This window comes from Perognathus longimembris, chromosome 20 (assembly GCF_023159225.1).
Source record: "Perognathus longimembris pacificus isolate PPM17 chromosome 20, ASM2315922v1, whole genome shotgun sequence".
Classification (NCBI taxonomy): domain Eukaryota; kingdom Metazoa; phylum Chordata; class Mammalia; order Rodentia; family Heteromyidae; genus Perognathus; species Perognathus longimembris.
In genome coordinates this window covers 24,122,392-24,393,379 of record NC_063180.1, presented here as the reverse complement: position 1 = coordinate 24,393,379, position 270,988 = coordinate 24,122,392, and the positions used below count along the sequence as shown (strand labels likewise).

Below are 270,988 nucleotides of genomic sequence, written 5' to 3'. Positions count from 1 at the left end.
ACAGACTTTCATCCTCGGGCTGATTTTCAACCCCAATCCTCAGAGCTCAGCCTCCTGGGTGTCTAGGATGACAGGTATGAGTTATAAGTTTCTTTTTCTTACTTTCTCAGATGAGCAGTCTGCAGACACACAGTAATCATGCGATGCCTGTGGAAGAACCTTCAGGAAATTATCTGCCCTCACTTTGCACCAGAGAATCCACTGTGCAAAGCAACTTTATGAATGTAAAGGATGTGGGAAAACTTTTTGCTATTACTCAGTGTTCCAGAAGCATCAGCGAATCCACCTGGGAGAAAAGCCTTTCAAATGTCAACAGTGTGACTAGTGCTTTGAGAATCCATCCAGTTGTAGAAGACATTCCCAAATTCACATGGGAGAGAGAATATACCAGTGCCAGGCATGTGGCAAAAACTTTCATCAGAGTTCACTTCTTCAGAGACAAAAAAGAATCCATGCTGGAGAGAAACCCTACCAGTGCAAAGATTGTGACAAGTCATTTAAACATGTCTACCTACTGAAAATACAGGATAGAATACACACGGGGGAGAGGCCCTACCCATGTCTTGTATGTGACAAAGCCTTTCAATATCAGTCATATTTTAAATGCCATCAACTGCTCCACACAGGAGAAAACCCCCACAGATGCAATGAGTGTGATAAGTCCTTCATGCAGTGTAGAAAGCAGATTGTCCACCAGAGAATCCACACTGGAGAGAGACCTTACCAGTGTCCCCACTGTGACAAATCTTTTAAGGCTATCTCAGCATCTAGGAAACACCAGAGAATCCACACTGGGGAGAAACCATATGAGTGCAAACAGTGTGGCAAGACTTTTCACTATCCCGCCAGCCTCAAAGTACATGGGAGAACACACAAAGGAGAGAAACCCTACACATGTGAACAGTGCCAAAAATTTTTCATATACAGGTCCTACCTTAGAACTCACCAGAGAATCCACACTGGGGAAAGACCTACAAATGCCATTCATGTGGGAAGTCATTTATACACAGCTCACACTTGAGGACTCATGAGAAAATCCACGTGCCAACAGAACCCTAAAAGTTCAAGAATGAGGAATGGCCTTTCCACACTATTCAAGCCGGAAGAAACACAGAGGAAGCCACACTGGAAGAAAACCTACAAACACTGAGAATTCAGAAAAGCCTCCTTCCATGGCCTAGGCATTAGAATCCAGCACAGAAACTAGGAAGAAGAGAAAACAGAAAGAAAGGAGACAGATGACATCGCTTGACCACTGTTCCAAGTGGCAAAAACACAAGAATCCGTATACATAACTCACGTTTGGATGGCAGGATTATGGATTAGCAGACATGAGATTCTGACTTAGAATGCCAGGAAAGCAAGAGAAGGAAGGAATGAAGATTTGTGGGGTCATGGCTCCAGTGGTAGAATGTTTGCCTAGCAAGTTTGAGCCTTTAGTTCAAAAGCAACCCTACAAAAAGAATGGACTGGGCCAGGCCCTGGTGGCTCACACTTGGAATCCCAGCTGCTCAGGAAGCTGAGATTTGAAGATCACTGTGTGAAGACAGGCAGGACAGGAAGGTCCATGAGACTCTTATCTCCAATTAATCATGAAGAAAAGAAAACAGAAGCACAGCAATGGCTCAAGTAGTGGAACACCATCTTAGAGCAAAAGAAGTTCCAGGATAGTGACCAGGACCCGAGATAAAGAAATGAAGGAAATGGTCAGTGTTTAAGGAGAAAAACTAGCCTAACCATGGACGAATGGATGCCTGTTGCAAGTAGGAATAGTTAGAATATTTGTTGTGGGATAATAAATATTTTCAGTCACCAGTAAACAATGAAAAAAATCTATTTTAGAACTAAATGTATCTCAAATCTACAGTTGCTCAGGTAAATCTGAGGGCACTGAGTTTTAAGGCCAAGGGGTAAAAGAGGCTTAATTAACAAGTTTCCTCAGGTGTAATTGGTAGGACTTTTGTGAATATAGAATCTGTGTTTTAATGTGGTATCACATAACAGGTGTACAGATCCTTAATTTGCTGTGATTCATTTTATTACTTAATTCCCTTTACTAGGGAATGGCTTTTAAAGTTTGAAGTCTGAATGTCAATAAATGAACTGAAAACCTAACAGTCAACTTTAGTTTTTCTCTATGCTGACAATGCTAGGGAACAAAAAGGCAGCCAGGGTGTGCTCCTAGTATGACCTCTCCCTCAGATTCTGGGGGTCCCCTATAATGAAGACTTCTTTTTTTTTTTTTTGCCAGTCCTGGGCCTTGGACTCAGGGCCTGAGCACTGTCCCTGGCTTCTTCCCGTTCAAGGCTAGCACTCTAGCACTCTGCCACTTGAGCCACAGCGCCGCTTCTGGCCGTTTTCTGTATACGTGGTGCTGGGGAATCGAACCTAGGGCCTCGTGTATCCGAGGCAGGCACTCTTGCCGCTAGGCTATATCCCCAGCCCCTATAATGAAGACTTCTAGTCTCCTAGTTCAGGGCAGGAACAGGTGTGACTGAGAAGATCCACTCATCCTCAGAGGGCATCTTGTCTTCATTGCAATGGCTGTACCAGGGGTCCCTGTGCACCACGCTGGTGGATGAAGATGATGCCTCTTTTTTTTAATAGGCGAAGGAAAAAATATGTTTTTATTATTCCTTAAAGGTATCTGGTTTGAATGAGTTTGTGCTTCATCCCCAAAGAAATCCTTCTCCTCTCTTCTACTTTCCCATTTGCAACACTGTAGTAGCTTTTTTTTCAATGCTTCACTTCAATGCATTTTATTGTAGTGTGTCATTAAAAGTTATACACTGCAAAATAACAGGCCGATTTTTTTCTCCTAAGCCAGGCATTCACCCATCTAATCAAAACAATTTTCAAATTGATTGAAGGTTCACCATTGCTCAGAATTCTTGGATCAAAGAGAAAATAGGAATTTACTAGACTATACTGACTTTCTTTTTTTGGGGGGTGGGAGGGAATATGTAGCGTTTTGGGTTTTTTTCTTATTTATTGTCAAAGTGAAGTACAGAGCGTTTCATACATTTTACAGTTTCATACATTAGGCCTTGGGTACATTTCTTGTACTGTTTGTTACCTCCTCCCTCGTTCCCCCTCCCCCCTCCCCCTTTCCCTCTTCCCCCATGAGTTGTTCAGTTGGTTTACACCAAATGGTTTTGCAAGGATTGCTTTTGGAGTCATTTGTCTTTTTATCCTTTTTTTCCATCCAATTTTTATATTCCCTTTCACTTCCTTAGTTCTAATACCAGTATATACAGTATCCAGTGTACTCAGATGAGATACAGTGATAAAGAGGATGCCTCTTGATGAATGGTGGGCAAAGACAGGGCCTCTATTCCATGTACATAGGGGTTCGAGGACCACTAGTATTCCATGGGGCCACTGATATGCCTAAGTGTTCATAGGCCCACTAATATTGCATTTAAAATGTAGTCATGGGAATACTAATATTCCATGTACACATGTGACAATGGGACCAAGCAACTCAAGGGGATTGGTGAGGTGGGGACAGAAGGAGCACCATCTAGTCCCTGAGATCAAGCCATACGACCAGCACACAATAAAAATTGTTAGAGCTTCCAGGATAGCAAAGCTCCTGGCATTTGAATGCAAGGGAAAGAACTCTTAAAGGGGACAACAGGCTCCTGACAACCACTGAGACGCCACTTAGCCACTGTAGAGTTGCATTTTAGGAAAGACTGAAGGAGCTCTTCCAGTTCCCTGCATTCCATGCACTACAGTGCATTTCTCAGAGGCTCTGGGTGTGAAGCTATTAGATCTGTGAAGTGTTGTATGCGAGGAAAATATGAGGGAAAGCCTCTGGTTGGATGAATTTCTCATTGGACTCTATTTCCCAGAGGCCTATGGGACCAACACCAATAGTCTGTGGAGAGAATGAGTTTCAAAGGCCAGCTTTCATGATTGATGCTGTGGGGAGCGTCATGGGGTGGATGGGGTGGGGGAGCATGGAGAGGATGGGGTGTCGGCATAGGGTGGATGGGACGGGGTGGCGTGGATTGGTTGGAGCATCCCTGGTGGCCATCTTCTCTCCTGCTCTCAGCAGACATGCCACCCAATTTTGGCAATGCCCATTCCTTAATGTCTGTAAACCAGTCCTAATTACCTGTCTTTCACAAGGATGAGAGCTTAGAAAGGGAGAGGAATGGAAATGTCAGGGAAATGTAAGTTAAAATGAACAAAACAGCATTCCTGAAAAACACTGAAAATATTGGTGGTGATTGGTTTTGTATTTGGCCAGACCATCAACTTAAAGTAGGGACCTGGGTGCTGACCCTGAGCCTCTTGTACTCAAGGCTAGAGCTCTAGTACTTGAACCACACAGCTCCATTTCTAGATTTGAGGTACGTTACTGGAGGCTAAGAGTCTCACAGATTTTCCTGCCCAGGCTGGCTTTGAGCCATGATTCTCAGCACTCAAACTCCTGAGTATCTAGGATGACAGATGTGAGCCATCAGGCTTCCCTTTTCTTGATGTCTCAGATGGGGAGTCTGCAGAGACAGTCCCCATGGAATGCATATGACAGAACCTTCAGGAATTGCTCCAGCCTCACTGTGCACGAGAAAATCCATTGAGAAAAGCAATCACTCCTGGGAGAATCCTCACTCATGCAGACACCGTCAGGCATCTCTTCAGCCTCAAACACAGGGGAGAATGAACCTGAGTGACAATGTCTTCAAATGTGAGCAGTGCCACAAATCCTTCAAATACATGTGCAGCCTTAGAAGACACCAGAGAAGCCACCCTGGGGACAGGCTTTACAAATGCCACACAGGTGACAAATCATTTATGTCATCCTCTTCAAGGTCTGCAGGGAGAGGCACTTAACACCAAGGAAGGAAGAGGGGCAGACAAACAGGATGGAATGGGAGCAGGTCAGGGGGCAATGACAAAGGAGAGAGTTTGGGCAAAAGCCCAGTGGAGAGCAGAGACTGGGCAGGGCCAGAAGGAAAGGAGGTTTAAAGGACCAGTGATTGGATGCGCAAAAAGGTAGGTGTGGCCTTAAAGGGGCTAGACTAGGGAAAAGACTTGGGCTTAGGCTGCTTACACAGAGTGGGCTGGGAAGAATCTGGTTTGACAAGGAGGCAGGCCTAGGAAAGAGAGATTAATTGGACAGAGCTTTGCCTGGGGTACATTGGCAAAAGGGATGAAGCCTTGGAAAGACCCCAGGCCGCTCAGTGGCCTCTGGCCCGAGGCCAGGATGCTGAAGTGGGGCTCGGGTTGAGGGTCAGAGTCAGGGTGCTGAGGGGCAAGGTCGGGGTGCAGAGGGGACAGGCAATCACTTGGCCTAGAGGGGCGGAGCCAATGTTTCTATGGGTTGGGCCAGGTCCCTGATGGGCTGTACTGGGCTCTCAGGGGCGGGGTCATGGTGTTGAGGGGAAGGGCCAGCGAACTTATGGGAAGTACCAGGTAACTGGGGGCGGGGCTAGGGTGATGAGAGGTAGAGGCAGGATGCTGATGGCAGAGCCAGTGTGTTATGGGAAAGGCCAGGAAGATAGAGGAGGGACCAGGATGACCAGGGACCAGGCCAGGGTGGTGAGGGGACACACCAGCATGATGGGGGCAAGCTAGGGTGCTGAGGGGTGGGGTCAGTGTGCTGTGGGTGGGGCCAGCATGCTGAGGGATGGGGCCTGGAACCAGGCCCAGCCTCTCCTCTTGGCTTCTTCTCAGCCTCTGGGTGTTTTCCTAGGGGTTGGAGGCCAGACCTCCCAGGGAGGAGACCCAGGCTCCTCAGCCTGGCAAAGGAGATCTCACTGCAGATCATGATGCACCAATGCACAAAGGAGGTGAAGTCACTGTCATCTTGGTAAGGAGTGTGGCAAACAGTAACTGAGGAAAACCTTAGGAAATTAAATCTGCCCACTATGAGGAGTAATGCATTGTGTGCAGAGAAGTGTTAGCCAAGAAGACTGGTGTTGGGTCATTTTCTTTAAAAACTGTGCTGGTTTTCAATAGATAGATAATGTATATGTTATTGACTTAAGATGATGCTTTCCTTCTGGGACTCTGTAGAGTAAAACAAGCAAACATATGAACCTTGCTATCACCTCAGGGACTTCTTACTTGAGGGTTTCACATGTCATCCTTCAACATTTAAAATCCCTACTGCCCAAAAAATAATCACCACAAGCATTCAGAACTGACATTGTCTGCTGTCTAAACTAATATTACTAGTTTAACAGGATCACTGGACACTGGTGGGTCATTCCTTTCTTCCTAGCTCCTCAGAAGGCTGAGATCAGAGGACTGTGGTTCCATGACACCCTAGGTTGACAGAATCGTCTGAAAGACTTATCTGCCATTAACTAGAAAAAAAGGGAGAAGTAGAGTTGTGGGTGATGAGCAAAGAAGGTGAGCAAGTGCACAGGGCCTGCAGTTGGAGCCCAGATATTGGCAGACTCAAACCCCAAATGATTCAAAAAGCTTATTGAACACAAAGGAAAAAGTGACATTGTCCAATAAGAAATGCTCTTATTCACTAACTTCTGAAATGGTCGGGCCTTAGAATAACACCTTCACAGTAACAATACACTTGTATTTAAAAAAATTATTATAAAGACTCTTGTTCTTTAAATTCTTTACCCAAGATCAGGTAACTATGGCCATCGGCAGCGCCCCGTGCACAGCCATTTAAAATTCTTACATTTCTCCCAGTGAAAGGCAGGTCCACTTGTGGTGCAGAAAGGAGCACACTTGGCCAAACCTCCCCCTGGTGGGTATGCCCAGGAGACATGATGCACAAGCCCAACCAACCCTGTTAAGGCCATGCACAAGGCCGAATGGCAGGATTATCCAGGGTTTCAAACTTCCACACCTCCTGACTCTGCACCCCCAGCAGCCCCCAGACCCCTTCACCTGTGGGTGTGGAAGGGCAGCCAATGACTTAAAGGCAGACCCTACAGAGCAAGGAGTGGTTGATTAAGCTCATCTGAGGGAAGCAGGACACTCAAGGGGGGAAGAAGAGGAGGAAGTGATGGCTGCTTCCCAGGAAACTCCGGCCCAGGTCAAGGTCAGAACCCCACTTCCTCCTGGAATGTCACATGGTTCAACCTGCATAGGGGTTGGAGAAGTGGCTCAGGGCTTGGAGCTCTGTGCAGAGTGAAAGCATAAGATACAGATGGGAGTCCTGCTCTTAGACAAGAAAGGAAAAAAGAGGACTGGAAAACTGGCGTTTCCACTTCTGCTCCTTGCCTGATGAGTATCTCCCATTGACTTTCTCTTCTGCTTTTCTTCTTCCCACATCAAGCCGACTGTTAGAGATTCTTCTCCCTGCTGAGAAGAGCATTCTCGCCATTCTGTCATCCTCCCCCACTTCTCTCTGGACAGTCTCACCAGGAATCACTCACTCACACGACTACAAAGTGTGTCAGCAGGCTGTGAGCTCTGAACATGGGACTGGCATTGCAGGATGCTGTTGCAGTGCATCTTGGTTCTTCACCACCCATGGAGAAGGAAATGGGTGGTGATAGTTTCATCCTGGATGAGAATTTCAATTAATGCCCTTTGAGAATTGGGCACCATGGCTCACACCTGTAATCCTTGCTCCTCAAAATCTGAGGATCATGGTTCAAGCCAGACCAGGCAGGAAAATCTATGAGACTTTTTGTTGTTGTTGTTGTTGTTGTTATTGGTTGTGACCTTGAACTCAAAGCCTGGGTGAGTTGTCTAAGCTCTTTTTGCTCAAGATTAGTGCTCGACCACTTTGGACCACACCTCCCATGGTGATTTTTGAGCTGTTAATTGAGGATTAGAGTCTCATGGGGACTCTTTCTGCCCAGGTCATTTGGAATTTCAATCCTCAGGTCTCAGTCTCCTGAGTAGCAAGGACTACAGGCATGAGCCACCAGTGCCCAGCAAGGTAGAGTGTTATATCCAATTCATCACCAAGTGGGAAACAGTAAACCTGTGGCTGAAGTGGTGGAGCACTACCTTCAACAAAACAATTCGATGACAGTACCCAGGCCTTGAGTTCAAGCCTCGGAATTGGCGTTCGTTTTTAAAAGGGCTGGGGGAGCTTTGAAACCAAATGGCACCTGTTGCTTACAAAAGCTCAGAAAATGAAGAGGATTTAGAAAATGTCTGATTTCTCAGATGCTAAGTGTAAAAAAATGAGATATACAGGAATTTATGAAATATAGATATCAGGTGTGGCTGGAAACCTGCTTTAAATTCATTATTAATGAGTGGATTCAGGTGACAGAGATCATTCTATTTCTTTGATCTCCACTGTCAGGGCAATGACAATGTTGGCTAATAATTACTTTATTCACTGGGATGATGAGTCTGGGCCAAATACCATCACCATAGATATCCACGGTTATTTTTCTCTTTGCTACTAATAAGTAGCTGGCAGACAGCTTCTACTGTGATGTGCGTTAACCTTCAATACAGAAGGCTAGCTTCCCCTCCTCAATCCTTTCTCTTTTCTGGGCCCTGGTGTGGGGAGGAGGGCTCTCATCTGTGCTTGATGGAGATGGATTGCCCAGACAGGTGCAGATCTGAAAGCAGCTCTCGACTCTGCAGGTTTTCATTTCATTCTATACTTGATTACATCTTTGTGTTTTCAGAAAATTCAAAACTCTCTATATTTTAAATCCTAATAAATATCATGGTACATATAGTATACCAGAAATTTTAGCACTTATTTTGTTGTTATCATTGTTCTGTTCTCTACAATGTATTTTAATACAATTTAAGTGTAGGTAACATGTTGTACTATTTGTTACAATTCTCTCCAATGTCTCATGGACTTCCCTGCCCAGGTTGCTTTTAGCCATGTTTCTAAACCTTCTGAGTAGGTAAGATAGCAGTTGTGAGCTTTGTGAATATACATTCTTTCCTCAGTGACTCATTCAACAATGTGTTCTTTAGTTTCCCTGTGTTGGAATATTATTTGTAGTTTCTTTTCATCTCTAGTTTTAATCCATTCTGGTCTGATAGAATACACAGTATTTCAGTACTTTTCTATATACCAAGCCCTTTTGTATGTCCTAGAATATGATCTCTTTTGGAGAAAGTTTTATGAGTTGCTAAGAAAAATGGTTTTATGTGGTTTGTGGATAAAATGGTCCACAGTAAGCCATCTGAGAACACCCAGTAAATGTGGAAGATGCTATATAGTCCATTAATTGTTTTCAACAAAATCCACTGGTGACCTTGAGCAAACTCTTCACTTATGGCTAGGCAAATGTCTACTTTTGGACCTGGAACAGTGACATTACCAGAGACTTTTTTTGTGTCCCTATAGGGCTTGAACTTAAAGCTTGGGCACTGTCCCAGAGCACTTTCACTCAAGGCTGGTGCTCTACCACTTTGAGGCACAGCTCCACTTCCAGTGATCTGGTGGTTCATTGTAGGTAATAGATAATGGACTTCACTGCCTGGACTAGCTTTGAACCACCTCCCTCATAGCTCAGTCTTCTGACTAGCTAGGATTACAGTTGTGAAGCACCAGTTCCTAGCTCATAGAAACCTTTTAAAACATAGCATGCAAATCCAAATTAAACCTCTTAAAAGGAATCAAATCAAAAGTTGGACAATAGTTATTGCAGTACATTGTAAAATGTGAGGTATATACACATACACACATATACTCACACATACATGTATTTATATATATGCACACACATTAGGAGATTCCATGTCAGAACAATACACTGCTAATCCTGTATGACATAAACATAGTAATCAAAAACAAATTCTTATCTTGATATCATAATTTTATATCATATATACAATTTCATCTTGTTCTCCTATCATATTCTATTCTTATTATATTGTGTACAATGTTTTTGAGAATGTGATACCATATTTTCACATGCTCAGTTATACTGCTGGGAATCCACTGTTTGAAAGTGTGTTTTGAAAATCACTAGTTTTGCTCAACTATAGCAGAACCACAATCTTACTTTTCTCAGTTTCATGTGCTATGTGTAGAAACTTACCCAAGTGCAAGTGCTCACATTGTTATCTTTTGTCTTTTCCTTCCTGGGGACAGTTGACATTTGAGGATGTGGCCATGGAGTTCACACAGGACGAGTGGCGGTGCCTGACCCCGGCTCAGCGGGCTCTGTACAGGGAGGTCATGCTGGACAACTACAGGAACCTGCTGTCTATGGGTGAGGAGCTTCCATCCCATTTCTAGTTCATCCTCAGAACTCCCTTGCAGAATATTTTGTAGGAGAGCTACCATTAATGGGTGCTGGTGGCCCGTGCCTGTAATCTCAGCTATTCAGGAGGCTGAGATCTGAGGATCTTACTTCAAAGCCAGTCCAGGAATGAAAGCCTTTGAGACTATCTGTAATTAACCACCAAAAGCCATAAGTGGAGCTGTGGCTCAAGTGCTACAGTGCAAGCCTTGAGCACAAAAGCACAGGACAGTACCCAGACTTTGAGTTCAAGACCCAGGACATTACAAAAGTGAAAGAAAAAAGAAAAGTGCAAGTACATCTCAGATAACCTCATGTTCAAATATTCTGGGAAAGGGTTGCTGTAAATCTCTCTGTGTCTCTTTCTCTGTCTCTGTCTCTGTCTCTGTCTCTCTCTCTCTCTCTCTCTCTCTCTCTCTCTCTCACACACACACACACACACACACACCACACTCATTTTCAACCGGGCACTGGTGGCTGACACCTGTAATCCTAGTTAATGAAAAGGCTGAGATCTAAAGACTGTGGACAGAAAAGTTGCCATGTCTCTTATCTGCAAATAACCCCATAAAAGTAGAAGTGCAGTTGTGACTCAAAGTGGTAGACTTCTAGCTTTCACTGAAAGAGCTCAGAGACAGCACACAGTCCTGGAGATCAACCACAAAACCAAGAAAAACGTAGAAATAAAAGAAAAGAATATTTGTATAACATCTCATCCTGTCCTCTGTACTCCTGTACTCTGGGGTTTTTTTTTTTATTTGTTTCTTTCTTTCTTTCCAGGCCTTGGGCTTGGACTCAGGGCGTGAGCACTGTTCCTGGCTTCTTCTGGCTGTGGGCTAGCACTCTACCAGTTGAGCCACAGTGCCCCTTCTAGCTTTTCCTATGTATGAAGTGCTGAGAAATTGACACCAGGGTTTCATGTATGGGAGGCAATCACTCTAACACTAGGCCATAGCCACAGACCTACCTTCCACTTCTGAAGTTAAATGAATGCCACATTTTATTGTGGTGTGTGTGTGTATATGCATATACATACATATGTGTCTATGTGTACATATACATACACAGATATGTATGTATATCCTTGTGTAAGGATGTGCCTTAAACTCTCAGTCAGTTTGCTTGCTTGTGGATGTTCTTTACCACAAATTCATTTTAGAATTTTGCTGGTTAATTAGTGGTGTAGTCTTACAGACTTTTCTCCCCCAGCTGGCTTTCACCTCTGATCCTTCAGTTCTCAATCTACTAAGAAGCAAAGCTTACAGGCATGAGCCGCTGGCACCCAGATTGCCATCTCATCATTGCCATCTCATCATTCAGTGACACAGGACACAGCTCAATGTGTACTATTTACCCTGTCCATTTGACTCACCAGCAGCAGGATACAGAAACCAGGGTCCACATTGCACATGGGTCCTGGACACCACAAATACCCCATCTGAAACTAAACACCAGGATGTACAAGGGGGCCACATTCTCTCATGTTCCCCAGGACAGACACCTTCCTACTTTGTCAATGCCCAGGTCTTAAGGTCTCTAAACCAGACCTCATCACCTGTTTGGAGCAAGGAAAATAGCCCTGGAGAGGGAGGAGAAAGGCACCATCAGGAAAAACTAGAAGTGAGTGGAAATGAACTAAACAGCACCCCCAGAACACACTTCCAAAAGGAAGGAGACAGGAAGCAGAAAATGAGATTGCAATATTTTCTTAAACTGGAAATGTCTGTTGTTGGTTTTCTCTTTGGCCAGGCCTGGGGCATGAACTCAGGGCCAGTGCCCAGTGCTTGAGCCTCTATTGCTCAGGTCTAGTGCTCCTTCTCCTGAGCCACAGCTCCCCTTCTGGTTTTTAGTTGCATTATTGGACACAAAGAATCTCACAGATTTTCATCCTCGGGCCGATTTTCAACCCCAACCCTCAGAGCTCAGCCTCCTGGGTGTCTAGGATGATAGGCATGAGTTATAAGTGTCTTTTTCTTGTTTTCTCAGATGAGCAGTCTGCAGACACACAGTAATCATGCGATGCCTGTGGAAGAACCTTCAGGAAATTATCTGCCCTCACTTTGCACCAGAGAATCCACTGTGCAAAGCAACCCTATGAATGTAAAGAACGTGGGAAAACTTTTAGCTATTACTCGGTGTTCCAGAAGCATCACCGAATCCACTCAGGGGAGAAACTTTTCAAATGTCACAGTGTGGCCAGTCCTTTAACCAGCTGTCCTATCTGAGAAGACATTCCCGAATTCACACAGGAGAGAGACCCTACCGGTGCAAAGACTGTGACAAGTCATTTAGACATGTCTCCTCACTGAAGAATCATAAGAGAACACACACGGGGGAGAGGCCTTACCCATGTCTTGTATGTGACAAAGCCTTTCTATGTTATGAAAATCTTAAAACTCACCAACTGCTCCACACAGGAGAAAAACCTCACAGATGCAATGAGTGTGATAAGTCCTTCATGCAGAGTGGGGATCTGATTGTCCACCAGCGAATCCACACTGGAGAGAAACCTTATGCATACAAAGTGTGGCAAGACCTTCTGGTATCCCTCCAGCCTCAAAGTACATCGGAGAACACACAAAGGAGAGAAACCCTACACATGTGAACAGTGCCACAAAGCCTTCAAATATGACTCCAACCTCAGAGCTCACCAGAGAATCCCCACTGGGGACAAACCCTACAAATGCCATTCGTGTGGCAAATCATTTATACACAGCTCACACTTGAGAACACGTGAGAAAATCCACATGCTACTGGAACCCTAAAAGTTCAAGGAATGAGGAATGGCCTTTCCACACTACTCAAGCCAGAAGAAACACAGAGGAGCCACACTGGAAGAAAACCTACAAACACTGAGAATTCAGAAAAGCCTCTGCCACAGCGTGGGCATTAGAATCCAGCACAGAAACTAGGAAGGAGAGAAGACAGAAAGGAAGGAGAGGAATGATGTCACTTGACCACTGCTCCGCTCTTCTAAATCACAAGAACCCATGTCCATACCTCAAGTATGGTTGGGAATGTGGATTGGCAGACATGAGATTCTGAGTTTGAACCCAAGAAATCATGAGAAGAAGAGGAGGCTCTGATTTGTGGGGGTCATGGCTCCAGTGGTGGAATGTTTGCCTAGCAAGTTTGAGTCTTTAGTTCAAAAGCAACCCTACAAAAAGAACGGACTTGGCCAGGCCCCTCGTGGCTCACGCTTGGAATCCCAGATGCTCAGGAAGCTGAGATCTCAGGGTTCCAATGTGAAGTCAGGAAGGACAGAAAGGTCCATGAGACATGTTCCCCCAATTATTCACCAATAAAAGAAAATTACAGGTATAACTCTAATGGTGGAATGCCATCCTTGAGCAAAAGAAGTTCAAGGATAGTGCCTAGGCTCTGAGATGAAGAAATGTATGATATGAGCAATGTTTAAGAATTAAAATGTAGCCTGACCATGGAAGAATGGATGCATAATTCAAGTAGGAATAGTTAGATTATTCAATAGTATTTGTGGTAAGATAATAAATATTTTCAGTTATCAGTTAACAGTGAAAAATTCTATTTCAAAGAGTATATCACAAACCTTCAGTTCCTAATGTAAATCCGGGGCACTGAGTTCTAAGGTCAAGGGGTAGGGAGGTTTAATTAACAAGTTTCAACAGGTGTAGTTGATAGGACTTTGTGAAAGTATAATCTGTGTTTTAAAGAGGTATCACATAGGGCTGGGAATATGGCCTAGTGGCAAAAGTGCTTGACTTGTGTACATGAAGCCCTGGTGTTCGATTCCCAAGTACCACATATATAGAAAATGACCAGAAGTTGGCCCTGTGGCTTAAGTGGAAGCCAGGGACAGTGCTCAGGCCCTGAGTCCAAGGCCCAAGACTGGCCAAAAAAAAAAAAAAAAAAGAAAGAAAAAGGTATCGCATAACAGGTGTGCAGATGCTTAATTTGTTGTGATTCATTTTATTACTTAATTCCCTTCACTAGGGAATGGCTTTTACAGTTTGAAGTCTGAGTGTCAATAAATGAATTGGGAACCTAGCACTCAACTCTCACTTTTTCTCATCTCATACAATGCTAGGGAACAAAGAGGAAGCCAGGGTCTACCCCTGGTTTGACCTCTCCCCCAGATTCTGCGGGTCCCCTATAATGAAGACTTTTAGTCTACTGGTTCTGGGCTGGAAGAAGTATGATTAATGTAGGCAGCCATTCTCCCCATCAGAATGAGAGTCTCCATGGACAAACAAACCCAACTCCACTGCAGAGACGCAGTGCAGGTGCCCCTCGCCCGCAGGCCTGGGCTCTGGGGTCAGGTGAGGCCCAGCAGTGCTGCTCTAGCTCTGCAGACTCCATCTCCACCAGGAAGGCCGCCATGCTGACCCGGCTCCAGGGAGGAGGGAGACAGGCAGCCCCTCTGGCACATGTGCAAGTCACTGGCCCACTGACCACAGACATCTTGCTGAATTCAGAAGTGTTTGAGGCCAGTTGCAAACATAAGCCCAGTGTCACAGCACTGCTGAAGAGGAAGCACCCACCTCACCTACAGAAGATCCGCACTCTCATCCTCAAAGGGCACCTTGTCTTCTCTTGCAGGTTGTAACAGGGGTTCCTGTGCACTAATATTTGTCCATGTTCAAAGGACCACTAATATTCCATGTTCACATGTGACCATGGGACCAGCCAACTCGTGGGGATGGTCAGGCAGGGACAGAAGGAGCAGCACGGAGTCCCTGATTTCCAGCCCCAAGAGCAGCACACACACAAAAAATGTTAAATCTTTCTAGATAGCAAAGCTCCCAGCCTTTGAATCCAAGGGAACGAACTCTTAAAGGGGACAACAGGCTCCTGGGGACCACTGTGACCCCACTAATCTGCTGCAGAGTTGCATGTTGGGAAGGACTGAAGAACCTCTTCCAGTACCCTGCATTTCCACGCGCAGGACTACATTTCCCAGAGGCCTCTGTGTCTGACACTAGAAGGGCCGAGGAGCATTGCATGCTGGAAGAGACTGAGGGAAACTGGTTCCACGAATTTCTGCTCATTGGAGTATGTTTCCCAGAGGCCTCTGGGGCCAACGCCATTAGGAGGTGGAGCACTGCATTCTGAGAGAGGGTGAATTCCGGTTGGCTGCCACCGTGATTAATGTGGAGGGCACGGTGGGGGTGGAGGGAGTGGGGTGGAGTGGGCAGAATAGGTTTGTCCACGGGGAGGGGATGACGGGACAGGGTGGGGTGGATGTTTGGGGGTCGCGGACCAGAGGTTCCTGGTTCTCTCCAGAAGAGGAGCATCAAGAGGCACCAGGGAAATAGTGGTGTATGGAGATTACCCAGGGAGCGTAGGCAACACTGACGGTGGAGGTAAACTGAGTCACGGGGTTATCAGAGTAAAGGGCAGAAAGGTAAACTCCATTTCAGACTTATGTTTGGGAAAAGCCCTGAAAGGGACTCAGAGACTAACAGTCAGACGGAGGGCACAAGACTGCCCGAGCCTGGGGGTGGGGGGGGCGGGATGGTGAGGACAGGGCCCTTGGTGCAGAGGTGGAATCTTGAGTGATAGGGGAACATCTGTTCTTAGCAGTGGTGTTGTGTGAATGGTTATAATTTTATTCTCTACACTCTTCAAGAATGACAAAGACAAAGGCAAAGACACTGCCATGAGACAAGAATTATGGGGACAGGAGAGTTCACTGAAGGAAGAAGTGCTTACAAGGGAGGGTTGCTACATCTTTCAGAGCTGTAGTCAAAGAAAGGGGGTGGCACTGGAAATTGCTTGGTTGGTGCCCCCCCCCCATCAGCCAGCACTTGTAGGCCTGACACACTACCAGGCTGTTACAGAGTTACCTTGTGACACATTAGAAATTTAAAGCACTGCAGGAAACTTCACAGAATCCGAGACACTGACTTTCTCAATGAGGAGCCTTCATGTTTTAAAAATAACCTTACATTGCAACTAAGTTTCTAAAGTCCCCCTAATATCCTTGTTGAAATAGGAGACATTCTAGAAGTATATAAAACACACCGCCAAGGAAAATGAAGTGTGAAAATAAATTATGTGGAGAAAATCAAGGGACAAAACTAAGGGAAGAACTGTCAGGAAGAAGCTTGATGTATTTGTATTTTTTGGGGGGGGGGGGAGGAGGGGGATCAATGGCACCAAAGTAGAACCGTGGAGATGCTGGCCCAGAGCATGAGCCCCAGACACAGAACATCAGGCAATGAGAGCAAGGTCAAATGGAAATCCCTGCTTGGCTCAGGCATGAGCCATGTTGAAACAGTATCCACAGCCTCTTATGGACATTATGTTGTCATGAGTGCTGGGTTATGTACATGAGAAAAACAATGTTCCCCAGGAGGCAGACCCCAGGCTGGGGTAAAGTGCATAGTCAATGAGCTTGTTGGCCCTCCCTCTTCAGCCCTGCCCATGCAGAGTCCCTGTGGCTGACATTGATGACCTGGAATGCCGGGCTTTGCTCTACCCCTCCCCATCCACGTGGGGAGGGGTCCTGGGCTTATCTATCTCTTCCGTGTGGGATCCATACTCACTCTCTCATGTCCCCCCTGGCCGGTAGAGATTAGACGCAGAAGCGGGGTCCCGGGTGAGCCTTGGTTAGCGTGTGATCGCGAAACCCCATGCCCACCAGCCCAAGGAAAGACACGGGCGCGCAGTAGTTTCGGAGACCGCCTCTAGGACAACTAATTTATTCAAATGAGAAGGCAGCAGATATACCCCGAAGGGCGGGAATAGGAGAGGGACAACAGGTTGGCCACGAGAGCTATCCATCAAATGATGTCAGGGGACTTCCCTGGTGGGCAGAGGCCCAGCCCCCCAAGGATTGGGTTTCTGGGGTCCCCCCCCCCCAGCTATTGCACACATGCTCACCCCAGGGGCTGGGGGCTTCTCTTCCTGTTAAAGGCAGAAGGAGAAGGGACAGGCCAAGGCCAGCTGTGGCCTCTTAAAGGCACAGCTGACCCCAACACTGGAAGATGATCAGGGAGCAAGTGCTATCACTCCACAACCCCCTGCCCACTTGCTAGGCATAAAAACAAAAAGCAGTTTGCATCACAGATCACTGAAAAAACCTCTCCAGCCAAAGCCACCATGCATTGGGGGGAATGCCCCTCACAGAAGACTTAAGAAGTTGGCCACAATTAAGTGCCTAAGAATCAAGTCTGTGCTTCTCATTCTGTTCCCCATGGAGGAGAGGAATGGATAATGGTAGAGAGGAGAGAAATTACCCACAATCCCAACCACAGTCTGGAATGAGAAGATCACCCCCACAGGGCCATAGGTTCACCTATCCTTTCCATCCCTGTAGTCTCATGCAGAGGCTCTGGTGCGGGAAACTGAGGCATGCATGGTTTCAAGGGAACTCCAAGGTGAGTGAACCAATGCATGTTTTATTTCAGGAGGGCCAGGGTTTATATAGGTTTAGAAATCAAGTTCACAACTTCAAGGGTAAAAATTAATATAGCATGATATCCATCTCTATAAAGCCAAAATGACTCCATCTTGAGGCAGCAGCCATCTTGTTGTTTGTTTAACCTAGGAGTAACCCAGAGCCCACCCCAATTCCAGGAACTGACTTGTTTGTGCTGAATCTGCTAAACCGTTTGTGCTGAAACTGCTACACCATAAATTACTTGAACAAAGCCATTTTGAAGTCAGGCTCCACTATGTACTATAGCTGACCTTAGATCCACATAAACTCCAGGAAAGGACTATGCTAGCCTAAGATAAATGGGCCCAGTGAGCAAACCCAGACCACCAATTACTCCATCTAGCAGAACAGCTTGTCACACAGACATGACTAGAATTCCAATCACAGGTTGAAAGCAATCGTTGCTGCAAAGCCAGATATTTCTGTCCAAGCCAAAACACTCCTCCTTTGACGGCTTCTATCTCATCTTGAAAGTGGGCGTTTACTTCCAGCTGATGTTGCCACAGATTGTGGGAGTCCTGGTGCCAATGCACCATAAAGTCATGAGTTTGTACAGATTGTCCCAATGCGGTTCTGGATATCGCCGCGGTAGTAGCAATGGCAATCAGTCCGATAATCAGTCCTGAAATAATCAGTCCAATTGTATAACTCCTCTTTAAAAGCTGCTTGAAAAAGCATATTACTAGTCCTTGTACAGGTCCTCCAGTCCAGGGATGATGCATGGAACAGGCACCCAAAGTGAGTGTCGCTGGGTCAAAATCACGATCCTATCTTGACACGGTAGAGGTGCACAGGGTGAAGATGTAGATTCTTCCAGACGACTGTCAGGCTGTCTGTCTTCCATCTTAACCCAAATAGGATGAGCAGGGGCCCTGGTGGCAGCAGGCAGCAGTGTCTCCCAGTGGCTCCAATGGAATGTCACACCTCCTGCAGGGCTGCCTGCAACTTTCTGCATAGACTGGTTAAAGACGCTAGGTTATAAAGCCTGACTTGAGCAAAATCTACTATTTTCCTGGTTGCTTTTTTAGTACACTGGCTTTTGCAAGCTGATGTCCCACTGAATTTCAAAACGCCTTTAGACGGGGCTGGGGATATAGCCTAGTGGCAAGAGCGCCTGCCTCGGATACACAAGGCCCTAGGTTCGATTCCCCAGCACCACATATACAGAAAACGGCCAGAAGTGGCGCTGTGGCTCAAGAGGCAGAGTGCTAGCCTTGAGCGGGAAGAAGCCAGGGACAGTGCTCAGGCCCTGAGTCCAAGGCCCAGGACTGGCCAAAAAAAAAAAAAAAAAAAAAAAAAAAAACGCCTTTAGGCAATCAATGGCTCTTGGGTAATTTTGCCAGGGCAGTAAGTTTTAGTAATCAGATATTTTTAATAAGGCTAGGATTTTCCAGGCCAACAATACAGGGGCCAGAGAGGCAGGTAATTTCCACAAATGATGCTGGGGAGGAAATAGCATGTTTTCACGGGCAAAGGGAGGCCGGGGGGGGGGGGGTCACTAAAGCCTGCTCCAAACCGTCCTAAAAAAGCTGTTTAGCAGACATGGAGTTGGACATGTTCATAGACACGGTAGGGTTACAAGATGGGTTATATTCAGTGCAGTTTTGTAACCACACACCAAAAGGTCCCCAATCATATCAAGTATGTTGGGATGTATTCCAAATAGTTGGGAAAATTCCTTGACACGTTTCCCAACTCCTTTTAGTATAATTCAAGTTCAGATAAGTAAAAATGTCACATTTAGGAGACCAGCAGGACTAGGATAATTGTCTAACTTGTATGCATGAGATCCCACCGACCAAGAAGACAGTTTAACCAGCTGAGTTCTACTGGAATTACATGAACCTCCATATTGAATCCAATATTAATATTTAAAGGGATAACATGGAGAACGGCCTAGACTGATAGCTTTAGAGAACTGAGAGTAAGAGAAGTTAAAAGATCGTCCTTCTTCCATAGGAAAGACTGGAGTGCCAGACCCATAAGGGGGAGAGAGTAAATCAGGAATAGATGTAGAAACAGGACAGGGGCTTCTGTCCATAAATATGGATGCAACAAAGGAGGGTTAGGAATACAGGCCCAATACATTACCTCTGATGTAGCCCCTACAGGTTACCAGTACACACCTATCCATTAGAATGGCCTTATCACTTGGATGAGAATGTCTCACCCTGGTCTTGATGCTCAGGGGGTGTTTGTTGCTGGATCCACTGGAGCAGGTGCTAGAAAGATGGGCTGTCTTCTGTAGAAACATAAGCATACCCTCGCCCCTGGGTTATTAACTCCCCGGGGACCCAATCTAGCCCAACCCCCAATCTAATCCAAACCAGCTGCGGTTTGTTTAGCATAGGCAGAGCTAGGAAGTGTCGCTCAGCTCTCGCCAAAACATCTCCTTGAGGCAAATTTAAAAAGTTAAGAACAAATAGTGCTTCTGCAATAATGGCTCGGGCTGTTTTATAAAGACTTTTCATAGAAGTTGCATACCCCTCAGTACTAGCCATACACCCCCTCTTTAACTTTTTAATTTGTGTTTTTAAAGTATAGTGAGCCCGTTGTACTATACCTTGACCTTGAGGATTATATTCAATTCCTGTAACATGGAAGATGTTATGAAATTCAAAAAATTTTTGTAAGCTGGTGCATTGTCAGTTTTTATTTGAGAAGGAATCCTAGTAAATGTTGAATGACATGAGTTCCTTTTTCCCCTGGTAAAGGCGTGGCCCAAATAAATGAAGAATATGTGTCGGTGGTTACATGCACATATTGTAATTGGCCAAATTCAGGGATGTGTGTTACATCCATTTGCCAAATTTCATGAGGCGCCAGGCCTTGAGGATTAGCACCATGAGGAAGGGTTCGTAAATGCAAAGGTCGGCAAGTAGGACAGTTAGCAATAATTTGTTTAGCTTGTTTAAAAGGAATTTTATAAGTGACATGTAAATGACCTGCATTAGAGTGCCTGGCAGCATGATCTTCTTCTGCGGGGGGGGGGAAGGGGGGGCGGTGCAAAAGAGACTAAAGCGTCTACTTGAGAATTACCATATGCCATAGGACCTGGCAAATTAGAATGAGCACGAATATGAACCACATAGAGGGGGTGCTGTCTCTGGCGTAACAGGCTTTGTAATTGTTTAAATAGTGAACCTAGTGGAGGTTTTATTTGAGAAATAACAGCAGAATATATATTGCATAAAACATGTGCTGCATAGGCAGAGTCAGTAATTAAATTGAAAGGTACCAAGAAATTTTCCAGAGCATATATCATAGCCTGTAACTCATTCAGTAATTAAATTGAAAGGTACTAAGAAATTTTCCATAGCATATATCATAGCCTGTAACTCATTTTGTTGTGCTGATTGAAAAAACTTGTTATTTATCTTTTATTCAAAACGTACATTTGTTATATTTAGTACCATCTACAAAGACATTTGGTGTATTTAGAATGGGTTGAGAAAGTAAAATAGTATCTGTTGTGCCCAAGTCCTAGAAGACCACCAAGAAGACCACCGAGAGCCAGATGTTCCAAAACGCAAAAGCAAGGCTTTATTCAGGCGAGCTGCAGCCCGGACCTCGTCCCACACTCCGATGCAGCGGAGGTTAGGAGGAAGGCCATGAACAGAGTTTCACATGGGTATTTAAAGGAGAAAACCACAAAGTTACATAAACCAGAAGTGCAAGCAGGGTTGGGGTGCAAGGACAAATCTGATTGGCTCGGGGCTAGGGGTTCTCTAAAATTGATCAAAGAACATTCCAGATTTCTGAAATTGGTTTGAGGACATTCCAGGGCGGTCATCGTGACCGGAACGTTCCCAAACCGGTTGGGCCATCTGGGAAATGGGTTTTATGGCTGGTTGGTTTTGGCATAAACATCCACACAAACACCTTTGTTCCTGAAATCTGTACAATTTCTGGCTAGTTTCACCATAAACAAGCCATTTCCTGGGTTTTATGTACGTGCTGGGTTATTCTTAGCTTAACACAAACAACAAAATGGTTGCAGCCTCAAGATGGAGTCGTCCTAGTTCTTCAAATCAATAATATAAATTTGTTTTTGAAAGAATTGTCATAAAGGGCTAGAAGGTAACTGGTATAAGATTTCTCCAGTAAAGCCAGTGAAGGCCAGAGGGAGAAGATCAGAGGTCTGTAATGCAAATTCAATGCTGTTTAGGTATAGGGATGATAATGAAGTAGGTGTCTTGCCCACTGACTTGCGGGCACCTTTCAGGACCTAGTATTGTTATGCCCAAGTCGCAAGAAGACCACCAAGAAGACCACCAAGAGCCAGACGTTCCAAAATGCAAAAGCAAGGCTTTATTCAGGCGAGCTGCAGGTCAGGCCTCATCCTACTCATCGACACAGCGGAGGTTAGGAGTGAAAGCCCCCCAGCAAGCACATGTAGAGCCATCTTGCAATAAGCTGACATTTTGACAAAACTCAGGGCTAGGCAGGGCAGATAACCACCCCCAAGGCTAGGCAGGGCAGATAACCACCCCCAAGGCTAGGCAGGGCAGATACCCACCCCCAAGGCTAGGCAGGGCAGATAACCACCCCCAAGGCTAGGCAGGGCAGATAACCGCCCTCAAGGCTAGGCAGGGCAGATAACCACTCTCAGGGCTAGGCAGACAACCACCCATGATTACTGGAAAAACCGCAAATTCCCTTTAAGGAAAGGACCAATTAGAACCCTGTAACTATGCTTCTTGCTTCTGTAAACCGCTTCTGCAAACCCCTTAAAAACCCCCCACAAATCGAGCCTCGGCGCGCCATCTCCCTGCGAGGACTTGGACGCCCGGGTACCCGCAACCCTCAATAAACCTCTTGCTGTTGCATCCATCGCGTGTCTCGCTGATCCTTGGAAAGGGGTCTCCCTAGGGAAAGACCACCCAAAACTCGGGGGTCTTTCAAGGAGGAAGGCCCTGAGCTGAGTTTTCACAGAGCTTATAAAGGCAAAAGACCAAGTTACAGCAATCAGGTGTTCAAGCAAGATTAGGATAGAGGTTAGAGTTAAGCATTCCCAGGCAGTTAGAGTTAAGCAGGGAGTTTCCTGACCGGCTGGGCCCTAATAAGCTTGTCCTGCTAGCCGGGATAATTGGTGGCCTGGGTTACTCAAAATTTAAACAGACAACAAAACGGGGGCTGCCTGAAAATGGGGTTTACTTTAACTCTTCAGTATAGTAATAAAACCAATCACTTTCAGATGTGTGGTTAGCATTTTAGAGAATGTGGGCCTGGTATACATCCATTCCAAAGGTTTGTTGTACTGTGCTAGCACCCCTGTGGGGTAGTTTTTTGGTAAGTAGAGTTAATAACCCAGTAGGGGCAGATAAAGTCAGGGCTTTTTCTACTAAAAGTAATTCCTGATGTGCCTTACTAGTTAATTTACGAGGGCTATTTAAAGCCCGAATCTCCTAAAAGAATGGAGAATAGATTATGTAAAGCATACATAGGGATCAGTTAATGTTTCCCAGTAACTTTTGAAAATCATTAAGTGTTTAATTCTTTAGTCCAAATCTTTATTAATTGGGGGGTAACTGCTTGATACTTAAATTACTGTTGCAAGTGTAAAGGCAAAATTTGCAACAATTTTGATACAATATTTTTATCAGGTGCAGCAAATGATAAATCATTTTATTGAAAACCTGCAAGACAAACTGAGTAGCAATTAAACACTCATCTTGGTAGCCTTAATTTTCCTATATCCAACTTAAAACAACCATATAGGACAGGTCTGTTTTTCAGATCTCATATCTAGAGATTCATTTTTGGTCTCTCAAGTCTTTTACCAAGCCTGGATGTATTTGAAGAAATCTGGGGCCTAGGTACCATCCATTGCTTCAGGCTGCTTGTTTTCACTTGCAAATTTCTTATCTAGAAAGGCATTTTAAAGCCTTTTAAAGTAGAGGCTTTCACACCTTTACCTCAGCCTTTCTTTGCATGGAAAAACTGAAGCCCAGGGGGCACATTGCTTCCTTTTAAAAGAGCCAGAGAATTAAAGAGAGTTGTGTATTTCTATCCCTATTAGTTTATGTACTTTAAAATATTTACCTGATTACAAGAAACTTAAGATAGCCTTATTATTACATCACAGTTTACACTTATAAAATTTAGTACCTGAATCATTAAATTGATACCCAAAACAATTGTAACAAGAGTACATTTAGCAGTGTGCCCCAGAATTATAAACATGAGATTCCAGACTTAGCATCTTTGCCTTTTTAATACATCCAAATTGTAAAACTGTACAGAAATCGAATTATATCAGGTAAATAAACTTTTAACTCTCCTTTAAGATATTCCAATTAGAATCCATCCTAAGAGGCAGTTTTAGAAGTATCAAATCATTTATTTTTACCACCAGGTTTCCAATGTTTACGTTGAAAACAAAAGAAAGGCCTCCTTTGGCCTGTCCTATAGAATGGTCCTATCTCTATCCTTCTCCTTAGAGCTTGATGAACTGCCTTGGCGCCAGCCTGCCTTCTTCCACCGTGAATGGACGCCCCCTGTGGCTGTCACCATGTGGACTGGCTAAGCTGCACCTTTGTCAGTTTACCCCTTACTCCTGAGGATAGGCTCACAGGCCCATGCTAAGTTCTTATTTATTTATTTATTTTTAACCATGAATTAAAGACATTTTTAACTATAGTTCCTCTTTAAAATAAAATAATAATCCTTTAAAACTTTTTGGTAATGCCCAAACTTGATGACCTTTTGAAATTTAAAGGTAAACTAACCCATTTTTACATCATACAGTTTCAACCTTGAACACATTCACACCCACATACACTTGCACACGCACACATACATACATTCACATATACAAGTATTTATGCAAAAGAACTTAAAAGTGCTCAAAACAACTGTCGGCCATACATTTTTTAGTGGCAAGAGGTTTTTTTTGTTTTCTTGTTGGTTTTTTTTTTTTTTTTTTTACCAATCTTACTCTTGCAATGACCAAAACTTAAGACAAAACCTTTAATGAATTATTTTAGCATTTTTTAGTCTTATTCACCAGGGCCTGTTAGCTTTAGCAAGACATTTTAGCATACTAAATACTTTTCAGCTGAAGTTAACTGGGTTGGGGTTCCCTGGAGTATAACTGAGCCCACCCAGCACTTGACTCTAGTGTTTAGCCCAATTTTAGCTAGGGGCATTTTACAGTTTTGAATTATGTTTGAACCAGGCTCTTAACAGCTTGCACCTTTTCAACTGCCTTCTTGCAGAAGGAGACACAGCACATTGTAGACTCTGTTTTCCCCATAGACATGTAAATGGACAATAGAACTATTGAAGTGCCAGACAACGAACCCTGAGCCAATCAGATTTGTACCTGTGTTCTAATCTTGCTTGCACAGCTGATTGTTGTAACCTTGTTCTTTGCCTTTATAAACCCTGTGTAATCACAGCTCGGGGCTTCCTCCTAACCTCAGCTGTGTCGGTGGGTAGGACAAGGCCCCAGTTGGCACCTCGTTAAATAAAGCCTTGCATTGCTTTTGCATTTCGGAGTGTCTGAATCTCGGTGGTCTTCTTGGGGGTGGTCTTGCGACTTGGCACAACATTTGGGGTTTCGTCCGGGATAGCCCCAGATGAGGTGCCAGACTTTGAAGTCAGGCCCCACCACGTGAACCCCATTTTAGAATTAAACCCTGAGCCAATCAGATTTGTACCTGTGTCCTAATCTTGCTTGCACACCTGATTGTTGTAACCTTGTTCTTTGCCTTTATAAGCCCTGTGTAATCACAGCTCGGGGCTTCCTCCTAACCTCCGCTGTGTCGGTGGGTAGGACGAGGCCCGAGTTGGCAGCTCGTTAAATAAAGCCTTGCCTTGCTTTTGCATTTCGGAGTGTCTGAATCTCGGTGGTCTTCTTGGGGGTGGTCTTGCAACTTGGCACAACATTTGGGGTTTCGTCCGGGATAGCCCCAGAGACCCCGAGATCCCAGACTCCGAAGGTAAGAAAACAGCACTGTTCATTTGTCTTGTCCTGTAATTTGTCTGTCTGTTTTGCTTTTGCTTATACTTGTAGGGCGTGAGTCAGTTTGGTTTAAACGAGACTCAACCCGCCCACCTTGTACTTGGGTCTGCTCCTTCTGCTTATCTGGCAGGAGGTTGTGGGCCAACTTGGGAGATCTCCAACTCGTAACTCGGGTCCACTCCTTCTGCACCCTTGCAGGAGGTTGTGGGCCAACTCGGGTCCACTCCTTCTTGCAGGAGGTTGTGGGCCAACTCGGGTCCATTCCTTCTGCACCCTTGTAGGAGGTTGTGGGCCAGCTTGGGAGATCTCCAACTCGTAACTTTTCTTAGGCCTGTGTGTTTTCCTCCTTTTGTATTAATTGTTTTGTTTTTGTAGCCTTTTGGAAGAAATTTGGAAGTAAAATTGTCCTAAATAATTATTGCAAAGTGAGAAAAGGAGAATTATGGCTACCAAAATGTTTAATTGCCATTCCAGCTTCTTTGTAGGTTTTTTTGTAACAGTTTCCAGCAGGCCCACAGAGAAGCACAGGTGATTCCTACAAGTTTGTCAAGATCTAATACTGACCCTTAATAAGTTCCAGGTAAGAGAGCATGCTTAAAAACTACTTCTGTGTGGACCACCTTGTTGCTTATAATTGGAGTAAAGTGGCCCCTTATAAGACTCATTGATCTGAATCTGCGGTTCGAAGCCAGCCCGGGCAAAGAAAGGTCCCTGTGAGAGGCTTGTCTCTAATCAGCCAGCAGAGTGCTGGGAATGGAGTAGTGTGGAGCTCAAAAGTGGTACGGTGCTAGTCTTGAGCTGGAGAGCTGAGGGACAGCACTCAGGCCCTGAGTCCAAGTCGAAAGTCACTCCTCCTGGGACAAAAGTGATGGAGCATCCAGAGGCAGTAAGCCACTGCTTGGATGGCAGAGATGGTGTCAGATCCTAGAGTCACTACTGTTGGCCTTTCAAAAGTTAAAGCCGGGAAGTCCTAGAAGAATAGTTCATAAGCATGCCTTTCCAATGCCCATGTCTGTCTACTGGGCAGGAATTTGCCAGTCATCTGTGATAGTGGTTAGTAAGGGTAAGTTTGTCAAATGAGAGGATAGATTAAAATCTCACCCCCCGCATTTACTCAAAGCCCTGACTGGCAGTGAGAATTTTAAGCTCATACATCTGTTTAGTAAAGAAAGCTTGTAGACCTGAGATTGTGTCCTTATTGAGATCTGTTAAAGGCCTGCAAAGGTATATTGTTAAAAATTGCAAGATCTGTCAGCTTACCAATGCCCCCAATCAACAGATTACTAAAGGAGCTCGCCTCTGTGGGAATAGGCCAGGCGTGTATTGGGAAGTAGATTTCACAGAAATTACAAATATTTGCTAGTTTTTGTAGACACCTTTTCAGGATGGGTTGAAGTCTATCCAACAAAGCATGAGACTGCGAATGTAGTGGCTAAGAAGATCCTGAAAGAAATCCTACCCAGGAGACTAAACTCCTTAGAACCACGGTGGAAGGGACCCTAGACGGCATCGCCACTTGGGTTCATTGCTTCCACGCCAGGCCAGCTGACCCCTTTGCCCTGGATGACAACTACCGTGGTGGAACATGGGAGGTCTCCAAGCACCCAACTCAGCCGCTTCGCCTTCGCCTCAAGGAAAGAAAGTTGGACTGAATATTGTTATAATTTTCTTTTTGCCTTCTTTCCTTACTACCCTGGCTAGTGTTAATGTTATTTTGGCAGCTCACTCCAAAGTGAGGTGAATCCTGCAGTCCCTTGGTAAAGTAGACTAAGGTTATAGGTTCCTGGCTAGGTAAGGTCAACGCCCCTGAGTCAGCCTGAAGAAATTACAGAAGATGGATGATCTTCACCCATCAGCCCCCCTTTAAAACCGAGGGACCAGAGTTATTTTCGGATACTACTTTTGGCCCTACTGGCCCATGCCTTACCTCTATATCATCCCCTAGACATGCAAGCCATTGAAATGGACAGAATGGAGCCATGATTGGCTCCCAAGCTACCAAAAAGAAAAAGGGGGAAATGAGGTGCCAGACTTTGAAGTCAGGCCCCACCACGTGAACCCCATTTTAGAATTAAACCCTGAGCCAATCAGATTTGTACCTGTGTCCTAATCTTGCTTGCACACCTGATTGTTGTAACCTTGTTCTTTGCCTTTATAAGCCCTGTGTAATCACAGCTCGGGGCTTCCTCCTAACCTCCACTGTGTCGGTGGGTAGGACGAGGCCCGAGTTGGCAGCTCGTTAAATAAAGCCTTGCCTTGCTTTTGCATTTCGGAGTGTCTGAATCTCGGTGGTCTTCTTGGGGGTGGTCTTGCGACTTGGCACAACATTTGGGGTTTCGTCCGGGATAGCCCCAGAGACCCCGAGACCCCAGACTCCGAAGCCTTTTGGACTGAACATCTGATCAGAGCTATGGATAACGTTCTATCTTGAGGACGTCCATCTAGCCCCCTAGACTTGATCCTAGCTCACTGGAGGGAGGTTAAGGAGATAGCTCAGAACCAAGGTGTGGCCCTTAAGAAGGAAAAGTGGATCACCCTGTGCAAGTCAGAATGGTCCACCTTTGAGGAAATTGACGGAGCTTTGACATAGGTAAGATCAGGACTTTGCAACGCCTAATCTACACCCCTCGTTCGGGCCATCCAGACAAGAGAGAAACCAAGAAGGAAGAGAAGAAATTGTACCCACCTGTCCTCCAGGGAGGAAGCATGGAGGAGGAAATGTTTCCCGCTCCATACTCCCCACCCCAGTTAACTCTACAAGAGGAGGACTCTGAGGAAAATGTTTTAGCTGTGCCCTCCGCTCCGGAGGGTCCTGCCCAGTCAACTCGTTGGCACCGACAGCCCAGGACACGGACGCATCAGCCCCAAGTCCAAGTCTTGACCCGCAGCCGCCAACGGGGTGGACGTAGGGCCAGCCCAAGCCACCCACAGGTGGCAGGGAGTGACCTCACCATGCTGCGCTGTCATCTCTGTGTTGTTTGTAAGTCTAACAGTCTCTTTTGTGTCAAACCTGCATAGCTCATTGGAAAGATGTACAGGCGATGGTTCACAATCAGAGTGTGAGTGTCCACAGAAAGAACTCTGGGGGACCCCCACCCAGCCTTCTTTTTTTTTTTTTTTTGGCCAGTCCTGGGCCTTGGACTCAGGGCCTGAGCACTGTCCCTGGCTTCCTTTTGCTCAAGGCTAGCACTCTGCCACTTGAGCCACAGCGCCACTTCTGGCCATTTTCTGTATATGTGGTGCTGGGGAATCGAACCCAGGGCCTCATGTATACGAGGCAAGCTCTCTTGCCACTAGGCCATATCCCCAGCCCCCCACCCAGCCTTCTTAAGCAGAAAATTGTTTGGTGCGCTAAAATGTTTTACTAAGACTAAAAATGTTTTACTAAAACTATCAAGCCCTGGAAAATGAGGCTGGAGAATGCTAAAATCATTTGTTAAAAAGTTTTTGTCTTAAAATGTACGGCCGATGCTTATTCAGCGCGCTTTAAGATCTTTTGAAAATGTATGTGTGTGTGCATGTGTGAGTGTGAACATGTTCAAGACTGCAGTATGATGCAAAACTAAGTTTAAATTCAAAGGTCTTCATGCCATGCAGTAACTGGGACTGAAGAAAAAAAAAAAGAGGCTCTTTTGAAACAAGCAGCCCGAAAGCAAAGGGCGGCAGCTGGTTTCAGATTGCCTGTGAGCTTCAGTTTTTCCGATGCAGATAAAAGCTAAAGTGTTGTGTTAGTGTTAAAAAGGCTTTGGAAATCAAGAATACATTTCTAGATAAGAAATTTGGAAGTAAAATTGTCCTAAATAATTATTGCAAAGTGAGAAAAGGAGAATTATGGCTACCAAAATGTTTAATTGCCATTCCAGCTTCTTTGTAGGTTTTTTGTAACAGTTTCCAGCAGGCCCACAGAGAAGCACAGGTGATTCCTACAAGTTTGTCAAGATCTAATACTGACCCTTAATAAGTTCCAGGTAAGAGAGAATGCTTAAAAACTACTTCTGTGTGCACCACCTTGTTGCTTATTGTGCCAAGTCGCAAGACCACCCCCTAGAAGACCACCGAGATTCAGACACTCCAAAATGCAAAAGCAAGGCAAGGCTTTATTTAACGAGCTGCCAACTCGGGCCTCGTCCTACCCACCCGACACAGCGGAGGTTAGGATGGAGCCCCGAGCTGTGATTACACAGGGCCTATAAAAGCAAAGAACAAGGCTACAACAATCAGCTGTGCAAGCAAGATTAGAACACAGGTACAAATCTGATTGGCTCAGGGTTCGATTCTAAAATGGGGTTCACGTGGTGGGGCCTGACTTCAAAGTCTGGCACCTCATTTCCCCCTTTTTCTTTTTGGTACCTTGGGAGGCTCCATTCTGTCCATTTCAATGGCTTGCATGTCTAGGGGATGATATAGAGGTAAGGCATGGGCCAGTAGGGCCCAATGTAGTAACCAAAGGGCCTGTCACCATTTCTTACAAGAATAGTCTCTGTACCTCTGTTTTGCATGCCTCTAGTTTATCCTGCCTCATCTTCCCAAAAACAACTCTGGTCCCTTGATTTTAAAGGGGGGCTGATGGGTGAAGATCATCCATCTTCTGTAACTTCTTCAGGCTGACTCAGGGGCGTTGACCTTACCTAGCCAGGAACCTATAACCTTAGTCTCAGTCTAACTTTCTTTTCTTGAGGCGAAGGCAAAGCAGCTGAGTTGGGTGCTTGGAGACCTCCCATGTTCCATCACGGTAGTTGTCATCCAGGGCAAAGGGGTCAGCTGGCCTGGCGTGGAAGCAATGAACCCAAGTGGCAAGGCCATCTAGGGTCCCTTCCACTATGGTTCTAAGGATTTCAGTCCCCTGGTCTGAATAAATGGGGGGTAGGGACAGAAGCAGAATCATATAATGCCTTAAGTTGGGGTCACATTCTTGTACACGAGCTGCAAATAATCGAGTTTACACAAAAATTCAGTATTATCCAAATCAGCAAGCAATTCAGTCTGAAGGCTAGAGATAATGGGCGGGGGGTACCCGTACATTATTTCAAAAGGAGTAAAGCCAAGCTGATAGGGAGAATTTCTTACTCTAAGCAGAGCAAAAGGAAGGAGTGACACCCAGTCTGCGCCAGTCTCTAAGGCCAATTTAGTTAAGGTCTCTTTCAGAGTCCGATTCATTCTCTTTACCTGTCCTGAACTCTGGGGTCTATAAGCACAATGCAATTTCCAATCTGTCTCCAGTGCTGCAGCTATTCCCTGACTTACTTTTGAGATGAAAGCCTGTCCATTGTCTGACCCAATGGTGGATGGGAAGCCATACCTGGGTAGGATTTCTTCCAGGATCTTCTTAGCCACTACATTTGCAGTCTCATGGGCTGGGGATATAGCCTAGTGGCAAGAGTGCCTGCCTCGGATACACGAGGCCCTAGGTTCGATTCCCCAGCACCACATATACAGAAAACGGCCAGAAGCGGCACTGTGGCTCAAGTGGCAGAGTGCTAGCCTTGAGCGGGAAGAAGCCAGGGACGGTGCTCGGGCCCTGAGTCCAAGGCCCAGGACTGGCCAAAAAAAAAAAAAAAAAACATTTGCAGTCTCATGCTTTGTTGGATAGGCTTCAACCCATCCTGAAAAGGTGTCTACAAAAACTAGCAAATATTTGTAATTTCTGTGAAATCTACTTCCCAATACACACCTGGCCTATTCCCACAGAGGCGAGCTCCTTTAGTAATCTGTTGATTACTAAAGCATTACTAAAGCATTGACAAGCTGACAGGCCTTTAACAGATCTCAATAAGGACACAATTTCAGGTCTACAAGCTTTCTTTCCTAAACAGATGTATCAGCTTAAAATTCTCACTGCCAGTCAGGGCTTTGAGTAAATGCGGGGGGGTGAGATTTTAATCTATCCTCTCATTTGACAAACTTACCCTTACTAACCACTATCACAGATGACTGGCAAATTCCTGCCCAGTAGACAGACATGGGCATTGGAAAGGCATGCTTATGAACTATTCTTCTAGGACTTCCCGGCTTTAACTTTTGAAAGGCCAACAGTAGTGACTCTAGGATCTGACACCATCTCTGCCATCCAAGCAGTGGCTTACTGCCTCTGGATGCTCCATCACTTTTGTCCCAGGAGGAGTGACTTTCCACTGGACTTGGACTCAGGGCCTGAGTGCTGTCCTTCAGCTCTCCAGCTCAAGACTAGCACCGTACCACTTTTGAGCTCCACACCACTCCATTCCCAGCACTCTGCTGGCTGATTAGAGACAAGTCTCTCACAGGGACCTTTCTTTGTCCGGGCTGGCTTCGAACCGCAGATTCAGATCAATGAGTCTTAAAAGGGGCCACTTTACTCCAATTATAAGTGAGGTGCCAGACTTTGAAGTCAGGCCCCTCCACGTGAACCCCATTTTAGAATCGAACCCTGAGCCAATCAGATTTGTACCTGTGTTCTAATCTCGCTTGCACAGCTGATTGTTGTAACCTTGTTCTTTGCCTTTATAAGCCCTGTGTAATCACATCTCGGGGCTCCCTCCTAACCTCCGCTGTGTTGGTGGGTAGGATGAGGCCCGAGTTGGCAGCTCGTTAAATAAAGCCTTGCCTTGCCTTGCTTTTGCATTTTGGAGTGTCTGAATCTCGGTGGTCTTCTAGGGGGTGGTTTTGCGACTTGGCACAACATTTGGGGGCTCGTCCGGGATAGCCCCAGAGACCCCGAGATCCCAGACTCCAAAGGTAAGAAAACAGCGCTGTTCATTTGTCTTGTCCTGTAATTTGTCTGTTTGTCTGTTTTGCTTTTGCTTATACTTGTAGGGCGCGAGTCAGTTTGGTTTTGGCTGGAACTGACCAGGAGGGCCTCCTAAACGAGACTCAACCCGCCCACCTTGTACTTGGGTCTGCTCCTTCTGCTTATCTGGCAGGAGGTTGTGGGCCAACTCGGGTCCACTCCTTCTGCACCCTTGCAGGAGGTTGTGGGCCAACTTGGGTCCACTCCTTCTGCACCCTTGCAGGAGGTTGTGGGCCAACTTGGGTCCACTCCTTCTTGCAGGAGGTTGTGGGCCAACTCGGGTCCATTCCTTCTGCACCCTTGTAGGAGGTTGTGGGCCAGCTTGGGAGATCTCCAACTCGTAGCTTTTCTTAGGCCTGTGTGTTTTCCTCCTTTTGTATTACATCTGATCAGAGCTATGGATAACGTTCTATCTTGAGGACCTCCATCTAGCCCCCTAGACTTGATCCTAGCTCACTGGAGGGAGGTTAAGGAGATAGCTCATTTTTGTGTGTTTCTTTCTTGCACTGTGCCTGACTGACAAACAGATGATGGGGAACGTTCCTTCCACTCCCCTGGACTTGACTTTAGCTCACTGGAAAGATGTACAGGTGACAGCCCACAATCAGTCAATCAGTGAGAATGTCCGCAAAAAAAGAACTCTAGGGGGACCCCCCACCCAGCCTTCTTAAGCAGAAAATTGTTTGGTGCGCTAAAATGTTTTACTAAGACTAAAAATGTTTTACTAAAACTATCAAGCCCTGGAAAATGAGGCTGGAGAATGCTAAAATCATTTGTTAAAGGTTTTTGTCTTAAAATGTACGGCCGATGCTTATTCAGCGCGCTTTAAGATCTTTTGAAAATGTATGTGTGTGTGCATGTGTGAGTGTGAACATGTTCAAGACTGCAGTATGATGCAAAACTAAGTTTAAATTCAAAGGTCTTCATGCCATGCAGTAACTGGGACTGAAGAAAAAAAAAAAAAAAGAGGCTCTTTTGAAACAAGCAGCCCGAAAGCAAAGGGTGGCACCTGGTTTCAGATTGCCTGTGAGCTTCAGTTTTTCCGATGCAGATAAAAGCTAAAGTGTTGTGTTAGTGTTAAAAAGGCTTTGGAAATCAAGAATACATTTCTAGATAAGAAATTTGGAAGTAAAATTGTCCTAAATAATTATTGCAAAGTGAGAAAAGGAGAATTATGGCTACCAAAATGTTTAATTGCCATTCCAGCTTCTTTGTAGGTTTTTTGTAACAGTTTCCAGCAGGCCCACAGAGAAGCACAGGTGATTCCTACAAGTTTGTCAAGATCTAATACTGACCCTTAATAAGTTCCAGGTAAGAGAGCATGCTTAAAAACTACTTCTGTGTGGACCACCTTGTTGCTTCTAATTGGAGTAAAGTGGCCTCTTATAAGACTCACTGATCTGAATCTGCGGTTTGAAGCCAGCCCGGGCAAAGAAAGGTCCCTGTGAGAGACGTGTCTCTAATCAGCCAGCAGAGTGCTGGGAATGGAGTTGTGTGGAGCTCAGAGTGGTAGGGTGGTAGCCTTGAGCTGGAGAGCTGGGGGACAGTGCTCAGGCCCTGAGTCCAAGTCCAGTGGAAAGTCACTCCTCCTGGGACAAAAGTGATGGAGCATCCAGAGGCAGTAAGCCACTGCTTGGATGGCAGAGATGGTGTCAGATCCTAGAGTCACTACTGTTGGCCTTTCAAAAGTTAAAGCCGGGAAGTCCTAGAAGAATAGTTCATAAGCATGCCTTTCCAATGCCCATGTCTGTCTACTGGGCAGGAATTTGCCAGTCATCTGTGATAGTGGTTAGTAAGGGTAAGTTTGTCAAATGAGAGGATAGATTAAAATCTCACCCCCCGCATTTACTCAAAGCCCTGACTGGCAGTGAGAATTTTAAGCTGATACATCTGTTTAGGAAAGAAAGCTTGTAGACCTGAAATTGTGTCCTTATTGAGATCTGTTAAAGGCCTGTCAGCTTGTCAATGCTTTAGTAATGCTTTAGTAATCAACAGATTACTAAAGGAGCTCGCCTCTGTGGGAATAGGCCAGGTGTGTATTGGGAAGTAGATTTCACAGAAATTACAAATATTTGCTAGTTTTTGTAGACACCTTTTCAGGATGGGTTGAAGCCTATCCAACAAAGCATGAGACTGCAAATGTAGTGGCTAAAAAGATCCTGGAAGAAATCCTACCCAGGTATGGCTTCCCATCCACCATTGGGTCAGACAATGGACAGGCTTTTATCTCAAAAGTAAGTCAGGGAATAGCTGCAGCACTGGGGACGGATTGGAAATTGCATTGTGCTTATAAACCCCAGAGTGCAGGACAGGTAGAGAAAATGAATTGGACTCTAAAAGATATGATTCTGCTTCTGTCCCTACCCCCCATTTATTCAGACCAGGGGACTGAAATCCTAAGAACCACGGTGGAAGGAACCCTCGACGGCATCGCCACTTGGGTTCATTGCTTCCATGCCAGGCCAGCTGACCCCTTTGCCCTGGATGACAACTACCGTGGTGGAACATGGGAGGTCTCCAAGCATCCAACTCAGCCGCTTCGCCTTCGCCTCAAGAAAAGAAAGACTGAATATTGTTATAATTTTCTTTTTGCCTTCTTTCCTTACTACCCTGGCTATTGTTAATGTTATTTTGGCAGCTCACTCCAAAGTGAGGTGAATCCTGCAGTCCCTTGGTAAAGTAGACTAAGGTTATAGGTTCCTGGCTAGGTAAGGTCAACGCCCCTGAGTCAGCCTGAAGAAATTACAGAAGATGGATGATCTTCACCCATCAGCCCCCCTTTAAAACCGAGGGACCAGAGTTATTTTCGGATACTACTTTTGGCCCTACTGGCCCATGCCTTACCTCTATATCATCCCCTAGACATGCAAGCCATTGAAATGGACAGAATGGAGCCATGATTGGCTCCCAAGGTACCAAAAAGAAAAAGGGGGAAATGAAGTGCCAGACACGTGAACCCCATTTTAGAATCGAACCCTGAGCCAATCAGATTTGTACCTGTGTTCTAATCTTGCTTGCACAGCTGATTGTTGTAACCTTGTTCTTTGCCTTTATAAGCCCTATGTAATCACAGCTCGGGGCTTCCTCCTAACCTCTGCTGTGTCGGGTGGGTAGGACGAGGCCCGAGTTGGCAGCTCGTTAAATAAAGCCTTGCCTTGCTTTTGCATTTCGGAGTGTCTGAATCTCGGTGGTCTTCTTGGGGGTGGTCTTGCGACTTGGCACAACACTATGGGAAACAAAAGTTTATATTTAAAATTGGTACCAACCTCAAAGACAAAACTAGTCAAGACAAAACAGGACAAAGAAATAGAGGCTTTATGCCTTGGATGGCATGTCCAGCGTCCACAAGCTGCCAGCCAGAGTGATGGAAAGTCCATAGGGCCCTGAAAATTCTCACGGGGATCCTCCCCAGGGGAGATTCCATCCCCTGGCAATCAGCCTGCTGAGGCCGCCTGCCAGAGGCCTTTTTTCCCAATATAGTAGTCCACATAAAACACAACTAATCAGACAAGGACAAAGACACATGAAACATATGCATGAAACATGTAGTGCAGGTGCAAATTAAATGTGCAATTGCAGTAAAAATTATCTTGAGAGGTAAAAGAAAAATCACTAGTCCTTCCCCAATTCCAAGCTGATGAAGGGAAACAGGGAGTGTCAGCTCCCCTGCTAGTGCCTGGTTGTAAGGAAAAGATGATTGGGAAGCCTCGTTCATTGGAATGGAGCCACAAGACGGACCCATATTATAGCAGTCCTAATTTAAGTGAATCTGGTCAATATCTTCATAATGAGGGGGCTGTGCTACACCTCCGGTTGGAGGGGGTTGAATGACAGGAAAAGTTTGATAGCAGGAGAGAGAAACAGAACCATAGGAATTGGATTAAAGTAAAAGTGGGCCCAGCGGCCGCACTCTTGTTTTTTACTTTCACCTTCCTGACAGCCCCTGGCAGATCGCAAGAGCATCTGTAGTGCTCTGAATGCGCTGCTGAGCTGCCTAAATTAGCATCATTCTCTGAAGGAGCATATGTAGAGGCCAAAGGCTTATTTGATGTTAATTTTTCTTTAACAGGACTGACAGGAGATTGTTCAGGTGTAGCCATCTCTTTTAACTCCTGCCTGATTCGAGTTTTTTTTTTTTTTTTTTTTTTTTTTTGCCAGTCCTGGGGACTGGACTCAGGGCCTGAGCACTGTCCCTGGCTTCTTCTTGCTCAAGGCTAGCACTCTGCCACTTGAGCCACAGCGCCCCTTCTGGCCGTTTTCTGTATATGTGGTGCTGGGGAATCGAACCCAGGGCCTCATGTATATGAGGCAGGCACTCTTGCCACTAGGCCATATCCCCAGGCCCCTGATTCGAGTTTTTAACCTCCTCAGGCAAATTATAAGCCTTCACAGCTTTCTCCACATCAGCTTCTGGCTCAGCAGCTGATGTTATGATAGCATCATACTCAGGGCTGCATGTGTTAATGCCCAAACACACCAAAATGTAACTAGAACCTTGTCACCACACTGATACTCCTTTTCCACATTATTCTTTACTCGTTCCCAGACTTCTAAACCTAAAGTATTGTAATGCCCAAGTCGCAAGAAGACCACCAAGTGCCAGATGTTCCGAAATGCAAAAGCAAGGCTTTATTCAGGTGGGCTGCAGCAGCTCAGGCCTCATCCTACACACCGTCGCAGCAGAGATTAGGAGGAAGGCCCCGAGCTGAAATTTCACAGGGTTTATAAAGGCAAAAATCACAAAGTTACAGCAATCAGGTGTTCAAACAAGAGGATATGGCAAATCTGATTGTCTCAGGGCTAGAGACATTCCAGGGTGGTTAGAGCTAGCAGGGGGCTTCCTGACCATTTGGATCCTGTAAGGCGTTCTGCTAGCTGTGACAATTGGTGGTCTGGGGGCTTCCTGACTGAAGTAGAGTGGGGGTTCACTACAATGAAATGGGGTTCCCCCCCCAAGGGAGGGGATGCCTGGTTCCCCCAAGAGTCCACCACACAGTCTCCAGCTACAAGATGACAAAAAGACAGATTTATTGGGGAAGTAAAAAGGGAACAAAAAGTGAACCGACCGGCCTTGGTTGCAGCCCAGACTTAGGAGCAGAAACTGCCGACCAAGTGTGCAGGATCAGAGCCCAGACTCTGGAGCTGGATCCGCCTGCACGTGTGCAGCCCAGACTCAGGAGCTGGAACCGCGTGTACATGTGGCCTTCCAGCCTGGTTATAAGACAAACATCACAGTCAAACTTGCCACATGCAGGCGGCCAATGAGGATACAGTACTTACAGAGCATGTTAGGCCGCACGCAGGTGGCCAAAAGAGTTACAGTCTGTCTCATAGTATCTATTTGAACCAACTTATTATTCAAGTTAGAATAGGCACATGGATTTGGCGGGGCTCACATGATGCAGGTGGATACGCCTACTCATAGGAGGGCACGGGTTTAACCTTGAACGTTCCTTGAACTTTCCATGCTTCAGGTGGTCAAGCAGTTTACACAATCTTATCACAGTAAAGGGGAACTTCCCTGGATAGGGTGGGGGAGATCTTAGTGAAGATGGAGTTGGCTTCTGCTCTAATCTGACCTGGAGTCAATCTGAAGTTCCTCCACAGCTAATGATGGCACTGGCCAGATCTGACCCTATTACACTGACCAGCTGGGTCTTGATAAGTAGTTCTGCTAGGTGGGGCAATTGGTGGTCTGGGTTTTCTCACAGGGCCTGCTTATCTCAGGCTAGCTTAGTCATTTTGCCTTTTCAGTATCTCCCTCTGGGAACCAAGGATTATACTCCACTACCACCTGCATGCACTCATCTCTTTGTGAACGTGAGACCATAGCTCCATTCTGTTTCAGTACATGGTGGATAAAATTAGAAAAAGGAGTTGATTTAGCTTGTCCCATAACCCCATAAGTTTTTAAGAAAAGGAGCTCACCACACAGATCCCTTATCTCCTGTGAATTACACACAGTTCCCTTGTCTCCTGTGAATTAAATAATATCTCTCACCTTCACTGGAGAGCTCAGCAGTTCCGCGATCTCCTTTGGATCAGATTATCAGGTCCCTGGTTCCAGACACCAGTTGTTGGACCTGGGTAACTGCAGCCGCAGTCAGGACACAGGGGATGTAAGGTGAGTGAACCAATGCATGTTTTATTTCAGGAGGGCCAGGGTTTATATAGGGTTAGAAATCAATTTCACAACTTCAAGGGTAAAAATTAATACAGCATGATATCCATCTCAAATACAAAAGTGGAGGATGTTACTACTATGAGGGAGGAAACTTAATACAAAATCTTTCCTATTAAAGGAGGTAGTTACTACAAAGACTGTTGATATCAAAACAAGGGATTATAACCAGTAGAGGCAGAACTATAATTATCTCCTAGCTACTATTTCCTGAAGACTAAATAACGTTGATCTTGACTTCTCCATTAACTTGTGAAGAGACTTCCCTATTTACAGTGAGAGTCTATCACTAAAGGCAGCTGGTCAAGACTCTGTAAGGGGGAAGGAGAGATTCTTATAACAAAAGGTGGCGTCCTTTGGCCGGCAAACACAGAGGAACTCTTTACTGGGAATATGTTCCCAAGGGCCTATTAGTATGCTAATAAGGCATCAGAGTAACTGTGCCAAGGCTAAGTTTTCCACTGTTCAGAGAAGTTAATTCTCCCACAGAGTACTGGTAGCTCACACCTGCAATCCTAGCTAGTCAGGGTGCTGAGATTTGAAGGTCACAGTTCAAAGCCAGCCTTGAGAGGGAAAACCTGTGAGACTCTTCTCTCTGGTTATACACCAGAAAACCGGAAGTGTAGCTGTGGCTCGAAGTGCCAGAGGGCTAGCCTTGGGCAAAAAGAGTGCAGGGACAGAGCCTAGGCTCCATGTTCACACACCCCAACTGATTAAAACTAGTCCATCTATGTCGGGGGGCTCTGGACCCCCTTTTCCCCTATCTCCTGGGGGAAATGCCTGAGCCCAAACTATGAAAGACACTCAGCCCTACCCCTCCCACCGGCAGAAGGAGTAAGGCATATCTTGGTGGACTTTGCTGAGTTGAGGAGAAATGCCAAAATCCCCTTCTCCATCAGCCCCGCTCACGTGTCTGATGCAGGAAGAAAATTCCGGGGAGACAGCCTGATGGTTGAACGGGTCTCACAGGATTTAATTGGGAGGGGGTTTATATAACGGTAATGGCGGGAAAGGAGGGGGACTGGCCAAAGGGCCAGTCATAGGCTAAAGACCGTGTCCATCACGGTGATGTCACGAACTTCCTCTATGGGCGGAGGCTACAGCCCCCCAACAGCTGGGTCTCTGTAGAAGTCCCCGCCATGATGGCACACACATGTTTGCCCCCCAGGGGTGGGGGCTTCTCTTCCTGTTAAAGGCGGAAGAAGAGGGGACAGGCTAAAGCCAGCTGTGGCCTCTTAAAGGCACAGCTGTCCCCAACATCTGCTCCTTTTTTTATTTTTTTGTTTTTGTTTAAATTAGCAGGGGATGTTGTAAACATATGGCATATGTAGGCATAAGGCAAATGCTGACATAAGATATATAAGGGGTAGGTAAAGTGGCCATCCGTCTGGCTTTGTCCAGAGAAGTCAGAGTCCTTAGCTGGTTTTCACGCCAAGTGCAGGCATTCCTCTTTTGGTGGTGAGGTAGAGACAGGCTTAGGTTCTGGCATCTCTGGTAGTTCACAGTACCTGATAACTTAAACATAAGTGATTAGTAAAACATTTCTTTTTCTTTATAAACATTGAAGCGAAGGTGCTAAACCTTTGCGCTTACTTTTTTCAAAACATTTCTATCATGAAATATTGGGGTTGAGTGTCAAAACCCTCAGTTCCTATTTTCTTTCCAACAGGACTCCCCAAGTCTAGCAGCAGGGGGAGAGGAAAGGAAGAAACACGGTGCAAAATTTCTTTAGTTTTGTGTGACACTGTGGGCAATATCGCCACGGCAAAACATTGCGCCATGAGACGCTCAAGAAAGAATCTAGAAAGCAAACAAGGAAAGGAAGCTTGGTTGCCTCCTACCGGCCTCCTGCCGTATGTAGTCAGGCTTTCCATATTCCCCTGGAAGAGCAGAAGAATTCCAACATGGTCCTTGTTTTCCTGGAGAGAACAAGAAGAAAACATTTCTCCAGAGCGGGTGCTCTGGGTTTAATTTTTTCAATCTGGAAAAGCATATGCAAGTCTCCATCCCACACTGATTTGGGATGATTTAAGATTTTTTGATATTTAATATAAACATAACTAACCTTAATTAATCCTGGGGGCTACCTATAAGCATAACTATTCTTAATTAATCCTGGGGGCTACCTCTCCCCTCTTTTTTTTTTTTTTAATTATGACACTGGCAGGCACCAGGCAGGGAGTATGGGTGGAGGTCTCTTCTTCTGTAGCTACTTCTTGCTGAAAGGGGGCGACGTAATCAAGGGCCCCTGGTCAGCCCGGCACTGTCCAGTGTGGCTGGCAAAAGTTCCCATCATTACCACGAGAATGGTCACTAGGGCCAGAGAGTGCTATGGTTTCCTCTGGCTAACTCCTGCATCTTGGGCATACCCAGAAGTTTCCAGGGCTGGGGCCTCCAGGGTTCAGGTCTGTGTTAGGGTGACGGCTATGAAAAGCAAATTCCCAGGTGGTGATCTCAGCAAGAGATTTTATTCTGTTAAAAGAAGCTTTTGAAAAGGTCAGGCAAAGTATTGACAAGTTCTCAGAGCTGGTTGGCATGAGTGACATAAAATATATCCTGGGCATAAGCCAGAAAAGTTCCACTTGGAGCATAAACTCAATTGTAAAATGAACAGGTAAGGAGGAATGACTGAAAGAAGTGTTTAGTGATAGAAAGCCGATTTGGCGTAGCCAGTCAGAGGCAAAATATATATATACAACTGGCAGAAAAAGGAAAATGGACAGGTATTACCTCTCTCGATTTCCCGACTCTGATCCGTTTACAAAGGGCGAGACAAGGCAGCTCCATTTAGGATTTGACACCATTCTCCTCTCACTCCACTCCATAGTCCCATCTCCTGGACTGGCTAAGTCCCAGGACATCCAGCGCTTGTTGCAGGGATGGCATGCTCCCATCCGCATTTACGGGTTTTGAACTCGGGGCCTGAGCACTGTCCCTGAGCACTTCTGTTCGAGGCTAATGCTCTACCACTTGAGCCACAGTGTTGCTTTCAGCATTTTGCTGGTCCTCTTGAGCCAGGCTCTCAATCTGGCTCTTTGCTGGTTCTGGGAGGTGGAATTTTAGAGAGATTTTTCTTTTTCCCAGGCTGGCTTTGAACTGCATCCAGGGAGTTTTAGATATAAAAGCCCTTTTTATTTCCAGTTGAGCAACAAGGAAAACAAGAGATAATCCATTTGTAACTTGTTGAGAGCTGACCAAGAACTGCTTGTTAAAGTTTTGCTGTAACACTCAGAGAACATGGCTAGCTCTGTGACCACCAACATGACATTTTAACCTGGAGTAACTGTTATGATAGGACTATTTAAATTTTTACAAGATTTATAAATTGTTTGAGCAGTTTCCAATGCGAGAGAGAGAGAGACCAAGGAATCGTTAGTAGTGAAATCAGGCAGCTTGGGAACAGACAGCTAGCACACGCGTTGGACCTGCATCCTAGGAAGCAAAATGTTAATTTCAGGTCAGGAAAATTTAGGTTAATAGTCACATTTGTATGAAATGATTCCAATTTCTTGCTCTTGAGAGTTTATGAGAACACAGGAGAGAAAAATGGGAAGGTAAAATCTTAATTTATACCAAGGAATTGTCAGGACTAGATGTGCACTTGACTTTTAACACGCTGAATATAAGGAATAACATACTGGTTTTATAACATTGTACTTATACCACATGCTGTACTATTTGAACCTTTTGGAGTTTCTCTTAGACACATTTGCCTGCATCCGAACATTGGGTTGAAACCCTATTTTGTTTTGTTTTACCAGACAGACATACAGACACACAGACACACATATGAACCCTGAGCGCTCTTAAAATTGCTTTTCTGATTGGCCATTTAAGTTTTCTGGAATTCCAGTGGCAAATGGTATTAATTTGCCCATAATAGAAACACGTGGTTGAATAAAAAACAGAAAGGAAACCTCTCCTAGTCACCCAATCCCAAGACAAATCTGTGACTCCCAACATGACAATTTTTCAAATCACACCAGATAAGCAAACCCATCCATCCAGAAAAACTCCTCCAATTTTTGTATCATTGAACTGGTAATTATAGGAAATCCAACCAAATTACTTATTGCCCTTTCTTTCCCTTTTTAATATTTTGTTTTAGTTTATAATTTGAGGCTTTCCTGGTTCCAACCCCGCCCAGCTGCAGCACAATCGCTGGGGGGAGGTCTGTTAGTCTGAGTCCCCGCCCAGCTGCAGGCAGTGGGAAAATTTGGAATCTCTCTTATCTATTAACCAAGTTTAGAATTTAGCCCACAAACTCAGAGTTAATGAACTTCCGACTAGCAAACATTGACAAAAAAAAAACAAAACCCAGCAACCCTTTTGTTTCCTTTAAAGCAGATTATCCAGCCTTCCCAGGCCTCAGAGGAGGGGGGGAGGGAGCCAGTATAAAGCAGTTTCCGCCCGCCCTGCGCTTTGGGGGTGGAGAGGGCACACAGTGCTCTGCACGCTGGGACGCTGACGCATTAAGCGCTGCCCACAGCTGCTGGGGGCGCCAGCCGCTCCGGCGCTCGCGAGCTTTGGGGGCACCGCGCTACTGCCGCTCTTGCTACCCAGGGGCTGGTGCCAAGCCGCAGCTCTGTGCTCGGCAGCGTTCGAGCACTTTCACCGCACCTCGCTCGGCGGCCCAAAGATTTTTGCATTAGGCCCCAGCACACGCCGCCACTTGTGAACGCGAGCGGGGGCGCCCCTGCCCATGGCCGCGCAGAGCCCAAAGGCTCTCCACGCACCCTGACACCCGTTCACAGACCAGGACCTGGAAACGCCAGGTGCACGAGGGCTCCCGCCGCCATTCCCAGCGCTCCACTGCCCGTCTCTGCGGAAAGAGCACCCTGCTCCACCCCGCCTGGCATCAAGTCGCCATGGCAGGACTGAAGTGCCAGACTTTGAAGTCAGGCCCCACTTTACCACGTGAACCCCACTTTACCACGTGAACCCCATTTTACCACGTGAGCCCCATTTTACCACGTGAACCCCATTTTAGAATCGAACCCTGAGCCAATCAGATTTGTACCTGTGTCCTAATCTTGCTTGCATGAACACCTGATTGTTGTAACCTTGTTCTTTGCCTTTATAAGCCCTGTGTAATCACAGCTTGGGGCTCCCTCCTAGCCTCCACTGTGTTGGTGGGTAGGACGAGGCCCAAGTTGCAGCCACTTAAATAAAGCCTTGCCTTGCTTTTGCATTTCAGAATGTATGAGTCTCGGTGGTCTTCTTGGTGGTGGTTTCGCGACTTGGCACAACATTTGGGGGCTCGTCTGGGATGGCCCCAGAGACCCCCAAGACCCCAGACTCCTAAGGTAAGAAAATAGCGCTGTTCATTCTGTGTGTCTGTGTCTGTGTGATTTGTAGTTTTGTTTTCTGTTTTGGCCAGCCGCCTGAATCTGAACCTGTAGGTAGTGAAGGACCAGCCGGAATGGACACGCTCATATGGGCAATCCTGGAGGACTTGGGGAACAACTCAAGCCCTCCACAGGGGGCTCAGGCTTCCCACTACCACCCTGAACCTGAAGGTCTGGACTGGGAAGCCCTTCTGATGGGTGCCCATCCAGTCCACTCTATATTTGGGGTTGTCTAGTCCGCTCCTACACAGGAACGGGAGAGAGAGAGCCTCAAGACTGTGTGGTCTTCCCTCTCACAGGGGCAGGAGAGACACAGTGAGACTGTGTGGTCTGCCTCCTCACAGGGGCAGGAGAGACACAGTCGAACCTGTAAGCCACGGCTCCCTAAGTGTGTCTGTAAGTGTTGTCTAGTCTTTGTGCCTGTGATTATTTTTGTGTGTTTCTTTCTTGCGCTATGCCTGACTGACAAACGGATGATGGGGAATGTTCCTTCCACTCCCCTGGACTTGACTTTAGCTCACTGGAAAGATGTACAGGTGACAGCCCACAATCAGTCAATCAGTGAGAGTGTCCGCAAAAAAGAACTCTAGGGGGACCCCCACCCAGCCTTCTTAAGCAGAAAATTATTTGGTGTGCTAAAATGTTTTACTAAGACTAAAAATGTTTTACTAAAACTGTCAAGCCCTGGAAAATGAGGCTGGAGAATGCTAAAATCATTTGTTAAATGTTTTTGTCTTAAAATGTACAGCCGATGCTAATTCTGCGCGCTTTAAGATCTTTTGAAAATGTATGTGTGTGTGCATGTGTGAGTGTGAACATGTTCAAGACTGCAGTATGATGCAAAACTAAGTTTAAGTTTAAATTCAAATGGTCATCAAGTTTGGGCATTACCAAATGCTTTAAAGGTATTATTGCATTGTTTTATAGAAGAACTACAGTTAAAAAAGGATTTCTCAGGGTTCTCTAATTAAAATTTAAAAAAAATCAGAGCTAAGTGTCAGAAATTTGGATTTAAAAGGATATATATACACATATATACTAAACTAATGGGGATAGAAGTAAACTCTCATTAACTCTATGTATGTAGGAAGAAATTGCAAAATGGGCCAATGTTTCTCACTAATATATTGGAAAGCTGAATGGATAAGTATTTCTAATTGTAATTCTTGTATTAGGGAAGAATTCAAAGGTCTTTATGCCATGCAGTAACTGGGACTGAAGAAAAAAAAGAGGCTCTTTTGAAACAAGCAGCCTGTAAGCAAAGGGCAGCACCTGGTTTCAGAATGCCTGTGAGCTTCAGTTTTTCCGATGCAGATGAAAGCTAAAGTGTTGTGTTAGTGTTAAAAAGGCTTTGGAAATCAAGAATACATTTCTAGATAAGAAATTTGGAAGTAAAATTGTCCTAAATAATTATCGTAAAATGAGAAAAGGAGAATTATGGCTACCAAAATGTTTAATTGCCATTCTAGCTTCTTTGTAGGTTTTTTTTGTAACAGTTTCCAGCAGGCCCACAGAGAAGCACAGGTGATTCCTACAAGTTTGTCAAGATCTAATACTGGCCTTTAATAAGTTCCAGGTAAGAGAGCATGCTTAAAAACTACTTCTGTGTGGACCACCTTGTTGCTTATAATTGGAGTAAAGTGGCCTTTTGTAAGACTCACTGATCTGAAATCTGCGGTTTGAAGCCAGCCCGGGGAAGAGAAAGGTCCCTGTGAGAGACTTGTCTCTAATCAGCCAGCAGAATGCTGGGAACGGTGTTGTGTGGAGCTCAAAGTGGTAGGGTGCTAGTCTTGAGCTGGAGAGCTGAGGGACAGCACTCAGGCCCTGAGTCCAAGTCCAGTGGAAAGTCACTCCTCCTGGGACAAAAGTGATGGAGCATCCAGAGGCAGTAAGCTGCTGCTTGGATGGCAGAGATGGTGTCAGATCCTAGAGTCCCTCCTGTTGGGCCTTTCAAAAGTTAATCAAAGCCGGGAAGTCCTAGAAGAATAGTTCGTAAGCATGCCTTACTAATACCCATGTCTGTCTACTGGGCAGGAACTTGCCAGTCATCTGTGAAAGTGGTTAGTAAGGGTAAGTTTGTCAAATGAGAGGATAGTTTAAAATCTCAACCCCCCCGTATCTACTCAAAGCTCTGACTGGCAGTGAGAATTTTAAGCTGATACATCTGTTCAGGAAAGAAAGCTTGTAGACCTGAGATTGTGTCCTTATTGAGATCTGTTAAAGGCCTGCAAAGGTAATTTTTTTAGGTCATCAGAGATCAGTTCCCCAGCCAGTCAAGAAAAAAAGCTTTTACAAACTAGAATGTTAAAAGGCACAAATTTGTAAACCTGAAGTCACCCATCTGGGCTTCATATTAAAAGAGAGCAAGCATTGGCTGTCAGATGCACGTAGACTGTGCTGAAAATCCCTGTGCCTAAATCAGCCAGACAAGTCAGAGTTCCTGGGAACAGACTTTAGTAGACCCAGGGCCACGAGCTTTGCCTCCTGTGCCCCAGTATTTCCAAGAAGGCTTGGAGTGGATAAAGAAAATTTCCATGGCCCACAAAACCCCTGGACAGAGAAGGAAACAATGACTGGTGGAAAACTTGTGAAGGGAAATGTATCCTACCACAAGGGCTGGGTAAGGGGATCCTTAAGAGAATCCACTGAGCTTCTCACATGGGAACCCTACAAATGCAGGACTTCCTCCGACACTCCAAAGTGAAAATTAGACAAGGAGATCAACTTATTGAAGATATTGTTAAAAATTGCAAGGCCTGTAAGCTCACCAATGCCCCCAATCAACAGATTACTAAAGGAGCTCACCTCTGTGGGAATAGGCCAGGCATGTATTGGGAAGTAGATTTAAACCTGGAAAATTTGGATACAAATATTTGCTAGTTTTTGTAGACACCTTTTCAGGATGGGTTGAAGCCTATCCAACAAAGCATGAGATCGCGAATGTAGTGGCTAAGAAGATTCAGGAAGAAATCCTACCCAGGTATGGCTTCCCATCCACCATTGGGTCGGACAACGGACCAGCTTTCGTCTCAAAAGTAAGTCAGGGAATAGCTGCTGCACTGGGGACAGATTGGAAATTGCATTGTGCTTATAGACCCCAGAGTTCAGGACAGATAGAGAGAATGAATCGGACTCTGAAAGAGACCTTAACTAAATTGGCCTTAGAGACTGGCGCAGACTGGGTGTCACTCCTTCCTTTTGCTCTGCTTAGAGTAAGAAATTCTCCCTATCAGCTTGGCTTTACTCCTTTTGAAATAATGTACGGGTACCCCCCGCCCATTATCCCTAGCCTTCAGACTGAATTGCTTGCTGATTTGGATGATACTGAATTTTTGTGTAAACTTGATTATTTGCAGCTCGTGCACAAGAAAATGTGGCCCCAACTTAAGGCATTATATTATTCTGCTTCTATCCCTACCCCCCATTTATTCAGGCCAGGAGATTGGGTGTTCGTCCAGAGGCATAACCCCAAATCCTTAGAACCACGATGGAAGGGGCCCTAGGTGGTGCTACTGACTACTCCCACCGCCCTTAAGGTAGATGGCATCACCACTTGGGTCCATTGCTCCCACGCCAGGCCAGCTGAACCTTTTACCCTGGACGATGACTACCGTGGTGGATGGGAGGTCTCCAAGCACCCAACTCAGCCGCTTCGCCTTCACCTCAAGAAAAGAAAGTTAGACTGAATATTGTTATAATTTTCTTTTTGCCTTCTTTCCTTACTACCCTGGCTAGTGTTGGTGTTATTTTGGCAGCTCACTCCAAAGTGAAGTGACCCCCTTATTTTAGGTAGTTTTGGGCTTGCTCAGGAATACGGGTATAGCCACCCGACCCTTAGAGCACAGTTGAGAAGTTTATGTATTATTTTGTTGCTTACATTTGGGTACTAAACACTATACAGCTAATGGTATGTCTGTATAGCTGAAAGTTAATTTTCAGTTTGCAGTAATCCTGCAGTCCCTTGGTAAAGTAGACTAAGGTTATAGGTTCCTGGCTAGGTAAGGTCAACGCCCCTGAGTCAGCCTGAAGAAGTTACAGAAGATGGATGATCTTCACCCATCAGCCCCCCTTTAAAACCGAGGGACCAGAGTTGTTTTGGGGAAGATGAGGCAGGATAAACTAGAGGCAAGCAAAACAGAGGTACAGAGACTATACTTGTAAGAAATGGTGACAGGCCCTTTGGTTACTACTTTTGGCCCTACTGGCCCATGCCTTACCTCTATATCATCCCCTAGACATGCAAGCCACTGAAATGGACAGAATGGAGCCATGATTGGCTCCCAAGGTACCAAAAAGAAAAAGGGGAAAATGAAGTGCCAGACTTTGAAGTCAGGCCCCACCACGTGAACCCCATTTTAGAATCAAACCCTGAGCCAATCAGATTTGTACCTGTGTTCTAATCTTGCTTGCACAGCTGATTGTTGTAACCTTGTTCTTTGCCTTTATAAGCCCTGTATAATCACAGCTCGGGGCTTCCTCCTAACCTCTGCTGTGTCGGGTGGGTAGGACGAGGCCGGAGTTGGCAGCTCGTTAAATAAAGCCTTGCCTTGCTTTTGCATTTCGGAATGTCTGAGTCTCGGTGGTCTTCTTGGTGGTGGTTTCACGACTTGGCACAACAGGGACAACTCTTTCCAGAGCCGCGTCCCGGGACTCGCGAAGCCCCGCTAGCCCATGCCTGTTTTCTCTCTATGCGTTTGCCCCCTCTTTTGGCAGGCACTTTCTCCTCTGAAAACCCACTTACTCAGCGAGTCTGTGGGGTCACTGGACCCCGAAATTCCCGGCCGTGCATTCCCGCCCCGCATGGGCGCCATATGTCGGGGGCTCTGGACACCCTTTTCCCCTATCTCCCAGAGGAAATGCCTGAACCCAAACTATGAAAGACACTCAGCCCTACCCCTCCCACCGGCAGAAGGAGTAAGGAGTATCTTTGTGGACTTTGCTGAGTTGAGGAGAAATGCCAAAATCCCCTTCCCCGTCAGCCCCCTTCACGTGTACGCAGGAAGAAAATTCCGGGAGACAGCCTGATGGTTGAACGGGTCTCACAGGATTTAATTGGGAGGGGTTGATATAACGGTAATGGCGGGAAAGATGGGGAACTGGCCAAAGGGCCAGTCATAGGCTAAAGACTGTGTCCGTCACAGTGATGTCACGAACTTCCTCTATGGGTGGAGGCTACAGCCTCCCAAGAGCTGGGTCTCTGTAGAAGTCCCCGCCATGATGGCACGCACGTGTTCGCCCCCCCAGGGGCGGGGGCTTCTTTTCCTGTTAAAGGCACAGCTGTCCCCAACACATATACATCTGTGACATTACATGGAAGACATTACATTCTGGAAGTCAGTTCTGGAAAGGAGGGGTTCCGGGAGCTACAGGAATTGGAGGGAGGTCTTGTTCTGAGAAGGAGTTTAGTAAGGAGACAGTTGCAACTGGGGCAAGAATTTGTATTTCACACTGGGAAAACAGAACATCAGAGAAATAGAAACTTAAGAGATATGTGTAAACAGGTAGGAACACAAGGCAGCAAGCTGTTGCCAAGACCTTGGACTGATGTGATAGAATGCAGAGATTTCCATATTTTCCTATGTGCTGAGACTTTCTTTCTGCCGCAGAATATCTGTTTTGCAGAAAATTCTGTGGGTGAAAGACCAAAGTGATTCCATTTTGAAAAGGAGGCAGCCATGTTAGAGTTAGAGCTGACTCTGAGAAGATGAGAGTGCAGTCACTGGGGAAAACCACAACTATGTGCCCACTCAATAACAGACCAAACAACAGATGGGGGGCAAGCTGACCTAGCCAAGAATAAACCATTACTGTTTTGAAATGTGCAGATGGCCCCCAACCAATCAAGTTTGAACATATCAGGCATTGTTGAAGGTCGACCAATAGGACAGCTGCCAACATGTGAAGCCCCTAAAGTTATTTTTTCACCTGTATAAAAAGTGTGCAGTCCCCTTCCTCAGGGCCCTCGACTCTCAGCTGCGTCTGGTGAGCATGTTGCCCCAAATGTGCATTCACTAATAAATGGCACCTTTGCTTTGGTGCCGATCTCGATCTCGGTGGTCTTTGGGGTATCTGGATTTGGGCACAACATAGGCTGCTGAGAAGAATATGTATTGTGCAGTTGGGGGATACAATAGTCTGCAGAATATAGTTGCAAAGAAGATACAGTATTGTGGAAGATGCTGTACACACCAGGAATCCTTTCAACCTGAGCCTCTGGGGACCTGACATTCAAATTCTTCACTTTCTGGTAGGCAGATGTGTGTTTTGGGACCTGGAACACTGACAGTAACAGAGCCTTTTTTTCTGATCATTCCTGGGGCTTGAAGTATCTGAGTTTGTTAGGGCTGGCCTGAAAACTGGAGTAACTAAATATAAGTTTTTTGTGTTTTTGTTTTTTTTGGCCAGTCCTGGGCCTTTAACTTGGGGCCTGAGCACTGTCCCTGGCTTCCTTTTGCTCAAGGCTAGCACTCTGCCACTTGAGCCACAGTGCCACTTCTGGCTGTTTTCTGTATATAGGTGCTGGGAATTGAACCCAGGGCCTCATGTATACAAGGCAAGCTCTCTTGCCACTAGGCCATATCCCCAGCCCTAAATATAAGTTTTAATGTTAAAATTATAACAGCTTCTAAACCCTGGTGATGACTCCATGATAAAGGGCTACACCCCCACTCGTGAGACCAGTTTCTTATAATTTGACATTTAAAAATGTAGGGAGCACTTGTTCACCTCTATACCTGGGCAGCAACCATGGTAATGGACAGTAAAAATGATCATAGTCATAGGCTATAGAAATAACCATAATAGTAGTAGAAATGCCATGGTAACTGTCAGGTTGGTTTACTTATGATTGAGTACTGGATTGTTTTAGCCCACTCAAGCTTGCTTAGTGGTAATGGGAAAACATGGACACAACTGTTAAAATAAAGTTGGTACTAGGTCAGCCTGACCGCAATATTCTGCTTCTGTAAATGGCTTGCTTAACCCATTTGTGACTTGCTCTATCCCCTGTACTAACCCCCTGCATCAGTGCTACATGACCATCTGTTGTCAATTCCTGATATCGAGGCCAGTTCCCAATACCAAAGCCAAAATAAATAACTGAAAGGGTAGATAGCCAATAGAAATAGGACAAGACTTGCTTGCTAAATGCCATCCAATCAAGTATCTGCCAAGTTGGAAATACCCTGACCCTGTTGTAATCACAATAAAAACCCTGCCTGTCTGAGGATCAAGAGTCTCAATCCAGATCCGCTGCATCAGTGACAGTTGGGAGTCCAGGCTGGAGCTTGCAATAAAGACTCTCATGCATTTGCATCGGTATTGGCTCCTTGGTGGTCTTTGGGGACCAGAAATCTAGGCATAACAGGTTGGGCCCAAACCACAGTCCTCAGGTCCCAACCATGTGCCAGTGACAATGATTGTCAATGTTTTTATTGTTAATATCATTATAAAGATCCAGAAACTGTATTTCTTATGTAAAATGTGGAGTAATGCTTCATTGGAAACTGTAACTTTAGATATTCAACCACACATATTACAATATAAAAACATGCTGAGCACTGGTTTTTACCACTTGTGTGGCATTGCTATTTTATCTCTAAGTAGCATAGAGAACAGCACTGGGGACAAAGAATTCAGTGGTTCCCAGAGCTGTATGAGGTTTCATTTCAAAATAAAAACCTAGATGCTCAACCTTCATAGACTTTGAATGCATCATTGATTTCTGCCAGGAAGAATTAGACAGACAGAAAGAAAATCTTATCTAGAGAGAAATCAGGAACCAGTCAGTAATTGTTTTAAAAGGCTATTTTTGTACCTACAATGTGCATACATGCTGAATAGAGAAGTAGCAAAATTTAGTAGCAGCAGTTCTATATAATCACCCTCAAGAAAATGCTGTTCTGATTTGGCGTGTGTGTGTGTGTGTGTGTGTGTGTGTGTGTGTGTGTGTGTGTGTGTGTGTGTCCCTGAAGTTTAGGCACCTGTTAGGAGAATTCTCAAACACAGACCTACTCCAAAGTCCTCATTCCAGACCTGAATAAATTCTCATAGCTAGAAACTTCTCTTTCATGTCAACAGCATAATGAATTGGTCTTATTAGAAGAGGAGAGGGGCAGAGCTCTCCTCACTTTCTCCTGGTGTGTGTGGCCAGGGAGAGGGGATGGCCATGCCCAACAAATCCAGTTGTCAGCAGGCAAAGCAGGCCTAATAGCATTTTGATTCCAGACTTTGAAACTTCCACACCTCCTGACTCTGCACCCCCAGAAGTGTTTATGACTGACAGCGGGAATGAGTTACAACCAGAACACCCAGAGACTGGTGGACAGTCAGCAACCCTGAAACACCCCTGGCTAGCTCAACCCTGGCTGCAGAAAATGTCCTCTCCCTTCTGATTCCTTATCCCTGCCCCAGGATTCCCATGCTGTCCTCCTGGCTGCTGGGACCCCATAGTTTCTCCAGGCTCCTCATGTGCTTGGGTCACTTACTGATTCTCTCTACTGGAAATAGATGGCACTAATCACCCCATCCGCTGCCTGGCGGAGCATCAGTGCCTGGTCCTGACTGCCTGAGGTCAGGAGCCAGGCCTCTAGATGTGGGTGTGTGGCTTCCTGGTCTCCCCTCAGTCTCCATTTCAGTCTCTGTCTTCAGTTCCAAGCTCCTCATTGCCAATGCATATGGGGACAGAGCAGGATGGGGGGACCTGCGCCCCCCAGCGGCCCCCAGGCTCACCTGCGTGTGGGTGTGGAAGGGCAGGTGAGGAGGTTTTGCCAGTGTCTTAAAGGCAGACCCTACAGAGCTAGGAGTGGTTAGTGAGCTCATCTCTGACCAGAGCAGAAACATGAGGAGGGAGGAAGAAGAGGAAGAAGCGATGACTGCTTGCCTGGAAACTCCAGCCCAGGTCGAGGTCAGATCCTGCTTCCTCCTGCAATGTCACAGGGTTAAACCTGGATGGAGGTCGGAGGTGTGGATCAGGTGGTAGAGCTCAGGTCTAGGAGTGAAAGCATCAGATAGGAGTTCCAGTCCTGCTCTTACACAAAAAAGTAAAATAGAAGGACTGTAAAACGCTGACTTCTCTACTTCTGTTCCCTTGCCCTATGGGCTTCTCCCATGGACTTTTCTCTTCTGCTTCTCTTTTTTCCTCATCACACTGAATCCTTATTGAATCTTCTCCCTGCTGAGGAAAAAGTCCTCCCCATTCTGTCCTCCTCCCCTCCCTTCTATCTGGACCAGAGTCTCACCAGGAATTGCTCACTCAGATGATTGCAAAGTGCTGCAGCACGCAGTGAGGCTCTGAACATGGAACCAGCATTGCCAGGTACTGTTTGGAGTGGAACTAGGTCCTCCAACACCAGTGGAGATGGAAGTGTGTGGTGGGAGTTTCATCCTGGATAAGAATTTAGATTAGGGCGCCGTGGCTCACACCTGTATTCCTTCCTCCTCAGAAAGCTGATATCTGAGGATCGTGGTTCACAGCCAGAAGCGGCAGGAAAATCCGTGGGACTTTTTGTTTTTGTCACTTGTGAGATTTAAGCTTTAATTCAGAGCCTGGGTGCTGTCTGTGAGCTATTTTTCCTCAAGGTGAGTCTTTAGCTACCTTGAGCCACAGCACCAATGCTGGTTTTGAGTGGTTAATTGAAGATTAGAGTCTCACCAGGACTTTTTCTGCCCGGGTGGCTTCAAACTCTGATCCTCAGATTTCAACCTCCAGAGTAACGAGGATTACGAGCACTAGCACCAGGCACTGGCAAGTTACACTGTTATCTCTAATTCACAACCAACCAAAAGAAGTGAAGCTGTGGCTCAAGTGGTACAGCACTAGACTTAAGCAAAAAACTAAAAACAAACAAACAAACAAACAAAAAACCCTCAATGATGGTACCCAAGGCATGAGTTCACGCCCCAGAATTGGCATTCACACAAACAAACAGCCTTAGAAAGAAAATGGCAAATCTTGCTTGAAAATTGAGACATATAGGTTTGTAAAATATAGAAATCAGGTGTGGCTAAAATCCTGCTTTAAATCAATTATTGATGAGTGGATTAAGGTGACAGATCTTCCAATTCCTTTGATCTCTACTGTCAGGGCAATGACAATATTGGCTGATAATAACTTTATTCACTGGGATATTGAGCCTGGGCCAAATACTATCACCATAGGTGTGTATGGTTATTTTGCTCTTTGTCACTAACAAGTAGCAGGCAGAGGGCTTACAGAGTGATGTGCATTATCCATGAATACAGAAGCCCAGCTTCCCTCCTCATCCTCTGTTGTGCGGGAGGAGGGCTTTCACCTGTGCTTGCCGTAGATGGATTGCCCTGACAGGTGCAGATCTGAACGGGGCACTTGGTTCTGCAGGTTTTCATTTCATTCTGTACTTGGTTACGTCTTTATGTTTTCACAAAATAAAACAAAGCCATAGAGTCAATAGCTCTCTACATAGTTTTAAAATCCAAATACAAAGCATAAAGCATATAATAAACCTGAAATTATAGCACCCATTTTTAAAATTTTTTTTATTATTTTTTTTTTGCCAGTCGTGGGGCTTGAACTCAGGGCTTGAGCACTGTCCCTGGCTTCTTTTTGCTCAAGGCTAGCACTCTGCCACTTGAGCCACAACACCACTTCTGGCCATTTTCTATATATGTGGTGCTGAGAAATCGAACCCAGGGCTTCATGTATACGAGGCAAGCACTCTTGCCACTAGGCCATATCCCCAGCTCTATAGCACCCATTTTTATTATATCATTATTCTTGTCTCTACAATGTAGTTTAATATAATTTAAGTTTTATTAAGTTGCTGCAGAGAAAGATTTCCATTCTCTGCAGAGTCTCATGAACTTTGCTGCCCAGGCTGGCTTTTTTTTTTTTTTTTTTTGCCAGTCCTGGGGCTTGAACTCAGGGCCTGAGCTCTGTCACTGGCTTCTTTTTGCTCAAGGCTAGCACTCTGCCACTTGGGCCACAGCACCACTTTTTGTATACATGTGGTGCTGAGGAATCGAACCCAGGGCGTCATGTATACGAGGCAAGCACTCTTGCCACTAGGCCATATTCCCAGCCCATCCTAGGCTGGCTTTTGGTCAGCCTCTGAGTAGCTAAAAAAACAGTTGTGAGCTTGGTGAATTTTCCTACTTTGTTCAACAATATTTTGTCAGTTTCACTGTGTTGGAATATTTTGTGTGCTTTCTTTAAACTCTAGTTTTATTCCATTCTGATCTGATAGACTACAGAGAATATTTCCGTGTCCTATGTGCATGTAACTTCACTTTATGTGGGGGAATAGGATCTGTTTTTGAGAAGCTGACAAAAATGGTATGTGTGGTTGGTGGATGAAATACTCTGTAGAAAACATTTTGTAGGAACACCCAGGATTGTGAATGATGGTATACAGTCCATAAATTCTTTCCAACATAAGTCACTGGGGAAGTTGACAAAATTTTACTTTTGGCACAGCAAAAATCTGTGTGCTTTTGAGTTGGAACACTGACATTACTGGAGACGTTTTTTAAATTATTGTTTTTTGCAAGTCCTGGAGCTTGAACTCAGGGCCTGAGCACTGTCCTGGACTTAAATTTTTGCTCAAGGCTAGCACCCTACCACTTGAGTCACAGTGCCACTTCTGGCCGTTTTCTATATATGTGGTGCTGAGGAATCAACCCCAGGGCATCATGTATACAAGGTAAGCACTTTACCACTAGTCCATATTCCCAGTCCCACTGTACTTATTAATATTATTAATCATAGGGCTTGAACTTAGGGCCTGGGTGCTGTTCCTGTGCTCTTTAACTCAAGATTAGTGCTCTAAGTATTTGAGCCACAATACTACTTCTGGTTGTCTGGTTATTAATTGGAGAAGACTATAATAGACTTTAATGCATGGACACCCTTTGAACCCCATCCCTCAATTCTGTTTTTTTGTTTGTTTGTTTGTTTGTTTTGCCAGTCCTGGGGCTTGGAGTCAGGGCCTGAGCACTGTCCCTGGCTTCTTTTTTTTTTTTTTTTTTTTTTTTTGGCGCAAGGCTAGCACTCTACCACTTCAGCCACAGCACCACTTCCGGCTTTTTCTATATATGTGGTGCTGAGGAATCGAATGCAGGGCTTCATGTATATGAGGCAAGCACTCTTGCCACTAGGCCATATTCTCAGGCCCCCATCCCTCCATTCTAAGCCTTCAGATCAGCTAGGGTGAGCTGCATGAGGCATCAGTGCCCAGCTACTAGAGACCTTTGAAGATGCACCATGTATATCCTAATTAAAGATCTTAAAAAGAATCAAAATCTAAAGTTGGACAATATTTAGTTCATTGTTGTACATTGGAAAATGTGAGGTATATTATGTATATACACACATGTGTACATGTATAAATATATTTACTTATTATATATATATATTAGATTAGAAGATTCCATGTCAGAACTATACACAGCTCATCCTGTATGACATAAACTTAGTAATAAAAAAAAACCCATACCTATGGTGGTATGTTAATTTTGTCATATATAAAATTTCTACTTATTTATGAATGTTATTATATTGTTAGGATATTGTGCACAATGATTTTGAGAATGTGATATCATATTTTCATGTGGCTAGGTTATACTGCAGGAAATTCCACTAAGCTTGAAAGTGTGTATTTAAAATCACTGAATTCGGTAATCTATAGAAGAACAGTGATCTTCATTCTGTCAATTTTTTGAGGCAGGAATAGGGAATTGCCCACAGGCACGTGCTCACATTGTTATCTTTTGTCTTTTCCTTCCTGGGGACAGTTGACTTTTGAGGACGTGGCTGTGGAGTTCACATAGGACAAGTGGCGGTGCCTGACCCCGGCTCAGCGGGCTCTGCACAGGGAGGTCATGCTAGACAACTACAGGAACCTGCTCTCCGTGGGTGAGGAGCTTGTGTTGAAATGTCTACTTCATTCTCAGAATTTCCTTGCAGAATATTTCATAACAGGCCCATCTTTGCTGAGTACTAGTGGCTCCTGCCTGTAATCCCAGCTATTCAGAAGGCTGAGGTCTCAGGATCTTGCTTCAAAGCCAAAGCAGGAAGGAAAGTCTATCAGACTCATATCTGTAATTTACTACTAAAAGCCATCTGTGGAGCTGTAGCTCAAATGGGACAGTGCTAGCCTTGAGCACAAAAAAAAAAAAAACAGTGACAGTACCAAGGCCCTGAGTTCAAGCACCAGAACCTTCCAAAAGTAAAAAAAAAAAAAAGAAAGAAAGAAAGAAAGAAAAGTGGTGCCTGCTTTGTGCAAGTGCATCTCAGATAACCGCATTTTCAAAAATCCTGGGAAAGGGTTGCTGTAAAACACACACACACACACACACACACACACACACACACACACACACACGTTTTCAACTAGGCACTGGTGGCTGACACCTGTAATCCTAGCTAATAAAGACGCTGCGATCTAAAGACTGTGGTTTAAAGTCTGCCTAGACAGGAAAGCTGGCATGTCTATTATCTCCAAATAACCCCATAAAGAGTGGAAGTGCAGTTGTGATTCAAAGTAGTAGAGTGATAGCTTTCACTGAAAGAGCTCAGGGAAAGCACCCAGTTCTGGAGATCAACTATAAAACCAATAAAAAAGAAATAAAAGAACATTTGTATATTTGTATAACTTCTGATCCTGTACATTCTACTCTGGGTTTTGTTTTTGTTTGTTTGTTTGTTTGTTTGTTTGTTGCCAGTCCTTGAGCTTGGACTCAGGGTGTGAGCACTGTTCCTGGCTTCTTCTTGCTCTAGGCTAGCACTCTACCAATTGAGCCACAGCGCCCCTTCTGGCTTATCCTATGTATGTGGTGCTGAGGAATTGACACCAGGGCTTTGTGTGTGGGAGGCAATCACTGTAACACTAGGCTATAACCACAGAGACCTACCTTCCACTTTTGAAGGGAAATGAATGCTACAATTTATTTTGGCGTGTGTGTGTGTGTGCACGCGCGCAGGCATGTGTTTGTCCTTATGTACGTATGTGCCTTGAACTCTCAGTAGATTGGTTTTCTTGTGGATGTTCTTTACCACAAATCCATTTTACAATCTTGCTGGTTAATTAGAGGCGTAGTCTTACAGACTTTTCTCCCCCGGCTGGCTTTCACCTCTGATCCTTCAGTTCTCAATCCTGAGAAGGGAAGCTTACAGGCATGAGCCACTGGCACCCAGCTTGCGTGCCCATCAGAGCTGAGTGGGAATGCCAGCCATTCAGTGACATAGGACACTGCGTCCCACAGCTCAGCAGCTCCTATTCACCCTGCACATTTGACTCACTGGCAGCAGGATGCTGAAAACTGTGGGTGGATATTGCACATGGGACCTGGTTGCCACAAATGCCCCATGTGTATCTACACTCCAGGCACATACGAAGTGGCCATATTCTCTTGTGTTTTCCAGCACCAACATCTTCCTACTTTTTCAATGCCCAGGTCTTAATGTCTCTAAACCAGACCTCATCACCTGTCTGGAGCAAGGAAAAGAGCCCTGGAGAGGAAGGAGAAAGGAAACACCAGAAAAAACTAGAGGTGAGTGGAAATGAACTAAAGAGCACGCCCAGAATACAAGTCCAAAGGGAAGGGAATCAGGATGCAGAAAATGGGATTGCAACATTTTCCTACACTGGAAATATTTGTCATTTTTGGTTTTTCCTTTGACCAGTCCTGGGGCTTGAACTCAGGGCCTGAGTGCTGTCCTTAAGCCTCTTTTGCTGAAGTCTAGTGCTCTAGCTGTTTAGCCACAGCTCCCCTTCTGTTTTTTTGGTGGGTTGGCCAGGAAGAGTCCTTAACCACAATATTATGTTGGGGAAGACGCCCAGGTGAAGAAAAGGAACCTCCGGAGGTATGAGGTACACAGCCCCCAGCTGTGATTGCACAGGGCTTATAATGGCAAAAAACAAAGTTACAGTAATCAGGTGTTTAAGCAAGCAAGATTAGGATACGGGTACAAATCTGATTGGCTCAGGGCTCGAGGCATTCTGGGGGCGGTTAGAGTTCTTGACCCTGGGCCCTAATAAACTTGCCCTGGGTTTGCTCATAGTTTAAACAGACAACAAAACGGGGGCTGCCTGAAAATGGGGTTTACTTTAACTCTTCATTCCCCCCTTCAACATGAGAGAGAGTCCATACTGGTGCCAGGTATGTGGCAAATCCTTTACACGGAATTCAGTTCTTCAGACACACAAGAGAATCATGCTGGAGAGAAACCCTACCAGTGCAAAGCTTGTGGCAAGTCATTTAGACATGTCTCTGTGCTGAAGGTACATGAGAGAACACACACGGGAGAGAGGCCATACCCATGTCTTATATGTGGCAAAGCCTTTCGACAATGTTCACACCTGAAAAAACACCAACTGCTCCACACAGGAGAAAAACCCCACAGATGCAATGCATGTGACAAATCCTTCATGCTGCGTGGGGGTCTGATTAGACCCCAGCGACTCCACACTGGAGAGAGACCTTACCAGTGTCTCCACTGTGACAAATCCTTTAAATGAATCTCAACATCTAGGCAACACCAGAGAATCCACACTGGGGAGAGACCTTACGAGTGCAAACTGTGCGGCAAGACCTTCTGGTCTGTCTCCAACCTGAAAGAACATGGGAGGACACACACGGGAGAGAAACCCTACACATGTGAACCGTGCCACAAGTCCTTCACATCCAGCTCCACCCTTAGGATACACCAGAGAACCCACACTGGGGAGAGACCTTATGAGTGCAAACAGTACAGTAAGACCTTCTGGTATATCTTAAACTTCAAAGAACATGGGAGGACACAGACGGGAAAGAAACCCTACACATGTGAACAAGTCCTTCAAACACAGCTCCACCCTCAGAGTTCACCAGAGAAGCCACACTGGGAACAGACCCTACAAATGCCATTCATGTGGCAAATCATTTATAGAGAGCTCACACTTGAGACATGAGAAAATCCACAACCCAGTGGAACCCTAATGTTCAGAAAATAAGGGATGGTCTTTCCACACTACTTAAGCTGGAAGAAACACAGAGGAAGCCACAGTGAATGAAAACCTACAAACACTGAGAATTCAGAAAAGCCTCCCGCCACAGCCCAGGCATTAGAGTCCAGCACTATGAAGGAGAGAAGACAGATAGGAAGGAGATGGATGACATCACCTGACCACTCACCAGTTGACTAAAACACAAGAATCCATACACATAGCTCAAGTGTAGACAGTAATATAGATTGACAGACATGAGATTCTGAGTTAGAATGCCAAGAAAGCAAGAGAAGAGGGGAACTCAGATTTGTGTGGGCATTTCTTCAGTGGTAGAATGTTTGCCTAGCAAATTTGAGTCTTTAGTTCAAAAGCAACCCTACGAAAAGAATGGACTTGGCCAGCCCTGGTGGCTCACACTTGGAATCCCAGCTGCTCAGGAAGCTGAGATATGAGGCTCCAGGAGTGAAGACAGGCAGGGCAGGAAGGTCCATGAGACGCTTATCTCCAATTAATCATGAATAAAAGAAACCAGAAGTACAATAATGGCTCAAGTGGTGGAACTCCATCCTTGAGCAAAAGAAGTTCAACGATAGTGCCAAGGCTTTGAGATGAAGAAGTGAAGGAAATGGCCAATATTTAACTAAGGAGAAAAGCTAGCCTAAACATGGACAAATTGATGCCTACTTCAAGTAGGAAAAGTTAGAATATTCAAAAATATTTGTTGTGGGATAATAAATATTTTCAGTCACCAGTAAACAGTGAAAAAATTCTATTTCTAGGACTAAATGTATCTCAAATCTACAGTTGCTAATGTAAATCTGGGGGCGCTGAGTTTTAAGAGCAAGGGGTAAAAAGGCTTAATTAACAAGTTTCATCAGGTGTAATTGGTAGGACTATTGTGAATATAGAATCAGTGTTTTAATGAGGTATCACATAACAGGTGTACAGATGCTTAATTCACTGTGATTCATTTTATTACTTAATTCCCTTTACTAGGGAGTGGCTTTTAAAGTTTGAAGTCTAAATGTCAATAAATGAATTGGGAACCTAGCAATGAACTCTAGTCTTTCTCTATTTTGACAATGCTAGGGAACAAACAGGCAGCAGGGTCTACCCCTGGTATGACCTCTCCCCCAGATTCTGGGAGTCCCCTATAATGAAAACTTTTAGTGTCCTTTTTCTTGGCTGGAAGAAGTATGGCTGAGGTAGGCAGAAATTCTCCCTATCAGAATGAGAGTCTCCAAGGACAAACAAACCCAACTCCACTGCAGAGACACGGTGCAGGTGCTCCTGGCTGCAGGCCTGGGCTCTAGGGTCAGGTGAGGCCCAGCAGGGCTACTCTGGCTCTGGAGACTCCATCTGCACCAGGAAAGCCACCGTGCTGACCTGGCTCCAGGGAGGAGGGAGACAGGGACCAGCAGCCCCTCTGGTCACATGCAAGTCACAGGCCCACTGACCACAGACATCTTGCTGAATTCAGATGGATTTGAGGCCAGTGGCCAACATGGGCTCAGTGCAGCAGCTCGGCTGACGAGGACGCACCCACCTCAGTGGAGAAGATCCACACTCTCATCCTCAAAGGGCATCGTGTCTTCATTGCGGTGGCTGTAGCAGGGGGTCCTGTGCACCACACTGGTGGATGAAGACAATGCCTCTTGATGAATGGTAGGCAAAGTCAGGGCCTCTATTCCATGTCCATTGGGGTTCAAGGACCACTAATATTCCATGGGACTACTCATATGCCTAAGTGTTCATAGACCCACTAATATTTCATGTGCATATGTTGTCACGGGAATCCTAATATTCCATGTACACTTGTGAACATGGGATCAGATAACTCGAGGGGATGGTCAATCTGGGACCAAAGGAGCAGCACGGAGCCCCTGAGTTCAAGCCCCAAGACCAGCATACCCCCCCCCAAAAAATTGTTAAATCTTTCTGGGCAGCCAAGCTCCCAGCATTTGAGTGCCAGGGAAAAAACTCTTAAGAGGGGACATGAGGCTCCTAGGGTACACTGAGTCCCACTAAGCCACTGTTGCACTGCATGCTGGGAAATACTGGGGGAAAGCTTCTGGTTCCAGGAATCTCTGCTCATTGGACTCTATTTCCCAGAGGCCTTTCCAGCCAACACCTCGTTTGGCCAGTGCATGAGCTTAAAGGAGGTGCCAGAGTGCTGTCCCTGAGCCTCTTATACTCAAGCTAGTGCTCTAGTACTTGAACCACAGCTCCACTTCTGGGTTTGCAGTAGATTATTGGATAGAGTCTTACAGACTTTCCTGCCCAGGCTGGCTTTGAACCATGATGCTCAGATCTCAGCCTCCTTAGTAGCTAGGATGACAGGAGTAAGCTACAAGAGTTTCTTTTTCTTGCTGTCTCAGATGGGCAATCCTCAGAGATAGTAGTCCCCATGGAATGCATGTGAGAGAACCTTCAGGAACTTCTCTAGTCTCACTCTACAGGAGAGTCCACTGTGAAAAGCAATCACACCTAGGAGAAACCTCATTCATACAGACACCTTCAGGCATCTTCAGCTTCAATCAACAGTGGACGACGCACAAGGGAGAGAATGCCTACAAATGTGAGCAGTGCCACAAATCCTTCAAATACACCTCCAGCCTTAGAAGACACCAGAGAAGCCACCCTGGGGACAGAACTTACAAATGCCATGCATGTGGCAAATCACTGACACAGAGCTCACACCTGAAGAGACTCGATAAAATCCACACCTGAAAGGAACCTTTCACAAATGAGCAAGGAGGGATGGTCTTTCAACACTACTCAGGGCTGAAAATCCCAGAGGAACCCACACTGGAAGAAAACCTACAAACACTGAGAATTCAGAAAACCCTCCACTACAGCCCGGGGTTTAGAATCCAGCATAGACCTCTCCTGGGGAGAGAACACAGATAGGAAGGAGAGAGGTGTATCATTTCAGCACTGCCTCACTCTTTAAAAAGTAGGTTAACACTTGCTTGGCAGGTATAAGGCCAGAGTTTTCACTCCAGAAACAGCAAAAAAGAGAGCTGAGGCTCAGATTCATAAGGGGCATGACTGCAGTGGTAGAATGGGTGCCTAGCAACCATGAGTCCTTTGTTCATAACCAACCCTACAAAAAGAAAGGGCTTGCCAGGCATTGGTGCTCATGCCTATAATCCTAGCTACTCAGGAAACTGAGATCTGAGGGTGATGGTGTGAAGACAAGGCAGTAAGGTCCATGAGAGGCCTATGTCCAAAAAAATCACCAAAAAACCAGAAGTGGAGCCATGGCTCAAGTAGTCGAATGTCAACCTTGAGCAAAAGAAGCTCAAAGATAGTACCGACAGCGTGAGATGAAGGTATGAAACCTATGAGCAATGATTCACTAGGAGAAAATCCAGCGTGTGCATTAAAGTATGAGTACATATTCACAGTAGAAATAGTTTGAGTCTTTTGTAATATATCTTGTGAGATAATAAACCTTTTCAGTCATCAGTAATGAAGAAACGAAAAATACAATCCTCTTTCAAAGATTGTAAATGTATCTCAAACCTGCATTATGTAATGTAAAACTGGAGGCCCTGAGTTTTAAGGCCCAGGGAAAGAAGGCTTAATTAATAAGCTTAATGAGTTGTAATGGATAGGACTTTCATGAGCAGACCTACAATGATCTTGAGTGTGTATAATCTGTATTTCAATGTGGTATCACATAAGGGGTATATGGATGATTAATTCCTTGTGATTAATTATACTAATCAAAACCCTTTATTAGGGGGCTGGGAATATGGCCTAGTGGTGAAGTGCTCACCTCCTATACATGAAGCCCTGGGTTTGATCCCTCAGCACTACATATATAGAAAAGGCCAGAAGTGGTGCTGTGGTTCAAGTGGCAAATCCTTGAGCAAAAAGAAGCCAGGGACAGTGCTTAGGCCCTGAGTCCAAGCGCCAGGACTGGCAAAAAAACAAACCCAACACCCCCCCCCAAAAAAAAACCCTTTATTAAGGAATGGTCTCTCTCTCTCTCTCTCTCTCTCTCTCTCTCTCTCTCTCTCTCTCTCTCTCTCTCTCTCTCTCTCTCTCTCCCTCCCCCTCCCTCTCTCTCCTCTCTCCCTCCTCTCTCTCTCTCTCCTCTCTATCTCTCCTCTCTCTCTCTGTTAGTCTTATTAGAAGATGGGTCAGCAGTCCTTGCTACAGGACAGCCACAGTCAGGTCACCATTCTCCTGCATCACCTCAGTCACATCTCCGTCTCAGGTAACCTAGCGCTTGCTCATCCCAGGAGCCTGGCGGCGCGCTTGTTGCAGCCCTGCGTGGGGGCTTTCTGCATTAGCCCTCTGGAGGGGGCTTGAACCCAGGTAACTGTAACGACAAAAATCAGGACACGGGGGATGCAGAGGCGAGTGAACCAATGCACCCTTTATTTCAGGAGGGCCAAGGTTTATTTATTTTTTGGGGGGGGGGGGGCGGTCCTGGGGCTTGGACTCAGGGCCTGAGCACTGTCTCTGGCTTCTTTTTGCTCAAGGCTAGCACTCTGTCACCTGAGCCACAGCGCCACTTCTGGCCGTTTTCTGTATATGTGGTGCTGAGGAATTGAACCCAGGGCCTCATGTATACAAGGCAAGCTCTCTTGCCACTAGGCCATATCCCCAGCCCTGGGGGCCAAGGTTTATACAGGGTTAGGAATCCGTTTAAAACTTCGAGAGTAGGTGATGTGGGCTGCGCTGTGCGAGGCGCTGGGCGGCACTGGCTCTCAGGCAGAGCGACCGGGACTGGCGAGGTAGGCGCGGCGGGGAGGCGGGGCCTCCGGGCCGGGCTGTGCGCCTACCCGGCCCTTCCGAGGGGTTTCTCGGGCGGCCGGGGAGGCGGACATGAGGATGTCGCCGGTGTCTGCCGCACGGATGGCCCTTGTAGCACCTAGTGGGCATGTGCGTCAGTGAAGACTCACGCGAAGGCAGACGGGTGGCATTTTACATTTCTTTTTTTTTTTTTTTTGGCCAGTCCTGGGCCTTGGACTCAGGGCCTGAGCGCTGTCCCTGGCTTCCTTTTGCTCAAGGCTAGCACTCTGCCACTCGAGCCACAGCGCCACTTCTGGACGTTTTCTGTATATGTGGTGCTGGGGAATCGAACCCAGGGCCTCATGTATACGAGGCAAGCTCTCTCGCCACTAGGCCATATCCCCAGCCCCACGGGTGGCATTTTATTACCATCTGTGGAACTTTTTTGTAATTCATTTTTCCTTACTGAGGTACAAAGAATTATACCAGGTCGAAAGATCTGAATGAGTATCCTAAAAAAAGAAAAGGGAAGACTCTACACCCTTCCCCGTTATTCAGATTCCTCTGGAGTAAGCAGAGTTGCAGATGGATTCAATGGAATTTTTTCTGATCGTTGTTACAGTGTCTGCTCAATGAGACAGCCAGACTTAAAATATTTTGACAACAAAGATGACGATTCGGATACTGAGACATCAAATGACTTGCCAAAATTTGCAGATGGAATCAAGGCCAGAAACAGACATCAGAACTACCTGGTTCTTGGTCCTATGCTTAGAATCCTAGACCACACTGCCTTTCCTGCAGAAAAATCTGATATTGAAATTTGTGATGAAGAATGTGACTCACCTGAATCATTCTACCAGCAAACTCAAGAGGAGAGTCCTGTAGAAGTTCACTCTGCAGAAGAGGTTCCTGTTGCTGTAGAAGTGCGTGCAATATCTGAGGATTATGACATAGAGACCGAAAGCAATTCCTCTGAAAGCCTCCCAGATCAAATTGATGAAGAACCACTGGCAAGACTCTGTAAAGTTATTGACAAAAGCCAGGCTTTGAATATGACTGCCCAGCAGAAATGGCCTTTACTGAGAGCTAATAGCAGTGGTCTCTATAAATGTGAACTTTGTGATTTCAACAGTAAATATTTTTCTGATTTAAAACAGCATCTGATCCTGAAGCATCAACGTACTGATTCAAATGTATGTCAAATATGCAAGGAAAGTTTCTCTACGAACATGCTTCTGATGGAGCATGCCAAACGACATGACAAGGGTCCCTAACTGTGACTATAAGACGGTGATTTTTTGAGAACCTCAGCCAGCACATTGCAGACATCCACTTTAGTGACCGCCTGTACTGGTGTGAGCAGTGTGACATGCAGTTCTCCTCAAGCAGTGAGTTCTACCTGCACTTCCAGGAACACAGCTGTGATGAACAGTACTCATGTCAGTTCTGTGAGCATGAAACTAATGATCCAGAAGACTGGCGTAGCCATGTGGTAAATGAGCATGCATGTAAATTAATAGAACTAAGTGATAAGTGTAACAGTGGAGAACATGAACAGGACAGCCTTTTATGCAAAATTACCTTTGACAAATGTAAAAACTTCTTTGTAGGTCAAGTGTGTGGTTTTCAGAGTAGACTTCACACAAATGTTAACAGGCATGTTGCTATTGAGCATACTAAAATATATCCTCATGTTTGTGATGACTGTGGCAAAGGATTTTCAAGTATGCTAGAATACTGTAAGCATTTAACTTCACATTTATCTGAAGGGATTTATTTAGGTCAATATTGTGAATATTCAACAGGACAAATTGAAGATCTTAAAATTCATCTAGATTTCAAGCATTCAGCTGAGTGACCGTATAAATGTTGTGACTGCTTGATGAGATTTGGAAATGAAAGGGAATTAATCAGTCACCTTACAGTCCATGAGACAACTTGACTGTTCACTTTACATAATGTTTTTTGTTTTTTGGGGTTTTTTTTTTTTTTTTGCCAGTTCTGGGCTTGAATCCAGGGTCTTAGCACTGTCCCTGGCTTCTTTTTGCTCAAGGCTAGCACTCTGCCACTTGAGCCACAGTGCCACTTCTGGCCTTTTCTATATATGTGCTGAGGAATTGAACCCAGGGCTTCATGTATACAAGGCAAGCACTCTTGCCACTAGGCCATATTCCCAGCCCTACATAATGTTTAAAACGATAAATTCAAGTTTGTTTGTTGGCCAGTCCTGGGCCTTGGACTCAGGGCCTAAGCACCTTTCCCTGGCTTCCTCCCGCTCAAGGCTAGCACTCTGCCACCTGAGCCACAGCGCCCCTTCTGGCCGTTTTCCACATATGTGGTGCTGGGGAATTGAACCCAGAACTTCATGTGTAGGAAGCAAGCACTCTTGCCACTAGGCCATATTCCCAGCCCAAGGGTTTTTGTTTTTTTTTAATGTTATGATGAATGACTTTAAACACAATTTAAGAGATTTACCTTCAAGTAAGTTTTTAAATGTTTTCTTGGCATTGCTAAATTTTCAGTATATAATGATTCCTTAATTGTGGTGTTTTCAGTTACACAGTAATTCATAGTTGTCCTTCTTTTTGGTGACATACTCAGTTTCTTCGCATGTGCTCAAATTTCATGAATTGAAGAGAAGCAAATGTACTGAAGAAATGACTGGTTTCCTTAACCATAGAAGGTATTACCCTTCCCTTTTTTTAAAACTCAAGCTTAGCTTTTTGTGTATGATGTCATTAAATTATTGCATTACCAAAAAAAACAAAAACAAAACTTCAAGAGTAAAATTAATACAGAAAGATATCCATATCAATACAAAAGCTGCAGATATCACTACAACAAAGGGGATATCACTACAACAAAGGATTAGGCCAGTCAAGGCAGAACTCTATCACCTAGCTACTATTTCTGCAAAGCTAATTATCTTTGACATTTGACTTCCCTACATATTGTAAAAACCTTTCCCTGGAGCAGCTGGGCAAACAAGTCTCCCCAGGGACTCTCTAATTAGGGGAGAAAGTCTCATGGCCAAAATGGTTTCTTTTGGCCATCAAACACAGAGAATGCCTTAGCAGACCCATCCGTCTGTGCGCCCTTGGCATTCCAATAGGCTCGGCCCGGGTAGAGTCCACCACAGGTGAGAGAAGCATGATAGCCCACAGTGAGTCCCTGCGCTGACATTCCTTCTTATGAAGGGCGGTGTGAAGGTTCAGGGTGTTCACTGCAGGGCATTATCACACCCCAGGTCCCCACCATTCTCCTCCCCTTCCGGAGGCTACTATGGGTAGCCTCTGATTTCACGAAGAACACTCCTCTTTCCCAGAGTGTGCATAGAATGAATCCTCATGTGCAGAGGGGCCAGCCCCCCCTCAAGACTCCACAGGAGAGGCTGGCATTCATTAGCACGGCTCTATCATAAAGACACAACGCCTGGAATAATCACGCTGGTGACCTCGCTTGTTGATTCTGGACATCCTTATATCCTTCTCATACATGTCCTTGCAAACTATTGTTTGCTTGGATTTTATTTTATTTTTTATTTTATTTTATTTTTTGCCTGTCCTGGGGCTTGAATGCAAGGCCTAAGCTCTGTCCCTGGCTTCTTTTTGCTCAAGGCTAGCACTCTACCACTTGAGCCACAGCGCCACTTCCAGCTTTTTCTGTATATGTGATGCTGAGGAGTCGAACCCAGGGCTTTGTGCATGCTAGGCAAGCACTCTGCCACTAAGCCACATTCCCAGCCTGGCTTGGCATTTTTTTGCAGACAGAATAGAAGTCCCAGGAGGTTGTGGGGGAGTAGGGGAAAATGAGGGAGGGGGATGGGAGGAGGTCAGCAGGGCAGTGACAAGGGGGAGAAGCAAGGGCAGGAGCCCAGTGGAAAGCTGTAGGTGGGTGGGGACAGAAGGAAACCTGGTCTAAGGGACCAATGATTGGATGGGAAATTGAAAAGGGGGGCAGAGCCATAAAGGGGCGGGGAGAAGGACAAGTCCTTGGCTAGACAGGATACAGCAAATGGGCAGGGAAGGGAGAGAGCCAGACAAGAACATGGTTTTCCAGGGAGCCAGGCCTAGGAAAGAAAGAGACTAGGTGAACAGATCCTTGCCTAGAGTGTCACTGGAAAAAGGGATGAAAGCCTTTGGAGATTCCAGGCCTTCAAAGTGGTCTCCAGGGCCTGGCCAGGATGCTGAAGTGGGGCAAGATAGCTGTGGATCAGAGTCAGGGTGCTGAAGGGCAAGGTCAGGGTGTTGAAGGCCAGAGTGATGGCACCTATGTAAGATGACTTTCTCTGGAGGGGCCAGGCTAGTGTTCCTATAGGTGGGGCCAGGTAGCTGGGTATCCCTGGCTGAGGGAGGAGGAGTCATGGTGTTGAGGGGTGGTGCCAGGGCACTTATGGGAAAGGCCAGGGAGATGGAGGAGGGGCTAAGATGATCAGGGGCCCAGCCAGGGTGCTGAGTGTCAGTCCCAGGTTGTTGAGGGACAGTGCTAGAATGGGGGGGGGGGGGGCGGGGAGGGGGTGAGGAATCAGTGTGTGGCCTTAAGCAGGCCCTGCCTCTCCTCTTGGCTTCTTCTCAGCCTCTATGTGTTTTCCTAGGTTTTGGAGGCCAGTTCTTTGGAGGAGACCCAGGCTCCTTGCCCTGGGGAAGGAGATCTCACTGGAGATAACGATCCACCATTGCTCAAATGAATTGAAGCCTCTGGAATCTTGGTGAGGATTGTGGCGATCTGTAACTGAGGAAATCTTTAGGAAATTAAATCTCTCAAATATTGGGATTTCATGCATTGTATGCAGTGAAGTGGTAGCCAGGAAGACTGATGTTTGATCACTTTTTAAAAATATGCGTTCCTTTCTGATTGACAGTGTGTGTGTGTGTGTGTGTGAAAGAGAGACACAGAGAGAGACAGAGACAGAGATGCTTTTATCCCCACACATTGTTGGTTAAAACAACCAAGCACATGAACCTATTCATTACCTCAGGGACTTCTTACTTGAAGTTGAAATGTCATCATAGAACATTTAAAATTCCCATCCCCCCCAAAAAATAATCACAACAAACATTCAGAACTGACAATCATCTGCTGTATAAACTGATAATCCTAGTTTAATAGAATCACTGGACACTAGTGCTTTATTCTTTATTCCTAACTCCTGAGAAGGCTGAGTTCTGATGACTGCAGTTCAATGCCACCCTGGACCTAGAGAATTATCTGAAAGACTTATCTGCAATTAACTAGAAAATAAGCTAGAAGTGGAGCTGTGGCTAATGAGCAAAGAAGATGAGCAAGAGCAGAAGACCTTGAGCTTGACCCCAGTACTGACACATACAAGAAGCAATTCTTTCAAAAAGCTTATTGAAAGCAAAGGACAAAGTGACATTGTCCAAAAAGAAATGTACTCATTACCTGCTTTCTGACATGGCCATCTCTCAGTAAAACACCTTCATAATAAGATTAAACGTATATTAATAAACATTAATATAAAGACACTTTGTTTTTTATATTCTTTCTCTCGATATCCAGAAACTATTATCAGCACCTCATGCGAAGCAAGTTAAAATTCTTTCATCCCCCCCCCCGCCCCCATGCCTCCTGCACTGAAATCCAGGTCCACTGGTGTGCAGAGAGGGGCAGACCTCTCCTCACTTCCTCCTGGGTGTGTGGCCAGGGAGAAGGGATGGCCACACCCAACAAATCCTGCTAGGACCATACACAGCAGGCCAGATGGCCTGTTGACTCCAGAGTTTCAAACTTCCACACATTGCAACTGCACCCCCAGTGTCTCTATGAATGACAGTGGGAATGTGTTACATCTGGGACACCCAGACACTTTAGAAACCTCTGTAAACATGAAACACCCCTAGCTAGCTAGCCCTTGGCTTCTGAAAAACCTGTCTTCTGTTTCCTCATCCTCCACCTGGCTTCTCCACACATCCCTCCTGGCTGCTGGGACACCATCGCTAACCCTGGCTCCTGATATGCCTTGCTCCCATACTGGTTCTCTCCAGTGGAAAGAAATGGCATTAACCATCCTGATGCTGGCGGAGCATCTGTTGTGCCCAAATCCAGATACCCCAAGGTACCAAGACCGATATCTATGCAAAAGCAAAGGTGCTGTTTATTAGTGAATGCACATTTGGGGCAACATGCTCCCAGACGCAGCTGAGAGATGGGGGCCCTGAGGAAGGGGACTGCACACTTTTTATACAGATGAACAAACAACTTTAGGGGCTTCCCATGGTGGCAGCTGTCCTATTGGTCAACCTTCAGCAATGCCTGATATGTTCAAACTTGATTGGTTAGGGGCCATCTACACATTTCAAAACATCACTGGTTTATTCTTGGCTAGGTCAGCTTGCCCCCAACTGTACTGGGTGGGCACATAGTTGTGGTTTTTCCACTAACTGCACTCTCATCTTCTCAGAATCAGCTCTAACTCTAACATGGCTGCCTCCTTTTCAAAATGGAATCACTTTGGTCTTTCACCTCGGGGCCCTGGTCCTGAATGACTGACTTTGGGAGCCAGACCTCTACATGTGGGTGTGTGGCCTCGCGATCTCACCTCCCCCAGGAGCGCCATCACCATGTCACCTGTCCCCGCCATGACAGTGCATTTTGGGAAATTCAGAGATTGCACCTGAGACATTTAATCATCACCAGCATTATCAGCAACAACATCATTGTCACCACCACCATCATCATCACCAGTGCTGCTGTAATTAATTGGCCCAGGTAAATAAAAAACTGAGGCCAGATGCAGCCTGAGTGATGATAACCTTGGGGTCAGCTTTCCTCTCAGAAGTATGTCCCGCCTCTCACTGCGTAGGACTCACTTTCCCATGGCTATAAAGCCTTCACCCTCCAGGGCAGGGAACAAGACGAGGAATGAGGAATGGACAAAGTCATGTTTCAGTCTCCAGCTCCCAGCTTCTCCATTGGGAATGCTTATGGTGACAGGGCAAGACAGGAGGCCATGATCCCCCCCTCCAGTGTGCCCCTGACTCCTTGGCCTGTGGGTGTGGAAGGGCAGGTGAGGAGGTTTTGCCAATGTCTTAAAGGCAGACCCTACAGAGCAAGGAGTGGTTAGTGAGCAGAGCAGAAACATGAGGAGGAAGGAAGAAGAGGAAGAAGTGATGGCTGCTTCCCAGGAAACTCCAGCCCAGGTCAAGGTCAGATCCTGCTTCCTCTTGGAATGTCACAGGATTAAACCTGGATGGGGGTTGTGTTATGCCCAGAATTCGGGGTCCCCAAAGACCACCAAGGAGCTGAAAGCCGATGTAATCACACGAGAGTCTTTATTGCAAGCTCGAGCCTGGGCTCAAGATGTCACTGACACAGTGGGTCTGAATTGAGAGCCCCGCTCTCCATTCAGCAGGGTTTTTATAGGGCTTCCACAGCAGCATACAGCAAATCACATTTCATTGCAGGGAAAATCATAAAACAACATATAGCAACGACATAGCAACTAAAGATGATTGGCTAGCTTGTGGGCTTCAGAATGATTGGTTTAAGAAAATGACCTAAGTCTTAGGGATGTGTGTCCAAGTCATTCTTGACTTAAGGGGACATCTGGAATATCCTGCTATTTTGATTACTGGTTATTATGGAAGTTTCACTGCCCAAAGGAGTTATTGACACATTTCCTGGAATCTCTGCACTTCTGTATTTTGTCACAGGGGGAGGTTTACGGTCTTAAGTCACACACCTGCTGGGAGTGGGCCTTATTTCTCTGAAGGGGCTACTCTCATTTATGAGGGACACAACACATTAACCATGTTTCAGGAAGACAAAACACACTGGCCACACTTCAATACCTTTCCTTTGTGTCGCAATGGCTAAAGCATTCTAACTGTAACTGACCTCTGGTCAAATGAAGTCTCTCTGGCTACCTTCATTATTTTAGACTGCATTTTGTTCAGGCTCTTCACATTGACATGTTCTGCAGTTATTCCAAGAAGCTTCAGGGCCCAGTCAGGCCCAAGCTACAATATGGAGGTGCAATGGCTGCTCAGGTTCTTCAGTTGGAGGTGTGGCTCAGGAGGTGGAGCTCTGTGCAAGGAGTGAAAGTATCAGATACTGAGTTCAAGTCCTACTCTTAGACAAAAAACAAAACTGGGCACCATGGGCTCATGTTTGTAATCTTAGCAACTCAAGAGGCTGACTTATAAGAGTCATGGTTCAAAGCCAGCCCAAGGAGGAAAGTTTGTGAGACTATTATTTGCAATAAATGAGTCAGGAAATGCCAGAAGTGGCACTGTGGATAAAGTGGTAAAGTGCTGGCCTTGAGCAAAAGAAGCTCAGGAACAGCATCCAGGCCATGAAATCAACTCCAGGACTGACAAGAAAACAAAAATAACTGAAAATTGTTGACTTTTCTACTTCTCCCTCCTTGCCTGATGAGCCTTTGTTGTTGACTTTGCTTTTTGCCTTTCTTCTTGACTAGATGAAGTGTTTGAGATTCTTCTCCCTGCTGAGGAGAGCGTTCTCTCCATTCTGTCCTCCTCCCATCACGTCTGTCTGGACAGAGTCTCTCCAGGAATTTCTCACTCACACGACTGCAAAGTGTTGCAGCAAGCGGTGAGCTCCGAACATGGAACAAGCATTGCCAGGTGCTGTTTTGAGGAGAACTAGGTCTTCCAACATCGGTGGAGAAGGAAATGTATGGTGGTAGATTTCATCCTGGACAAGGATTAAGAATAACACCTTTTATTTTTCCCCAGTCCTGGGCCTTGGACTCAGGGCTTGAGCACTGGCCCTAGCTTCTTTTTGCTCAAGGCTAGCACTCTGCCACTTGAGCCACAGCGCCACTTCTGGCCATTTTCTATATATGTGGTGCTAGGGAATTGAACCCAGGGCCTCATGTATATGAGTCAAACACTTGCCACTAGGCCATGTTCCCAGCCCCAAGAATAACACCCTTTGAGAACTGAGCTCTGGCTTACAGCAGCAATCTTCAGTCCTCGGGAGGCTGAAATCTGAGGCTGATGGTTCAAAGCCAGACCAGGCAGGAAGACACATGAGCCTTTTAAAAAAATTTTTGGTCATGATGCTTGAAATTAGGGCCAGGGTACTGTTTCTGAGCTGTTTTTGCTCAAGGTTAATGCTCTACCACTTTGAGTCACAACTCCACTACTGGTTTTTGAGTGGTTATTTAAAAATTGGAGTTTCACGGGGACTTTTTGGCCCAGACTGGCCTTGAACCCTGATATTGGGATCTCTAGGAATACAGGTGTGAGCCACTGTCTTACCTTCAACTAACTACCACAAATCAGGAGTAGAGGTGTTGTTCAACTGGTGGAGTACTAGCCTTGAGCAAAAAAATCTCAGGAACAGTGCCCAGGCCCTGAATTCAAACCCCAGGATTGTCAGTCTTTAAAAAAAAAAAGTCTTTGAAAGAAAATGGCAATTGTTGCTTAAAACAGTTCAAAAGTTGAAGTAGAATTAGAAGATTTCTGGTTCCTCAGATGTTAAGTGTAAATATTGAGATATGTCGGAATTTGCAGAATATAGAGAACAGGTGTGGCTTGAATCCTACCTAAAGTCAATAGTTATTAATGAGTAGATTCAGGTGATAGGGATCCTTTTATTACTTTGACCTCTACTGTCAATGGAATGATGATGTTGGCTGGTAATTATTTACTTGGTTAATGACTTTGGGCCAAATACCATCACCACACTCACATACACACACATATGTGTGTATGTATATATGGTGATAAATACATATATATATATATATACATACATGGTGAGATGTATATATGGCGATATATATGTTAATTTTTCTCTCACCACTAATTAGTATCAGGTTGATGGCTTTCTGATTGATGTGCGTTAACCATCAATACAGAAGCCCAGCTCCCCTCAATCCTTTCTCTTCTCTGGGCCCTGGTGTGGGGAGGAGGGCTCTCACCTGTGCTTGATGGAGATGGATTGACAGGTGCAGATCTGAAAGCAGCTTTCGGTTCTGTGGGTTTTCATTTCATTCTATACTTGGTTACATCTTTGTGTTTTCAGAAAACAAAACAAAAGCCATACACTTAATATCTTTATAAACTTAAAAAATCCTAATTTATAGCATGGTGCATACAATAAACATTGAGAAACAGAAATAAGAGCACTTATTTTCATTTTTATCATTGTTCTTGTCTCTATAAGGTATTTAAGGTATTTTTTTTTTCAAAGCCAGCCTGGGCAGGAAAGTCCATGAGACTCTTTGTTTTTTATTAATTAAATTTTGTTGACAAGGTGTTGTGCAAAAGGGGTACAGTTACATAATAAGGCAGTGAGTACATTTCTTGTGATATCTTACACCCTCGTTTTTCTTTCCCTTCCCTAGATCAGATAGGTATATATACAATACCCAGTGTACCAAAATCATATACTGAATCACATACAAAATCAAATACATATTTTTAATATAATGTGTTATTAAGGTGTTGTACAAAGAGGTTACAGTTCTCTACAATGTCTCATGGCTTTCCCTGCCTAAGCTGGCTTTGAACCAGGATCCTCAGGTCTATAACTTCTGAGTAGCTATGATTACAAGTGTGAGCCTGGTGAATTTTCCTTATTTCTTCAGTGATTCAGCATTGTGTGGTTCAGTCTCTATGTGTTGGAATATTTTTTGTAGTTTCTTTTAAACTGTAGTTTTAATGCATTCTGGTCTGATAGAATATGGAGAGTATATCAGTATTTTGATATGTGCTGAGACTTTCTGTTGCCGAATATCTTCTGCTTTGGAAAATGTTCTAGGGGCTGCTGTGAAGAATGTGTATGGTGCAGTTGTAGGATAAAATACTCTGCAGAAAATAGTTTCAAGAAACACCCAGTATTGTGGAAGATACTATGCATCCTATGAATTCTTTTCATCATAAGACTCTGGTGAACAAGAGGGTGAAATCCTTAACTTTTTGCTAAGCAGATAGGTGTTTTTGGACCTGGAACACCAACACTACTAGAGAGTTTACCTTTATGGTCAGTTGTAGGGCTTGAACTCAGGGCCTAGCCACTGTCCCTGAGCTCCTTTGCTAAGGCTAGATCTCTATCACTTTTAGCTACAGTTACACTTCTGGTTTTGGGGTGGTTCACTGAGGATCAGAATCTTACAGACTTTTCTGCCTGGGCTGACTCTGAATGTCAACCCTCATATCTCAGCCTCCTGACTAGCTACAGGCATATGCCACCAGTGCCTGGCTACTAGAGACCTTTTAAAATGTGCCATGTGAATAAAAATTAATGTTCTTAAAAAGAATCAAAATCTAAAGTTTGACAATATTTAGCCTATTGCTGTACATTGTAAAATGTGAGATAGATATGTATATATATGTATATGTATAAATATTTGTGTGTATATGTATGTATATACACACACATACACATTAGGACATTCTACTTGCCAACAATTCAGTTGATCCTGTATGACATAAATGTAGTCATCAGAAAGCACATTCTTATGGTGATATCTTAATTTTACATCCTATATAAAATTTCATCTTATTCTTGCATCTTATTATGTTCTTATTATATTCTCATGTACAATGATTTTGAGAATGTGGTACCGTATTGTTCACATGGCTAGGTTATGCACCAGAGAAGTCCACTACATTTGAAAGTGTTTTCAAAATCACTCTCTTTCCTTATCTACATCACAACTGTAACCTTAGATCTCTCACTTCCTTTTGCCATCTATAGAAAACTGCCCACAGGCCCATGCTCAAACTATTCTCTTTTGACTTTTCCTTCATGGGGACAGTTGACATTTGAGGATGTGGCTGTGGAATTCACACAGGATGAGTGGCGGTGCCTGACCCTGGCTCAGCGGGCTCTGTACAGGGAGGTCATGCTGGACAACTACAGGAATCTGGTCTCCATTGGTGAGGAGCTTGCACCCTAATTTCTAGTTCATCCTTAGAATTTCTTTGCTGAGTATTCTCTAAGAGTGCCAGCTTTGCTGAATGCCTGTGGCTCGTGTCTATAAGATACTCATGTCTCCTAGCTACTCAGGAGGCTGAAATTTGACAATAATGATTCGAACTCAGCTTAGGCAGGGAAGGAAACCCTTATCTCTAATCAATCAGAAAAAGCCATAAGTGAATCTGTGGCTCAAGTGGTAGAGCCTTAGTTTCAGCACAAACGCTCAGGGACAGTTCCCAGACGCTAATATCAAGACCTAGGAACTGTTGGGATGGGGAGGGGGGTGGGGGAGAGAGGGAAAGGAGACAGAACACAGAAAAGAAAAAGAGTGTTAGCTTTGTGTAAGTACATCTCAGAATAGCTCATTTCCAAAAATTCTTGGGAACTTTGGTAAAAACAAATACACTTTCACTGGCTAATACTGGCCCCATGTCTGTTGTGCTAGCTACTCAGGAGGCTGAGATCTGAAGATCATGGTTCAAAGCCAGACTGAGCAGGAAAGATCATGAGACTCTTATTTCCAATGAATCACCAGAAATTTCTACTGCAAGTGAAGCTATAGATCAAATTAGTAGAGCCCTGGTCTTGAATGAAAGAGCTCAGAGAAAGTGCCCAGGCCCCACAAGATGAACAAAAAACGAACAAAAAAAGTTTTCACAACTTCTCTTCCTGTACCTTCTACTGTTGAAAGTAATATGTATGCTTCATTTTATTTTGGTGTGTGTGTGTATGTGTGTGTGTGTGTGTGTGTGTGTGTGTGTGTACATGCACCAGGTGGTAAACCCAAGGCCTCACACTCTCAATTGATTTGCTTGCTTGTGGATGGTGCTTTACCACACATCCAGTCTAGCATCTTGCTGGTTAATTGTAGATACTGTCTTATGGACTTTTCTACCTGAGCTGCTTTGAACATGGATGGATGTGCAGGTATCCTTATCATATCCTGGCTCATGATGCTCAGGATAGATGCCTAGGAGTGGTGTGGGTGGGTCCTGGGAAGATCTATGTTTAGTATTTGGAGGAACCTCCAGACTGCTGCCCAGAGTGGTTATACCAGGTCATTCCCACCAGAAATGCAGTAGTTCTCTCCACATCCTCTCCAGCATTTAGTTTTTCCAATTCAAAATGTTGGCCAATCCAACTGGGGTGATACAGAAACTCAGAGGTGTTTTGATTGGCATTTCCTTTATAGCTAGAAATGATGAGCATTTTCCCATGTTCCTTTGCCATTCTTACCTCTTCTGAGAAGTCTTTTCTTAGCTCACTTGCCCATTTAATGATTGGTTTAAGTCTGGGAAGTTTCTTGAGTTCCTTGTACATATTGGATATTAGGCCTTTGATTGATATATGTCTGGTAAAGATACCTTCCCAATTGATTACCTGTCTTTCTAGTTCGGTAACTATGTCCTTAGCTGTGCAGAAACGTTTTTTTTTTTAAATGAAGTCCTACTTATGCACTCTTTCTCCGATCTGTTGTGCTCTTGGGACTCTATTCAAGAAGCTCCTAGGGCTGAGAATGTGGCTTAGCGGTAGAGTGCTTGCCTTGCACGCACGAAGCCCTGGGTTCGATTCTTTAGCACCACATAAACAGAAAAGGCTGGAAGTGGCGCTGTGGCTCAAGAGGTAGAGCAAAAAGAAGCCAGAGACAAAACTCAGGCCCTGAGTCCAAGCAACAGGACTGGCAATAAATAAACACAATTTTTTTTTAAAGTTCCTGTGCCCGTAAGTTCTAATATTTCTCCTATTCTCTCGCAGTAAGTTCAGAATCTCCAGTATGACGCTGAGGTCTTTGACATGGTGATAAGAAGGAATCCACTTTTAATTTTCTGCATATGGCTGCTCAGGTTTCCCAGCACCAATTCTTGAAGAGGCTATTATCTTTCTACTGGGTCTTTGGCTCCTTTGTCAAACATCAGATGCCTGTAAGAATGTGGCTTTATTTCTGGACCTTCTAATCTGTTCCACTTACCTTTATTTCTATTTTACTCCCAAAACCAAACTTTTTTATTATGGTTCTGTACTACTTTGAAATCTAGTCTTGTGATACTGCCCACATTGCTTTTATTTTGCCTAGAATTGCTGCGGCTATTCAAGGACATTTGTTGTTCCATGGGATTTTAAAAATTGTTTTCTCTGGGCTGGGAATATGGCCTAGTGGCAAGAGTGCTTGCCTCCTACACATGAAGCTCTCGGTTCAATTCCCCAGGGCCACATATATGGGAAACGGCCAGAAGGGGCACTATGGCTCAGGTGGCAGAGTGCTAGCCTTGGGCGGGAAGAAGCCAGGGATGGTGCTCAGGCCCTGAGTCCAAGGCCCAGGACTGGCCAAAAAAAAATTTGTTTTCTCTATCTCAGTAAAGAACATCATTGGGATTTTGATGATTATATTCAATTTGTATATTATTTTTCTCTAACTCTTGGGGAAGTATATGCTAGGACCCTGTTTGGATAGAGAGCTAGCATAATTTGCCTATTGCTTTGCCACATTCTCCTTCTGCCTACAAGGAGATACTTTTCACAAGTACGTCCTTAAATTTCAATTGAGCCTGGTACTGGTGCTTCACATGTGTAGTCCTATCTCCTCAGGAAGCTGAGGTTTGAGAACCATGGTTCCTGTTCTGACAATGAGTCTTATGTCTAATTAACCAGCAAAAAGCTGGTAGTGGAGGTGTGGCTTGAGTGGAAGAGCACAAGCCTTCAGCAAAAATGCTAAGGGATAGTGTCCAGTCCTCAGACTTTCCTGCCTGGGTTGACTCCAAACCAAAGTCCTCAGATCCCAGCTTCCTGCCCAGCCAGATTGCCAGTTTTCTAATTATTAGTATAAATATCTACACATTATATTTACACAAAATGGTTAATATTCCTATGCAACGACAACTTGCAATATGAAAACCTGTGCTGGACACTCGTTTTACCACTTGTGTGTCATTGCTACTTTACCTACACCACACCCTAACAGTGTGGAGAACAGCACTGGGGACAAAGAATTTAGCTGTTCCCAAAGCTGTGTCAGGTTTGATTTCTAATTAAAATCCTAGATCTTCAACCCTTATAGAGTTTAACTGTATCATTGTTGCTATCAGGAAGAATTTGACATGGGTAAAAGAAAACTTAGCTGGATAGAAATCATCATGTGCTCAGAAATTATTGTTAAAGGCTATTTTATTGACTAAACCATGTACACATTCTGAATAGAACAGTAGCAAATCTTAATAGCAGCAGTTCAGTATATCATCCCCCCCAAATGCTATTCTGGGGGTCTGGGGATATGGCCTAGTGGCAAGAGCGCTTGCCTTGTATACTTGAAGCCCTGGGTTCGATTCCCCAGCACCACATGTACAGAAAAAGGCCAGAAGTGGCGCTGTGACTCAAGTGGCAGAGTGCTAGCCTTGAGCAAAAGAGAAGCCAGGGACAGTGCTCAGTCCCTGAGTCCAAGGCCCAGGACTGGCAAAAAAACAAAACAAAACAAAAAACCAAATGCTATTCTGGTTGTGTGCATTCCTGAGGTTTGAACTTGAAGCCTGGCAGCTGGTAGCAAAGTCTCCAACCCCATGCTACCCCAAAGTCCTCAGTCCAGATCAGATTAATTTCTCCACTTTGAAACATTTCTCCCCTTCAACTCAAAAGGAAGATGAATTCATCTTATTAGAAAACCGCTACATGGCGGCGGTGGTCTTTCAGTGCAGGGGCCACCATTCTCTTGCATCACATCTGTGGCATCCAGTTTTCCTTGTGTCCTTAATCAGAGGAGAATAAGTCCTTAGAGGCCACAGGTGGATGGATGGAAAGTGCTCCCCTACCCTCACTGGCGGTACTTCCGCCGGTTGTGAAGCCTGCGATGGCATGTGAAGTTGGAACGCCGGCTGCACACCATGCCGCAAATATCACACACATAGGGAGGTCCACCATCATGCATCTGTTGGTGGCGCACAAGTGCAGTCTTCCGTGCAAATGCCTTCCCACAATCTGTGCATTGGTGGGGCTTGACTCCTGTGTGGATGGCACGGTGGCTGCTGAGCTCTGTGTGGGATTTAAAGGCTTTCCCGCACTCACCGCATGCATAGGGCCTCTCCCCAGTGTGCGTCCTGTGGTGGCGTGTGAGGTCATTTTTCTGGGCGAATGCCTTCCCGCACTGGGCACAGCTGTATGGCCTTTCCCCGGTGTGTGTCCTGCGGTGTATGGCTAGGGAGCAAGCAGAGCTGAACATCTTTCCACAATCCACACACTTATGCTGTGTGCAGATAGCGTGCACTGCGTGGTGTGCTTCAAGGCATGCACTCGAGGTGAAGGCCTGGCCACACACACACTTAAAGGGCATCATTCCAGTGTGTATCCTGTCATGGCGGATGAGGCTGGAGGCATGGACAAAAGCCTTCTCACGTTTGGTATACTTGTGTGGCTTGAGGCCAGTGTGTACAGCCTGGTGTGCGGTGAGGGTGGCTTGCAGGCGGAAAGCCTTGCCACACCTTTCACATACGTGTGGCTTCCTCCCGGTGTGCGACATGTAGTGCACAGTGAGGCCAGAATACCGACAGAACTCCTTCCCACACTCATCACACTTGTACGGCTTGTGGCCAGAGTGCAGAGCCTGGTGCTTGGTGAGGATCTGGCGAGTGCTGAACACCTTCCCGCATGTGTGACACATAATCACCTTCTTCCTGCTGTGTTTGGCCTCGTGCTTGGTGAGGGTCTGGAGCACAACGAAGGCCTTGCCACACTGATCACATCGGTACCGCTTATCCCCAGGGTGTCTCTTCCGGTGGTGCCGCTTGAGGTCCAACACTTGTCTGAATGCCTTCCCACACACAGCACAGCGGTGGGGCTTCTCACTGCTATGGCTTTGCTCGCGAACGAAATGATCAGGATGTCTGGAGAAAGCCTTCTCTTGTTTAAATGAACAAGTAATTTCCTCTAAAAAAAAAAAAGAAAAGAACTTCTGTTGCAGTAAAAGCACAAAATTATCTGGTCATCTAGCTCTAGGTATGCATCAGAGGAAATTAAATCAGCATGGAAAAGACACAGCAGGCATAGTTCACACCCACCATTAGCTGGAAGGGCACCCTAGAGTCCTTCAATGGATACAGGAAGTGTGGTGGAGATACAAAATGGCATATTACTCTGAAGAACAGGGTAACAAGTGGGGGAAATAGATTCTAAAGTCCTTGAGGGCTCATAGCAGGGAAATTTGCCTTTTCCTACAGAAAACATCCATTCGTGGCCAGGATCCCCAGCTCCGCCTCTGCATACCTGAGCTCTTACCTGTGCTCACACCTTTGGCATCTTCCCAGCCTTTCAGCTCTCCTGGAGTTTTCATGTCTTTCTGTGCCAGCCACGGCTCTTCCCTGATCTTCAACAGGGAAGTCAAACTCACACTGGGAGAGGAGACTCCTGTTTGTAGTGAGACAATGTGCTGTGGCCTTTCCGGAATCCCAAGTCCCATGCTCCCGTGAAAAGGGGACACCACCACACGTGGATGCACAAAGACAGTTCACATATTCCCTAGACTGCCTCCAACAGAAAACTTCAGAGGACACTTTAATGTGCAGACAGCAATGCAAGAACTGAGTGAGAAGCACAAGGAAATTGATATGTACAAAGTCTGCCATGGGCCAAGTGTGGTATCATAAATATGTAATCCCAACACCCCACCAAGAACCCAGCAAAACCAGCAGCCAGAAGCAGTGGAAAAACGCAGGAAAACAAAAAGGAGCAAAAAAGAAGAGCAGAAAACCTACACGGAGCAGGAGAATCTACGGGGCACCCTCCCCCGACCAGCTGACCCCGGCCTGAACAGGGCCAGGCTGGGAAAGGGGACTCGGCGATAGGCAGACCGACTGCCGAAAACTCATACCGGGAGCGCAGAGTACAGACAGCAGGACTCCACAGACACCAGGGAGAGCTCGGACCAAGACACACGGCGACAGCGGCGACAGGAAGTCCGGGTCCACACTGGGAACGGTCGTAAGCGGCTGGGGAACCCAGTGGTGCAGAAGGGGAAAGCCGGGGACGCCACCACGACCTTTCGCCACACCCGAAGGACCAATGGCGGCGCGGGACACACACACAATCCAGGACCAATGAGTCCCCCATTACCCCCTCCCTCAATGGGAGACCAGCTATCAGAGACCCAACCCTACAAAGAAGCTAGATCTCCCTCCCTCCCCTTCTCCACCCCGAGGGAACAAAGAACCCCCAAATCAGGCGGGAAGCTCCCATCAGGTGCTGGGAAGTCACAGGAGTTTAGCAGGGGAAGAATGGAGCAGCCCCAAGGCCGTCCAGGAGCCAGAACTGGCCGAACCGTCCCAGGGGCCGGGAACTGGCTGGCAGTGCAAGCCCCACCTGAGGCGCCTGGACCTCACAGACCTTTACAACTAAAATCACAGGCGCTGGTGGGCAATACCAGCACAGCAGGGACACCTGGGCCTGACCACGCTCCCCCCCCTCCCAGGGAAGGCGCAGTCTGAGGGCGCTAACCCGCGCCTGGACAGTGGATCCCACTGGACCCCACACATACCGCCCCCCACAGCGGACTCGCGGGAGGGCGCAAGCACAACCCAACAACCCGGGGCTCACTCTGGTAGGCGTACCCCGCTCAGGCAAAGGGGGCCACAGCGGCAGAGCCCGTTGTAGTGGGCGCACAGTGCACAGGTGGGCGGGGCCCCCGGCGAGAGCGCCTGCTCTGGTAGGCGTACCCTGCTCAGGTGGGCAGGGCCACAGCGGCAGTGCCCGTTGTAGTGGGCGCACAGCGCACAGGTGGGTGGGGCCCCCAGTGACAGCGCCCGCTCTGGTAGCCGGACCCCGTTCAGGTGGGCGGGGCCACAGCGCCAGCGCCCGCTCTGGTAGGCGCGCCTACACAGGAGGGCAGAGCTCTCCATCGGCCCGTGCCCACTCAGTTTGGCGCATTTTGCACAAGCGGGTGGGCCGCACCTCAACAACACCGGCCCCGGAGCGGTCCACACAGGAAGGCGAACTGCCTGAGAGGTGAGCTCCTCTGACCAAGATACAGAGTGGAAAAAAGAACCAAAGAAGAGATAAGCCTCCATGCCACACTGAATCAGCGACCAGCAAACCCCCAACAGAGGCACACTAGGGTCAGCACAGCACAGCAGCAGGACACTGTTCCGCAGAGAAAGACACAGAACCTACCGGGCCCCAAGTGCAGGGAGAGTGACCACCTCAGCAACAACCGAGAAGGTCACGCTCACCCACTGGGAAGCAAGGTCCAACAGCCAAACCCAAACCCAGAGCCAGGACCCAGGGCACAAGGTTCCCACTGACGGACCAGCGGGAATCAGCACAAAACTAAACTAGGGAAGCCACCCACAGATCTCCAGAGGCGCAAATCACAAAGAAATATAACACAGTTCATCAAAGGGCAAGCCAACTCGCCAGCTCCAAAAAGCAGCACGACTGAAGAGGAGATGGAGAATAAAAAAGCAAATGAGGCCATATTAACAGAAATGATGGAAAGCGTCAGAAAGGAAATCAGAAAACAATTCCAGGAGTTTAGAGTGGAAGTCTTGAAGGACATCCAGGAAGCCAAGAAAGAAATGGAAGCAAAAATGGATACAATGAAAACCTCCGTCAAAGAAGACCTTAACATCCTGAGAAGGGAAATGCATGAAAAAAAAGATTTAAAATACAATTCTTTAAAGGAAGAAATTTCCATGATCAGAGCTGATCTGACAACCATAAATAGCTCTCTGACATCCATAAACTCCGCAATTGAATCCACAGCACAAAGAATTGACCATATGGAATCCAGAATCTCTCTCTTGGACGATGAAGTAGCTGATAAGAACCAGAAAATTACCACACTCCAAGAAACGGTGAAGCTTCAGGGCAGACTAATCCAGGAACTAATGGACAAAGACAAGAGATACCATCTGCGCATAATTGGAATAGAAGAAGGAGCAGAGTACCAGAGCAGAGGGCTTCATCATATCTTCAATAAAATTATTGCAGAAAACTTCCCCACTCTCACAAGGGACCCCATCCAGGTAACCGAAGCCTATAGGACACCTGGCAGGCCAGACCCCAGAAAAGCCACCCCAAGGCACATAATATTCAAGACCTCAGATCTTAAGAATAAAGAGCAAATTCTAAATGCAGCCAAAACGAAGAAAGAAATTTTCTACAATGGGAAGAGGATCTGAATAACAGCAGACCTCTCCACACAAACCTACCAAGCACGAAGTGAGTGGAAGAAAACCATCCTACAGGCCAACAATATGCAACCTAGGATTAAATATCCAGCGAAATTGGAGTTCACATTCGAAGGGAAAACCAGATCTTTCCATAGCAAAGAGGATCTAAAGGAGTATGTGAATAAAAAACCAGCCCTACAGCGAATTCTAAGAGGGGAAACCCACCCAACAGAGATCGTACAGGACACACAGACAGAAACAGAAACAGAAAGAGCAGCTCACTAAAGACAGAAAAGAAAAAAAAAAAAAAAGAGGAAAAAACAGCCCAACAAGAAAATGGAAGGAGAAAAAACACTCTTATCCTTGATCTCTTTGAATATAAATGGTTTAAACTCTCCGATAAAGAGGAGCAGACTGGCAGAATGGATCCGCAAACAAAAAGTTGGCATTTGTTGTCTACAAGAGACCCACCTTACAGCAAGGGACAAAAACAGGCTCCGAATGAAAGGATGGAGCAAGATCTTCCAAGCAAACGCACCTACCAAAACGGCAGGTGTAGCTAGCCATCCTGATCTCAGACAATCTGGACTTTTCATTAAAATCAACTCAAAAAGACAAAGAAGGACACTACATTTTAATACAAGGAAAAATCCAGAATCAAGACATCACGGTGATAAATGTATACTCACCGAACAAAAGAGGCCCCACATATGTCAAGCAAATTCTCACAGAATTACAGAACAAGATAGATGCAAACACAATCATAGTGGGAGACTTAAATACCCCACTCTCCCCAAGAGACAGATCCAACACCCAGAGGATTAGCAAGGGAGCTGAGGACCTAAGTAACACCATATCCCAAATGGATCTGACAGACCTATACAGAATCTTCCACCCTACAGAGACCCAATACACCTTCTTCTCAGCAGCAAATAAAAACAACCCTGAGATACCACCTCACCCCAGTTAGAATGGCCTATACTCTGAACTCAGGCAACAACAAATGCTGGAGGGGGTGTGGGGAAAGAGGAACCTTTCTCCATTGTTGGTGGGAGTGCAAATTAGTACAACCACTCTGGAGAACAGTATGGAGGTTTCTCAAAATGCTCAATATAGACCTACCCTATGACCCAGCCATACCACTCCTAGGCATCTATCCTAAACAGCAAGTCCCAAGATATCAAAAAGACATTTGTACTTCCATGTTTATCACGGCACAATTCACAATAGCCAAAATATGGACACAACCCAGATGCCCCTCCACAGATGAATGGATCCAAAAAATATGGTACCTATACACAATGGAATACTACATAGTGATTAGGAATGGTGAAATATTGTTATTCGCAGGGAAATGGTCAGAACTACAACAAATGTTGAGTGAGACAAACCTAGAACACAGAAAACAAAGTGGCATGATCTCCCTGATATATGACTGTTAAGAAAGGGAGACGGAGGGCTGGGGATATAGCCTAGTGGCAAGAGTGCCTGCCTCGGATACATGAGGCCCTAGGTTCGATTCCCCAGCACCACATATACAGAAAATGGCCAGAAGTGGCGCTGTGGCTCAAGTGGCAGAGTGCTAGCCTTGAGCGGGAAGAAGCCAGGGACAGTGCTCAGGCCCTGAGTCCAAGGCCCAGGACTGGCCAAAAAAAAAAAAGAAAGGGAGACAGAGAGACAGTAGAGACCAGGTCTGTGAAACCAAAAACTGCTTATCAAATGGTATTTCCCACAGGATTGGGGCAGCGACCCAACAGTATGTAACTAAAACCAAACAAGTCAACATATAAAAGTCAAACATCGACTTCTCAGTGGAATACAATAGCTCAAAAGCTATATATGTACGTTCATATAAGACTACTGCCGACATATTGTCTAATATCGACATTACATTTAAAGCCCTAGGTGAATTTTCTTGGGCTTGGCCACGTGGCTATTGTATATGTTCTTGACACATTGTATATTTATATAGGTCTACCTGACCTAGAGAAGGGAAAGAAAAACAGGGCGTAAGATATCACAAGAAATGTACACACTGCCCTACTATGTAACTGTACCTTTTGCACAACACCTTGTCAAAAAATTTGTGTTCGGGCTGGGGATATAGCCTAGTGGCAAGAGTGCCTGCCTCGGATACACGAGGCCCTAGGTTCGATTCCCCAGCACCACATATACAGAAAAAAAACGGCCAGAAGCGGCGCTGTGGCTCAAGTGGCAGAGTGCTAGCCTTGAGCGGGAAGAAGCCAGGGACAGTGCTCAGGCCCTGAGTCCAAGGCCCAGGACTGGCCAAAAAAAAAAAAAAATTTGTGTTCAATTAATAAATTAAATAAAAATAAATAAATAAATATGTAATCCTATCACACAGAAGATCAAGGGCAAGTTCAAGGACAGCCAGGGCCACAGAGTGGGAGACGAAAAGCAGGAGGAAAAGGAGGAAGAAAAGGAGGAGGAGGAAAGAAGAAAAAAGAATTGCCATAGTGCTTCAGACAGATGTGGCTCAGTGATAAGAAGACCAACCTAGTAAGTAGGAAGTCCCAGAGAGGGAAAAGAAAGGAAAAGGAGACTGGAAACAGTGAAGGGGAATGAAAAAAAACAAAACAAAACAAAGAAGATGAACAGAGAAGTGTGCCATAGCTGACATGCCCATGTGCACGCTTACGCAGTAGGACTCGGAGATGCACTCAACAGAACAACAAGGAGTTTTTAAAGTCAGGAGGTTACGTCAGCACATTTCCTTCTCTGAGTTGGTAGAGCTTTACGTCTGGTCATGGAACTGGGGGTCCTCCAGGCATTCAGCAGAAAAGAAGGCAAAGAGTATAAAACTCCCAACTTGTGCAGGGAGGTTGTCCTCACCCACGGAGAGCAGGTTCCTGTAGTTCTCCAGCATGACTTCCCTGTACAGAGCCCGCTGAGCCGGGGTCAGGCACCACCACTCCTCCTGAGTGAAATCCACGGCCACGTCCCAGAATGTCAACTGTCCCAAAGGAGAATAACAAATGGCATCTCATACAGACATGACCATGGACTCAGAAAAAGTATTTGATGGAATTACAATCGAATGCCCACCATAACAAAATCCACACACCGGGGACAGAAGGAAAGTTCAGCATGTTCAAGTTTATAATGGTCTTTGATATAACAAAAGGAAAAACCTACTTGGAATTGTACATCCTAGCATTCCTCTGAGAAAGTCTAGAAGTATGACCAATGGTGTCAAAAAGAACCCAGCCAGGCACCAGTGGTTCACACCTACAATTCTAGCCATTTAGCAGGTCTGAGGTATAAGGATCAGGGTTCAAAGCCAACTGGAACAGGAAAGTCCATGAGACTCTTATCTCCAATTAACACTGCCCAAAAAGCCAGAAGTGGAGGTGTGACACAAGAGGTAGAGCACCAGCCTTGAGCTTTTTTGCTTAGGACTGCACCCAAGCCCAGAATTCCAGCCCTAGGACTGAGGTGGAGAAAAAAGAGAGTATCCAAAGATGAAAAGAAAAACAGAGAAGTTTCAGCAAGACAGAGGAACAGCTTGCCCAGGTGATGCCTTCCTGTGCCCACACCCAGTGGAGGTGACAAGCATGACGGAGGTGTGGGGGAGCCTGAGCGGGTGTGGCAGGCAGCAACCAGCACAGTCAACACCCAGGCCCAACTCTTCAGACAAGAAGGACAGACCACATGGCTTTACCTGAGTCACAGCTGCCATCCCTGGCTCCTTTTCTTTCCTCTTCCTCAGGTAATACCTCTTTCCAGAAGTCAGTCCTGAGTACTGAAGATATTCTGTTTAATGCTCAGACCCAACACACACTCCCTGTGTCCCAGCCTCACCCCAGGGAGGACCTCATCATGGCGAAGGTGGTCCTCTGCTGCCCACTCACGAGGTGATGGGGAATGCCAGTCCTGGGGCTTGAATTCATGACCTGGGTGCTGTGCCTGAGCTTGTTTCCTCAAGGCTGGTGCTATGTCCCTTGGAAAGGCAGCTCCACTCTGGCTTTTTGGTTGTTAGTTGGAGATAAGAGTCTCAGGGAGTGGTTGGAGGTGTGGAGGGGTTGAAGAGCCAAAGGCACTGAGTTGAAAAAAACTTCAAGTACTGAGTCTGAGTCCCAGTCTGCGACCTAAATTAAAAAAGAAAGAAAAAAAAAAGATAGCTGCTGAGACTGACTTCAAACCTCCATTCTGATCTCAGCCTCCTGAGTGGCAAGGATAACTATAAAGTCCACTCTGGGAGGGCTCCAAGCAGATGGCCCCACCTGGTTAAGTGTCCACCCAGTTACCTGGATAACCAGCACACCTGGAGGCAGTTACTTCCCCCTTCCCTGAGGTCACATCCTAAGCACTTGGCCACACATCCCAGCCCCTGCTCTAGATAAGGCAGGGTGGGGTGGGGGTGGCCCCTTCTCTCCAACCAAGCACCACCTCCGCCACAGGCCAGCAGTTCTGGAATAAACTTTTCTCTCCTGCCTGAATACTACGTGGCAATTTCCTTTATGGGCTACCTACTTTAAGGCAAAAGGAAAGGTTTAGGGCAGAAAATTAAAGATTGGATGACTTGGCTTGTTCTTATACTCAGGTATGGACATTAGATGGACAAGCTACCGTCTCCTCATCCTCCTCTCTCCCTGCCTTTGATTAATTTTGAAAGGGTGAGAGTGAAGTGACTCCATTTAGGATGTGACATAATTCTTCTCTTACTCCTCTCCATGATCCTTGTTTCACTGATTGGCCGAGTCCCAGGGGTCTAGGTGCTTGTTGCTGGGATGACTCGCCCCAGGTGGCATTCACAGGGGTTTGAACTCATGGCCTGGGCACTGTCCCTGAGCACTTCTGCTCAGGGATAGTACTCTACCACTTGAGCCACAGTGCCACTTCCAGCATTTGGCTGGTTAGAGTAAGTCTCTTGAGCCATGCTTCCAGCCTGGCTCTTCGCTGGTTTTAGAGAGATTTTCTGCCCGGGCTGGCTTCCAACTGTAATCCAAGGAGTCTTTGCCACAAAAAGCCCTTTTTTTACGCCCAATTAAAGCAACAAGGAGACCAAGAGGACTAGAGCTTAACTGCACTTTGTCAAGAGTTGGCCAATATTGGGCTAGGGATATAGCCTAGTGGCAAGAGTGCCTGCCTCGGATACACGAGGCCCTAGGTTCGATTCCCCAGCACCACATATACAGAAAACGGCCAGAAGCGGCGCTGTGGCTCAAGTGGCAGAGTGCTAGCCTTGAGCGGGAAGAAGCCAGGGACAGTGCTCAGGCCCTGAGTCCAAGGCCCAGGACTGGCCAAAAAAAAAAAAAGAATTGGCCAACAAATACTTGCCAGGACTCTGCAATGACAAAACTCAGTAGATGTGATGAGAGTTTTAGCACAGATATCACAGCTAACAATTATACACCAATTTAACAAGCTTTGTCTTGTATCAATTTAAGACATACCCATACCATCTTCTCCCTTTTCCAAGACTTCACTAGCAAATGACGTTTACAGACAGATATACACACATGGAACACATATACACACTGTGCACATAGGTTTTACAGCACGCAAAAATAAATTTCAGCTGTAGACTTTTGGAATTGAAGCAGCAATGATGTTTTGCCCAATATTTTAGATCCACACGGTCAGCTAGAAAAGCAAACATTTTGCCAGCACACAAAAATTTTCAGATTATTAAATGGAGAAACTACATTTTGATAAAGTGAGTCAGCTCAAGTGGGATACCCTGGTGACCAGAGGTGGGCCAGGAAGAGGACACAAATACACTACAGAGAACACGTGCCATGGCTTCATGGCGCCTGAACTGATACCAGTTAAACCAAATGCCCACCACATGTTCTCCAATATCTACCAGAGAAAATAATCAACTTTTAGATATCTTTGCTGACAAAGCATATTGGTGGTCCAGTCTCAGTTTTAAAGGTCTGTGAAAAGAGGCAGCTTTGTTAGCACGGGACATCAGGATGGTATGACTTGGAGTTTTATAAAGTAAGCAAGCAAGCAGGTAGACAGAGAAGAAAGGAAAAAGAAGAGAGGAAAAGAGGAACACAGAGAGAGAGAGAGAGAGAAAGAGAGAGCAGAGACTGAATATAAGCGACTTCTGACCATTTACCATTGCAGTGGCAGAACTGTATCTGTGAGAGTATTTCCAGCAGGCTCATTGCACCGTCAAAGAGGTGTGCTAGTGGCCCGGCTTGGATGTGACTGTGACTGCAAAAACCCATTAACCTGGTCAAGGGAGGCAGCCTGGTGAGTGAATGAGAGCTTACTAGGCAGAAGCAGTGTCCTGACTTCCGCCCTCTGGAGAGACAGAGAAGGCAAGCCCCCAGAGCCAAAAGTCCTAGGCCCCACAGGTGACCAGGCCCTGGGCCTGGGAAGTTCTATAACTTGGCACCGAGAACCTGAGCAGCGGTTTCACTCACCAGAGTAGAGAAGTGGTATGGACGTGGATGTGGAGGCCAGCAATGGTATTGGTGAAAAGTCCCACGTGGCGTTTTGCAGCAGTTGGGTTCGCAGAAAAAGGGCCGTCAGGACTGGGGATGCTCCCAGAAAAAAGGAGAAAAACAGAGGGGAAGTCAGCCTTTCCTGACTATAAGCCCCTCCCAGGTCACAAGGCACCATATAGAAGAGTTATTAATGTAGGTAGCTATAAGCCTGAGAGTCCCTTTCCCACAGTGTAGCATGCTCCTTCCCTAGGCAACAGTAGGCCCATCTAGTAAGGGCAGTAGATAACTAGCCTCCACCCCCTCTTCCTTGAGATGGCACTCCATTTTATGACCATGTTAGGCAACAAGACCCCTTACAAGTGACCTCCAGGGTCGAGGAAGCTACAGGACACCCCTTGACAGTAGCCATCAATCATAACTGACATGGTGAAGCCCCTGACCTGCACATCCTCACCAAGGTCCCCACCTCCAAAACCTCCTAGGTTATACATGTCACCCCAGACAATAGATTGTACTTCTCACTTCTCTTGCTGGTGCCTTTGCCACCAACAAATCTTTCCTTTGTTCTTCTGACTGAACCTGGATATCTGTATAGTTTCTGGCAATGTTTAACCTATTCTAACAGTAGCCAATAAAGGAGAAAGCCATGAGGCATTCATGCAGGAGAGAAAGTTCATTACCCAACTGCTGATCTGTGGCTTAGCGAATGCATGGCCTGAGAGGAGAGACCCTCACACAGCCCTGCCTTATCTGCACAATTGCAAATCATGCTCCTCTCATCCCAGTCTAAAGTACTCCCAGTTTCCTGCATCTTAACACCTGTGTGATGTCTTAGGTCCTTCTGGATATGGAGATTCTGAATGTTTCTCTATTTACTTTGTAAAGTAGAAACTGAGTCACAGCCATGCCTTGCCTGGCCAGGTGCTGGGGGTGTGTTTCACAGACATCAGGAGCCTACTCAGGAAGTGGGGGGGCTGTCTACCCAGCCCCAAGGCCTAGAGGTGAGACAAGTCTGCTTTTGAATTGCAGATGCCTGAGGGCTCAATGGGTAGAGTCTGGAGAGCTAGCTTTGGGGAATATGTAGGTTCCTTGTGTTGTGTAGCCCTAGAGGAGTCCTGCTCCCAGTGCTGGTTAGGTAGAAGGCTTTGCTGAGGCTTGGTCTCCACTCAACTGGTGACCTTTGTCTTTAAAAGCTACAACATAGGGGCTGGGGATATGGCCTAGTGGCAAGAATGCTTGCCTCCTATACATGAAGCCCTGGGTTCAATTCCCCAGCACCACATATACAGAAAACGGCCAGAAGTGGTGCTGTGGCTCAAGTGGCAGAGTGCTAGCCTTGAGCAAAAAAAAGAAGCCAGGGACAGTGCTCAGGCCCTGAGTCCAAGCCCAGGACTGGCAAAAAAAAAAAAAAAAAAAAGCTACAACATAGAGGTTAGGACTTAGCACTCTCCTACCGCGGTATAAGTTTGATTCCAGGTCAGGGAACCATATCTTGTGCAGTAAAATATACCTTTTTAAATCAGATATAAAACCAGTCATGAGAAAATAGAGAAGCCACATCTTCAAAGTCCGAATTTTGGAATCTTTATTGGGATGCTAGTGGACTGGACCAATTACAAAAACCTGCAGCAGAGAACAGAGTTCATACTAAGCTTTTAAAGACAAAGGTCACCTGTTGGGTGGAGACAAAGCCTCAGCAAGGCATTAAACCTAAACACAGCACTGGGAGCAGGGCTCCCCTGGGGCTAAACTGTTGAGGGGTTCAGAGGGGAACCCCATGAACCCCATTGGGTGCAAGCCCTCTCCCCAGGTTGACAGGAGGTCCAGGAAGGAAAAGAAGCCAAGTCCAGCACAGGAACAGAGTCTGGAAAATTCAAGCTGTGGAGCCAGAATGACTCCATTTTGAGGCAGCCCCCATTTTTGCTGTTTGTTCAAATTACGAGTAACCCAGAGCCCACCCCAATTCCAAGAACTGCTGACTTGTTTGTGCTGAAACTGCTAAACCATTGTTATGCCCAAGTTGCGAGAAGACCACCGAGAATACCACCGAGTCAGTCGTTCCGAAATGCAAAAGCAAGGCTTTATTCAGGCGAGCTGCAGCCTGGACCTTGTCCTACACACTGACGCAGCGGAGGTTAGGAAGAAGGTCCCGAGCTGAAATCTTACAGGGTTTATAAAGGCAAAAATCACAAAGTTACAGTAGCTAGATGTGCAAGCAGGATTGGGGTGCAAGTACAAATCTGATTGGCTCGGGGCTGGGGACATTCCAGGGCAGTCAAAGAGACCGGAACGTCCCCAAACCGGCTGGGCCATCTGTGCAATGGGGGTAGTTGTGGTCTGGTGGTTTCAGTACAAACAGCTCTGTTCCTGGAATTCCGGCAATCTCTGGTTAGTTTCTACATAAACAGGCTATTTCCTGGATTTTATGTACGCTCTGGGTTATTCATAGTTTAACACAAACAACAAGATGGCTGTTGCCTCAAAATGGAGTCATTTTAGTTCTTCACCATAAATCACTGGGACACAACAAAGCCATTTTGAAGTCAGGCCCCACTTTGTACTATAGCTGACTTCAGACTCCACATAAATTCCAGGAAATGACTACGCTAACCTGAAATAAGCAGGCCCTGTGAGCAAACCCAAGCCACCAATTATCCCGGCTAGCAGAACAAGCTTATCAGGGCCCAGCTGGTCAGGAAACTCCCTGCTTAACTCTAACCTTCCCGGAATGTCTCTAGCCCTGAGCCAATCAGATTTGTACCCGTATCCTAATCTTGCTTGAACACCTGGTTGCTACAACTTTCTGTTTTTTTGCCTTAATAAGCCCTGTGAAATTTCAGCTTGGGGCCTTCCTCCTAACCTCCGCTGTATCAGTGTGTAGGGCGAGGCCTGAGCTGCAGCCCACCTGAATAAAGCCTTGCTTTTGCATTTTGGAACGTCTGGCTCTCAGTGGTCTTCTTGGTGGTCTTCTCACAATTTGGGCATAACAAAGCTTTATTGCAAGCCCAAAAACTGACTGGTCAGGGACATAGTACAGATTCGAGAGCTAACACCGTGACTCCATCAGTTCTCAGCCTGGGCTGATAAAGGCAAAAACCACAACGCAGGTGGTCAAGCTGATTACACAATCTTAGTACAGTAAAGCAGGGACTTTCCAAAGAGTAGTTTCCACATTTCTCAGAATCCCAGGTGATTAGGAAAACTGGCTGTTTTCCCAACAGGGATGTGATTACTGGAGATAACATTTGAGCAACAAGCTAGTTTTGTTTTGTTGGTTTTTTTTTTTTCCAATTCCCAAGGGCGGGTGAATTCTCAGTGAATTCAAGATCAAGCCAGTCTTATTCTCAACACTAACCCCTAACAAAACAACACAAGGAATCTACATATTCTCCAAAGCAGAGCCCTCCAGAGTCTACCCCTGAAGCCAGGCATCTGTAATTCCAAAGATGGTTTGTCTCACCTCTAGGTGGACTGAGTGGACAGCCCCCATCTCCTGACTAGGCTCCAGCATGTCTGTGAAAACAGCCCCCAACACCAGGCCAGGCAAGGGATGGCTATGACTTTGTTTCCACATTACAACTGTTTCTTTTGCCCATGCCACCTATTATTTTGCAAAGCCTTCATGCCACTCTCTACTTTCCCACCTGCTGTTGGGGCTCTCTCTTCTTGTTCAGTTGAAAAGCCAGAACAACTCCATCTTGTAGAAAACCTACCCTTACCGTCGTAAACCAACTCTACCCCCACCCCTTGCTTTCCAGTAAAGGAACATGAAACTCCCTGGGACAGAGTGACTGGATGGCTGAAACTAAGGGTTGGTCAGAGAAGAAAAACAAGTTCTGGAGTTTGTCCAGAACTCCCCTACCCAGGTGTGGTTTCCAGTATCTAAAAACCCTGCAGCTGTGTACTGTACTCCCTTGCTACACCCCTAGAGCTTAAACCAATCAACTTTAATTGCGTCTGCCCCTCGATCTGACCAATAACCCTTTCCAGATTCCTTCCCGCCAAACATTTTTTAGAATTGTTTTATGATTTTCCCGCGGTGCGTGTTGATTTGTTAAACATTGCTATGATGTATGCTAAGTCCCTGCCTTCCCCCAAAGAATGGGCCTCTTAGTGTCACCAACGTGCTGCCTGTGGGGAGGACCGAGCTAGCTGGTAATACACGCCCTTTTTGCCGCTTGCATTGGTCTTGGTCTCTGGTAGTCTCTCTGGGGTCCCGAACTCGAGCATTTCACTGTACTTGGGTTTTCTGTCCTTTGCCCTCTTTCGCAGAGGCCCCATGTACAGGTCCAGTGTAACTAGGCAGGCGCCAGCTTACCCCTCTGCCCCACCCCCGCCCTGGGCTGGCCAGGGATAGGATGTGGAGCTGCTGGGTAGCACAAGGCAGAGGTGGGGGTGTGGGGTGGGGTGAGTGGGCCTGGTCTAAGGACCATGTGTGGAGTCACCCAATGTCCAGCGGGAGCGGGGCCATGAGCGGTACCATGCACGGGGACAAGCTGCAGACTGGGGCCGGGGGCTGAGGCCTGTGGTGGGGGCCAAGGGTCGAGAGCCTGACACTGGAGCTGAGCCGGGGAGGAGGGAGGGCCGGGGTCGCATCAGCAAAGTTGCTGGAGGAAGGGCGCAAGGAGTGGGGGTGGAGCTCTGAACCAGGGCCCAAAGGCTGAGGTGCGGGACCGGAGGCCAACGTACGGCCGGCGGGAGGGGAGGGGGGGTGTCCTGCGGCCCGGAGGAGCCAAGTCGGGGTTGCGCCCACCCCCAACCCTCACCCATTCCTATCCATTTAGAAACCTCTGAGGTCAGGGCACCACGGGCCGCGCCACGCCCGGCGGAAGTCAGGACGGGCCGGTGCGACCCAGGCTATAGGGCAGCAGGGGCCACTCGGGGTTCGCGGGGGCCCCCGACCCCGCTGTGCACGCTGGCGACGTCCCGAAACGCCACTTACTCTGACACCGAGAGAGACTCGTAGTCCGCACCGCGACCTCCGTTCCACGCTGTCCCCTTCCGGAACTGAGAGAAACTGCGCGCGCCGAGCGAGGGAGAACGGCAAGCTCGCTCGTACAGAGCGGAAATATGAGAGGGTGGGCGTGGCCACGTGGGGGCGTGGTGAGACAAGGGGGGGCCTGGACGGGATCCCGGGAGTGGGCGTGGGAAGTGGGAGTGGGGCGTGGGGCCAGAAAAGCGCGGTTTGGGGAGGGGCCAGGCTTTGGCCAGAGGAGAATGAGTGGGCGTGGCCTTACCTGCAGTGACTGAGGCAGAGGGCGCGCGGAGCCCTGGGAGACTCCAGGCCCCAAAGGCGGCTGCCAGGGCGTGGCCAGGGTGCTGAGGTGGGGCACTGGGGCTGGGGGCGGAGTCAGTGCTGAGGGGTGTGGCCAAGAATCTGAAGGGCGGGAGGCCGGGGATCTGGCTAAGCGGAAGAGTGCCTGCCTGCAGAGTGCTAAGATCCTAAGTTTGGTCCCCAGCTCTGGAAAAAAAATGCCAGATCAAGATTCTGAAGAGCCAGGGTGCTGGGGGTCAGAGTAAGTCACAAACGGGTTAAGCAAGCCATTTACAGAAGCAGAATTTTGCGGTCAGGCTGACCTAATTGTTACCATTGTTAACAATTGTTACCATGTTTTCCTAATATCAACTAAGCAAGCATGAACGGGCTAAAACAATTCAGTACTCAATCATAAGTGAACCAACCTTGACAGTTGCCATGGCATTTTTATAACTGCTACTATGATTATTTCTATAATCTATTACTATGATCATTTTTACAATCCATTACTATGGTTGCTGCCTAGATACAGAGAGGAGCAAGGGCTACATATATTTTTAAATGTCAAGCTATGGGTGGGGGTGCAGCCCTCTAGCATGAAGTCACCAAAATGGAGTTATAGAAACTAAAAGTAGGGGCTGGGAATATGGCCTAGTGGCAAGGCAAGAGTGCTTGCCTCCTATACATGAAGCCCTAAGTTCAATGCCCCAGTACCACATATATAGGAAATGGCCAGAAGTGGCGCTGTGGCTCAAGTGGCAGAGTGCTAGCCTTGAGCAAAAAGAAGCCAGGGACAGTCTGTGCTCAGGCTACACTTTTCCTTGGTTTTCACAGGTCATTCTTGAGTGTACTTGGAGCCTGAGTGCTGTACCCTGAGTCTCTTTTCTTCACAGCTAGTGCTCTATCATTTGAGGCACAGCTCCACATCTGATTTTGAGGTGGTATATTGGAGTTGTCCCATTTGAGAATTCATTTCTGAATTCACACAGGAGTGAGACTCTACTGGTGCCACATATCCGAGAGGCCCTTCCAGAGTCCCATCTGTGGGGCCAGGAATATGGCCTGGTGGCAAGAGTGCTTGCCTCGTATACATGAAGCCCTGAGTTCAATTCCCCAGCACCACATATACAGAAAACGGCCAGAAGTGGTGCTGTGGCTCAAGTGGCAGAGTGCTAGCCTTAAGCAATTAAAGAAGCCAGGGACAGTGCTCAGGCCTTGAGTTCAAGCCCCTGGACTAGCAGAGTCCCGTCTGTGACAAATCCTTTAAGCAAAGCTCAACACTTAAGCAACACCAGAGAATCCACACCAGGAAGAGACCTTACAAGTGCCAACAGTGAGGCAAGACCTGTAGTTTTCACTTCAGCCTCACAGATCATGTGAAGACACACACAAATGAGACCCCCTACAAATGTGAGCAGTGCCACAAATCTTTCAAATACAGATCCAGCTTTAAAATTTACCTGAGGGGCCACACTAGGGACACACATTTTTTTTTTTTTTTTGGCCAGTCCTGGGGCTTGGACTCAGGGCCTGAGCACTGTTCCTGGCTTCTTTTTGCTCAAGGCTAGCACTCTGCCACTTGAGCCACAGCGCCACTTCTGGCCATTTTCTGTATATGTGGTGCTGGGGAATCGAACCCAGGGCCTCATGTATACGAGGCAAGCACTCTTGCCACTAGGCCATATCCCCAGCCCATAGGGACACACTTTACAAATGCCATACATGTGTCAACTCTTTTACATGGAGCTCAAACCTGAGGAGACAAGAGAAAATCCACACCCAACAGGATCTCTCCAAATCCAAGCCTGAAGAAACATGGAGGACACCACATCAGAAGAAAAGCTACAACACTGAAAATTCAGAAAAGCCTCCCACCACAACCCAGGCTTCAGAATCCAGCACAGAATCTGTGGAGAGAACAATGAAAGGAATGAGATAAACAACATCATTCAACCATTGCTCCTGTCTTCACAATCACGAGAATCCATACATGTAACATGAGTATGGATGGCACCTGGCTTGGCAGGCATGAGGAGGCCCTGAGTTTAAACTCCAGGAACAGCAAGAGGAGAGGAGGGAGGCTCAGATTTGTGGGGGACATGGCTCCAGTGGTAGAATGCTTGCCTAGCAAGCTTGGGTCATTAGTTCAAAACTACCCCAACAAAAAGAAAGGACTTGCCAGGCCCTGTTGGCTCATGCCTGTAATCTTAGCTACTCAGGAAGCTGAGATCTGAAGATCATGGTATGAAGACAGCCAGGGAAGGTAGGTCCACAGGTCTCTTCTCTCCAATTGATCAGCAAAAACCTGAAATAGAGCTATGGCTCAAGTGGTAGAATGCCAGCCTTGAGTAAAAGAAGCTCAGGGACAGTGCCTAAGCTCCGAGATGATGAACTGAAACATATGAGCACTGCTTCACTAAGGAGAAAAACTAGCCTGACCAGTGAAGTATAGATAAATAGTCACAGTAGGAACAATTTGAATGTTCAGTAATATTTGTTATGAAATTTCAGTCATAAGTAAAAAGTGAAAAGCAATCCTCATTCAAAGATTGTAAATGTATCTCGAACCTGCATTTCCTAATATAACTGGGGAAGGGGGGACTGAGTTCTAAGGTCAAGGAGTAAGATGCCTTAATTAATAAGCTCAAAGAATTCTAACTGATAGGAGTTTTGGAAGATTTGCAATGCCCTTGAGTGTGTATAATCTGTGTTTTAATGAGGTGTCACATAAGAGATGTATGAATGCTTAATTCCTTGTAATTAATTTTATTAATTCCTTCCCTTTACTAGGGAATGGCTTTTAAGGATGGAACTCTGAATGTCAATAACTGAATTCAAGCCCAACTCTCACTTCTTTTGTTTTCAGACAAACAATGCTAGAGCACAAACAGAAATCAAGCTATACCCCTAGTTTGGCCCCTCTCTGCTGAGCTTGTGGTCCCCCAGAGAGAAGACCTCTAGTCTCAGTTTCTAGGCCAGAAGAAGTGTGGCTGAGGTAGGCAGAAATTCTCCCCATCTGAATCCGAGTCTCCCTAGAGAACCAAACGCCGCTCCACTCCAGAGACATAGTGCAGGTGCACCTGGCCCACAGCCCTGGGCTCTGGGATCAGGTGAGGCCCAGCAGTGCTGCACTGGCTCTGCAGAGTCCATCTGCACCAGGAGAGTGGCAATGCTGACCCCAGTTCTGACCAGGTCCAGAGTTCAAGGCCCATGACAAAAAAGAATGAGTTGCTTTATTCCATAGGGAAGTATCTAAAACACAAAGAAACAAAAAGTCAACCTATTAAAATGGCATTAGGAAAACTCATGTTAGATGAGTTTAACCATTTTATTTTGTAAACTGACATGACCACCATTCAATACAGTTGATTTTACGGCAGAAGTTCCCATAGTGTAATGAGCATTTTTTCCAAGTCTAACATTTGAACTTTTCATATAATTTCATGGGTCATCAAAATAGAGGCAATTGAACAAACATACACATGCATAAAATAGAGCAAACAAAGACATAAGTGTGTACTTGTGTGCATACCATTAACTCTCATTAGATGATTTTTATCCAGGTGTGGAGATAGCTGAATGGCCAAGTGAACCACAGATAGAAATGCTTGTTCCTCAGAAGATAACCATCTTCCTCCTCCTCCTGCAGGCAAAGCACAGGCTGTAGGGAGTGGAGTGTCCACTCATGAGCAGAAAGGGCTGACAGCTGGGAAACAGCCCACAGCAAATGCAGACATATGTGGCAGCACAAGACTGGGGTTGTAAGTCACAGACAAGCAAATCTGACAGATGGAAGACCAGGTGCAAAAGGACACAAAGGCAGGGCTGGGAATATGGCCTAGTGGCAAGAGTGCTTGCCTTGTATACATGAAGCCCTGGGTTCGATTCCCAAGCACCACATATATAGAAAACGGCCAGAAGTGGCGCTGTGGCCCAAGTGGCAGAGTGTTAGTCTTGAGCAAAAAGAAGCCAGTGACAGTGCTCAGACCCAGGACTGGCAAAAAAAAAAAAAAGAGGAGGATGCTTTTGGTAGCTCTGGGCTCAGGAGAGGCTCTGCAGGAGACGCTGGTCCTCTGGCTGTGCTGCATTCTCTGCTTGTGTGTGTAGAGGATGAAGAGCATGGAGATGCTGGCCCAGGCATGAGCCCCAGACCCAGAACCTCAGGCACTGAGAGCAAGGCCATGTACAGTACATCTGCAGCTAGGTCGTGATGCACCAAGGAACAGTATCCATGGGCTTTGAAAATCAGGACCACTGCCCAGGCCATGGATTCAACCCCAATAACCAACTGAAAATAAACTCTAAACATCCATGGCATATACATGGGGTATTGCACCTACACAGTGGCTGCAGGAGGGGAGCCTAGGCTGCCCTCTTTCCCTGAACACTGGACACACAATGTAACAAAAGAAACACCAGGAGATAGGATCATCTGAGAGGATGCAGTTTAAGGAGCAGGAGGAGGTCAGAGACAGAGAGCAGAGAATGGTGGGCAAATATGTTCTGATACACACTCAGGTGTGAAAAGACCATCCCTTAGCACCTGGAAAATGAGGATTCCTCATCACTCGTCATAAAACATGACAGTGGCTGTGAGGGGACAGGGGAGGTCTAGAACCCCAGATCTTTTCACTGCCCCAGCTCATTCCTCTCCTCCCTCTGTGGCTTTATCCTGCAACCTGGCTCAATCCAGAATCACTTTTCTAGAGGTGATCACTTACTCAGAAGGCTAAACCTGGGTTCTCAGCTGCAGGCTGTGCCTCACAGAGGTCAGTGAACATATGTGCTTGCCTTTTCTCTCAGAATGGGATGGCAGTGTGGTCATTCCTGAGACCAACGTGTGCACTTCGGAGGCACAGACAGCTCCTCGGATAGGGGTCTGGGAGGGTGTTGGGGTATGCCATTGCCTCCCCAGGGTCTATGATTATCCCTTCAACTGGGGTGGCAATCTGTGTACACACTGCTTCACAAGCCAAGTTCTCAGAAGACTTGTCTTTAACCCACAAGACAATTATCCAGGAACAGCTCAAACTTTCTTGCTGGTGATTCTCAAGGAAGGAGAGGAGAGAATACACCATATATGTCACCCACATTGCTTTCTTTTTGCCTAGAATTGCTTTGGCTATTCTAGGTCTTTTGTGACTATTTGGATTATTTTCTCTATCCCAGTATACAACATTATTGGGATTCTGATGGGGATTGCATTGAATTTGTGTGTTACTTGTCCATTATGACCATTTTCACAATAGTGATTCTATCTGTGAACATGGAAGGTCTTTCCAATTCCTGATGACCTCTTTGATTTCTTTCTTCTGATTTTTATCTTTTTTACATCTTTGGTTAATTGTTAACTATTTTTTAGGCTATAGAATATAGGGTTGTTTTCATGATTTTCCTTTCTGCTTGTATATTACTTGCATACAATACAGAAAAGCTACTGACTTTTGTGGGTTAATTTTATATCCTGCTACTTTGCCAAAGTGGTTGATCAGTTCTAGGAGTTTGGGGTGGGGTTTTCTGGGTCCTTTAGGTATAAGATCATATCATCTTCAAATACAGACAGCTTAATTTCTTCTTCCTATGTGAATCCCTTTTATCTCCTTGCCTTGCCTTATTGCTCTGGCTAACTCCAGACCTATAGTGAAGAGGAGTGGAGAGAGTGGGCATTCTTTCCATGTTCCTCATTTAGGGGAAATGAGTTTAGTTTTTCCCCATTTAGTATAATATTGGATGTCATATATAGCTGCTTTTTTTTTTTTTTTTGCCAGTCCTGGACGTTACACATAGGGTTTGGGTGCTATCCCTGTAATTGTCCTACTCAAGCCTCACACTCTACCACAGGGCCACTTCTGGCTTTTTCTGTGAAACGTGGTACTGAGGAATAGAACCCAGGGCTTCATGCATGCTAGGCAAGCACTCTACTGTTAAGCCACATTCCCAGCACAGCCTTTATTGTTTTAAGGGATGTTCCTTGTATTCCCAGTTTCTCCAATGCTGTTAACATGAATGGATGTTGTATTTTGTCAAAGGCTTTTTATGCATCTAATATGATCATGTGATTCTTGTCCTTGGCTCTGTTGATGTGATGATTAACATTTATTGACTTGCAAATAGTAAAGCATCCTGGCATCTGTGAGATGAAGCGTACTTGGTCATAATGTACGAATTTTTCTTTGCTTCTGGATTCTGTTGGAAAGTATTTTATTGAAGAGCTTTGGACATGTGTTCCTCAGAGAAATTGGTCTGTAGATCTTTTTGTTGGACCCTTCACTGGTTTTGGGATGAGTGTGATATTCTCTTCATAGAATGAGTTTGGAATTGCTCTCTGTTTCTATGTCACAGAAATGCATTGCATTGTGTGGAGATATCTGCAGTGATTCTGGTATTTCAGCTCTAATATAGCTCTTTCTTCAGTTTTGCAGTGTTTACAATCAATTCCCCCCCTTTTTTTTGGCCAGTCCTGGGGGTTGGACTCAGGGCCTGAGCACTGTCCGTGGCTTCTTTTTGCTCAAGGCTAGCACTCTGCCACTTGAGTCACAGCGCCACTTCTGGCCATTTTCTGTATATGTGGTGCTGGGGAATCGAACCCATGGCCTCATGTATATGAGGCAGGCACTCTTGCCACTAGGCCATATCCCCAGCAATTCCCTTTTTTAAAAGTCTAATGTTTTTACTGTGATGTGACTAGAAATGTTTCTCCTGGGATCTATTGTACTGGGGGTTCTGTTTGCTTCTGTCAGGTAGTTATGATTTCCTCTCCTCAGATTGGGGAACTTCTCTTCTTATTTTACTGGATCAGATTTTGAGACTTTTTGTATTAAATTCTTTACCTTTATTGAGCCCAATTATAAGTAAATTTGATCTCTTGGCTGAGTCTATCAAATCCTGGATTTGGAATTTGTATTTTTGAGTTTTTCCATCCCTTGGACTTTTTGTTCCAGTTCCAATTCTGTCATTGTTTCTTTAGTGGCTCTCTTATCCTCCATCTCTCCTTCATTCTCATTGTCAACTGTGGACTATTATTGGCTTTTAGATTTAGCTTTCTGTTGATTGTTCATTTCACTAATCTTTCATTGTGATTTATACTTTTGGGTTCAGTGCATGTCAGAGCCTGTGGCCTGCTCACACCTGACAGGTGGCAGCCCGCGCTCGGCCTGGGCTAGCTACCTCCCACTGGGTAGACTTGATTATACTCAGCTCCCAGGCCAGCAAGCCTTTGTGCTATCCACCTTGCTTTGTCCCTGGGCCAATGCACTTTCCACTGTCTGGTAGGCACTCCATCCCTATGGGGTTGGAGTTATGGGGATAGATTTGGGCCTCCTGGTTGAGCATGAGGCTTCAGGAGGGGTGGGCTGCCTTGTGGGTACTAGTTATAAGATGTTTTGTTTTTTTTCCGTTCCTATGATTCTGTATTTACATATTTTTTGTTCTCTAACTCTTGGGGAAAAGTGTATGTTAGGACCATTTGGATAGAGAGAGAGAGGGCACAATTTTCTATTGCTTAGCTGTCGCCTTCTATCATCTCCACGGACATGTTTTTCAAAAATGTCTTAAATTTCAATGAAGCCTGGTACTGGTGCTTCACATCTGTAGTCCTGTTACCTCAGGAAGCTGAGGTTTGTGAACCATGGTTCCTGTTCTGACAATCTGAGTCTTATCTCTAATTAACCAGCAAAAAGCTGGTAGGTGTGTCTTGAGTGGAAGAGCACCAGCCTTCAGCAAAAGAGCTAAGGGATAGTGTCCAGTACTCAGACTTTCCTGCCTCGGTTGACTCTAAACCAGTCCTCAGATCACAGCCTCCTGGGTAGCAGGGGTGACAGATGTTAGCCACCAGTGCCCAGACAGATTGCCAGTTTTCTAATTATTAGTATAAACATCTACACATTATTTCTATGCAAAATGGTTAATATTCCTATGCAACGACAACTTGCAATATGAAAACCTGTGCTGGACACTGGTTTTATCACTTGTGTGTCATTGCTACTTTACCTACACCACACCCTAACAGTGTGGAGAATAGCACTGGGGACAAAGAATTTAGCTGTTCCCAAAGCTGTGTCAGGTTTGATTCCAAATTAAAATCCTAGATCTTCAACCCTTATAGAGTTTAACTCTACCATTGTTGCTATCAGGAAGAATTAGACACAGGTAAAATAAAACTTAGCTGGAGGGCTGGGAATATGGCCTAGTGGCAAGAGTGCTTGCCTCATATACATGAGGCCCTGGTTTCGATTCCCCAGCACCACATATATAGAAAATGGGCAAGTGGTGCTGTGGCTCAAGTGGCAGCTAGCCTTGAACAAAAAGAAGCTATGGACAGTGCTCAGGCCCTGAGTCCCAGGCCCAGGACTGGCAAAAAAAAAAAAAAAAAAAATTAGCTGGATAGAAATCATCAAATGCTCAGTAGTTCTTTTTGATTGAAAGGCTATTTTATTGACTAAACCATGTATACATTCTGAATAGAGCAGTAGCAAATCTTAAAACCAACAGTTCAGTATAATCACCCCCCAAAAATGGTATTCTGGTTGTGTGCATTCCTGAGGTTTGAACTTGAAGCCTGGCAGCTGCTAGCAAAGTCTCCAACCCCATGCTACCCCAAAGTCCTCAGTCCAGATCGTATTAATTTCTCCACTTTGAAACATTTCTCCCCTTCATCTCAAAAGGAAGATGAATTCATCTTATTAGAAAACCGGTCAGGAGTCTTTGCTACATGGCAGCAGTGGACTTTCAATGCAGGGACCATCATTCTCCTGCATCACATCTGTGGCATCCAGTCTTCCTTGTGTCCATAATCGGAGGAGAATAAGTCCTTAGAGGCCACAGGTGGATGGGTGGCGCTCCACTACCCTCACTGGCGCTACTTTTGCCGGTCGTGAAGCCTGCGATGGCATGTGAGGTTGGAACGACGGCGGCACACCAGGCCGCATATATCACACACATAGGGAGGTCCCCCATCGTGTGTCTGTTGGTGGCGCACAAGTGCAGTCTTCCGTGTAAATGCCTTCCCACAATCTGGGCACCGATACGGCTTAACTCCTGTGTGGATGGTACGGTGGGCGCAGAGTTCTGAGCAGGATTTAAAAGCTTTCCCGCAGTCACCGCATGCATAGGGCCTCTCCCCAGTGTGCGTCCTGTGGTGGCGTGCCAGGACATTTTTCTGGGCGAATGCCTTCCCACATAGGGCACAGCTGTACGGCCTTTCCCTGGGGTGTGTCCTGCGGTGTATGGCCAGGGTGCAAGCAAAGCTGAACATCTTTCCACAATCCACACACTTATGTTGTGTGCAGCCAGCGTGCACTGCCTGGTGTGCTTCAAGACCTGCACTTGAGCTGAAGGTCTTGCCACACACACACTTAAAGCGCATCATTCCAGTGTGCATCATGCCATGGCGGAAGAGGCTAGAAGCATAGGTGAAAGCCTTCCCACATTTGGTGCACTTGTGTGGCTTGATGCCAGTGTGTGCAGCCTCGTGTGTGGTGAGGTTGGCTTTATGGCGGAAGGCCTTGCCACACTTTTCACATATGTGTGGCTTCCTCCCGGTGTGCGACATGTAGTGCACAGTGAGGCGAGGGTACCGACAGAACTCCTTCCCACACTCATCACACTTGTACGGCTTGTGGCCAGAGTGCAGAGCCTGGTGCCTGGTGAGGGTGCTAGGAGTGCTGAACACCTTCCCGGACGTGTCGCACATAAGATGCTTCTTGCTGGTGTGCATGGCCTCGTGCTTGGTGAGGCTCTGGAGCACAACGAAGGCCTTGCCGCACTGATCACATCGGTATGGCTTCTCCCCAGGATGTGTCTCCCGGTGGTGCCACTTGAGGTCCAACACTTGTCTGAATTCCTTCCCGCACACAGCACAGCGGTGGGGCTTCTCACTGCTATGACTTTGCTCATGAACCAAAAGATCAGGATGTCTGGAGAAAGCCTTCCCATGTTTAAATGAACAAGTGATTCCCTCTGAAAAAAAAGAAAAGAACTTCTGTTGCAGTAAAAGCACAAAATTATCTGGTCATCTAGCTCTAGGTTCGCATCAGAGGAAATTAAGTCAGCATGAAAAAGAGACAGCAGGCATAGTTCACACCCACCATTAGCTGAAGGGACAACCTAGAGTCCTCCAATGGATACCGGAAGTGTGGTGGAGATACAAAATGGCATATTACTCTGAAGAACAGGGTAACAAGTGGAGGAAATAGATTCTAAAGTCCTTGATGGCTCATGGCAGGGAAATTTGGCTTTTCCTACAGAAAACATCCATTTGTGGCCAGGTTTCCCAGCTCCATCTCTGTATATCTGAGCTCTTACCTCCGCTCACACCTTTGGCATCTTCCCAGCCTTTCAGCTCTCCTGGAGTTTTCATGTCTTTCTGTGCCAGCCACGGCTCTTCCCTGAGCTTCAACAGGGAAGTCAAACTCACACTGGAAGGGGAGACTCCTGTTTGTAGTGAGACAACGCTTGTGGCCTTTCCGGAATCCCAAGTCCCATGCTCCCGTGAAAAGGGGACACCACACGTGGATGCACAAAGACAGTTCACATATTCCCTAGACTGCCTCCATCAGAAAACTTCAGAGGACACTTTAATGTGCAGACAGCAATGCAAGAACTGAGTGAGAAGCACAAGGAAATTGATATGTACAAAGTCTGCCATAGGCAAGTGTGGTATCATAAATATGAAATCCCATCACTCAGAAGTTCAGGGCAAGTTCAAGGACAGCCAGGGCCACAGAGTGGGAGAAGAAAAGCAGGAGGAAGTAAAGCCACCAGCACAACAATGTTCATTGCAGCGCAATTTGTCATAGCGAGAATCTGGAACCAACCCAGATGCCCCTCCGTAGATGAATGGATCAGGAAAATGTGGTACATATACACAATGAAATTTTATGCCTCTATCAGAAAGAATGACATTGCCCCATTTGTAAGGAAATGGAAGGACTTGGATAAAATTAAACTAAGTGAAGTGAGCCAGACCCAAAGAAACATGGACTCTATGGTCTCCCTTATTGGGAATAATTAGCACAGGATTAGGCAAGCCACAGCAGAGGATCACAAGAGCCCAATAGCAATACCCTTATGATCACATAAGATGATGCTAAGTGAAATGACCTCCATTTTATGGAAATGATTGTTATATCACAGTTGTAACTACTTTCAACATCCCATGTGTATCTGTAGTTTATACTGTTGATGATGTTCTTGTATCACCTTCTTGGATTGTATCTACACTATCTCTGTAATCTTATCTGAGTATATTGGAAACCGTGTATACTGGTATTAGAATTAGGAAATTGAGAGGGAATACCAAAATTGAGAGACAAAGGGTAAATTAAGAGAAACAACAACAAAAGCAATACTTGCAAAACTGTATGGTGTAAGCGAACTGAACACCTCAGGGGGGGAAAGGGGGAGGTGGGAGGGGGGTATGAGGGACAAGGTAACAAACAGTACAAGAAATGTATCCAATGCCTAACGTATGAAACTGTAACCTCTCTGTACATCAGTTTTATAATAAAAACTTAAAAAAAAAACCTTAAAGAGCTCAAAAAAAAAAAGCAGGAGGAAAAGGAGGAAGAAAAGGAGGAGTAGGAAAGAAGAAAAAAGAATTGCCATAGTGCTTCAGACAGATGTGACTCAGTGATAAGAAGACCAACCTAGTAAGTAGGAAGTCCCAGAGAGGGAAAAGAAAGGAAAAGGAGACTGGAAACAGTGAAGGGGAATGAAAAAAACAAAACAAAACAAAGGAGATGAACAGAGAAGTGTGCCATAGCTGACATGCCCATGTGCACGCTTACGCAGTAGGACTCGGAGATGCACTCAACAGAACAACAAGGAGTTTTTAAAGTCAGGAGGTTACGTCAGCACATTTCCTTCTCTGAGTTGGTAGAGCTTTACGTCTGGTCATGGAACTGGGGGTCCTCCAGGCATTCAGCAGAAAAGAAGGCAAAGAGTATAAAACTCCCAACTTGTGCAGGGAGGTTGTCCTCACCCACGGAGAGCAGGTTCCTGTAGTTCTCCAGCATGACTTCCCTGTACAGAGCCCGCTGAGCCGGGGTCAGGCACCACCACTCCTCCTGAGTGAAATCCACGGCCACGTCCCCGAATGTCAACTGTCCCAAAGGAGAATAACAAATGGCATCTCATACAGACATGACCATGGACTCAGAAAAAGTATTTGATGGAATTACAATCGAATGCCCACCATAACAAAATCCACACACCGGGGACAGAAGGAAAGTTCAGCATGTTCAAGTTTATAATGGTCTTTGATATAACAAAAGGAAAAACCTACTTGGAATTGTACATCCTAGCATTCCTCTGAGAAAGTCTAGAAGTATGACCAATGGTGTCAAAAAGAACCCAGCCAGGCACCAGTGGTTCACACCTACAATTCTAGCCATTTAGCAGGTCTGAGGTATAAGGATCAGGGTTCAAAGCCAACTGGAACAGGAAAGTCCATGAGACTCTTTTTTTTTTTTTTTTGGCCAGTCCTGGGGCTTGGACTCAGGGCCTGAGCACTGTCCCTGGCTTCTTTTTGCTCAAGGCCAGCACTCTGCCACTTGAGCCACAGCACCACTTCTGGCCGTTTTCTGTGTATGTGGTGCTGGGGAATCGAACCCAGGGCCTCGTATACGAGGCAAGCTCTCTTGCCACTAGGCCATATCCCCAGCCCCTCCATGAGACTCTTATCTCCAATTAACACTGCCCAAAAAGCCAGAAGTGGAGGTGTGACACAAGAGGTAGAGCACCAGCCTTGAGCTTTTTTGCTTAGGACTGCACCCAAGCCCAGAATTCCAGCCCTAGGACTGGGGTGGAGAAAAAAGAGAGTATCCAAAGATGAAAAGAAAAACAGAGAAGTTTCAGCAAGACAGAGGAACAGCTTGCCCAGGTGATGCCTTCCTGTGCCCACACCCAGTGGAGGTGACAAGCATGACAGAGGTGTGGGGGAGCCTGAGCAGGTGTGGCAGGCAGCAACCAGCACAGTCAACACCCAGGCCCAGCTCTTCAGACAAGAAGGACAGACCACATGGCTTTACCTGAGTCACAGCTGCCATCCCTGGCTCCTTTTCTTTCCTCTTCCTCAGGTAATACCTCTTTCCAGAAGTCAGTCCTGAGTACTGAAGATATTCTGTTTAATGCTCAGACCCAACACACACTCCCTGTGCCCCAGCCTCACCCCAGGGAGGACCTCATCTTGGCAAAGGTGGTCCTCTGCTGCCCACTCACAAGGTGATGGGGAATGCCAGTCCTGGGGCTTGAATTCATGACCTGGGTGCTGTGCCTGAGCTTGTTTCCTCAAGGCTGGTGCTATGTCCCTTGAAACTGCAGCTCCACTCTGGCTTTTTGGTTGTTAGTTGGAGATAAGAGTCTCAGGGAGTGGTTGGAGGTGTGGAGGGGTTGAAGAGCCAAAGGCACTGAGTTGAAAAAAACTTCAAGTACTGAGTCTGAGTCCCAGTCTGCGACCTAAATTAAAAAAGAAAGAAAAAAAAAAGATAGCTGCTGAGACTGACTTCAAACCTCCATTCTGATCTCAGCCTCCTGAGTGGCAAGGATAACTATAAAGTCCACTCTGGGAGGGCTCCAAGCAGATGGCCCCACCTGGTTAAGTGTCCACCCAGTTACCTGGATAACCAGCACACCTGGAGGCAGTTACTTCCCCCTTCCCTGAGGTCACATCCTAAGCACTTGGCCACACATCCCAGCCCCTGCTCTAGATAAGGCAGGGTGGGGTGGGGGTGGCCCCTTCTCTCCAACCAAGCACCACCTCAGCCACAGGCCAGCAGTTCTGGAATAAACTTTTCTCTCCTGCCTGAATACTACGTGGCAATTTCCTTTATGGGCTACCTACTTTAAGGCAAAAGGAAAGGTTTAGGGCAGAAAATTAAAGATTGGATGACTTGGCTTGTTCTTATACTCAGGTATGGACATTAGATGGACAAGCTACTGTCTCCTCATCCTCCTCTCCCCCTGCCTTTGATTAATTTTGAAAGGGTGAGAGTGAAGTGACTCCATTTAGGATGTGACATAATTCTTCTCTTACTCCTCTCCATGATCCTTGTTTCACTGATTGGCCGAGTCCCAGGGGTCTAGGTGCTTGTTGCTGGGATGACTCGCCCCAGGTGGCATTCACAGGGGTTTAAACTCAAGGCCTGGGCACTGTCCCTGAGCACTTCTGCTCAGGGATAGTACTCTACCACTTGAGCCACAGTGCCACTTCCAGCATTTGGCTGGTTAGAGTAAGTCTCTTGAGCCATGCTTCCAGCCTGGCTCTTCGCTGGTTTTAGAGAGATTTTCTGCCCGGGCTGGCTTCCAACTGTAATCCAAGGAGTCTTTGCCACAAAAAGCCCTTTTTTTACGCCCAATTAAAGCAACAAGGAGACCAAGAGAACTAGAGCTTAACTGCACTTTGTCAAGAATTGGCCAACAAATACTTGCCAGGACTCTGCAATGACAAAACTCAGTAGATGTGATGAGAGTTTTAGCACAGATACCATGGCTAACAATTATACACCAATTTAACAAGCTTTGTCTTGTATCAATTTAAGACATACCCATACCATCTTCTCCTTTTTCCAAAACTTCACTAGCAAATGATGTTTACAGACAGATATACACACATGGAACACACATACACAGTATGCACATATATTTTACAGCGCGCAAAAATGAATTTCAGCAGTAGACTCTCTTTTGGAATTCTAGCAGCAAGTGACATTTTGCCTAATATTTTAGAACCACGTGGTCAGTTTTGCTAGACAAGAAAAATTTTCAGATTACCAAATGAAGAAACCATTTTTTTTTTTTTTTTTTGCCAGTCTTGGGCCTTGGACTCAGGGCCTGAGCACTGTCCCTGGCTTCCTTTTGCTCAAGGCTAGCACTCTGCCACTTGAGCCACAGCGCCACCTCTGGCCATTTTCTGTATATGTGGTGCTGGGGAATCGAACCGAAGGCTTCTTGTATAAGAGGCAAGCGCTGTTGCCACTAGGCCATATTCCCAGCCCCAAGAAACCATATTTTGATAAACTGAGTCTACTCAAGTGGGATGCCATGGTGACGGTTGGGGGCCAGGAGGACACAAACACACTAACAGAGAACGTTTGGTGTTATGGGGTTCAAGGGAGGGGATTCCCCAGCCTGCCAAGAGTCAACCACTCAGAGATAGTCTCAAGAAAAAGCATGGATTTATTGGGGAAGCAAAAAGCGAACTGACCTGCCTGGGACTCAGCACAGACTCGGGAGCTGAAACTGCGACAGTGAAATCAGGCTGACCCTGCAGCGACACAGTGCAGACTCAGGAGCTAACACTGTGACCCTGAGCAGTCCTCAAATTGGGATTTATAAAAAGTTTAAAGTGGAGCACAGATGTAGGGGGTAGACACAGGGGGTAGAGCAAGCAACAAACAAGCCATTTACAGAAGCAGAATTTTAGGTCAGGTTGACCTAATCTACTCCCCCCAACATTTCTTACCATGTTTCCCTAATCAAGTTAGCATCAGCTCTGCTCCCAACAACATTGGTATATGGCTTAAAGGTGCCTGAGCTGGTGCCAGTTAAATGCAATATCTACCACGTGGACAATGCTAGAGAAAATAAGCAACTTTTAGATATCTGACCATTCATCGTTGCAGTGGCAGAACTGTATCTGTGCGAGTATTTCCAGCAGGCCTCATTGTAGGTCAAGAGGCATGCTAGTGGCCCAAGGTAGTGGCTTGGATGTGACTGTGACTGCAAAAACCGGTTAACGTGATCAAGCGAGGAGGCCTGGTGAGTGAATGAGAGCTTACCAGGCAGAAGCAGTGTCCTGACTTCCAACAGCGCCCTCTGGAGAGACAGAGAAGGCAAGCCCCCAGAGCCAAGAGTCCTAGGCCCTAGAGGTGACCAGGCCCTGGGCCTTGGAAGTTCTATAACTTGGCACCGAGCAACAGAGAACCTGAGCAGCGGTTTCACTCACCAGAGTAGAGAAGTGGTATGGACGTGGATGTGGAGGCCAGCAATGGTATTGGTGAAAAGTTTCGCATGGCGTCTTGTAGCAGTTGGGTTTGCAGAAAAAAGGCCGTCAGGACTGGGGATGCTCCCAGAAAAAAGGAGAAAAACACTCATCAACACTAACCACTAACCAATGAACACAAGTAATCTACATATTCTCCAAAGTAGGGCCCTCCAGACTCTACCCCTGGAGCCGGGCACCTGTAATTCAAAAGAGGGCTTGTCATACCTCTAGGTGAACGGAGTAGACAGCCCCCATTCTCCTGGCCAGGCAACAAGGGATGGCTATGACTTTGTTTCCACATTACAACTGTTTCTTTTGTGGCTTCTTCTGCCCATGCCACCAATTATTTTGCAAAGCCTTCATGCCACTCCCTACTTTCCCACCTGCTGTTGGGGTAGAATTGAGAACAGGCACAGATAGACACGACCATACACAGAACAAGGAACAAGATCAACATACACGTCCTTCACTGTGAGGACCTTCAGAAGGGGGTCAAGGTGTCCCTTGACCACCCTGGCCTTCGAGAGCTCCGCTGCATCCAGTTTCTCTGTCTCAGGCCTACAGACAGTGCACCTTCAGAATCAAAGGGACCACACAAATGGGCCCCACAGACATACAGATGGATCCACCCAGACGAACCCACATAAACAGATGGGTCGACCAAGCTCCGACACACTTCCGGAGGTTTCTTTTCTTCACCCAGGTGTCTTGTCCTCCTCAAAAAAGGTGGTTAAAGGGCTGGGGATATAGCCTAGTGGCAAGAGTGCCTGCCTCGGATACCCGAGGCCCTAGGTTCGATTCCCCAGCACCACATATACAGAAAACGGCCAGAAGCGGCGCTGTGGCTCAAGTGGCAGAGTGCTAGCCTTGAGCTGGAAGAAGCCAGGGACAGTGCTCAGGCCCTGAGTCCAAGGCCCAGGACTGGCCAAAAAAAAAAAAAAAAAAAAGGTGGTTAAAGACTGTTGCCAGCCAATGCACCAGAAATGTTACTGGGTTTGAGGGTAGGGGATACCCTGTACCTCCAAGAGTCCACCATTCAGACTCAGTCTCAAGCAAAAAGCAAACTGACTGGCCAGAGACTCAGCACAGACTCAGGAGCTGAAACTGTGACAGTGAAAAGCAGGCTGACAATGCAACAACACAGCCTCGGCACTGGCAGTCACCCCAAAAAGCAAGCTGACCGGTCGGGGACACAATGCCGACGCGGGAGCTAACACTGTGACCCCAGCAGTCTTCAAATTGGGGTTTACAAAAAGGTAAAAGTGTAGCACAGCTGCAGGGGGTTGATGCTGCAGGTAGAGCAAGCAACAACAAGTTAAGCAAGCCATTCACAGAAGCAGAATTTGGGGATCAGGTTGGCCTAATCTACTCTACCCCAACTTTTCCTACCATGTTTCCCTAATCAAGATGGCATCAGCTCTGCTTCCAACACTGGTATGGGTTAATGGTGCCTGAACTGGTACCGTTAAACCCAATATCCACCACGTGGTCAATGCTAGAGAAAATAAGCAACTTTTAGATATCTTTGCTGACAAAGCACATTGGTGGTCCAGCCTCAGTTTTGAAGATCTGTGAAAAGAGGCAGCTTTGTTAGCAAGGCACACCAGGATGGTATGACTTGGAGTTTTATAAAGTAAGCAAGCAAGCGGGCAGACAGAGCAGAAGTAAAAGGAAGAAAGGAAAAGAGGAACAGAGAGAGAGGAAGTAAGTGGGCAAAGAGAGACTGAATATAAGCGACTTCTGACCATTTACCATTGCAGTGGCAGAACTGTATCTGTGAGAGTATTTCCAGCAGGCTCATTGCACTGTCAAAGAGGTGTGCTAGTGGCCCGGCTTGGATGTGACTGTGACTGCAAAAACCCATTAACCTGGTCAAGCGAGGTGGCCTGGTGAGTGAATGAGAGCTTACCAGGCAGAAGCAGTGTCCTGACTTCCAACAGCGCCCTCTGGAGAGACAGAGAAGGCAAGCCCCCAGAGCAAAGAGTCTTAGTCCCAGAGCTGACCAGGCCCTGAGCCTGTCTATAACTTGGCACCGAGAACTTGAGCAGCGGTTTCACTCACCAGAGTAGAGAAATGGTATGGACGTGGATGTGGAGGCCAGCAATGGTATTGGTGAAAAGTCCCGCGTGGCGTCTTGCGCAGTTTGGTTCGTGGAAAAAGGGCTGCCAGGACTGGGAACACTCCCAGAAAAAAGGAGAAAAACAGAGGGGAAGTTAGCCTTTCCTGACTATAAGCCCCTCCCGGGTCACAAGGCACCATATAGAAGAGTTATTAAAGTAGGTAGCCATAAGCCTGAGAGTCCCTTTCCCACAGCGTAGCATGCTCCTTCCCTAGGCAACACAAGGCCCATCTAGTAAGGGCAGTAGATAACTAGCCTCCACCCCCTCTTCCTTGAGATAGCACTCCTTTAGTACATTTTATGACCATGTTAGGCAACAAGACCCCTTACAAGTGGCCTCCAGGGTCAAGGCAGCTGCAGGACACCCCTTGACAGTAGCCATCAATCTTAACTGACATGGTGAAGCCCCTGGTCTGCACATCCACACCGAGGTCCCTGCCTCCAAAACCTCCTAGGTTATACATGTCACCCCAGACAATATACCACATTTCTCACTTCTCCTGGTGAGAAGGGGTCTTGCCAGCCCCCTTGGCTGGCAATAAACTTTTCCTTTGTTCTTCTGTACCTGGATGTCTGAGTGGTCTCTGGCAATGTCTAATATATTCTAACAGTAGATAAAGGAGAAAGCCATGCCGGTCTTCATGCAGGAGAGAAAGTTTATTACCCAACTGCTGGTCTGTGGCCTAGGAAATGCATGGCCTGAGAGAAGGAGAGGCCCACACCCAGCCCTCCCTTTTCTAGGGCAGGGGCAGGAGGGTGTGGCCAGGTGGATTAGGATGTGACCTCAGGGAAGGGGGAAGTAACTGCCTCCAGGCCTGCTGGTTATCAAGGTAACTGGGTGGAGACTTAACCAGGTAGGGGGCATCTGCTTGGAGTCATCCCTGGGCTGACCCTGCAATAACAACCTTTGGCCCTGGGGCTGGGGATGTAGCCTAGTGGCAAGAGTGCCTGCCTCGGATACACGAGGCCCTAGGCTCGATTCCCCAGCACCACGTATACAGAAGAGGCGCTGTGGCTCAAGTGGCAGAGTGCTAGCCTTGAGCGGGAAGAAGCCAGGGACAGTGCTCAGGCCCTGAGTCCAAGGCCCACGACTGGCCAAAAAAAAAAACCAAAAAACAAAAAAAACAACCTTTGGCCCTGCTCCCTCTACTGTTCTTGTTACTTGTGACCTCTCATTTCCTTTTTCTGTTCTGTTTTTCAAGTCAAAAGGTAGATTTATTGGGGAAGTAAAAAGTATACTGACCAACCAGGGTCACAGCCCAGACTTGGGAGTTGGGACCACGAGCCCAGGGCCACGCCCAGGGTCGGGTTATAAAGGCAAACACCATATGGTCAAGCCTGCCACACAGGTGGCCAATGAGGTTACAACACTTACACACAGCATGCCAGGTCATACACAGGTGGCCAATGGACTTACAATCTGCCTTATAGCAACTGTTTGAACCAACCTATCATTTTAGTTAGACTTGGCACATGGATTTGGCAGGGCTCACATGAAGGCGGATATGCCTACCTTGGGAGGGCACAGGTTTAACCTTGAGCTTTCCGCTACTCAGGTGGTCAAGCAGTTTACACAATCTGATCACAGAGAAGGGAACTTCCCTGGATAGGACGGGGGAGAACTTAGTGAAGATGGAGTAGGCTTCTGCTCTCTTCAACTAATCTGAGATGGAGTCAATCTGACACCCCTCAACAGCCAATGATTGCACTGACCAGATCTGACCTCCATATTACATTCCCCCCTTTTTTTCTTGTACATAAAAATCAAATCATTGATTTCTCTTTTGGAGAGCTTAATCTTGCCTGGACTGTAAAGTGACTCCACCCACAGGCTGCTGGGGAGAGCAAGGATGAGACAAGAGCCAGTCCCATAGGACTGCTGCTGTTAAGCTTGCCCCCAGAAAGAAACAGGTTATCTGTGAGGTCCACGGCAGGTGGTGACCTCTCTTTTTCATGGACCAATTTGCTCTGCACAATTGCAAGTCATGCTCTTCTCATCCTAGTCTAAAATGCTCCCAGTTTCCTGCATCCTAACACCTATGTGATGTCTTAGATCCTTCTGGAGATGGAGATTCTGAATATTTCTCTATTTACTTTGTAACATGGAAACTGAGTCACAGCCATGCCTGGCCTGGCCAGGTGCTGGGGGTATTGTTTTCACAGATATCAGGAGCCTACTCAGGAGATGGGGGGCTGTCTACCCAGCCCCAAGGCCTAGAGGTGAAACAAGCCAGCTTTTGAATTGCAGATGCCTGGCTCAATGGGTAGAGTCCGGAGGGCTCTGCTTTGGGGAATATGTAGATTCATCAAGTTGTATAGCCCTAGAGAAGCTCTGCTCTCAGAGCTGTGTTTAGGTACAAGGCTTAGATGAGGCTTGGTCTCCACCCAATGTGTGACCTTTGTCTTTAAAAGCTTGGTGCAGGGGCTGGGGATATAGCCTAGTGGCAAGAGTGCCTGCCTCGGATACACGAGGCCCTAGGTTCGATTCCCCAGCACCACATATACAGAAAACGGCCAGAAGCGGCGCTGTGGCTCAAGTGGCAGAGTGCTACCCTTGAGCGGGAAGAAGCCAGGGACAGTGGTCAGGCCCTGAGTCCAAGGCCCAGGACTGGCCAAAAAAAAAAAAAAAAAAAAAGCTTGGTGCAAGCTCTGTTCCCTTCTGAGGGTTTTTGTAATTGGCCTGCCGGCAGTCCCCTATTATCCCAATAGACTCCTAAATTCGGACTTTCAAGATATGGCTTCTGTATTTTCTCATGACTTTTTGTATCTGATTTAAGGCATATTTCGCTACACAACATAGTGGTTAGGATTTAGCACTCTCCTGCCATGGCACAATTTCGATTCCTGCTCAGGGAACCGTATCTTGTGCAGTAAAATATACCCTCTCTGTGAACAACAGTACCCGGCCCCCATCAGTAAGCGTATATATATACCTCCATTGAGTGGACCTGCCAAATCTGAGCGCCAATTCTAACTATAATGATAGGTTGGTTTAAACAGCTACTATGGCAGGTTGTAACTCCATTGGCCACCTGTGTTGAGCTGGCATGCTCTGTAAGTGTTGTAACTTCATTGGCCACCTGTGTGTGGCAAGCTTGACTATGTGGCATTTGCCTTGGGAGCCACTCACTGCACGAAGTCCCAGCCACCAAGGCTGGGCTGTGGCCCTGGCAGGTCAGCTGGCTTTTTGCTTCCCCAATAAATCCTTTTTCTTTTTTTTTTTTTTTTTGTCTTTTTGCTTGTGACTGTCTCTGAGTAGTGGACTCTTGGATGAAGGGGAATCTTCTCCCTCAAATCCCATAACAATTAAGGAAAACTAGCTGTTTCCCAACACAGATGTGGTTACTGGAGATAACATTTGAACAACAAGCTAGTTTTGTTTCGTTGTTGTTGTTTTTCAATTCCCAAGGGCAAGTAAGTTCTCAGTGAACTCAAAATCAAGTCAGTCTCATTCTCCTCAACACTAACCCCTAACAAAACAACACAAGGAATCTACATATTCTCCAAAGCAGAGCCCTCCAGAGTCTACCCCCGGAGCCAGGCATCTGTAATTCCAAAGATGGCTTGTCTCACCTCTAGGTGGACTGAGTGGACAGCCCCCATCTCCTGACTAGGCTCCAGCATGTCTTTGAAAACAACAGCCCCCACCCAGCACCTGGCCAGGGAAGGGATGGCTATGACTTTGTTTCCACATTACAACTGTTTCTTTTGTGGCTTCTTCTGCCCATGCCACCGATTATTTTGCAAAGCCTTCATGCCACTCTCTACTTCCCACCTTCTGTTGGGGCTCTCTCTTCTCTTTCTGTATTTGGGTTTCCTGTCCTTTGCCCTCTTTCGCAGAGGCCCCATGTACAGGTCCAGTGTAACTAGGCAGGTGCCAGCTTACCCCTCTGCCCCACCCCTGCCCTGGGCTGACCAGGGATAGGATGTGGAGCAGCTGGGCATCCCAGGGCAGAGGTGGGGGGTGTGGGTGGGGTCAGTGGGCCTGGTCTACGGACCATGTGATGTGGAGTCGCCCAATGTCCAGCGGGAGCGGGCCCAAGAGCAGGACCAGGCATGGAAACAAGCTGCAGACTGGGGCCGGGGGCTGAGGCCTGTGGTGGGGGCCAAGGGTCGAGAGCCTGATACTGGAGCTGAGCGGGAGAGCAGGGGGGAGGGCCGGGGTTGCGGCAGGAATGTTGCCGGAGGAAGGGTGCAAGGAGTGGGGCTGGAGCTCTGAACCAGGGCCCAAAGGCTGAGGTGGAGGAGACAAGCAGAGTCGCGCCCCAAACCCGACCCTCACCCATTCCTATCCACGTAGGAACCTCCGGGGTCGGGGCACCATGGGACGCGCCCCACGCCCGGTGGAAAGTCAGTTAGGACGGGCCGGTGCGACCCAGGCTATAGGGCAGCAGGGGCCCACGGGGGATTCGCCGGGACCCCCGACCCCGCTGTAGACACTGGCGACGCCCGAAACGCCACTTACTCTGACACTGAGAGAGACTCGTAGTCCGCACGGCGACCTCCGTTCCAAGCCCTCAGCTTTCGCGCGCACAGAAAGGGAGAAAGGCCAACTCGTGTGGAGCAGAACTGCGAGGTGGTGGGCGTGGCCACGTGGGGGCGTGGCGATAGACAAGCGGAGAGACGGGGGGTTGCTAGGCGGGATCCCGCGAGGGGGCGGGGAAGGGGTGGGGCCAGAAAATAAATAGGTTTGGGGCGGGACCAGGCATTGGCCAAAGGAGAATGAGTGGGCGTGGCCTTGCCTGCAGTGACCGGTTACAAAGGGAGTGCAAGCCCTGGGAGACTCCAGGCCTCCAAGGTGGCTGCCAGGGCGTGGCCAGGGTGCCGAGGTGGGGCATTGGGGCTGGGGCCAGAGTCAAGTGCTGAGGAGTGTGGCCTAGAAACTGAAGTGCCAGGAGAGGGTGCTAGAGGCGAGGCCAGGGTGCTGAGGGGCAGGGTCTAGGTGCTGAGCAGCTCCCCTTGCAGCTATTTCTGAGGCATTTATTGTAGATGTGACTCTTACAGACTTTCCTGCTAGTGCTGGCTTGGAACCGCGATCCTCAGATCTCAACCTCCTGAGTAGTTAGGATTACAGACCTGAGCCACCTGCAAATCATTTTATATACTTTCTTAACTGTGGTCTCTGTACGTTTCCACTGATGTATAAACAATTATGCTATCCATATGACTTATGAATAAACCTTCATTTTCCATAAACTCAGTGTCTGATTCAATCCCTGGGCTTTTGTGCTCGAGGCTGGTGCTCTACCACTGAGCCACACAGTTCCACCTTGGCTCTTTTGCTTGTTAATTGGAGAGAAGAGTCTCTCAGATTTATTTCCCCAGGCTGGCTTAGAACTGTGATACTCAGATCTCAGGATTACTGGGATGAGTTGCCATGGGGCTTATGAATAAACTTTACAGTTTGAGAAGTTAACATGTAATAATTGCACAATAAGATTACAAGTATTGCCAGGTGCCAGTGGCTCATGCCTGTTGTCCTAGCTACTCAGGAGCCTGCCATCTGAGGATAGTAGTTCAAAGCTAGCCCAGACAAGACAGCTTGTGAGTCTCTTAACTCCAATTAATCACTTGAAAACCAGAAGTGGCAGAGTGCTAGCCTTTAGTAAAAGAGCTCAGGAACAGAAGCCAAGAAACCATCAAAAGAAAAGTACATTTTCATAACTTCTCGTCTTGTACCTTCCCCTTTAGAAGGGGTTGTGAATGTGTCCATATGTGTATATATGTGCACCAGGAACCCAAGGTCTTACACTATCAATTGATTTATTTGCTTGTGGATGGAGCTTTATGCCACACATCCATTCTAGCATTTTGCTAGTTAATTGCAAATGCAGTCTTACAGACTTTTCCTCCTGGGCTGGACTTGAATTGTGATCCTCCAGTTCTCAATCTACTGAGTAAGGAGGCATTTCCACTGGCACGAGGCTTCTGTGCTCCATTGTAGCTGAGTGGTAATGCCAGCCATTCAGTGACACAGGAAGGACACTGTGTCCCACATCTCCTGTTCACCCTGTGCCTTTGATTCAGTGACAGCTGTATGTTGAGAACAGTGTGCAAATTGCACATGTGTCCTACGTGCCGCAAATTCTACATCTGAAATCATCTCCAGTACGTACATGGTGGTCCTGTTCTCTCTTGCTCTCAGCACACATGTCTTCTTCTTTATGCAATGCACAGGTCTTTATGTCTCTAAACCATACCCGATCACCTGTCTGTGGAGGAGTCTCGTGTCACCTTCCATCCATTTGACATGGATCCGGGGGAGGAAAAGCCTCGTAGGCAAGGCCCAGGGCCAAGAGGGTACCTGTTTCTTCTACTTCTTGCATTGCTAAAGACATGCTTTATAATTAGTATATTTGTGTTTCTAAAATATTTTCCGGGATATAAGGGCATTGCAGAGAAGAAAGTGCATGACTATGTGACCCACACAAAAGTAACTTACTTCCTCACCAGTGGGGGAAATGGCAGCTATTAAAGCCCAGGATTGCTGCAAGGGGGAACAAACCTGCAAGAAAGCTACATGAGCAACTTAGAAAGAAATCTATTAGTAATGAAGAGAAAGACACAGAGTCCGAGAAGCTTCCCATGCCCCTAGCTTTAAGAGCTAGAAAACCCATTTTAAATCCCAAAATTTGGACTTGGTATTGGGGCCCTACAGCCCCGTCCACAAAAGAGAAATCGTCAATTCCCACCCTAGGGGGGTCTTTCTATGAGACATATATGTTAGGAAGTAGGATTTGGAAGGCCCCCACAGGAGCAGAGGTTAATGGGGAAAGGTTTTTGACCACACTCAGCCCATAAAGGCTTTAGACAGGATATTATGACTATGAGGGAGAAAGGGAAGTTAGGATTATAGGCAAAACAGTGAGATGGACAAATCTTTCTATCTGGGAGAGAATAAGGCAGTTTGGAAAGCCATGGTGCACAATGACTCAACATAAAAAGGAAAAATTACAATAATGCTCAGAGAAGGAATTGTGTGCAGGAAAATATCCACAACGAAGGTTTACCTATGCCTATTTTGAACCCAACAGTGAAGTAAAAGGATAATGGATTCGGAAGCACAATTACAGAAAAGAGAGAGCCCTTTGAGACCTTATAATTAGCAACCATGTTAAATATTTGGTTAACTTACTTAGCATTTGGTAAGATAAATAAAAAATAATGCAGAAACTGCAAGCTTGAAGATAAAGAGATGTCTCACACCTCTGACCAAAGCTTTACTGTTGTTAGAAACCCAATGTCTGGTTGGCAGGATATGTTAAAATAACTATAGACAGCTGAGCAATATGAAAACAATTGGTTAAAGTTTACTGAAAAAGAAAAAAAACCTTGGAGTCATGTGTAAAAGATGCTTGCTTTGAATAAATAGATGCTTTTATGTAACCACTTTCCTGCTTAAAAATAGTATAAATAAAGACCTCTGAGCTATTTGGGCCAGAGACTAACTCATCACTTTGGACTCCGCGTCTCTCATTCCTGTGCCGACTCCACACTCCTTCTTGGTACCCTGTCGACTGCTGAAGCTGACCTTCAGCATGTCTGGAACAAGGAATAGAGCCCTGGAGAGGGAGGAGAAAGGAAACATCAGGAAAAGCTACAAGTGAGTGAAAATGAACCAAACAGCACCTCTAGAACACACATCCAATGGACAAAATGGACAGAAGGCCAAAAATATGATTGTAAAGTTTTGCTAAGCTGGAAATGTATGTTGTTGTTTTTACTTGGTCCTGGTCACCCAGGATTTGAAGTCATGACAATCAAATCACCAGCACTCAGTCAATCAGGCTAGCCAGGAGTCTTTACTCAGCTGTGCACAGCGTCTGCTCTCCACCACTGGAATGGTAAAGAACAGCAGAGAGCCACCGCAGGGCTGGGTGGTTTTATTTTGTTTTTGCCAGTCCTGGGTCTTGGACTCAGGGCCTGAGCACTGTCCCTGGCTTCTTTTTGCTCAAGGCTAGCACTCTGCCACTTGAGCCACAGCGCCACCTCTGGCCATTTTCTGTATATGTGGTGCTGGGGAATCGAACCCAGGGCTTCAATGTATACTAGGCAAACACTCTTGCCACTAGGCCATATTCCCAGCCAGGGCTGGGTTTTTAAAGGTGGAAGCTATGCACTCTACAGCAGGAGGTCACATAGCACTGATGCCAGGGGTCAGAGCAAGTCACAAACGGGTTAGGGAAGCCATTTACAGAAGCAGAATTTTGCGGTCAGGCTGACTTAATACCAACTTTATTTTATCAATTGTTACCATGTTCCCCTAATATCAAATAAGCAAGCATGAGTGGGCTAAAACATTCCAGTACTCAATCATAAGTGAACCAACCTGTAAGTGAACACACATGCACATACATATAATAGAGCACACAAAGGCACAGACAGATATGTATGTGTGTGCATACCATTATCTCTCATCAGATGACTTTTATCCAGGTGTGGAGATAGCTGAATGGCCAAGTGAACCACAGATAGAAATGCTTGTTCCTCAGAGGATGACGATTTTCCTCCTCTTCCTGCAGGCAAAGCAGAGGCTGTAGGGAGTGGAGTGTCCACTCATGAGCAGAAAGGGCTGACAGCTGGGAAACAGCCCACAGCAAATGCAGACATATGTTGCAGCACAAGACTGAGGTTGTAAGTCACAGACAAGCAAATCTGACAGATGGATGACCAGGTATAAAAGGACACAAAGGCGGGGCTGGGAATATGGCCTAGTGACAAGAGCGCTTGCCTTGTATTCATAAAGCCCTGGGTTCGATTCCCAAGCACCACATATATAGAAAACAGCCAGAAGTAGCGCAGTGGATCAAGTGGCAGAGTGCTAGTCTTGAGAAAAAAGAAGCCAGGGACAGAGCTCAGGCCCAGAGTCCAAGACCCAGGACTGGCAAAAACAAAAACAAACAAACCAAAAAGGACACAAAGGTGCTCACCAGGAGGAGGATGCTTTTGGTAGTTCTGGACTCAGAAGAGGCTCTGCAGGAGACGCTGGTCCTCTGGCTGTGCCGCATTCTCTGCTTGTGTGTGTAGGGAATGAAGAACATGGAGATGCTGGCCAGAGCATGAGCCCCAGACCCAGAACATCAGGCACTGAGAGCAAGGCCATGTACAGTACATCTGTGGCTAGGTCGTGACGCACCAAGGAACAGTATCCATGGGCTTTGAAAATCAGGACCACTGCCCAGGCCATGGATTCAAGCCCAATAACCAACTGAAAATAAACTCTAAACATCCATGGCATATACATGGGGTATTGCACCTACACAGTGGCTGCAGGAGGGGAGCCTAGGCTGCCCTCTTTCCCTGAACACTGGACACACAATGTAACAAAAGAAACACCAGGAGATAGTGTCATCTGGGAGGATGCAGTTTAAGGAGCAGGAGGAGGTCAGAGACAGAGGGCAGGGAATGGTGGGCAAATATGTCCTGATACACACTCAGGTGTGGAAAGACCATCCCTTAGCACCTGGAAAATGAGGATTCCTCATCACTTGTCATAAAACATGACAGTGGCTGTGAGGGGACAGGGGAGGTCTAGAACCCCAGATCTTTTCACTGCCCCAGCTCATTCCTCTCCTCCCTCTGTGGCTTTATCCTGAAACCTGGCTCAATCCAGAATCACTTTTCTAGAGGTGATCACTTACTCAGAGGGCTAAACCTGGGTTCTCAGCTGCAGGCTGTGCTTCGCAGAGGTCAGTGAACATATGTGCTTGCCTTTTCTCTCAGAATGGGATGGCAGTCAGACCAACGTGTGCACTTCGGAGGGACAGACAGCTCCTTGGATAGGGGTCTGGGAGGGTGTTGGGGTATGCCATTGCCTCCCCAGGGTCTATGATTATCCCTTCAACTGGGGTGGCAATCTGTGTACACACTGCTTCACAAGCCAAGTTCTCAGAAGACTTGTCTTTAACCCACAAGACAATTATCCAGGAACAGCTCAAACTTTCTTGCTGGTGATTCTCAAGGGAGGAGAGGAGAGAATACACCATATATGTCACCCACATTGCTTTCTTTTTGCCTAGAATTGCTTTGGCTATTCTAGGTCTTTTGTGACTATTTGGATTGTTTTCTCTATCACAGTATACAACATTATTGGGATTCTGATGGGGATTGCATTGAATTTGTGTGTTACTTGTCCATTATGACCATTTTCACAATAGTGATTCTGTGAACATGGAAGGTCTTTGCAATTCCTGATGACCTCTTTGATTTCTTTCTTCTGATTTTTATCTTTTTTACATCTTTGGTTAATTGTTACTATTTTTAGGCTATTGAAAATAGGTTGTTTTCATGATTTCCCTTTCTGCTTGTACATTACTTGCACACAGAAAAGCTACTGACTTTTGTGGGTTAATTTTATATCCTGCTATTTTGCCAAAGTGGTTGATCAGTTCTAGGAGTTTGGGGTGGGGTTTTCTGGGTCCTTTAGGGATAAGATCATATCATCTTCAAATACAGACAGCTTAATTTCTTATTTCCCTATGTGAATCCCTTTTATCTCTTTGCCTTGCCTTATTGCTCTGGCTAACTCCAGACCTATAGTGAAGAGGAGTGGAGAGAGTGGGCATCCTCGCCTTGTTCCTCATTTAGGGGAAATGGGTTCAGTTTTTACCCATTTAGTATAATATTGGATGTCATATACAGCTGCTTTTTTTTTTTTTTTTTGCCAGTCCCGGACGTTAAACATGGGGTCTGGGCACAATCCCTGAAATTGTTCTTCTCAAGCCTCATACTTTACCACAGGGCCACTTCTGGCTTTTTCTGAGGAATGGAACCCCGGACTTCATGCCTGCTAGGGAAGCATTCTACTGTTAAGCCACATGCCCAGCACAGCCTTTATTGTTTTAAGGGATGTTCCTTTTATTCCCAGTTTCTCCAATGCTGTTAACATGAGTGGATGTTGTATTTTGTCAAAGGCTTTTTTATGCATCTAATATGACCATGGGAATCTTCTTGGCTCTGTTGACGTGATGAGTAACATTTATTGACTTGCAAATAGTAAAGCATCCTGGCATCTGTGAGATGAACTGTACTTGGTCATAATGTACAATTTTTTCTTTGCTTCTGGATTCTGTTGAAAAGTATTTTATTGAAGAGCTTTGTATATGTGTTCCTCAGAGAAATTGGTCTGTAGATCTTTTTGTTGGACCCTTCACTGGTTTTGGGATGAGTGTGATATTCTCTTCATAGAATGAGTTTGGAATTGCTCTCTGTTTCTATGTCACAGAAATGCATTGCATTGTGTGGAGATATCTGCAGTGATTCTGATATTTCAGCTCTAATATAGCTCTTTCTTCAGTTTTGCAGTGTTTACAATCAATTCCTTGTTGTTGTTGTTTTATGTCGATTGCAGTCTATTATTATTTTTTTGCTCTGTGAAATATTCCATTTATTTTTTTATTTATTAAATTTTGTTGATAAGGTATTGTGAAAAATGGGTATAGTTACATAATAGGGCAGTGAGTACATTTCTTGTGATATCTTACACCCTCGTTTTTCTTTCCATTCCCTAGATCTGGTAGGCATATATACTATACCCAGTGTACCGAAAACATATAGAGTAGCCACGTGGCACAGACAGCTCACTGGATAGGGGTCTGGGAGGGTGTTGGGGTGCGCCGTTGCCTCCCCAGGGTCTATGATTATCCCTTCAACTGGGGTGGCAATCTGTGTGCACACTACTTCACAAGCCAAGTTCTCAGAAGACTTGTCTTTAACCCACGTGACTTTTTGGATTGTTTTCTCTATCTCAGTATACAATATTATTGGGATTCTGATGGGGATTGCATTGAATTTGTGTGTTACTTTTCCATTATGACCATTTTCACAATAGTGATTCTATCTGTGAACATGGAAGGTCTTTCCTATTCCTGATGAACTCTTTGATTTCTTTCTTCTGATTTTTATCTTTTTTGCTATGAAGACCTTTTACATCTTTGGTTAATTGGTAACTATTTTTTAGGCTATAGAAAATAGAGTTGTTTTCATGATTTCCCTTTCTGCTGTACATTAATTGCATACAGAAAGGCTACTGACTTTTGTGGGTTAATTTTATATCCTGCTACTTTGCCAAAGTGGTTGATCAGTTCTAGGAGCTAGGCAGGGCTGGGAATATGGCCTAGTGGCAAGAGTGCTTGCCTTGTATGCATGAAGCACACTTAAACGCATCATTCCAGTATGCATCATGCCATAGCGGAAGAGGCCGGAAGCGTAGATGAAAGCCTTCTCACATTTGGTGCACTAGTGTGGCTTGAGGCCAGTGTGTGCATCCTGGAGTGTGGCGAGGGTGGCTTGCAGGCGGAAAGCCTTGCCACACTTTACACATATGTGTGGCTTCTCCCCAGTGTGCGACATGTAGTGCACCGTGAGGCGAGAATAGTCAGAACTCCTTCCCACACTCATCACACTTGTACGGCTTGTAGCCAGAGTGCAGAGCCTGGTGCTTGGTGAGGATCTGGCGAGTGCTGAACACCTTTCCCGCATGTGTCACACATAAGCTGCTTCTTCCTAGTGTGCATGGCCTCGTGCTTGGTGAGGCTATGGAGCACAACGAAGGCCTTGCCGCACTGATCACATCGGTATGGCTTCTCCTCAGGGTGTGTCTCCTGGTGGTGCCGCTTGACGTCCAACACTTGTCTGAATTCCTTCCCGCACACAGCACAGTGGTGGGGCTTCTCACTGCTATGGCTTTGCTCATGAACCAAAAGATCAGGATGTCTGGAGAAAGCCTTCCCATGTTTAAATGAACAAGTGATTTCCTCTAAAAAAAAAAAAAAGAAGAACTTCTGTTACAGTAAAAGCACAAAATTGTCTAGTCATCTAGCTCTAGGTTCGCATCAGAGGAAATTAAGTCAGCATGAAAAAGAGACAGCAGGCATAGTTCACACCCACCATTAGCTGGAGGGACAACCTAGAGTCCTTCAATGGATACAGGAAGTGTGGTGGAGATACAAAATGGCATATTACTCTGAAGGACAGGGTGACAAGTGGAGGCTTGATGGCTCATAGCATAGAAATTTGGCTTTTCCTACAGAAAACATCCATTTGTGGGCAGGTTCCCCAGCTCCATCTCTGTATATCTGAGCTCTTACCTGCGCTCACACCTTTGGCACCTTCCTAGCCTTTCAGCTCTCCTGGAGTTTTCATGTCCTTCTGTGCCAGCCATGGCTCATCTCTGAGAATGTATACATTCTGAATAGAGCAGGAGCAAATCTTAATAGCAGCAGTTCGGTATAATCATCCCTAAGAAATGTAATCCCAGCACTCAGAAGTTCAGGGGCAAGTTCAAGGACAGACAGGGCTACAGAGTGGGAGAAGAATAGCAGGAGGAAAAGGAGGAAGAAAAGGAGGAGAAGGAAGGAAGGAAAAAGAATTGCCATAGTGCTCACGACAGATATGGCTCAGTGATAAGAGGACCTGCCTAGCACGTATGAAGTCCTAGAGAGGGAAAGGAAAGGAAAAAGAGAAGAGCGGAAACAGGGATAAGGAAGAAGGGAAGGAAAAAAAGGAACAAAGGAGATTGACAGAGAAGCCTGCCATAGCTGACATGTACATGAGTACACTTAAGCTGTGGGAGATGGAGATGACTGCACAGGAGGCAGGACAAAGGATGGGTATTAAAGTCCAGAGGCCATGTTAGCACACTTCCATCTCTGACTTGGTCTGGTCATGGGACTGGGGGCTCTCCTGGCATTCAATGGAAAAGAAGGCAAAGAATAAAACTCCCGACTTGTGCAAGGAGGTTGTCCTCACCCACTAGGTTCCTGTAGTTGTCCAGCATGACTTCCCTGTACAGAGCCTGCTGAGCTGGGGTCAGGCATGGCCATTCCTCTTGGGTGAAATCCACAGCCAAGTCCCTGAATGTCAACTGTACCGAAGGAAAAAAAGAAAAGTGTTTCACACACACACACACACACACACACACATGAACTCAGAAAAAGTATTCGATGGAATTATAATTGGATGCCTACCATGACAAAGCAACATGCCAGGGACAGAAGGAAACTTCAGGATGTTACAATTTGTGATGGTGTCTTTGATGTGACACCAAAGGAAAAAGTACTATATGGAATTGTACATTCAGCATTCTTCTAAGTGAGGATGTATGATGCCAGCTGTGTTAAGAGAACCCAGCCAGGCACCATGGGCTCATGCCTATCAATCCTAGCAAGGTCTGTGATCTGAGGATCGGGGTTCAAAATCAACTGGAGCAGGAAAGTCAGTGAGACTGTTATCTCCAATTAGGTTAACTACCAAAAAAGCCAGAAGTAGAGCTGTGACTCAGGTGGTAGATCAACAGCCTTGAGCAAATAGCTCAGGACAGCACCCAAGCCCCAGATTCAAGTCCCAGGACTGGGGCAGAAAAGAGAAAGAGAGAGAGAGAGAGAGAGAGAGAGAGAGAGAGACAGACAGACAGACAGACAGACAGACACAGAGAACTCAAGTTGAAAAGAAAACCAGCAGAGAAGTTTCAGCAAGACAGAGGAACAGCTTGCCCAGGTGATGCCTTCCTGTGCCCACACCCAGTGAAGGTGACAAGGCTGAGAGAGGTGTGGGGGAGCCTGAGCGGGTGTGGCAGGCAGCAGCCAGCACAGTCAGCACCCAGGCCCAGCTCTTCAGACAAGAAGGAGAGAGCACATGGCTTTACCTGAGTCACAGCTGCCATCCCTGGCTCCTTTTCTTTCCTCTTCCTCAGGTAATACCTCTTTCCAGAAGTCAGTCCTGAGTACTGAAGATATTCTGTTTAATGCTCAGACCCAACACACACTCCCTGTGCCCCAGCCTCACCCCAGGGAGGACCTCACCATGGCGAAGGTGGTCCTCTGCTGCCCACTCACGAGGTGATGGGGAATGCCAGTCCTGGGGCTTGAATTCATGACCTGGGTGCTGTGCCTGAGCTTGTTTCCTCAAGGCTGGTGCTCTGTCTCTTGGAACTGCAGCTCCACTCTGGCTTTTTGGTTGTTAGTTGGAGATAAGAGTCTTAGGGAGTGGTTGGAGGTGTGGAGGGGTTGAAGAGCCAAAGCCACTGAGTTGAAAAAACATCAAATAGTGAGTTTGAGTCCCAGTCTGTGACCTAAATTTAAAACAACAACAAAGACTCTGTTTAGGCTGACTTCAAACCTCCATCCTCACATTTCAGCCTCCTGAGTGGCTAGGGTTACAACCATGGGCCTTGCTCCCTCTACTCTCCTTGTAACCTGTGACCCCTCTTTCCCATGGAGCAAATTGCCCTGCACAACTGCAAACCATTCTCCTCTCCTCCCACTAGGATGTGATGTCTCTTATCCTTCTGGAGAAGGAGATTCTGAATTTCTCTATTTGCGTTCCTCTCTACTATTTCCAGGGCTTCTTTGCAAATCCTTTCCATTCTCTACTTTGCCACCTGCTTTGGGGCTCTGCCTTCTCTTCCTGTTTTCCTCTCAACCTTTCTGCTGAAGATCCTTTGCCTTCACCTTCCCAGGGCTCCCATGTACAGGTCCAGGGTAACAAGGCAGGCTGCAGCCGCCCCTCCGCCCCCGCCCCCCCCCCCCCCCCCGGCCTTGGGTAGGATGAGGAGGGGAGGGGCAGCAGCACCGGACAGGGTAGAGGTAGGGTGGGGTGAGTGGGCCTGGTCTAAGGACCCGTGGAGTCTCCCCATGTCCAGCGGGAGCGGGGGCCATAAGTGGGACCAGGCAAGGAGACAAGCTGCAGACTGGGGCCGGGAGCTGAGGCCCGTGGTGGGGGCCAAGGATCGAGGGCCTGATACTGGAGCCGAGCTGGGAGGGTGGGGGAAGGAGGGTCGGGTGGGGCTGGTGTTTGGTACTGGAGCCCAAAGGCAGGGGTGCGAGGCGGGAGGCCTGCGTCCAGTTGGAGCCGAAGCGGGGGCCTGGGGCCCGGAGAAGCCGGGCCGCGCCCACCCCCACCCTCACCCCGTGCGAATCCACGCAGGAACCTCCCGGGTCAGGGCGCCGCGGGCCGTGCCACGCCTGGCGGAAGTCAGGGAGGACGGGAGAGTGAGACCCAGGGTATAGGGCGGCAGGGGCCACGCGGGGACCCCGACCTCGCTGAGGAAGCTGGGGAGGCCCCGAATCACCGACTTTCTCTGACACCACCGCGACCTCCCTCCCACGCCGTCCGCTTCCGGGTCTGCGGGGAACTGTGCGCGCCGAGCAAGGGAGAAAGGCGGGCGTGGGAGGGGGTCAGTGGAGGGGGGGGCAAACGGAGGGGAAAGGCGAGCGGGTGGGCGTGGCCGTTGGGAGCAGTGGCCATGTGGGGGGCGTGGCATGACAAGCCGCGAGGGGGGTTGTGGGGGGAGCTAGACGGATTCCGTGAGTGGGCGGGGGAATGGGCGGGGCCAGGGAAAACGCGGTTTGGGGAGGGGCCAGGCTTTGGCCAGAGGAGGACGAGTGGGCGTGGCCTTGCCTGCAGTGACTGTGGCAGAGGGCGTGCGGAGCCCTGGGAGACTCCAGGCCCCAAAGGCGGCTGCCAGGGCGTGGCCAGGGTGCTGAGGTGGGGCACTGGGGCTGGGGGCGGAGTCAGTGCTGAGGGGTGTGGCCAAGAATCTCAAAGTTCCTAGCGAGGATGCTGCGGGGCAAGGATGCTTGTGGGCGTGGCCAGGGTACTGAGACGGGGTAATTTATCATGTCCCCAGGTATTTTAGATCTAGCTTGTGCATATGATCTCTCATATGCACTGTTTGTCTCTCAGAGCTTGTAACACGACTCATGTAACACGACTTGTTCTAGGTCCATCCATTTCCCTGCAAATCATTTTATATAATTTCTTAACTTTGGTCTCTGTAAGTTTGCATTGATGTAAAAATAATTATTCCATAGCCCATATGAGTTATGAATAAGGCTTCATATTTCTTTTCTATACCAGTCCTGGGGCTTGAACTCAGTGTCTGCATTAAGTCTCTGAGCTTTTTCCACTCAAGGCTGGTGCTCTACCACTTGAGCTACAGTTCCACCTCTGGCTTTTTTGTTTATTAATTAGAGATAAGAGACTCTCAGATTTATCTCCCAGGCTGCTTGGGACTGCAATACTCAGATCTCAAAATTACTGGCATGAGTTAGCACCTGCTTTATGAAGCCAGACTAGGCAGGAAAGTCCCTGAGATTCTTCTCCAATTGACTGTCGGAAAACCTGAAGTGGAACTGTGGCTCAAAGAGTGCTAGCCTTGAGCAAAAAGCTCAGGGACAGTGCTCAAGCCCTAAGATCAAGCCCCACGATTGACAAAAAAAAAAATAGCTTTGACACTTAATATCTGATTTTTTTTCCATTAAATGCCTTTTTATTAGTAACGATTTTATATATATGGAGAATATGTTATGTTCTGAACTGTTCCTGCCTTATTAAAAAGGCATTGAGCTTAACATATCCATCCTCACAAGTTTGTCCTCTTGAGAAAAGAGTGTGATAGTTTACAAAGCAAATGACAATGTTACAGATGTATTCTGGGTTGAAAACTACTATTCAAATGGATTATTACCTCTTGTATAAATGCTACAGAACTTGAAGCCAGAAGAAGACATGGCCTGACTGGGTCACACTGTTGCGTGAGCACATTGAGAAGAGCATGACAAGAAATCCCCATTGTAGCAACTGAAATTCAGACACTAATTCTGCACACCAGTAGATATGTCAGGGAGAATTACTCTGGTCTTTAGTACAAGAATATTTCTTGGCTGGGGTCTAGTGGCTCACGCCTGTAATCCTAGCTACTCAGGAGGCTGAGATCTGAGGATTGTGGTTCAAAAGCCAGCCCGGGGAAGGAAAGTCCATAAGACTCTATCTCCAATTAACCACCAGAAAACAAGAAGTGGCGCTGTGGCTCAAGTGGTAGAGTGCTAGCCTTGAGCTGAAGAGCTTAGGGACAGCACCCAGGACCAGCGTTCAAGCCCCATGACTGACAAAGAAAAAAAAAGAATATTTCTTATAAGAATAGAGTATAAGACTAGATTACCTAGCTGTGTACCTCTTGGTATTCTAAACACAATAATAATAGCCATGATTTGGGCCAGGTTCTCACGTGTAATCCTACCTATTCAGGAGGCTGAGATATGGGCATTGAGGCTCAAAGGCAGCCTGGACAGGAAAGTCTTTTCTCCAATTAACCACCAAAAAGCCAGATGTGGAGCTATGCCTCAAGTGGTAGAACACTAACTCACTTTGAGCAAAGGGCCTAGGTCCTGAGTTCATGTTGGTTAACCCACAATTTACCAAAAACAGACTAAATTGCAGAATCTTTTCAGAACTTCTCTAATAAAGTGCCTCAAAACTCTGGTTTCCTTATCACATGATTCACACAACAGAAGTTTTGGATTCTTTTGTTGTTGTATGTGTGTGGGGGGGGGCATTATTTCAGGTGCCCATCCTAAGGCTTGAACTCAGGGCCTGGGTGTTGTCTCTGATTTTTTTTAGTCTTGTATTGTTATTATAAAGGAGATGTTCAGAGTATTTATAGTTACATAAGTAAGTCAGGTAATGCGTATATTTCTTTTTTGACAATGTCACCCTTTCTCTTACTCTCTCCCAGTTCTTCCCTCTCATCCCCATCCTCAAATTGTATACTTTATTTTCAACATATTATCTAGTGAATACCACCACTGCTGCATTTGATCAACCTTTGTCCCTCCATTTCTGTGCCTCCCCTTACCTTTCCAAAGAGAAATGAACAGAGAAATGAAAAAGCAAGACAAAAAGAAAAATGAAAATGGCAATAAAGGAAAGAACCTCTTGTTTTCATTTCCTGGAGTTCATTTCAATAAATATTATTTTTCATGATCAGAGGCACACAGGCATTGGCACCTTTGTGTTCCTCCACCGAGTCTCCTCCTTTGATCTCTCTGCATGTGAATGCCTAGAGTCCTGTATAATTTGCGTCCCTGAGCTTTTCTACTCAAACCTAGCACCTTGCCATTTGAGCTCCCGCTCAAATGTGGGTTCATTGGAGATAAGAGCCTCACAGACTTTCCTACCTGGGCTGGCTTCAAACTGTGACCCTCAGATATCAGCCTCCTGAGTAGCTGGGATGACAGGCGTGAGCCACTGGCTCCTGGCTTCTGTTGGCCCCACTGGGTTGTTCAGGGACCATCAGACATGGGTGAGGTGTCTCCAACCATTGACTTACTTTCCCTGTCCACCCCAGGCCTCAGGAACCCAGACTCCTTCCTTTCTTCCTCTACCACGCCACCAGGTGTAAGCACATCCCTTCTCTTCATCCCATAGGGTCCGTCACCCAGGCTCTATGTGGACATCCAGTGCAGGGACAGCCACTCAGACAAAAACACAAAGGGCTGACTTGACTCCATCCTGCTTCCTGCCCATGGAGGCTGCAGTCCTGCTGGGGCTCCTGGGATGGCATTGTGCAGGGTGTTGGTGTGTGGGGTGGCGGTGTTCAGGGTGGCAGCATGGTAAGAGAGGAAGCTGCCAACAGAAGATAGGGGTTTCTGAGGCAGTGACCTCACCTCCCCACAGACACAGCTGCAGAGGGGTGACAGAGCAGCCCCGGAACACCCAGGATACTTCTGAGGAGCCACTGTCCCAGAGCACCTCATTGGCCTCTCGGAGGACATCTCCTCTCTATCCATAGGGACCAGGGTGCACAGAGCTCACCAGTGGACCCACTGATACAGCCGAAATTGGGATGCAGAAATAAGTGTCTGGCTTGAGCCACCAAATAAAAGACTGTCTTCTATCTGGGCACTTTTGGCTCGCGCCTATAATCCTAGCTACTCAGGAGGCTGAGATATATGGATTGTGGTTCAAAGCCAGCTCAGGCAGGAAAGTCCATGAGAATTTTTATCTCCAATGAACCACCAGAAAACCAGAAGCGGTGCTGGGGCTCAAGTGGTAGAGCACCAGCCTTGAGTGAAAAAGCTCAGGGACAGTGCCCAGGCTCTGAGTTCAAGCCCCATGACCGATACAAAAAAAAAAAGTCAATCAATGAAGATCCAGAAGAATCTGGAAGAGAACTGAGAAGAGAGAAGCTGCCAATGTAGGAGAAGGCAGGGAAGAGAAAGGAGGGAGGCTGGGAATATGGCCTAGTGGTAAAGTGCTTGTCTTGTATACATGAAGCCTTGGGTTGGAGTCCTCAGCACCACATATATAGAAAATGGCTAGAAGTGGCACTGTGGCTCAAGTGGCAGAGTGCTAGCCTTGAGCAAAAAGAAGACAGGGACAGTGTCCAGGCCCCAGATTCAAGCCGTGTGTGTGTGTGTGTGTGTGTGTGTGTGTGTGTGTGTGTGTGAGAGAGAGAGAGAGAGAGAGAGAGAGAGAGAGAGAGAGAGAGAGAAAGAGAGAGAGAGAATAGAAGCCAGGGACAGTATCCAGGCCCAAGATTCAAGCCCTATGAGAGAGAGAGAGAGAGAGAGAGAGAGAGAGAGAGAGAGAGAGAAAGAGAGAGAGAATATTATTCCAAGGATTTCCCTCCTATTGGAATTCATAGTTTCTGAGCCAAGTGCCAAGTGCCTGCAGTGTTCTGACATGACAGCAGGGGGCGCTGATGTTCTTTGTAAAAGTGGTGGTGGTCAGGCAGCAGGATTGGTGGTGGGGGGTGGGCGTTAGGGCAGGAGGAAGGAGGGAAGGGCCCCCGCAGTATGTGTGTACAGGACCAGAGTGCACAGAGCTCACCAGTGGACCCATTGATACAGCCGAAGTTGGGATGAGGAAATATAGATGAACCCCAGAAATAAGGGTCTGGCTTGAGCCACCAAATAAAAGACTGCCTTCTATCTGGGCACTGTTGGCTCACACCTGTAATCCTAGTTATTCATAAGGCTGAGATCTGAGGATCACGGTTCAAAGCCAGCCTGGGCAAGAAAGTCTGTGAGACTCTCATCTCCAGTTAACCATCCAAAAGCCAGAGGCGGTGCTGTGGCTTAGGTGGTAGAGTGCTAGTCTTGAACAAAGTAGGCTCAGGGACAGCACCCTGGCCCTCAATTCAAACCCCAGGACTGGCAAAAAGAAAAAAAGAGATGTAAGTTTTCTAAGTGGGCATGGTGGTTCACACCTATACTGCTACTTGGGAAGCTACTCAGGAGTTCAAGGCCAAAAGGAAGAAGGAAGGGAGGGGGAGCAGGGAAGAGGGAGATGGAAAGAGGGAGAGAAGGAAGGAAGAAGAGAAGGAGGGTGGCCTGTGAGGAGCTTACTAGACATGGCTTTATTCATGCTCTAAGGGTTAGCAATCATTTTATTTAGTCGGTCGTGGGGCTTGAACTCTGAGCCTGTGCACTGTCCCTGAGCTCTTCAGCTCAAGGCTAGCCCTCTACCACTTTGAACCACAGAGCGAGCTACTTCTGGTTTTCTGGTGGTTAGTTGGATATAAGAGTCTCTTGGACTTTCCTGCCCTGCCAACTTTGAACCTTGATCCTCAGATCTCAACCTCCTGAGTAGCTAGGATTAGAGGCGTAAGCCACCAGTTGCCCAACTTAGCAATCATTTTAGAGGTCAAAGATCCTCACTTGAGGCCTGGAGATATAGCTTAGTGGTAGAGCACTTGCAAGCAAGCACAAGACCCTGGATTTGACCTCCAGCACTACACACACACACACACACACACACACACACACACACACACGCACACACGCACACACGCACACGATTCTCACTGGGCATCTAGGTAATACTATGGTTTATGAAGACATTCATTCAAGAACTACTGGTTTATTCATTAGTTCAGTAAACACAATGGTTACTATTTTATACAGGAGGTGAGGATCTCTCAGTGAATCATGTGGACCTGAGCCTCTGCTTTCACACCATCTTCCGTTCTCATTATTTGAGAGAACCTGAATGGAGGTCTGACACTTTGCTACTTAAAATGCGAGGAAGCTGGGAATGAGATGAGGTGTCAATCACCTCAGGCTTAGGCCTGTGTGGCTTGCACCAATCAGGGTAACCCATCATGCAAATGAGTGAGTGCTGCCCAAGTCTGTTGGGCTAAGGCTGCTTTCAATAGGCTGCTTACAATGAGGGCTCCGCAGAACAGTATTTTAACAACATTTAATAATTTTAAAAATTCAAAAGGATGCTTGGCTTATCACCGTAGTCTTTTAACAATATTTGACAACGCTCTAACAAAAAGTATAGAAGTATTTCTGTCCCTGTCTCCCAAAGAAAGATGGATTTCTTTTTTATTTCTTTTTTTTCTTTTTCTGGTCCTGGGGGCTCAAACTTGGGCCCTGGGTGCCGTCCCTGAGCCTTTCACTCAAGGCTGGTGCTCTACCACTGGAGCCACAGCTCCACTTCTGGATGTTTTGGTTTTGTTCTGCTTTGTTTTGGTAGCTTACTGGAAATAAGAGTCTCATGGACTTTTCTACCCAGGCTGGCTTCAAGCAGCAATCCTCAATTCTCAGCCTTCTGAGCAGTTAGGATGACAGGTGTGCGCCACCAGTGCTGGCCACCGCCTGTCACTCAGTCCCTGAGGGTACTGACACAGATGTTGGTCCCCTTGTCATTGGTCTGGGCTGAGTCCTCGCTCAGGGCCCTTTCCAGACTGGCAGGCAGGGACTGCATCAGCCTCTGGCGGAAGTCCTGACCCACGAAGACGTACAGCATGGGGTTGAGGCAGCTGTTGAAGAAGGCCAGGGCGCTTGTGGGGTTGAGGAGAAGCTCTAGGTTTTTGTACTTACCTTCCAACAACCTCTCCTTGAGCCAGACAGTGTCGAGAAGGGCAACCAGTTGAAAGGGGAACCAACAGATGAAGAAGGATGCCACCACAAATGAGAGGACACGCAAGGGCCGACTGGAATTCATCAGGCCTCTCTTGTGGATCTTGGCAGTGATGAGCCCATAGCAGACAGCCACGACCGACATGGGCACGCTGAAGCCGACGAGGAAGCGGATGATGCCTCTGGCTGTCAGCATGGTGATGGCCACCCTCAGCCTGTCTTGCATACTGTCACCCCAGGTCCCAAAATTGAAGGTGCAATACACATTCCCCGCCGGGTCGCTTACTGTGGTTAAGAAGATGAACACCGGTAAGGTAAGGATGAGGGCGAGCACCCAGGGCCCGGCAATCACCTTGCGGGCCAGGCTGACCGTGCGGTGGTTCTGGGCCCACACCGGGTGCAGGACGCACACGCAGCGGTCCAGGGCGATGAGCGCGATGAGGAAGACGCTCCCGAACAGGTTGATATCCACCACAATGTGGACAAACTTGCAGAGGAATGAGCCAAACGGCCATCTTTCCTTCATGGCCACGGAGACGATGATGAATGGGAGGGTGGCGGTGAACGAGAAGTCAGCCACAGCCAGGTTCAGATAGCAGATGGTGGTGACAGTGTGTGCCATGCGGAAGCCAGTCACCCACACCACGAGGCCGTTGCCCAGCACGCCCAGCACGAAGGTGACCGCCAGCACCACCAGGGAGAGGACCCACAGCACTGTGGAGCCGGTGGACTCGTACATCACCTCCACTGAGCTGTTCAGGGAGATGGAAAAGTTGGGCTCCATGCTGCCACACCTGGAACATTCCAACACAGGACGGTTCAGCAGCTGCGGGGTCCCCCACTACACCTGCCATTACAGTGCCCACTCCACTTGGCACCCCAGAGCTAAGCCTGGGAAGCCAACAAAACCGCAAACACAAAATGGCACTCTCCTGGATGGCCTTTCTATTTTTCTGTAGAGTTGTAAGCATGTAATTTTTATGTGTCAACTAAAAGATACATTATAAAAATGGATGTATGTGATCCTAGCTACTCCAGAGGCTGAGATCTGAGGATCACAGTTCATAGCCAGCCCCAGGCAGGAAAGCTGGTGAGACTCTTAGCTCCAAAAAACACCACAAAAGCCAGAAGTGGTGCTGTGACTCAAGTGGAAGAGAAGGAATTTTAAGCAAAATAAGCTCAGGGACAGCACCCAGGCCCTGGAGTCAAGCCCCAGCCCATATAATGAACACATGCAGGCATGCACACATGCACACAGGCACGCACACACACACACACACACACACACACACACACACACAGAGTGAAAACAGGAACCTCTTTCTCCTTTCACCAACTTCCTCTTGCACAGAACCCACAGGATGGAATCAATTACCACAGAGTGTCAGGAACTGTTCAAGATTCTCCTCAGTTCTCAACTCCAGCCAAACCCTTGAACAAAAATCCCCACCAATCCCAGCCAGTGGGGAGGGAGAGGAGCAGGAGCCTGGGGAGCCTGGGCTCAGGGAGGGCTTGGGGTGGGCAGGCTTTCTGCACTGGAGTCACGGGTGGAAACGGATTTGAACCCACCACCTCCGCTCACCATGCTGGACCCTTAAGGCAGGAATTCTGCAAAAATCCTAAAAGTAATTAACCCAAGAGGCAGGATGCCCCCTGACAGATGGAGAATACAGAGAACTAGCTTCTCTCAAAAGGCCATTCAAAGCAATTTGCCCATTAAGAAATGTTCACCTTAAGTGCTAGTGTATACTGCATCCTTGAAGGTTTCCATTCAGGGCCAGGCCTTCCTCCTTCAAAGGCAAAAGGAGTTGCCTTCGAATGCAGACTAACTGCAGTAGGGAGGACGAGGGAGGGTCCAGTCAGAAAGAAAGATATGTGGTTGAGACTTCTTTATAATATCAAATGCAATGTGTATGTGTGTGTGTGTATGTGTGTGTGTATGTGCGCGCGCGCGCCAGCAATGGGGGTTGAACTCACTTGGCTTTTTTTTTGTTCAAGGCTAGCATTCTACCAACTTGAGCCACAGCTCCACTTCTGACATTTTGGTGGCTCATTGGTGATCAGCGTGTCACAGACTTTCCTGCTTGGGCTGGCTTTGAACTGTGGCCCTTAGATCTCACCCCCTCCCCCTCACCTAGCTAGGATTACAGGTGTGAGCCACCAGTGCCCAGCTGGCCCTATTTCTTATGCCTCCTGTGTCCACTCAGATCATCCACACTCCTTCAGCTCACTGCCTTCCGGGGGCTTTGCACTGTCTGTTCCTGATGTTTCTCTGCTTGAATTCTGTATCCTCAGGGGTCTCATCTGACATGCGATGTAAGGCTGCCTCCCTGAATTCTTTCCCTGATTATCTGTCCATTCATGTATTGCCCATCCCTCCACCCCCTGCCACAGGGGCCTAACTCCACAACACTACCAAGATCATTTGGCCCTGTCGCCAAAACCCACTGTCCACAGAAACACAATGAGGCCACAGACACAAGCCATGTGTGTCACTTACAATCTTTCTTTCTCTCTTTCTCTCTCGTTCTTTCTTTGCTTTGTTTTAAAATAGGCTTGCACTCAATAACCTAGAGAGGCCTTGAACTTCCAATCATTCTGTCTCCACTTTCTAGGTGTTAGATTACAAGTGTAGACCACCATACCCAACCATCAGTTTAGCAGTTTTAACAATTTCCTAGTAGTCATGTCAAAAAAAATTTAAAAAGCAAATTAAAACTCTAGGTAAACTGGTGGCCTGTGCCTATAATCCTAGCTAAGATCTAAGGATTATGGTTCGAAGCTAGCCTGGGCAAGAAAGCCCATGAGACTCTTATCTCCAATTAACTACTTGAATAAGCCAGAAGTGGTACTGTGGCTTAAGTGGTAGAGTGCTAGTATTGAGTACAAATATGCTCAGGCAGGCCCTGAGTTCAAGTCCCAGGACCAGCAAAAAACAAACAAAAAGTACAAATTTCTGGGAAAATAATTAACCTTCTATTTTACTTAACTTAGTATAACCCAAATGTCATTAGAATATGTTACCAAAATAAAAGTGATTAATGACATTATGGGTTGTTCCCCATTGACGATATCCCCTTTGACAATATCAAATGCATTTTGTAGTTGATTTTGCATTTTGCAGGCAGGCTCGAGCACCGTAGAACAGGGTCATGTGAGGCGCAGACCAGCTCTGCCTGGGAGGCCTGAGTGTCCTATAACAGGCATTCAAATCATAATTTGTAAACGGTCAGAAACACACACACACACACGCACCACCAATTTACCGGCTGTGGAGGCCCTCTTCCTGCGCCTGTGCCTGGCTTCCTGTGGAGCCACTCAAGTTATCCACCTCCAGCTGGGGCTGCCAAGAAGGAAACACAAACTCAGTTTTCCTTAAGCTGTGCAGAAGCTCCCTCCAATGCCTGCTCCACAGACCTGAAGGATCCACGCATCCAGATTCCAGACTAGGCCCTCTGGATGTTCAGAGAGGTCCTTCAGAATGTTCAAGCACTAACAGGGCCCAAGACTTGTGCAACCGAGGCAGTGATATCCTCTCTAGGAGACCCCACCCAGCACTGTCTGATGCCATTTCCCTTGGGCTTTGCCAAGATTTTGCAATGGGGGGCCACCCCGAGGAAAAGGCTATTTCCATCTTCCCTCTTTTCTCCACTCCAAGAACTTTCCCCAGCACACACTGCCTCTGCGTGTCTGCGCAGGTGCGCAGGCTGAGGTTTGCAAATCGTGGGAGTGCCATCTGCCTATGTGTCAGCCATGGGGGAACAGACAGGCAAGAGGAACTGGAACCCCATCAGCCCAGCTTGGGGAAGAGCAGTCACATTTTAAAAGACTTGCAAGACAACTCGGGGCCTGGTAACTCACGTCTGTAATCCCAGCTCCTCAAGAGGCTGAGGGTTCCAATTTCCAGAAGTGGATCTCTCCCTCCCGGAGAAGACCAGAGCTGAAGAAGACACCAAGGCCCTTGAGAGGGTGTGTGCTTGCTTGTCTTCCTAGTCCTGGGGTTTGAACTCAGGACTTTGTATTTAGCAGGAAGGCGCTCTACCAAGCCACACACACAAACCCCCTTCCAGCTGCAGACACTTCACTTTCTTAAAGGGCCTGGCTCAAATTCCAGTAAAACACGGGAAGCATTGGTATATTCTAGGGGTCATCATGAGTCACGGGGGGAGTCCTGGTTTCCTGTTTCCTCTTGCCCCATTGGGTTGACTTCCTTTATCCTGCCCCATTTATCTAGAGCTATCTTCTGCTGATGCCACTCAGCTGACCATTCTCCTGAGACCAAGCTCTTAGAAGGACCCTGAGCTAGCAAGCGAGAGAGTGAGCAAGGACTCCAGCGGCTGTACCATCCAGGTGGGGAAGCCATTCATTCTTGGGAGATGGGCCTCTGGGTTGCCTGACAAGGTGTATTCAACAGGTCGGTAGGCAAACCCAGGGGAGCAAACCACAGAGAAATACACGATGGAGAAATGAATTTCAAAAAACAGCACTCTTTGTGAAGGAGAATCAAGGAATTGGCTGGGAAGGAAAGAGTGAAGCGAGACTGAAGAGCCATTTTGTAAAGGATAAAGCATTTCAGAGTGTATTGATAGGAATGATTGAAAGAGCTTATCAGCTAGGAGTCTGTAGCTCACAACTGAAATCAAAGCCAGCCTGAGGAGACAAATCAGAAAGATCCTTTTTTTGGGGGGGGAGAGCTGGGGGGAGAGGGCTGTCATGGGGCTTGAACTGTCTCAGCTCTTTTGCTCAAGGCTAGCGCTTTAACACTTTGAGCCACAATAGCTCCACTTCCGGTTTTTGAGTGGTTAAGTAAGAGATAAGCGTCTCGTGGACTTTTTTTTTTTTTGGCCTGGGCTGGATTTGAACCACAATCCTCAGATCTCAGCATCCTGAGTAGTTAGAATTATAGACATGAGCCACCAGTTCCTGGCAGAAAGATTCTTATCTCTAATGAATCAGCAAAAAGCTGGAAATGGAGGTACATGTAGCTCAGTAGTAGGGCGCCAGCCTTGAATGAAAAAGCTAAGTGAGAGCGATCCTGGGTTCAAGCTCCAGTATTGGTACCAATTATCTAATCTATCTATCTATCTGTACAAATCTATGTGTGTATACACACATTATACACACACACACACACACACACATACATATTGATGCTGCAGAAAGATGTGAAGGAACAGAATGTTTTTGAGAGAAGGGGTGGTCAGACTTGGAGGAGTGAGGATGGGCCTTGGGCTCTGACACTTGTTTCTAGAAGCCAGTGGAATTACAGGTGTGTCTCACCACGCTCAGCTTGTTTCTTTCATTTTTTTTTTTTATCTCATGCTGGTCCCCGGAGCTTGAACTCGGGGTCTGGGTACTGTCCTTGGACTATTTCTTTTTTCGTTAGTAGAAACTGTCTCTGACCTTTTTCACTCAAGGCTGGCGTTCTACCACTTGAGCCACACACAGCTCCACTTGTGGATTTTTTTTGGTGATTAATTTGAGATAGGAGTTTCATGGATTTTCCTGCCTGGCCTGGAGGCTTTGTTTGAACTGTGATCCTCAGCTCTCAGCCTCCTAAGTAGCTAGGATGGCAGGTGTGAGCTACTGGCAGCTGGCTTCATTCCTTTTTCATGGCTGAATAATATTCCATTGTATGGACATACAACTCTGTGTGTGTGTGTGTGTTCTCACTGATGGACACTTGGGTTGCTTCCATCGTCCAGCTATTGAGTACAGTTATTGCCAGCCCCGCCCCCCGGCTTTCCCTGTACCCACTTTTGCCCAGTGTTTTGCCTGTGAGGGACAAGGCTCTTTTCCAGCCAGGTAATTTGCCTAGTACATGGGGAAACACACCTGACAAGAGCCTGGCAATTTGGAGATTTGGTCAGCTGCAGCGGGGACAAGATGAACTTGCTGCCACTACCAGAGTGGCAGCTTTAGAGGAAGGTGCAGGAGAATGAGAAGGAGAGCAGTGTGGCTGAGAGGCGGGGCTGGGGGAACCCACCTGTAGTTCCTTTTCTCAAACCCACCCCCTGGCCACCTTCTAGGTGTGACAAGATGGAGGCCAACTTCTCCCTGCCCACCAATACGACCACCCCAGTGACGCAGACTGTCTCTGCCGGGTACATCGCCCTGGATGTCTTCTCTTATTTGGTGCTGGTGGTCACCTTTGTCCTGGGCGTGCTGGGTAACGGGCTGGTGGTGTGGGTGGCCGGCTTCCGCATGACCCGCTCAGTCACCACCATCTGTTACCTGAACCTGGCCGTGGCTGACCTCTCTTTTACCTCCACCTTGCCGTTCCTCATGGCGTCCAAGGCCATGGGACGCTGGCCTTTCGGCTGGTTCCTGTGCAAGTTCATTTTCACTGTGGTGGACATCAACCTGTTCGGGAGCGTCTTCCTCATCGCGCTCATCGCCCTGGACCGCTGCGTGTGCGTCCTGCACCCGGTGTGGGCCCAGAACCACCGCACGGTCAGCCTGGCCCGCAAGGTGATTGTGGGGCCCTGGGTCTGTGCTCTTCTCCTCACCCTGCCAGTGATCATCCGTGTGACCACGGTGACCAACGTCCTGGGGCAAACTGACTGTACCTTTGACTTCTCACCTTGGACCCAAGACCCCTTGGAGAAGGCCAGGGTGGCCATCGCCATGCTGACCGTCAGAGGCATCATCCGCTTCATCATCGGCTTCAGCGCGCCCATGTCTGTCGTGGCCATCTGCTATGGGCTCATTGCCGCCAAGATGCACAAGCAGGGCCTGATCAAGTCCAGCCGGCCCCTGCGGGTCCTCTCATTTGTGGTGGCTGCCTTCTTCCTTTGCTGGTGCCCCTTCCAGCTTGTGGCCCTCATCGCCACCGTCAGGATCCGTGAGCTCTTGAGTGGCCTGGGGAGCGGCCTTGTGATTGCTGTGAATGTGACCAGCACCCTGGCCTTCTTCAACAGCTGCCTCAACCCCATGCTTTACGTGTTCATGGGGCGGGACTTCCGCGAGAGGCTGATCCACTCGCTGCCCGCCACACTGGAGAGGGCCCTGAGTGAGGACACGACCCAGACCAGCGACACGGGGACCAACTCTGTGTCGCCTCCTGAAGGGGCTGAGGAAAAGGCAGTGTGAGAACTAGGGTTGGGGGCCACTTTCTTGGTCCCACTTCTCAACTTACCTCATGTTCCCCACCATGCATTAGGGGGAAAAAATTGTGCTCCCTGATTTAGGGGGAAGAAATACAGTAGACTGCAGAGGGCAAAAGAAGAGCCAGGCCAAGCAATCGGAGCAAAGGCTCTATCCCAGAGGCTCTGCTCCCCTCATGGTGTCCTTGAGCTGTCCTTGAGCTGTCTCCTGTAAGGTCTCTAGAGGTGACATCACCATGGTCCTGAACAGTCACACATGCAGCTCCAGGCACCACATCACAGGCCATTTTCCTGAGGTGACTTGCACATGCTCAGACTGAGCCCCAGAGGTGGCCCTGGTGGTACTCAGTACCATGGGTGAAAGGGCACAGGGTGAGCCTGTGTGTGCTGCATGGAGTCTGTGATCGAGCCTGAGGACTGAAGCAGCCCACATGGGTGCCTCTGTGATCTTGGCAGCCACACCGTTTCCTTCTAGAGACCCACGATAAACCCCTGCACAGTGCCCTCATCCATCTTCCCCTTCAATAAACCTTTGCCTTTGGACTTTGTACTCTGTGTCCCACACTCATTCTGCAAGACTGCAGTGAGATGAAGGGCCCAGTGTGGTAGTGTTTTCGTTTCACTGCCATTGATGTCTTTTTTTGGGGGGAGGGAGGCATCTTGGCCTTGGGGTGGTCAGGGGTGAGGAGAGCGGAGATACTGAAGTGATGAGAAAGCAGTTGTTCATCCAGTTCCAAGTCACTGTGAATATGGTGAGCTTTCCTCTCCAGGAGGGAAGGGGCTGCAGAGCCATCTGTTGTTTTTTTTGCCAGTCCTGGGCCTTGGGCTCAGGGGCTGAGCACTGTCCCTGGCTTCTTTTTGCTCAAGGCTAGCACTCTGCCACTTGAGCCACAGCGCCACTTCTGGCCTTTTTGTATATATGTGGTACTGAGGAATCGAACCCAAGGCTTCATGTATATGAGGCAAGCACTCTTGCCACTAGGCCATATTCCCAGCCCCCTGCGGAACCACCTGACTCCTTTCCTTTTTCTCCTCAGAGCCTTCACCACTTGTAGGAAGCTTTCTCTGTGCTGGGCCCCCCAGGCGAGGTGCATGCAAATACTCCCATTGCATGCTTGCCTGCCATTGGGTGTTTTATTTTCCACTACTCTTCTCTCCCACTACCACCCAGGCTGTTGGGAAATCAGGATGAACCCCAGTTCCTGTTAGCCAAGAGGCCCCCAAGTCTATCTACCCCACCTCACCACACCACATTCCGTCTCTCAGCTCTGTTGGGAAATCCCTGAAGCTTGAGAATTGCTCTCCTCCAGGCCACAGGAAACCCCCAGGGCAGAAACCACAGTAGGAAGTGGTTCCATCAGAAAGCAGATTCCGAAAAGAAAGGTGGAGTTCATTTCACTTAGCATCATCTTATGTGTTCATAAGGGCATAGATATTGGGCTATTGTGATTTTCTGCTATGACTTGCCTAAACATGTTCTAATTATTCCCTATAAGGGAAACCAGAGTCCATGTTTCTTTGGATCTGGCTCACTTCACTTAGTGTAATTGTTTCTGTCTTCCCATTTCCTTACAAATGGAGCAGTGTCATTCTTTCTGATAGAGGCATAGAATTCCATTGTGTATACGTACCACATTTTCCTGATCCACTAGTCTACTGAGGGGCATCTGGGTTGGTTCCATATTTTAGCAATAACTAATTGTGCTGTGATGAACATTGTTGTGCTGATGGTTTTAGTGTGGTCTTGGTTGTAATCTTTTGGGTAGACGCCCAAAAGTGGGGCTGCTGAGTTGGAGGGGAGCTCTGTGTTTAACCTTCTGAGAAAATCCATACCACTTTCCAGAGAGGAGAAACTGTATCCTTTTTTTCTCTCATATTCTCTTCCTGTGGTTTTACCCCCACTATCACTGTATCTCATCTGAGTATCCTAGATACTGTATATACATGTATTAGAACTGGGGGAAGGGAAAAAGAATACCAAGAGAGGCAAAGGATAAAAAAGACAAAAAATAGCAAAAGCAATATTTACAAAAACATTTGGTGTAAACCAACTGTACAACTCATGGGGGGGAGAAGGGAAGGGGAGGGGGAGGGGGGAAATGAGGGAGAAGGTAACAAGTTGAACAAGAAACTCACTGCCTTACATATCAAACTGTAACTCCTCTGTACTTCACTTTGACAATAAAGGGAAAAAAAGAATGACTAAAAATAAATAAATTAATTAATTTAATTTAAAAAAAGAAAGCAGATTCCCTGGATGGGGAGCGGGAAGCTGAGGGGCTTCCATGATGAAGACAGGGTTTGTTACCCCATAGGAAGAAAGAGGTGCAAGGCAGAAGGAGGGGCATGGGTGTAATGCGCCAGGTGTAACAAGTTAGACTCACTGCTTGGTGAGGCTACCCGCCACCTAAATGAGTGCCCTCTGCACTGGACTTCATAGAGCAAGAGGAGAGAGAAGGGGGAGAAGAGAGAGAAGGAGAAGGGAAGGGAGGGAATGAGAACAGAAAAGGAGAGAAAAAGAGTGGGGGGACATACACATCTATGGGGCACAGGCCTGGTGGTGTTCTGAGATTACAGAGATAAATATGAATAGTTGGGGTGTTGAGAAGCTATGTCATTTGGAGGGAAATGGATGGACCTAGAAGTGATCTGTTTCGTGAGGGAAGCCAAGCTCAGAAAGACAGAGCGCATGTCTAGAGTCTCTCTCTCTCTCTCTCTCTCTCTCTCTCTCTCTCTCTCTCTCTCTCTCTCTCTCTCTCTCTCTGTCAGTCATGGGGCTTGAACTCTGGGGCCTGGGCACTGTCCCTGTGCTCTTCAGCTCAAGGCTAGTGCTTTACCACTTGAGCCAAAGTGCCATTTCAGTTTTCTGGTGGTTAATTGGTGATAAGAGTCTCACAGACTTCCCTTCCCAGGCTGACTTTGAACCACAATCCTCAGATCTCAGCCTCCTGAGTTACTAGGATTACAGGTGTGAGCCACCAATGCCTAGAAAATTTATTTCACCTATTTGATCTGTTTTGTGTTTGTTTGCCAGTCCTGAGGCTTGAACTCAGAGCTTGGATGTTGTCCCTGAGCTTCTTTTGCTCAAGGCTAGCACTCTACCACTTGAGCCACAGCATCACTTCTGGCTTTTTCTGTGTATGTGGTACTGAGGAATGGAACCCAGGGCTTCATGCATGCAAGGCAAGCACTCTACCGCTAAGCCACATTCCCAGCCCCATGTCTAGTCTCTTATGTGGAAGTTAGATCTAAAATACAACTGGACATGGTAAATTCTACAGGGCCCTCAGCTACAGAGAGAGAGAGAGAGAGAGAGAGAGAGAGAGAGAGAGAGAGAGAGAGAGAGAGAGATAGATGGGGGTAGAGGGAGGGAGGGAGGGAGGGAGGAAGGGAGGGAGAGAGAGAAAGAGAGAGAGGGAGAGAGGGAGAGAGATTGAAAGAGAGAGAGAGAGTATCAGACTAAAGGAGGAAAACCTTAGGGGAGGAAACTAGTAGTGGAGCTTCTCTGAACATTTAAAGTACTATTTATCAAAATGAATTCCAGGGGCTGGGAATATAGTCTAGTGGCAAGAGTGCTTGCCTCCTACACATGAAGCTCTCGGTTCGATTCCCCAGCACCACATATATGGAAAACGGCCAGAAGTGGCGCTGTGGCTCAAGTGGCAGAGTGCTAGCCTTGAGCAAAAAGAAGCCAGGGACAGTGCTCGGGCCCTGAGTCCGAGGCCCAGGACTGGCAAAATAATAATAATAATAAAAATAAAAAGAATTCCAGGAAATGAAAACACGGGGTTTTGTTGGTAGTGGTGCTTCTTTTTTAGGTTTGTTTTTTGGCCAGTCCTGGGGCTTGAACTCAGGGCCTGAGCACTGTCCCTGGCTTCTTTTTGCTCAAGGAGAGCATGCTACCACTTGAGCCACAGCGCCACTTCCAGCTTTTTCTATATATGTGGTGCTGAGGAATCGAACCCAGGGCTTCATGTATGTGAGGCGAGCACTTTACCACTAGGCCATATTCCCAGCCCTAGTGGTGCTTTGTTTTGCTTTGGGGTTGTTTTCTAAGGAGGTGGGGCAGGGTAAGAGGGGCACAGGAAGGACAGGAAGAGGAAGGGTGAACAAATGCAATCATGGGGTTCAGTAGACACTATATGGAAATCGAACTATGAAACTTGTGGGCAGGCACAAGGGGGAAACTGGGGGAGGGCGAAGGAAGGGGTGAGATGGCCCCCAAACAGAAATGTACTCATTTCCTACCTGTATAATGTCTTAATTAAAAACAATAAGATTATCTTTTTTTCTATAAAAGCAAGTTATGTCGTAACACTTAACAGTGAAATCAGTAATTCCAAAAAAACCCAAAAGTAATAAAATCTACAAACTCACCACTTCCTAAATTCCTGGCTACTGTCAATGAACAACAAAACTCCATCAGTTGCCTTCCTCATCTCCACTTCTGCCTTGCTCATGGACATAGAACAACAACAACAAAAAAATCCAAAGCCCCACGTCCATGCGGTGGGGACAGGACCCGCTCCCTGGGGTTAAATGATTACCATGTTCCTATCTGTGGTCTCCCTGTTGCCACCAGAATTAGACAGATTGAGGGGTGGAGGGGATGAGATTCATTTTTATTTACTTATTTTTGTGTGCCAATCCTGAGGCTTGAACTCAAGGCCTGGGCACTGTCTTTTTTTTTTTTTTTTTTTCTCAAGGCTGTTGCTCTACCACTTGATCTACATTCCACTTCTGGCTTTTTGGTAGTTAATGGAGGCTAAGAGTCGCATGGATTTTTCTGCCTGGGTTGACCTTGAACCTGGATCCTTAGCTCTCGGTCTCCTTAGTAGCTAGGATGACAGACATGAGCCAATGGCACCAGGCTTTCTTTAATTTTGTTGTTGTTGTTGTTGATTGTGGGTCTTGAACTCAGGGTCGGGGCACTATCTTTGAGCTCTTTTGCTCAAGGCTAGTTAGTGCTCTACCACTTTGAGCCACAGCACCACTTCTGATTTTCTAATGGTTTATTGGCGATAAGAGTCTCATGGGGACTTTCCTGCCCAGGCTGGCTTCAAATGGTGATCCTCAGATCTCAGCTTCCTGAGTAGCGAGGACGACAGGTATGAGCCACCAGTGCCGGGCTATTTTTTTATTATTAATTAGTTGTATGAGGAAATTTTACCTTTGCATGTCTATTTGTGCACATGAGGCATCTTGACCTCCTTGGCTGGCCCTCCCCTCCCAGGGGTGCCCTCTCCTCTCTGGGGTGCCCTCTGCAGGCAGAGGGTGATTACAGTCCTCTTCCCTGGCCTTAGGTTTCCTAGGATTCTTGGAGGCTCCAGGGTTTCCAGGAATCTGGGAATCTGGCAGGCCTAACTCTAACTCAGCCATTATCCCGAGGCTCCAGTGGGAGCCCATGGCCCCAGCGTCAGAGTTCCTGGAAGTTCTTTGGAATCTGAGACCTTTGCCAATCCTGGGTAGTCTTTGCCTAGGATCCTCTCCCCTTCCCCATCATCTCTGGGAACTCCTCTCCCTCTTCTCCAGATGGTGACTCACAGCTGTGGGGTGGGGACAGAGGGGGTCTCCAGGGGCTGGGCTCTCTCCTTCCTCCTTATCTACCCTCCTCCTTCTCCTCCTCCACCTCCTCCTCCTCCTTCCCCCTTTTCCTCCCTCCTCCTTTCTCCTTTCCCATCTACCTCCCTGGAGAAACCAAGAGACTGAGAACCTGACTGTCCACGAAGAATCCAGGCCAGGCCTCAAGGAGCAGCAGGGAGGAAGACTGAGACTACCAATTGACTTCAGTGAGCTGGGCACCAGTGGCTCAGGCTTGTCATCCCAGTGACTCAGGGGGCTGAGATTTTTTTGGGTCATAGTTCAAAGCCAGCCTGGATAGGAAAGTACTTAAGACTCTTTATCTCCAATAGGTCACCAAAAAGCCAGAAGTAGAGCTGGGACTTAAGCAGTAGAGTACCAGCCTTTGAGCAAATAAACTCAAGGGATAGCACCCAGGCTTTGAGTTCAAGCCCCAGGACTGGCACTGAATAAATAAATAACAATTGAAAAGTTCTGCAGAGTGGACCCTGTCCCTCAGCCCAATGGATCTTCATGGACTGGCTCACCATTTTCTTCCTTGCTCTACCATCCACCCTGCCCCTTACTAACAAGTCAACCTCAGTCACCTCCTCCTCCAGGAAGACACTCTGACTTAGCAGGGTTGGATCATTCCTGCCCTGGTATGGGGTCCTCTGTTTACACAGCTGCCTCCTCCATCAGATTGGGTTCTCCACAGGGCAGGGCCCTGCTGAGTCACCTCTGTGAGCCGGACATCGCCCAGCCAAGCTGGTGAGATCCTCCCACTGTAAATAAATGGGGTTCCCCTGCCACTCTGCATTCTGGCCTTCTCCCCCTCACCTCTGCCCTGTGTCCTGTGAGCCATGCGCTCAGGTCTTCTCCTGATGTCTGACACCTTAGGAAAGCCCCTGGGTACCCAGAGCCCAGACTCCAACCCACACTGCAGGGAGGGTTCTGGGGGCAACGGCTGGGAGAGGTGGTGCTTGGGGTCTCCATCAGGGTGGGAGCACCCAAGCTTTAGCCCTCCATCACTGGTTCTTATCTTTGCTGCTTCAGGCCCAGATCACCTATTGCTGCAAGGAATTCTGGGAGACCAGACTCAAGGTCTGTGGGGCCAGACTACTGGATGTAGAGCGAGGCCTGGGGCCTGAACTTCCGGTAGAGGAAAACACTGGGCCCTCAAGTCCCCTTCTCTCTTGCTTAGGCAGGCTCTGGTTTTAGAAACATCTGGTTTTATACAGCTGCTACGCCCAACGAGCAGGGCAGGGTCAGGGTCAAGCAGCCAAATGCCCAGCTTCTGGGTGGAGCCTGCTCTGTGCTCACCCATTAGCCTCCGTCTGAGGATCCATGGCCCAGACACAGCCGGACACCAGACGGCCCAGGCTCCAAGCCATGCCACAGTGTCAGGCTCAGCCTGGCCCATACTGGGGGTGGGTGATGCCTGAGAAAAACTTGGCTCCAGGGGGCTTTTTCCCTGATGGCCACACTCAGGCGATGGCTCTACCTGGCACTGCCTTCTGTTCATTCCCTGCCTGGCTGGGGAAACCCAGGGCGTGAGGACTTGGCTGTGTGAGGAAAGAACTCCAGAGTTGGCTGGAAGAGATGGAACAAGAATCCATGCAATACATAGCATGACTCACAGTCGGAGAAGTAGAGAACCAGAGGCGAGGATGTAGCTGCTAAGGGACTAGAAGCAGGTAGGCAGGCAGGCAGACACAGATAGATAGGCGGACAGATGGACAGAGGGACAGATGGGCAGATGGATGGGTGGAAGGATGGGTAGATACACTAGCTAGCTAGCTAGATAGATAGACAGACAGACAGACACACATACATAGAAAGAGATGAGGGGGAAACACACAGGAAAGATGAAAAACTCAGAGTATCATGCAATGAGAAAGTCAGTGGAAATGAGAACTGCAGAGACAGACACGAACCCAGAGAAGCAGAGAGGATGATGGGAGGACAGGAGAGGAGGGAAAGGAGGAGAGAGGAGGGGAAGGGAGAATTTCAGTGAACAGAATCTGGAGAGCCAGAGTCCCAGACATGAAGGAGGGCAAGCTGCCCAGAAAGCTGGGCATGATCATCACACCTCTTCACAATAAGAACGTGGAGAGAGCTAGGATTGTGGCTTAGCGGTGGAATGCTTGCCTAGCAGGCATGAAGCCCTGGGTTCAATTCCTCAGTACCACATAAACAGAAAAAGGCAGAGGTAACACCATGGCTCAGATGGTAGAGTGTTAGCCTTGAGCACAGAGAGGCTCAGGGACAGTGCCTAGGCCCTGAGTCCAAGACCCAGGACTGGCAAAAAATAAACCAAAGAACATGGAGAGCCATAGTCTCACATAAAAAAAAATTAAAGGAAAAATCTCCTGGAAAGAAGGCTGTGGAAGAGTGACATTTATCACTAGTCTTCTAGCCCTGAGAAACCAGGGACCCAGTGAAGTACCCAGATTTCGAGACCCCAAAGACAACCACCAGAGTCCAGAGTCAAAGCCAAACCTCAAGGGTCGTTTATTATGAGTTCGAACCCGGACCTCCGCGCACTTGTTGCCAGTGACACTAAGAGGCCCCGAGCACAATTTCAGCACAACTTTTATAGACGGGTACAGGGTAGTTTGGGAAGACCCCCGGTTACAAGTACACGATTGGTTGACATTTGCCCTAGTTTACCAGTTGTCTCAGGATTGGCCTAGGTCTCCCCGCCCAAGTATGGCGCCAGACGGCCTTAACCTTGGGGTACAGATCCAGGTGGGCCTCCAGGAGTGGTCACGTGGCCACATTCCTGGAGCCAGATGGTTCCTATCTCTTGTGCCCAGATCGGGGCCGGGGTCTGAGACCGGGCGCTTAGTCATGTCCAACCTTGAGTGGGCTCCGAGCACGGACGATTAATCACGTCCAGGTGCCAGATGGCCGTTATCTATAGTGCTCAGATTCGGGTATGTACAGAGTTCACAGAGAGGTGTGGGGGGCGTGTGGTTACAGAGTAGCTATAGGGAGACTGCTGGTATTTTTCCACTTCCCCATGGGTTAGCAAGCAAAGGTACAGAAGCAAAACAGCTGTTAGAGGCATAATGGTCATAATTTTATTCTCTACGCTCACGCTCTTCACCCAGATGCCCCAGACCCCTAGCTCTTTCTTACCCTGCCTCTGACTCCGTTTCCCCAATGTGTCAGGACACAGACAGCAATGGGCATTCCCTGCAAGTAACGGGCCAATACATGAATCAGTTCCAATTCTAGACCTCAACTCTGCACTCCAGACACTGGCACGTGTGTGTGTGTGTGTGTGTGTGTGTGTGTGTGTGTGTACACATCAGTCTGGCATTGGACAGACAGACATTTGCTTCTGGCAGCCGTGCCTCATAGCAAGCACAGTCAACACACACGCACACACACATATACACACACGTGTATGCGGTCTGTTGTGTCTGAGGCATGTTCCCAAGGGGACAACCCCAGACTCAGATTGTGGGGACAGGAGGGGTGGGGGTGGAGAGATGCAGTATGGCGGTAAGAGGTGAAGGAGAGAAGAGGAGAGGGGAGGAGAGGGGCAGGGGGAAAGAGAAGGAAAGAAAAGTGGGGAGAGAGATCAGGACAGAAAGAAATATAGGGATACAGAAACGGGGAGACAAATGTGGGGAGGAGGGGAAGGAGAAATAGGCAATTGGGGAGAAAGAAGGAAATACAGGGCTGGGGGAAGGGTGAGATGAAGGGACTCCTCAGTTCCAAGGGAGGAGGGAGAAAGGGGAAACAGAAGGGGCTGGGGTAGAGGGGAGGTTGGGAGAGGAGGCCCATCTGGGTGGGGGAAGGGGCCATGGCGGGAAGCGGGTGGAGTTGCTGGGCTGCCTGACCTCAGAGCCCCTGGCCCGACTTCGCCTGACGTCACCTCCCCGTCACCTCCCCGTCACCTCTCCTCCCCCCCGCCCCCCCCCCCCCCGCCTGCATGGGTCTTCAAATGACCCCGCCAGAGCCGCACGGGGCAGTGACTGCAGTCCAAGCTGAAGACAGGAGAGGGAGAGGATCCAGCCGGACCACAGCCATGAGACAGGTGTGTGCGCATGTGTGCGTGTCTGTGTGTGTTCATGTGTGTGTGTGTATAGGGAATGGTCCCCTACCTGGAGATCTTGTGTGTTAGAAATGCTGTGTGAGTGTGTGCTGTGGTTAAATCTGTGAAGTCTTGTGTGCACACATGGGAGGTTGCTCAGGTCCATGTTGTTGCATAGGTTTAGTTAGCTATGAGTCTGGGAAGCCCTGTGAGCCTCAGGAAAGGAGAAAGGCAAGATAACAAGAGAAAGAATAATGAGGGAGCCAGACAGAGTGAGAAAGAGCCGGCAACTTGTGTCTGTAGCACATAAATCTGACTTTCCATCTCATCTGTTCAACAAATGTAGGGTTGAACTAAATAAAATTGCCGAGATCCAGCTGCTCTTGGCCTGAGGGGAAAAAGGCAATTACATGTGACTCAGGTTCATCTTAATAGTTTAACTGTGTGTATGTGTGTCTGTCTGTCTGTCTGTCTCTCTGTCTATATGTGTTCACATCTATGAGCTGGTCCTGGGGCTTGAACTCAGGGCCTGGGCACTGTCCCTGAACTTTTGTGCTCAAGGTTAGTGTTCTATACCACTTGAGCCACAGCTCTACTTCTGGCTTTTTGGTGGTTCATTGGAGATAAGAGTGTCATGGACTTTCACGCCTGGGCTGACTTTGAACCTCCATCCTTGGATCTCAGCCTTCTGAGTAGCTAGGATTGCAGGTGAGCCAGTGGTGCCTGGCCTAACTATTTTTTCTTTTTTTTGGCCAGTCCTGGGCCTTGGACTCAGGGCCTGAGCACTGTCCCTGGCTTCTTCCCGCTCAAGGCTAGCACTCTGCCACTTGAGCCACAGCGCCACTTCTGGCCATTTTTTCCATATATGTGGTGCTGGGGAATCGAACCCAGGGCCTCATGTATATGAAGCAGGCACTCTTGTCACTAGGCCATATCCCCAGCCCCATGGCCTAACTATTTTTTCTGAAAGCTCTTGGTCTGTGCCTTGGCCTCAGAGCCCGTGTGTGTGTGTGTGTGTGTGTGTGTGTGTGTGTGTGTGTGTGTGTGAGAGAGAGAGAGAGAGAGAGAGAGAGAGATCCTTTCTGCTCCCAAAGGGTGGGTATTCCATGTATCTGAGGTTGGCCTGGACAGTGAAGATGTTCGTGGCAGGGGTATGTATGGCAGTGATGTGGGTGTCACAGGATTGCTGTGTTCTGTCTGAGACTTGGAGCCTGAGGTCACCTCACAGACCACAAGTGCTGTCAGTGTGTCCCTCGTCATGTATGCACATTTAAGTCTCTTGTTGCTGCTTGAATTTCAACCCTCCAATTCCCTCTCCTCCTGCACCACCTCCAGGAGCTAGAGCAGAGACTGGTGTGAGGCAAAAGGATAGAGAGATTCCAGAAGAAAAAAAAAAATAATTGTTACTAAGCAATTATAAGTTCTATCTCTAGCTAGGCATCATGACTTCCACCTGGAGTCCCAGCTGCTTGAGAAGCTAGGTAGGCCCAGGAACTCAGGGTCAGCCTGGACAAAATGGTTTGTTGTTGTTGGACTCTGTTAAACTGAGTGCCAGTGGCTCATGCCTATCGCCTAGCTACTTAATAAGCTGAGATCTGAGGATCATGGTTTGGAGCCAACCCAGGCAGGAAAATTCACGTAACTTTTATCTCCAAGGAACCACCAAAAAAAAAAAAAAAAAAGCTGGAAATAGGGCTGTGCTGTGGATCGAGTGGTAGAGTGCCAGCCATGAGCAGAAAAGCTCAGTGACAACACCCCAGGACCAGCACAGACACAAGCACATATGGTAGACACACACACACACACACACACACACACACACACGCCCAGAGGTCTTCCTGGAAGAGAATGACAGAGGAGGCAGGCAGAGGAGGCTGGCAGAGATGGCTCACCTTTCTTTCCTCTTTTCCACTTCCTGCAGGACTTGCCCAAGCCCACCGGGGCCGTGCGTCCCATCTCAGGTCTGGCCCGCCGGGTGCTGACTGTGGGCTTCGCCCTGCTCATCCTGGGCCTCATAACCTGGGCCTACGCAGCCGGCGTGCCTCTGGCCTCGGACCGCCACGGCCTCCTGGCTTTCGGCCTCTATGGCGCCTTCCTGTGCGCGCACCTGGTGGCGCAGAGCCTTTTTGCTTTCCTGGAGCACCGGCGCGTGAGGGTGCAGGCACGGCGGACTCCGGGCTGGCTAGGGGGGCCAGGCTGCCGGGTACCCAGCGTGGCGCTGACCATCTCGGCCTACCAGGAGGACCCTGCCTACCTGCGCCAGTGCCTGGCATCGGCGCGTGCCCTGCACTACCCACGCGCACAGCTGCGTGTGATCATGGTGGTGGACGGGAACCGGGCCGAGGACCTCTACATGCTGGACATGTTCCGCCAGACCTTCGCTGACGAGGACCCTGCCACTTTCGTGTGGGATGGCAACTACCACCAGCCCTGGGAACCTGCGGCCCCGCCAAGCCCCCCTGCTGGTGCCTACCGGGAGGTAGAGGCTGAGGACCCAGGGCGGCTGGCGGTGGAGGCCCTGGTGCGGACACACCGGTGTGTGTGCATTGCCCAGCGCTGGGGCGGCAAGCGCGAGGTCATGTACACAGCCTTCAAGGCACTGGGCGACTCTGTGGACTATGTGCAGGTGGGTGCTGGGGGACGGGGGGGGGGGTTAGGAGCGGGGCTGCGCCCACCTACAACCACGGCTCACTTCCATGGGGCAGGGCCCAGTCACCTGGAGCGGAGATTGCCCTGGGCTCATTCAGGCCTGGTGAACCTGTCCATCCTCGTTTGCCTATCCATCTGTTCCATGGAACAAAAGTTATTTCATTGGGTCGGGAACAGTGGCTCACACCTGTAATCCCAGCTGTACAGGAGACAAGGATTAGGAGGACCATGGTCCTGGATCATGGTGCAGATTGGGTGTATCCAGAGGCTTTTTAGAATAATGTCTTCAAGGTTCACCTGTGCCCTGGCGTGCCTTAGAAACGGTTTCTTGCTGAGCACCAGTGGCTCACATCTGTCATTGTAGCTACTCAAGACCCTGAGATCTGAGTATCTTGGTTTGAAGCCAGCCCAGGAAGAAAAGTCCGTGAGAGTCTTAGTTAAGCACCAAAACCAAGCTGGAAGTGAAGCTTAGGTTCAATGGTTGAGTGCCAGCCTTGAGCACAAAAGCTCAGGGACAGCACCCAGGCTTTGAGTTGAAGGAAGGAAGGAAGGAAGGAAGGAAGGAAGGAAGGAAGGAAGGAAGGAAGGAAGGAAGGAAGGAAGGAAGGAAGGGAGGGAGGGAAGGAAGGAAACCCTACCTGAAAAACAGACAGTGTAGCGGATTGGCCTGGCAAGCTGGAAACCTTGCGTTCCAACCTCAGGAAAAGAAACGCGCCCTGTGGCCACATACCTACCTTCTGAGACCTGCTGGCCTGGGCCTGGCCTGATTCTGCCTCCTCCCCTGTGCCCATCTTCCCAGCATCCGCTAGCTGAGGTGGGCCTGCACTGATTTTGGCCCCTCCTGCTGCAGGTGTGCGACTCAGACACCAGACTGGACCCCATGGCCCTGCTAGAGCTGGTGCGGGTGCTGGAGGAAGACCCCCGAGTGGGGGCCGTCGGGGGGGACGTGCGCATCCTCAACCCTCTGGACTCCTGGGTCAGCTTCCTGAGCAGCCTGCGGTACTGGGTGGCCTTCAACGTGGAGCGGGCATGCCAGAGCTACTTCCACTGCGTGTCCTGCATCAGTGGGCCCCTGGGTGAGCGTGGGGTAGGAACGGGGTGGGGGGGGAGGTGGAGGGTGCTTGGGTAGACAGCAGGGAGACTGGAGCTGAGGCTGGAGAAGGCTGGGGAAGGGCCTGGGGTGGGAATGGTGGCAGGCGTGGCCCGATTGCAGGCCCCAAGGAAGGGAGAGGAGTTGAGGTCCAGCCCACCACTAGAGCTGGGGGCCTGGGGGTCAGAAACGGACAGGCAGGGATCCAGGACAGGGACGGGTTGGGGACACCATGGGGGACAGCAAAGGCTGAACCTAGGCCCCCTGTCCACCTAGGCCTGTATAGGAACAGTCTTCTGCAGCAGTTCCTGGAGGCGTGGTATAACCAGAAGTTCCTGGGCACCCACTGCACCTTTGGGGACGACCGGCACCTAACCAACCGCATGCTCAGCATGGGCTATGCCACCAAGTAAGCTGGGGGGTGGGGACCGGTGGGTGAGGCCAATGAGTACCTGTGTGTGTGTGTGTGTTTGTGTGTGTGTACATGAGTGCGTGCACACTGGGACTCCCTAGGAACCCTCTAGACCGAAGTCAATTTCCCACGATGGGATCTACCAAGTAAGATCCAGGAGGGGAGAGGAAGATACTATAGGAGCTGAAGGGGACATCTAGCCTGTAAGGAATGAAGTATTAGTAGAGAATGGACAATACCCTAAGGGGCAAGGATGATATTTGCATTGAGTCACACAACCCATAAATGAGCCATTCATGGAGATTGTTCAGACGAACCACATGACCCCTCAGATCTAAGTGGAGCAAAGGGAGGAGCTTAAACTCTAGAAAATGTTGTTTTTTGGTTGGTGGTGGTGCTTTAACTCGGGGGCCTATGCACTGTCACTATAGTGATTAATTGGAGATAAGAGTCTCACAAATTTTCCTGCCCAGGCTGGCTTTGAACCTCGATCCTCAGATCTCAGACGCCTGAGTAACTAGGATAATAGGGAGTAAGCCACCAGCACCCAGCCAATAAATGCTGCAAGAAAGGAAAGATTGATCTTAACCAGCCTTGGGATGTTATGAGCTAGGTCAAGTGAAGTTCAGGGCAGAGGGATTTCCTCAACAAAGCCAGACCTGGTGGGAGATCTGGAGAGACTTTGGGATATAGCAGCAGAGAATTAGTACTCTGTCAAAATCATTCACTCAACAAATATTCAACACCTGGTGGGATGGTGCCTGTGTGTAATCCCAGCTACTCAGGAGTTGGACACTTGAAGTCAGCCCCCCCACCCCAATCTGAAACCCTATCTGGAAAACAAACTAGAAGCAAGGAACCAGAGCATGGCTCAAGTGGTAGAGCGTTTGCTGAACAAGGACCCTGAGTTCAGTCCTCAATACCAACATAAAAAAAAGGGGGTTTACAATTGGTACAATGTGTTGAGCACTGGGAACACAGCAGTAGATAAGAACAGAGATCTATGCCCACAGTATTGGAGGAAGACAAGGCCAATAGAGCGCCCATGAGCAGTATGCTAATGTTATACACTGGGGAGATAGAGCCTGGAAGGGGGAAGCTCCAACATAAGGAATGGTTCTGGGATTGATTAGTGATGTCTGCCAGTCACAGGAAGGGACTCAGCCACTCCCTAGACAGTTTCTCACACAGGGTCTGCTGCCTGGTGGTAACTGGGCCTAGAGTTGCCCCTCACTGTTGGGCCAACCAACAGCAAGCAGTAAGCAGTGGTATTAGTAATATATGAGTAATCGTGTCAGGAACCGTATGCTATTACTGACGTCAGTGGTTAATGGTGTTTAGTCATGGTGTGATGAACCAGCCTTCAGAACCTGGCTTTTAATCCTCATGCAGTCCTGACATCCTGCTCAGGAATTCAGATGCTTTATCAACCTATTTTTATATGAGAAAATGGATGTCCAGAGAGGTTAAAAAAACAAACCTTGTTCCAGGGCAGGGGGAGGGATGGGGAACTCAAGTGGTACAGTGCCTGCATAGCAATAGCAAGTCAAAGGCCCCGAGTTCAAACCCCAGTACAGTTAAAAAAAAAAAAAAGTAAAGCAACTGTAATCCCAGCTATTTAGGGGCAAAGATCAGGAAGATGGGCAATTGGAGGCCAAATGGGAAAAAAGATAGAAAGTCCCCGGCTCAAGCCAGGCATGGCATAGTCCTGCAGTCCCATGAGCCTACAAAGCTAGCATAGGCTGGAGAATTGGCCGGCCCTTGTGTGCGCATGAAACCCTATCTAAAGGAAGGAGCTGGAGGAAGCTGGGCTCTGGTGGCTCACACTGTAATGCTTACTCCTGGGAGCTGAGGTCTGAGGATCAGGATTCAAAGCTAGCCTAGGTAGGAAAGTCCCTGAGACTGTAATTTCCAAGAAAAAGCCAGAAGTAGAGCTGTAGCTCAAGCGGTAGAGTGCCAGTTTTGAGTGGTAAAAGCTCAGAGACAGCACCCAGGCCCTGGGCTCAAGCCTCAGGACTGGCACACACAAAATAAAATTGTAAAAGGGGGAGGAGGCTGAAGGCTGGCATCTTAGTGATAGAAGGCAGCTGCTGGCCTGTGGGTTGAGATCTGCCTTTCCTCTCGGCCCCATGCAGGTACACAGCTCGCTCCCGCTGTTACTCAGAGACGCCGTCATCCTTCCTGCGCTGGCTCAGCCAGCAGACGCGCTGGTCCAAGTCCTACTTCCGAGAGTGGCTGTACAACGCACTGTGGTGGCACCGGCACCACGCGTGGATGACCTACGAGGCGGTGGTCTCTGGCCTCTTCCCCTTCTTTGTGGCTGCCACGGTGCTGAGGCTGTTCTATGCGGGGCGCCCATGGGCACTGCTGTGGGTGCTGTTGTGTGTACAGGGGGTGGCCCTGGCCAAGGCCGCCTTCGCCGCCTGGCTGCGTGGCTGTCTGCGCATGGTGCTCCTGTCCCTCTATGCGCCCCTCTACATGTGCGGCCTGCTGCCCGCCAAGTTCCTGGCACTGGTCACCATGAACCAGAGTGGCTGGGGCACCTCGGGCCGGAGGAAGCTGGCAGCTAACTATGTACCTTTGGTACCACTGGCCCTCTGGGCTTTACTGCTGCTGGGAGGCCTGCTCCGCAGTGTGATCCAGGAGGCCCAGGCCGACTGGAGTGGCCCTGCGCGGGCAGCAGAGGCTCTGCACCTGGCCACCGGGGCCGGGGCCTATGTGGGCTACTGGGTGGTCATGCTGACCCTATACTGGGTGTGTGTGAGGAGACTGTGTCGGCGGCGGTCAGGTGGCTACCAAGTTCAGGTATGAGGCACCACGCCAAGGTCTTCAGCCCAGAACCATTTGTGAGGGAACTCTCTGGGCCTCAGTTTACCTCCTCTGTGAAGAGAGGGGACCTGGACTGCAGTGGGGCTAGGACTTGTGGATTTCTGGGGAGGGGTATTTATTATTCAGGGTGTGGGGATTTAGGATGGGGAAAAAGGGCCCCCATTTTCTCCCTGTTCTCATTTCATCTCTGTTTGTACTGTGATTAGGAAGTAATAAAGAATTTTATTTATTTTCTTCGGAGTGCCATCTCTAGTTTTTGAGAATGTAGGAGACTGCATGAAGGTGGGGCAGGGGGCCTCTGGACTTAGTCTATAATGACCCACCTCTTTTCTCAACAAGATCCTTTCTTCCTACCCTCTCCCTCCTTCCCTGGCTGAGTACTGGGGTTTGAACTTGGAGCCTTGGATTTCTAAGCAGATGGTCTACCATGTGAGCCACATCGCCAGACCTTATCACTTTTAGCTATTTTTTTCAGGTAGTGTTTTGAAGTTTTTGTCAGGGTCATTCTCATCCTCCTACCCACGCCTCCTCAGTCTTTTTGTTGAGATAGTCTCAGCAACTTCTCTTTCCCAGGCTGGCTTTGAACTGACACTTTCCTTTTGTCCACCTCCTGAGGAACAGAGCTTACAGGTTTGAGCCATCCCACCTACTTTGTGGTTTTAATTTGTACTAATGGTATTCCAGCCCCCCTCCCTCCAAAAAAAGCAAGGATCCAGAGTTGAAATATACTTTTTATTTTGGGGATGGAGACAGGAGAATGAGGGACCAGTACTTTGCTAGGGGCCGCTGCAATACCACCGACAGAACATCCTGGGGAGACAACAAAGCCTGAGTGGGAGGAGGGTGGGGCGGGGCAGAGGTCCTGGAACTTGGAAAGCCTGATGGAGGAGGCTTGGGGTCTTGCACTCCTGGGTCTGGACTCAGGCTGTGAGGGAGAAGGGTGAGCTCTGCACTCCTGGGTGGGCCTGGATCCCAAGGTCCGTGGGAGAGGCTGGGGTCTGCACTCCTGGGCCTGGACCCCAAGCTATGAGGGAGGACGCTGGGGGACCGAGGTCGGGACGCCCACTCACCACACTAGCACCGTCAGGGTCGCGGACACGACAGCCACGATGGCGGCTAGCTCGCACAAGTCTTCCCACGTCCAGGTCCAGGGAGAAGCCAGTAGCTCTACCACGCTGGGCTTCCAGGGTTCCATCACTTCCGGCTTCGTCCGCGCCCAGCGCACCACTTCCCGGAAGGCGATCTGGAGCTTGGACTCCCCGGGCGGGGCCGGGCCAGTGACTGCGGAGCGCGGACGTCAGCGGGCCGGACCTCGCCCGGCCTCTCACCTCCCGCCGCCCCGCCCCAGCCCCAGTCCCAGCCCCAGCCCCAGCTGGCCCGCACCGTTGAGGAAGAAGTAGAGCCGCGCCAAGGGGCGCAAGTCGTGCTTGATCATGCAGGAGTAGGTCCCTCTGTGGCTGTACTTCACCGGGCGGACCCGCGCCACGAACCCTTGGGCCAGCGGCAGGTCGTGGAAGTAGGACATATCCTGAGTCCGGACCTGCGGGACCCAGGTCCTTCCCGCTAGGCGCCCACAGGCCCCGCCCCGCACCACGCCCCCTCCCCTAGGCCCCGCCCCCAGCCTCCCGGCTTGGTGCCGCCTAGCGGCCCTTCCCGTTACTTCTAAATTACTCATAGCCAGTGCCGCAGCCCTGCTGCCTTCCGAGATCCAGGGCCCTCCGCTGGCAGAAAGCCTGTGTCTAGGCCGAGCAGGTCCCCCCAGGCCCTTCCCTCCATTAGTAAAGCTTCTGTCTGGACCGCCCCTGGCCTTGACTCCGCTCCACGGCACCCAGTTAGCTGGGCGACGCCCTAAGCCCTCAGCCCGGATTCCGCCCCCAGCATCACCCCATCCCCTCCCCCCACGAGCTATTAAAGCCTTCCGGCCTTGCCCCCAAGCCCCGCCCCGTGCGCTGCTGAAGCCTCCGGGCCCCGACTCCGACCCCGCCCCTAGGCTCCGATTGGCTGAGAGGCACGTAGCCCCTGCCCCCACAGGCTACTAAAGCCTGTCGGGCCCCGCCCCGACTCACACCTACTTTGGCGAACTTCCAGGAATAGGAGATCTGTTCCTTTGGCAACTGGAAGTCCACAACGCAAGAAAACATAGCCTGGTCCCCAGGATTGACTATCACGTCCTGAACTGGAGAGAATAGGGTCTCTCCCGCAGGGCCCACCCGCTCCTCGCACAGCTCCTTCTGTTCCGGTGGGTGGGGTCTCCTGCCCACCGCCCCCCCCATCCCCACCCCTCACTTGGACAGTTCAGCGGGAGCTTGCAGATGAGGGAGTAGCACCCATTGCAGATGAAACGCCGGGTGAGCTCCTGGACCCCTGTGGGTGAGCACGCAGCTCTGAACTGGTTCTATTGTCCCCATCCAGTGGTCCCCCCTAAGGCCAGCTGCCCTGGTCCTGTAAGACCCCTTCCCGTGCCCCCGAAGGTCAGCCAGGCCTCCAGGTCTTCTATGGCTCCTTTTCGTGGCCCCTATGGTTAGCTAGGCCTCCTGGTCCCACAGGCCAAGCAGAAGTGTCTCCTGACCTCGACCTTAAATCCCATGTTTCAACTCCCTCCCAGATGCTGTTTGGGATTAAGTTCTTACCACATGGAGGGATGCAGGTATGGGCTGTAGAGAAAGGAAAGGAAATCGCGGTGGGGACCCTACCTAAAGCACCCCCAGAAGGTGGTAGAGGGACTGACATCCTCCCAAGAGGGGGCTAGGCCAATCTATAGCAGCCCACGCAGAGTGGCAAGGCCAGGCCTGAGCCTGCTACTGGTCATCTGTGAGTGTTGGTAAAAAAGGGACCAGGTGCCTGAGTGAGGACCAGCTTTGCCACACTGCACCCTACACCAAGGGCACATGACTTGGAAGACCCAGGGTAATTAATTAGAAGACCCAGTTAAAGAAAGTTGAGGTGAGGTTAGTAGCTCACTGAGGGGGCCCAAGTGGAGAGGACATGGTTCTGAGTAGTCAGGGCTAGTCACTGAGGCAATGGGACTAGAAACCTTGAGTCAAAGGGGGCAGGGCAGGTACAGAATGGTCCAGGCTGCAACACAGGTCCCCACCAAGGGCCAGGATTAAAGATCTAGCCACAGAGGTTGGACTGAGCAGAGTAGATTGGGGTCTCAGGTCTGAGGTTTGCCCCTAAGGCATGGGGAGGGGGTTGGGCCACGTCTTATTTTACCTTTTTTAAGTTGTGAAATGAACACCTTCATTTTTACTGCAGCTTCATGGAATGCTTCTCTATGGGTCCCTAGAGGATGGAACCAGACCCTTGTACAAACTTGTGGTCATGGTGCCTGTGCCCTCCTCCCCTCCATGTGTCCCTCCATCCTTGGTTTGTGCTCCCACCTACCCTTCTACCAGGAAGGCTGAGGAGCCTCTGAGACTCCTTTTTCCTCCTGAGTCTATTTCAGATGGGCAGAAACATATTCTACATTTATCTTTTTGGGGGTTGGGTGACTGAAGGCATGGCTCAGGTAGTAGAGCGCCTGCTTAGCAAGCAAGCACCCAAGTCCCCAAGTTCAAACCACAGGATTGCCATGAATAAACAAACAAAACAAAAGTGTCTATTTCTAGAAGACTGGCTAAAAAGTTATCTTGTTGAGCACCAGTGGCTCATGCCTGTAGTCCTAGCTACTCAGAAGGCTGAGAGCTGAGGATCTTGGTTCAAAGCCAGCTGGGGCAGGAAAACCTGTGAGATTCTTTCTCCAATTAGCCACACCAAAAAGGCAGAAGTGGAGTTACAGTTCAAGTGGTAGAGCATCAACCTTGAGTGAAAAAAACAAAACAAAACAACTAAGAGTCAGAGCCCAGACCCTAAATTCAAGCCCTAGTACCAGAACACACACACACACACACACACACACACACACACACATCTTGTTGAAGTAAAGGGGAAGGTAATGACCAAATTCCTCAACAAGGCCTACTATGCCCTCCACAGGTTAGCCCAATTCCCTCTTACTCTCTGTTCCAGCCCTTCACCCACTTCTTTGCTCCTTAAGAAAGCCCTATACTCACTGGGTGCCAGTGGCTCATGCCTGTAATCCTAGCTATTCAGGAGGCTGAGATCTGAGGATCACAGGTCTAAGCCAGCCCAGAAAGAAAAGCCCATAAGATTAATTTCCAATGAACGATCAGAAAACTGGAAATTGAACTGTGGATCAAAGTGGTAGAGCACTAGCCTTGAGTGAAAGAGCTTAGGGACAGCACCCAGGCACTGAGTTCAAGTCCTATGATTAACAATAAAGGAAGGAAGGAAGGGAGGGAGGGAGGGAAGAAGGGAAAAGAAAAGCAGAGGGAAGGAGGGAGGGAGGGAAAAAGTGAGAGGGAGGGAGGGAAAGAAAAGAGAGAAACCCCCATATTCTCTAGCAGGCAGGGCCTTTGCACATGCTGGCTGTGGTTTCTAGCACTTCTCCCCACCTCCCCTTCTCACATCTCAAGTGTCATGTCCTTCAGGATTTTCTAGCTCTACAATCTACAGTCCAATCAAGTGCCTTTTTACCTCTCATGCTTCACTCTCATCAGTGTGTGATTTACATGCACCTGTGTGCTAATCACTTAAGTCCATCTCTTAAGTAAATATGTCTTCCTTAAAAGCTGGGTTCTCAGAACCCCAGAGAGGGCCCCCCACGTCTTAGAAAGAGCTCAATAAGTATGTGTAGAATGAATTCCAGAGTGCAACAGGGAGTGGAGACCACAAGCACTGGCCTATAGCCCAACTCTATTCCTTAGATGTGTTATATTTGGCTTGGGTAGTATGGGTTTTCTTTTGTAATGAACTGCTTTCCAATATACAAAATTTTGGAAAGTCATATAAGATGTTTGACATCTTTTAAAATTTTTCTGGAAAAAGCAATAACTCAAGAGACCAAATTTCCTTCGGGCAGCAATTAGCTGAAGCTCAAAGGCAGCTACACCCTTTAAACTGAGCAAATCCCAACCCTCTGCTCAGCCCCAGCCACTTTGTCTGCTCCACATCCCTTTTTTTAGGACCTTTATCTTTGCCAGTTTGCATTCTGCCCAAATCCCCCCGGGCCTTTGCACATGCTGGCTTCTGTTTCTATAGCATGTCTAGCTTGCAGGTTGAAGGTGTTCTAGCATTTTCCAGGGGAATTTTGCAGAGAACGTGAATGGATGGATTGATGGCATTGTCAAGATGGCTTCAGAAATCAGACACCAGGCAAGGTGTTAAGAGCTGAATTGTACACGTTCTCCTTTCTGCCACCCCCACCAAATTCATGTGTTGGAATTCCTCACCCCAGTATCCAAGATTATGACTATATTTGCAGAGAGGGCTCTTGGAGTGGTGATTAAGTTAAAATGAGGTCATTAGGGTGGGTCCTGGTGCAGTATGACTGCTGTCCTCGGAAGAGGAAGAAACTAGGATGCAAGGAAATACTGAGGGAAGTCTTCTGGGACTGAGAGAAGACAGTCATGAACAAGTCAAGTAAGGAGGCCTCAGAAGAAACGGAGCCTCTGCCCACGCTGGCACTTTGATGGTGAACTCCTCGTCTCCATGATTTCTACAAACCAGTGCCTGGGAGCTGTCGGTTAACTTCAAACATCCGTAACTGGATGTTAGTTTCCTGAGGGAAGTGCTCCCTTCACTCGCCTAGCTAAGAGATTTCACTGTGGGGCTTTGCTTGCAGCTAGTTGTGACCAAGTGACAGCCTTTGCGTTGAGTGGATGTGCCATGTTAGCCACAGGAAACCGCTTTAACAAGGAGACAGTAGTTGGGTGTGGTGACATACTCCTGTAATTGCAGCCTTCAGAGGGCTGAGGGAGGAGGATCTCCAGCTCAAGGCCAGTCTGGTCTATCTCACTCATCCTTTGATCCTGCAGCTTGAGCTTGGTTTCTTGTTGTAGCTGTTTTGGGTTTTGGAAGTACTGGTGTTTGGATCCAGGACTTCATACTCACTACCAGGCAGACGGCTCTACCACTTGAGCCACTCCACCAGCCCCTTTTAGTGTTATTTCAGAGGTAAGGTCTCACATTATGTCCTAGCTAGTCTAGACTGCTGTATAGATGAAGTGGATTGCTGGGCATGGGTGGCTCATGCCTGTCACCCTAACTACCCAGGAGGTTGAGATCTGAGGATCATGGGTCAAAATCAACCTGGGCAATTAAGTCTGTGAGGCTCTTACTTCCAAGTAACCACCAGAAAACTGGAAGTGGAGTTATGGTACAAAGTGGTAGAGCCCTAGCCTTGAGTAGAAAAGCTCAGGGACAGGCCCAGGCCCTGAGTTCAAGCCCCAAGATACACACACACACACACACACACACACACACACACACACACACACAAAGAAGAAGGAAAGAAAAAAGATGGAGTGGATTTATAGTTGTAGTAAACCGGAAGCATAAAGAAGCACCATGAGTACAGAAGGCTGCTGTAAAATCTCCCCACGAGTCACAAACAACTACAAGATCAAAGGGTTTCTGGCTCAGAACATCTGGGTTTGAGTCCTGGTCCTTCCATCTAGGAATTTCACATGCAAGTAACCCATTCCAAGCCCTCATCCTAAGGGACCCTGGCCAGGTGACTTAAACTTCCTAACCCTGGGTTCCCTCATTCATAAAATAAGATGACAGAGAGGGCCTCCCAGAGCTTCGGGGACTGAGGATTAAATGGCATCCTAAAGTGATCCCCATCCTGCATGGCAGGCTAAGACTGAGAGAGCCATAGGTGAATGGCACAGCTGTTTTGTTTTGGTCTTGGGGCTTGAACTCCTGGGCCTGGGCACTGCCCCTGAACTTTTCTGCTCAAGATGCTCCACCACTTTGAGCCACAATGCTACTTTCAGCTTTTTGTGGTTATTTGAAGATAAAAGAATCTCACCGACTTTCCTACCTGGGCTTGCTTCTAAGCGTGAACCTCAGATCTCAGCCTCCTGAGTAGCTAGGATGACAGATGTGAGCCATTGATTCCTGGCTGGCACAGTGTTATAAAAAGTCATGGTGAAGGCTGGGAACATGGCTTAGTGGTAGAATGCTTGCCTAGCACGCATGAAGCCCTGGGTTGAATTCCTCTGTACCACATAAACAGGAAAAGCCAGAAGTGGCTCTGTAGCTCAAGTGGCAGAGTGCTAGCCTTGAGCAAAAGAAGCTCAGGGACAGTGTCCAGACCCTGCATTTAAGCCCCAGGACTGGCAAAAAAAAAAAAGTCACGGTGAATCGCTGTGAGCACCATCTGCACATGTGAGATGGGGAAACTGAGGCTAGGAGAGGACCAAGGTCCCACAGCAACACCCAGCCATTCACATGGCAGAGTGCCTTGTTTTAGACACATCTTAAGGACATCTCTCACCCCAAATGCTTGAGACTAGAAGTATTTCAGGCTTGGGGTAAACATTTGGGGGCTACTTGCACATAGGGAATGGGCTATCTTGAGGAAGGCACTCAGATGCAAGCATAGCATCCATCTGTGTCTCACATATGTCCCCCTGGTACACACAGAGCCTGCAGGTGACTGGTGGAGAATTTTGAGTTCCATTTGTATCTGACTGGTACCAGTGAGGTCATGGGAAGTCACATTTGTGCCCCACTATCCCTCCACAGCCTTATACAGGGATGTCACCTGCACCCACCACGAAGCAACAGCTAGGGAAGCTGTGTCAGCTCCTAAGTTCCTCCCCCTGAAGTCATCCATCATTCCCCATCCATCTTTGCACAGGAAGTTGTCCATCTCTCCCTCCCCAGAACCCACAGGAAGGTATCCACATTCTCACAGGAAGTCATCCATCTCCCCCCTACCTGGAAATTGTCCCTCTTGCCAACCCGGAAGTCGCCCATCTCTCCTACCTTAAAGTTATCCATCCTTCCTACCTGGAAATCATCCATCTTCCCACAAGAAGTCATCAATCTGTCCTACTAGAAACCATCTTCTTTCCTCTTCCTCCTCTTCGTCCTCATCCTCATCCAAATCCATATAGTCTAGGCCTTCTCCAAACTTCTCCTAGATCTGCCCTGAGCCTCAACTTCCTTATCCGGGAAGTGGGGCTTTTATAAGCCCCATCTCACAGACTGGTATGATGGGGTGAGATGTCCTTTGGTAGAATAATTACTGTAAAGAACCACCCAGTAGACACAGCCCCTTCCACAAACTGGGGTGTGTGTGTGTCACACCTTTAATCCTTTCCTGCCATCCCCACAATCCATGTCCTCTGTTCAGACTTCATTTAGGCCCACCTAGACCACTGTCCCCTTACTGTGGGCAGGTTTTTCCACACTGCCCTGTGCCCACAGGCTACCAGGGAGGATCACATTTAAAGCTAAGTACCATTCTGTTTCTGTGTAAAAATCCTCCCATCCCAAAAGATGAGGTCATTTAAAGAACATACAACAGCTGTTCCCAAAGGGTGTTTTGAGACTAGTACAGCAGTGACCTCTGGGAATCAGACTGAAATGTCCACTTTGGGGGCCCAACCACAGATCTACTGGTGAGAAACAGAGGGAAAACCCACCCATCTTCATTGTAACAAATTCTCAAGAGATTGCAACAAATTCTCAAGAGATTGCAACAAACTCTCAAGGAAGACCTTCCTTGTAACATTCAAGAGACTGCAACAAACTCTCAAGAGATTCTGTTATACACTAATACCATGTGGTCCAGAGCCATCTCCCTGAATATACTGCTCTGATTTCATCTCCGCTGTGGTCTCACTAGCCTTAGGGCCTTTGCACTTGCTCTTCCCTCCACATAAGAACTCTTTTCAGATTATCTGGTTCTCCCCCATCACCTTCTTCAAGTCTTCGCTCAACTGGAATTTTTCATTTACACCTCTGACCAACCCAATCATCAACTCCATTCCCTTCTCTGTTTTCCTCCACAGCATACAACTGACAAAGTAATGACTACTTTTATTGCCTGTGTCTCCTGTTTCCTGGGAGGAGCAACTGGAAGGTAGGCAGTTTAAGTCCCAGCTATGTTCACCAGCTTCTCTCAGCATCCAGGCTGCTCCTTCACTAGGCCACAAATGTCCCCAAGGGCCTTCCTAAAACCCAAAGCAAACTTGACCTTCACCTCACTGCACTTGTCTCAGATCTTTTCAAACCCCCCTGTGAAGGGCTGGGACAGGAAGATTGTTCCATTCTACAGATAGGTAAGTGGAGGCCAGGTGAAATGTAGGCACCAATCTATACCTCTTAGCGCAGGTTCTGTTAGCCTGACCTCAGAATACTTTGGACTCTGGGTTATTTCTATGCCTCCCTGAGCTCCTCCCATTATCTGCATCCCTACCTGCAACCCCACTTACAACTCCATCTACAACCCCACCTAAGACCCCATGTGCCTCAATGTGTTTCCCAGTGAATATCCTCACTCAGTTCTCAGTATCATCCCTCCCAGGTCACTGACCAAAACAGGGGTCCTCTATTCATCTAGTCCCCAAGTCCTGGGAGGCTTCAAACCCAAACTCCACAAAACACTCACATTTGGCAGTAGCCATCTCCTGGAGGGAGTATCCCATCTGCAGGAAGGTGTCGTGCACGTAGTTTCGCTGGTCGTAATCTGAGGGCGAGTGAAGGGCAGGGATAGGCAGGCTGGGCAGGCAGCTCCACATAAACCAGGTCCCAATGCAGACATACTATGGCTCTGACTGCGGCCTCAAAGTCTCCATCGTCTTCTCTCCCAGCCTCTGTCCCCAGTCTATGTCCTCTTCTTTATGTGTCTTACCTTTCTACCTCCATCTCTTTCCATGTTTCTCAACTCAGCCTCTCTTCTTTGCCTGTGTCTGTCTATCTGTATCTCTGAGTTTATCCAGGCCTGCCCAGCCCCCTGGACCCTCACCAATTTCCAGAGATTGCAAACTGTTGAAGGACAGCTCGAGGGTTTTCTCGCACGCCTTGGTCTTCGATCCTGACCCCCCGACAAACATTTTGCAGATCTGGATGCGCTCCGAGTACGTGGTAAAGCAAAGGAGACAGGCCCATGTGGACACCCGGAAGACCAGGAGGGCCAGGAGGAGAGAGACCACAGTGTTCACCAAGGCTGCCAGGGCCATCTTGGAGCTCTCAAGGTCTGGTGCAGAAGCTGGTGACCTTTGTGAGATCACACTGCAGAATGAGGGAGGGGGCAAGTGGCCTGAGGTCAGAGGTTAGGTTTCAGTTAGGGGGGGTCACATGTCAGGCTCTGTGTAGAGGAATGTTGTCAGGGCTCACCAGTCGGCCTAGGTGTGTGGCTGGGCCAGGCGCCGGGCTCCCAAGATCCTCACCTGTGACCCTGGATGTCCTCACAGGTTAAAGGGTCTCAGGGACCCAGAGGCCGGCAGTGTAGAGGATGGTGGACGGGACAGGCCCTTGGCCAGGGGCAGGGGCAAGGGACAAGGGAGAAAAGACATGGGTGTCAGTAGCCAGAGACAGAAATGGGACACGATGGCCAGAGGTCCAGAAAGCCACTGAAGACAAAAGAAACAGAAAAACAGAGAAAGTCTTTGAGGGAAAGGCCAGGATGCAGGGCTGTGGACAGCAAAGATGGCCCAGCTCTGCCCAGGGTCAGGGCGGTGGCAGCAGCAGTAGCGATGGTGGTGTGGGCCAGGGGGAGGAGGTCCCCGAGGCAGGCAGGGCGTCCCATGCAGGCAGGGCGCAGCCTGGGGAAAGCTAGGAGGCCGTATAGTGATCTCCTTGGGTGTCTTCCTCAACTATACAACCTCCTACCTCAGCCCGGGGGGCGCGGCAGGTGGACAGATGGACAGATGGGAGGCCAGGAGGGCCAGGGAGGGTGGGGAGGGCCGGGGAGGCCCCAGCCGTGATGGCGAGCCCCCGACACGGACCCACAGACACGAGCTTGTGTGCGGCGAAGGCCCCGCAAGGTCGGTTCTACGGGTGGGTGCCAGGACCCAAGAGTCTGGGCCCCCGGCCCCCTCCTCCCCAAGGAACCCATGAATTCAGACCCTGGAGTCCCAAACTCACTGCTCCTTCAGACCCAGGATTTCCAAACCCCAGCCTCCTCCCTCAGACCCAGGAGTCGAGACCCCAGTCTCCTCCCTCAGACTCAGGAGTCCAGACCCCAGCCTCCTCCCTCAGACCCAGAGGTCCAGGTTTCACCCCTTCTCCCTCTGACTCTGAAGACCCAGACTCACTCCTGACTCAGGAGTCCAGACTCCAGTCCTCCTCCCTCAAACCCATGGATACAGGTCCAGCCTCCTCACTCAGACGCAGCCCAGGCCCCAGTCCTCCTTCCTCTGACCCATGATTCCAGACCCCAACTTCCTCAGACCCAGGGGTCCAGACCCCAGCCTCCTCCCTCAGGCCCAGGGTTCCAGAGCCCAGCCTCCTCCCTCCAATCCAGAAGTCCAGCCATCTGATTCTCCCCGACAGAGAGGAGTTGGCTCCCAGGCTGCAGGGGGGAAGCTGTGTAGGAATTTGGCCTGCTGGGTACAGCTGCTCCCCCCTCCCCTTTCTGGTCAGGCAGTGCGGTCTGTCGCCAGGGCTGAGGGGGTCTGCAGTTTGAAGCTTCCCCTTCTTTTGCCTTTTGGCATTAAGGATGATGACAGTTATGCATCCAGAGGAATGATAAGGCCAGGGCTGGGAGAGCCCCAGGTTCCTCTGCCACCTCCCAGCCCAGGGAGGGAGGTGCTGCTGGCACCCCATTTTGCAGGTGAACAAGTGAGAAGGCTGAGCCTTCGCGAGAGAAAGAGGCCAAAGTCAGCTTGGAGGTGGGCCTGTGGAGCAGCCACCCATTCTCCCGCCATGCTCTGAGCTCAAAGGAGGTCCGTCCATCTGGGTGGGTGTCTTCCCCCCCGCCCCCCAACCTCCAGTTCTGGGGCTCCCTGGCTTCGGGCCAGCCTCCCTTGTCTTTCTACCGTTGTTGCTTCTTTACCCTACCCTTTCATCTTTCTCCCTCTTACCCAGTTTGCGCCTTACCTGGCTCTGGTCTGCACGAAAAGCTCATTCTGTCCCTGGGCAGGCGGGCTCTCCCCCCACCATCTCTCTCTCCTCTCCTACCTTCTGTCTTTCATCCTCCTGTTCCTCCCTCTCCTGGCTTTGTCTCTCATTCTCCCGGGCCCTCATCTCATTCTTTCCTTCAATCTCTCTCTCTCCTCTTCTCTCTCTCCTCCTCCCCCTCCTCTCTCTTTCTCTCTCTCTCTCTCTCTCTCTCCCTCCCTCCTCCTCCCATCTCCCAGTCTCCTCCCTGGCCTCGGTCTCTCTCCCTTTCTCTCCCCCTTTCTCCTTCCCTCCCTCCCAGATCTCTCTCCTCCCTCCCCTCCCCCATCTTCCCTTTCTCCCCCCCCTTTCTCCCTCCCTCTTTCTCTTTCTCCCTCCCTCCCCCTCCTTCCCTCCCCCTCGCAGCTCAGAGCCAGGTCTGGAGCTGGGGGTGGGGTGGGGGTGGTTGAAGAAGGGGCCCAGGGCTGGGGTAGCGACCTGCTGGGGGGGGGGGGGGTAGAGGAGAGGCGGTAAGGGGGCGGAGAAGGGGGAGGGGACTCGAGACGGGTCTGCGGTCCCAGCTCTCCCCCTTCCCTCCTTCCCGGCTCCCAGGCCTTTGGGCGGGGGCGAGTCGGGCCCAGGTGGGGAGGAAGGGAGGGGAGGAGACACCGAGGCTCCCCCCCCCCCCCCACCGACCTGGCCCCGAGCCCAGGCCTGGGTTCCCAGCATGCCCCGGGGCCGCCTGGGGCCTGGGGAGGGGGGTGCGGGAGCGGGGACGAGAATCTCCGAGATTGCGGGGACCCAGCATCTCCCCACACCCCGAGGAATTTCTTCCCGGGGAAACTGAGGCGACGAGGGGGGCTGACTGGTTCAAGGTCACCGCGCGGGGCCGGGGCCGGGCGCTGGCTGCGGGTCCGGGCAGGGGCCGGATCGGGGCTCCGGGCCGGGTCCCGCCCTCCCGGTCGACCCCAGGGAGCCCCCGGGGTCAGAGAGCAGACCCAAACAGTCTGGCACCATGGCAACGCCGGCCCCGCCCCCTTAACCCCCCGAGGCCCGGGCTCCAGCTGCGGCCGGGGAGGCGCGGACAGCGGGGTTCGGGGGCCCCGCCCGGCCCGGCCTGGAGACGCCGGGGGCCCGGGCCGCGGAGGGGGCGGCAGGCGACGGGTTCGGATCGCGGCGGGGGCCCGGGCTTGGGGTCCCCACGGGAGCCGCAGACGCCCCCTTCCCCAGACGTCCGCGGCCCCCGGCGCTGCCCCCGGCGCTGACCCGAGCCTGTCTGGAGGCCCAGACGCCGCCCTCCTCCGGCCCGGCCGGGCCCGGCCACCCTTGACCCCGCGGCCCCTCCCGGCCGCGTTAACCCCTGCGCCCCCGGCGCACCCCGCTTCCCCCTCGCCCGGCGCTCGCACCGCGGAGCCGGGTCCCCGACACTCCCCTCCGCCTCCGCGGTCCCGAAGTCGGGGCTCCCGGCAACACCCACCCCGCCCTCCGCGAGCCCCGAAATCCAGGACCCGGCGGCACCAGCCCATCCCCCCCTCGCCCCTCCGGTCCTCAGCACTCACCCCTCCACCCTTCGCCCCCACACCCCCCACGGCGCGATCCCTCCGCACCCTCCCGCCCTCCCACCCCCTCACCCCCTCGCCCCCCCAGGTACGGTCCCCCCTCACCCCTCCACACCCCAGACTCACGGCTCCGCCGCTCCCGCGTCGGGGGACAGGGGTCCCAGCGACCCCGGCCGGCGCCGCGCTCCGCTCCATCCCCGCCCGCCCGCGGCCTCTCCCCTCCTCCCGCCTCCCCCCTCCCTCCCGCCTCCCCCCTCCCTCCCCCTCCGCCCGGCTCCGCCGGCCCAGGCTCCCCAGCCCGGGACCCCGCGGCCGCCCGGCCCCCTCCCCGGGGCGCCCCCGCCCCGCCCCGGCGCTGGCCGCGATCCAAGGGAAAAAATTCCACCCGGCCTCGGGGAGGAGGAGGCGGGGGAGGAGGCGGAGCGGGCGAGGCCCGGCCGCCCGGACGCGGGCGGAGGCAGGACAAAAGAGAGGCCGGGCCGGGCCTCGCCGCCCGCCCGTCCTCCCGCCGGGCCCGGCCCGGGTCCTCGGCGCGCTCGCGGGTCCCCGCCGCCGCCGCCCCGCCCCCTCCCTGCCAGCCGCCCCCTCCCCCGCGCCCCCCCCCCCGCCCCTGTCATCCTCAATCCCCGGTCGGTCTGGTCTAAATATCTGCCCTCCTTCCTTCCTTCCTTTTCTTTCTGCCTCCATCCTGGCTCTTCTGGCTTTCATGTGATCTCTCTCTCTCTCTCTCTCTCTCTCTCTCTCTCTCTCTCTCTCTCTCTCTCTTCCTCCCTCTCTCCTTTCTCCCCTCCTCCCTCCTTCCCTCCCTCCTTCCCTCCCTCCTCTCTTCTCTTCCCCCCCCTACATCTTTCCCCGGCAGGGTCTGCATTCCCTCCCTCCTCCCTCCCTCCCTCCCTCCTCCCCCTCCCCCTGGAGACTCAAAGGTGAACGAGACCTCGATCCGCCCTTGCAGCCGCCCGCTGCCCCGGGATGGACGATGGGTGTGATAGGGACCCCGAGGCTGGGACGGGAGGAGGCCGACCCCCCAGAGGGCGGGGCTGCAGCGCCATCTCCAAACCCCAGGAGTTAGACCTGCGTGGCGGAGGACTTTCGGGGGCCCAGGCCAGGCTCGAGCCGAGAGGCAGAGGCTGGGGGCAGGCAGCCACGGTGCCAGCCAGGCCCGCAGGGCAGTGATGTCTGACCGGAGCCCTAGGCCCCCCGAGCTCCAGCAGGGCCGAGGCCAGGGGGGAGGGAGTGGGCGGGGCCTCTCTGTGCGGCGGGGAGCTTTGGGGAGCTTCGGAGGGACGGGGTCCCCCCAACACACACCCATGTCAGACCTTTAGAAAGCAGAGGATAGAGGTTTAGGGGCTAGGACCTGCTTGGGCAGAAGAAGGGGTGAGGCCTAGAATGGGAGGGGAAGAGGAGAGAGGGAAGGAACTGGAATCCGACCAGGGACTGAGTCCCCTGCCCCCCTTCCCCGCGTTGTTGCTGGTGGAGAAGAGGATAGAGAAGAAAGAAGATGCTGAGGGCAGCTCAGACCCCAGTGGACGGTGGGAGCTGAGGACATTGAGGGCGGACAGGCAGACAGTAGTGGTGGATATCAGGTCCTGGGGTCTCCTCCCCGCCCACCTGTCACTCCTCTTCCCAGCCGTCCCAGTTTTCCTCTCTTGAGGACAGTTTATGGCATTAATACCTCCTGTGCCTTTCCAAATGCATTCCAGAGAGCTATACCCCCCTTTTCTTGGTCCCCACGTGGATTGCATTCCACACCTGTTTTTTTTTAAAATCAGTATGCCCCAACAGCCCCCCTCCAAACCCATGAATTACCTCATTCATTTTAATGGCTTTATAGTATTCCGTTTATTTATCCATATTTTATGCAGTCTATTTAGAGATTGGGAGATCAAGCTTTCTTGAGATAAACAAGTGCCTATGTCTATTTAAATATTATTTCATCCAATGTTTTTGTGAGCCCTAAGCCCAGATTAATTGATAGGTCCTTCTAGAATTTGTTGAAAAGTTCTATACCAGTGTCTCCCTAAATATCTCATATTTACAGTTTTATTTCCCCAATTTTCAATTCATTGCCCATAATCCACTGCAAATACTAAATGGAAAAATTCCAAAGAGAAACAATGTAAAAGGTTTAAGTTGTGTATTGTTTCAGCCAAGTCATCTTGCACCATTCAGCCTGGGATCTAAATCAACTTTTCCAGCTGGATCCTTGCTATGTAGGCCACCCGTATGGCAGTTGTTCTCTCGTGACCATCTCAAGAGGTTGGCCCATTGAAACAGCCTCCAAGAGAAAAGTCAGGCATCCCTGCTCTTTCCAAAACCATCTCTGAGTCTCTGGAGCAGGGTCAGCTAGTCAAGAAGACTTCTGCTCTGAGCTAGGTCTGAGTCCAGAGCTTGTGTACCACAGGCTGGAAGAGACCTATCAGGACCATCAAAGGAATTACCAGAACTCTACAAAATCCTGACAGGTAGGACAATCAACATACCAGCAGAACATAAACATCCAGGTGGCCCCAGAAGACTCTCATGAGTTAGAGATGGGGATACCTTTTGTGTGCTGAGGTCCAAGTGGGAGGATAACAAGTTTGACTTCTCTGTTCTACACAGCGAGATGAGTGGATTATTTTAAAAGAATCCTTCACACTGGTTTTCCCATTTGGGGGTAGGGGATCGGTCTGGGGTTTGAACACCGGGCTAGGTTCTGTCCCTGAACTCTTTTGCTCAAGGCTCACACTCTACCACTTTGAGCCACCATGCCATTTCCAGAATTCTGGTGGTTAAATGGAAATAAGAGTCTCACAGACTTTTCTGCTTGGGCTGGCTTTGAACCACCATCCTCAGATCTCAGCATCCTGAGTAGCTGCGATTATAGGCACAAGCCACCACTGCCTGGCTGTTCTTGTATTTTTGCTATACAAATTCTCACTATGGATTCTGGGCTGGCTTCAACACACAATCCTCCTTGTCTCAGCCTCCTGATTGTTGAGATTGCGGGCACGCCTCCCCTGGCCTAGTTCCCCACAAGTTTTATTCTTCACCATGGTATGGCATAACTTTTTCTTGTCTTTCTGCTCTTCTACACACACACACACACACACACACGATAAAGTTTTCCAAGCCCATTCTATCATCCATTGGTCTGGTCTCCTACTTCCTGTGAGAGGCAACCTTCATGCAAACCAAGGCCAGAGCCTGGATCATTTTCCTGTACCACTGACCTGTTTAACAAATACTAGGGGTAGGGGTAGGGGAAGTGACAAGAGTCTGGGTGCCAGACAAGAAATGAAAGAGGTGGGGGAGATACATGGAGAGAGACAGAGACAGACAGACAGAGACCGAGACCTGAGGCTACCAGATATCTACCTGCCTTCACCCTGCCAGCACCTTGATGCTAGTCTGCCCAGAAACTGTGAGGAGGAAATTTCATTCCCACATCCCAGCTTAGGCCATAGGTCTTTCAGGAAAAGGTATTATTTGAAAATTACTTGCATTTGTAAAGATGAACTCCAAAAAGATTGACAACTTTGCTGACTTCAATTTCTTGAGGTGGATATAAAATCTTCTAAAATAACGCATAACAATTTGCATGAGAAGTCTTTTTTTTCTCATCCAGACAAAATAATGAATGAAGGAGCAGGAGAAGAATAGGAGAGCGTTGGAAATGAGGTACAGAGAACACATGCAGTTCTTACTAATGGAACTTCAGGAAAAATCTTGAAAGCAGAAATGCTTTTTAGTTTGGGGTCAAATCTTCAAGCTGTCAACTTGGCTATATGGTACTGCCAGTCATTTTCAAAAGGGAAAGATGAGATATTTATAAGAGTTGCCCAAGCTACAAATCATAAAAAATTTCTTTCAAGAAAACATGCTTTGAAAAATTACTTTGGTCAATTAAACTATACATAATATGCATAATTACCGTATGTCATTATGTAGTACGTAATTAGAGTAGCCCACTTCTTATATGTAAAAGCATGAGGAAATAATCAGGTGCCTTTTTCACTTGACTAATGACTAACAAGTGTATTTCCGCTTGGCTGCTGTGAAATTTCTAGGTCTTACACATAGTGACATAGTGAATAGGAATTGTAGACTGTATGAAAAGAATGAACCAAGCACTAGTGGCTCATGCCTATAATCCTAGCTACTCAGGAAGCTGAGACCTGAGGATGGTGGTTCAAAGCCAGTCAAGGCAGGAAAAGCTAAAGGATTCTCCAGTTAACCTCCAAATAACTACTAAAAAACCAAAAGTGGAGCTGTGGCTCAAAGTGATAGAGTGCTAGCCTTGAGTGCAAAAGCTCAGGTGACAGCACCCATGCCCAGAGTTCAAGTCTCACAATCAACAAAAAAGGAAAAAGAGCAGAAATTTTGGCATTACCATTGACAAAGACCCTGAGCAGAATTAGAAATTATAAGCATACCCACCCCCCCCCCCCAAGGCCAGGGAGCACCTGGAGCTGGAGGTAGGAGGACCATGGTCTGAGGCCAACCTCCAGCAAATGCTAACTAAAAACAAAATGTCTGGGATATATTGTTCATAGCACTTCCATAGAAAACATGAAGCCCTTTGACTTCAATCCCATGTATGGCCAAATAAAAGAAATAAATTATACACATTAGCATTTCCTCATAGCCATTGTTATGTGTCTAGAAAGAGTGAATCTTTTTTATTGCCAGTCTTGGCGCTTGAACTCAGAGCTTGGGGACAGTCCCTTTGCTTCTTTTGCTCGAGGCTAGTAATTTACCACTTTGAGCCACAGCACCACTTCTGGCTTTTTCTGAGTGGTTTATTGGGGTAAGAGTCTCACGGACTTTTCTGCCTGGGCTGGCTTTGCCCTATGATCCTCAGATCTCAGCCACCTGAGTAGCTAGGATGACATGCATGAGCCACCGGTGCCTAGCTACAGGTGATTCTTTACCATGATTCAGCAAGACTTCCATCACTCTTCAGGAAAAAAAGAAAGAAACAATAACAAACCCATGACATCAAAGATATTTTGGAACTGTATTTGCACGAGATCTTCAAGCTAGATGGCCAAGCTGTTGTTCTGGGCTCCAAGAGCTACTTGAACAGCACTCCAGATGATGGGCCCAAAGGGATTTCCTGGTGGGGTCAGGGGGTGTGGATCTGATGACTGATGGATCCAACAGGTGGACCTTGAGAGTAGAAGTAATTCTCTCAGGAAACCCATTGTGGAAGCCTCACCATTGCTCTCCTTCTGCTAAGACATGGCACTAGGTGTGCCAGGAGGAGATGGAAACCCCAGATGCTATTGCCATGGTCCCCTTCTCAAATGGTTCCCCAGGGTCTCCACTTCCTGTTGGTGGTGGCCTGGTCTAAATCTCCCCCTGGGAGATAAACAAGACCTAGTGACTTCCATAGTGATAGAATGCCCTTTCCAAGGTCAATGACAAAAAGACTGACTTTTGTCTCCCTAGTGAACACTGTCTTGCCTTCTGGGATTTCCACATCTTAACAACCAATGGAGCAGGCGGTTCTAAGGTGAGCTGCCATTTTGGAAACACCCTGGGGCCAGGAACTGGGGGAAGGCCCTTGGCTCACATCCAATAAGGACAGACAGTGAACTTGGAAGTGGGTCACTGCCCAGAGGAGTCTTCCCATGAGGCCACCGACCTTGATGATGATGGCCACATGCAAACCTCTGAAGCAGAGGCTCACACTAAATCATACTCAGATTCCAGGCCCATGGAAATAATAGGATAATAAATGTGTGCTGTTGTAAGCTGCTTAATTTTGGAGTAATTTGTTATGTAACAGTAAATACTTGTATGGTTTTGACATCTTGGAAGTAAATTGCCTTGCTCTGTGGTCCGACTTCACATCTAGTAATTAAGGACATAATCTCCCAAGCAATGATGTTAAACAGAACGTACACAAAAATCTTAGAATGAAATAAAAGGAGGGCAAGATTTTCTTTTTTTTTTTTTCAGTTGCCAGTACTGGGACTTGAACTCAAGGGCCTTTAGGCCCTCAAAGCTAGTGCTCTGCCACTTGAGCCATAGATCCACTTCTAGCTTTTGGATGGTTAAATGGAGATAAGAGTCTCACAGACTTTCCTTCCCAGGCTGTCTTTAAACCACGATCCTCAGATCTCAGCCTCCTAAGTAGTTAGGATGGCAGGCGTGAGCTACCAGTACCCAGCAAAATTAGATATTTCCGACATGTATCTTGAGTTGGGAATGCAAGGCCTTGGCATATCTTTTCATTTTTGTTTGGTCTCTAAGTCAGAGGCAGCTTATCCTGCCCTCTGTCACCAAGGTGACAAAGTGCCACTTGATCTCCCAATGCTTTGCCCTCTGTCTACACTCTCTCTTATTATTCCACCACTGGTAACATTTTGAGTAGCCATAATACAGTCAAAATGACTAAGGGGCTTGAGAACATGATAATTACAGAGCAAGAGGCCAGTAATAGATTAGAGAGGTACAAATGGAGTTAAAGTGCTTTGATGTCTTCTCTCAGGCTTCTATAAGTCAACACTAAATTCCTTAAAGGTGCAGATTGTATCTTTTTAGGATAACCAATAAATTTAGAAAGTAAGGGTAAGAATCCCAAACTGGTAGAAATCATCCAGTTCCAAATATACATAGAGCTGAGATGAAAGACATGTACTAGGGCACTGGTGGCTCATACCTATAATCCCAGCTTCTCTCTCTCTCTCTCTCTCTCTCTCTCTCTCTCTGCCACACACACACAGAGACTGTAATGTAACTGGACACTTTGAGTCACTGTAATGCTTCAAATCATTTTTTCTAGTTGATTCTAGAACTTCCATCTAATTGTAAGAACACATCTTTTCCCATGTTTTTTTTTTTTTTTTTTTTGTTTCTTATTTGTGGTAGCAGAGCTATGGCTCAAGTGTTAGAGTGCTAGCTTTGAGCAAAAAAAAATCTCAGAGACAACATCCAAACACTGAGTTTAAGACCCAGGACAGAGAGAGAGAGAGAGAGAGAGAGAGAGAGAGAGAGAGAGAGAGAGAGAGAGAGAGAAAGGAGAAGGAAGAGAGAGAGAGAGAGAGAGAGAATAGGAAAGAAGGAAAGGAAAGGAAAGGAAGGAAGGAAGGAAGGAAGGAAGGAAGGAAGGACAGACAGACTTGGGCACCAGTAGCTCACAGCTGTGATCCTAGCTACTTAGGAAGCTGAGATCTGAGGATCAAGGTTCAAAGCCAGCCTGGGCAGGAAATCTGTGAGATTAAAAAAAAATTATTTTTTTTGCCAGTCTCAGGGATTGAACTCAAGGCCTAAGACTCTGTCCCTGAACCTCTTATGCTCAAGGCTAGGACTCTACCACTTGAGCCACAGCACCACTTCTGGCTTTTTCTGAGTAATTTATTGCAGATAAGAGTCTGTGGACTTTCCTGCCTGGGCTGGCTTTGAACCACAATCCTCAGATCTCAGCCTCTTGAGACGCTAAGATGACAGGCGTGATCCATAAGTACCCAACTGAGATTCTTATGTCAAAACAATTAGAAAAAATAATATCCAGAAGTGAAGCTGTGGCTCAAATGGTAGAGCGCCAGCCTTGAGCACAAAAGCTCAGGGACAGAACCAGGTCATGAGTTCAAGGCTCAGGACCTGCATTCCCCACCCCCACCCTCCAATAAAAAACAACAGTTACAGTGAGAAATCTTACATCCCAGAACCTAGAACCTGACTGGACTCCCTCTGAGCCCTTAATCAAGGCATCCTGCCTGCTCACCTGCTGGCCTCTCCTGGAACCCTGACTCTGGAGGGCGCAGTCTCCAGGGTAACCAGGCAGGGACCCTCCCGGGCATCTCCTTGGGCTTACACATGCTTTCTGAACTTGGTACTTTGTCCTTCCAGGTGCCCAATGCCTTTCCAGCAGCTTCCTTCCCTTTTGTTGAAGTTCATCTAAATTAGTGTACTCTCTTGATCAAGAATGTCAGGCATCAAGCGCAAGTGTCATAGCCATTAGAAGATGGGGCTGGGTGACCTTGCTGGCACCTGTTGACTCATACAATAAATATTCACATCCATGGATGGGAGGATTTGTCTACCTGACCTCCAGCTCTGGGCCAGTGCCCACAAGAGTCCATCCTTTCCCTCAGAATAAAAACAAACAAACACACAAAAAACACTTTCTTGTTATGCTTGGTGCAATTACTTGTTTAGCCAAGTCTCCCAAGTGTCACTAGTTCTTGTCTCACCATCTGCTCCTCCCCAGCACGACTGTCCTTGTCCTGCTTCTCCCTGCTGTGATGCAAGACTCTCCCCACCTCGCCATCCTGCTCAAGCCCCTGTGCAAGCTTGTGCAAATATCTTCCTTGCTCCACTTCTGCCACACCTAGAAAAAAATCCACATTCTTCTAGAGACACCAATGTCATACCACACAAACGCACACCATACTTTGCTTTGCCATACCTAGTGACCTTGAGATGCTCCTGGTCAGAAAAGGAAGAGAAGGGAAAGGAAGGAAAGAGAAAAAGAGAACAAGGAGGAAGAAGTAGATGCGGGTGAAGAGGGAGAGAAATGGTGCGAGCAATATCAGTAATATTCTGAATATCAAGCTGAGAAAAGAAGAGAGGCAAGGTTAACTCCAAAAGAGAGAGAGAGAGAGAGAGAGAGAGAGAGAGAGAGAGAGAGAGTGTGTGTGTGTGTGTGTGTGTGTGTGTGTGTGTGTGTGTGTGTGTGTGTGTCCTGGGGCTTGATCTCAGGGCCTTGCACTCTAGCTTGGCCTTTTCATGTCTGTTCAATAAATATTGTTTTATATGATCAGAGACACGTAGGCATTGCACCTTTTTTTGCTTGCTTTTTCACTCAAGGTTGGCTTGAGCCATAGCTCCACTTTCAGCTTTTTCCTGGTTCATAGGAGATACGGATCTCATGGATTTTCTTGCTAGGGCTGGCCTCAAACTGTGAGTCTCAGATCTCAGCCTCTTGAGTAGCTAGGATAACAGGTGTGAGTTACCAGTGCCTGGCCTCTTTTTCCCCCCAATTATTTTTATGTTATTTTTATGTTTCTATGCTATTATTTATGGGGAGTTGGGCAGGCAGAGGGAGCTACAGCATTGTGCATCATAACTGGGCCCCTGTCTTAGTCTTACCTCTGAGCATCTGATCCTGGTCCGGCAGGGGGCAGACTTGGAATGTGTTACCTCTGTGTCTCAGCCATGGCTAAATCTACCACTGGAAGGAGAAATGCGTGAACCTCTTGCTAAGGGAATTTTTGTGTGCTGGATTATTACATCTGTGTTTTCCCGGAAGTCACAATGTCAAATCCCAACAGGCTCTGTGGAATGCCAGCTCTACACATATTTTAAGAGAAGGTAGGCATTCAGATCACCGAAAAATATTTCCAAAATTTTAACTCCAAGCAGTACATTAAAAATATTTTTGAACTGTACACTGGTGGCTCACACCTGTCAGCTAATTAGGAGGCTGGGATCTGAGGATCATGGTTTGAAGCCAGCCTGGGCAGGAAAATACGTAAGACTGTTATGTCCAAAGAACTAGTAATAAGCCAGAAGGGGAGCTGTGGCTTGAATGATAGAGCACCTAGCCTTGAGTAAGACAGCCAAGTGTGATTAAGGTCCTGAGTTCAAGTCTGGAAGAAAATAAACAGGAAAATAAAATAATAATTTGAACACTTATGTGCAACCTAAATACAACTCTGAGATAGACATGTCCGGGGCATAGCACTGGAATGTGCTGGATGTGTATCATGGGCTTCTAGTTACCAAGAATCCATAAACATTACAAAACAAAACAGAACATCTTTCCCCCTGTGGCCAAGAAAAAGGCAAGGATGTTTTCCATGTCCACTTCTAGAAGACAGCCATTGTATCATGAAATTACTAGAACCGGGGAGAAGAAGAAAATGACAGAGACAGGCAAGGAAGAAACAAAGAGCCATCATCTATAATGAGATGATGATGAACATGGAAAAATCCAACACATTTGTGACCCACCAGCACTTGGCCGAACTATTTTAACATTGCTTTTTCCAGAATCTTTGGTGGTTTGGAGGAGAGAGGGCAGGTGAGGCCCACAGGCCCTTTAGCAGCAGCCCTGGCCTCCGTCACCTTTGCCTCCCGTGTTCCCTCTTCTCCATCCTCATTGGTGCGTAAGGCCGCGTTTAGAAGATGGCCCTTCCAGCTGATGGTCACCACAAAACCCTTCCCCTCGGAGGGCCTCCGTCACCAGCAGCATCCAGGAGGAGTGAGATGACTTCCTGGCCACTGCCCCAGTGTGTCAAAGGGCACTCAACTTCTTTTTAGGTGGGTGGCCACAGCTTCCCCTTGTGCAGCGGCTTCCTGTTGAGGTGACTGGGCCCCACCTGCACTTGGGGCTTTTCCTGGACAGGAAAGGGTCCTGACAAGTGCAGGATGGGGGCCCTGCTGCTGCTGCTGCTGCTGCTGCTGCTGCTGCTGTTGCTGCCCCTGTTGTGGGCTGGTGAGTGGGTTGAAGGAGGGGGGTAGTGCAGGGGGAGGGGTTGCAGTTAAGCCTCTCTCTCCCCCCTACTCCAGGGTCTCTGCAGGAGAACTTGGGGTTCAACCTCCAAGTGCCAGAACAAGTGACGGTGCAGGAGGGCCTGTGCGTCTTAGTGCCTTGTGCCTTCTCCTACCCTGGGTATAAGATAGGATCCTCCAGCAAGCTCTACATCTACTGGTATAGGAGTGGATACCAGAAAGTAAAGTATCCTGTGGCTACAAACGACCCTAGCGTACATGTGGCAACAAATACCAGGGACCGGTTCCAGCTCCTTGAACATTCAGAGAGCGTCAACTGTTCTCTGAACATCAGTGACGCCAGGCTTCAGGACGCTGGAAGCTACTACCTCTACATGAAGAGAGGGAATTCAGGACATAATTATGAAAACACGAGGCTGAAACTGGAGGTGACAGGTGGGCTGGGACCCTGAGGACCCCTGGCTTGCTGAGACCCCTGCCCAGGACATCTGTGTCTTGAGGTCAAGTGGTCAGAAGGGATAGGGTCCTGAGTCACTGCCCACTCTTGGGATGACACTAAGGGTCACACTGTGGTCTCCAGAGATCTTAGTTCAGGTGTCTTACTGTCTCCTCCTCAGCCCTGACCGAGAAACCTGTAATCCACTCTCCCAAGCCTCTGCAGTCCGGCCGCCTCGCGCAGCTGACCTGCAGCCTTCCAGGATACTGCAGAGGAGGCTGACCTCTCACCTTCTCCTGGACCAGGGATGTCCTGAAGCCCATGGGCCCTAGAAACACCCACACCCCGGTGCTCACTCTCACCCCACAGGCAAAGGACTACAACACCAGTCTTACCTGTCAAGTGGAACTACAAGGAACCAATAAGCCTACAGAGAGAACCATCCTGCTCAATGTCTCCTGTGAGTGCAGGACAAATGGCTGGTTGAGGGAGGGAGAAGGGAGGGAGAGAGTGAGAGTGGATATCTTTGTTGTGTATAAGCTCTGTGGAGGGGGCCTGGGGGGGTGTCTTTCTGTCCAAATGCTCCTCAGAACCTCAGCATCCTCATCATCCCAAACTGCACAGATAGGAACACATTCCGTCCCCTCCAGCTCTGGATGGGTTTGTGGGCAGCCATTGAATGAATCACATACTAGAAGAGGGGAAGCAAGAAACCCACCCAGCCCACCCCATGCACTGGTGTGCACACTCACCTGCACACACACCAAACTTTCTGTCACCATAAGATGACTTCACACCCTCCTTCCCCACCCCTGCGTTGCCCAATTCTCTTTTAACTGTATTTTTTTTGGCTTTTCTTTTTTGGTACTGGGGATCGAACCCAGGACGTTGCACTTGCTAGGCAAGCGCTTTGCCACTGAGCTTCATCCCAGCCCATGGCCCAGTTCTTACCAGATTCACTAACACAGAATCCTTGCCAATCCACTTACCCACAGCTCAGCTCCAGAGTCCGCCTGCCCCTTTGCCCCCAGTGTGACTTATAGCTTGCCACAAAATCAAGCAGTCCATGGGACATGGAGCTTCCCCTGAAGATAAGGGTCCCAGAGACATTTGTCAACACCCCAGAGGAACTGCACAGCACTCCCTCCCTCAGGACCAAAAGGGGCTGATGCAGGACAGGGAGAGGAATCAGACTCTAAGTGGAGATGGGGGCCATTGTCGGCTCTTCTTCCTCCTCTTTCCTTCTCCTCTTCCTGTTTCTTCTTGTTCATCGTTGCCTCCTCCTTTCCTTCCTCCTCCTTCCCCATCTTCTCCCTGCAACCTCTCTGCCTCTTTGCCTCTCTTGCCACCCCCACCCCCCCATTCTTCCTGCAAACTCTCTTTGCCTCCTCTAAAGACTTCAAGAATGTGCAAAATGCCTCCCTTTCTGCCATGGAGGGCCAGAATCTGCAGGTGCACTGTGGTGTGGAAAGCTAGTCTTCTGCACAACTGAACTGGTTCAGGGGGTTGTGTCTCAGGCCCCCCAATGCCTTCCAGCCCTCCCCCACAGGGACTTTGGAGTAGGGTAGAGACTGCAGAGGAAGGGGTCTTCATCTGCCATGCTCAGAATGCAGCCGGTTCCTAGACTGGCTCTGTGAGCTGTGTGGGGGCAGGGGACACCTGCCCTTGACCCTTGACCTTCCTTCTACAGACCCTCCACAGCTGCTGGGCCCCTCCTGCTCCTGGGAGGCAGAGGGGCTGCACTGCACCTGTGCATCCCATGCCTGGCCGGCCCCCTCCCTGCAGTGGCGTCTGGGGGAGGCGCTACTGGAGGGGGACAGCAGCAACACCTCCATCACCATCACCTCCAGTTCAGCGGGGTCCTGGGCCAACAGCTCCCTGATCCTCCCCGAGGGGTTCATCTCTAGCCTCAGGCTCAGCTGTGAGGCCCAGAATGCAAATGGGGCCCAGAGCACCTGGGTGCTGCTGCTGCCAGGTCAGGGGCCTTTTCTAGGGGGACACAGGGCAGGAGAGGGGGTGTGTGGGTCTCAGGGGGGGTGGAAGTGTTGGTAAGGGCTGACGGGGAGAGTGGAGAGCTAGGGCCTGGAATGAGTTCCCCAGGGAGGTGGATGCAGAAGACAAGGTCCTGAGACTAAGTCCTCTGCCCCTCCCCCCCATTTCTCCACAGGGAAGTCGGAGCCCAGGGCCAGGTCTCTGCTGGCTCCTGCCGCCCTTGGAGGTGCTGGGGCCATGGCCCTGCTAGGTCTATGTCTGTGGCTCATTTTTTTCTGTATGTAAGTCTGTATGTATTCTGTATCTTAGTCCCAGGGGAAGTGTTGGCACTGAAGAACTGGGCTCCAAGGACAGGAGGGGCACAGATGGGGAGAAAGCCCCACCTCAGATGCCAAGGAGCCCCCTCCAGTAGAAAGAGACAGGAGATGGGCATGAAAACAACAGGGTACAGAGCACACATAGACACTCTGCCTTCATTGGGAGTCCACAGCATTATCCAAACAAGCTTGAGCAGTAAAGCACTCACTGGCCATGAGTGAGGCCAAGCCCAGGCCCTGAGTTCAAGCCTAGTACTGGCGCAAAAAACAAAGAGAGAATGTTTATGACTGAAAGACATGAAGTGTGTTCATGCGCAATCATGTGTCCATTTTTACAAGTTCCAAACTTTTTTTATTAGCCCACAATGGAGAAAATAAAGAAACACCTGGGGGTCTCTCACGGAGCTTCATGGATTCAAGGTTGATCCAGGATGGTGCAGCAGTGATCCACATGCCTTTCTCTTCCAAATAACATCCAGTTACATAGAGAAAAACCTGTCCACATATCTCCCACTGGCTGCATCTACTTCTGGGAAATGGTGAAATCACTGTGACCGCCCCCCAAGTGCAGATGTTCCTTTTGTGTGTGTGTGTCGGGGGGGGGGGGCATTTCCAGGAACAGAAATTCAGTCTTAGATGACCTCGGACAAAGCTCTGGCTGCCTGAGGCTGGGTCTCCTGTCACATGTCCATCAGGCCTCTGGGTCCAGTTCCAGGGGGCCTGGAAACCTCAGTCATCCTTTTTAGAGTCTTAGCAGGGGCAGAGGTAGCCTGCTCTCCTGTCCCTGAGGCATCCTGGCCCACAGTGTGCTGTTCTCTTACCTTAGAGTGAAGACGCATAGGCCTTGTGCCACTGGGAGACCACAGGGCACGGATGATGAAGACCCTGTGATGGGTACAGTCAGCTGGGTGAGTGACCAGGACATCATCACCCTGAGGCTGTCCCTTGGCTACTTGCATGTGGTGTGTCCTGGTCCTGGGGCTTGAACTCAGGGCTTGGCTGCTGTCCTTGAGCTTCTTTTTGCTCAAGGTTGGCACTCTACCACTGGAGCCACATGCCACTTCCCACTTTTTGGTGGTTTATTTTAGATTAATAGTATATTAGGCTTTCCCATCCAGGCTGGCTGCCAACCGAGATCCTTAGATCTCAGCTTCCTGAATAGCTAGGATTACAGGTGTGAGCCACCGGTGCCCAGCTTAGATCCTTGTTTTTCTTTCTTTCCTTCCTTCCTTCCTTCTTTTCTTTCTTTCTTTTTTCTATTGCCTGTCCTGGGGCTTGAACTTGGGGCCTGGGCTCTGTCCCTGAGCCTCTCTGTGCTCAAGGCTGGTGCTCTACCACTTGAGCCACAGTGCTACTTCTGGCTTTTCCTGAGTAGCTTACTGGAGCTAAGAGTCTCATGAACTTTTCTTCCCAGGTTGGCTTTGAACTGTGATCCTCAGACCTCAGCCTCTTAAGTAGCTAGGAATACAGGTGTGAGCCACTAGCACCCAGCTGTGTGTGTGTGTGTGTGTGTGTGTGTGTGTGTGTGTGTGTGTGTGTTTTCTCAAAGAAGGTATGGAATTTCTTCACATGTCCCCCACCCCCGGGCACTTTGCATTGCTACTATAAATGTTATCTTTTAAATAATGTACTCCCTGAATATTGCTAGGATGCAGAATCACTTTTTTTTATTTTTTGAGGATCTTTTGTGATTAAAATAAACACCACAAGTTGGTGGTCCTGGTTGCAGTTACAACCTTGCTGCTTTAGTAGCTGAGGAATTATTAAGCAAACTTGATTCTGCATTTATAGATCACATCTACTCAATTGAAAACATCTTCAGATCTGAGCAAATGACTGAATTCTTGCCGTGACTAAGTGTGAGCTGCAGTTAGTTGCTTTTCCATTTCCCCCCTTGTCAACACAGCACTTCCTGTGTTCATTTCCAACACTACCTGTGCTTGGGTTCCTGTCTTGCACTCCTCTGGGGCCTTCTTGTACCTCCTTCTTCCCAGAAGAAGGGATGGGCACATTTACCAAGGATTGTCTTTATTTCCTCCATAAATGCAGCAAGTGAAAGTTAGATTACGTTTGATTTCTGGTGGAGCTGGGTTTTCAACTTAGGATCCCTTTGCAGCTCTCCCACCCGCTAGGCAGTTGCTCTACCACTTGAGTCAGGTTCCTGGCTTTTTGCTCTAGTTATTTTCCAATAGGATCTTGCTTTTCTTCCAGGTTAGGGGGGAGGACGGGATGGCTGGGGGTGGGGTGGGGGAGACTACTAAGAGATGGAAGAAAATGGGGAAGGTGTGGGATAAGAGAAAGTAACAAAAGTAATTGGGAGCCAGGTGCCTGTGGCTCACACCTGTAATCCTACCTAACCAGGAGGATGAGATCTAAGGATCCCAGTTCAAAGCCAGCCCGGGCAGAAAAGTCTGTGAGACTTGTATCTCCAATAAACTACTTAGAAAAAGTTGGACGTGCTGCTGTGGCTCCAGTGGTAAAATGCTAGCTTTGAGAACAAAGAAGCTCAGGGACAACACCCAGGCTCAGAGTTCAAGTCTCATGATTGGCAAAAAAAAAAAAAAAAAAAAGAGTAATTGGGGTATATGTGTGTGAGAGAGAATGTGATCAAACACCTTACATGCATGGATGGAAGTGTCATAATGAAACCTCGTACTTTGTGTAATTAAATATATGTAAATAGAAATGATTACCCATCACACGGACCCCAATGAGAAGAGGTAAGCACATCTCTTCTCACAGGGCCAATGGGAAAGGAAGGAGACAGACAGACAGATATGGACTGACTTTATTAAACTACAGAATGTCACATCACCTCATTCCCCTTAGGAGTTCTGATGGTGGGTTTAGAAAGACCGGGTACAATTTCCCTGTAATCACACTGTCATTAAGAGGTGGTCACTGTGTGGCCAGTGCAGTGTGGGAAGGCCAACGAGGAAGTCAGGCACCCAGGTTGCATGTAGCTCTCAAAGGGAACTGGCCTCCCCGAGGTGTGACCGCATACCACAGATTTCTGGCAGATTTCACCTCGAGAAAGTGAGAGGAAACAGTCAGCCAGAAACAACTGCATGAGGGGTGACTGAGAAAGGCCAGCTTACATTCAAAATGGATGCTGAAGCCATATAAAATTATAAGGATTTCAATCATGCCTGCTCTCTCTCTCTCTCTCTCTCTCTCTCTCTCTCTCTCTCTCTCTCTCTCTCACTCTCTCTCTCTCTCTCTCTGCCAATCTTGGAACTTCAACTCAGGGCCTGGGTGCTGTCCCTAAGCTTCTTTTGCTCAAGGCCAGCATTCTACTACTTGAGCCACAGTGTCACTTTCCAGCTTTTTCTGAATAGTTTACTGGGGATGAGTCTCATGGTCTTTCTTGCCTGGGCTGACTTTGAATTGTGATAATCAGATCTCAGCCTCCTGGGTAGCTAGAATTATAGGTGTGAGCCACCAGCACCCGGCTTGTCTCTGTTCTTGTTGTGATTCTTTTTCTCTTCCTTTTCAGAGGTCCAGGCAGAAGCCCTCACCAGACAGCCCCGGGGACCAAGCATTACCTGCTGAGACAGCCCTTGCCTCCACAGAACCACAGGAACTCCATTATGCCTCTCTCATCTTTAGTGGGATGAACTTTCAAGAGTCCTGAGACCAGAAGGTCACAGAAAATACAGAGTACTTAAAGATCAAGACAAGCAAGTAAGGACTCCCTCTGAGCTCAGTCCTGGCTCCACCACCCATCTGAGGTGAAGAAGTCAGAGGCAAACCATTGAAGCACCCCGAGCCCCTGAGACTGTAGTAACTTCTGTCAGAGCATCCTCTAGCATTGTAGAAAGAGGACACCTGGTGCACTGGACAGACTTAGGCTCTGGCGCTAAGGCAGGGAGAAGCAGTAAGACAAGTATTTCAGTGCTACACCCTGATATTCTGGTATCCAGGTCCAAGTTAATAAATAATCTCACCAATAAAAAGCAAAGGCCAGGGACCCCCAGGAATCACCAGGTGGAGGTTCAGGGCCCTCCTTGGCCTCTTGACTGTGACACATGCAGTGATCCTTTCTGCCAGCACCTTGCGAGTCCCATCTACCCTGCTCTCTTCACCATTCCTGAAACCTTCCACGCTGGCTCATAAAACCGGGTTCTTCACCACTGCCACCTGTCCCTTGGGAAACCAGGACACCTCCTTTCCTCTGGCTTCCATGCTCTTCAAGCATGGGCAGATGGTGGGGTGCAGTGGAGGTCCAGGCGAGGCTGGGATCCATAGGTCTTGTTCTCCAAGGTTGAGTTCAGAGAATACTTTTCACTGATGAAATTAAGTGAACTGCTAACTGTCCAGCAACATCTGACCCCACACTAGTGACCATATCATTTCCCCACTCCACAGTGGTCACAAGAGAAGGTGGCCAGTACCGTTACTGGGAGACACTGGCTCTCAGTGTCCACCGCCCAAACCCATGGCTAACACCACACAGGAGCCGTGAGGTTCTTTTGTTGTTTTGTTTTTATCACAGCTCCAGCCTCAGTCCCAGTCTCCACCCTCACCTGTGTTGGAGGGGACCAGAAGGGGCGCAGAGATGGCCTTAGCTTCTGGGGCGGCGGGGTACACCCCGGCCCCCCCGGCCCCTGGTCCCGCATCATCCAGGTCCTAGTCCAGCCCGCGCCGGCCCTTGCCAATGGCCAGGCGCAGGCGGCCGCGGTTGAGGCCATCCAGGAGCGCGCGGCTGGCCAGCGCCCCGCAGCGGGAGCAGGCACCGTGGCGCGGGGGGGGGGGGGGCGCGAACGAGCACTCGCGGGAGAAGTAGCGCAGGCGGCGGAAGTGCGCGTACAGCGCCACCTCCTTCTGCGACGCCAGCTGCAGCGGCCGGCAGCGCGGTAGCGCGCCACCCTCACCCGCCGACCGCAGCCCTCTGCCGCGGGCCAGACGCCCCGCGTCGCCCCGCTCCGTCCCTGCCGTGTCGTCCGCGTTGAGACCTGAGGGGGAGACAGCGGGCGCGGGTCAGGGCGCGCAGACCCCGCTCCGCCGGATCGCTGCCACGGGGGTGGGAGAAGACGGGGAACCCCGGGAGGGATCCCGGGAGAGGGAGAGGGTCTAGGAGACTCCGGGAGGAGCTGGAGGAGATCATAGAGACCCCAGGAACCCTGCATAGCTAGGACCCCCGGAGGGGAAGGGGGTCATGGAGATGCCCATAGCCCTGCAGAGTCAGGAACCCGTGAGGGACTGGAGAAGGTCATGGAGACCCTCGAGAACCCCTAGACAGCCAGAACCCCGATGGGGTGTAAGGGTCAGGGATACCCTCAGGCCAAGACTGAAGTCTTTATGGACGCTCTGCCAGATCCCAGCCTGGTCTCACCAGCGAGGAGCCTTGGGGGGGGGGGGCTCTGACCGGGATTCTGGGTGCGCCCACTCAGTGCTCTCCTCTCCTGCACGACCTGTCCACTATTGTGCACGTGCTCATCAGTCACGTTGTGTGGGGCTCCGGTGGGCGCAGCACCCGCAGTAGGTGCAGCAGAAGTGGCTTCGGCATGAGCTGGCCGGGCTGCGGGAAGAGGTCCACGCAGACCACTATGGTGAGCTGTAGCTCCCAGCTGGCTGCCAGCGCCGCGTGCCCGGAGCGGCAGATGACCTCGTCCACGGCCACCAGGTGCTGCGTGATGTCCAGGCGCGGCCCGAGTGCGCACAGCACGTGAGCCAGCACCATGGTGTCCTTGCAACACAAGGCACCCACGGCCATGGCGCCAAGGGCAGCAGGCAGCCCGCCCGCACCGTGTGCCACACCTGGACCTTGAAGATGGTACAGCAGGCCTCACTCAGCACCTTCCCGGGGCGGCAGGAGGCGCATGTCGGGGCAGGCATGGTCGCATCACCGAGGCCTGGGCAGGAGGGGTCAGCTTTGCTTGCGAGGGGAGAGAGAAGTGGGTTGCACAAGAAGGCCTAGCTAGCTTCGGATGGACCAGGCACAGGTGTGTGCACTGGAGGGGGTGCCTTCATCGGGAGCTGGGGTCTCCTGGGTCAGTGTGGTTAGGTCAGGAAGGCTTCTTAGAAACGGGGGACGGGGAGAGAAAGTGGGATTCTGAATCTCCTCTGGGGATGGGACTCAACAGCAGGCTTTGTTAGAGTGGAGAGAGAAATAGCGGACTACTTAGAACCTCAAGGTATCGGCCTCAGTACTTGGAAGGATAGTGGGACCATCTAGTGGAGAAGTGGGAGATGGGGAGAAGCAGAAAACAAGAGATGTGCATTTAGACCCGGCCCCATCCATCCCCCAAATCTAGACTTTCATTTGAACGTGGCATATTTGAGGTCCTTTGCTCTGGGAAGCATTTCCTGATCCACGGGTGGAGCCTCCTGCCGGCCCCCTAACCTGGCCTCGACCTCTGGGGTTGGTTTAGCAGCATAGAGGGATGCGCCTGCCCCGCACGCAGGGTGGAGGGCGAGGGTGCAGGGTTCAGGACTGGAAGAAATGGAGCCAGGCCGCAGAGCTCAACACTTGTTCCAGCTAGTATGGCACCTGAGGACACTCCCGCCTGGAGAGAGGAGTCAGGGCATCTCCAGAATGCTGGGAAAGAAACTCAGAACCCTTCCATTTTAAGACACCAGCCCGATCAAGGGCCAGGACCAGCCCGTGCCCACAGTAATGAACGCTCACCTGGGCAGAAACGGTGCCCGAAGGTCTGGGGAATGCGGAAACGAGGGAGGGAACTACTATTCCCAGAAGGCTCTGGGCCTGCCCTCTCGCCTTACGATTCCCAGGCCTACAACTCCCGCCGGCCCTTGCAGTGAGGGTGCCCGCGCTGCTAAGCGTTCCCTGAAGAGAAAACTCCCGCCGGCCCTCGCGATCGGATTGCCGCCAGGCGCTCCCTCCCAGAATGCACCAGGCCCTTTCCGCTTTCTGTCAGCGCGGGAACCTTGGCGGCGAGCGCTTCGTGCCTGAGCTGCACCTCTGAGACAGGATGGACTTCTTTCTTCTTCTTCTTTTTTTTTTTTTTGGTGATTTTATGCCCCTTTGAAGGGCATAGGAATTTTCACTACTCGTGGGGAAGAGGCGGGGAAGGGGTTGGAGGAGTGCATGGCCGGTCAAAGCCGGAGCCCAGTGGGTCAGGGGTCTCCGCGTGCGGGGCCGGTCTGCGGGGCTCCACGTGCGCCGGGGCTCGGGACGGGATCGCGGCGTGCAGTTAAGCACCGTTCAGCCCCGCACGCGACCCCGGTGAAGGCTGAGGTCAGGAATGAAGGTGGGTGAGGCCGGTCCCCCAACCTAGGGAACCCATTCTCCCTGAAGTTCATTCAAGTCCAAATCTCAGGTCAAACCCCTAAGTGCCGCTTCCCCTGCGGATACTGATACACAGATAAGGAGGGTACGGAGGATTGACGGGGGAGAGAGGAGGAGGATACAGAACATTGAGGGGGAAAGAGGGGGACACGACGATTGAGGAGAGAAAGAGGGCTATGTGCTGACACTGCCCCAAGTGCCAAAACTCTGTTTTGAGGACATGAGAAAGAGGGCCTTATACCAAGTTCTGTCTTCTGGGACACTGGTTGTATGGGGCCTGGTAGAGTTTAATGTGAGGGTCCCCAGGCTAAAATCCAGGATGTGAGAAACAGCACATAATGAGAAGTTAGCTTGTGCCAGCCAGAGCTCTGCACTTGACCTGCCCTCTCTGGCATCCTATCCTGTGAAATACCTGCATCACATATTATCTGCAGATAAACTCGTTCACACAAACAGGTGTTTAGAACAGCCAGTTCTCTATCAAACAATAAGCATTGCCATCTCATTTAGACTGCTTGATTAGAGAGATGTCTTTCCTGAGCTAAGTTTTTGTTCTTTTAATACAAGCAATACAGTGATGGTTAAAATAAACCCAAACACTTCAGACAACTTAAAAGTTACTCTTGAGTCTGTAGCTCTCAGGGTGGAGGCTAATGGTGATTTTACTCTTGGGGAACATTTGCCAATGTCTGGAAGCACTTTGAACTTCAGAAAGTAGAAAAAGGGAAGGCCATGCCAGGCATCTTGTAGCCAGAGACTGGGAATGGTGCCTAACACACTATATGCAGGTAGCCTCCAGTTATCTAGCCCCAAATGTTAACAGTGCCAAGGTTAAGAAACCCTGAACAATGTTCTGATGTCCCTTCAGTTTATACACTAACACTAGTACACTTAACATTTGAATGCAACATACATAAGAACTGCTGATAATGTAAGATACCAAAAGTTTTTCTTGAAATCTTTCCTTTGACATGGCAACAGTGAAATGGAAGTCACCTGATTATAAATTGTTTTTCTGTCTTTGCTCAAAATTAAGCTTCCATCACCCCCAAATACAGTAGCAGTGGGACTTGAGTCACAATCCCTATAATGGTGATAAGAATTATGAAGAGTAATAAGTGAATGATGGTTTCTAGGGATCAGCAAATGCTTAGGCACTAAATGTTCCCTCTGAAGTCAGACTGTCATCCTTACTTGGCTCTTTAGCAGAGGAACCCCATTTTGCCTAGCAACAGCCCTGCTATTACCAGCAATAGGGTGAAGAAATAGCAAAAATACACATCCTGATAACCTCACCCTAACAATGTGTGACACTTGTTCTTGGTGGCAACACAGAACCACCATTCACATCTGACTCGAGCGGAAGGGTCATTCTCTGGGGCCATGAGATCACATGCCATTGAAGACAAGTCTTCCCTTCAAGCTCACCAGCACCCGCATGCCTAGGACAGGACACAAAGTCACACCGCCTTTTTTTTTGCACCTGCTGCTTGTGTAACACAGTTCAGGCATTGTCTACACATAGCATTCACAGTTGGGGAATAGAACTTAGGAGCCCTGCTGTTTTCAGCTCAACAAACGTTCCTAAGTTACTGCTCAGCCAGTTCTTACCAGGATGCTTCAAAGACTAGTCTTAGTCCCTAAAGCAACAACACTAAGCTGAAGTTCCTGAGATATTCTTGATTGTTGAATGAAGGTCTCTGTGTTGGTGGAGTGAATTTCTTTCTGATCTGATTTCTCCTTGTTTTGCTTAAAACACATGGCTGAATCTAGTGGCTAAATGGTATTCTATGAAGCATTGCTATGTTGTAAGCTGTCCTCCAATTGAAGAGCTGGGAGGAAAAGAAAAAAAAAACTAGCAGGAACTTCAAATGCTTGTCCCTCAATAGAGGATGTACAACCAAATTCTGATTGTCTGTTTAGGGCTCATGATCAAGAGTTCATCCTTGGCTGGGCACCAGTGGCTCACACCTGTAATCTTAACTACTCAGGAGGCTGAGATGTGAGGATCATAGTTTGAAGCCAGCTGGGGCAGGAAAGTCCATGAGACTCTGATCTCCAATTAACCACCAGAAAATATTATTTGAGCAATAATGTGGCTCAGTGTGGTAGAGTGCTAGCCTTGAGCAAAAGAGCTCAGGAACAGCACCCAAGCCCTGAGTTCGAGCCCCAGGACTGGCCAAAAGAAACAAACAAACACAACAACAACAACAACAAAAGTTCATCCTGGGACATATCTGTTCACACTCATTCATTCACCAAGGGCTTCCTGTGCTCAGAAATATGAGGGCCCTGTGAAGAGTCAGTTCTGAACCTGGCCTGCACCATGTTACTAATGTGATGGAGGAAGTTGTAACCAGTCTTGATCAAGGATACAATTTATCAGCAGGCGATCACTGCCCTGTGGAAGCCACTAGGGGTGACTTGGGGATGGGTGGAGGAGGGACAGCATGCAAAAAGAACTGAACTGGTGTGGGAGCCTTCCATGCTGGAGGCTGGAGATGTGAAGTTAGAGGGGGTGAGGCTGGGAGAGTAGAGGCTGGCCACATGCAGGTACAGGCTGTATGACATTGAGTGACTTTGGACCAGCTTCTCTCACTGACCTCTCTGTGGCATATGCAAAGCCAATCAGAGGAGGCTGAGTGCAGGAGGCTGAAGTGAGCCCCAGGAAATTGTAGGCTAAAGTTAGCCAGGTGGCTCCTGGGCTTTGAGACTGGTCCTATGACTAAGCATTCATGATATATTGACACCCCTGCCTTGTTAAACGTGCTTTCTCTTCTCTCCTACACCATCTGGACTATCCATCACTGCTTCCCTTCTGAACCATCTAGTTGTGATGTCACAGCTAACACTGCAGAATATCTTCTGTTCTTGCTGCTGCTGCACATGGGATTGCCAGAGCTACATCCAGGTAAGTGAGGTGAGGAGGAGCCTGCTATGTGCAGAAGCCAGGGTAGGGTGGGGTGTAGCGGTATGAAGGCAATGGTGAGGGCATAGGCACAAGAAACTGATGTAGATTGGATGCCTGCTGGTTGCCAGGCAGTGGCAAGAGTGGGGGAACTTGGGGACAAATAGTACACTGGGACAGGAAGATGGATTAGGGGTGAGGGTGGTGGCTCAGTCAGGCTGGTGCACAGATAGAGTAGCATGGGGAAGTGTTTGGGGTGTTATGGAGAGCTCTGGGTTTAGTCAGCCTTCCGGCATCTCCGTGTCTCATGGACAAGCTTTCTCAAATGGTAAAGATCACCCAGGAGAGGAGGGAGATATGCGCTACAGGCCAATGAAAACACCACTTGCAGTGATCCCAAAGAAAGTGAGATGAAGGAGTAATGGCTAGGGGAAAAGAATAGCTTCCCCATATTAACCTCAAATAGCCCCAAGGTAAATGTACATGGAAATACTAAGGACTGGAGACATTTAAGATGGTGATTGCCCATTCTTAATCCAAGTTAGTCACAAAACAACATGTCTGCCTCTCCATCAAGTGGGACATTTTGAACATTCCTTCCCAGAAAATGTCAGTGTCTGTGGCTTCAGATGAAAGCTCCATTGAAGATCACTGGAAATGAAAAGGAGGAGAGAAAGGTGTTCTGTTTATTTTGCCATGCACTGAGCCAGGGCACTTGTTCTCATAATGATGATAATAGGAGACAAGCTGTCCAAGTTCTCTGGCAAAGAGGAGGAAATTGACTTGTCCACACACTAGGAAAGGGATGGAGAGATGACCAAAGAACCTTGAAGGCAATTGGAGAGGGAGGAAGAAAAGCTGAGTAGGAACTTAGACTTTGACATCTAGTTGTAGGGGAAGGGAAGGGATCAGGGGCAATATAGATGCTCAAAACATTCACCATTCATCCATCCACCCATCCATTCAACCACTTGCCCACTCATCCATTCACCTACACACCCACTCATCCACCCATCTATTCATCCATCCATTCATCTACCCATTCATGATCTGTTCAATCATTCACCTATCTACCCACCCATCCATGATCCATTCATCCATCCATCCATTCACCCACCCACCTGCCCATCTAGCATCCATTCATCCACCCATCCATCCACTCATCTACCCACTCACTCACCTGCCCATCCATCTATTCATCCATACATTGGAGCATCAGGCCAAGGTCAGATAAAGGAACCAAATGAAGGAACTGGCTGGTGAGAGGAGGATTTGGGGTTTCAGAGTCTCTCTGAAAGTTCTTCGTGAGTCATGAATGAAGGGATTAAAGGAAGAAGAGAAGTAGGACACCTCCTGACCTCTGACCCTCGCTCTCCACAGCACCTGCCAGGCTGCTCAGCTCTTCTTGCTCTGTGGAGAAGACAGTACAGTGCAGTTGTTCCTTCCATGGAGTCCCCACACCCTCAGTGCAGTGGTTGGTGGAAGATGCCCCTATGGGCATGAGGAAGGTGAATAGTGGCCTCCAGGTGACTTCCACCACTCTCGGCCCCTGGGCCAACAGCACCATTCACCTGATCAAGGATCCAAACACAGGCACAAGCATTCTCTGTGAGGGCAAGAACGCAAATGGGACTCACGCCTTGAGCATCCTCCTGATGTCACGTGAGGGGGGACCATGGGGACATGGTGACAGGGAGGGGATGTGCACTGAGGCTGTGTGTGTGGGGGGGGGCGGCAGCATGAGATCTCCCATCTGAGGTATCAGGAGAAGAGCATTTCTCACACACCTCTACTTCCAGGAAGGAGTCCTCAGGCTCCGGGGGCCTTCCTGAAAGGGATGATCCAGGGTGTTGTCTATGGAGCCATTGTGATCACGCTGATATTCCTCTGTCTCTTCCCCATCATGTGAGTATATTGCCCATTCCCTGCTGCTATACCAAAATGCTTGAGGACAGCTAATTTATGAACCTTGGATGTTTAGTTGGCTCACAGTTATAGATGCTAGGAGGTTCAACAGCATGGCATAGGAATCTGCTGGACCCTAGGTCCTTTTTGCTGTACCATAACATGGCAGGCACTGGCGCATGGTGAGGCATAGCATGACTGATAGCTTGGGCCAGGCACCGGTGGCTCACACCTATAATCCTAGCTATTCAGGAAGCTGAGATCTGAGGATCATGGTTCAAAGCTAGCCCTGGCAGAACAGTTCGGTGAGACTCTTATCTCCAATTAACTGCTCAAAACCAGGAAGTGGCCTGTGGCTCAAAGTGGTAGAGCTCTAGCCTTGAGCACAAAGAGGCTCAGGAACAGTGCCCAGGCCCTGAGTTCAAGTCCTACAACTGACAAAAAAAGGAAAACAAACAAAACAAAACAATGATTGGTAGCTTGGCTCTCTCTTTCTCCTCTGATAAAGCCACTAATGGCTTTCCTGGGAGCCCCACCCACAGGACCCAACCTAATCTCCATTGACTTCAATGGAATCTTTCAGTGGATGCATTAGCACATGATTCCAGGGGCTATGTTTTGAACTCATGAACTTTTGAAACATGACTCAAACTCTAGCAGAGTACCAGGGTTAAGTTTGGTTGCTGGCAACTGCCAAGGCCCGCTCCACCGGCTACGACAATGACCCCTGCTCCCAAGGACCTCAGGGTCCAAGGAGGGAAAGAGGCAGGAAACATGGCCACTACCATCCAAAGTCACTGAGATGCCACTGTGCCATAAGACACACTGCGAGACAGATTTCAGTGCATTTGTGAAAGGAGCAGTGGTCCCCGAGGGGAATCCATCATGGAATCCCTGGCTGCTGTCAGAGGTGGCCCAAGAGTCCATGTGGTCACTTTTAGGTGGAAAATAGTGTTCTTCAGAGGCCTAGTGACACGCAGGAGGTGTCTTCAGTGTCTCTGGGCAAAGTCAGGTGCATTGAGAGTGTACCAGCTAAAAGTAAAACTGTGTTAATTCATAAATATTCTGGGAACATGGCTGAAGGGATTGGGTAGATGCACAGCCGAGTGGCTGGAGGTCAGTCCAGGTGAGGCAAGGAGACTCCAGCCATACCAGCCTTACTTGGCATCCATGGGGCAGTGCTAAGATGGAGAGAGAGGCATGGGCTTGGGTTGGGACACAGCTTATCAGTACCAAGCTCATGCTTGATAAGCATGCTTGTATCTACAGTATACACATAGGAGACCAATTGCTGGGCAGGTTTGGTGACTGGCCCTAGATAACAACAGCAAGCTGCCTGGGGTGCTCAGGCTCTAACTCACAATGTGTGATCAAGATCAGAGCCCATGGAGAGATGCAGGGAAGAGAAAGTCAGAACTGACCACAGGGGGATGGGGATATGGCCTAGTGGCAAGAGTGCTTGCCTCGTATACATGAGGCCCTGGGTTCAATTCCCCAGCACCACATATACAGAAAATGGCCAGAAGTGGCGCTGTGGCTCAAGTAGGAGAGTGCTAGCCTTGAGCAAAAAGAAGCCAGGGACAGTGCTCAGGCCCTGAGTCCAAGCCCCAGGACTGGCAAAAAAAAAAAAAAAAAAAAAAAAAAGAACTAACCACAGCAACTTTCCTCAGACTAAAATGTATCAAAACGAAGCCAAAGAAGAAAGCTGCAATGATTGAATCACAGAGGAGCCCGGAAGTGAAAAGAAGCCACATTTCTAAGAGGTCTTTGAGGCCAGAGGCACCAGGAAAGTTGATGCTTACCTCATCTGAATGCTGGGTCTTGGTGGGTAGCTGTTGTGCTTGAAGTCCAGTCAATCAAAATAATGTGAATGACACCCTCCCCCGGCCCCTAGGGGGACTGTGCTCAAGGGGTTATGTTGTGGTGGCCCAGAGGAGAGAGAGACTAAACCCACATCAGGTAGTCTTGCGAGACACCTTGGATGAATCCAAGCTGATTGTATGCCCATGTACACAGGAAGAGAAGGGAAAGGCAGGGCTCCAGCCTGTGAGGAAAGGTTGAGTCAATGTCTGATCCATGCTCCGTGAACTCTGTACCCAATGGAGTGTTCTTTCTTTCAGTATATTCATACTAGAGCTCAGTATATTCATACTACAGCTGGTCCACAATCCCTCTTCCTTTCCTTTCCTCTATACTCTAGGCAAGTCGAGATAAACTGAATCCTGTGGAGACAGAAACACACGTGAACTTCCCATTATCCTCAGACTTACAAGAGTCTACAAAAACTATAGAGATCCCAGAAACTCTGGTGCCCTTGAAGTCTCAAATCTCAAAGCCCTCTCCACCTCCTCCTCTTCCTCACACTGCTTCTCCATTGCATATGAGTTACCCTGGGATGCCCTTGTCCTTGGAGAACCTTTGAAGATAAATTCTATGGTTTATTGTTGGAGCTGGCCACAAGAAGCATGACACACTGGCATAGTGTCATCATCCAGAAAGTTATATGTGAAACGCAGAAAGAGACCCATGAAGCAGTAGTGAGAAACACATGTGAACACCAGGATTTGGGAGTCATCACACTTTAATCAAATCTCACTTTCAATGCTCAGGGACTGCATGTCTTGGACAAGACAGTTCACTACTGGCTATCTGAGGTTCAATATCTCCAAACAGTATCCATCTGGGTGGAGAGTGAGCTATGAACAGTGGTACCCAGAGATGCAGGCAGGGGAAAGACACCATGATAGGCCTTGAATGCCAAGATAAAGCAGCAGAGCTTTGGCTCATAGGACCTTACCCTGACTCTAACATTATAAGCTCCAAGGGAACAAGGATCTTGTCTGCCTTGTTTTCCATTTGTAAAACCAACATTTAAAATATAAGAAGCTCACAAAAAATGTTTGGCAAATGAGTGGTTGAATTGATGCATGCATGCATACATGCATGGATGGAATGATAGTTAGCTGGGTAAATGATTGGATGGTCAGATATATGGGTGGATGGGAAATGGGTGGGTAGAACAGTCAATGGATTGATGAATAGAAGGATGGGTAATTAGCTGTCATAAAGTCTGAATCAAGGAAGTGGAGTGACCAAATGCATAAGGATCATTCTGAGAGGGAGAGAGATAAGATGTACTTAGAAAAGATAGAGGTAAGAGGGGAAGCAAAGAGCATACTTAGATTATTACCATCTTTTTGACTTGGCTAAATAGTAGGCATCCAAAGAAGAACAGGGTTCTGGCATTCAAAAAGCCTATGCCTGCTTACCATTCCTCTCAGCCTGGATGACAACCTCCCTTTCAGTGGTTTCCTGCTGCAGGAAACTCCTCCTCCTCCATGGGCCAGTACTTGTGAGGCATTGCAGATCCTTAAATGACTTTAGACCGCCATCTTGTAACTTGGGTAGGTGCCCTACCGTCTCCACCTACATAAGCACCTCTACAGAAATAGGAGCACCCACCAGGTGCCAGATGTGAGGAAAGCAAGACATTGGCCCCACCTCCAGAGATGATGAAGAAATATACACTGGTGTGTAGTTGATTGGGGGGGGGGGCAGAAAAATACTGTGAGGAAGTAACAGGAGAGGAACTTAGTTTTGACAGAAGCCTCAGAAAAAGCAGTCTCTTGCTTAGGTGTTGAGACTTAACAGGTTCTGAGGAGCCAGCCAGAGGGAACAGCACGTTCTGGGCTCTGAGATTGATGAGATTTGGTGAGTTTAAGAACCCAAAGCAATCTGTGGCAGCTTGAATTCAGAGTGACTGTTGTGATCAGAAGCCAGAACTTGGGGCTCCTGCACTGTGGTGAGCTCAGGGTTATTTCCTCCTCTTTTGCTCTGTAATTTGGGAAATCCAGTGCATATCTTTGTGGATCTTGTACAACAGAGGTATTGAGCTGAAGACAGATCTTCAGTGATCCGTGTAATCCCAAGTGCTCAGGAGGCTGAGGTCCATCAACGGCTGTCCATGGGTCTTATCTGGTTGACAACAGGGACCTCGGTCCCAACACAGAAAAAAATAGGACTCCTCTGATCGGCCCTGGGAAGCGACCCGTGGCTTCCAATTCCACCCATTACCTGCCTGTCCACGTGGCTGAGTAGGAGAGTTGAGCAGCTCGGGGTGGCAAGGGTCTAGAACCACTTGGCCAAGAAGAACGAGTCTTCCCACAGCTGGGCAATCCAGGGAGACCATAGCGATGGTCTTTCCCAGACTGTTTCGGGCACTGGAGACCTCCAGGTTCTCTATGACCCTGCCCATGTCCCGGCAGCTCCTGCGAGAGTGAAGTCAGGCTCTGATTGGCTCTGGGCTGACAAGGCGCATGTTCATTAGAAGGGCGGCGGCGGCGGGGGTGGGGGGGCTGGAAGGGTGGGGGTGGGGGCGGGGCCGGGGGGCGGGGCCGTTGAACTGTCTCCTGGATTGACTTTGCCGGAGAGAGGTTGGTGGGACTGGGTGATAGGACCAGCAGCTAAGTGGGTCAGTTTTATCTACAAAGACAATCTTGGAAGAATCTGCAAAGCAGCAGCTAAACTAATGAGTAAGTTTGTTGGGGTTGGAGGACATGGTCAGTATAGAACCTCCAGCCCATATCTGTGCCTGTCAGCGGGTGGAAGTCTCTCTGAGACCCTTCTCCACCCCGGTCACTTCCCCCGAGTCTCAGAGTAATTTTTCCAGTCAGTATTTATATCATTATAAGTCAGCCAGTAAGAAGCCTGATGCTTGCACAAAACTCCCAGAGGGTGTTCCCTTTTCTAGGAAATAGGTACAGAGATGGGACCAGCCTGGTGCTCTCAGAACCCAAGGCCAGGAGGTCATTTCGAGGGAGGAAAGGAGGTTGACTTTGAAGACAGCCCAGGAACGTGCCAGATTCTGGGATACATGCTGGAGCCAAGGGTTATAAAATACCAAGGGGTACAATGTAAAAAAATTAAAAGCTCTAAAAAGATAACAAAAAGCTCAAAAGATCGGAGAAGGAATAAAATTATTGCATTATGTAAAGATTTACATGTGAAGTGGTGTGATAGAGCTTGGAGTACAAAACAAGGGAGTCTAGAATTATCTGATCAGCCATCAATATGCTACTTGTTTCTCAGAAAAAATAAAACCCTAAATACACCCCTGCTCTGTGTGCCTACCAGTTTTCATAATAAAGTCAACAAACCACAGACTCCATCCTCAATCCTCTGGATGATGGACAGCTGCCTCCTCCAGAGGGACATACTATATATACAATTATACTAATGAAGCTTGTCCCCCACAGCCCCAAACTTTCCATGGCTTCCATGACCTCCTCATTGACTTGAGTCAGCTCCACAGCCTTTGAAGGAAGAAGGGGATGAGCATGAAGATGCAGTGAGGGAGAAGAAAGCAGACCCAATGTTTAGGGCTTCACTGTCATGGATGACCCCTGCCCCCAAATCCCTCCAACTTCTAGTCCCTGTGGCTCTTAATTCTCAAGGTGAAGAGATGTCATGGTGATTAAGGAGACAAGTTCCCTGGAAAGCAGTGAGGGTTTTTTCTGCCCCACTCTCTGCCCTTTCTGCTGCTCTTGTCCTCATCTGTTCCACACTCTGCCCTCCAGGACATTGAGTCTGATGCCAGAGTCAGCAGCAGAACACCCCCTGGGCCACTCTGGTCCCTGAGATCCTGCTGGGAGGCATGGCACTGCCACTATTGTGCTTGGGTAAGTAGAATGAGAGGCAGGTGGCTATGTCTTAAGAGTAAAGGAAGGGCTGAGGAGGGCATAGCGGAAGGGTAGAGATGAAGATGAAAATGGAAGGCAAAGAATTATATTCTTGATGGGCATGGTAGTGTCTACCTGTAATCCCAGTACGTAGAAGTCTAAGGTGGGAAAATAGAGAGTTTGAGGCTTATCTGGGCTCATAGTGAGAAATAGGGTTTTCCAAAGAAGAAAGGAGGAAAGAAGGAGAGGGAGGGAAGGAAGGAGGGAGGGAGGGGGAGGACATCCATTGTTGATAAATAATAGACATGTTCTGGATGCATACTTTTGGTAAGTGCTGGCTTTGTCTACAAAGCCACTCCTCCAACAATCATTACCCTTTTTCCACAATGAGCAAACAGGTTCTGAGGGATTAAGCAATTTACCCAAAGCCTCTACTTGAATGTCCAGCTCCTATTGCACAAGAACATAACAACTTTATCCACAGCTGTTCTCACCATTGCCACCTGGTGGTAGATGCTAATAAATCACATCTTAGAGAAGACAGCATGGTGGCAGAGAATCAAATTATGTTCAGAATTCTGGTTGTGATGACCTGGAGAAATCACTGTGATTTCACTCACCTGAGGACTGGAGCTTAATCTCACAGAGCCTAAATTTTTCCATATGTCTGGGGGATAAGCCATTCTGGAATGGCTTAAGTGGGTATCTATGAGGATACTGGGGCACCTTTGAAAGCTCACACTGGGTAACCATCCTTTTAGGCTGCAGTGGTAGACGTGGTCTCAGGAGCCATGTATTTCACCATCACAAGTCCATCATTGTGTCCACATTCAGACAGAAGAGAAGGGGATGGCTGTCCAGCAGGAGCCAATAGCCAATTTAGAAGTCTTGGTACTTATTACAGGGACCATGTGCCTCCATCGTGCTCTTTCATTCTCATGACACTGTAACATGGGATTATTGTAGCTATTTCAGAGACTCAGAAACAATGCTATACCACAGATGAAGGTCACAAGATACAATTGGTACCAACACAAGAAGGACAGCAAATTCAGCAGGCTCAATTGAATGGGACCATTTGGAAATCCAATGGAATGGTCACACTCTTGGTGATGGTAGATTATAGCAAAAGCATACAGATTAAACTAAGTAGGGGAAGAGGGGCACAGGGACGAGAGAGCAGACACAAACTTCCTCTTGTCCTTTCCTGGGGGAGGAAGGGGTCATGCAGCCAGTACCCAGTTCTCCAAACTGCAACCTGGGGTGATGTACAGACAGTATTGCCAAGCAAAGAAGCTCAACAAGTCTTGAGCCCAAGGGTTGGTGGTGCCAGTTTTGTCAGTGTTTTTTTTTTTTTTGTTTTTTTTTTGTTTTGTTTTTTTTTTTGGCCAGTCCTGGGCCTTGGACTCAGGGCCTGAGCACTGTCCCTGGCTTCTTCCCGCTCAAGGCTAGCACTCTGCCACTTGAGCCACAGCGCCGCTTCTGGCCATTTTCTGTATATGTGGTGCTGGGGAATCGAACCTAGGGCCTCGTGTATCCGAGGCAGGCACTCTTGCCACTAGGCTATATCCCCAGCCCTTGTCAGTGTTTTTTGAGACAAGGTTTTGCTGTGCAGCCACCTCGAAGTCTCAGTTCCTCAGCCTCTATCTCCCACATGCTAGAATTATGGATGTCTGCCGCCATACCTGGAATGGTGGTCTGGTCACCTAGGAGTGACTAGGTTTAGTTTCCACCCTTTGCAGAAATCAAGGATCCCACCAGTGTCTGGATGTTGCAGTGTTAAGCGTCGCTGCCTTTCAAGAATTCTGCCCTAGGTCGTGTTGTTTGTGTAGAGGGCCTGATGTGGCTCAAGGATTCTTTTTTAAAAAGAACACTGGAAGGGCTTCCAAGTTACCTACTGGGAGCTGGACACATGCCATGTTTAAATCCCTCCTGATAGGTTTCCTGTTTCCTGTTTTGATGGAAGTCAAGAGGATGCCAGTAGAAGAGGCTCTGTGCACTGGAATTCCTTGTGTATCTAGATTTCCTAAAAAATCCTCAGGCAATTCCATGCGGGCCAGCTTTCGGCTTGATGAAAATATCAGCTTCTCTACAGCTGCAAAGAAATCCAAGGCTACCACAGATGGCAGCACCAAGGTCCTATTCCGTGCAACCGGGAATCTTGAGGAACAGTGCTGTACCCTGCTGATCTATGGCATACCCAGAAGGAGCAGCATGACATACGGACTCTCTGCAGACCTAGGAGTACAAAACAGTGCTCTCCTCCCCGGGGAGAATGCTGAACTCTCGGTGTCAGGTGATGTCTGGTCTCCTGCAATACGTGGCTTGAAAATGGGGAAATCCAGAGGGTGCTCTGGTAGTCACGAGGGTTTCTACCTCACTAGGCACTGGGCTTTATATTATAAAATGTTCAGTATTTTAATTGCTTTTTTTTTTCTTTTTGTCAGTCGTGGGCCTTGAATCCTGGGCTTGGGTGCTATCCCTGAGTCCTTTAGCTCAAGGCTAATCTACTACTTTGAGCCACAGCACCACTTCTGGTTTTCTGGTGGCTAATTGGAGATAAAAGTCTCAGGACTTTCCTGCCTGGGCTGACTTTGAACTGCAATCCTCATATCTCAGCCTCCTGAGTAGCTAGGATTACAGGCGTGAGCCACCTGTGCCTGAATTCAGTACTTAATTTCTGAAATAATATAATGAGATACAGTTGGTCAATTTATTGATTGATTTGTTTTTTGTGCCAATTATGGGGCTTGAACTCAGGACCCAGGCACTTATATCCTTCAGCTTTTCTCTTCAAGACTGGTGCTCTACCACTTGACCCACAGCTCCATTTATGGCTTTTTGGTGGTTACTTGCAGATAAGAGTCTCACAGACTTTTCCCGCTTGGGCTGGCTTCTAATTGTGATCCTCAGATCTCAGCCTCCTGGGTTAGCTAGGGTTACAGGCTTGAGCCAGTAGTGACTGGATGGTTGATTAATTTTATCCAAATAGTGATGGCAAAGGGAGGGCAGTGCCCTGGGGCATGGAGCAGGAGAGGGAAAGGGGGGAGAATCCCAAATGTGGTTGGGATTAGGCTGAGAAGCTGATCAAATTCCATCTTGAAAGTTCAGAATTCAAGTTCAGTCATTCTCATCTCAGCTGGGTCTTTTCAGTTGGCTCATGTGTGGAGCTGAGTGTACCCCATCCCTACAGAGAGCAGAAAGCTGTAGGAAACAACAACAACAATTACAATATCTAGACTGGTGGGGAGACGGGGTGTGTGGTCCGAATGGAAGCATGGTACTGCAGTGGCTATGAGGGTCTCTCCCCCGAAAGTATAGATTCACTCTCTTTCTCTTCCAGATCTGACCCCAAAACCAGAGCTCATTATCCCAGAGATGCTGGCAGCTGGAGAGCCCAGGGCATTGGTCTGCACCATCCAAGGAACCTGCCGAGAAATCCAGGCCTTGTTACTTTCCTGGGAGGATGCCACCACATCCTCAAATACCCCGGTCTCTGATGACTTCTCTTCAAGGCTGCACTTCACCCTCAAGCCCCAGGCGCAGGGCCCCACCCTTCCATGTCCCTTCAACTTCTCCCTGGATAACTTGACCAGGAGTAGCAGTGAGTGCTGTGTGGTCAGGGTGGGAGACAGGGTTCAGAGTCTGAGGAAAATGGTGGATCCAACAGAAAGACCCAATGGGACTCAGTGGGAGACAGGAGGTGAAGGGTGAGGGTGAAAGGTAGGAGAGGCAAGGTGTTATCAAATTATTTCATGTGCATGTATGAACACCTGATTTATAATTTTAAAAGGAAAGAAGATAAATAAGGAATAATTGAGGAGATGAGATATTGATCAAAATATACAATATGTAATATGTAAAATATAAATATCACAGTGGAACCCCATTGTGTGACTAATGCATGCTAATAAAAAAGAAATGGCAGTGGGAATGTGGCTTAGCTGCAGAGTGCTTGCCTAGCATGCACAAAGCCCTGGGTTTGATTCCTCAGCACCACATAAACAGAAAAAGCCAGAAGTGGTGCTGGACTCAGGAGGTAGAGTGCTGGCATTGAGCAAAAAAGAAGCTCAGGGATAGTACTCAGGCCCTGAGTCCAAGCCCCAGGACTGGCAAAAATAAAAATTAAATAAAAAAAAAAGAGGAAGCCGGGCGCTGGTGGCTCATACCTATAATCTTAGCTCCTAGGAGGCTGAGATATGAGGATCCTAATTCAAAGCCAGCCTGGGCAGGAAAGTCCATGAGACTCTTATCTCCAGTGAACCACCAGAAAACCAGAAGTGGCACTGTGGATCAAAGTGGTAGCTAGCTTTGAGCAAAAGCACTCAGGGACAGCACCTAGAACCTGAGTTCAAGCCCCATGACTGACCAAAGGGAAAAAAATAAGACAAGAAGAAAACCTGTGTCCTAGAGAGTGACAGTTCCTCCTACCCCTTGGAAGGACTGAGGTAAGAGGGAGCCCGAGGCCAGGATATATGAGGAGAGAGGATGAGAGGGGAGCTTCTCAGCTCTGGGACTTGTGAATCATAAACACCAAGAAGGATTGAAGGGAGAGGAGGGGGGAAGTGGGATGCTTGCTGATGCCCCCACTCTCCCTGTCCACAGCGCCCCCCAGGCTGCTCAGCTACTCTTGCTCCTTGGAGAAGGCCCTGCAGTGTGGCTGCTCCTTTCATGGGGTCCCCACACCCTCAGTGCAGTGGTGGATCGGAGGCACCCGTGTGGGCAGGAGGAGCATGGGTGACCCCCTGCAGGTGACCTCCAGCACACTTGGCCCCTGGGCCAACAGCACCATCTTCCTCAGGGGGAGCCCAGAGCTTGTCATGAGACTCCGCTGCGAGGGGAAGAACCGATATGGGACCCACGAGGCCAGAATCATCCTGACAGCAGGCAAGTTACAGAGACCTAGTGACCAGCCTGGGTCAACAAGAAGGAGAACCGGGATGAAGTGGGGCCCAGGGCAGAGGGAAACAGTAACGCCACAGCTCAGAGGTCTTCACCTCTTAGGAGAAAAACAACCCTCTGGTTACAGATAAGACTTCACTTTTCAAGGTGTTCAGGAGAGGGCTGATCCAGGGCATCATGTACGGAGCCATTGCATCTGCCTTGCTCCTCTTCCTCCTGGTCCTCCTTGCGTGAGTATCAAGGTTCAAATCTGCCCTCTTGAGATGGACTCAACATTGACAGTCTGTCACTCTTTATTTGCACTCCAGGCTATAGCCTTAGCTGCATCCCACAGATGTTCATTTAAATTATCTTTATCATGTGGTCTAAAAATTTCCAATTAATATCATGATTTTTGACCTATGGCTTGTTTTTAAAGATACATTAATAATTTCTCCTTTTTTTTTCCTGCCAGTCCTGGGGCTTAAACTCAGGGCCTGAGCACCATCCCTGAGCTTCTTTTTGCTCAAGGCTAGCTCTCTACCACTTGAGCCACAGCACCACTTCTGGATTTTTCTGTGTATATGGTTCTGAGGAATCAAACCAGGGCCTCGTACATGCTAGGCAAGCACTCTACCACTAAGCCATATTCCCAGCCCTCATTAATAATTTCTAATAATCCTCTTTCTAGCTTAAATCCAATAAGACTAGAAAACATACTGTGCACGTAATCAATGTCTACTCTCGTGTGTATGTGTGTGTGTAAGTATGTGTGTGTGGTATTGGTGCTTGAACCAAAGGTCTTACACTTGCTAGGTAAGTGCTCAACCACTTAAACTACGCTCCTAACCTTCAATTTTCTTATTTGCTTTTTGGCATTTTTTTGCTTAGGTTTTATAAACATTCCATGCAGGCTTAAAAAGAATGTGTATTCTACACTATTGGAATGCAGTTCATATCTATTACATATGTGTGTATGTACATACAACTTTTAATCATGTCTGAATCCTTCCTATTTGTACCAATTTACTTGCCTGCTTTTTTAAAAAAAGATGTTCTGGGTATGGTGGTTCATGCCTGTAATCCCAGTACTTGGAAGCCTAAGGCAAGAAGCTTGCAAATTCAAGGCCGGCCCGGGAAAAGTTAATGAGACACTGTCTCAGAAAAAAAAAAAAAAAAGTAAAGAGCACAGAGCAATGTTCAAGTGGCAGAGCACTTTTCTGGTGAGTAGGAGGCCCTGGGTTCAATCCCCTAGAAAGATGAATAAAGGAAAAAGGAGGAGGAGAAAGGAGGAGATACCAATGGAAGAGGAGGAGAAGGTGGAAAAGGAGCTGAGCTGGAAGAGGAAGAAAGGAGGAGAAGAGGAAGAGAAGGTGGAGATAGTGGAGAGGGGGCTGGACAAAGTGTAGAACCATCAGGTGAGGGGAGCCTGGTATTTTAGTCCCAGCCCAGCGCTTCCTCCAGGAATAATGTAGAGGGTGGGGGTGGTGGGGACTTGGGTAGAGTTGGGGTACAAGGATTAGCATGTCACTCACCATGGGTCTCATCCCCTTAGAAAGAAGATTTTCAGATGGTGGCAGGAACTTCAAATTCCCAAGGACATAGAAGGCCAGAACCTCAAACCCCAAGGTGCTGGAGAAACCAGAATAACAGAAGGCATCGGAGGCCCCTGGCTCTCCTAGGGAGTGAGTCCCCAGGGCCTAACCTGAGCTCAGGTGACTACAAGCTGCAGGCCAGGCCTATGGGTCAGAACCATCAGGGGGCGCCCACTAGATCTAGGAGGGCTGATGGTGTTTCCCAGGGCTGATGGTGTATAGCATCTGTTTCTCCCACAGCTAGGGGGGCTCTGGAGAGAGAAAGAGGAAGGCAGAACTGTGAACTCTAGACACACCTGAGTCAGGGCACACCTGTGGCCCCACCAGCGCCCTCACACCTGCCCAGGCCCGCCCCCAGAGCAACGGCTTCACCTCAGACTGAAGACCTGGCTCTCTGTACATCTGTACAGGACTCATGTCCCCTCTCCCAAGCCCTGGGCGGGGGAGGCAGAAAGGGATGAGACTCCGAAGGAAGTCCAGGTGGCCACAGACTCCCGTGGCTGTGGAGGTCCTTGGCGGTGGGGGCTCAGCGCTCCGGAGGAGGGAGAGCCGGGGCAGGACAGGCAGGAGGGAGGAGCAGGGAGGGGGAGCAGGGCAGGGGGCAGACAGTAGTGAGAAATGAGCCAGGAGAGAACCACTTTCCTGGGGCAGTCACCTGCGACCCATCATTTAGGGGAAAATCCTGATTATAACCCAGTCTTCTTCCATACCTGCCATTTTATGACCTTCCACCTTCGTTTTTCCCACCCTATCCTCCACCCCAGCTAACCACTGCAGCAGTCTCTATTTCTGAGTATTTGACATTCTTTTTATTGTTAAGAGTCCATATGAAAGTGAAATAAATCATGCAGTATTTGTCCGTGTCTGATCTGAACTGTGTCTGAGGGAGGAGGCTGGGGTCTTGACGCCTCGGTCTGAGGTTGGGATCTAGATCCCTAGGTCTGAGGGAGGAGGAGGCTGGATCTGGACCCCTGGGTCTGAGGGAGGAGGCTGGGCCTGGACGGAGGACCGGACCTGCAGGAGGAGGGATCTGTTTTGCCAAGTGCCTGGCCCAGCGCCGAAGCGGGCAGACGGGGCGCGGGGCGGCCCGGTAACAAAGGCCTCTCCCTCCGACTCGGGGGCCCCCCCGAGGCCCCGCCCCCGCGGCCCCCCGCCTCCTCTGATTGGCCGGTCTCCCTGCCCGTCAGCGCCGCCCCCCTCCCCGGGTCTGCAGCATCTCCAGCCGCCTCGTCGCGCCCCCCCAGCCCCCGCCCCCCGCCCCCACCGCCCCCCGGGCCGGTGCAGCCGCAGGCGGGGTCCCCCTCCCCCTCCCCTCTCCCCAGGCCGCGCGCGCCCGGCCCCCCTCCCCCTCCCCCTGCGCCGCCGCCGCCGCCGCCGCCGCGATGCCCCCCCCTGCGCCCGGGGCCCGGCTCCGGCTCCTCGCCGCCGCCGCCCTGGCCGGCCTGGCCGTCATCAGCCGAGGTACCGCAGCGCCGGCGCGGAGGGCGGGGGGCTGCACCCCCGGGACGGGGAAGGGGGCCCCGGGGGCTCTGGTCGGGGCCGGGGACGAGGGCTGCACCCCGGCGCCGGGGAGGGGGTCCCGGGAAGTCCGCGTCCCGGGCCTGGACCCTGCTCCCCGCGAACGCCGGGGGCACGGACAGCTGCCCCGGCCTGGGGCTGGAGAGCACGGCCTCCCAGACAAGGTCTCGGAGCCCAGCTGGGGTGCAGGCGGCGGCACCCCGAGAAGCAGGGGCTGCGTGGTCAGGGTCTCGGGAAGTCCTTACAGGGGTCTGGGGCCTGCGACTCTGGGCCAGGGGTAGGGGTCAGAAAGAGGAGGGGTCCTGGTGTCCACCCACAACCCCGCACCGCACCGCACCGGGGAACCCAGGAAAGGGAGAAATTCTCCAGCTGGCTCCTGGCGGGTGGGGGCGGATGTTGACATTCGGGGGGTACTGCAGTTGTGTGGGGAAATAGTTTTGGGGATCCGGGAAGTTGGGGTGCCGCGCTGGAGACTCATATCGAGAGGTTTGGGGTGAATATGCAGGGATGAACAGGGAGGAGAGATGGACAGACAAGGAAAGATGAACAGACGAAGGACAGGCCCACCGGAAAAGGGAGACTCGAAGGGTTAATGCGGGCAGGCTGGGTGAGGGTCCTCTGCGTGGGGGTCTGGCATAGAGGGTTGGTCAAGGAAATCCTCCCGCGGGGGTGGGGGCAGGAGGGAGGGCAAGGAGACAGGGGATTCATTAACCCAGTGCTTCAGGAACAGTGTCACACTTCTGACCCATCCAGGGGTCGCAGTTGGGGAACTGAGGACAAGTCCTTTGGGGACAGTCACTCTGGGTCTCCAGCCTGAGAAAGCTCAGGCACAAGAGCATCACCACTGCGCCTGCAGACAGACGCCCACGGCCACAGGCACAGCCCTGAGCACGCAGGACGCCCACGTCCCCAGACGCAGCTAGCTCCACTCGGCTGGGAGTGGGGGAACGGATTAGACTTGGGACCCAAAGATACAGGAGGCTGAGTGGTTCTGACTTGCTAACCACCAGTGTGTGTGTGTGTGTGTGTGTGTGTGTGTGTGTGTGTGTGTCTGTCTGTCTGTCTGTCTGTCTGTCTGTCTCTGTCACTCATCTTTGGAGGTGTCCGTGTCTCCCCATTTCCAGAAGCACCCGTCTAGTCTCTGTTACTGGAAGGTGACTTCCCATATGTCTCTACATCTCAACAGTGTTACATCTGCCTCTCTCTCTCTCTCCAAACTATTCTTCATCTGTCACCCTGCCTTTGAGTTCCTGCTGTCTTCTGCCCTCATCCTCTGTGTGTGTGTGTGTGTGTCCTGTCTTTTTCCTTGTACCTTCTTGTATCTGCCATTCTTTGTACCTCCACGACACACCCTTTCAACTATCACCAACACTTTCTTTACTCTCAAGGTAACTTCCCCTTACCAGACCTCAAAAATCACCCCATGCCAGAATCCTGGGGTATGGTGTGGGGTGGGGCCATAGCAAAGCCATGTGACCTTGGTTCAGGTTTTTCTTGCCTCTAGACTCAGGTTCCCAGACTATGAGCTAAGGCAAGAGGAGTTGGGGTGGGTGAGCCCAGACAAACTGGAGTGCTAGAGAGGCACTCCATCAACCCAGGGACAGTCTGAGTGAGCTATATCATGGGCTGTTTTTTTTTTTAAATCTTCCCTCTTTCTTTCCTTCCCTTCCTTCTCTTCCTTCCTTCCTTCCTTCTCTCCTTCCTTCTTTCCTTCCTTCCTTCTTTCCTTCCCTTCCTCCCTCCTCCCTCCCTCCCACCTTCCCTCCTTCCTTTCTTTTCCGTCCTAGATGAGGATAAGATGTTTGTGCTCATTGGCTGATGCTCTAACAGCTGAGCCACACCTCCAACCCCTAATCTTTCTTCTATACTCCTGATATTTTCCAAGTAACTCAAATAGTGCACCAGGTATAAGAGCAAAGCCCAGAGCTCTGCCCCCTGGCACCCAGGTTATGCCACCAAGTATGTTGGCACATGCCTGTAATCCCAGCCCTTGGGAGGCAGAAGCAGGAGGCTCTTGAGTTTAAGGCTAGTCAGAGCTAAGTAGTGGGACTCTGCCTCAAAAGAAAAAAAAAACTGAGAGGAGGTGAGAGAGATCCAGAGTAGCAGCCTCAGATATAGGGAGTCTCTTCCCCAATTAGCTTTCTCCAATTTACACAAACTCACTGAACACAGAGGCCAGGGTAAAGAGAGGATGGGTTGGTTTGTTGGTGCTTTTCCAAACACAGAAATGAAATGAGCCCATTTCTCTGCTCCTGGCTTATTTCCACTTAACTTCCTCCCTGGCATTCATAAATATTAATCTACTTTTAATTCTTTTCTAAACTCTATGCCAACAACCCCCCCTTTGCACCATCAACATTCATTCACAAAAGCAGCTACATTGTATCGTGAAATACTTCCATTAAACTAAGGAACAACTTCAAGTAAGTTTGGGGTGCTTTCTTTGGTCCTGGACACCTGCAGGGGGCAGATCAGGCCCACAGTCATTGTTTGAAGCCTGATACTGTCCCTGGCCTCCTTGCCCTGGCGTGATTGGAAGGGGCTGCCCCTGCTTTATTGGTTCATTTAGCAAATGTATTGATGTTTGTTCGTGTTGAGACCAGGTCTCAGGCTGTCCTTGAACTTGAGATCCTCCGCCCTTCTCCAGCGGAGGATACTCTGGGATCCTTTGAGGAGCTAGGATACATTCCCACCTCCAACTCCACTTCCCTCTGTTTGTGAGGAATCTCTTCCTCTCCTTGATTTAGCAGATGAGATGAGGCCTGCTGGAGCCTCTGTGCCCACAGGATCCAACCCTCCCCTACCCCAGCCAGCGAGGCTGATCATCCTCCCCATGAGGAAACCGAGTCCAAAGAGATGGAGTTACTTGGTGCAACTGGAGGGCAGAGCTGAGGCTTGAACCCCAGCCACCCGGCATCCCACTTGCCCTCCCTGCCATTGGGGTTGTGGGAGCAGATGCTTACAGGGCATTTTGTAGAAGTTACGCAGCACCAGCCCAGCCAGGGGCGTCTCCCACACATCATGCCTCACCAGGGAGGACCATAGATGCTTCTTGAAAAAGAAGGCACAGATTAGGACCAGCCAGCATTTCTTGGGCTCTCTGCATGCCAGGCGCTGAGCTAAGCACTCTGCTGTGGTCCTGGGCGCAGTGGATTTCCTGGGAAAGGTCTCCTTGGCCGGGAGGGTTAGCAAGATCTCTGTGGCAAGTTTTGTGCGTATCCTTCTGTCAGGCTGTGCGGTGAGGTTCCGCCTGTCTGTGGTGGGGGGGGGGGGGGGGTCCACCTCCCAGTATGGGGCTCTGATTCGAGGCGCTTCTGACAGGACCCTGGACAGCTCCTTCATCCACCACCAGGCAAATGCTCCCCCTCCGAAGCCACGCCCACCAGCGAGCCACGCCCATCCATCGAGCCACGCCCGCCCCCAATGAGTCACGCCCAACGCTAAGCCACACCCCCAGTCTTTTGGCCTTTGGGGTTTTTTTTCAAAAAGGATTTCACTTTTTTTGCCAGGATTGGCCTCGAGCTGCAGGCCTCTTTGCCTTTGCCTCCCACGTAGGTGTGACTATGGTGTGGGCTACACACAGCCCCAAGCCTTCTTTCCTTTAGGGCTGTGGCTGTCAGGCTGTCAGGGGTTATGACCACTTCAGGATGTGATGCTTTCGGAACCAAGTGGATGTAGACCAGAGACACCGCCCAGGTTCTTAGAGTGCCCAGGACAGTCTGATCTCGAGTGCCAGCTGTGTCCGGCTGGGGGCCCTGACCTAGGATGTATCACCAGGACCTTAGTTCGTGTCTGCTTTGGCCAGTCTAGGGAGTGATGTGAGCACCCACGTATGACTGATGTGGGTTTGGTCTCACATCATTTTTTTTTTTTTTGTACTGCTAGGGATTGAACCTTGGTGCATGCTCAGCAAATGCTCTAGCACTGAACCACATCCTCAGCCCTTGTTTTTTGTTGTTTTGTTTTGTTTGAGTCAGGGCTTCATAATGCAGCTCAGGCTGGCCTTGAACTTTCAATGCTCCTGCTTCAGCCTCTGGAGTAACCTAGGCATTATTTTTGTGTCAGCTCCTCTTGTAGGTTGTAGCTTGGTGTGGGTGGACTCTGGGCCTCCTTCCAAAGCTGAGGGGAGGGAGGTATCTGCTTGGGCTGGGGATGTCATGTGATGGATTGGGTCACTGCTGGGGGAGGGGAAGGCTGTACCCTGAGTGGGGCTGTACCCCTGTATGAGCTTCTTCTCAGCCATGTATGGAGCATCATTGTTGTCGACAGTATTGCGGGCAACAGTGGCATTTGCTGGGATGATTCAGTGCATGGGCTGCCTGGCCTGGGATGTCCCCTGAGACTGAGCATGACAGTCTAGCTGCTCCTAGAAGACAGCTGTCTTTTCCACCTGACCTGCTGCTGTGCACGCGTCTAGGCCATGGTGTCACCGCGACTGTGAGTGTGTGTGTCCCTCTCATCAGTGCGCAGCCATATGCATGGCTGTTTCTTGGAGCTGTTTCTTAGCCTGATGCTGGCACTGTGTGTGTGTGTGTGTGTGTGTGTGTGTGTGTGTGTGTGTGTGTGCGTGTGTGTAAGTCCATGGCATACCACACAGGCAGGGACTGGCCCTTTCTCTTCGTCTTGCCTCCTCCAAACAAGGCAGACTCCGGCCTGGCCTCGGGGCGCTGGAGCCCCACATCCTGGCTAGCCATTGAAGTTGGCTCTGTCCAGGCCCCATCCTGAGGGGCTGTGATGGAGAGGGCCCTTGGGAGCCATTGGGGCCAGCATGGGCAATTAATTCATTAGATTAATTAGCTCTTCTTCCCGGGCTGGGGGCAGGGAAGCTCCTCACAGGGCCTTCCCATTCCTGTTGTCCAAGGTCACCCAGCTGGCCTCCTCCCTCCCCGCCTGTGCCATCTCCTGCCTCCACACGCCCAGCCCCCACTTGCTGGCCCTGGTCCAGCCCACTGGCTGCGGTCCACAGAGAAGATGGACGGGGCCTGCGGGCCGCAGGCGAGCGTGGGCAGGGGCAGGCTGGGCCTGTGATCCTGGGCACAGTGGGGTCTGGCAGGTGTGCATGTAAAGTCTTGTGCATGGCCAAGTGTCGTGGATGTGTATCTACAGGTCTGTGCAAGTGTGTCCACACTGAGTGTCTAAAGTTGACTGCTCTGTACACCTGGATGAATGTGTGCCAGCATGGGTTTCTGCATGTGTGTTTCTTATGTGTGGTGTCTTTATGTGCATGTGCATGTGTGTAAGGTCTGCACATAAACATGGGTCTCTGTACATTGTGTCTGTGTGCATGGGTTCTGTATACTTGTGGCAGGACACACATCTGTGCCTGCACATCTGCTGTGTGCACATGCACCTGTGTCTCTATGCATGTGTGGATGTGTACTTGTGCATACATAGATTGGTGCTTTCCGTGTGCATGTCTACACGCATGTACATATGCATTGGTGTATATTTATGCATGCCTCTGTGTACATGTGTATCATTTGTACACGTGCACACGAGTCTGTGGGCATGTGATGGGTGTGTGCACATGTGTTGGTGTGTATACACATGTGCATGTGCGTCTATGTTTAGGCACATGTGACTGGTGTGCATATGCAGTGTTCCTTGTGCAGACATGTGTTGGCATGTATATACACCCCCATGTCTGTGTATGTATGCATCTGTGGGCACATGTAATTGGTGTGTATGTATGCATACGTGTTTCTCTGCACATATTTGTGTATCAGTGTGTACTGTACCTGTGGGCACATGTGATTGGCATGTATGTGCACACATGGGTTTCTTGTGTGCACTTGTGTAGTTTGTGCATGTGCACATGTGTGAGCACACATGTTTATGTGTTTGTGTGCTGTCTCTGTGTCACTGAGGTGTGATTGTTAACCTGAGCCCCATCCCCACCTGTGTGTCAGTGCCTTGGGAGGCTAACGTGTGTGTGTCTGCTCTGAGTGTGTCTGCTACGTGTGTCTCTGGTAACATCAGTGAGCTCAGTGTGGTTGTGGGTACAGGTACCTGTGTCCCCACCCTGGGGCTGAGCATTGTGTTCCCTGTGGGTGTGCGGCCTCCACCCCGCCCTGCCCTGCCCCAGCTGCTGGGGCTGAGCCATCCACTCTCCCTGCAGGGCTGCTGTCCCAGAGCCTGGAGTTCAACTCCCCGGCAGACAACTACACGGTGTGCGAAGGCGACAATGCCACCCTCAGGTAGGGACCCCAGGTGTGTGTGGGGGTGCCTGGCCCTTCCCCTGCAGGGATCTCCTCTCAGGGGAGCAGGGGGAGGGGAGCATGGCAAAGACTTGGGCTACACCGCCCCCATCTGGGGATGGTAACCACCACTACATTTTGAAGATTCAAGAGTTCTCATCCACCTTGCTCAGACCGAGGACATATTATACCTGCTTATCAGGTGAGCATGGAGGCCACTGGTCTTTAGCGCTCTGCCCACTTCACCCGAGCGCCCTGGGCCCTTCTCATTGGCCTCTGCACACACACACCCCCGACCCTGCCACCATCTGAGTCTCTTGGGGGTCTTTGGGGGTTTCTCTGACCCCTTTTCTGGGTTTCTGGCCCATCCTTCTGCTCCCTGCCCATCTCTGGTAGATAGCAGTCCCTCAACTACCATGAACTGCTGCACCCCTGGACTCCCCACTTGTCCTATCTTAGTCTCAGTTTACCTACCCACAAGGCAGGCACAGCAGGGTCAACCTCACCCAGGGCCTGCAGTGGGGGCTGGCTGCTGTGCAGTGAGAGAAGGAAGCCCCTTCCTTCTCTCCCTGTCCCCCCACAGCTGCTTCATCGATGAGCACGTGACTCGGGTGGCCTGGCTGAACCGCTCCAACATCCTGTATGCGGGCAATGACCGCTGGACCAGTGACCCACGGGTGCGGCTGCTCATCAACACGCCCGAGGAGTTCTCCATCCTCATCACCCAGGTGGCGCTGGGCGATGAGGGCCTCTACACCTGCTCCTTCCAGACCCGCCGCCAGCCCTACACCACACAGCTCTACCTCATCGTCCATGGTGAGCCTCCCAGGGCCTGAGGTGCACCCCTGAACATGTCGGGGGAACCCTATGGTAGGCACGCCCCGTAGGTCATAGGAGGGTGCCGGGCCCCCAATGCCGTGGTGCTATTTCCCAATCCCAGGGACACATCCAAGCAGGAGATATCATCCAGGCAGAGGGAATGTCCTGGGATAAGGGGGATTCAGGGTGGGAAAGGAGTGCTGGGGGCCTTCTGGGCACCAGGAACTCAGCACCTTGTAAGGGCTGAGGATATACTAGGTGGGCTCTTCATGCCTATCAGAGCTGGATTTTCCAAGGCAAGGCTCAAAGAGGGGCTTCCTAGGTATGACACTGGGCTGGACACAGAGCTAGTGCTAGAAAAGTTGCAGTACCTGCAGAGCCTGAGTACAGAATGAACCAGCCGTGCATGAGCCCTGCCTGCATCAGGATTCCAAGAAGGAGAGATGGGGTGCCAGAAATCCACAGGGGGGGGGGGGCTGGCAGGGAGCAAAAGGGCTGGGGCCTGGATCCCTGGGTCTGGGGGAGGAGGCTGGGGTCTGGACTCCTGGGTCAGGAAGGAGGGCTGAGGCCTGGACCCCTGGGTCTGAGGGGGAAGGCCGGGGCCTGGACTCCTGAGTCAGAAAGGACTAGGGTCTGGACTCCTGGGTCAAGGTGGAGGGCTTGGGCCTAGGCCTCTAGGTCTGAGAGAGGAGTCTGAGGCCTTAACCCCTGTGTCTGAGGGAGAAGGCCTGGGGCTGCCCGTGCACCCCATCACTGACCACTTGCCCTGCTCACAGTGCCCGCCCGCATTGTGAATATCTCCTCACCTGTGACAGTCAATGAAGGGGGCGACGTGAACCTGCTCTGCCTGGCCGTGGGGCGGCCGGAGCCCACGGTCACCTGGAGGCAGCTCCGAGGTGAGGACCCCACCCCTGGCCAGTCTGGGCCATTCCATCCCCTAGACACCTACCCTCACCCCTTACAGTGATTTAATTTCCCCTGCTGCCCTGGTGTTCATCCCTAGACCCCAGGCCCTTAGCACTTCACCATTGGTTTCCCTCCTGCTGCCCAGACATGGCCAGTGCCTCCAGATTATCTGCCAAACCAGCCTCTGCCTCACTGTTCCCAGTCATGGGTCTTCCTGGATGCAGGATCCCACCACTAGATCCACATGCCAGGCTGGAGCCTGGGCCTTGGCCACATTCCCATCTCCCAGTCATCTCCTACCACTGTCCTGTTGGGTGCTCTAGCCTGGGAAGATATTTTTCTCCTTTCTACTCTCCTCTACCTCCTCTTCCTCTTCATCCTCCTTCTCATCCTCTCCTTCCTTCCTTCCTTCTTCTTTCTTCTTCTTTTTGGCAGTGCTGGGACTTGAACTCAGGGCCTTGCACTTGCTAGGCAAGGGCTCCATCACTTAAGCCATGCTCCCAGCCCTACCTGCCAGCTTTCAAAGCATGGTCCTCAGACCTCACTCAGCATCCACACACCCTGGGAAGTGGCCTGAAACGCATGTGCTCAGGACCCTGCTCAGATGTGCAGGGAAACAGGAGCGGCCTTCTCCCTTGCCTTAATGAGCACTGGGTCACCTCTCACAGCTGCCCCTAAACATAGCACCTGGGGGCCTGAGCGTCACAGCCCAGGACCAAGACATCACCTACCAGCACTGTTAGCTGGGTCTCCACAGATCCCCAGTCTCTGGCTCCTCACACTATGATTTAGAGATCCATGGTGCCAATCAATCTCTAGATCCTAACGCATGGGTCCCCTGAGGCCTCAGAAACCAATGGCCCAACACAGATTCCTGGAGCCTACACTGTGGCTTCTAAGCCCTGGAATCCTGGTCTTAACATCCTGGTCAATTGATGTCCTAAGTCCTAGAGGATCTGCTTGGATGGTGAATCTGTCAGAGGATCCCAGACATTTGGATCTGGTCAACAGATTCTGATTCTCTGGATCCCGGGAGCTCCATTACTGGACTCTAGATCTGCACCCGCTGAATCTGTAGCTCCCAGATTCTTTTGAGATCCAAGATCTTGGCTCCTTCCCACAGAGGGTTTCAGATCCCTGGAGTCTCCCCACTCTCCCCACTGGGTTCCTGCTCCTGCCCCACCCCACAGGCCCTTCCCAACTCCTACTGACCCGGGCACACCAGGCCCTGCTGTGCCCGCCCCGCTGATGTGTGTCCGTGTTGTGCCCGTGTTGTCCCGTGTTAAGTGTTTGTGTCCGGCCCCGCCCCTCCTCCACCCTCCCCTCACAGACGGCTTCACCTCGGAGGGCGAGATCCTGGAGATTTCCGACATCCAGCGGGGCCAGGCCGGGGAGTACGAGTGTGTGACCCACAATGGCGTTAACTCGGCGCCCGACAGCCGCCGGGTGCTGGTCACCGTCAACTGTGAGCGCTCCTGGCACTAGGCGCGGGGGGGGGGGGGGTGTTAGGGGAAGGAGGGGGCGGTTCCTGGATTCCCCTGGGAAGAAGGGGGCTGTTCCATGGAGAAGGACGTTGGGCAGCACTCCAGGTCGGCTGGAGGAGGGCACGGGGGCGGAGAGGGGGGTGGATATTGCCCCAGCAGCTAAGAGACCTTGCTGGCCTCCGCCCCTCGCCAGATCCCCCGACCATCACGGACGTGACCAGCGCGCGCACCGCCCCAGGCCGGGCCGCGCTCCTGCGCTGCGAAGCCATGGCCGTGCCGCCCGCGGATTTCCAGTGGTACAAGGATGACAGGCTGTGAGGACGGCATCCGGGGGTCTGGAGGGGCGGGGGCGGGGGAGGCAGGGGAGAGGAGGGGGCCCTTGCATTGCAGAGCGAGGGGACGGGCGGCTTCCATGGCAGGAGACTGCCAGGCCCCGGCAGGTCCCGGGGAGACGGGGAGACTGCCGGGTTCCCAGGGTGATCAATGTTGAGTCCCCAGGGCGATTCCGATAACTCTGGGGCCGGGATCCAGCGGCAAGTTTTAGGCGGCCACGGGGGCGCGGGGCCTGGAGAGGGGGCCCCTGAGGGGCCTCTGGGGTCCGTGGCAGATGCTGGGTCTCCTGGGAAGGGAAGCCGGAGGGCTGGGCTAGGCGCCGCACCCCGATGGGGAACCTTGCCCAAGCCGACTGCTGTCCCGCAGGCTGAGCAGCGGCGCGGCCGAGGGCCTGAAGGTGCAGACGGAGCGCACCCGCTCCATGCTGCTCTTCGCCAACGTGAGCGCCCGGCACTACGGCAACTACACGTGTCGCGCCGCCAACCGGCTGGGAGCGTCCAGCGCCTCCATGCGGCTCCTGCGTGAGTAGGGGCTGGGGGGCGGGGCTGTGGAAGAGGGCGTGACCTTAGGGGTGGAGCTCGGATGGGGTCGGGACCGGGAGAGTGAAGAAGAGCCCTGTGAGGCAAGGCCTAGAAGTGGGCGGGGCCTGATGGGCGGGGCCCAGGGGCGGGTGGGGCTGGAGTGGGGCATGGAAACCCTGCTGCCTCCTACCCATTCCAGAGTTTAGGAAAGGGCCAGAGGCTGATATTAGAGCTTTTCAATGAACAAAGAAAGCGATCCATTCCATCAGTATCCCCTGAGTGGCCAGTAAGGGCTACTCACTAGGGATACAGCAGTTGTACAAAAGACACAAGATTTGGGGACTAGAAGAGTTAGGGGGCATACCCTGGGCACCTGCCCTTAAAGAGGAAGGGGCATCAGAGCCACCCGGATTTTGCTGAACCGCACAAGGCAGAGCCACTGGAGGTTGTCAAGCCGGGAGGTGCTTATGCTTGGTGAGCTTGTGAATCGTTATTAGTGGGAGGGGCTGGGTCAGAGTGGAGGTAGACTACCAGGAAGGAGGCTGCTGTAATAATACAGAGCCGCCGGAGATGGCTGGTACCCCAAACCTCGCCACCTCACATCCCCCAGCTGGTTTGGAAAGTGAAGACAAGGAGGATGGAGAATTTAAGACCACCTTGACATATACAGCAAGACCATGTCTCAAAAAAGCAAAGGGAAGCTGGGCACCGGCAGCTCATTCCTATAACCCTAACTACTCAGGAGACTGAGATCAGAGCATCGTGGTTCAAAGTCTTCCCTGGGTAGAAAAGTTCATGAGACCCTTAACCTTCAACTAACAAGAAAAAAGGTGTGGCTCTGGTGGTAGAACACCAGCCTTGAGCAAAAAAAGCCAAATAAGAGTGCAAGGCTCCAAGTTCCAGCCCCAGTATTGGCACAAAGTTAGAGAGGTAGATGAGAAACTTGGAGGGTAATGCAGACACATCGTGCAGGGCCCCACGTCCAGGACCCTCTCTCTCTCTCCCCAGGCCCAGGATCCCTGGAGAATTCAGCCCCCAGGCCCCCGGGGCCCCTGACTCTCCTGTCTGCCCTGGGCTGGCTGTGGTGGAGGATGTAGGCACCGCAGGCGTCTCCCCCTGCAGGGGGCCTCGGGCCAAGAGAAGAGAATAGGGGGAGAGAGAAAGCGCCATTGAGTCTGGAGGGGGCGGAGAAGAGCTCTCAGCCATGGAGGAAGAGGAGAGGAAGAAGAAGAGGAGGAGGAAGAGGAGGAGGAGGAAGGAGGAGAAAGATCTTTAGAAAACCCGTCACTGTGAGGGATACTGTAAAATTGTCCATCTTTCTACAGCCATTCTCGCCACCTGTTCACCGTTCCAATTGCGACCCACCCCCGGCCACCCCGCGCCCTTCTCTTAGCTCAGGCTGTCAACTGGCTCGTGTGTGTTTGTGTGTGTGGATGGGTGTGTGAATGTGAGCCCACGTGTTGTGTGTGGGTGTTTATGTGTGTTCGGGTGGGCTTGAGGGGTAGGGGGGACCAGCAGTCTTCCGTCCCTGCCACCTCATGTCCCGCACCCAACCCCGCTGCCTCTCTGCCCTGGCTGGAGGTTGGGATGGGGTCCTGTCGGTGGATGCTGACAGGAGACTGACCTGCCTTTCCCTTATATGCACGCACACCCACCCCTCCCTTCTCTCGGGAAAGGCACCTCCTGCGCAGCCCGCTGGCACTCAGCCTTGTGACTAGCTTGGGGAATCTCCATTCTGGCTGCGTTCTCTCTGCTCCACCACCAGCTGCCTGTAGCCAGAAGCCCCACCACTGGCTTAGGGGCCTGAAACCCTCCCACTTACCCTGTTCCCCCCACACACACCCCGAACTTTCTGGCCCCCTTCCTGGGCCAATCGGTGCTTCCATACAACTGTCAGGCCAGCTGCACAGCTGTTGCCTGTCTGTCTCAGTGCTTTGCCCCACCCCCATCACCGCTTCCCTCCCCCTTGGCCACCAGCTGCCCCTTGGGTCTCTGCAGCTGGTCTCCAGGTGTGGGACCCCCAGTGGCTCCACCGACTGTACCTCCCAAAGGCTGACCTGACCGCGCTCACACACACTCAGACACACACGCACCAGCGCCTGTGACCAGCAATATCTCCTGGCTCCCGCTGTCCCGTAGGCAGTAACCAGGACTGCACTCAAGGTGGACCCTTGTGGTCAGGAAGGGGGCACCGAGAGGCTGAGTTCTCCGCTCTAGGATGGCCAGAATCATCTACCCTGGCCACCACACCATGAAGAGTTGGGGGGCATCACCCAGATGTCCTGAGCCCAGACAAAGACACCATGTCACCTGCCCTGCAACCCCCTAGACCTGTAACTGCTCACCCAAACTACACCACCCAGAGCTTGGTGGGGAAGACAGCAGAGGGCAGGGGGCAAGGGGTAGTGACCGTACCTCAGACGGGGGCGTGGGCCCCATCCCACATTGTCTTCCATTCCCAGGGCCCAGGATGGGGTGGGAAGAGGGAGGGGAGCGGGGGGGGGGGCGGGGGGACCCTGGGGGCCGTGTGTTCCAATTCATGGGGAGTGTTGAGACCACCACACCAATAAAACGCCTTTTTCCAAAGTCTCTGCCTGCAGAGGTCTGAGTCATTGAGGATTGAGTGGTTGGAGACACAAGGGATATTAGCTGATAGGCTTCCAATGAAGTTTCTCCCTCTCCTCTCCTACCTTCTCCTCTCATCATATCTCCCCTCCTTCACTCATGAGAGGAAGGGGGAGGGAGAGAGAGGTAATGTTTTGGGGAAGAGAACCCTGTCCTCTTTCTTTTCTCTTTGGATACAACTGTGTGAAGATGTGATGATCAGAGCGGCAGCAGCCAAACTGCTACAGGATACCTCCCACAAGGGAGCACATGACTACCCACTGCAAGTAGTGGAGTAGAAAGTCTCAAACGGCCCAGACCCTTGATGGGGTCACTAAACCCTTTCTCGACATAGTTTATGTCGTTACTAGAACCTGGGAGAATCCCCACTAAGGTGCCACGAACATTCTCCATGGGGGTGGGGAACATGCTTGCAAGAGAAAGCCATAATCATGCTGAGAGAAGCTGAAAGACCAGCCCTTCACTGGCACCAAAACATTGGCTCAGTCAACCAGTGTGTTTATTGATTGCCATGTGCAAAGTCCTGGGTTAAAGGCATGACAGCGTTTGAGTCTTCTGGAAGGTCTCCATCTAAAGAGGGAATCTAGGCCTCATATGTTACTGTGTATTTACACGGGGGAAAGTTCAGGGGTTGTGGGATCTTGATCCACAATGGGAGGAGGGGACTTTAAAAATGGGAAAAGTTTCCTTGAGACTTGCTAAATTAATGCCATGAGGGAAAGAGAAAAGTGCCAGACAGAGCAAACTCTAGGGACAACTACCAGGAGAGTAAAAAAAAAAAAAAAAAAAAAAGAGGTGAGGGACAGTGGGTACTGCTGGGGTACATGGGGAGTCCTGGGGAAGAAAGGTGACTGAAGCTGGCAGAGGTCAAGCCACAAGACATCTCAAAGTCAGGATGAGAAGTCTTGGTAACATCAAAAAGGCAGTGTGCAGATTTTTACAAGATTTTGAAGAGTGGCAGAGTTGAGGCAGGAGCCGGAAGGGGCGTGGCCTGGAGGATGCAATGTGAACTTAGAACCAATCACCAGGCGCCCATTCTGGCTCCTAGCAACACAGCAAGCCCCACCTCTGAGCTTAAGCAGAACATTGTTAGATCTGCAGGAATCTCTCCTAGTCCAGGTGCTCACACGCAGTGAGCCTTCTTCTATAAGAGAGAGTGAGAGACAGAGAGAAACAGAGAGAGGAGAGAGAGAGACAGGGAGAAAGAGGTAGAGAGAGAGAGAGAGAGCGAGAGAAAGAGAGAGAGAGAGAGAGAGAGAGAGAGCGCTTCTCCCCTAAGTGATTGCAGTCCCTCCATGCTGCTGGGGCAACAGATACCATACAGAGCTGGCCACCAGCTCTGATCACACCTGCGTGGCTGTCCGAACAGTCCGTGAGCCTCCACCTGGACAGATGACTGGATGGGGGCTGATGAGCTGAAAGAAAGGCAGGGTAGGGGGTGACCTCAGGAGGACCCTGAATATGACCTGATGTATCCATCTCCTTTCCCCAAACTTTTCAGAAACTAGCAAGGTTCTCTCCACTTGCAAGAGGGGAGAAATATCTGGCCACCTTTGGGGACCAGGCAACAACCTAACTTTTATGTAGAAACAAAGAAATTCTACTCACTTCCAAGAAAAAAAGGATGGAAGTCTTGCCTGCTTTTTATAGAGTGGCGAGAAGGAGGGCCCACACCCTTTTGGAAGAGAAAGTAGGATTCATTGTTCCTTTAAAGACATAGGAACTGGGCTGGGAATATGGCCTAGTGGCAAGAGTGCTTGCCTTGTATACATGAAGACCCAGGTTTGATTCCCCAGCACCACATATGTAGAAAACAGCCAGAAGTGGTGCTGTGGCTCAAGTGGCAGAGTGCTAGCCTTGAGTAAAAACGAAGCCAGGGACAGTGCTCAGGCCCTGAGGCAAGCTCCAGGGATGGCAAAAAAAAAAAAAAAAAAAAAAGAAGACATAGGAACTGGGTGGAAAGTCCTATCCAATGATTATATCCTTAAAAAAGAATATGGGAGCTGAGCACAGTTGTGCACACCTGTAATCCCAGGACTTGGGAAGCAGAAGCATTAGGATCAGGAATTCAAAGCCAGCTTTGGCTACATAGTGAGACACTGTCTCAAGAAGGCAAAAAAAAAAAAAGTTTATCAACTTTGCAAAGTAACAACTAAAAACTGGAGAGAGGGAACTGAGAACACCTCATCATCTTCCTGATTATAGAGTACCAATTCCTCCCCATCTCTGGGTCACCTGCACTCACTTGGTGGTCTCTGTCTGGACTGGGGTCCTTCAGTGGGAATTTGATAGGCAGTGGCTGTGGAGTCTGTACTGGGGTCACACTCTTCTGCGTGGTCTTTCTTGGTGGGGTGATCATAGGTGCAAAGTTCAGGGGCCCCTGCTTTCCTGTAGGAGCCTTTCCTGAGCAAGGATGAAGAAGAGGACCAAACACACTTGATTGACTGCTCCACCACGCAGACCCAGCAAATAGCAAGAGAAGCTGTCTTGAGAGACTGAGCCTTACTGGGATTGGCTGGCATAGTAGGAGGAAGGCAGGACAGATGCTGTAGGGCTGTACTGATTGGTTCACTAGGCCTCTGATGGGCATCTTGCTAATGGCCCTCCCACTTGGCCCCAGTTCCATCTTCCCAAGGCTGCCACTCACCCCGGGAGTGCCGCAGGCAGCAGATACACAGGACAATGAGCCCGACCAATAGCGCCAAGCCTAGTAGGGATCCCAGGATGATGCCAGCGATGGCTCCAGGGCTCAGAGTGGGGCCTGGAAACACAAACAGAAAATTCAAGGCAAGACCCAAGAGTCCACACCCCATATCCCTCCCACTCAGAACCCAGGAATTGGGGATCGTGGCAGTCTCAGCTCATTTACTGTGCCTGAAATCTGTGGTGGCTAAGGCTCCAATGGTGAGAAAAAATGGGCAAGGTATCTACCTTCATGGGCTTTTGCTCTAGGAAAGGAGTCAGAAATAAATGAGCACATACAACATAACTACAAAGTGTGCAGAAGGGGGGGGACACTGCAGAGGAGGTCTGAGGAGTAAAGGTGGAAGGATGTTCCAAGTGGAGGGAATAGAAAATGGAGAAGTCTAGCCTGGCATGGTGGTTCCCTACTGAGAACCAAGCACTCGGGAGGCTGAAACAGGAAGTTTGTCAGTTCGAGAACAGACTCAGCTACATAGTAAGGCCCTTTAAAAAAGAAAGAAAGAAAGAAGAAGGCAGAATCTCAGAGTGGGAAAGAGTCTTCTGTGTTCTGCAAATGTTAACATGGATGCAGGATGTGAAATGGAGTGGGGGAGGGATGACCAGGGGCAGATCCTGGAGAATCATGAAAGAAATGTTTGTGGTTTAACACCACCTAGGGCACATGCTACAGTCTTACAGCAACCTCAGGATACCTCTACAGAGATGGAAGGACAATCCAATGTGACATCCTGAGAAGGGCTGGCAGAATGTGAAGAGGAAGCCAGAAAGAAGCTGCCATGCCCCAACTCACCTGTCTGGTAGACCCGGCTTTGGGATGGAGTCCCAGGATGAGCTCCCAGGACTGGCAGGATCCGCAAGACCCAGGTCCTGGGATTCCCAGGAGAGAGTGGCACCACAGCAGACCGTTCTCCAGGTCCCAGAAAAAGCAGGGTGACCCAGTCTCTGTAGTTGGTGACTCTGCTCAGGTCAGATCTCTGTGTCCATGCCTGGATCTCGAAGCCACTGATCAGGGCCCCGCGTTCCACATCCCAAGTCAGCACGGCTGCATTGCGGGCTCTTTGTAGTTTCCACGAGGAGATGGAGGGTCCTGGGGACAGAGGGAGGGATGGCTGGGCTCTCAGGGTGTTGAAGGGAGAAGGAAGGGGGCTGGGAGCCTGGATCCCAAGGGCAAAGGTCATGGAGACACATATTCCTGGATCTGAAAGAGGAAGGGGCTGGGGCCTGGACCCCTGGGTTTGAGGCATTTGAGGGAGAAGGGCTGGACAGGTGGGGCTCACCAGCAAGTGTGATCTGGTTGCCCCCAGCACCCAGTGCTCCGCTGCACAGCACAGAGTAGTTCCCCAGGTCCCAGTCAAGGCTGAAGTTGCTGATGAAGAGCTTGCGCCCATCCTGGCTGAGCCGCAGGCGTCCCCCTCCTCCTGGAGCCAGGGGTCTGCCTTCCCGAGCCCAGACTGCTCGTGAGGGTGGGGGACAGCCAGAGGCCTCCAGTACCACTTCTGTCTCCCCTGACCTGGTCTCTGCCACCAGGGGATGTAGCAGCACCTCCTGGGGGGCCTCTGTGGAGGAAAAAGTCCAGTTAGGAGAGACAATGGCATAACTCAGGGCAAATAACAAGCCTTGTGTGTTTTGTTCAAGTAATCAGTATTAGTAAAAGGACCCATTGATCAGGCACTGTCTTGCATTCCAGCGACCAGACCCTGTGCTGTGAAATTCACTTCTCTCAGATATTCATTACTTTTGGGGGAAGAAAATGATTACTGCTTTTGCTGTTTTGTGCCAGTACTAGAGCTTGAACTCAAGATCTGGGCAGGTTCTTCAAATGTATGAAAGGGTGGCGGGCACTTAGCTTTATCACCCAAGACTGGTGCTGTACCACTTAAGTCATGGCTCCACTTCTGGCCTTTTTTTTGTCGGGGGGGGGAGGGGCTTCATTGGAGATAAGAGTTTCAGGGACTTGCCTGCTGGGCCTGGCTTTAAACCACAATGCTCAGGTCTCAGCTACCTGAGTAGCTAGGGTTGCAGGTGTGAGCCACTAAGTTCAAGTTGATCTGTCTAGAGTAAATGCATGAGGAGATACAGCCCTCTCTGTCCCCATACCCTAACCATTCCTTGTTTCTTGTCTGGGTTCATTCTGCCCCTTGTGAAATAAGGAAGGAAGGACTCAGCCCTCTTCCCTCCTGCCTCAGTATCCCAAAGAACCAAAGCGGCCTGGCCTTCTCACCTGGGGTGACAGTGCAGGTGCGCGTGGCTGCGAGGTGTCGGGCCAGGCAGGTAATGGTCATGCCGCTAAGCCGCGGGTGGGCGGGGACGGCCACCAGGAGAGTCGAGGAAGCCGGCCCTGCACGAAGGCCTTCGGGAAGACCCTGGAACTGCAGGGAGGCAGCCGGGACCCCGCCAGGCCACGAACAGCGAAAACGGAGGCTGAGATCCGCAGGACCGCCTTCCACTGAACACTGTGGGGACCCCGGGGGAAGCGCTGCAGAGAAAAGGCAGATGCGCTGGATCCAATGTCTGTCCTCCCATCTGTGGCATGATGACCCCACCCCTTTTCACACACTCGCACCTCTACGCAGGCTGACCACATCCTCTCTAAGTGAAGGACTTGCGACCCCAACCACTGCCACCCTTTCCTCTGGATCTTCACACTGATTCCTTCCAAACCTCACCGAGCTCTTCTCTTTCCAGCTCCCAGCCTTTTCCAGGCTATTCTACCCTCCTAGAGTTTTTCCAGAAGCTTCCCCTACATGCAGGTACCTCCGCTCTCCCGCGTGCACCCCCGTCCCTATGTTCGGCCCCCAACCCTGGACCAGGTAACGAGCCCCGGGCGGCTCAGTCCCTTCCCTGTCCAATCTCACCCTTTGCCATCTGACTCCCACGGCTCACTTTGTGGAAAAGTAATGCGCCCGGCCCAGGTGCTTCTTCCCTCTGCTCCTGCTGGCTCCACCCTCTCTGCTAGGTAGGCTGATCCTGTCAGCAATCACCGCCTCCTGCGCCCACCCGCGGGAATAGCTCCCTCAAGATGGGCCCCGCCCGCCAAATATGACCACGCCCCCGTCGACTGGCCCCACCCACCTTTTCCCCCCGTTCCTTACGCTGGGTCCCACCCCTCTCCTGAGAGCCGGCCCACCTATGGTTCTCAGTCCTCTCCCTCGCTCCGCCCTTCCCTAGCTGGCCTCCCCGCCTCAACGTAGGCACCTCTTCTCACCTAGATGGCCACGCCCACCTGTCGGCTCCACCCAGGCCGTCGCTGCCCCTCCCGTTCATTTGCTGGTCGCGCTCCACAGATGGCCACGCCCCTGACACCCTTCGTCCCACTCGCTCGCCGCGCCTCTGCAAGGCTACCCTGCTGGCCCCGCCCATTCCCGGAGAGCCCCGCCGCCCGGCCCGCCTTCTCCGCCCCGCCCCGGCCGCTCTCACCCGCCACCGTGAGGTTGAACACCGAGCGGCGGCGGCGGCCGGTGCGCGGGTTCGAGGCGATGCAGGCGTAGGCGCCCGCGTGGCCCGGCCCCACGGCGGGCAGCAGGAGGCGAGGCCCGGCTGGCACCGCCGCCTCCGCGGGGTCCGCCAAGCTCCAGGCGATGTCGGCGGGCGGCCGCGAGGCGGCGGCGCAGCGCAAGGTCACGTCGGTGCCCGCGGACACGAAATGGGCCGGGGAGGCGTCGCGGTCGGAAGAGACAGTGATAACGGGCGGGTCTGGGCCATCTGCGCGCAGAGCAGTACGGGGTGGTGAGGATCAGGGGTACCCCTCGCCCCCTGCGCCCCAGGACGGGGCGAGACCGTGAAGTTTAGGGACCCCGCCCCTGCACCCCAGGAAATCCAGACCCTTGACTCCAGGTGCCCCCTCTCACAGAAGACGCTGACGAGGGCCGCGGCCTCGCGGTGGCCGAAGGGGCTGCGGACGCTGCAGGTGTACCGGGCCTGGTCCCCGCGCCCAGGGCGCGCGATGCGCAGCTGGTCGCCCTCTGCGCGGATTCGGGGCTGCGAGGCGCTGCCTTCGGGATCTGCAGCCTCCAGGGCGCGGCCGTCCCGGCTCCAGCTCAGCTTCCCGCGACCCGGCTTCCACCCCACGCAACGCAACCGGAGCTCGGCGGCCCCCTCTTCTGTCTCTGGGGCCTTGGGCTGCACCGACAGCTGGGGGAGAGGCTCTGAAGAGGAGAGGCAGGGGCAGGGCCGGTTGGGGAACCTGCCCCAAGAGCTCGCTCTTGCTCAGGATTTCGAGGTGGGGGAAGTTTCTCTTTTTAGCACCCTACCCACCTCACTGCCCAGGCGTCTAAGCTCTCAGGGCTCACCCACCAGACCACAGACCTAGGGATCCAGGACTCAGCCCTCCTCCCTCAGACTCCGGGGTCTAAATCCCAACCTCCTCCCTCAGACCCAGGACTCCACATCCCAGCCCTCCTAACCTCACACTCCAGGTTTCAGACATCAATCCTCCTCCCTAGGGCACCCTATCTTATCCCCTATCCCCTCATATCCCTCCTCCCCAACCCCTGTCCCCATCTGGGTCTTGGGTCCCACTTACCATACACATCCACTGTGAACTCCTGAACCTGCCGAGAGACCCCGCCCCGAATGACCTCCACAGTGTAGAGCCCTGTGTCTTCCATCTGTGCAGAAGCAAGTTCCAGCCCCCCTCTCGCCTGATCAAAGCGCAGGCGGTCCCGATGAGCAGGGTCCAGGCTAAGCAGAGGGGCCCCGGGGCCCAGGCCCCCAGCTGCCAGCACCTTGGAGCCCTGTCGCCAGACCACGAGGGGGGCCGGGGGGCCAAGATTGGGGACTGGAGCCAGGGGGAGGCGAATGGTGGTCCCCACAAGCACGGCAAGAGGGCCCCCCACCTGCTGGGGGAAGCTTTCCGCTGGATGGGTTTCTAAAGAAACTTTGAGTTCAGGGCTGTAGGCAGAAAGTTCAAGGTCCTGACTCTTGGTGGGGAGTTTCAAACCAGGAGCACTGACCAATGCTTTGGTATCTTGAGCAGAAATATTGGAAGCCGGGGTCTTCGGGGAGAAGAGAGGTGTGGCATTTTGGACAGGAATTTGAGCATCCAAGATGTCAGAAAACACGTTAGAGCCAGAGAGCTCTGAGAAGGTAGGATCCTGGATGGACGTTCCTCTCTCCGTGGAAGCATGTGGCCACAGGGACCCGGGCTCATCTTTTCCATTTAGGGATTCAGGAAGAGCCGTAGAACCAGAGATTTCATGAGCTGGTTGGGAACCTACAGACTGATCTGAGTTCGGGCTTGGGGATCGGATGGAGGGAACTTTCAACCCCAGGCTCTGAGAGGAGTTGACAGCATCTAAGGAGACAGAGGTTTGCTGAAGCCCCAAGGTAGATCCGAGAGGAAGGATCTGGACTCCAGAGCCTGCAAAGCAAAGAGGGGAAGCCATGGGGAGGGGTTCCTGGAAAGGGGGACTGCTAGGGGGGAGGGTTGAGCAGTTAACTTACCTAGGAGTAGGAAGAGGGGCAAAGCCCAGGAGGTGCCCATGGTGCCCACTACACCCCAGGGAGGACACTGGAGCAGCAGGACCCAGCCCCTGCATGGGTGCCTCCTGGGTCAGACGAGTCAGACAGGAATGATGGCTTAGCTTCCTGGGCAGGGAAGGGAGCCAGACCTAGTGGGAGGTGCCAGGGTCCTCCAGTGAGATCTAGTGGCAGACCTCACCCCATCTGTCTACATCATTGGTTGGTCCTGTTTGTGGATGAATAGGTCCAGCCTGAACCCTGCATTCCCCACCCTTAGGGGAAATGAGTCCCAGCCCTCCCCCCCCCAAAAAAAAATGTTCTCGCAAATCTGAGGGAATGAAACCAGGAAGACTTCCTAAAGGAGTGAAACAATGTTTGGGGAGCCCTTCCTCATATGTCCTGGCCTCTACTCAGCCTTCTTTCTTGCCCTCTTCTGGCTTTCCAGTCCAGTCTCTCTTCCATGAAGCCTCAGATATCTATGTCTGCCCCTGCTTCTCTCCTCCTCCTCTGGCCCCATAGCTTCCTAGCACTCAGATCCCCATCTCAAGTTGCTGTCTTCCCCCAGCCATCTCTCGAGGTGCAGAGCTGGATTTCCACACAGCACCCCACCCCCTCCAAATGCAGGTGCTGCTTGCTGCTGAACTCACCATCCTCCAGCTGACCCCAGCCTCCTCCTGGCTCTTCCAGGATGGCTCTCTCACCTGAGCAGGTGCTCCACCACCCTCCCTCCCACCCCTCACCCTCTGAACCCTTTTGCCTCCTGAGCCTCAAGTCCTATCCCCTCCTCTTGCTCTCTACTGCCGAGACTCCATCTTATGCCCATCCCTCCTCTGTCTCCTGTCCAACATCCAGTTTCCCCCAGTCCACTGAGGGTCTTTCCACCCCAGAACAGACTTCCTGGGCGAACCCACCACTCCTCCCCACTTCCGGTGATGCTGCCTGCTGCTTGTGCTGTTTCCTCTACCTGGAATGATTTCACTCCTTCCAATCTGGCTACACCACACCTTGCCATTCATGTCTCACCTTATTAAGAACCATAACAATAATTACTATTTATGTTGCACCAGGAACCACGCTAAATTCCTTCCATGTATTACTGGGCTGAGTCCTTCTAAATGCCCTCTATGCCTGGCATTCCTTTTCAGAAGCCAAGAGATGAGAGCTGGGGCTAGGAATGTGGCCTAGTGGCTAGAGTGCTTGCCTCGTATACATGAAAGCCCTGGGTTCGATTCCTCAGCACCACATATATAGAAAATGGCCAAAAGTGGCACTGTGGCTCAAATGGCAGAATGCTAGCCTTGAGCAAAAAGAAGCCAGGGAGAGTGCTCGGGCCCTGAGTCCAAGCTCTAGGACTGGCACCAAAAAAAAAAGAGATGAGGGCTGAGAGATGGCAAGGCATCTGTAGGCTGCACAGCTGGAGGGAAAAGCTGAACCTGAGAGGGGCAATGACTAGTACCATGCTGGCCTGGGTGGGGTCTGTGTGCAGTTTCCAGTCCTCACCACACTGGTAATAAGCATAAAAGCTAGATTGAGTGTTGTCTGTGTATCTGGTGTGTTCTTGGAGATGCTACATAAATTAACCTTTCAGAACCCCATGGAGAGATAGGCATGGAGGTATACACATGTAATCTTAGCACTTGGGAGGCCAAGTCAGGAGGATCTAGAGTTAGTAGCCAACCTGGAAGTGGTGATTTCCAGACCAGCTTAGGCTAAATGGTGAGGCCCTTTTGAATAAATAAATACAAGCCAGGTGCTGGTGGTTCATGCCTGTAATACTCCGGAGGCTGAGATCTGAGGATCCTGATTCGAAGCCAGCCTGGGCAAGTAAGTCCATAACTCTTATCTTCAACTAACCACCAAAAAACTGGAAGTGGCAGTGAGGCTGGAAGTAGAATGCTGCCCTGAGCAAAAAAGAGCTTAGGGACAGTGCCCAGGCCCCAAGTTCAAGCCCCATGACCAATGGGAGAGAGAGGAGAGAGAGAGATTGAGAGAGAGAGAGAAAGACAGAGAGAGAGAGTGCGAGAGAGAGAGAGAGAGTCTATGAATAAATGCATAAGAGAAATTTAAAAAGAGAAGCCAGGTGCCAGTAGCTCATATTTGTCTACTCAAGAGGCAGAGATGTGAAGATTGTGGTTGAAAGCCAGCCAGGATAGTAAAGACTGTGAGAATGACCTCCAGTTAACCACCAAAAAGCCAGAAGTGGAGCTGTGGCTCAAGTGGTAGAGCACCAGCCTTGAGTGAAAAAAGCTCAGGGACAGTCCTCAGACCCTGAAACTCAGCAAGGACCCAGCAAGTGAGAGGACTCAGCAAACCCCCTGCAGGTAGCAGCTATTTCCACCACCCTGATGTTCTTCCTGGTGTTGAACTTGGTCGTCACCCTGGGAAGCACCTGTGACCTCAGCAGCCAAGCCAGGCACCCCATCCAGGTTCCCCACACCCAGCACCCTGAATTTCAGCTTCTGTCCCCAGCAGTGTGGCCCTAAGAGCACAGATGTGACTCACTGGGCTCCCAGGCCTCACCCAGCACAAGGCCTGGTACCCAAGAGATTTAAGCCAATGTCTGATGAGTGAATCAAAGTATGGATGGACAGGGGATGAGGTGTCGGAAAAAAGAAGAGTCATGGTTTTATTGTTCAACTTCAGGGAAGGGACTCAAATCCGCCCCACCTCCCTTAACTTGGCTACCAAGTCCTCAGTGGTCTCCACCTTGACACCGGCTGTGCGCTGAGGTGGGTCCTCCACACTGACCATGGAGAGCTTGGAGGTCAGGTCCACGCCCAGGTCCCCAGCTTTGATCACTTCGATCTTCTTCTTCTTTGCTTTCTGTACACAGGAAGCCACAGCTCAGAGGACTATGGAAGCCCCTGCCTGCCTTGCAAAAAGCTCTTTTCCATGGTGACATGTCTGCAGACCCATGCCCATGGCCGAACCCTCAGGATCTCTCTGCTGGTCAGGACCATCCCTGGTGAGGGCAACTCCTGTTTACTAGAATGCCCTGGGAGGCTCAAGATCTCCCTTTGGGGACCAAGACTTTTGGCTGAGATGATGCACTGAATCCTCATTGGCTGAGCTGACCTACTGAGCCCTCCCCATTGACTAAGATGATCACTGAACCTTCCCCACTGGCTAAGCTCACTCACTGAGCCCTCATTAGTTGAGCTGACCCACTGAGCCCTCCCCATTGGATAAGATGAATATTGAACCTTCCCCATTGGCTGATCTGACCCATTGAACCCTCCTCATTGATGAGTTGAACTCTCCTACTAGCTGAGATAATCAATGGGATGGGTTCAGTATATCATCTCCTTCTGCTACAATGTAAAGCATTGGACCTTCCCATTGGCTGAACCCTTTCTTTTATCTGGACTGTTCCACCAAACTGTATTGGCTGAGATGACCCAACAAACATCCCACTGAACCCTCTACATTGTATGAAATGATGCACTGAACCCTTCCTATTGGCTGAGATAATGTACTAAACTGTCCCCATTGGCTGAGATGATGCACTAAGTCTTCTCTATTGGCTAAGATGACCCACTGAACTCTCCAAATTGGCCAAGCAGAACCAAAGAACTCATCTTGCTGGACATGATGATTAGTGAACACTTCTTGTTGGCCAAGAGAAGCCAGGAATCTTTTCTAGTGAACCAAGATGGCATACATGACAAATTCCTGTTGGCAAAGATTACCAAGGGAGCCTTTCCCAATGAACCAATACCATTCAATTTTGCCAAGGTTGCTCAGGGAACTCCTTCCATTCACTGGAATGACAAGGAGAGCCATTTCTGTTACCCAGGAGGCCTTTCCATTGGCTATGACAACTATCCAACTCTCCCTCAGTCCCCAAACTCTTGTTACTGGCAGAGATAACCCAACAAATGCTCTGCTGGGCAAGGTGACCAGGTGATCCCTTCTTCTAGGCCCCTCCCATCCAACCAATGAAGGACATATACTGCCCCTCCAGGTCCTTTAGGGCTCTAACCCTTTTACCACTCACCATGATGTTGGGCAATGTGGCATAGCGGGGCTCATTGAGCCTCAGGTCAGCAGTCACCACAGCCGGCAGCTTCAGGCGTATGGTCTCCAGGCCGCCATCAATCTCCCGCTCCACTTTCAGCTTGTCACCTTCCACTGTCACCTGGGAAGCGAATGTGCCCTGGGGAAGCACAGAGGAGGAGGAGGAGATGGGGAGGGAGGAGAGAGGGGAGGTTACTTTGAGACAGGCACAGAGCATCTTCCATGCTCAGTCCAGTACAGGCAGGCGAGAATGTGGCAACTGGAGTGAACCAATGAGAAAGTAACAGATGGAGGGGAGCCAATGAAAATGGGACAGAGGTAAGCCAATGAGAGCACAGAGATGGTATCACAGTCTGGGCCTTACCTGTGGCCAATCCAGAAGTCCAGCTGTCATCTGACCTGTCTGGTTACAGTCATCATCGATGGCCTAGCGGAGGAGAGGGAAGGTTGTTTGATGGCTGACAAAGCTTCTCATGGCCCATGCAGGCCTCTACCTACAACAGAGGTCACAGCGATGGTGGCTCACGCATGTCATCCAAGCTACTCAGGATGCTGAGAGCTGAGCAGCCTGGTTCAAAGCCAGCCCAGACAGGAAAATCTATGAGTCATCTCCAATTAACCAGCAAAAAGCCAGAAGTAGAACTGTGGTGCAAGCGGTAGAGCACTAGCCATGAGTGAAAAAGCAAAAGGACAGTGCACAGGACCTGAGTTCAAGATCTAGGACCAGTGCGCGCGTGTGCGTGCGTGCACGCACGCACGCCCCTCCCCCCCCACTACAAAACAAGGGTTGGCAAGGTTTTTCCGTTATTGGCCACAGAGTAAATGTTTCAGGCTTTGTGAGTCATCTAGTCTGTGTCACAAGTATAGAGCAGCATGCAAGTGGCCAGAGGCACTATGCAAATAAGCATATGTGTGGGTGGTCCAATAAAACTTCACTGACAAAACAAACCATACCATGGGTCAGTTCATTGACAGGAGGTCCAGAGTGATTCTCTCTGGATCCAGAGATAAGTAGCCCCTGGTCCCCAGCCAGTGACAACACCTGTATAAATACTTCCAGAAGCGGCTAAGATTTGGGACACTGAAATTATTCAGTAGGACTTTGCCAGTTGGGTCAGGGATGGTCACATGACTGGAGATGGGTCCAGGAAGAATAGGTGGAGCCCTTGGGGAAAAGGTTGTCACCTTCCCAAGGGGAACACTAAGTCAATGTGAGGTGAGCTGGAGTTACAGACAGTGAACTGGAGATGGCAATGCCACGTGTGGTCCTGGGTCAAGCTGTGCCTGAAGTCTGTGTACAGGGGCTAATAAACTTGCTCTTTTGTGAAGACCAGTGTGATTAGTAAATCTACTTCCTGGCCCAAAGGGCATCCTGATCAGTTCATCTGGTCCCTGGACCCAGAAAAAAGTAGCAAGCAAGGGTGCTGGTGGCTCACATCTGTCATCCTAGCTACCCAGGAGGATGAGATCTGAGGATCACAGATTTTCACGTTTCAAAGGCAATATTAATATCTACATTGTACCAACACTTCCTGTTAGTAAATAAATGAATACATAACAGTCAAGTTTCTCCTTCCTCCTCAGTCCATTCCTCCTGGTCCCATACGGCACTGCCCTGTGCCTGGAGCCGAGCCCCATCCCCTTCCTGCTCCTCTCTGTCCCATGCTCTCAGTCCAGTCTCCTCAATCTGCACCATGTGCCCTGCTCATGGGACCTCCCCAGAGTCCCACCTCAGTGTGACCCAGTCAAGCTTAGTCATCCTCAAAGTAGCTTCAATCATTGTGATCAGAGAAACACATCCCAACCCTGCGGCCTCCAGGCTATTTCAAAGAGCCATGTCACACAGCCCCTTCTGCCCATGTTTGTATAAGATATAAGAATAGCATTGTGCTTACTTCCCAATTGTGTGTGTGTGTGTGTGTGTGTGTGTGTGTGTATGCGTGCACATGTGCACCAGTACTAGGGCTTGAACTCAGGGCCTGGGCACTGTCCCTTGTGCTCTACCACTTGAGCCACAGCACAGCCCAGCTCCACTTACAGCTTTTTTGGTGGTTTACTGGACATAAGAGTCCCATGAACTTTCTTGCCCTGGTTGGATCCTCAGATTTCAGCCTCCTAAGTAGCTGGGATTACAGGTGTGAGCCAACGGGACCCAGCTACTTTCCAATTATTTATAATGTGAAATAGAAACCCCTTCCTCCTTCCCCTTCTGTTCTCTTGGCCTTAACTGGGGGTTTCTCCCTTACCCCTGGAGACCAATACCACAGCCTCTGGTGTCCCCTGCAAGAGGCCCTGACACCCAGAATGACCAGTCCTCCTTGCTCAAATTCTCTGCCCAGGGAGACAGCAAGCCTTAAGCTCAGCTGCTCAACCCTGAAGGATGAAGGTTCCTGCCCAGAGCCACCCACAGGATGCTAATCAGGCCCCCTGGGAGGGGGTTGGCCACACCTACCTGCTTCCCCATCAGAACCAGGTTGACCTTCTCCTTCTCTGCCAGCTTGGCGAGGACCCTCGCCACCTGTAGGGGTCCCAAGCGATCAGCCTCTGCAGCCGGTACTTCCACGTGGATGCCCCGGTCTGCACCCATGGCCAAGGCGGTGCGGATAGTCTCCTGCCAAGACAGAGGGTTGGCATGGCTTCTGTTACCAAAAAGGCCAAAGAGCTTAGCTCCCAGACCTCCTCCCTCAGACCTAGAGATCCAGACCCCAGCCTCCCCCCTCAGACCCAGGAGTCCAGACCCAGCCCTCCTCCCTCAGACCCAGAGATCCAGACCCCAGCCTCCCCACTCAGACCCAGAAGTCCAGACCCAGCCTCCCCACTCAGACCCAGAGGTCCAGACCCAGCCTTCCTCCCTCAGACCTAGGAGTCCAGATCCAGCCCTCCCCCCTCAGACCCGGGAGTCCAGACCCAGCCTCCTCTCTCAAACCTGTCCCTTAGCTCTTTAGCACAGGGGGTCCCCTGGGACCCTGCACACCTGGCACTGCGAAGGGCCACAGCTGACAGCAATGACCTCCTTCACCAGCTTCTTCTCCTTGAGCCGCACGGCCTCCTCCACGGCAATCTCACAGAATGGGTTCATGGAGTGCTTCACACCATCTGTGACCACCCCAGACTTGTCCGGTTTGACACGGATCTGCACGGCAGGAGAGAAGACAGGGTCATGGCAAAGCAGCCAGAAGGCCAGGGCCTGCTGCCAACCCCTCCCCTCCCAGATCATGGGGACCACAGTGCCCCAAAAGGGGCCTTAGCCCCTTAGCTCTGGAGCTAGAGCTGGGTTCCTATTCCCAGGCCAGGCCAGGCACCCTGTCAATCTTACTGCCTAGGTACTATGGAGATTCAACAGGATTGTTCCTACTGCCTGTCCATGCCTCAGGCTGGAAAATGACCTCTCAACCTTTCATCCATGCACATACATGTATATATAAAAATAAACACCTAAACACTCACCCTGACTGCATATGACACACCCTGTCATTTTCAATTGTTTTGGGTGTGTGTGCATTGGTATTGGAGTTTGAACTAAAGACTTGGGCTCAAGACTGGTTCTGTACCACTTGAGTCACACAGCTCCACTTCTGGCCCTTTTCTGAATAATTGGAGATAAAAGTTTCACGGACTTTCTGCACAGGCTGACTTTGAACTGGGAGCCTCAGATCTACGCCTCCTGTGTAGCTAGGATTACAGCTACCAGCCACCAGTGCATGGCTTCCAGGAAGGTTTTATAAGATGCCTTCTGATGGCTGGACTAGCATGGAGAATACAGTAGGAACTGTGGCTAAGAATCTTACAAGCTAGATTGGTTGAAGCCAGTCCAGGGCAAACAAATCAAGACATCCTTATTCCAATTAACCAGCTGAATGCCCAAAGTGAAGGTGTGGCTCAAATGGTAGAGCACCAGTCTTGAATAGAAAAAGCTAAGGGAAAGTGTGAGTCACTGAGTTCAAGCCCCAGTACTGGCACAAAAATATAGTAGTAATAATAATAGAAGAAGAAAGAAGGAAAGAAAGGATGGAGCAACATCTCTGTCATTGTAGCCAGGCCCAGCACAGGAGGCGACCTCGGGCCACTTGGCTGTGGGCAGACACTGGTATTGCAAAGTGCAGAGTCTGGACCTGGGTTTGCTTAGATTTCAAATCTCTCTGCTGCTTATAGGCTGGTTGATCTGTAACAGAACCTTCAGGGGCCTGTTTCCTCAGCGATCCAATGAGCTGAAGTGTAGACAGGCTATAGAAATGGGTTAGTCTTGTGAAGGACTTAGGGATTCCTGGCATGCAGTAAATACCCACTTCAAAGTCATTAACATTTTCAAACCGGCATCTGTCTGCTATACCTCTCCCAACCCCCACCCTACTTCCACAGCAGCAGGGGACAAGATTAGAATCAACTTTGTAGCCAGGTTTCACCCACCCCGAGGCCTCTGGGATGTCAGTCCTCCTGTGCTGAATCCTGGTGAGAGTATAAAGGTAAGCTCTCTGTCTGATGGAGGAACAGAGATGACCAAAACCACCATTATCAGCTTGGTGTAGGCCAAGTGCTGAGCAACACTAGTCTGAGAACTGCTGTCCCCCACCTATGATCTTGAGGAGCAGCCAGGCTCACAGGGTCTCCACCACACTCTGCCTCCAGTTTGATCAAGTTGGCCCTTTGAACTCTCCTTCCAAGCAAACATAAGCTTGAGCTTCCTCACCCTGTAATTAGGAGGGTGGCAACCAGATTCTGGATTCCAGGGGCCCTGTCTGATCTCCATGATGACATATCTGGGGTGCAGAGTACTAAGAACAAAACTTAGCTTGTGTGCAAAGCCTGAGCCCTAGTGCAGGGATCTCAGGATCTGGAGGGGAGTCTGTGCTCTGCTCCCCACTCCACTCCTTCCCCCCTCAGCTGAGGAACCCTTTGTGCCTCAGTTTCTCCGTGTTAACCAGGACTCGCCCTCCAGATCTGAGTCCCGAGCGAGAGAAAGAAAGCGGGGTCTTGACCCCAGAGGGGTCGGGTGTCAGAACTTCACAGCCCTTGACCTTTGCCCCTAGGTGTGACTTTGATATTCCGAGGTGGGGGGGGGGAGGGCGGCAGAGACCAGAAGTTAAGGAAAGATCCCAGACAGTGCGCTGGTGAAACCGGAAGCATATGGCTGCGGGACTCAGGGAGGTGGGAGGGGGAGCCCGGTCACCTTCACCGCGAAGTCGATGACCCTCTTGACAGCCACAAGTGCGCGCAGCTCCGCCATCTTCCCGCCGCAGCCACACGCGCGGGGTCAGCCCACACCCTGCTTCGGGGTCGGGACACGCCGCCCTGGTTTCGCTCTCTGCGCCTGCGCGTCGCCAGTCACTCACTGGCCCCGGCAGATAACCAATCAGAAGGCGAAAGCGGGTGAGGCGTGGCAGGCAGAGGACCAATAGGAAGCCGAATCCGGGGAGAGAGGCGGGATCCGGGGCGTGAGGGAAACAGCTTAGGTGAAGGGGGCGTGGCTGGGAAGTAGGGGAAAGGTTGTGCCCGGGAACTGGATCCTAGATTCTCCTGATCCTCCTCAACTTTTTCTGGAGTCCCCGGATCTGAGTTTCCCTTCTAGATCGCTTCTTTCTGTTTCCCCAAGGCTCCGTGCCCGTGTCCCCAACCCCACGCCTGAGCCTCCCCGTCTGTCTCTCTTCTTGCCTGTCTCTAGTTTCCAAGGGGTCCCCGCGCCCTCCTCACGCGCACGCCCCTTGGAGGTCTCCTCCTGTTTCCAGGTTCTTTTCCCTTCTTCACATTCCCCTCACGTCTTTCCTAATCCTCTCTCTGGCGTCATGTGACCCTTATCCGTGTCCCCGACCTCTTTACGCCCTGTTTCCACGTCCCCACTAAAGCACGCGGAGACGCGGCGCTAAAAATCGTTCTTTATTCTGCCCCAGACGGGCGCCGTCACAGGCACACGGGGAACCCACTGATGGCCTCGGTGCTCTGCACGATCATGTCCGCCAGCAGAAAGCAAAAGCCTGGCGGGAGGGGAGCACAAGGCGGCTGTAGGGGCAAGGGGGCGGATGCCCAGGTGGGCCCGGGGACTGAGGATTGGGGTTCCAAGGCCCGAGTCTACGGGAGTCGGGACTGGAGACCCAGGAAGTCCCTATGGGGTTTCCTGGGGAAAGTTGCTAGGCAGTCTCTGGGGCAAGGATAGGGGCTCCTCCGGGCAGTCTCCGCCCTCTTCCCACTGTGCCGTTTACCAGCGAGAATCGAGAAGGGGAAAGCCAGCCACCCGGTAAAATAGGACCAGGAGAAGAAGACGTCCTGTTTCCACGCATTCTTCACCGTGTAGCCGGTTAAGGCGATCAGCAGCAGCAGCCCTGGGCCGCGCCCACACGCCAGGTAAGCTTGGCCTGGGAAGGGGGCTACACCTGGGCTCCGCCCAGAGCACATTCTCCGCCCAGGTCCCCTCCCCTTAGGGCCCGCCTGGCCTATCAGACCTTGTTCACCTCCAAGCCCTCCTCTGCCCTTTTCCATTTAGCCCCGCCCCCGCCAGCCAGAGCCACGCCCCCTCTGCGTGGCCTGAAGCCACGCCCTTTGGTTAACTCTGGTGGCTCCACCCCTCCTCTCCCCGCTCCCATCCGCGCGGCCCCGCCTCCCCGCTCCATGCCACCCCCCCCCTACACCCCCCACCCCGGCTCGGCCCAGCTCCTCCGCTCCCCGCCCAGCTCCCCGAGCTCCGGGTCGCCCCTGGCCCACCCTCTGCGGTGCTGCCTCCATCTCACCGCTGAGGAAGAGCATGGCGCTGGTAGTCTGGCCCCGCAGAGAGTCGCCCTCTTGGCACCGGATCCGCAGCCCCATCGCCATGGCCACCAAGCCAAAGCCCGCCGCCAGCACCATGCATGCTCCAGTCATGGCCAGCATGGCTGGGGAGGACGGGCCAGGTCAGCCTGCGCGGGCGTCGCTGCGACCCGAGACCCGCAGCTTTCCGGGCCACCACCCTCCTTGCTGAGCCCCCTCCGGCCCGGGCGCGAGGGGGTCGGAGGGGACCTGGGGGTCACGTCTGGGCTGTTGGTTCATGGTGTGGTAGGGAGGCAGGTGTCCGTGGGGACCCGATGGGGCACGCGGCCGCACCTGAGCCTGGGGTGGGGAGGGGTCCATGCCGCTGTTGGGGTGGGGGTATGGTCTGCAGCTGTGGGGTGGGGAGGGGTCCATGCTTCTGTGGGGTGCACAGGCTGGGGGCGTGGCCTGACACCGCTGGGCGGGCCTCACTCTGGCAGGGAATGTTGGAGCAGGTGCCCTGGGTGCACTCCTGCCACAAGCCGCTGTGGCCCCCGTGCTGGCGGGTCCAGTAGTTGGTGGCGGTGGACAGCACCGCGAGGACGTTGGTCAAGAAACTGAGCAGGACACCCCCGCTCTGAAGGCTCCGCTTCACCCCCATGTCGTGGGAACTGCTGTCAAGGACCCCACAAGTTCGATTGGGCCCCCCGAAACTCCCACTTCAGGAGGCTCCCTCCTCAGATCCCCCATACCTCAGGCCCCCTCCTCAATAACCTTGCCCAGGGACCCTCAACTCCTTTCACTCCCTTCTTCAGTCACCCTTCTAGAGACCAGACACCCCTCCACTGACGTTCCTGGGGCTTTGTAGCCTTTTCCCCCTCTTAGTGAAATGTCACTTCTGGGGGCCTGGTGCCCTCACCACCACCCCACCCCTACCCACATCCACCTAAGTGACTCACCCAGCTCCCTAGGGTGTCTTGAACACAGATCCTAAATGGGTGGGGAAAGGTGAGTCTCTGTGAGGCCTCTGGGGTTCCAGAACCCCCTTGCCCAGTGACCATTTAAAGGGATAACACCAGCTAGCAGTTCTAATGGAATGATGGGTAAGACATTAGGTCTGGGGGGAGCTTGGGACCTATGAATTGCTAGATCAAGCCCTTCTAGAAACTTCTATTCCCTTGACTTTCCAGGTACACATAAACTATCCTGGTCCCAGCTCTCTGTGTCCTTGCAGGCCCCAGTGCAAAGAAAAGCTGAGTGAAACGTGCTTTGGGCCTGGCTCAAGTGGTAGAGCCACCTGCTTGGCAAATCCCTTGAGTTCAAACCCCAGGACTGCTCCCACACACACACCCTGAAAAAAAGGCAACAACAAAAATAACCCATTAGTACAACCAAAAAACAACATAGGGAGACACAAACGTTTGAAAGAAAGAAGGGGATACTTACAGCTATTCGGAAGACAAAGGAGGGTATCAAGTTCAAGGCCCATTCAGACAATTTTAGGGAGACTCTGGCTGGGGAGGGGGGGATCTAGGGAGGGAAGCTGGAGCAGGTGGCCCAGGCTTGTAATCCTAGATAATCCAGAGGCTGAAATATGAGGATCAAGGTTCAAAGCCAACCCTGGCAGACAAATCCTGGAGACTCTTCTCCAATTAACCAGCATAAATCCAGAACTGGAGATGTGGCTTAAGTGGTAGAGTACCAGCTATGAATGGCAAGGTTGAGTGAGACTGTAAGGCCCTGAGTTGTTCAAGTCCTGGTACCTTAATTAATTAGTAAAATGTCAGACCCAGAGGCCAGGGAGCTTATGTCTACACAGGGCAGAGGTCCCCTACAGACAGGGGGACAGATCTGAGAAGCTTTCACCTTTCTCTGGCTATCACAGTTCACTGCTATATGATTAGCTTCTGCCTTGACTGAATCTTGGGACAATCAGATTTCAGCAGAATTTTTATTGAAAGTAAAGAAATAGTTGAAGGGCGAGGGCCAGGAGGGAAAGGCTGAGGCAGAATCAAACGTTCGTTTCCTGTAGCTCCCAACGTCTCAACACAGTGCCCCAAACTCGCTTTATTTCTTTTTTGTCTTCCTTTCACATGGTTTCGTAGCCAGGTCGAGGGGCGCCACAGTGAGCGCACAGACTCAGGGAACCTGTGATGGCCAGAGAAGCGTTTCAGCACCTCACCGCCTCCCTGCCCATCCCTATGCTCCCCAGGGAAGCAGGCTGGGTGATCACCTGTACACAGCCACAAGATGGCTGAGACCCAGCCCAGGTAGAATGACCAGGAGAAGAAAGTCTGAATTTGGGGATGTGGAAGCTGTTTCGATCGCTCACTGGTGTAAACGGCCATGGCCACGATCAGGAACAGCGCTGGGGACAAGGATTGGAGAGAAATGGCTGAGCCCTTTCTGCAGGATCTCCACAGCCCAAGGGCCCAGCTTCAGCCTGGGGTCCTCACCTGCGGCAAAGGCTGTGATGGTGGCCACCAGAGGACCTCGGCCTGGAGCGGACAAGGCAGGGATGCAGGACAAGATCAGAAAGCCCAGGGACACCAGGCCCCAGAGGGCCGCCAGAATGCAGAAACTCTGAGTCACATGAATGTAGGCTGATGGAAGATAAGACTTCTGAGTGCCTGGTCCCTGCTGGCCATCCCTGCCCAGACCCCCGAGCCCTGCTTACCTGCTACTGGGTCGTGGAACCTCGAGGGCCAGAGGCCTGAGTGGGCTGAGAAGGTGGGTCCTAGAGCTACGAACCAGAAATCGGTGCTGACAGCAACCAGGCAGGAAATCAAGCCCAGAGACCCAGCCAGCAGAGCCAGGGACCGGTAGGGCTCCATGGGGTTGATGCCTGGGAGACAAAGGGGCTGTTCGGGACTTCTGACCTTGGAAAAGGCACCCCTGTGCCTGGATTCCTGAGGCCTCCGGAGTTGGAGCAGCTTAGAGGTCTGGTACAACCTCACACAAGGCTTTTTACACCTCCTCCCTTGTAGAGTTGCGCAGATAACGGATGGCTTCCTTCCCTCCCCTCTTCAGCCCTGCTCAAGAGTGTTTCTGCTGTGTGGTTGGGGCAGGCTACTGGGGTGTCAGGCCCCCGGTGGTTTCAGTGGTGGTTTAAGAACTCACAGGTTCTGGGAGGCCTCCACACACTACAGAGTGATTCCAGGAAGGAGAGAAGGGACGGCAGCCTGGGGGGGAGGGTAGAGGAGAGAGGTGGGCCACTGAGGCGGGGGGGGGGGGGGTGAGTTAGGTGGGAGGGGAGGTATGGTAGGAGGGGAAGATTGGGGACCTGTGTCATGCTTTCCAGTGGTTTTGCAATTTTCTAATGTGGGAGAGGAGGGCCCCAGCTCTAGGGTCTCCACCAAAACAGAGGCTTGGGACCAGAAGTCCAGCACCAGAGAAGAAAGGGAGAGAGAGAGAGTCAGGGGGGCTCAGACTCTGAGTCCTGGGTTCGAGAGCTTTTGCCCAGAGCAGACAAACAAGGTGATAAGTTAGGATTCTGAAAGACAGTGAGGAGAATGACCAGCGCATGTCCACATCTGGTCAATGGAGGGAGGGCGAAGGCCAGCAGAGAGATTTCCAGAAGGAGGGACAAAACAACAACAACAAAAAAAAAAAACAGGTGCAATCTTCATATCTTAGCTAGGATTACAGGCGTGAGCCATCAACACCCAGCCTGGAGTTATCCTTCTGACATCATTATTACCTCTAGAATAAGCCTCAATATTTCCACTTACATGGGCCCTGATAAATTATTATCACAATGAGGTTTCATTTTCCATTATGATCACAAGGCACCTCTATAAATACAGAGCTACTATTATTTGCAAAGAACTTAATAAATCACACTTCTGGGACTGAGATTCTATTCATATAACATTTATTAGCATGGGATGTCATAAATATTCTCATGATTAGAATCCACTCAGTAAAGCCTGTGGCACTGGGTAAACATTTGAAGAAGAAGCCCATGAATGAGTGGATGGAGCAAAGGTTAAAGTCAAGGTCATGGTCAGTGTGAAGAGGCCAGGTTGGGGAGGCCCAGCTAGGAGCTGGGAGGGGAGAGGATCCTGGGGGGGGGAGCTGCCTGTCCATCCATTTCTAGGAGTGGAAGTCAACTTTTCTAGAAGGTGAAGTATTCTGGGTGAGGAACGAGTCTTCTGTTCCCAGGTCTCCAGAAACTGAAAAATGTGGGCCCACCATCACACAGCACCCCTCCCTCCCTCCCTTCCACCCACCCACCAGCCTCTGTTTCTTCCCACCCCATCCCCTCAACAATTCACACTTGGGCCTGGTTTCACCTCAGTTTTATTAGACCCTCTAAAGAATTTGCCATTGTACTAACAACCCAAGGGGTAGGTGGGGGCTCCGTTCTTGTCCACTCCCCCCTTCCTCCTCGGGACAGGATGCAGGAGTCAGGGGCTCCACCCAGAGGCCAGGGCTGAGCCTCCTCATTCCCCCAGGAACTGGGACCTCCAGACCCTCCCTCTCCTCTCCAGTGACCTCGGCTTAGCTTCCAGCTGCCGCGGCTTGGTCAGCAGTCAGCGCGGGGTGGACAGGCGGCGACACTCATGCATGCGGTAGGCGCACATGTAGAAAATCCCTGTGCGGAGGTTGGGGGGAGGACAGAGATCCTGCTTTTGTCCCCCTGAAATCACTCTGCAAGACTCCCCTCTGTGCCCACAGCCCCCAGACTTCCCAGCCCAGGTGACTTCAGAACATCTCTGCGGTGGCCTTGCCCTCCCCTTGGCCCCGTACCTGCAAAGAAGGTCATAAGCAGAGACACCCAGCCCAGGATGTATGACCAGGAAAAGCGCCAGTCCCCAAAGCGCCGGCCCAGGAAGCTGACAGTGACTCCGGTGTAAATGGCCAAGGCCAACAGGACGAAGAGGGCTGGGGGGAGAGGGGCAGGGTGAGGGATGGGCAAGGTCTCCCCAATGCTAAGGGTGGGGCTGGATTGAGAGTGAGGTGCAGAAGAGTAGGGGTGGGTAGGACGGGGCTAGGGGCGTGGCTCATGGTGTAGAGCACCCTGCCTAGCAAGCACAAAGCCCTGAGTTCAAATTTTAGTATGCCACAATCAATCATCACAATACAGAATTTCATGGGCCACTGTCTCTGGTTAGAGAGGCAAGGAGAGCTGGAGGTTGAACTCAGTCCTGGCTCACAATTCCATCAATCACTCGTGTAATAAAACACCAACAAAGCCCCACCTCAGCCGGACCTCCTGGAAGGAAGGAAGGAAGGACGGCTGATCAGATGATCTTGGGAAGGTAGGATGAAGGGGGGGGGAATGGAGAGGAGTGGGGGGCCCCTCCAGTGCAGCTGGAGGGGAGGGGAGGGAGGAGGGAAGGGCGGATCACTCACTGGAGGCCAAGAACATGATGCCTGCTGAGAAGGGCCGGGAGAGGCGAGTGAAGGTGGACTGCTGAGCGAAGGCTAGGATGCCCATGATGATGCCGGCCGTGGCACACAGAGCAGACAGGATCATGAAGGCCCGGGTGGCATTCCAGTAGGCTGTGAGAACACTCTGCGTCACTCCCAGCCTCTCTTTGTTGCAGGGGGCACCGCTGCCCTGGGTGGGACCAGGATGTCTGGTCCTTCTCCATATTTCTGCCTCAGCTCTTCCTCTGCTTCTTAGCAAGTGTTCTCCTTTTCTCCTGGCAAACTCATATCACTCTCCAAAGCCCAATGCTGAAGCCCTTCTCTGAGAAGTACCCCTCAGTGGTGGGGTATCATTCTCATCCATGGCTCTGAGCTATCACTGACTTGTCTGTGTCCCTTCTAGACTGGTTTCTTCTTGAGGAGAGGGGCTGGCTTGATTCTTGGGTTGTACCCCCCCCCCATAGCTTGGTTTGCACAGAAATGCGTGTCCCATGTATGTACTCAAGTATGTATGTATGTAATAGATGGGTGGGTGGATGGACAGATGGATAGATGAATGGGTTGACAGACAGACAGACAGATACAGATGGGTGGATGGATGGATGGGTAGAAAAATAGACTAACAGACAGGCGAATGGTTGGATGGATGGATAGAAAAATAGACTAACAGGCAGATGAATGGGTGGGTGAGTGGGAGGGTAGATGGATGGATGGTTAGATACATGGATGGATGGACAGATGGAAGGACAGTGGGAAGCACTTTCCAACCTCTCCTGCTAATCACACTCTGTTCTTTCCACTTGCCCTCACACGTTCCATCCATGTGTGAAAAGTCTAGATGGACAGCTCTTCCCCTGTGTGTGACATCTGTCTCCACCACCCTCCCTCCTCCCCCCTCCAGCTCTCATCTTTGTGATGACTGATTCTCTGATGCACTTGCCCAAGGCTGGCTCTTCAGGACAGGCCTTGGGAATAAATCCTTGCTTGTCTTCCTATTGGGTTGGCCCTGGGAGGCCAGCCCAAGCCTCCTGTTCTAATTTTGGAAGTAGATCCCAGTTGATGAACAAACGAGGCCAGCCAAACCAGGGCAGGATTTGTGCTCAGTAGTAAGGCACTGGCCTAACAGGTGCAAGGCTTTGACCCCAGTACCACAGCAAGAGGAGGAAGAGGAGGAGGAAGAGGAAGAAATAGTCAAGTGCAGTGGCACACATCTGTAATCCCTGCTGCTCCAGAGGTGGAGAAGGAGGAGAGCAGCTTGAGACCAGCTTGAGTAAAGTTACCCTAACATTCTATCTGAAAAAAAACTAGAAGAAGAAAAGGCCATGGGTGTGGCCCCAGTGTCCAGCAAGTGTGAAGCCCCAAGTTCAAATCTCCATAACCAGAAAAAATAAGAAGTACTCCAGAGCATCTGGTGAGGAATGTCCTCAGAATTCTGGAATGGAGGCCCTCGGGCTTGGTGACAGTCACCCCCCCCCCCAAAGCCCTCCCCAAGCCCAGCCTGAGCAGGAAGGAACAAGGGAAATGTCACAAGGGCCACAACTGTCACCAATGGAAAGTTTATGTGTCATCAGGCAGGTGGGGCTCCAAACCACAGGCCAGGACTACCCTTCCCACTGTCTTCTGCCTTGTCACAGGGCTCAGGGACAGCAGGTTCTCCCCCCACTTCCTAGAGCACAATACTGCTCTGTATATATGACTAGTAATATATGGTAAATGGCTAATGTATTCATATATGACTTATTGTGATATCATATACACCATCAATTACGGTATACTAGGTTGCATGATACATTGTATTAAATATAATGTATTCTTTATGATCAGTTTACTGTATTTTATATAGTATGGATATTATATACAATTTATTAATGTATAATATATACCATGTAATATATTATATCTACTATCTCTATGTAGGAATCTCCCTCTTTTCCCCCCTCCTCCAAACCAGGCATGGTAGCTAACTCCTGTAATCCCAGCTACTTGATTTGAGAAACAGGGATAGGAGGATCACAAGTTCAAGGCTAGCCCAGGCAAACTTACCAAGACTCTGACTCAAAAAATAAAATAAAAACCAAAGGGCTGGCCGGGAGGGCCCTTGTGCCTGTATTCCTAGCTACTCTGGAGGCAGAGATCTAAGGATCTAGGTTCAAAGCCAGCCTGGGCAGGAAAGTCTGTGAGACTCTTATCTCCAATGAACTACTAGAAAACTGGAAGTGGAATTGTGACTCAAAGTGGTAGAGCGCTAGCCTTGAGCGGGAGAGTTCAGGAGCAGCACTCAAGTCTTGAATTCAAGCTCCAAGCCTGGCCAAAACAAAACAAAAGGGCTGAAGGTGTGGCTTGAGTGGTGGAGCACTTGCCTCACAGGGAGAGGCTCAGGTTCAGTCCTCAGCGCAGAGAGGTTTGGAAAGAAGAGTTCTTCATCCTCTTCTCCATACAGCCAGACCTGGGGCCCCGCCCTCACACAGCCGTTGTCCCCAGCAATTGCGTACAAACCTCTCTTCCGTGGTTCTGTCAACCCCACTGCTTCTAGTCACATCTTCTCATGTCAGGAAATGCCACCTCCCCCGTCAAACCAACCCCCAAACCTGCACAGCCCCCAAACCAGTCTGGGAGCCAGCTTCTGCCCCTCCCCTGCCAAGTGCCCTCAAGCCTCCCCCCAGGGAATCATGGGGGCCCTGGGCTGTGGGGGCCCTGGTGGGCAGCAGCGGGGCTCACCGATGCTCTCTGTCTGCAGGTAGCACTTGGTGCCCAGGCAGTACCGCCACAGGCCCTGGTGGGCAAAGGAGCCCGACAGCCGGTACTGCATCCAGTGGTCTGTGGCCGTGGCCACCACCAGCAGCACGGTCCCCACCCAGGCACAGAAGAGGCCGCCACCCATGAAGCTGTACATGGTGACCTGTGGAGGGGCAGACGACAGATGATGGGGGGAGGGCACTGGACTGAAAGGACCTGGGAAGAGGAGGAGGCCTGGGGCTTGGGGCCTGGGTTCAAGTCTGCGGGAGGAGACTGGGCCTGGACCCTTGATCTGAAGAAGGACCTAGTTCGGGGAGTGGGGGGGGGGAAGCTGGGCCTGGACCCCAGGGTCTGAGGGAGGAGGCTGGGGTCTGGACTCCTAGCCTAAGGGAAGGCAAGGCTGGGGTCTTTGGCTGTCTGGTCCGTGGTAGGAACTAGGCTTGGGTCTGGGGTCCTGGGTACTTGGTGAGGGGTGGGATTGGGCCCCAGCCCACTGGGAGGGGAGGGGGCTGCCAACATCATGTCCTCTGGAGAGGGGGATCAGCCTGTGCCTGGTGCCTACCTGAGTGGCAGAGCCTGCTCTGAGACCTCCTTCTGCCGCAGCCCCTCTGTGCAGACTGAGCCGAGCCAGGTCTCTGTCCCCTCTGTCCTGCAGGTCCCCAAATCCCTTAAGCCCCCCCACAATGGACCCATGAGCCGCACACACAATGGGTCCATGGCCCAGCAGCTTCTAGTAGCCAGAAATGCAGCCGTGGCAAAGGCCCCAATGGAAATTGCTGAGGCAGGGTGCTGATGGCTCCCCCCTCACCACCGGGGCCCCTCCGGCCTCTCTCCAGCCTCCCCACTGGCCTCCCCCAAACCCTCCCCACTCCTCACAGTTCCAGGCAGTCGGAGCCAGGAAAGAATTCACCACAAACGCAGTGCTATAAGACAAACATCCATTTATTGACCCCACTCGGAGGAGCAGGGGCTGCTATAGGGTGGTTCAGGGGGGCATAGGGGTCCACAGTGGGGTGGGGAAAAATGGGGTGCTCAGGGCTGGGCTGGGGCAGAAAGGATGTGGAGGATGGCTTGGGCTGAGGTCCCCTAGGAATGAGGATTAAGAAATGGGAAGGTTGTCCAGATGGGTAAGGAAGGGATGGAGGAAGGGGTGGGGATGTGGAGATGAATCAGCATGTGGGGAGGGCTCTGAAGTCAGGACCAGGGCTGGAGGAGCAGGGGAGGGGGGCGGGGGGGGGCGTCTGTGTGTGAAGGGGGTGGGCACAGGTCTGGGACCCACATGACAGTGGAAACCACACCAGGTGACCCCAGGACCCACTTCGGAGCCTCTGGATAGGATATGAGTCGGGGGTACCTCTGATGGGCTTAGGTACCCCTATACTGCTTCACGGGGTCCCAGGCGCTGGTTGCTCTCTGGGGTCCTAGTACTCAGACTCCCAGTCCTCAGCAGCAGGCGAGGGCGAGGGGGCCACACTTGGCTCTGGATCTCTGGGTTCCTTCTCGTCCTGGGCCTGGGCTGCCATCCTTGGGATCTTGGGGCTAGCCCCAGCGTTCCACACCCTGCTCCTCTTTGGCTGCTCAGCTGTGCAGGAACCCCAACTCGGCTGGCCCTGACTGGGAGCAGGCCTGCGTTGAATCCCCCATGAGCCACGTCCCCGTCCCCGACCCCGGCCCCAGCCCCGGGGTGGGGGGGCACAGCTGGCCGAGGCTGGCTGGCCATGGCCTGTCTGGGAGGAGCAGGGGCAGGAGGGCAAGGACTGGTGGAGGCTGTAGGCACCCATCAGAGCGCTGTGCAGGAGATACGAGAGGGTGTCCAGGCGGATGGGGACGGTCACAGAGGCCAGTTGCTCAGGAAGCCCCAGATGAGCTGGGTTGGAGGTGCCCAGGAGCCATGGTGGGAGAGCTGGGATAGTCCCAGGGAGCCACGACTCAGTTCCAGGTGTTGGCAGGTTGTTCCTGTAATGATAAGAAGACAAGTCAGGAGTGGGTTAAGCTTACCATCTGCCAGGCAGCCTCTCACCCTTGCCTTCTTTCTGGGTACAGAGAGCCAACCCTGCCATGGACGTCAGCGTCAGACAGGAGTCCCCATCCTGGGATGACAAGCTTGTGTTCCTGAGAAATGTTTGGTTTCTGTAGGTGTGTGTGTGTGTGCACGCGCGCACATGCTGGCTTGAACTCAGGGCCTGGGTGCTGTCCCTGAGCTTTTCTGTTCAAGGATAACCCTTTACCCTGTGAGTCACAGCTCTACATTGGGGACAAGAGTCTCACAGGCTTTCTTGCCTGGGCTGGCTGGCTTCAAACTGTAGTCCTCAAATAGCCTCCTGAGTAGCTGGGATTACATCCCTAAGATGACTCAGGGCACCATCACAGGGGAGTCTTTAAAAGACTGAGTGGAATGAGCAGGAATAAATGTGGGCAATTATTATTTTCTCCAGCACCACGGCTCTCCCAGGTGTCTTTTCTCTCCTGGTTGTGCATTGTTGTTGTTGTTGAAATTTCTCTTGTTTGATAAATATCGGTTTCTACTTCTGTCCGGATTCCCACCCCAGGTCTCCAAGGGCCTGAGACTGTGTGCCAGAGCCGGGGCCTTGGTTGTCCTGATCCCCTCTGGGGTCTGCTGACCACCCAGCCCCACGTGACTGTCCCCTCCTCTATGTGGGGCTCCGGCTCCTTGGGACAGGCCTCTCTCACCCCTCGGATCCAGCTTCCTCCTTCTGCTGCTCCATCTTCACAGGAGGGTCTGAATCGCTTCTAGAAACTTCTGGATTCTTCTGCCTTGGGAGCTGGGGGCGGAACATAAATGAAGAGGGCGGAGCTTCACCCACATGTGTACAAGGCCCAGATCTACCTCTGGCTTCGAAGCACACTCAGACCCAGAAGGGCCTGATCTCCCTCCGCCGGAGAGGAAGGCGGGGGCGGCACCAGTACAGACCCAGAGTCTAGGCCCCTGCTTCCTCTCTGAGACCCAGAAGTCCAGGCCTAGCCTCCTCTCTGAGACCCACGGGCCCAAACACCAGGCCTCCTCCCTCAGACCCAAGGGTTCCGGTCCCAGACTCCTCCCTCAGACTCAGGGGTCCAGGTCCATCCTCTCCCTCAGACCCAGGTTCAGGGCCTAGCCCTCGTCCCTGAGGCCCAGGTCCAGACCCCAGCCTCCTCCCTCAGACCCAGGAGTGTAGACCCCAGTCTCCTCCCTCAGAAGAGCAGAAGAAGGAAGAAGAGAAGGATGTTATCATGGAGGTTAGCTATTCCAGTGGAGAAAAGAGAAGAGTCAAGGCAAAATTAGCAGCTAGTGTTTTCTCTCCTTCTGGATTAGGCTGTTTTTTAAAATTATTATTATTATTATTTTAGCATTTATTTTGGATTCCTTTTGTGCTAGTCCAGAGTCTTGACCTCAGGGTCTGGGTGCTGCTGTCCTTGAGGGTTTTTTTTGTTTTTTGTTTGTTTGTTTTTTTCCTCAAGGCTAGTGTTCTATCACTTGAACCACAGCTCCACTTCTGGGTTTTGGGTGGTTAACTAGAGGTAAGAGTCTTTTGGATTTTCCTGCCCCAGTTGGCTTCCAACTGTTCCTCAGATCCCAACCTCCTGAGTGGCTAGGATTATATGCCTAAACCACCAGTGCCCAGCTGGGAATTGCTTTTGATTTCTTTTATTACTGCAATTAGGGCTTGATTTATTACTGTGATCAGTGTTTGAGCTCTCTGGCAATTAGGGAAATATGCAGTACCTGGCCCTTTAAGGCCAGCTCCCACCCATGTCCCTGAGGCCTTTAACCGCCCCCTTCCAAAATTGACAGGCCAGCTCTGAGAAGGAACCAGTCAACTATTTCATTGGGGTAAGGGAGGCTTCCAATTTGCTGGAAACTCTTTGCCTCCTGACACTCAGTGTTAGCCGCAGTCTCGACTATGATTGGCTAATGACGTCCAAAAGGCGGGTGGCCCTGCTTGTCTCTCTGTTATTAGCTGTGTTACTGAGTGACAGCCTCTCTCTGGCTCTCTAATTGGCTGCCCCGTCTGGGCGCCTTTCCAAGGCATCTCTGCTTTCAGTTTGCACCTGGTCTGGGTGGGCTTGGGTGCTGGGCACATGGAGAAGATTGGCCATTCCTGGAGAGCCAGATCAAAGCCCGGAGGGCATCTGATCATATAAAATGATGTTTATCGAAATGAACTCCGGAGAAATGAAAGCAAGGTGTTTTTTTCTTTTCTTTTCTTTTTTTTTTTTTGCTGTTTTTGTTTTCCTTCCTTTTTGTTCTGTTTGCTAATTTGTATGTCTTTGGGAGTGGGAGGGTGCACAGAAATGGAGTGCCAGAGAGTGAACAATGCAGCAGTGGTACTCACCAGACACTATGTGGAAAATGAACTATAGGACTTGTAGGGATGGGAGGGAAAAACTGGGAGAGAGCGAGGGAAGAGATGACATTGTCCAAAAAGAAATGTACTCTGTACCTGACTTATGTAACTGTAACCCCTCTGTACCTCACCTTTATAATAACAATTTTAAAAAAGAACCCTGGAGGGCTGGGGATATGGCCTAGTGGCAAGAGTGCCTGCCTCATATACATGAGGCCCTGGGTTCGATTCCCCAGCACCACATATACAGAAAATGGCCAGAAGTGGCGCTGTGGCTCAAGTGGCAGAGTGCTAGCCTTGAGCAAAAAGAAGCCAGGGACAGTGCTCAGGCCCTGAGTCCAAGCCCCAGGACTGGCCAAAAAAAAAGAACCCTGGAGGGGAGAAGGGCCTCTTGGTGACCCAGCACTTCTTTCCAGTGCTTAGGATCAGGTCACTTCTGTCTCTGCCCTGTCCAAGATCTGACCTTTTGAGGGCCTCCTCATTCCACATGGGCTCAAAGATTCCTTTAAGTCATCTTCCTGTCATTTTTTAAATCCTGCTTCTAAGGGGATCTGGGGCCTTGCTTCCCCCTGAAGTGTTCCCCACTTGTTCAAGCCCTCAGGAAACCCTTCCAAGGGCAGAGATGAGGACAGGGCTTGTTCACGTTGGGGTCTTGGCACTGTTTCTCCTTTTCTAGGCCCAGGAGGGCATCCTCTCCTATGTTTCTTGCATCTCCCCATGTCTAGGGGTTAGGGTCTCACCTCACTGCTCCTTTCTCCCCTTGAAGATTGTAGGTGTCACCTTTGGACTTTGCTCTGGAAATGCTACTTTTCAAATCTCTGGGGTCTCTTATAAGGGCACCAGTCCCACTCAGGAAAGTCCCATTATGATTTAACAACCTCCCAAAAAATCTACTTCCAGACATAGTCACACAAGGACTTGGATTTCATTTCAGAATTTGGGAGCAAGAATAGACTTAGGTCACATGGGTGCTGTAAAGGTAGCTAAGCTTTGCCTAAATTCAGGGCATGTCACCCCAAAAGGCAGCATCTGCTGCTAGTAGGGGTGGGAGTTGGAGGAGGTAGGGATCTCAAGTTTCATATCAAGAGAGAGAGAAACTGAGAAGTTTTGTGCAGACACTCAAGTCTTCATATATTTTCTGTAAGAGAGAACTGGGTTTTGGACACCTAGCACACAGAGGGCCTGCTCTTGCTAAACAGAGAAGTAGCTTCAGCCAACAGAGGTCACAGCTATCGCCAGTTAGGCCAAGAGTCACTTGTCCCATCTGTTTTTCTTCCTTTAGGTTAAAGTATTTCAAGAAATAAGACCACAAACTAGAGGTGGAAACAAGCAAGGACAACAGTCTTATAGGCAACTGGTTTACTTCTTCTTTGTGAGGAAGGGAGTCCATGCGGTTTGAACTGAATTTGAGGTTAAGATTTAAGACCAGGGTGAGCTTTAGTAATCAGTACCGACTGGAGAGTTAATGTCATTAGCATTGCTAAAAGGATGAGAGTGAGTTTTGTTTTAATGGACCTCATGCTTGCTAGGCAGGCCCTCTACTACTTGAGGTGCAAACCTAGCTCTTTTGCTCTTTGGCTATTTTTCAAATAGGTAGGGTTTGAATTGTTTCCTAGGGCTGGTCTAGACTATGGTTTTCCTACCTAAAATTTCCTGAGGAGTTGGGGGGAGGGAGAAGGGGTTGGTTGTGGGGCTTGAACTCACCTCCTGGGCACTGCCCCCAAGTTTTTCGCTTAAGGCACTTTGAGCCTCAGCTCCATTTCTGCAAGAAAAGTTTTAACAATATCATTCAAGCTAGGGGTGTATCTCAAGAGCAAGCACTTGCTTGCTTAAGGCCCTGGGTTTCATGACAGCACTGTGAAGGAAACAGAACCAAACCACAGAGCATAGTCAGATCCATGATTGGCAAAAATAGAGCCGTTTTATAATTTATACTTTCTAGTTTCTGACTAACAGATTCACAAGAGTATGTGGCAATGACCAAAGTCCAAGCTGGGTTTTCTGTGTGGAGCTATCCCCCCATTTATACACTTGCTTTTATCAAAGAATGTTGAATATAAATGCCTTCCCATAGCTGTCAATGTGGCTCAAGTGGTAAAACACCTGCCTCACAAGGGTGAGGCCCTGAGTTCAATCTCCAGTACCACCATAATAAAATACATAATTGAAATTTGCCAACATTTAAACTAAACAAAGAAAAATGCCTTCCCTGCCTTCACATTTCAAGCCATTATTGCAGAAGTCAGAGTTATGACCAGCCAAACTTGTTGCTCTCGCAATACAATCTTCTAAGTCCCAAGGTCAAATACCATTTCAGCATTTCAGTCTTGGCATGCTTGGGGAGTAAGAGAGAAACACAGATATCTCTTTCTTCTGGTAGCTAGCCCTCTACCACTCTGAGCCACAGCTCCATTTCTGGTTTTTTGGTGGCTAATTGGAAATAAGAGTCTATGGGCTATTCTGCTTGGGCTGGGTTCGAACTGCAGTCCTCAGATCTCAGCACCTGAATAATTAGGATTACAGGCTGAGCCACTGATGCCTGGCTAGTAATCTATTTTTCTATGTACACTGGATTCTGATGACCAACTTTAGTCCTTGCAGCTAATGCATTTGTGTGTGTGTGCACTTGCACACACACACACGCTTGCACATGCGCATGCACACACCTGTATGGGATTTGAACTCAGAGCCTCACACTCTCCCTTTTGCTCAAGGCTGGTGCTCTATCACTTGAGCCATAGCTCCACTTCCAGCTTTTTGCTGGTTAATTGGAGAAAAGACTCATGGATTTTTCCTGTCTAGGCTGTTTTTAAACTGTGACCCTAAAATCTCAGCCTCCTGGGTAGCTGGGATTACAGGAATGAGCCACCAGCACCAGGTTTGCTGATTCACATTTTCATGTTTCATACACAGAGGTTCTGGCACATATAACTAGGAAGGGAAGCAAGCCAGACATGGCCCCTGGCCATGACATCAACTGCCAGCAGTTGTCACATTGAGGTCCTGTGGGTGACAGGTGACAGGAGCAAGGCCAAGCAGTGCAGGGGACAGGGCTGACACACTCTGTCCTTTAATTCGACCTCACTGTCTAGAGTTATCTCCACCTCCTTTGAAGGCCGCAGTAGCCGGTGGCGGGCCGCAGGGGATGACTCAGTGAATAGCTGTAACAAGCTGAGAAAATCTCTTGTCAGTCATCATTAAGCAAATGGAAGATTTGGATCTTGGTAATGTCTGTTTTTCTGAGCCAAAAATCAATACTTGCCAACGTCAGACATTCATATTTAATGTGTGGGAAATAGTCTATAGTTCATAAAGTGCTTTTGTCTATACAGTCTTTTCTTTCTTTCTTTTTTTTTTTTGGGGGGGGGGGCCTGGTCCTGGGCCTTGGACTCTGAGCTTAGGTGCTATCCCTGATCTCCTTTTGCTTACTCCACCACTTGAGCATCAGCTCTACTTTCTGCTTCTTCTGAGTAATTGGAGATAAGAGTCTCATGGACTTCCCTGCCCAAGCTGGCTTTAAATCGCAATTCTCAGATCTCAGCCACCTGAGTACTTAGGATTGCAGATTTGAGCCACAGGGGCTCAGCTTGTTCTTTCTTCTCTTTGTATTTCTGTCTTTCCTTCTCTATTTTCAGCTCTTCCTTTTCCCCTCCATTTCCCTCCTCCTCCTCTCCCCCTCCCCCTCTCCTACCCTTCTGCCTCATGCTTGCACCACATCCTAATCCTTTTTCTTTTAGTCTGTTTTCCAAAGAGGGTCTTGTGCTTTTTCCCTGGGCTAGCCTGGAACTGTGATCCTCCTATTCCCACCTTCCCAGTAGTGGGATTTACAGGTGTGTATTGCCTGGCCTCCTTTCCTGCTCTCCCTGATGCTTGTGACTTAGGAGTGCCCCCTGCAGGAGATACTGTGAACTGCGGGGGGGGGGGTGAACACTAGGTTTGGAGTTGAGGCCTTCTGTCTATGTCTGTCTCTCTGTCTCTATCTCTCTTTCTCTCTGTCTGTGTCTCTGTCTCTGTCTCTGTCTCTCTCTCTCTGTCTCTCTCTCCAGTCCTGGAGCACTCTACCACTTGAGCCACAGCTCTACTTCCTGCTTTTTCTGAGCAGTTTATTGGAGATAAGAGTCTCACAGCCTTTTCTGCCCAGGCTGGCTTCAAAGCATGATCCTCAGATTTTAGCCTACTGAGTAGCTAGGATTACAAGCATGAGCCATTGGTGCCCAGCTGTGGGTCTTTCTTATTGCTCCTTGTGACTTTTTTTTAAATTCACTTTTAATTTGTGTGTGTGTGTGCACGCACGCGTGCGTGTGTGTGTTTGTTTATAGAATTGAAACCAGCACCTGGGCATGCAGGATAAGTGCTCTACCATGAAGCTATGCCTCCAAGGAAATGAACACATAATTGGCTCAGGACATGATACATAGCAAACCTGCAGGTTCAAAACTGGGATCCTGGCTCAGTTCTGGGGAGGGTTTGATGACTGATTCCTGAAGAGTTATGTTGTTGCTGTCATTCTATATTGGGACTTGAACTTAGGGCCTGTATGCTATCTCAGAAGTTTTTCACTCAAGGCTGGTGCTCTACCACTTGAGCCACAGCTCTGCTTTCAGCCTTTTGGTGGTTAATGGGACATAAAAATGTCTCAAACTTTCTTGCCAAAGCTAGCTTTGAACCATGGTCCTCTGATCTCAGCCTCCTTAGTAGCTAGGATGACAGGTGTGAGCCACTGGCGCCTGGCTCATGCTAAAGGATTTTTAAGCTTTACTAAAGAGATTTTGCACTTGATCCTCTGAGCCTCTTTATTACCTCCTTCTCGTTCCCCATCCAAGATCCACATCTACAGTCTAGGGGACCCTTTGTGGAAATGGATTTCTGTATAAATCTCCTCGGGGTCCCTGGGCCTCGGGGCTTCCAGAGGCCTGCGGAAGTTGAGAGCAGCATAATGGAGTTCTTCTGGACTGTTCTCCAGGTCTGGGCTTTGTGTGGATGATTTGAGCTCGGGGCAACTGATGGGGGTCTTCTGGTTCTTCCTTGGTTCTGGGGAGCCAGTGCCTGGAGAAGGGGTCCTGGGAGGGTTGCTTGGCTTGGCCTTCCGATTCTGCATCTGAGGAAATAATAACCAGCCTTCATTCATTCATTCATTCGCTCATTCATTCGTTCATTCACACATAGTTGGGCACTCATCACGTGCCTGGTATGACTTAGAAACTGCAGCCATAGCTAGGAGAAAAAAACCCAATCCCCTCACTGAGTCTGCATTCCATCCCCCACCCGGAACAAATGGTACTGGCGGGTTGGGGCCAGAACAGGCGAGGCAACTTATATATGACCCGACCGGGCGTGGTTTGTGGGTGGGCGTGGCCACCGTGGGCCTAGCGTTTGCTAGGCGTGCCTACCAGTTGGGCCATGCCCCAGTCTCTTTTCTTTCATTGTTTTTCCAATAAAATCTTGTCTTTATGTGCAGGCAGACCTTGAACCACCATTCTCCCAATCTCAACCTGCCAAGTAGCTGGGATAACAGACGTGAGCCACCATGCCTAGCTTGGTTTTGTTATTTTGACGGTGTGATATATGTACAGTTGCCTGCACATCCCATTTCCCTTCTCACCCATTCCAGTCTCTTTCCTTGCACACGATAACTGAGAACAGTAGAAAACCCAAGCAGTCATAGCAACAAGCCCCTGGAATATTACTCCATAATCAAGAGGTACAAGCCCCTGAAGCATGCCGCAAATCACTTGGGTCTTAGGAACACATCCACATAAAGTCTCTAAGGAAGAGTCGAGCAGAGTAGCACACACCTATAATCACAGCATTCAGGAGGCTGAGGGGCAGGAGGGTGGTGAGTTTGAAGACATCCTAGACTAAATACCAAAACCCTGTCCCAGACAAACAATCCGTATGGCTTCAAAGAGAAGTAGAAGACACGGGCTTGATTTAGATTCCAGAACGAATTAGCAGCCTGGTGGACCACTTACTCACCAGGGCCCCGGCCATGGGTGCCACATTGATGTAATCCAGGATGCTGCTCCGGGACACCTGGGCTCTGGATGTCTCTGTCCGGGGCTGTGATTTCCTTAATGTCTTCATGCTGTGAGAATAAACCCCGCTTGGAAACACTGTTGCCGTTGCTCTTTCCCAGGCTCCAGACTCCATGACCCCATGACCCTTGACCCCTCCCAACTCACATGACCACAATGATGCAGAGGGAAAGAAGACTGGTGGCACCGATACCTAGACATGCTCCCTTGGAGAATGCCGCAGAGATGGAGCCCTCATCTGCATGGGAGAGCCAAGCGAGGCTAGCCCACTGGCATGGGGACTCACAGTCCCCCCCTGGTGTCTGCGCCTCATTCTGATCCAGGCCTTCCATTTCTCCCTTGTTCTTCCTCCCCCAGCCAGCCACGGACCAGGGACTCTGGTGGGCAGGGGCTCTGGCCACCCACTCCCACCAGCGGATAACGGTCAGCAGATGTCCCCTGCCCCCCAGCCCCCAGCCCGTATCCCCCCAGACCTTCTCCCATAATTTTCCTCCTGATCCGTACTCCCAGGCTCCCTGGCAGCAGCAGGATAGTGTTGCTCTGGGCCCCATGCACATTCTAGGCCTCGCAGCTGAGCCTGGGGCTAGAGCCGAGCCCCTCCCGGGGCCCCATACCCAGCTGAACTGGAGGTGACAGTGACGGAGGCCTAACCATAGGCCCCTCCAGCAGCTCCTCCCCAGCTGCCATCACCCGGAGGGCTCTGGCCAGGCTTGGGAGGTGCAGCTGCAGTGCAGCCCCTCTGTCCCCCAGGAGCAGGGGGGGCCTGGGGGAGGACAAGGGCCAGCAGGTGTCCCCTGCCCCCAGACCCCGGTGTCCCCTCCTCCACTCACAGTGCACAGAGAGGCCCAGGGAGATGTGCAGGGTGCCCAGCGGGTTCTGCGCCCGGCAGGTGAATTCTCCTTCATGTTCCACCTGGACCACGGGCAGCTCCAGGACCCCGGGGTCTGTGGGCCAGCGGGGGCTCAGGGTCTGTGAACCCCGGGCCCAGCTCAGCGTGGCGGGGGGGTTGCTGTGGGTGACACAGACCAGGCGCAGGCTTTGGCCCTGCAGGACCAGGAGGGACGAGCCGTTCCTGCGGATTTCCAGCTCTAGGGGAAGGGAGAGAAATTGATGTGGGGCTCCTTCACCTCCATCCTTAAAGGGCAGGAGAGGCCCGGCTTCCTCTGTCCCCTTCCACCTGTCGTGTTTCCTTGAGCAGCGGTCACTCTCAGCTCCTCCGGAGGGTCTGCAATGGAGACACAACGGCCAGGGGTCCCTGTAGCTGTGCTTCAGACACAAACCTAGGCCCTCGACTTGCCAAAGCCCTGGCAGCTCTGGAGCCCTGCCCCCTCTCCTTGCCCTCTCCCTTGTTCCCTCCTCTGTGGTCAGCCCCCAGAGTCAGGGTCCACTCACACTGCACGGAGAGGTCCAGGGCGCGATGCCGAGAGCCGAGCCTGTTTTCGGCATGGCAAGTGTAGCGCCCGGCATCTCCCGCCTTCACCCCAGACAGGTCCAGCCCCAGGCTTTCAGGGCCTGTGACATTTGACCTTGAGAGGACTCTGTTCCCCATGACCCAGGTCAGCGTGGGAGGAGGCCGGCCATCAGCAGTGCAGAGCAGCTGCAGGAACTGGCCTTTCTGGGCGTCCACATACATGGTGTTTCCTTGGGACTCTTGGGAGATTGAGAAGAGGGGGAGACAGACAGACAGCAAGAGAGACAGAGACACACAGACACACCGAGAGAAACACAGAGACAGGCAGAGAGAGACAGAAAAGGAGACACACACAGACACCGAGACGTACAGACAGAGACGGGGTGGGGGGGCCGCAGAATGAGTTTGACTCCTTCTACCCACCCTGGACTTTTCACTTCCCCAGGGCTGGGCCAGCCCCACCCGCCGGGCCTCGCACCTGGGGCATTGTCACGGAAAATGGTGATCACAGGGTCTCTGGGGGGATCGGTAAGAAGGTTGTGTGCTCTCTTCAGGAAGGACAAGCTGGACCCCACAACCAGAACCCCTTTCTCCCACTGGGAAGAGAGGGTCCTACAGTGCCCGTCCCTGCTGGGACTCCCAGACAGGCTTCCCTACCCCCTCACCCCTACACACACACACACACACACACACACACACACACACACACACGAATGCCTTATCTAGCCAGAACTAAAGCCGGGACTCACAAGCCACGCTCAGCCTGATGGCCCTCTGTGTGCTGACTCTAGCTCTGAAGTCCACTCGGCAGGTGAGCTGGGTGTTGTGGTCCCCCGGGCGTGGTGTGAGGTAGAGCACTGACTGGAAGGAGGGATGGGGTCTGCTTCCACTGGAGGAAAGGGCAGGCCCAGACCAGGAGATGGAGGGGGCCGAGCACCGCTCAGAGACCCAGGGAACTACACAGAGGACTGTCACCGCCTGCCCAGACTCCAGGACCTCAGGAATGAAGATGTCCGGCTTCTGAGTCAGGGCTTGGGAAGAGAGAGTTCGGATCCTCAAGCTCAGGCTGTGGTCCCAAAGACCCGTCTCGCTCCCCAGCCTGGAAGCCTGGGCTCCGCCCTGCCGCACCTGTCACTTCCAGCCAGAACTTCTTGCTCACGAAATTGAATTTCACCATTCCCTTCTCCACCCGGAAGAAGTAAGACATCGTGTCCTCTCTCTGGGTGTCTCTGATGACCAAGGTGCAGTTGTTTCTGCCAGGGTTCCCCACAAGCTGGAATCGACCCTGGGTGCTGGCTTCAGCCGGTCGATCTGGGTTGCTGGAAGCCACTGGATCCTCCATGTTTGTGTTGGCTCCTTCTCGGAACCAGTAACCATAAACTGGGAAATAATCCCTACCTTCCCTGTCCTCAGGATAGGAGAAGGAACAGGGCACGAGGATGCACAGCCCCTCCTGCACTGTCACCCGGCTCTGCACCATCAGCTGGTAGTCCTCGAATCCTGGAGGGAGATCCCTGCTTCCAGCCCAGGTCCCCATGGCTCTTGGCCACATACCACCCAAGGACAGCAGAAGCAAGGAGAGAAACATCTCCATCTTAAGAAACTCCATTCTGCAGTTGCTCCGAGGCAGATAAGCGCAGGGACAGGAGGGGAAGAGCAGGAAGCTGAGTTCTGGCAACACGCATGATAAGAACATGCGTGGAGGGAGGCTGGGGGGAGCAGGGGCTGTCCCTCTCTTTACACCCCACCCACTGACTCATTTCCTGGTGGCGGGGGTGTCTGCTCGGCCTCTGGACATGTGGAACTAGGCCTCCCCAGACACCTCTGGGGGCAAGGAGAGGAGGAGCCAGACCTGTGTCTGGCTTTGGGGCCTAGATGGGGGGCTGGGGGAGGGGGAGGAAGGGGCTTTCCCCTGGGTCCTGGGTCACTGAGGAAGCAGAAATGAAAATCAATATCAGGACCTTTCCTGGGGGCCCTGGGGTGCAGAGAGAACACTTCTGGCTGGGGGTGGGGTGGGGGAGGGGGCTGGCCTTGCCAGATAAACTGCAGCCAGCAAGCCTGCTTAAGATTTTCAGACTTCTTTTAAAAATGAGTACTCTTTGTTTTTTCTTGGTATAAGACTAGCTCTGACATTGACTGGAGAACTTATGCTGAGAAAATATTTTTTTTCATCATCTGAAATTCAAGCAACCAGATATCTTCCTCTTTTTCTTTTCTTCTTCTTCTTCTTCTTCCTCCTCCTCCTCCTCCTCTTCCTCTTCCCCCTCCTCCCTCCTCCCCCCCCTCCTCCTCCCCCTTCCTTCTCCTCCTCCTCCTCTTCCTCCTCCCCGCCTCGTCCTCTTCATTTTTCTTCATTTTGTGCTGGTCCTATAGTTCGAACTCTGGGCCTGGACACTGTCCTTGAGCTTTTTCATTCAAAGCTGACGCTCTTCCACTTGAGCCACAGCTCCTCTTCTGGCTAATTAGAGATTTGAATCTTATGAACTCTCCTGCCTGGGCTGCCTTTGAACTGTGATCCTCAAATCTCAGCCTCCAGAGTAGCTGGGATTATAGCTACCAGTGCCCAGCTCTTTATTATCTCCTGTAAAGCAAAAACCCTAGGCCTGTCTCTGGTCCCCGTCTTCACGTTCCCCCCCCACACTTCCCCTTGACCCTTAGCCCCCCAGATATTTCCCATCTACTTCCCCATGGCTCCTTCCTCTTTGGGCAGGCTGTGGGTGATCTCACCATAGCACCAGCTCACTGCCCAGCCACCCACATGGATGGCTTAGGGAGGATCATGAGAACAGTGTGCAGGGTATGCAGTGGCTGGAATGAAGGCTCCACCAAGGTCCCTGTCTTGCCTGACACTTCCTGGGAAGACTTTGCCTCACGGGGTGGACTGGACATATATATCTGCTCAACCAAGCACCCTGTCTCCCAGGGAAACGCAGAGCAGAGCCCACAAGGTGTCTGGCCTCAAGGCCAGCTGGTTTGATTAATGAAGAGTCTCAGAGCCCTGAGGTACTTATCAGAGCCTTGAATGCTGGGAAAGGCCGCGGGATCTGCACACAGTAAATTGTATATGTACAGAGCATACACACATTTTTTCTGTCCTTGTTTTTATTCCCTAAATAATAAATGACAACAACTATTTACAAGAGTTGTGCCAGGCATCTGAATTGTGAGAACCAGGTATGGTAGTTAATCCCAGACAGTAGAGTCACACCTTCAAAGGCAGACTGACCTTGGATAGAGGGTGTGGGATATGACTTCATTGCCGCCGTTGGCTGAATGGGACTCCAGGGGACGATGGACCACATCTGCCATGTGGACACTAGGGGGCGCACGGAGCCCAGGTTTCTGTTTATTTGTTGGTTTTTTTTTTTTGTGTGTGTTTTTTTGTTGCTAGTCCTGGGGCATAGACTCAGGGCCTGAGCATTGATTGTCTTTGGCTTCTTTTTGCTCAAGGCTAGCATTCTGCCACTTGAGTCACAGCACCACTTCTGGCCATTTTCTACATACGTGGTGCTGGGGAATTGAACCCAGGGTTTCATGTATACAAGTCAAGCACTCTTGCCACTAAGCCATATTCCCAGCCACCCCAGGTTTCTGCTATAGGCTGGGCCCCCTGTGTAAAACAGGAGCTTGCTGGGCAGGATGTGGGGTCCTCTCTGACCTGGGCAGCTTGGGGTAAAGGCTCTGTAGGTAACCAGAGACAATGTCACGTTCACTTATCAAATTGGACTTGTATGTGTCATGGGCCAGTGTGTGTGTGGGGGGGGGGGGAGTGCTCTTCAGGGTGCCATCCTAGTTTGAGAGTTCATGATTCTTGTACATCTCTCCCGCCTCAGTAAGTCATGCAACAAGCATTTGTTTTGAATTATTATTATTTTTTTTTTTTTTGCCAGTCCTGGGCCTTGGACTCAGGGCCTGAGCACTGTCCCTGGCTTCTTCCCGCTCAAGGCTAGCACTCTGCCACTTGAGCCACAGCGCCGCTTCTGGCCGTTTTCTGTATATGTGGTGCTGGGGAATCGAACCTAGGGCCTCGTGTATCCGAGGCAGGCACTCTTGCCACTAGGCTATATCCCCAGCCCTGTTTTGAATTATTATTTGTATAAATTGTGTGGAAGGAGTCCGACTTCCTTTGTGTTCATGCAGGCATCCTTTCTATGCGTTTATGTTAGTTCTAGGGCTTGAACTCAGGGTCTAGGCAATGTCCCTGAGATTTTTCTCTCAAGGCTGGAGCTCTACCACTTGAGGCACAGCTCTGCATCCAACTTTTTTTGCTGGTTAATTGGACATAAGAGTCTCATGGACTTTCCTGCTCAGGTTGGATTCAAACCATGATCCTGAGATCTCAGCCTCCTGAGTATCTGGGATTACAGGTTTGAGCCCTGTGGAAGTCCCTTCCTATTTCCTCCTATGGCCTCTTTTGGAGGAAATCGGAAGGGACTTCCACAGGGCTGGACTGTTTTACACGAAGAGAGCAGGGACTAGTGACTGGATCTCCATGTAAACATTTATTAGTTGTTACTTTCCCCTCCATGACAACTGTCCAACCCAGTGCCCAGCAGTACCACAGTTTTGGTTGAGTTTTTCATTTCCTTAATGTTGACTGTCTTCTGTGTTCTGCCACCATTTCCCAGGCTCTTGTGGGTGTTTGAGGGGTGATCACTGCTGTCGCTGTGGTGCCATGACTCATACCCATGGTCCGTGACGCTGCTTGGGATCTGGGGTGACCCCCCCCCGAGCCACATGGGAAACAGGCTCACATACGCCCCGCCCCGAGTGGGGTGCAAGCTAGGGCTGGAGCTGGGAAGGATGTGGATGTGTGAGGGGGGAGGGTAGGAGGTTCTGGGAGGAAAGTCCAGCAGGCAGAGGCCACAAGAGGCCTCTTGTACACCAGATGGCACTTGTCTAGTGTCTGTCCGTGCAAGAGCTCAGGTCATTCAGCTGGTGGGTGGTGACTGTGTTTGGAAGCACATTCTAGAAGCTGGTGCTGGAGAGGCATGGAGAAAGGCATGGAGGAGGGCCTGAGACAAGGGAATACACCAAGGGCAAACAGAAACCAGTGAGGAGCCAGGTGCTGGTGGCTCACCCCTGTAATCCTAGATACTTAGGAGGCTGAGATCTGAGGACTGTGATTTGAAGCTAGATGGGGCAGCAAAATCCCTGAGACTCCTTCCTCCCTGGTATGGGACTTCATCATCCCTAGCCTGGCTTACACCTGCCTCCACTTGGGCAGGGAGGATGCACCTGTCGGATGGGATGCATCTACTACATGGCCTATACAAAGGACTCTTACAGCTCATGACAAAGCCCCAGCAACCCAATCAAAATGCAGGCCGTCCACACAACGAGATGTTACTTAGTCTTCAAAAAGGAGCGGAGCATTGGCAGATCATGTATTGGTGAAAACAGCCACATAGAAAGTCACATTCTAGAGGATTCCATGTGGGTGTCAAGTACCAAATAGGCAAATCCACCGAGAGAAAGGAAGACAAGTAGAAAGGAAAAAGGTGACAGCCTCTGGGGACAGGGCATCTGTGACAGCGTCAGGGCAGGGTATTGGTTTGGGAGGTGGCCACTGGTCTAGATTTCATAGTGGTGATGGTTGTACATCATTGCAAATGTAGAAAAAGCCAAGTTACTGCATATTTTACACTAGTTAGTGGTGAGTTTATGTTACATGAACTGATTCTCAATTAAAAAAATAAAGATGCATGTTGGGGTTCAGCTTTGGCCTTGAGGGGGAAGGGCAATGGAGAGTGCTCCCGAGATGCCACCCTTCCTCCAGCCCTGGGGGAATGCGGAAGCAGGCCACAATTCTCTGGGTCTGGAACCAGAAGAAGTGGCTTTGCGAAGAGCCCCCCAACTTTCTCGCCAGCCCATGTGCTCCCCATTCCCTGGGGTGGTACTATCCAAGTGACGTTAGCTCATGAGGGGGTCCTATGACAAGCTCGCCAGCCTATCGTCAGCTATCGGTTGATCACCCCTTTTCTCATCACCCCTACTATATCAACTGCTAGCCACTCCCTTATTAAATCAGATTTGCTCTTGAAGCGTCTCCGAGATCCGCGTACGACTGGCTTTCTTCAAGGGTAAGGAGGGAGGTAAAGCGATCTCATACGGCCACGTGCACCTGAGGTCTTTCCTGAGCCCCCCACTCCACTCTGGCCTTACCTG

The 270,988-nt window shown here is 49.6% G+C and overlaps 17 protein-coding genes, 2 long non-coding RNA genes and 1 pseudogene across 24 annotated transcripts; 8 read left to right on the top strand and 12 right to left on the bottom strand.

The window, feature by feature from the left end:
- The first annotated feature begins 63,961 nt into the window (after positions 1 to 63,961).
- LOC125368116 lies at positions 63,962 to 66,539 on the top strand (annotated as a pseudogene).
- A 13,414-nt stretch (positions 66,540 to 79,953) lies between these two features.
- Positions 79,954 to 88,386, bottom strand: LOC125339060 (zinc finger protein 501-like). The gene is made up of 5 exons (XM_048330152.1): positions 88,310 to 88,386; positions 87,481 to 87,601; positions 81,740 to 81,868; positions 81,031 to 81,391; positions 79,954 to 80,946 (listed from the first exon to the last, which is right to left on the bottom strand). Exons 1-5 carry the CDS (start codon positions 88,325 to 88,327, stop codon positions 80,283 to 80,285), a joined length of 1,293 nt encoding a protein of 430 aa, XP_048186109.1. The 5' UTR covers positions 88,328 to 88,386; the 3' UTR covers positions 79,954 to 80,282.
- Positions 88,387 to 105,154: 16,768 nt separating this feature from the next.
- On the bottom strand, positions 105,155 to 109,470 carry LOC125339061 (zinc finger protein 585A-like). Its single transcript, XM_048330153.1, has 6 exons — positions 109,338 to 109,470; positions 108,290 to 108,410; positions 106,612 to 106,740; positions 106,035 to 106,266; positions 105,915 to 105,950; positions 105,155 to 105,830 (listed from the first exon to the last, which is right to left on the bottom strand). Exons 1-6 carry the CDS (start codon positions 109,353 to 109,355, stop codon positions 105,167 to 105,169), a joined length of 1,200 nt encoding a protein of 399 aa, XP_048186110.1. The 5' UTR covers positions 109,356 to 109,470; the 3' UTR covers positions 105,155 to 105,166.
- A 17,514-nt stretch (positions 109,471 to 126,984) lies between these two features.
- Positions 126,985 to 140,457, bottom strand: Fpr2 (formyl peptide receptor 2). Of its 3 annotated transcripts, XR_007208390.1 has the most exons (4): positions 140,326 to 140,399; positions 137,032 to 137,853; positions 127,499 to 127,556; positions 127,349 to 127,374 (listed from the first exon to the last, which is right to left on the bottom strand). XR_007208390.1 is itself a non-coding variant. In XM_048330157.1 (2 exons), the coding sequence occupies exon 2, from the start codon at positions 137,841 to 137,843 to the stop codon at positions 136,803 to 136,805; it is 1,041 nt and encodes a 346-aa protein (XP_048186114.1). In that variant the 5' UTR covers positions 137,844 to 137,853; positions 140,326 to 140,457; the 3' UTR covers positions 136,734 to 136,802. The 3 variants fall into 3 exon arrangements, 1 of the variants encoding a protein (XP_048186114.1); XR_007208391.1 differs by lacking the exons at positions 127,349 to 127,374; positions 137,032 to 137,853; positions 140,326 to 140,399 and adding an exon at positions 126,985 to 127,167 and having other exon boundaries at positions 127,499 to 127,552; XM_048330157.1 differs by lacking the exons at positions 127,349 to 127,374; positions 127,499 to 127,556 and having other exon boundaries at positions 136,734 to 137,853; positions 140,326 to 140,457.
- Positions 128,218 to 129,689, bottom strand: LOC125339068. The gene is made up of 3 exons (XR_007208392.1): positions 129,212 to 129,689; positions 129,055 to 129,135; positions 128,218 to 128,274 (listed from the first exon to the last, which is right to left on the bottom strand). It is a non-coding gene; the product is annotated as an uncharacterized LOC125339068 (long non-coding RNA).
- An 873-nt stretch (positions 140,458 to 141,330) lies between the features above and the next one.
- Positions 141,331 to 144,217, top strand: Fpr1 (formyl peptide receptor 1). Of its 2 annotated transcripts, none has more exons than XM_048330154.1 (2): positions 141,331 to 141,409; positions 143,089 to 144,217. In XM_048330154.1, exon 2 carries the CDS (start codon positions 143,099 to 143,101, stop codon positions 144,149 to 144,151), a length of 1,053 nt encoding a protein of 350 aa, XP_048186111.1. In that variant the 5' UTR covers positions 141,331 to 141,409; positions 143,089 to 143,098; the 3' UTR covers positions 144,152 to 144,217. The 2 variants fall into 2 exon arrangements, with proteins under 2 accessions (XP_048186111.1, XP_048186112.1); XM_048330155.1 differs by having other exon boundaries at positions 141,352 to 141,477.
- Positions 144,218 to 153,231: 9,014 nt separating this feature from the next.
- Has1 (hyaluronan synthase 1) lies at positions 153,232 to 161,058 on the top strand. Its single transcript, XM_048368972.1, has 5 exons — positions 153,232 to 153,237; positions 155,694 to 156,398; positions 157,272 to 157,497; positions 157,788 to 157,920; positions 160,059 to 161,058. Exons 1-5 carry the CDS (start codon positions 153,232 to 153,234, stop codon positions 160,732 to 160,734), a joined length of 1,746 nt encoding a protein of 581 aa, XP_048224929.1. The 3' UTR covers positions 160,735 to 161,058.
- Positions 161,059 to 161,470: 412 nt separating this feature from the next.
- On the bottom strand, positions 161,471 to 172,896 carry Spaca6 (sperm acrosome associated 6). The gene is made up of 9 exons (XM_048329382.1): positions 170,576 to 172,896; positions 170,219 to 170,296; positions 163,966 to 164,034; positions 163,383 to 163,406; positions 163,039 to 163,116; positions 162,825 to 162,928; positions 162,136 to 162,292; positions 161,823 to 162,033; positions 161,471 to 161,562 (listed from the first exon to the last, which is right to left on the bottom strand). The coding sequence occupies exons 1-9, from the start codon at positions 170,787 to 170,789 to the stop codon at positions 161,529 to 161,531; spliced, it is 969 nt and encodes a 322-aa protein (XP_048185339.1). The 5' UTR covers positions 170,790 to 172,896; the 3' UTR covers positions 161,471 to 161,528.
- A 2,203-nt stretch (positions 172,897 to 175,099) lies between these two features.
- LOC125338554 lies at positions 175,100 to 177,869 on the top strand. The gene is made up of 3 exons (XR_007208334.1): positions 175,100 to 175,189; positions 176,611 to 176,671; positions 177,817 to 177,869. It is a non-coding gene; the product is annotated as an uncharacterized LOC125338554 (long non-coding RNA).
- Positions 177,870 to 184,601: 6,732 nt separating this feature from the next.
- On the top strand, positions 184,602 to 191,582 carry LOC125368114 (sialic acid-binding Ig-like lectin 5; the record flags this gene model as incomplete). The annotated part of the gene is given in 7 exon segments (XM_048368971.1): positions 184,602 to 184,638; positions 184,713 to 185,090; positions 185,273 to 185,551; positions 186,782 to 187,066; positions 187,259 to 187,364; positions 188,227 to 188,308; positions 190,897 to 191,582. Coding segments are annotated over 7 exon segments (1,305 nt in total), but the record flags the coding sequence as incomplete, so codon positions are not given.
- Positions 191,583 to 197,484: 5,902 nt separating this feature from the next.
- On the top strand, positions 197,485 to 201,940 carry Siglecl1 (SIGLEC family like 1). The gene is made up of 5 exons (XM_048329385.1): positions 197,485 to 197,563; positions 198,941 to 199,222; positions 199,360 to 199,465; positions 201,136 to 201,289; positions 201,666 to 201,940. The coding sequence occupies exons 1-5, from the start codon at positions 197,539 to 197,541 to the stop codon at positions 201,885 to 201,887; spliced, it is 789 nt and encodes a 262-aa protein (XP_048185342.1). The 5' UTR covers positions 197,485 to 197,538; the 3' UTR covers positions 201,888 to 201,940.
- Positions 201,941 to 207,060: 5,120 nt separating this feature from the next.
- Positions 207,061 to 210,267, top strand: LOC125368113 (sialic acid-binding Ig-like lectin 5; the record flags this gene model as incomplete). Its single annotated transcript, XM_048368970.1, has 4 exons — positions 207,061 to 207,439; positions 208,487 to 208,747; positions 209,749 to 210,030; positions 210,173 to 210,267. Coding segments are annotated over exons 1-4 (1,017 nt in total), but the record flags the coding sequence as incomplete, so codon positions are not given.
- A 2,544-nt stretch (positions 210,268 to 212,811) lies between these two features.
- Iglon5 (IgLON family member 5) lies at positions 212,812 to 225,853 on the top strand. The gene is made up of 8 exons (XM_048329371.1): positions 212,812 to 213,080; positions 219,256 to 219,334; positions 219,918 to 220,150; positions 220,930 to 221,049; positions 222,390 to 222,524; positions 222,737 to 222,857; positions 223,243 to 223,397; positions 224,406 to 225,853. Exons 1-8 carry the CDS (start codon positions 213,002 to 213,004, stop codon positions 224,492 to 224,494), a joined length of 1,011 nt encoding a protein of 336 aa, XP_048185328.1. The 5' UTR covers positions 212,812 to 213,001; the 3' UTR covers positions 224,495 to 225,853.
- A 1,412-nt stretch (positions 225,854 to 227,265) lies between these two features.
- Vsig10l (V-set and immunoglobulin domain containing 10 like) lies at positions 227,266 to 234,739 on the bottom strand. Of its 3 annotated transcripts, XM_048329345.1 has the most exons (11): positions 234,168 to 234,739; positions 233,561 to 234,084; positions 233,248 to 233,365; positions 232,574 to 232,870; positions 232,143 to 232,427; positions 230,947 to 231,201; positions 230,003 to 230,281; positions 229,516 to 229,812; positions 228,670 to 228,783; positions 228,268 to 228,425; positions 227,266 to 227,437 (listed from the first exon to the last, which is right to left on the bottom strand). In XM_048329345.1, exons 1-11 carry the CDS (start codon positions 234,205 to 234,207, stop codon positions 227,366 to 227,368), a joined length of 2,439 nt encoding a protein of 812 aa, XP_048185302.1. In that variant the 5' UTR covers positions 234,208 to 234,739; the 3' UTR covers positions 227,266 to 227,365. The 3 variants fall into 3 exon arrangements, with proteins under 3 accessions (XP_048185302.1, XP_048185299.1, XP_048185301.1); XM_048329342.1 differs by having other exon boundaries at positions 233,248 to 234,084; XM_048329344.1 differs by having other exon boundaries at positions 230,003 to 230,161; positions 233,248 to 234,084.
- Positions 234,740 to 236,780: 2,041 nt separating this feature from the next.
- Etfb (electron transfer flavoprotein subunit beta) lies at positions 236,781 to 243,528 on the bottom strand. Its single transcript, XM_048329386.1, has 6 exons — positions 243,370 to 243,528; positions 241,177 to 241,335; positions 240,655 to 240,813; positions 238,567 to 238,629; positions 238,183 to 238,341; positions 236,781 to 237,008 (listed from the first exon to the last, which is right to left on the bottom strand). Exons 1-6 carry the CDS (start codon positions 243,424 to 243,426, stop codon positions 236,838 to 236,840), a joined length of 768 nt encoding a protein of 255 aa, XP_048185343.1. The 5' UTR covers positions 243,427 to 243,528; the 3' UTR covers positions 236,781 to 236,837.
- A 530-nt stretch (positions 243,529 to 244,058) lies between these two features.
- Cldnd2 (claudin domain containing 2) lies at positions 244,059 to 245,987 on the bottom strand. The gene is made up of 4 exons (XM_048329410.1): positions 245,409 to 245,987; positions 244,922 to 245,062; positions 244,397 to 244,516; positions 244,059 to 244,171 (listed from the first exon to the last, which is right to left on the bottom strand). The coding sequence occupies exons 1-4, from the start codon at positions 245,575 to 245,577 to the stop codon at positions 244,098 to 244,100; spliced, it is 504 nt and encodes a 167-aa protein (XP_048185367.1). The 5' UTR covers positions 245,578 to 245,987; the 3' UTR covers positions 244,059 to 244,097.
- An 866-nt stretch (positions 245,988 to 246,853) lies between these two features.
- On the bottom strand, positions 246,854 to 247,951 carry Nkg7 (natural killer cell granule protein 7). The gene is made up of 4 exons (XM_048329407.1): positions 247,594 to 247,951; positions 247,373 to 247,519; positions 247,150 to 247,284; positions 246,854 to 247,064 (listed from the first exon to the last, which is right to left on the bottom strand). Exons 1-4 carry the CDS (start codon positions 247,748 to 247,750, stop codon positions 247,006 to 247,008), a joined length of 498 nt encoding a protein of 165 aa, XP_048185364.1. The 5' UTR covers positions 247,751 to 247,951; the 3' UTR covers positions 246,854 to 247,005.
- Positions 247,952 to 248,557: 606 nt separating this feature from the next.
- On the bottom strand, positions 248,558 to 253,653 carry Lim2 (lens intrinsic membrane protein 2). The gene is made up of 5 exons (XM_048329406.1): positions 253,591 to 253,653; positions 253,011 to 253,191; positions 250,275 to 250,424; positions 249,669 to 249,803; positions 248,558 to 249,513 (listed from the first exon to the last, which is right to left on the bottom strand). The coding sequence occupies exons 2-5, from the start codon at positions 253,183 to 253,185 to the stop codon at positions 249,452 to 249,454; spliced, it is 522 nt and encodes a 173-aa protein (XP_048185363.1). The 5' UTR covers positions 253,186 to 253,191; positions 253,591 to 253,653; the 3' UTR covers positions 248,558 to 249,451.
- A 796-nt stretch (positions 253,654 to 254,449) lies between these two features.
- C20H19orf84 (chromosome 20 C19orf84 homolog) lies at positions 254,450 to 255,789 on the bottom strand. The gene is made up of 2 exons (XM_048329400.1): positions 255,720 to 255,789; positions 254,450 to 254,984 (listed from the first exon to the last, which is right to left on the bottom strand). Exons 1-2 carry the CDS (start codon positions 255,752 to 255,754, stop codon positions 254,450 to 254,452), a joined length of 570 nt encoding a protein of 189 aa, XP_048185357.1. The 5' UTR covers positions 255,755 to 255,789.
- A 6,352-nt stretch (positions 255,790 to 262,141) lies between these two features.
- LOC125338550 (sialic acid-binding Ig-like lectin 10) lies at positions 262,142 to 266,487 on the bottom strand. Its single transcript, XM_048329408.1, has 9 exons — positions 265,949 to 266,487; positions 265,570 to 265,851; positions 265,299 to 265,346; positions 264,802 to 265,059; positions 264,587 to 264,634; positions 264,240 to 264,497; positions 263,557 to 263,647; positions 263,351 to 263,459; positions 262,142 to 262,472 (listed from the first exon to the last, which is right to left on the bottom strand). The coding sequence occupies exons 1-9, from the start codon at positions 266,427 to 266,429 to the stop codon at positions 262,206 to 262,208; spliced, it is 1,842 nt and encodes a 613-aa protein (XP_048185365.1). The 5' UTR covers positions 266,430 to 266,487; the 3' UTR covers positions 262,142 to 262,205.
- Positions 266,488 to 270,988: the final 4,501 nt, after the last annotated feature.

Excerpts from the sequence above, each read along its gene's own strand:
- LOC125339060 (XM_048330152.1), bottom strand. Across the intron at positions 81,392-81,739 it reads TGCCAAAGGTGTGAGCACAG|AGGAAATTACTTGTTCATTT; the intron begins GTAAGAGCTCAG and ends TTTTTTTTTTAG. Across the intron at positions 80,947-81,030 it reads AAGCCGTACAAGTGTGATGA|GTGTGGCAAGGCTTTCCGCC; the intron begins GTGTGGGAAGGA and ends CGTATGTGAAAG.
- LOC125339061 (XM_048330153.1), bottom strand. Across the intron at positions 106,267-106,611 it reads TGCCAAAGGTGTGAGCGGAG|AGGGAATCACTTGTTCATTT; the intron begins GTAAGAGCTCAG and ends CTTTTTTTTCAG. Across the intron at positions 105,831-105,914 it reads TCTGGCCACAAGCCGTACAA|ATGTGAAAAGTGTGGCAAGG; the intron begins GTGTGATGAGTG and ends GAAGCCACACAT.
- Fpr2 (XM_048330157.1), bottom strand. The coding sequence starts at position 137,843 with ATGGAGCCCAACTTTTCCATCTCCCTGAACAGCTCAGTGGAGGTGATG.
- Fpr1 (XM_048330154.1), top strand. The coding sequence starts at position 143,099 with ATGGAGGCCAACTTCTCCCTGCCCACCAATACGACCACCCCAGTGACG.
- Has1 (XM_048368972.1), top strand. Across the intron at positions 156,399-157,271 it reads ACTCTGTGGACTATGTGCAG|GTGTGCGACTCAGACACCAG; the intron begins GTGGGTGCTGGG and ends CTCCTGCTGCAG. Across the intron at positions 157,498-157,787 it reads CTGCATCAGTGGGCCCCTGG|GCCTGTATAGGAACAGTCTT; the intron begins GTGAGCGTGGGG and ends CTGTCCACCTAG.
- Spaca6 (XM_048329382.1), bottom strand. The coding sequence starts at position 170,789 with ATGGCCCTGGCAGCCTTGGTGAACACTGTGGTCTCTCTCCTCCTGGCC. Across the intron at positions 163,407-163,965 it reads CATTTCACAACTTAAAAAAG|CCCATACCTGCATCCCTCCA; the intron begins GTAAAATAAGAC and ends CTTTCTCTACAG. Across the intron at positions 162,929-163,038 it reads GCTCCCGCTGAACTGTCCAA|TTCAGGACGTGATAGTCAAT; the intron begins GTGAGGGGTGGG and ends TATTCTCTCCAG.
- Siglecl1 (XM_048329385.1), top strand. The coding sequence starts at position 197,539 with ATGGGATTGCCAGAGCTACATCCAG. Across the intron at positions 197,564-198,940 it reads ATTGCCAGAGCTACATCCAG|CACCTGCCAGGCTGCTCAGC; the intron begins GTAAGTGAGGTG and ends CGCTCTCCACAG. Across the intron at positions 199,223-199,359 it reads GAGCATCCTCCTGATGTCAC|GAAGGAGTCCTCAGGCTCCG; the intron begins GTGAGGGGGGAC and ends CTCTACTTCCAG.
- Iglon5 (XM_048329371.1), top strand. The coding sequence starts at position 213,002 with ATGCCCCCCCCTGCGCCCGGGGCCCGGCTCCGGCTCCTCGCCGCCGCC. Across the intron at positions 220,151-220,929 it reads GCTCTACCTCATCGTCCATG|TGCCCGCCCGCATTGTGAAT; the intron begins GTGAGCCTCCCA and ends CCCTGCTCACAG. Across the intron at positions 221,050-222,389 it reads CACCTGGAGGCAGCTCCGAG|ACGGCTTCACCTCGGAGGGC; the intron begins GTGAGGACCCCA and ends CTCCCCTCACAG.
- Vsig10l (XM_048329342.1), bottom strand. The coding sequence starts at position 234,207 with ATGGGCACCTCCTGGGCTTTGCCCCTCTTCCTACTCCTAG. Across the intron at positions 234,085-234,167 it reads GCCCCTCTTCCTACTCCTAG|GCTCTGGAGTCCAGATCCTT; the intron begins GTAAGTTAACTG and ends TTTGCTTTGCAG. Across the intron at positions 232,871-233,247 it reads GTTCACAGTGGATGTGTATG|AGCCTCTCCCCCAGCTGTCG; the intron begins GTAAGTGGGACC and ends TCTCCTCTTCAG.
- Etfb (XM_048329386.1), bottom strand. The coding sequence starts at position 243,426 with ATGGCGGAGCTGCGCGCACTTGTGGCTGTCAAGAGGGTCATCGACTTC. Across the intron at positions 241,336-243,369 it reads TCATCGACTTCGCGGTGAAG|ATCCGTGTCAAACCGGACAA; the intron begins GTGACCGGGCTC and ends CCTGCCGTGCAG. Across the intron at positions 240,814-241,176 it reads GTGGCCCTTCGCAGTGCCAG|GAGACTATCCGCACCGCCTT; the intron begins GTGTGCAGGGTC and ends CTGTCTTGGCAG.
- Cldnd2 (XM_048329410.1), bottom strand. The coding sequence starts at position 245,577 with ATGGGGGTGAAGCGGAGCCTTCAGAGCGGGGGTGTCCTGCTCAGTTTC. Across the intron at positions 245,063-245,408 it reads CTCCAACATTCCCTGCCAGA|CCATGCTGGCCATGACTGGA; the intron begins GTGAGGCCCGCC and ends CGTCCTCCCCAG. Across the intron at positions 244,517-244,921 it reads CGCCATGCTCTTCCTCAGCG|GGCTGCTGCTGCTGATCGCC; the intron begins GTGAGATGGAGG and ends GGCGCGGCCCAG.
- Nkg7 (XM_048329407.1), bottom strand. The coding sequence starts at position 247,750 with ATGGAGCCCTACCGGTCCCTGGCTCTGCTGGCTGGGTCTCTGGGCTTG. Across the intron at positions 247,520-247,593 it reads GTTCCACGACCCAGTAGCAG|CCTACATTCATGTGACTCAG; the intron begins GTAAGCAGGGCT and ends ATCTTCCATCAG. Across the intron at positions 247,065-247,149 it reads CATCTTGTGGCTGTGTACAG|GTTCCCTGAGTCTGTGCGCT; the intron begins GTGATCACCCAG and ends TGGCCATCACAG.
- Lim2 (XM_048329406.1), bottom strand. The coding sequence starts at position 253,185 with ATGTACAGCTTCATGGGTGGCGGCCTCTTCTGTGCCTGGGTGGGGACC. Across the intron at positions 250,425-253,010 it reads CCTGCAGACAGAGAGCATCG|CCTACTGGAATGCCACCCGG; the intron begins GTGAGCCCCGCT and ends GTGTTCTCACAG. Across the intron at positions 249,804-250,274 it reads CATCATGTTCTTGGCCTCCA|CCCTCTTCGTCCTGTTGGCC; the intron begins GTGAGTGATCCG and ends CTCTCCCCCCAG.
- C20H19orf84 (XM_048329400.1), bottom strand. The coding sequence starts at position 255,754 with ATGGAGCAGCAGAAGGAGGAAGCTGGATCCGAGGG. Across the intron at positions 254,985-255,719 it reads GAGGAAGCTGGATCCGAGGG|GAACAACCTGCCAACACCTG; the intron begins GTGAGAGAGGCC and ends TTATCATTACAG.
- LOC125338550 (XM_048329408.1), bottom strand. The coding sequence starts at position 266,429 with ATGGAGTTTCTTAAGATGGAGATGTTTCTCTCCTTGCTTCTGCTGTCC. Across the intron at positions 265,852-265,948 it reads GTTCTGGCTGGAAGTGACAG|CCCTGACTCAGAAGCCGGAC; the intron begins GTGCGGCAGGGC and ends TCTCTTCCCAAG. Across the intron at positions 262,473-263,350 it reads CACCCATGGCCGGGGCCCTG|ATGCAGAATCGGAAGGCCAA; the intron begins GTGAGTAAGTGG and ends TTATTTCCTCAG.